General features: G+C 41.5%; 10 protein-coding genes and 1 pseudogene across 15 annotated transcripts; 3 read left to right on the top strand and 8 right to left on the bottom strand.

The window, feature by feature from the left end:
- Window positions 1–22,926: 22,926 nt before the first annotated feature.
- On the top strand, window positions 22,927–43,105 carry LOC146696494 (disintegrin and metalloproteinase domain-containing protein 28-like). 2 transcript variants are annotated; one of them, XM_085474611.1, is made up of 19 exons: window positions 22,927–23,442; window positions 23,573–23,649; window positions 23,906–23,984; window positions 24,171–24,247; window positions 27,040–27,223; window positions 27,437–27,499; window positions 27,617–27,688; window positions 27,818–27,987; window positions 28,426–28,507; window positions 29,096–29,229; window positions 29,615–29,792; window positions 34,261–34,350; window positions 39,924–40,119; window positions 40,205–40,310; window positions 40,429–40,585; window positions 40,678–40,758; window positions 41,933–42,020; window positions 42,120–42,225; window positions 42,477–43,105. In XM_085474611.1, the coding sequence occupies exons 2-18, from the start codon at window positions 23,603–23,605 to the stop codon at window positions 42,194–42,196; spliced, it is 1,881 nt and encodes a 626-aa protein (XP_085330737.1). In that variant the 5' UTR covers window positions 22,927–23,442; window positions 23,573–23,602; the 3' UTR covers window positions 42,197–42,225; window positions 42,477–43,105. The 2 variants fall into 2 exon arrangements, with proteins under 2 accessions (XP_085330737.1, XP_085330736.1); XM_085474610.1 differs by having other exon boundaries at window positions 42,120–43,105.
- A 36,101-nt stretch (window positions 43,106–79,206) lies between these two features.
- LOC146696493 (zinc metalloproteinase-disintegrin-like jararhagin) lies at window positions 79,207–96,663 on the top strand. Its single transcript, XM_085474609.1, has 22 exons — window positions 79,207–79,298; window positions 84,794–84,882; window positions 85,013–85,089; window positions 85,274–85,352; window positions 85,539–85,615; window positions 86,143–86,326; window positions 86,477–86,539; window positions 86,657–86,728; window positions 86,858–87,027; window positions 87,447–87,528; window positions 88,117–88,250; window positions 88,636–88,813; window positions 91,774–91,863; window positions 92,154–92,349; window positions 92,435–92,540; window positions 92,659–92,815; window positions 92,908–92,988; window positions 94,544–94,631; window positions 94,732–94,837; window positions 94,938–95,028; window positions 95,105–95,254; window positions 95,604–96,663. Exons 1-22 carry the CDS (start codon window positions 79,241–79,243, stop codon window positions 95,634–95,636), a joined length of 2,361 nt encoding a protein of 786 aa, XP_085330735.1. The 5' UTR covers window positions 79,207–79,240; the 3' UTR covers window positions 95,637–96,663.
- Window positions 96,664–104,649: 7,986 nt separating this feature from the next.
- On the bottom strand, window positions 104,650–107,586 carry LOC146696492 (uncharacterized). Its single transcript, XM_085474068.1, has 4 exons — window positions 107,490–107,586; window positions 106,857–107,431; window positions 104,912–106,747; window positions 104,650–104,826 (listed from the first exon to the last, which is right to left on the bottom strand). The coding sequence occupies exons 1-3, from the start codon at window positions 107,584–107,586 to the stop codon at window positions 105,416–105,418; spliced, it is 2,004 nt and encodes a 667-aa protein (XP_085330194.1). The 3' UTR covers window positions 104,650–104,826; window positions 104,912–105,415.
- A 7,063-nt stretch (window positions 107,587–114,649) lies between these two features.
- ppp3cca (protein phosphatase 3, catalytic subunit, gamma isozyme, a) lies at window positions 114,650–150,771 on the bottom strand. 2 transcript variants are annotated; one of them, XM_085474607.1, is made up of 14 exons: window positions 149,802–150,771; window positions 144,186–144,383; window positions 141,844–141,968; window positions 133,864–133,975; window positions 131,665–131,810; window positions 130,225–130,364; window positions 125,862–125,939; window positions 125,683–125,777; window positions 125,444–125,569; window positions 125,283–125,360; window positions 123,356–123,440; window positions 122,393–122,490; window positions 119,638–119,664; window positions 114,650–117,194 (listed from the first exon to the last, which is right to left on the bottom strand). In XM_085474607.1, exons 1-14 carry the CDS (start codon window positions 149,860–149,862, stop codon window positions 117,043–117,045), a joined length of 1,521 nt encoding a protein of 506 aa, XP_085330733.1. In that variant the 5' UTR covers window positions 149,863–150,771; the 3' UTR covers window positions 114,650–117,042. The 2 variants fall into 2 exon arrangements, with proteins under 2 accessions (XP_085330733.1, XP_085330734.1); XM_085474608.1 differs by lacking the exon at window positions 119,638–119,664 and having other exon boundaries at window positions 114,650–117,203; window positions 149,802–150,769.
- A 1,977-nt stretch (window positions 150,772–152,748) lies between these two features.
- On the bottom strand, window positions 152,749–170,959 carry vps37ba (VPS37B subunit of ESCRT-I a). Its single transcript, XM_085474606.1, has 4 exons — window positions 170,722–170,959; window positions 162,214–162,385; window positions 157,369–157,451; window positions 152,749–155,241 (listed from the first exon to the last, which is right to left on the bottom strand). The coding sequence occupies exons 1-4, from the start codon at window positions 170,824–170,826 to the stop codon at window positions 154,753–154,755; spliced, it is 849 nt and encodes a 282-aa protein (XP_085330732.1). The 5' UTR covers window positions 170,827–170,959; the 3' UTR covers window positions 152,749–154,752.
- Window positions 170,960–173,119: 2,160 nt separating this feature from the next.
- abcb9 (ATP-binding cassette, sub-family B (MDR/TAP), member 9) lies at window positions 173,120–192,500 on the bottom strand. The gene is made up of 11 exons (XM_085474604.1): window positions 191,233–192,500; window positions 189,412–189,526; window positions 189,082–189,212; window positions 188,789–188,994; window positions 176,859–177,056; window positions 176,633–176,761; window positions 176,360–176,548; window positions 176,005–176,178; window positions 175,388–175,547; window positions 174,775–174,911; window positions 173,120–174,653 (listed from the first exon to the last, which is right to left on the bottom strand). Exons 1-11 carry the CDS (start codon window positions 191,870–191,872, stop codon window positions 174,333–174,335), a joined length of 2,400 nt encoding a protein of 799 aa, XP_085330730.1. The 5' UTR covers window positions 191,873–192,500; the 3' UTR covers window positions 173,120–174,332.
- A 1,430-nt stretch (window positions 192,501–193,930) lies between these two features.
- LOC146696488 (gypsy retrotransposon integrase-like protein 1) lies at window positions 193,931–199,023 on the bottom strand. Its single transcript, XM_085474603.1, has 9 exons — window positions 198,665–199,023; window positions 198,366–198,589; window positions 197,710–197,903; window positions 197,502–197,613; window positions 197,255–197,393; window positions 197,089–197,143; window positions 196,733–196,990; window positions 196,538–196,654; window positions 193,931–194,457 (listed from the first exon to the last, which is right to left on the bottom strand). Exons 2-9 carry the CDS (start codon window positions 198,532–198,534, stop codon window positions 194,200–194,202), a joined length of 1,302 nt encoding a protein of 433 aa, XP_085330729.1. The 5' UTR covers window positions 198,535–198,589; window positions 198,665–199,023; the 3' UTR covers window positions 193,931–194,199.
- A 1,513-nt stretch (window positions 199,024–200,536) lies between these two features.
- Window positions 200,537–210,008, top strand: ogfod2 (2-oxoglutarate and iron-dependent oxygenase domain containing 2). Its single transcript, XM_085474602.1, has 7 exons — window positions 200,537–200,770; window positions 200,888–200,944; window positions 206,371–206,481; window positions 206,570–206,669; window positions 207,380–207,504; window positions 208,236–208,493; window positions 208,637–210,008. The coding sequence occupies exons 1-7, from the start codon at window positions 200,636–200,638 to the stop codon at window positions 208,901–208,903; spliced, it is 1,053 nt and encodes a 350-aa protein (XP_085330728.1). The 5' UTR covers window positions 200,537–200,635; the 3' UTR covers window positions 208,904–210,008.
- A 588-nt stretch (window positions 210,009–210,596) lies between these two features.
- On the bottom strand, window positions 210,597–246,601 carry slc4a5a (solute carrier family 4 member 5a). Of its 3 annotated transcripts, none has more exons than XM_085474599.1 (25): window positions 246,544–246,601; window positions 245,487–245,699; window positions 243,353–243,482; window positions 240,645–240,805; window positions 236,658–236,810; window positions 235,342–235,455; window positions 232,940–232,995; window positions 231,232–231,389; window positions 231,051–231,138; window positions 228,987–229,141; window positions 228,557–228,685; window positions 227,780–227,954; window positions 222,934–223,067; window positions 221,117–221,388; window positions 218,837–218,898; window positions 218,337–218,528; window positions 217,462–217,575; window positions 216,961–217,122; window positions 216,636–216,814; window positions 216,382–216,454; window positions 215,971–216,039; window positions 215,438–215,611; window positions 213,239–213,424; window positions 213,077–213,135; window positions 210,597–210,803 (listed from the first exon to the last, which is right to left on the bottom strand). In XM_085474599.1, exons 1-25 carry the CDS (start codon window positions 246,599–246,601, stop codon window positions 210,638–210,640), a joined length of 3,432 nt encoding a protein of 1,143 aa, XP_085330725.1. In that variant the 3' UTR covers window positions 210,597–210,637. The 3 variants fall into 3 exon arrangements, with proteins under 3 accessions (XP_085330725.1, XP_085330726.1, XP_085330727.1); XM_085474600.1 differs by having other exon boundaries at window positions 213,230–213,424; window positions 218,837–218,871; XM_085474601.1 differs by having other exon boundaries at window positions 218,837–218,871.
- A 17,086-nt stretch (window positions 246,602–263,687) lies between these two features.
- LOC146696485 (uncharacterized) lies at window positions 263,688–264,338 on the bottom strand (annotated as a pseudogene).
- A 754-nt stretch (window positions 264,339–265,092) lies between these two features.
- LOC146696484 (tetraspanin-15) lies at window positions 265,093–287,047 on the bottom strand. Of its 2 annotated transcripts, XR_014923253.1 has the most exons (9): window positions 286,728–287,047; window positions 281,625–281,810; window positions 278,542–278,616; window positions 275,785–275,880; window positions 274,397–274,513; window positions 272,297–272,347; window positions 270,953–271,069; window positions 265,412–266,633; window positions 265,093–265,255 (listed from the first exon to the last, which is right to left on the bottom strand). XR_014923253.1 is itself a non-coding variant. In XM_085474598.1 (8 exons), exons 1-8 carry the CDS (start codon window positions 286,812–286,814, stop codon window positions 266,304–266,306), a joined length of 1,059 nt encoding a protein of 352 aa, XP_085330724.1. In that variant the 5' UTR covers window positions 286,815–287,047; the 3' UTR covers window positions 265,093–266,303. The 2 variants fall into 2 exon arrangements, 1 of the variants encoding a protein (XP_085330724.1); XM_085474598.1 differs by having other exon boundaries at window positions 265,093–266,633.
- Window positions 287,048–288,358: the final 1,311 nt, after the last annotated feature.

Raw genomic sequence — 288,358 nt, 5'->3', positions numbered from 1 at the left:
GTAAGCTTCCTGGGTTTATGACCCTTTGGTCAGCAGGAGGTCTCACACACACATTCTCACACACACACACACACACACACACACACACACACACACACACACACACACACACACACACACACACACACACACACACACACTCAGTGTATACATTTACATACAGTGCCTTGTCTTTGTAACCAAAGGGGGGTTGCAAGGGGAGGTGCTTTGTAAACTATTGTTTGAAGTTTGTCAATAAAAAGGCAGCGAGAGGAGGCCACCATTTGGGGTTCTTTGTCGTGCTGGACACAGACGAGGCCTCCCTTGTGCAAGTAATGGATCGATCGACTGTCTTGTTTTCTTCATGATGAATAAGTCTCTAGAATTAGCGGGGTTTGTGGAAACACAGACCCAACATTCCCAAACACAGTAAAAAAAATATGAACAGAATTTGCAGAAAATCTGCAAATGAAAATACAATAATGCATGCAATAGGTGCTTTATCTACAGGTATACTATTTAAAGAATTAAAAATGGAAAAACAGAGAAAGCTCAGCCATGATAATTACAGCTTAGATCCTAATGTTTTTTTGACTTCCTTCTATGATTCTGGATTTAAAGGACCTGTGCAAGTCTTTACTGTGTCTTTATTGTGTCTTTATTCTGCAACCCTCCTGTTTCTGGACAGCTAACAAGAGATGCCTAAACAACAACATAAACGTTACAAGCTAACATTGTGGACTCTTGCGTCCTAAAACTTTTAAACTACCTTCCCTCTGATCAGCACTTTGATTACATTCTTACTTCACATGAAAGTTTGTTTGCCTAGTGCGAGTCTGTCCACTTTAGATCCACTTCAATAACTAGTTTCAGTAACAGCATAGCAGCAAAAAGGAGCTAATGGGAGTGCTTACTGATGGAAAAATACAGATGTCTTCAACAATTCACCTCAGTATCACTATCATTTATCTGTCATTCCTGTCATTATTCAGAAATGAGCTTCGTTGACTTGTTGACAAAGTAAGGGATAATGAGCACTGACCATGGTCCACTTGATCCAGTGATTTCAGACACAGTCCAGCAACTGGGGCATGTTAACCATCTTGACACAAAATACTGATAAGCATTATAAGCAACTTTTGTAGGTCTTCATATCCTGTCCAATGTAATTTGAGGAGTTGCTGATAACATAATGATATGTGATGTCAGGTTAGCATGGCATGTCAATTACCATCCATCTTCAGCCCTCACTTGCCAATTTTTTTCAACATAATGAGCAAGATGCTTATCATGAATGTATCTGACTTCCTCTCAGAGAGCGTGTAAACTTGTTTGTTTACTTATAGTTGTCTCATCTACATAATTTTTAATAGGTTCACAGTTACCTGAATGCGTGGAATCTATGGACAATCTATGGATGCATGTTTGGTAGCATTAGTTGATAGCTTAGCAAGCATACTCAAAAAAGAAAAGTGATGGTGACGATGTAGCGCTAAGCTCAAGACTTCAGGGTCATCCATAAACCTGTAAATGATGTCATAATAATTCCATTCATTAGTCAGGTCATTCACCCTTGGTTTGGCTCAGGAGTCTCTGCTGTGTGTTTCAGGGAAAGTGCATCTTCAGTTATTGTTGTTGTGAGTGCCAAAATTGCTTTGAGGAATTAGAAAATATCTATAAAAAGCTGCAGATCTGAAAGGGAAAAGAACACTGAAAAGAATAGGGGGTAATTCCAAAGATAGGACTTCCTGCTGAGAACAAAAAGACTAATGGAGTGCTTGTTTACATTTTAAACATGATTCTTTTATCTTCCATCTCCTTTGTTCTTTTTTGTCAGGTTGATGTCAGTTTGCACTTCATGTCTCGCTTATAACCTGCTACTTATTTTCATTCTTTTCATTTTTCTGTCTTCTAAACAAGAACTTGCAATAGTGTTTACTGAAATGATAGACATTGTTTCCCCCATTTTTCTGCATGGTACGTTTAATCTAAGATAAACTAATCTGACATATACAAAGCAGCTGGCTGTTTACCACATGACAGATTAGAATTCTTCGAGTAAATAAATGTATTTTCCTGAAGGAAGCGTATTTTGCTTAAATACCTTATTGTTTTTCCCTTCTTCATTTATATAAAGTGAGCGCAGATTATATAGATATTAGCATCACAACGTGCTGAGAACAATGATGATTTCATCAACATCATGTGTAATTCTTAAAAAAAATCCATGATTAGGAAATCGTTGAACAGTGATGCTTGTTGAAACAGTAGGTGACGTAAGAAGCCGAGATGTCAACATGTGTACACACTAAATCCTGGATAAGTCAAAGATACTAAATGATCCCAGGTTACGGGGCATTTGCTTTTCTCTAATATGGGCATGCAGTGTTTTGTAAATGCATCAATTCTTGTTTGGTGTTCTTGCTGCGTAATCCGGCCTAAATGTACCAAATATGTCAGACGATTTGAACCTTAGACATGTAAAGTATACGGCTACAGTTTCATCAGAAGACTGCCCAGAGTGTTTGACCCTTAATTTCACAATCGACCAAATGTATTTAGAAAAAACTAACATGTGAATTCTACTGATCTGCTAAAAATAAACCCATCTGTTCATAGCAATGAAAACAAGCAAGCAGGTTTTAGAAGTCAGTGCTGGTAAATGAGTCAAGCCATCTTAGTGTATATAGCTCAATAACAAGCGCTGGTAATAATGACGAATAATGAATCCCCAAGCTCCAGCTTTGTGGTTACAATAGGAGAACACAGGCCTGTGTTTATAACTGACTGTAGGACCTTACTGGAATCTGGCAGCAAACACCCAGCCTGTCTGTTTGGCAAGCAGCTGCTTATGTAAGATGTGACAGGAAGGGAAGGACATTGGGGGGTAGAGTGGGAGTCTCTGGGGGACTAGTGTGTATGTGTGTGTGTGTGTGCATGTGTGTGTGTGTGTGTGTGTGTGTGTGTGTGTGCACACTAAGGGAACTGTAAACATATCCCCCTTAAGTGCGCTTTCAAAGGCAGCTTGTGAAAGATCTAGATGAGTGGTGCAGAGGCATGAAGCCAGCACACATTATTCAGACGTAACTGGCACCTTAGTTGTCATGATGGTAACACTTAAACAGTGATATTATAAGAGAATTTGCCGCAGTTGCAAGTGCCGTATGCAAGCAGGGGGTCCTGCTGAGGATTTAAAAAACAAGCTAATTCTGGTAATTGTTTAGCCAAAAATAAAAACACTCAAAGTGCTCAGTAACGTCCAGGAGAGTGTCTCAATTATAAAACAGATATAGTGACTCAACCACCTTCCTCTGGTTTTATGTCATGTTCATTTAAAACATACAAAACGCATCACATGAACACCATCTTCACCAAATGTTCAGAACGAAGTCTTCACAGGTCGTTCTGCCAGCTTTTCTTTTAATCATCACCTTTTGTTTCACAGCTTGCTGGGCACTGGAGCCACAGGCGGTAACAGTAGATGCGGATTAGATGACTGAGCATTGAGGCCACATGGACACCTAGGCAATGTAAGGCACCGTTACACCGAGCCAGTTCAATGCGGCTGCAGCTCGGTTCAGGGCTGGTTGCACCACAGGGGCCCGAGACAAAAACTCCTCTTCGTCTATCCACATGATGCTCCCCCAGTCAGCAGCATGAACTGAGCCTGCAATTCCAAGCATCACTGGATAAGGTGGATGGTACTGAGGTCACTCGTCCATAAGCTGGTTGGTTTTCTAATGTCATTAGTCCACACATTAGTGCCTATAATATATATAATAATATATTATATATATAATATGTGTATAATATATATATAAGTCAAACTCAGCTCTTACACTTGCACTTAGGATATTGGAAAGTTTTAGTGCAACCATTATTTTGCTTTTGTTAATGTTATGTATCATAAGGCTGCAGACCTCTCAAGCTCTTATAGCATAAAACGTAATCGCTTAGAGGATCATTTGACCTACATCATCATACATCATCTAGTGGACCAAACACTATTGTATCAGAATATGTACGTTTTTACTACCTCCCAGCCCAACACTGGAAGTACAAATTCTAATTTGCAATCTCTTTTCTTTGTGTTGAATCCAAAAATCCTTTGCCCAGGCTTTAAGGTGTTTATGGCCAAGTATTCCTGTTGTCCTAGTTTTGTGAAAATTTAAGTGCAGCTTCTTTTTTTTTATAATTCTATCCATACATACAAAACAAACGATAACAGTATAGCTCAATGAATAAAGGAATGAGGACAGACTAATCTGAGCACAGTTCAAAGCTCAAGAGTCAGTACAAAGAGAAAAACAGCCATAAAACACATGCCATGCATACGCTGTTTCAGTTTCTGTTTATCATGAGCAGACGCTGCAAAACAGGGCAGTATGGTCACGCACCCTTTACTCCTGAGTGAGGATGCACTGCTGCAGACAGCTTTGCAGGGGCTAACATGGCTCACTGTCTCCATGGCGAAGCCTTAACGACAATAAGAGTCAGCGAGTGGAGGTGGAGAGACAGGGAGGAAACCGAGAGGGTTTGACTGGGTTTCCATAACACTGCACCAGTAAACACGGGGTGACTCAGTTAGATGAATTATAATGTCCTGTTGCATTGGAGGCCGTCTGCTTCTTAATTAAGAAGTGATCAATAAACCATCCCACAATACAGTTCCCGCTTTACGCCTCAATGTTTAGAATAAATTTTTTTTTTAAAAACGGACTCACAAAAAGGAGACGGCCAGCTCTTTGTTTATAATGATGCTGTTGTTAGTCAGAGGATGTAGATTGATATATTCCACCTCCTGCATAATCTGGCCTAAATGTGCCAAATATCTCAGACGATTTGAACATTAAACACGTAAAGTAAACGGGGACAGTTTGAGCTTCTTTGTTTTTTGTCCTGTTTGCCATTCCTTCAGATAATATGTTCTCTGTAAGCTCTTCAATCGCTTCCTCCCAATGTTTGCCAAGTGCTCATTTTACACATCATTTGATTATCAGGATTCTTTTTTCTAATATGGTAGGGCCTTTTCCTCACCTTAAAGTGCCTTGAGATGACTGTTGCTGTAAAGTGGTGCTATAAATCTAAAAATGAATTGAGATAATATGTTGTTGCATAACTTCGCCAACACTCCAAAACCTGCTTGTTGCATAAACCTGGAAACTCAATAAAGATCCATAACAAGCTGAAGGAGCCTGGGTGCGTTGCATCCTCCGCTGAGTCAGCTGGTAAAGGTTGCAGTGTATGTGGGTGTTTATCTCTGTGCTTTGCCTTGGATATTATTTCGACATGCAATCAGATATTGTAAATTAAATGATCAATATAAGTAATCATTTAATATCTCCTTGGAGTGAATCACACCCTATTCCACCTAGTTGTACAACAAACTGTACTTCAGTGTGTTGAGTCAAACACTAGGTGTTCCCCCAGTACAACCACAGCCTTGTGCCCTTGCCGTCTGCCTCTCCACCTCAGATGTGATAAAAGTGTGCTGACCCCATGGCGTGCACGACAAAGAAGTGTATGAGCTGATGTCGTTTGGTCCGGCACCAGGTAAAGGAAATGACTGGGATGTGTCGGCAGTAGGTCCATTGTTAGCATAGCAGGAAGGCAAGGTCATATCAGAGACACAAGAGGGTGGAGCACGCAAGTCAAGTCTGCACTGATGAACAAGTCAGCTATTGCAAGGTAATAAATCAAGAGGGGTCTGATTGCAGAACACTTTCAGTGGAGACTCCAATCATAGCCTGTAACAGTGAAGCCAGTGCGGAAGTTCCTTTTTACTGGCCAACTGAGGCCAATAGCTGCAGGAAGACGTCCTGGCCTATGGAAGTCTTAGAAAAATGACTGTTAAACTTTGGTGAGTTTGGTAATTAAATTCATGATGGGACTGTCTCCTTAGTCACTTATTTCAGGTCATACTGAATAGATCATTTAATGCAGTTTGTACATTTTGGTCAAAGTACTCATGCTCATTGGCCAACAACTTGTCAAACACAAGTTACTGATACATCCGCTCCACTTCCTGCCAGTGAACCTGTTGCCGCTGCTGGCTTATTTCTACAACACCAGGAAGCAAAAATGTTATGTCTACATTAATGTATTATAAACTATCTTGGTTTCTTCTGTTCTATTCATTTATTTGTTTATTGTAAAAGTAGGTCAAAGGTCAAAGAAGTTTCAAGTGACATCAGAGAAGTCGCACTTACAGCCCTGCACATCCCTTTTTTGTAAAGCAGACACATGGAAACCAGAAATGACTCTTTCATTTTTGAAAGCCAAAGAGTGGTGGTCAGACGCTTTCAATCACACAACTGGATCTCTGTTTAGACAGAAAGGAAAACGTCACTTATGGGAAATAATGCACCTCTATTTACAGTCACTGGACAATTATTAGACCACAGTAATGCCGACTGAGAGCTTCCACAGACTACTCCTGCCAGTTTCTGTCTGCAGAACAAATATAACAGCTTCAAGGTGTTGACAGTACTGTGCAAAAGTCTCGAGCCACCCATTGTTTCCTTATGATTTAATAGGAAAATGGTTAGTGCCTGGTGTGACTACTTTTATTCTTCAACACAACACAACTCTCTTCGGCAGCTTTCTTGTAATTTCTTAAAGTAGTCTTCAGAAATAGTTCTCCGGGCCTTTGAAGAACATTTACTTAATAGTTGAGCAATCTTTATGCCACTTTCTGCTTATTCACTCAGTAACACACACAATCATACAGCACTTTATCTATACTTAACCTCCATAGTTTGTCCAGGGACATGCAAATCAGAGGAGCTGTAGCGCGATCTACTGACCTGATAGTGACAGTTGACATACTTGCACTGTGTGTTTTTCTACCCAGATAGGCTTTTATTCTATTGCCAGCGTCTCTCATATTATGTTTTTCGTAGACTCAACTAAAGAAAAGAAAACAGAATAATTACAGTAGTTTTTTTCCCAACAGACCACTAGTAACAAAGTGCCTAAAGGTACAATTTAAAATTAGGTCAACTGAGTTATCTTTTATGTGTCAACACATCAGTAGTTTGTTCCTTGAGTAAGGTGTTTTCTTTATACTTGAGTGAATCGATCAGATAATGGTCAGGTACTGGTACTTGTCTGAAAATGAGTGCATATGCAGGTTTGAAAGTCCTCCAACAAACCTCCAAAAATGAGAAGAAACTCTGGCTGCTTGGAAGTGAAACAGAAAGAAATAACAAGTGGGTCAAGACTTATTAACAGTGCCGTATGTACAAGTGTTTAGTGTGAGCCTTTTCAATAAGTCTGTGAATTAAAAGAAAGAGGTAATGACCTAGACGCAATAAGAGGAAGGCTATCAGCCGAGCCTTGCAGCAATTCTATGAGCTCAGGGAGGTTTAAAAGTGCTTAGCATGATAGTTTGGATATGGAACTGAGAGCAAGTGTCTGCTTTAGGCTAGTTCAAAGCAGTATAGTAAGAAAACTCAGTCTTCTGGATGGCTTTGCGAGTATATATGCTATATAGCCAAGACAGATTGCAGAGAAAGCTGGCATAGGAGCAAATATCAGCTGGGAAAACAAGAAGCACATCTCCTTTAAGATGGGCTCTCTTGACCTCACGTGAAACGCATCATAATAGTACAACTCATCCACTTAACACACTGTATACTGCAATAGCTACACCCTTTTTGCACACGCTCTCCTCTTATTCAGCTATTCATCAATAAGTGCCTTATATGTGTATAAGTCATGTATATATTGTATATATTGTGTCTATTTCTTACTTAGTGTATTGTCTGTCTTTGTTACTGTTTATACTGAAGCACTGTAACCAAAATAATTTCCTCTAGGGATCAAAAAAGTATTTTGATTCTGATTCTGATAATATATGTGACAACGAGGACAAAAATCGTGAGGAAGTGAGAGATAAAGAGAAATGAGGTCAACAGTTACTCTCCACAGGGATCCACTCTTAATGCACACTGAAGTACTGACAAGCACTGAGTCATAAGTTTCAGAACGTAGCATTAAACTAAAAGGCTGCTGTTTCTAAGTCCTTGTTTATACTGCATGCTGGACAGCAGGGCAGGCATCATCATCCCCCCTGCTCCACTTTGGACCACGGCACGTGGCCCACACGAAAAACAAGCCATGTGTGGAGTCAGTGCAGCCTCTTCTTCAACCTGCCAGCGACGTGTTTCCAGCCAGGCTCCTGAGAAAAATCCAAATGAAAAATCACATGTACATGAAAAATTTATTATTCTACAGCTATTAAGGAATGAATGCAAAACGAGAAGGAGATGGCTCAAGGATATTACATAAACATACAGCCTTACAGACATTCCAGAGGTTAATCCTAAGGGGAGGATTGGTTAGATGGAATGTATGATTTGCAATCGGAGCATGAGAGAACAAAAACAAATAGGAAAGATGGAACAGTCAGCATGCAGTGTTTGTTCTGTTGTATAAATGATGCTCTTAAGAGAATTCCTGCCTAATATTCCGCATTCGATCACAACCGGAGAAGATTGTTGACTTGCAAAGTAGCTTCTTTCCACTTTCTGTGTTTATACCAGTAGCTCTTCCCGGCAGTTCAAACTGAATGTGGATAACCAGCAGTTTCTCAAAAAAATGTAATCAACTTAAGGAAATTCAGCACACCAATTAGGGGAAGTGATTTAGTAAATAAGATATAGACCTGTGGAAAATGTGTATCTGCATTTACACGTTTTAAATGGAATTTATACAAAGCTATGTTGTGGTCAGTATATAAAATATAATGCCTTCTAAGAGACACAAGATTTGACTCCAACCCAGGGTTTGAACTCCGGAGAAGCTTTCAATAAAAAATTGTCGATGGATTAGTAATTATATTCTGCTAATACAGTACAGTTAACACAATCTCCCTAGTTCTTAATAGTTTATGTATGCTTTGTTTCTTGCAAACATATTTACCATATCTTACAAGAGTAAGAGACAGTCCAGTTACATGCATGTTAGGTTAGCTTATGATTATAAACTGAACCTATTGGTACAGCTGTTAGCCTGAGTGCTTGTCTGCATGGTTGTGTGTTGGCCCTGTGATTGGCTGGAGACTTCTGGGTGTTTCACTCCATGACAGCTGATATAGGCTCCAGGTCCCCCCTTCAGCAATGAATTGGTTTAGAAAATATATGTAAGTATGGCAGACAGATGAATGGATGGAGTACCAGGAAAATGAAGATTTTTATTTATTCTTATGTATGCCACTCTTCAACTTCATTTTATTCATTTAGCACCAAATCACAACAATAGTCACCTCAAGGTGCTTTATATTGAAAAGACCCTACAGAGAAAACATTCAGAGGACCCCCTATGAGCAAGCACTTGGTAGCAGTGGCAAGTAAAACTCCCTTTTAACAGGAAGAAGCCTCCAGCAGAGCCATCGGCTGTGACTGGTTAGGGATGGATGGGAGGGAGACAGAGCAAATGGTATACTGTGGATAAGTGCCACATTGTTTCTTACATTGTGGGCCCCCTTTCCCCGTTTTTAAGACATGGTGTCTGCTCTATATACCACTCTAATCTCAAATGAAGACTATGAAGTTGCAAGACAGTCTCTGAAATGTTGCTTTTTTCAAAGTATCAGCAAAAAGAAGGCATCTGGATGGCTGAATGCTAACCACTGTCAAATCTCAAAATGGATGTGACCTTTTTCCACTCTCACTGATGTGTTATGGATCTTGGCTTGCGGGTAAATTGGAAAACTCCTGAGCCAGATTAATTTCAAGGTCAGACCAGTGGTGTGGAAGTGACTGTAATGTCCCTGGAGTCCAGTAGTAGCACAGTTGTTATGCTTTCTGTGTTTGCAGTCAATAAAGTTCAATTTTTCCGCACATAGGTCATGCAAGCCAGCTGTTGGATGTCCAACAGCAGAAGCACTGACCACTGAATGACACCAGTTGGTAGGCAGAACAGATAATATGTTCCAGTTAGGGGCATTAACACTGAAATTGTGAAGTGGCTGGTTTAGAGATCACATAAGCTGCCTGTAATCACACGCTGTTATAGTGTGATTTCTCCCATTTCAATATTTCAAACAATATTGCAATGCCCAGTTTCAAAATGATTGTTTAACATCACAGTAAAATGTCATGTTAATGATGATATGCTAGAGCCTCCTACAGGCAGTTCAGGTTTACTGCAGTTTCACTTCATAAACAGCTGATTGTTTAAAAAGCGAAGCTGCTGCTCTCTGCTGGTGATGCTGAATATTTCAACTTTCAGTTTGAGGAGGAGGGATGACACCAACCCTGAGTCTGTCAGGTCATCCGAGGTTACACATATTAGTCTGTATAAAACTGCTATCAAAATGTTGAATAAACCAAACAGTGATATGTTAACATCTATCTGCACTTTGCACCTATCCACACTTTTATTTTGGCTTCACTTTGACGTTTTGACATTTAGAATAGCAATTCTAGAATAGAATAGAATAGAATAGAATAGAATAGAATAATCATTTAATTGTCCCACAAGAAGAAACTTGGTTGTAACAGCAGCAGAAGAAAAGCAAATATACAAACAGATCAGGACAGAGAACAGAAACACACAATTTTTACAGAAAAAATATTTACATCAACTTTAAATTTTCAAATTTCTTTAATGGCTTTTGGTGCCCTGCCTCTTGCTCCATAACAAATGTAAATGTCTCCACGCTGCATCACTTGTTACTCTTTTTTTTTTACTCCACTAAAATATAAGGATGTTAATGGAACGGAGGGATACATCCTAAATTCACACAACAGAAGAAGAATCACTAGCAAACCAAAAACTGTAATATTTTTAAACATTATTTGTAAATCTTGAGCTTTTCCTATCCTGTATTTTTTTTTTTTTTTGAGCTTGCTTGTGAGTGCGAAAGCCAGGCTAAAGTCTAAAAATATTATTTTTTCTTCTTTTTTTTTTTGCTTTGTTTATGTATCATTTTTCTATCTTTATTTTCTATGACTTTCTAATCTGCCAAGCTGCCAAACCCTGCCCATTCTTTGAATTATTGTAGTTTACTGTTGCACAATTTTATTAAAATAAACAATGGTGCATTTGAGTCCACCTTTACTGTACAATCTTAAAATATACAGGTGTGAAACAGGAAAAGTGATACATCTCCTGCTGTCAGGCCTTCAGGTTCCATGTGGTGTCTTGTAGCCTGAAAAACAATTTTTTGCACTGGCACAAATAATTTGTGGGGCATCATTTTGTGCCACCTGGTTGTTCTTTCATTTTAGTTTCTGTTAAATTTTTACCCAAAAATGTTTGTAAAAAACCCCCACAAAAACACCAGAGGCTTTGGCTCCATTTTTTGGTATTTACTTAATTCATTTATATAACAACATTTGTGCATAAGTTTTTAAAATTTACAATTTGTATTAGCATTTAATGTTATGAAAATAATTCACTAAACATGTTTGTGGTTTTTACAGTAAAAGAAATTACTTTTTCCTACCAGGATTTTATGTTTTTGTTGTGATTTCAGATCAGTTGTGTTAATACAGCATGTCAATGAAAAAATAACTGTAAATTCAGACACGTGAGATTGTGCTGAAAGTTATGATACCAAACAAAGCCAGGCACAATATAAAGAAGTGGCCAGTTCTACCCTGAACCCCAGTAAATCATGAAAAATTAGGTTTAAATTTTTGGTGAAATATGTGTTCATGACATTGAGGATTTTTGGCATTTTGCATAAATTAAAGCATGCAACAATTTCATTTTTCATGTTTTGATATTTAGATTTTTGTGTGTTCAATTGTAAGTTATTTATTTTTTATCTTCTGTCCCTTTTGTAGTGAACACAGTGACTTGTTCATGACGATATTGTTTCTATTTTTCACTCTAACAGTGATCAGGTATGGATTATGACCGAGGGCTGAGTGATTTCACTCTATGGAATCTGTGGCGAGGTGACTCAGTGCTGTCATGAGATGAGGTGGAGGACGGCCAGGCATTTGAGCAGGAAAGTGACAGCTCAGAGGAGGAGATTGTGGTCAGCATTTACATAAACATTGCCTACGGGACCAGTGCCAGCATTTATGTGGCAGATACAAATATTTTATACAATTCCCACAGTCATATATAAATTTGTTCTTTGATGTGTCAATTGAGCACCGAATGGAAAGTCAGATTAGATTCATATGATCATAGGATCATACTTCCTGAAGTCTGGACACAGGTTGAAACTGTGAGGTTGTAAGTCCTGCTGTCCACTACAAATAACACTGAATAAAAGCTTTATTTAGCTCTTAGATACCTTGGCTCCCCAGAAAACTCGAACTGTTTCTTTCTCTCACTCTGCCCCATGGTACTTCAACTTAAAGCTACTGGGCGCCGCCTGGAACATCTCTTAAGGAAAACAGGACTTACTATTCAAAAGGACATGTATCTCAGTCATATACAACATTGAAAAGAAGCTATTCATCATGCTAAATCTGCCTGCTACACTTCTATTATTGAATCTGCTGAAGGAAACACTCGCACTTTGTTTTCTACATTACACAATACTGAAAAAAAACAGCTCAGACCCTTCCAATCTAAATAATCTCAGGCCAATTTCAAATCTGCCTTTCTTAGCCAAAATTCTGGAAAGATAGTGACTGCACAGGTTCATAGACATCTCACTGGAAATAACGTGTACGAACAGTTTCAGTCTGGCTTACGTTCATTTCATACTACAGAAAAAGCTCTAGTAAAAATCACTAACGATCTTCTGCTTGCAGCTCTGGACTCATCTCCATCCTCATTCTCCTTGACCTTACAGCAGCTTTTGACACCATCTCCCACCACATCCTTCTTCATAGATTAGCATTTATTGGCATAAATTGGCTTCCTCCCACCGTCCAAAGACATGCAGCTTGTGGGGATAGGTTAATTGGATAACCCAAATTGTCACTAGGTGTGAATGTGCAAATGAATGTGAGTGCGAATGGTTGTTTGTCCCTGTGTGTTAGCCTTGCGACAGACTGGCGACCTGTCCAGGGTGTACCCCGCCTCTCGCCCCATGACAGCTGGGATAGGCTCCAGCGCCCCCCGCGACCCTGAAAAGGATAAGCGGAAGTGAATGGATGGATGGATGGATGTGCTGGAATGTGCAGAAAATAGGTTTAAATGTTAAACTCATTTATTCAACTCAGAGAATGTTGCATATAATTAAATTTTTGCTTGATGCATAAAGTTAAAAGATTAAAACTAATAAAACAAGTTTAAAAAAGAGACTTTTCCATTTGATTACATTTTGTATGATGGATTGTGTAGAAAAAGTAGAATTGGGCTGAAAGATATATCGCTTTATCACCTGTTCAGGTTGTAAATCGTGTTTTTAAAAAGTAACTAAGTAACTAAGTAATTAATTACTTTTGAAAATAAGTAATCAGTAAAGTAACGGGATTACTTTTTGGGGAAGTAATCAGTAATTAGTTACTGATTACTTTTTTCAAGTAACTTGACCAACACTGCCCCTAGGTAATATTTTCAGAAAGCATAACATCCAGTTTCACTGGTACGCAGATGACACCCAGCTCTACCTGTCCTCCAAACCCACAGTTACTCTCCCACCCACATTCATTTCTGACTGTTCAAGTGAAATCAAGGTCTGGTTTATTCACAACTTTCTCAATCTTAATGGCAATAAAACAGAATTCATTTTAATAGGCACGAGATCAAAACTGACCCAACAGTCCCAACCTGAAATCTTTCATTATCCATTGGTAACTCTGTTGTCACAACCTTCCAATGTTTAAGAGTCTTGGTGTCATCCTCGATAGCACTTTTTCCTTCACAGCCCATATAAATAATATCACTCAGTCTTCCTATTTTCATCTCCGTAATATTAACCGCCTCGTCCTTCACTCACTCCAAACAGTACCACCACACTTGTCAATGCTCTTGTCACATTTCATTTAGATTGCTGTGATTCTCTTCTCTATGGTTTACCTCATAAATCCCTCCATAAATTGCAGTAAGTTCAAAATACAGCTGCTCGTATTATTTCCAGAACTACATCCACTGAATATATAAAACCTGTTCTTAAACAGCTCCATTGGCTTCCAGTTCACCTCCGTGTCAATTTCAAGATCCTGCTTCTTACTTTCAAAGCGCTTCATAACCTTGCTCCTCCATATTTATCTGCTCTCTTCCATACATACTCACCCCATCGTACACTTCGCTCTTCCTCAGCTTCCCTTCTGTCTGTTCCACCTGCTCGCCTGACTACCATGGGACTCAGAGCCTTTAGTTGTTCAGCCCCGAGACTTTGGAATGCACTTCCAACACAAACTCTCTCCCCACTTTTCAATCACACCTCAAATCCCATCTATGCAAAACTGCATACACCTGATTCTGTCTTAGTCCAGTTTTACGTTGCTCAGCTTTTGTACTGGCTTTTATACTTTCATGCTCTTTTTTTCCTCTTATGTCTAAATTTTTTTTGCCATGTTTTACTATATTGTATCATTGCTATTGTTCTTGTGCTATTGTAAGGAGACCTTAAGGGTCTTAAAGGTGCCTATAAATAAAATGCATTATTATTATTATTGTTACTACTATTATTATTATTATTATTGTTATTGTGGAAGGGGTAAAACTATTCGTGAAATGCTAGGAAATCCATGTTAGGACTCTCAAATTGAAGAAACAATTAGATTTCTAGCAACAGGGTCATAATGTTGTGTTACTTAACCTTGCTTATTACCATAAAATAGAAAGTCCACGATGTCCGCTTCACAGTACAGTAGGACTCATACACACTGTTCCAAAAAATAGTAATGTCAAATTATTTTACTGTGTATTTTACAGTTGTGTACTGTTTTTCTAGAATATCATTACATTTACATAAGTAGACTGTGATCTGACACGTCAAATGTAAAATAACATAACATCACTGTAAATGTAATAAAACACAATTTACTTGTTTTTTAAATATATTTTTTGTACATATGCATATTTAGATTTTGTAAAAATACATCCAGAAATGTATCATAATTTCACAAATATTTGTCTGTTATGTGAGAGAATGATCTGTTAAAGTCAAATGTAATACTATGGAAAAATATATAAAATGATCGACAATTAATGAGAATAATCAATAATTAAAGGAGTATTTGAATTATAATTTTGCTGAAAATTTCATGTCACCTAGGTCTGAATCAATAATTCAGAGGTAACAAGTGAAGATATAATTAATAGGAATAAAAACTAAAAAAAAAACCATATTGTGGTGTGTTGGGGGAACAGCTAGTTCTCGCCCATCATGCCTTGGGACATGTGCTGCTGCTTGGATGTTCTTGTTTTATTGTTTATGGTTACGTTACTTTTAACTGTTATCTTGAATGTTGTGTTTACGCCGTGGTGCAGAGTCATTGACAGTTGTTGTTTTGTAGAGAGAGTGCTGTACCATGAGTGACTTCTGTTGTGCTGTTGCTGAACATTGAGGCACATTGTAGCACCGGCAAGTGTTTTAATAAGGAGCTCCCCCTACCAGTTTGGGATTAAATAACAAGCTCAATCTCTCTCTGTGTTCTTCTTTATTAAGATTTCTCTGCATGCCACAATGTAAAACATTGCACGGCCACGCTGTGCTAATTATATATTTAGCAAAAGAAATGTCGAGGTAGGAATTGCAATTAATATAAATAACATGACGCTAAGCATCGGCCAATGAATGTGAACTAACAACAACAAGGTCGCTGGTATGGCTGCGACCGTAGGAAAAAACCCTAATATGAAGGTATTTTACTGTGCATTTTACAGTAATGTTCTGTTCTTCTAGAATATCATTAAAGTTACGTAAATAGACTTTGACTTCACATTTTGAATGTAAATTAACGTTAAATCACTGTAATGTAATTTTCATGATTATTAAATGTATCTGTCTGTACATATGCATATTTAGATTGTTAACAAAACTTGATGGTTGTATGTAAAAGCCTGTCACAGATACAAGACGGTTTGTGAAATTTCTTTGCTAAAGACATCCTCCCAGTTAATTTTAGAGTTAAAGCCTGAGACTTCTAAGTCAGTCTGCACTGTTAGAAAAAGCATCTTGAAAAAATGGTAATATTCCAGCAGCTGGGGCGCCAAAATACGACCGTATAATTACAGAAAATAATTCCCGCATAAAAATACGGTCATTTTCAGTAATGAAAATAGAGTTTGTTGCGCTAATTTTACATGGGATTCTGCCTTTTCCAAGTGCTTTTAGACATTAAATTAGGAACATTTTAGCGTGATAAAACAATGAAATTACCTATAAACAAGGTCACTGAATGTGGAAATATGAATCATAATACGTAAATGTACAGAAATATACAGTTAAATAATAATTGATTGCATGCCCTGGGACAGACTGACAGAGGTGAGGCTGCCATATCGCACCATCGGCCAACACCCACCAGTAGGCGGTAGGTGAAGAGTCTTGACCACGGACACAACGACGGAGAGTGCCCGAGCCGGGGCGCGAACCGGCAACCTACAAGGCGAACTGCCAACTCTTGAGCCACGAACGCCCTAACTAACAATGATAATAATACTTATGTGATGTAACACAAGCTTATAGGGCTCATGTTATATGCTTTTACATAGCATTACATTTGAATTCAACAGTTCAATCTTTCAAATAACGGACAGATATTTGTGAAATCATGATACATTTGTGAATGTATTTTAAGATAATGATCGCACTCCGAGGTCGGTATCAAGCATCAAACCTCGTATTCCTCCTATTCCGTTTTATTTATATAGGGTCACATCACAAAAACAGGCTGTGATTTTCATGTCATGAAGTATTTCATCATAACAAAATTAATCTCTGGCTTCATTTTAAAGATTTATTGTCTACCACTTACAACTGCTGCTTCTCACTTTTGGGTTAAGTCACCTCAGTCACTATGAGACAGTCATTCACTTTAGTGGTTTTAGTGTCAGTGAATGGAACTTTGTGAAATTAATGAGAGCCATAAAAATTAGAAAAACTTTTTTTGTTCCTAAGATGTGCATGGACACAAATCTAGCCAACCTATAGCTACTCCATACACAGACTCTCACCCGATTGGATTGTTACTGATTTAAAATTAGGTCTTTTTTTCTGACAGTTTTTGTTGATGTTCACTTAGCTGACCAATGCGGGCTATCGATGTTATCAATGCACTTCTAATTTTGCTCATTTTCTGTGTGAATTTGGTCTTACACTGAGTCATTAGAAGAAGAAAACTTGCTTTCAAAAAACATCAATCACTGTTAATTCCAAGTGTTCCAAAATAAGATTTGGGGAAACCTGCAGTCAGCTGAGACTGAAGAAGTCACTTGGATGAGTGACGAAACGTTTCTCCCACAAAACGCTACGTCCAGATGAACAGAATCAACTTTTGGAGATTTACTTTCCTGGATGATTGAGAATGCATCAAGACGAAATTCCAAGTGTTCAGTGGGTGAAGGACAGAGTTTGAGGAACTAGCGTCCAAACTGCTGCATAGAGCTTACAAGACACTTAATATCTATATTTGGAAAACATGGTGAAACGTTATGTTTCTACAGTGGCATGACAAATGTGACAACGGAAATGACTGCAAAGCTTAAACCACAGCACACAGTGAGTCATACTGCTTATTTATGGCTTTTAAGAAGAAGTATCTTAAGTGTCACTCAGTGAAAATGGGAGATTTACAACCTCATTCCATGTACATGTCTAAATAAGGCCTTATAAAGCCTATAGGCGTGGTCGACTAGTTAACCCTCTCAGGCTCAAATTAAACTTTTTGTTGCTAATGCACAACCAAGTCCTGCAGTGGTACTTCTGATTAAAAAAAAAACCTCATAAAATATCTATGTGGGGTAATCGGGTAGTTCGTTTTTTAACTGTTGCAAATCGGCAACGCCTGCCTCAAGAGGGTTAAAAAATTCTCATCACAATGCTCTGCTGCAGGCTGCGATGCACCTTCACGCGACCAATAGAAAGAAGATGTAATATGGTGTTATTTTTGTGCCTCTATTCGGAGCCTACGTAAATGGATGAACAGGATGGAGGTGGACCCCTGCCTGGTCGCTTGGATCTCCGACTACCTCACCGACAGACCACAGTACGTCAAGCTGAAGGACATCACGTCTGACACAGTGGTCAGCAGCACAGGAGCACCACAGGGAACTGTGCTGTCCCCTCTTCTCTTCACCCTGTACACCTCTGACTTCTGCTACAACTCTGAATTATGCCACATTCAGAAGTTTGCAGACGACACAGCCATCATGGGGTGTATCTGGGATGATCAGGAAGAGGAGTACAGAAGTCTGGTGAGGAACTTTGTCGCATGGAGTCACACAAACCACCTGCAACTCAACACCTCAAAGACTAAGGAACTGGTTGTGGACTTCGGGAGGTCTAGAGCAGGTCCACTGCCGGTTCAGATAGAGGGGGAGGAGGTGGAGGTGGTCAACAAGTACAAGTACCTCAGGCTGTGGGTGGACAATAAACTGGACTGGTCATGCAACACAGAGCACCTGTATAAAAAAGCACAAAGCCGACTGTACTTCCTCAGGAGGCTGAGGTCTTTTAACATCTGCAGGAAGCTCCTGAGGATGTTTTACCAGTCAGTGGTTGCTGGAGTACTTTTCTATGCTGTGGTGTGCTGGGGGAGCAGCACAGCAAAGAAGGACTCATCCAGGCTGGAGAAACTGATCAGGAGGGCTGGCTCTGTGGTCGGCATGAAGCTGGACACTCTGGTGACAGTGGCAGAGAAAAGGACATTAAAGAAACTGATGGACATTATGAACAATGCTGGGCATCCTCTGCACACAGCCATTAACAACCAGAAGAGTCTGTTCAGTGACAGGTTGCTTCTCCCAAAGACAAGAACTAACAGACTTAAAAACTCCTTTGTCCCACACGCCATCAGACTGTTTAACTCCTCTCTGGAGGGGAGAGGGAGGGGAAACAGGAGGACAAAGGAGGGGGGAACAACTAAGCTGTAGTGCCTCTTCACCTCACTGTGCAATACCTTTTGTGCAATACTTTTGTAAATAGTCAACAGTGCAATAGACCTCAATACTCGAAATGTGCAATTCATTCACTTGTATTTTTATTTTTTATTCCTATTTATTCTATTTATCCCCTTCGTATATTTTATTTATATTGTCTCTGTATTTATATATATGTGTGTGTGTGTGTGTGTGTGTGTGTGTGTGTGTGTATATATATATCTAATATTCTGTAACTCTGTAACTTCTGTCGGTGCTGTGCTTTTTTGGAAATCGAATTTCCCAGAGGAACCCACCCGAGGGATTAATAAAGTTCTATCTTATCTTATCTTATCTTATCTTATCTTATCTTATCTTATCTTATCTTATCTAAATAATTTTGCAAGGACAAATGTGGCATTTTGAGGGCAAAATTATTCTGAGCAAAGCAAAACTTAAAATTTATTGCATCATGCAGTATTTCAGTGTTTGCTATTATCCATATAGACACACAATAATAGCCCCTCTCGCTCAGTCGTTGCATTTATTCTTGCTCAGATCTCTGCTCTGTGTGCTGACATCTGCGGACCTGCTCTCAGTGTCTTACTCTCAAAATCTCTGCTCCCTGCATACTCAACTCTGTGCCACAAAACCAATCAATCACACACTTGGATGCAAAAATCCTGATTAGCTGTTTTACTCTTCAATCAGCTCGCTAGCTACTGCATTCCACAAACACTAGCCAAAATGTAGCTAAATCCAGTGGAGTGGTTTGGTTTAACTTTATCAGATCAACTATATTTTCAGTTAGAATGTTTAATTATTTTATTTCAAAATATATAATTTTTAAGACCATTGTTGGTGTAGTATAGTGCTGTCGCATTGTCGTGATTAAACTTCTGCTGCCTTCATCCTCAAAATTCTATTAAAGAGAGAAAAACTGAAGAGATTGTTGAACACTCAGCTGCCAGTCAGCTGCACTGCTAAATGTCTTGGTGTTTCAAGAAGGACGATCTACCTGAGGATGGAAGATTTTGACTTGTCTGTGACAAGAATATACAGTACAATGAATGACCAAAACCTGGACAATATCATATCATGTATCAAAAATCAAATGCCAAATGGCTATCAAATGGTTCAAGGACATTTGGTTTCTAATGATCTCCACGTTCAGTGGTGGAGAATGATGGCCTCCATGCACTGAGTTAATGCTGTCTCTCCCTGGTCCACATAGACACAAATCACAAGCTTATAAGGTACAATACTCAGTTATACAGCTCTAACACAAGTTCAGCAGAAAGATGTATGTTATACTTTAAAACTGCTTTAATCAACTTTGTATATCGATATTTATATTTTCCATCATAACGACTCTATCTAAACACATAATCTTCTTCAGAAGGTGTGCAAAACGCTGAGGAAAGGCAGCAGTGGGAAGTGTGTGTGTGCCAAACCCTGAACGTATGCCTTGTATTATTGGAACCATTGTTTGATTCTGTCATCTCTTCTTAAGATGCAGAGTAAATGAAAAATCCCTCCTTCTGGAAGAAGGCTGAAGAGGAAACATCTCTTCAGGACTGACTCTTTCCTAATCTGTTTCACAACAACGCGACAGCACTATACTACACCAACAATGGTCTTAAAAAATTGTGTATTGTAAAATAAAATAATTCAACAAACTAACTGAAATGGGTTTTAATTTAAACCAAACCACTCCACTGGGTTTAGCTACATTTTGGCCGGTGTTTGCGGAATGCAGTAGCTAGCGAGCTGATTACAGATCAAAACAGCCAATTAGAATTTTTGCATCCAAGTTTGTGATTGGTTGGTTTTGTGGCACATTTATAACGGTGTACGGAAAGAGTTGAGCATGCAGGGAGATTTTGAGACGGGATCTTCATGCTGAGAGGAGGTCCGCAGATGTCTCACAGAGCAGAGCTCTGAGCAAGAGCAAATGCCAACAACTGAGTGAGGGGGCTGTTATTACATGGATATGATATGGATATCTGTATGGATAATAGCAAACACTGAAATACATTTATTGCACGCAGCAATAATTTTTGTTCAAGTTAAGCTTGTCTTTGCTCAAAATAATGTTCCTCTCAAAATGCCACATTTGTACTTGCAAAAATTATTTACTTACTCTAGGTAGCAGGGATAGCTCAGTAGGTAGAGTGGTGGCCCCATGATCGGAAGGTCGGGGGTTCAACTCCACTGAACGGCTACCCTGAGGTACCCCTGAGCAAGGTACCGTCCCTACACACTGCTCCCCGGGCGCTGCATTGGTGGCTGCCCACTGCTTCACTGGGTGAATGGGTTAAATGCAGAGGAACTATTTCCCTATGGGGACTAACACACACACATACACATACAAAAAAAAGTATAGAGGTACAATAACGCCATACTACTGCTGCGCTAAATTCAACCACACGATGAAAGAAAACATCCTGTGCGGTCTACGTTCACATATAGGGACGTATATATTGGGGGGAGGGGGGAGTATAGTGCAAACGACACACTCTTCACGAATCGGGGAAGTCACAAAGCTTTCTTTTTTAGCAATGAGGGACACATGTTATTTAAACATTTGAACATTATACAACACAAACTTTCATAGAGGATCCGAAGTCTGAGAGATACATGTTTTGAAATGACAAGAAGCAGATGCATCAGCACACAGAGCGGCCGCCAAAAAAAAAAGCCTTTGCAAGCAGAGTGCAGCGACCAGCGCAACACAAATTTTTGGTCCTTCGTTTTAGCTTGCAGTGAGCGCAGCGCATGACACTCACTGTGTGCACTTGGACAATGACACGAAACCTCCTATTGTGGGTCCTCATCCTATATGCCTCCCCCAAGCTCTCGGGTAAGTCACTGGATACTTTTACCTCCACTCACACTCTGGGTACTAAAACCTAGTTTTGTCCTACCCTCTGTTCATTCAACCCTCTACAGGGGACAGGTTTCTTTTCCACAATTAGCCCTCTAAATCTCCTAGCCAAGCAGTTTATCAGTTCTGGTCTTTCATGTTCAGATGAGCTCGCCTCTCAGCCCATTGCATTTGTTTATTAGACATATGATTATAAGGGGAACATTAAAACACTATGTCTCACGCCTGTGGAACACATTTTCGATGCACACTCATTACGGCCAAATAATGCCTCAAAAGACAAACACAATTTAGCTAAAAACATCGAAAGATCCGTTTTTTCGGCCATCCAAAGGTTCCACAGTAGTGGACTCTCAGCAGCTGCAGTCTCCACTTGAAACCCCACAATCGCTGCAGCACATATCCAGCCAAATCGCTGAACATGCTCGTAGGCAAGAAGTGAAGCAGCTCACAGCGGTGAGAAGTGACCATCATTGGAGAGCAGACACAATCTGACCACTACTGGCACAATTTTGCACCTGATGTTTTCGTAAAGCTTTTATTTTGGTATTTCCGTTGAGCCGTACCATAAATTTGCATGTTAGCAAAATATTTAGTTTCCTGTAACATTTACATTTAACATTTAGATTTAAATATAATATTTCGATTTAACATTTAACATTTAGATTTAACATTTAAAATTGTGCTTTAAATATGAAAAATTACAAATATTTTACTAAATGTTGTAAAAACTGACTCGAAAAAACATGTTTTTGTAAAGTTTTGAGCTAAATCTTGCCGTTAATTGCAACATGTTTCACTTTACAAACGGCGCCCCATAGACCTCCACTCGAACTAACATCATGCATGCAGTGTGGATGCTGTCATTATGACACATAGCCACATTTTAAATTTGGCAGCCTAAATATGGACATTTCCAAAGTAATCTCAATATTCTGAATTTAATACTACATTTATTGTCTGTAATGTTATAATCCATATCACTCACTCACTGAGCCAAGTGGAGCAAGTAAAAGGAAAGCGTGGGGTGTGTTTGAAGCTCTGTCAAAGTGCTGTTTTAGGAAATAATCAATGCGATTGTTTAGTTGATCATTTATACACATAAAGTTATTCAAGCAATTTTTATTTACATCACAAATAAAAATGAGTGACACTGATTGTTATTGTTTTGAGCACTGCAAAATCTCACAGGGAGCAGGTCAACAAAGTCATTTTGTTTTTTTCTCAAACTTGAGAATGTAACTTTAATTAAATGTTTAAAGTCACGATGATCACATGTTTGAAGCCTAAATGACATTTGGAATGGAATATCAAATTATGTAGTCAGCTTTGGTTTTTTGTTGTTGTTTTATTGGTTTGGTTAAAAATAAATAGATACATAAAACTTTAAAGCAGGATGTAATCAGACGAGATTAGGTAGCACAAATATTGAAAGCAATGAGTTAAGCATTCGACTAATTACAAAATAGACCCTGTTGACACTAGCATCAAAAATAAATATCCTTTTTCTAATCACACATATGTGATTCACTTCCACAGGAAGCCATGGTCCTGAATTTGAGGAGGGAAAGCACTATGAGGTGGTTCGACCGGTCAGACTTCACACAATCAGAAAAAGACACACAGAGGTTTCTTTTCTTTTCTATTTTAAATCCTGTGATGACAATCAAATCAGCTGCTGTTTTTCTCCTGATTATGTAAAATAAAAAAATAAAAATGAATGACTAGAAGCAAAATTTCCTGTTTTTTTGCCCACAGTACCACAGACCAGACACTCTTACGTATGCAATGACTGTGGGCGGACAAGACATAGAAATGCAACTTGAAAGAAATAAGTAAGTTTTTACTTCCCTAAACCTGTGTGTCTGTGCAGTGTGAGAAAATAAGTGGACAAATGGATATACAAGTAATGTAAAATATCCTGTTTCAAAATGCAAAAAAAAGCAACAATTAAAGAGACTAAAAAGTACTGAAAATGCCCCAATCAACAAATGAGTTTCTGTAAGAAAACACTGAATAAACTGGAATTTGACTCAGTCTTCACGTCAAATCATATGACATGTATGTTATTCTTTATCTTTCTGTATTCAGTGAATTACTTACCAAAGATTACACTGAGTCTTACTACCAAGAAGATGGGACTCGAGTCACCACAGTACCGAATGACATTGTAAGTGTTTGCGTTTGTAGACAAACTTACCTCAAACTTACAGCTGTAAAATTGCACATTTTACTAGATTTAAAACGCTTCAAAGGCTTTTAAGGCTGTTAGTGAACGCTGGAGACATAAGCAGATGAAAAGAAAGTTACATGTTGTCATTTAATAACACAGTCACCATTTTCATGTCCTTGCCAGGATCACTGCTTCTATCATGGGAGGATTGTGAACGACAGTGAGTCATCTGTTAGCATCAGTACCTGTGATGGACTCAGGTGAGCCACCGTCTTAATCTTTTCTTTATTTAAACTGTCATGACATCTTTCCAAAGCGATACCCACCCATGCTGTCTGTCATAATAATTCAAATAACCTCACAGTTTCATTCCTTTGTTGTATTAAGCCACAAAGACAAGTAACCAGTTTTTGTATTTGCATAACGCATTAAATTAATAATGTTAAACCTTCATATGAGATGAATAGATTTCAGGCCAGAAACAAGTTCTCCAAATACTCTCATTACTTTTTAGATGTAAACCTAAAGTTAACCTTATCTTAACCCTCAACCAAACCTCACCTCACAATGACCCGAACTTTAATTACACCTCACCAGCAAAACATTAAATTAACATAGAATAGAATAATCCTTTAATTGTTCCAAAATGGGAAATTTGGTTGTAACAGCAGCAGAATAAAAGCACATATACAAACAGAAAAAGACAATGAACAGAAAAACACACAATTTTTACAGAAAAAATATGTACATCATCGACAATAGTTACAAAAACAGAGTACTGTACAGTTATTAAGATTAAAGTATAGGGTTTTTTTTAATACGAATTGAAAAAAATAATGTGCATGTTATAACAGCAGTAGTTGTTTGGTTGATTGTTGGGAGCAGTTTCAATTGTACAGTCTGACAGGGAGGAAGGACCTGCAGAAACACTCCTTCGTGCATCTAGGATGCAGCAGTCTGTCACTGAACGAACCCTGCAGTTCAGCAACATTTACATGCATGGGGTGGAAAACTCTGTCCATCAGAGATGTTATTTTGTCCAGAGTCCTTCTGTCTCCCACCACCTGCACTGGGTCCAGGGTGCATCCTAGAACAGAGTTGGCCTTCCTGATGAGTTTTTCCAACCTGTTCCTCTCAGCTGCAGATAAACTGCTGGTCCAAAGTAGAACACTGTAAAATATGACAGGTGCCATCACAGAGTCATAGAAGGTCTTTAAAAGCGCTCCCTGGACTCCAAATGACCTGAGCCGCCTCAGCAGGTAGAGTCTGCTCTGACCCTTCCTGTAAAGAGCATCAGTGTTGTGGCTCCAGTCCAGTTTATTATTCAGGTGAACACCCAGGTACCTATACGAGTCCACTATCTCAATGTCCACTCCCTGGATGTTCACCGGTGTCAGTGTGGTGGGTCTGCGTCTCCTGAAGTCCACCACCAACTCCTTGGTTTTCCCGGCAGGTGGTTCTGCTGGCACCAGTCCACAAAGTCCAGAGTCCACTGTCTGTACTCTGAGCCGTCCTCACCTGTGATGAGGCCGACTATGGCAGAGTCATCAGAGAACTTCTGTAGGTGGCAGCGTGGGGAGTTGATGGAGAAGTCTGTAGTGTAGAGGGTGAAGAGGAACGGTGCCAGCACAGTTCCCTGTGGGGCCCCCGTACTGCAGACCAGCGTATCAGAGACACAACCCTGTCCTCATGTGGGCGTCCCGTGAGGTAGTCCAGTATCCACTGGGACATGTGGTGGTCCACTCCTTATAGCTCCAGCTTGTCCCTCAGAAGTCATGGCTGGATGTTGAAAGCACTGGAGAAATCAAAGAACACAATCCTCACAATGCTTCCAGGCGAGTCAGAGTTCTGTGCAGGAGGTAGATGATGGTGTCCTCCACCCCGATGCCAGACTGGTAAGCAAACTGCAGCGGATCCAATGAAGACCTCACCAGGGGGCACAGATGGTTTAGAACCAACGTCTCGAGGGTCTTCATCAGATGTGATGTCAGGGCTACCGGCCTGTAGCTGCTGAGGTCCTTGGGATGGGAGGTCTTTGGTACCGGTACCACACAGGAGGTCTTCCACAGCTGTGGTACTTTCCCCAGCGACAGGCTCAGGTTGAACAGATATCCTAGGATGCCACACAGTTCATCTGTGCTGCATCTCAGGAGCCTGGAGCTGATGCCATCTGGACCTGCAGCCTTCCGCACCTTAATCTTGCAAAGCTCGTTCCTCATTTGAAGTGCTGAGATAGAAAGAGTGGATTTTGGGGGAGGGGGGTGTATGTTGGAGTCCACAGCATACACCCTCCTGGCTGGGAGCTGAGAGGTGTGAAGTCCTGAGATGAAAGACAGGCAGTGCCTGAAGATGAGGGAGATAGCTTCAGGGGGGACGATGCTGGGAGGGGTGGGTGGTTGATCAAACCTATTAAAATATTTATTTATGTCATTCACCCACCCCAAGTCTCCTGCAGCCTGGGGGTTGGTTTTTGTCCTGAGATTGTCTCCAGGCTCTTCCAAACCCCTCTGATGTTGTCCTGTTGCAGCTGCTCTTCCATCTTTCTTCTGTAGTTTTTCTTCCCTTGCCTTATCTTCCATTTCTGCTTTTTCTGGACAGCTCTCAGCTCCTGTTTGTCTCCAGATCTAAAGACTCTCTTCTTCTCCTTGAGGAGAGTCTTAATTTCAGGATTCATCCATGGCTTGTTGTTACAAAAACACCGTACTTTTATGATGGGTACGGCGTTGTCCACACAGAAGTTTATGTAATCTGTAAAGCAGTCTGTGATGCTGTTGAGGTCACCCTCTAGGGGGCTGCAGAGGTTGTCCCACACAGTAGAATGGAAACAGTCACTCAGGACCTCTTCAGTCTCTGCCAACCATTTCCTTACTGTGCATTTCACAACTGGTTCTCTGTGTACTAGAGGTTTATACACAGGCTGGAGATTAAAACAACAGAAGAGAAGGTTTGGCCCAAATAAGTCTTTAGATGACAGTGGATAGGTTCCTGAGTTGAGTCAGCCTCAAAGCAACATCTGAAAAATGAATGAACTAACCAGCATGATTTGGTTTAGGGGTTACTTCAGAACATCTGCTCAAAGGTACCTGATTGAGCCACTATCCAGTGACGATGAGGGGGATCATGCAGTGATGACTTTTAATGAAAAGAACTTCACGCCTGCCGTGTGTGGGGTCACTAACACCAGCTGGAGTGACGACTATGAACCTCCAACAAGCAGCAGCCGCTCTAGATCAGGGGTAACACAATTAGTTTTATCCTCATCACCAGCTCAGAGTTCCTCCAAGTCATGACCTCTGAAACCTTTTAGGTCTTCAAACTATCTAAGTTTAATGTGACAAATACTAATACATCCGTCAGTCTACCAATATTATTCTTATAATAACAAAGTTTAAGTAAGTCTTCATTTGTGTTGTTCTGCTTGAGTTATCCATATTAACATTTTTCTTCAGGGTATTTCTATTGTACAGCAGCAGAAATACGTTGAGCTCGTCCTTGTTGCTGATAACCGTGCGGTAAAATTAATCTTCTTTTCTAACTTTTTAATTTTTTCCCCTTGGTTTGCAAAATTTGATTTTTATAAGATAAACTGGTGAGAAGCAGGATGAGAAATTTGTCTTGTGGTGTTTCAGTATGTGAAGATGAACAGGGATCAAAAGAAGATGAGACAGAGAATATTTGAGATTGTCAACTTTGTCAACATGGTGAGTCTGTTTTTTTGCTATTTCTATACAGATTCCATACCAATACAGACGCACTGTACTACATACTGTTCTGCAGTAGCTGCTAGCAGTTGGAGTATAATGTTACATCCCCAATGTTGTCTTCTTCAGGTCTACAAACCTCTGAGGACCTTTATTGCTCTGGTGGGGTTGGAGATATGGACGAATGGTGACCTGATCTCTGTGACCCCCCCAGCAGGAGCAAACCTGGATGCTTTCATGAAGTGGAGAAACTCTGAGCTGGTGATGAGGATAAAACATGACAATGCACATCTTATAAGGTATGGATAGATTCTATAAGTAGAATCAGTCAGACTCAAATCATGTGGAGCAAAATGTCTCCTACTTTCAACAGTAACCGAGCAGGAAAGAGAAAACTAATTTCAGAAATCTGAGTTGTGAGTATCCATATTTTTTTCTCCCAGGTTAAACCGGCCTGACACATCAGCTTAAGAGGTTTTAAGCTTCCACATAACGCTTGTGTAACTTGTGTTTTATACACAAGATACAACCACAAGCAGATCCATTATTGAATCTTAAATAAGAATGTGCTTGAATGTTCACACCTCAACATTCAGGAAAATTCACAGTAGCTAATCTAATCTAATCTAATCTAATCTAATCTAATCTAATCTAATCTAGTAGTAGCTAGATTAGTGAGTAGATGGATGATATGAATCCTGTATATGAATTTAAGACTTTCTGATCTTCTCTTTCAGTGGTATCGACTTTGAAGGACCAACTGTGGGTCTTGCTTTCATCGGGACTCTCTGTTCTGGTCACTCTGTCGGCGTAGTACAGGTGAGGTGTTCATGCTTCCCAGATGATGTATCTCACTGACTTCATAACTTCTGCCCTTGCTTCATGTTGTGGTAAATGTGAATTTTGGAAACATGTTCCTAAATCCATTTAGTTCAGTCATTCCTTTGCCCCTCAAAAATCAACTTAATTGTTCATCTGATACTTTGATTAATGACCAAATACCAGAGAAAATAAATGACAGTTCCATCAATTTATCACTAACATGTAGTGACCACTTCCTGCTAAAAGAGAAAAACTAAGTTAAATTATGATCTAGAACTAGACTCGGTCTACAAAGTCTTCTTTGCACATTTGAAATGCACACATCTCCATAAGTGCAACGTGGAAAACTCATTCTTTGACTAATCATGAATTTTTCACAAAATCCTTTAAAACATTTTCCTCCTTTTTGCACTGCACTTGTAGACCACTACACTAACTCTGTCAATAGATCCATGCAGTCTGAAAGTCCCGACTGAATAGACTGAGAAAATGTTAAAACTGAGACAAACATGTGACATTATTGTGTTGCTCTCTCTTGCTGTTAGTAAATTTTTGCTGCTTTCTTGTGCTTCATTTTTTTCTTAGGATCACAGTGATGCAGCCATAGCAGTGGGAGCAACACTGTCTCATGAGATGGGCCACAACCTGGGCATGGACCACGATGACTCCAGTGGTTGTTTATGTTCTGACGATAGCTGCATCATGGCAGCAGCCCTCAGGTAAGAAAAGCTGACTTGAGACATCCTTCAAGTTGAATGCAGATTCTTTCTGTTAGCAAATAAATTCAGGCTATAACAAGTGACCGTAAATAAACAATACGAGCCTTACAAACCTCACTAAATGTTTTGATCATCATAACATGTTTCATTTGGTACAACAACATAATAACTGTGTGTATTGGACCAAAAAGGAGGTCAGCTGGTGCAGCTCTTAATCTCACATGGCTATAAGACTGAAGAACGTGTGTGAGCATGTTTGGTGCGTACGTGCTGTATATGTACCACCATACCGCTTTTGTGCAGCCATGTCTTCCTAGTGTCAGACACTGATAAAGATAACACAAAAAAAGATAATAATACTAATAATGTGTTTGTTCCTCTTCAGCTGGAAAACTCCTCGAAGCTTCAGTAGCTGCAGCAGCAGCAAATATGAAAAGTACCTAACAAGCCGCAGCCCCAGCTGTCTGCTGGACAAACCAGCCTACAAGAGTGTCGTGGCTTCCGCGGTCTGTGGAAACGGCTTCAGAGAGGAAGGAGAGCAGTGCGACTGTGGTTCGGTGAAGGTAAATAAGCACATCAGCTGCTTAAACCTTTCATTTTGTAGCAAGTTGATCTGATCTGCAAGCTGTTGATGATTTGATCTGGTGAAGGAGAACTTTTCTTTTTCATTCAGTTCAGTTTTATTCATTTAACAGCAAATCACAACAACAACTGTCTGAAGGGACTATATTTTGTAAGATAGAGGTCTTATAACAACACAGCGAAAACCCCAACAATCAAATAACTGCCTATGAGCAAACATTTGGCAACAGTGGGAGCGAAAACCCCTTTTTAACAGGAAGAAAGCCCTCAGCAGCCTAGGCCTATTGTAGCTCCACAAACTTCTATTTCTTCTATGTTTTGCTGGCCTCTCACTTACAAAGACTAGTTTGATAAACAGTGTAGCAGTACAAATGTTTTTATTACTATTATGCTATGATTCTGATCTGTGTCTGTGCATGCTCAGGTCTGAAATGGCTTCTGAACTCAGAATGGAATTCAGCTCCATGTTTCCTTTGTCTGATCTTGAGTCTTTTAATGAAGTGCTTGCTCTGAGGCGATGTGAGAAAAACAACTTTCTGATACACACCTGCTGATAGCTAGCAGGTGTGTTCACTTACATCTTCAACGAGTCCCTGGCGAAGTCTGTGGTCCCCACATGCTTCAAAAGATCCACCATCATCCCTGTGCCCAAGAACAGCAAACCCTCATCCCTGAACGATTACCGGCCAGTTGCACTGACCTCGGTAGTAATGAAGGTGTTTGAGAGGCTGCTGAAGAACATCATCTCTTCCTCCATCCCAGACACCACAGATCCGCTGCAGTTCGCCTACAGATCCAACAGATCCACAGAGGATGCCATCGCCCACGTCCTACACACCACTCTCAGCCATGTGGACAAGAAACAGGGTAACTATGTGCGAATGCTGTTTGTTGATTACAGTTCAGCGTTTAACACAATAGTGCCCTGCAGACTGTTCACAAAGCTGAGGGATCTGGGACTTAACAGCCGTCTGTGTGCATGGGTGTTGGACTTCCTCACTGGCAGAACTCAGGTGGCGAGGGTGGGCAGGTGCTTCTCCAACAGCATCACCATCAACACAGGAGCACCTCAGGGATGTGTCCTCTCGCCACTGCTCTACTCCCTCTACACTTCAGACTGTGTGGCCACCCATGGCTCCAACACCATTGTGAAGTTTGCTGACGACACAGTGGTGTTGGGTGCCATCTCCAACAACGATGAGGCGGCCTACATGGATGAAGTGAAGAATCTGGCATCATGGTGCCAGGACAACCACCTCCAGCTGAACGTCAGCAAGACCAAGGAGCTGGTGGTGGACTTCAGAAGGAGTCAGCACAGAGACTACAAGCCCATTATCATCAGTGGAGCTCCAGTGGAGAGGGTGCAGTCCTTCAAGTATCTTGGTGTCCACATCTCCTCAGACCTGACATGGGCTGCCCACATTCAGGTCCAGACCAAAAAGGCTAGGCAGTGCCTGTACCACCTACGACAACTGAGGAAGTTCAGGGTCTCTCCAAAGATCCTCAGGATTTTCTATACAGGTGCTGTGGAGAGCATCCTCACACAGAACATGACATCGTGGTTTGGGAACAGCTGTGTGAAGGACCAAAAAGCTCTCCAGAGAGTGATCCGTACAGCAGAACGCTGCTGCAGGATTGCTCTCCCCCCGCTTCAGGACACCTACACCAGGAGATGCCGGACTAGAGCAGCGCAGATACTGAAGGACCCGTCCCATCCTGGCAACAAACTGTTCCAACTCCTGCAATCTGGTAGAAGGTTCCGCATGTTTATATTGTCTATCCTGCAAAATAGTCAGATATCTATTCATATTAATGTACAGAATTCACCTGCTTGCTGCTACTACTGCACATTCACCCAATGTATATACTATATATATGTATATACTATATATATATATATACACTGAACAAAAATATAAACGCAACACTTTTGTTTTTGCTCCCATTCCCCATGGGATGGACGTAGAGACCTAAAATTCATTCCAGATACACAATATAACCATCCCTCCCAAACAGTGGTCACAAATCAGTCCAAATGTGTGGTAGTGGGCACATCTGCTATATTGAAATAATCCATCCCACCTCACAGGTGTGCCACATCAGGATGCTGACCTGACATCATGAGTAGTGCACAGGTGTACCTCAGACTGCCCACAACAAAAGGCCACCCTGGAATGTGCAGTTTTGTCTCACAGCAAAATGCCACAGATGCCACAAGCAATGAGGGAGCGTGCAATTGGCATGCTGACAGCAGGAATGTCAACCAGATCTGTCGCCCGTGCATTGAATGTTCATTTCTCAACCATAAGCCGTCTCCACAGGCGTTTCAGAGAATATGGCAGCACATCCAACCGGCCTCACAACCGCAGACCTCGTGTAACCACACCAGCCCAGGACCTCCACATCCAGCAGGTTCACCTCCAAGATCGTCTGAGACCAGCCACCCAGACAGCTGCTGGAACAATTGGTTTGCACAACCAAACAATTTCTGCACAAACTGTCAGAAACCGTCTCAGGGATGCTCAACTGCATGCCCGTCGTCCTCATCGGGGTCTTGACCTGACTCCAGCTCGTCGCCGTAACAGACTTGTGTGGGCAAATGCTCACATTCGATGGCGTCTGGCACGTTGGAGAGGTGTGCGCTTCACGGATGAATCATGGTTCACATTGTTCAGGGCAGATGGCAGCTGAGAATGTCCCAGTTCTTGCATGGCCAGCATACTCACCGGACATGTCACCCATTGAGCATGTTCGGGATGTGCTTGACCGGCGTATACGACAGCGTGTACCAGTTCCCACGAATATCCAACAACCTCGCACAGCCATTGAAGTGGAGTGGACCAACATTCCACAGGCCACAATTGACAATCTGATAGACTCCATGCGACGATGTGTTGCACTGCATGAGGCAAATGGTGGTCACACCAGATACTGACCGGTTCTGGGTCCCCAGACCCCCAATAGCGCAAGAAACTGCACATTCCAGGGTGGCCTTTTGTTGTGGGCAGTCTGAGGTACACCTGTGCACTACTCATGATGTCAGATCAGCATCCTGATGTGGCACACCTGTGAGGTGGGATGGATTATTTCAATATAGCAGATGTGCCCACTACCACACATTTGGACTGATTTGTGACCACTGTTTGGGAGGGATGGTTATATTGTGTATCTGGAATGAATTTTAGGTCTCTACGTCCATCCCATGGGGAATGGGAGCAGTAACAAAGGTGTTGCGTTTATATTTTTGTTCAGTGTATATATATATATATATATAATGTTCTTCCTCTACACCCCCCCCCCCCCCCCCCCCAATTTTTTTGCACATGTGGAGGAGCGTGTCAGGCTACATTTCACTGTGTGTTATACTTGTATAACTATACATGTGACAAATAAAGAACCTTGAACCTTGAACACCCGATATGTACTGGTGGCTGTAGCTCAGGTGGCAGAGCAGGTCAGCCACTAATCAGAAGGTCGGTGGTTCGATCCCAGGCTGCCTCCTGGCTGCATGCCAAATATCCTTGGGCAAGATACTAACCCCATGTTTGCCTACTGGTGGTGGTCAGAGGGCCCGGTGGCGCCAGTGTCCGACAGCCTCGCCTCTGTCAGTGCGCCCCAGGGCAGCTGTGGCTACAATGTAGCTTGCCATCGCCAGTGTGTGAATGTGTGAATGACTGAATGTAGTGTGAAGCGCTTTGGGGTCCTTAGGGACTAGAAAAGCGCTATACAAATGCAGGCCATTTACCAGTTACCATTTATGAAATAATGAATGGGCCTGAGCCACACACATTTTTTTTTCAAGTCCCACTATTCAACTGACTTCTTCCAGAAGCTGAAGAACTGCTGATTTATTTATTTTTTATTTTGCAGTATTACTTGGAATATGTACTTAACACTTTTATGTACCTATATAGAAATATAGTGAAAGTATAGCTGTGTGTAACAGATGAACAGTTTGTAGTTTTCGGTGAAAAGAAAATTACAGTCAGAGTGATGTTTAGACCTGTTTTCACCTCTGCTGGAATTCAACAAGGAGAGATCATTAGAAGGAACTGAACTAGTGCTGTCAAAATTAACGCATTAATGCAAATTAATCCGCCATCAAGGTCAACACGATTAAAATTTTTAACGCAATTAAAGCATCTGGAGTGCAGAATGTGTCAAAATCCCCGAAATGCTTCTGTCAACACATTTCAGGCAGTTTGTCCAAGTAGTTACCTTCGCACATGTGCAAATGGGCAGTTGATCTGGTAGTGACGGGCAGCTGAACCAATCAACTCAATATGGAAGATGATAAACGCACATTGGCCCTCTCAATGGGAAATTTGAGTATTAAACCTAGCGATAAAGATTCCTCACGGGAACAGAGCAAACAGATGTTTAATAATGCATCCCAGCAGTAAGACCTAACACCAGCCTGATGAGTTCTAATATATGTCGTCCCTGTAGGAGTGCACCAATCCCTGCTGCAACGCCATCACCTGCACCCTGAAAGAGGGTTCACAATGTGCTGAAGGCGAATGCTGTGAGAACTGTAAGGTGAGTCAGTAAGAAGACCGATCAGTGTAACTGGTGTCACTAAGGCTACGTTCACACTGCAGGGGAAAGCAATTTTTTTGACCCTATGCGACCCATATCCGATCATGGTATGACAGTGTGAACGGCACAAATCCGATATTTTCAAATCCGATCTGGGTCACTTTTGTATGTGGTACTGAATCCGATACATATCCGATGTTTTAGAAAGCGACTGCTGTTTGAACAGTCAGGTCACATTAAATCCGTCTTTTACGTCACTGACACAAGACAGACGCTAATTATCAGCGCCGGAGAAGCTCTGGGTCTAAACAGAGCGTGTTGTGTGTGACATCTTCTTTTGCACATGCGAGCCGCTTTGAGGGTTCACACTAGAGCGCGTTTGCTGTCACATTTTATTTGTAGTGTGAACAAGCAGACAAAAAAAAAAAAATAGGATTTGATCAAAAAATCGGAATTGAGCACTTAGACCCCCGGAGAGCAGTCATTTTGGTTTTCTACCTTAGACCCCCGCGGAGTCATCATTTTGCGTTTCTACCTTTAAAAGCCGGAGAGCAGTCAGTCAAATGCTGGAGTCATTCATATGTATATTAGGTTGTTACCTAGGAATTCTGGAGGGAGGGGAGTGGGGGTGAGTGATTGAGGGGGTGGGGGAGTGGAGTGTTTCAGTTTGCCATCTTAGGGAGAAATCAACACATGTCCTTTGTATGTCCTTTGTTGCTGACATTTATTGATGAAAACAGTACAAAAAACCAAGCATTTGTACACATATTTACAAATAATGATAAAAAGTGAGTGAGTACATTTCAACATTTTCAGCAATCACTCACAATCCTGGCACTGCCACGGTATCTGTCGTCTGCATTTACCACATGTGTACCTGTAGCAGTGAACACATCGCACAGTGGCCTGATTTTTTTTGCATCTGTGTTTGACCTGACACGTGGCCCTTTTTCCAGGGCTCGGTGTGTTCTTTTCTTGCCTTCTTCGCAGCTACATGAGAGCGAGCCAATTCTGTTGCAAGCGCCACCAGGAAGTCCACCTGTCTTTCCTTCGTCCCGGTGCATGCTTGATACAGCACATGTGCATTCAGTGCTGCCATGTCAATCATGTTATAAAACACGGCGACTGGCCAGCGCCGTGTTCCTTTGCGGACAGCGTACTCCCGAACCATCTGGTCCATCACATCCACGCCACACTTTGTTTTGTTGTAAAGGGAGACAGTGTTTGGCTTCCTTTTGGTAGTGTTATCAGTCTGAACCACGCTGTGCATGCTGCTAAGAATATAGACTGTCTTCTTCCGTTTGGCCGCATACGCCGTCAGCGTGGCAGCAGAGGTTGAAAACACCTAAGAAATAAGATAAATTGTTATTTCCATAGCCCTTTTACACACAATGAAACACATAAACATAGAACCACAAAAGACCTGCAACATACCTGAGTGGTGAATTCATTGCGATCTGTCTGTCTAGTGGATTGAGGAATTTCCCTGCGAATCTTGTTGACTGTGCCGAGGATGGTGGTTTTCCGTCCAAGAAGTTTTTGCGCAAGTGAAAGCGATGTGAAGAAATTGTCCGTGTTAACATTTCTGCCCTTGTCTAGGAATGGTTCCATCAGCCTCATTACTACATTCTCAGAAAGTCTCTCCCCAGTGGGACGATTGGGGTCCTTGCCAAGATATGGGAAGACATTGCAAATGTACTTGGATTTTAGGTCGCAGGCCACCCAAAACTTGATCCCAAACTTGTCCGGTTTACTTGCAATATACTGCAGGAAACAGCACCGAGTCTTTGATGGGAAAAGCTGTTCATCAACGGTGATATGTAGACCAGGGTTGTAGCACGTGATGCAGTTGGTGACAAATGATCCCCACACACTGGAAATTGCAGCGAACTTATCAGTCTTTGCTCGATCACTGCGGGTGGACTTGTCATCAAAGCGTAGGTGTTGCATGATGTCTTGGAAGCGGTTTCGTGCCATAGTTCCAATTATCTGTGGGTTTCCCAGGTTTGCTGACCAGCAGTCATTTACCGATGGAACCCTGTAAACCCCCCGCAAGATGACAATTGCAATAAATGCCATTAGTTCAGGGAGGTCCATGAACCAATGAACATGCTCCGCTCTGGATGTGATGGACCAGATGGTTCGGGAGTACACTGTCCGCAAAGGAACACGGCGCTGGCCAGTCGCCGTGTTTTATAACATGATTGACATGGCAGCACTGAATGCACATGTGCTGTATCAAGCATGCACCGGGACGAAGGAAAGACGGGTGGACTTCCTGGTGGCGCTTGCAACAGAATTGGCTCGCTCTCATGTAGCTGCGAAGAAGGCAAGAAAAGAACAGTTGCTTCGGACACAACCCTCCACACTGAGCCCTGGAAAAAGGGCCACGTGTCAGGTCAAACACAGATGCAAAAAAAATCAGGCCACTGTGCGATGTGTTCACTGCTACAGGTACACATGTGGTAAATGCAGACGACAGATACCGTGGCAGTGCCAGGATTGTGAGTGATTGCTGAAAATGTTGAAATGTACTCACTCACTTTTTATCATTATTTGTAAATATGTGTACAAATGCTTGGTTTTTTGTACTGTTTTCATCAATAAATGTCAGCAACAAAGGACATACAAAGGACATGTGTTGATTTCTCCCTAAGATGGCAAACTGAAACACTCCACTCCCCCACCCCCTCAATCACTCACCCCCACTCCCCTCCCTCCAGAATTCCTAGGTAACAACCTAATATACATATGAATGACTAGCCAATTTAGCTTCCACTTCCAGCACTTCCAGCATTTGACTGCTCTCCGGCTTTTAAAAGGTAGAACGGTAGAAGCCTGGCAATCCCAGTGTTAACCCTGCAGTGTGAACGTAGTCTTATTTTCTCTTCCGGCGCCGCTCCAGGCAGCCAGTATCAGCAGCTTCGACCTGACAGAGTCCTTTTTTCTCTTTGTTGTTATTGTCTTTCTTGTTCTTGTTTTTATATTGTGGAGTGTACTACTCCACAATGGAGCTCAGAAATTTATGGACAATTGTGTTTTTTATCACATTTTTTACGGTATCTGTGTCCAGAGAGCGTGTACTGGCCAGGAGTTACACACCTCCACACAAAAGTCACTGATGCCAGAGTGGGTTTAGACTTCGCTTTATATGGCAGGTGTGAAAATGTGATAACAAAATACAGTGTATATGAGTGACAAACTAAAATAATTACTTGACGAGCTGCGTAACCATGTGCTAATGCTAACAGCAAATAACCGCCATAAATTAGCCTGCGTAATACAGCATGTAAGTAACTGCTATTAATTAACATAAAGTGCCAAACAATAACGCATACTCACAGGGAATGCCTTTTTATTAATAGAACACATGTTAGTCAGTCGATTGTCAATTGTCTGAGTCTTTCTGACTCTTCTCCTGTCCACGCACGGACCATGCCTTTCTTTTAAAGGGCCAGCACACTAACCAAACAAAAACAAAACATGTACAAAATTGACAATAGTCAGAACAGAGCGCGTGTAGGTCCGACCTCCCATTGTTTACAGCAGGGATCAGCTGTTAGCCCTCAGGGGCTCCGCTGTTCTGCCTACTGCCAAGCGAGCCAACAGAGAGCAGATGCAACAGGACAACATCAGAGGGGTTTGGAAGAGCCTGGAGACAATCTCAGGACAAAAACCAACCCCCAGGCTGCAGGAGACTTTGGGTGGGTGAATGACATAAATAAATATTTTAATAGGTTTGATCAACCACCCACCCCGCCCAGCATCGTCCCCCCTGAAGCTATCTCCCTCATCTTCAGGCACTGCCTGTCTTTCATCTCAGGACTTCACACCTCTCAGCTCCCAGCCAGGAGGGTGTATGCTGTGGACTCCAACATACACCCCCCTCCCCCAAAATCCACTCTTTCTATCTCAGCACTTCAAATGAGGAACGAGCTTTGCAAGATTAAGGTGCGGAAGGCTGCAGGTCCAGATGGCATCAGCTCCAGGCTCCTGAGATGCAGCACAGATGAACTGTGTGGCATCCTAGGATATCTGTTCAACCTGAGCCTGTCGCTGGGGAAAGTACCACAGCTGTGGAAGACCTCCTGTGTGGTACCGGTACCAAAGACCTCCCATCCCAAGGACCTCAGCAGCTACAGGCCGGTAGCCCTGACATCACATCTGATGAGCACCCTCGAGACATTGGTTCTAAACCATCTGTGCCCCCTGGTGAGGTCTTCATTGGATCTGCTGCAGTTTGCTTACCAGTCTGGCATCGGGGTGGAGGACGCCATCATCTACCTCCTGCACAGAACTCTGACTCGCCTGGAAGCATTGTGAGGATCATGTTCTTTGATTTCTCCAGTGCTTTCAACATCCAGCCATGACTTCTGAGGGACAAGCTGGAGCTATAAGGAGTGGACCACCACATGTCCCAGTGGATACTGGACTACCTCACGGGACGCCCACAGTATATGAGGACAGGGTTGTGTCTCTGATACGCTGGTCTGCAGTACGGGGGCCCCACAGGGAACTGTGCTGGCACCGTTCCTCTTCACCCTCTACACTACAGACTTCTCCATCAACTCCCCACGCTGCCACCTACAGAAGTTCTCTGACGACTCTGCCATAGTCGGCCTCATCACAGGTGAGGACGGCTCAGAGTACAGACAGTGGACTCTGGACTTTGTGGACTGGTGTCTGCAGAACCACCTGCCGGGAAAACCAAGGAGTTGATGGTGGACTTCAGAAGACGCAGTCCGACCACACTGACTAACCCTAACTAAAACAAAAATGCAAAACAAAAGACCTACCTAGCTACTCGACAAAAGGTCAGTGAAAACATACAAAAGTGACATCAACCGAATAACCTAGTGTGTAACAGTTTAAAACTGCAGCCAGTGTATAGGGTACCCCAGCTTACCTGTCCAGCCTCCCACCACACACAATACAAAGAAGCCTTCACGCAAATGTTTGTCATAAAGCAGAAGCCAGCAGCCACTAGCTGGCCAGGGAGATGCTCATTTGTAGTCGTCCTCGGAGAGTGATTGGCCAACTGTGCCCAGACCAGCCAATAGACACATGCAAATCAACTTTGAATTGGCCAATAGGTCGAGGCTTGACACCTGAAAGATAAAAAGAACACAAAAGAAAAGCCACATCTCTTGGCACGTAACAGTACAGTACTACCCTTAATGTAAATATGTAAAAAAAATCGTGTATGTTTCTGTTCTGTGTCCTGTTCACTGTTTGTTTGTACATGTGTTTTTCTTGTTGCTGTTACAATCAAATTTCCCCTTGTGGGACAATTAAAGGATTATTCTTTTCTTTTCTTTATTTATTTTCATCCCTGGAAGTCTCTCCTCTGGCTGTAGTGATCCAGTTGTTTGCTCAGCTACAGTCCTCAAGTAATTAGAGGATATTGCAAATGTTTGAACCAACACCACAGTATTGCATTTTGATATTTTGTTTACAGAGCTCACACACTCAGGGTGTTTCACATAGCGCTAGAAAATTTAAACTATATATAACACTTTAAGAAAAACAATGTTTCAGATAACTTACACGTTGATGGTATATGCTCGGCACAGATCTTGCCTACCTCCAGACAGTGCCGCGCAAAGCAGGATGACTGTGATTTGGCAGAGTACTGTGATGGGAAGAGCACGACCTGTCCGGAGGATGTGTTTGCTGTGAATGGGCTCCCATGTGATGGAGGCCAAGGGTACTGCTACAACGGTCAGTGTCCACAGAGACCTAAGCAGTGTGTCAAGATGTATGGATCAGGTGAGTATCCTGTCAATACGCATATGGATGTATGTGAAAGTCATATGGAGAGTTAGGTTTTTATGCAATCTCCTGCTGCTATCAGGAGCTAAGGAGGCCAAACAAGGATGCTATAACTACAACACCAGAGGAGTCTACTATGGCTTCTGCAAACGCCCCTCAAATAATCAGTTCATCCCCTGTCAGCAAGAGTGAGTCCCAGTAGAACGTACAGGGCAACAGTTGCTCTGCAGCCGACCCTTATTTTGATTCTTCGTTCTTCATATCAACCAAACATGATCAGAAACAAACACTGTCTTTCTTTTGCAGAGATGTTCTTTGTGGAAAGCTCTTCTGTGAAGGCGGTAATGACAACCCAAACTATGGCCGGATGGTCGCCATCGGCACATGCAAGGCAGCATTCTTCTCAGACACCACCGGTGACGAAGGCCAGGTGGAAACGGGGACTAAATGTGGAGATGGAAAGGTAGCAGGCTTCCTGAATCCACTTTTTGCTTACTGCATCTACAGTGTAGAACAAAATAAAGTTAAATATATGTCTGACTTGTCTTTTCCAAGGTGTGCAGCCAGAATCAGTGTGTGGATCTGCAGACGGCATACAGAAACACCAACTGTTCAGCAAAATGCCCAGGCCATGCTGTGAGTACAACACCAAAAACTGATCCACTGAGGTGGAACTGATTTATAACAGTTTTGTGCTGGACTGTATATTCTGGTATTTTCATTATTAGTTCATCTGTTTTCAAAAGGTTATCAAGAGGAGAAGCTGCGTACCCTCATAGTTGTGAACAGGGTTCTAAAGCTTTTAAAGACTTTAATGCCACTAAGAGTGAAATTTAAGATCAACTTTACAAAATCAAAGGGTTAAAAGTAGTTTTTGTGTGATTTCTCGCTGCAAAGTTTAACTAAATCCTTTGTTAGCCGGGGGCAGCTAATCTACCATATCCATGTTTAAAATGTAGCTTATGTGTAAAAGGTGGATGGAGTCACTGTCATAGCCTGCATTGACTTTTGGACTTAATGTTTTATAACTTCAATCTTAATGGGGTCATATTGGTCATATTTAGCCCTATAAAGACAAAGACACCCTTTTAAGGCATCCCTGAAATGCTAATGTGAGATATACAACCATGCCCAAACTTACTCATGTAGACTTTTGTAGAACCATATGCAAACATTTGCAACTGCAGTGTCATTGCAAATATGCACTGAATGAAGTGTGTGATTTGTAAGTTATTTTAAAAAAATGGATATAACAAATTGCTTTTGAAAAGTGACTGTTCTGAGAAAAACAATTCATAAACGTCCAATATCCAAAGCAGTTTGGGAAGTTTTCTTAATATTAAGGTCTTGTATTACTTTTTACTTGGTGCCTTTTAATTGGCTCTGCAAAAACTCTGTTAAACTTTGAGCCCCAAAAAATCTTTAGTTTAGCTATATTTTATAAGAATAACTGATGCAAGGAAAAACTCTTAGCTGATCATAATAACATAATTTAGCCTAGCATCTTATACATATTTTACCTATAGTCTATCCAAAACTAAATAAAACTAGAGTCAGTTGGTCAGAAGCTAAAGTGATGTAGGGATAATATGTTACTATGAACAGAATATGCAAGAAAAGTCCAAGTAATTCAAATTTGGCTAAATCTAGTTAATTACATGCCACCAGTTATACTGGGCATGCAGTGTTTTATATTACTTAAATTCAAAAGGTAGGTCAGTGTTTTTGTTGTTGTTTTTTAAATAAAGCATATTCACTGAAGTGTATTTTTTAAGACTAATAATGGCAACATGTTCTTTGTGCTTTCCAGGTGTGCAACCACAAAAGTGAGTGCCAGTGCGAGCCTGGGTGGACGCTTCCTAACTGTGACTCAGTGGACACAGCTTTTAGTGGTACTGGTAAGAGTCATCTACTTCAGTCTACAGATTAAGTTCAATTTACTGTGTCATGTTGCACAACTACAACCCAAGGAAACCGATTTTTTTCTGTCTCTGTAGGAAAAACTATTGTCACTGCAGTCAAGTTTACACTAGTGGTCCTAGGCATCATTGCTGCCATCGCAGGAATCATCTGAAAAAAGCGGCAAAGTCCCATCCTGCCAACGTGAGTAATCATGACCGCAATCATGACCCCTCTCATGGAGAGTGCCATGCTCTGTTGCACTCTACAGTGAATGCACTCAGAGATCTTAAAGACTGCACTTTCCCCACCAGCTGAACATTATGAAGCACCCTAAGTGTTTGATTTTTTTAATATTTTAAACCATGCTTTCTCTTATGACACTGTAAAAGTTTGAGTTGTATTTATATTTTTATCTAAATGTACATATTTATCTACTTTGTTTACAAAATCAGACTTCTGCATGAGTAGAGAAAGAACAGAAGCATGATGCCAAATGAGCTTCTTATTGGTGCCTTTTTAGAAGCTGGACCACTAAACGTGTATACAAGATTAGGTCTCACATGCAAGTGGTAAGACACATATCATTTGCCACACCATTAAAATGAGCGACTGTGATGTTTTTTAATGTTGATGTTGTATAATTCTTCTTAATTCTTATATTGAAACATTTTGTTTTACATTTATTTGCATTATGGTTGTTTCCCAATATATTTAACTATATTATTGTCCTGCTGTATACTTTGTCCTATTACTTTGTAAAGTGGGGCCAAACTGTACAAAGATGAAATAAAATTGTTTAAGTGACTAACAGATAAGGAATCTTACCCTGTAACACAGTGGCACATAATAAGGGGTGAAATAAATCAGACAGCAAGTGAATGGACAGTTCTTAAAGCTGATGTGTTGGAAGCAGAAAAAAATGAGCTGACTGCAGAACATGGGAACAGGTTGTATGATGCTCCCAGAATCTGGGAGCATGATTTGATATATTATATATCAATCACCCTATTGCCCAGTGAGTTGTTTCAGTAACGGTTTTCAGTTGTGTTAATAAACCTTATATTTTTCTTTTTATCTAACCCTCCTGTCTCTGGGCTCATTTATGTTACATCCCCTGTCGCCTAGCAGAGCCGGGTCATAACACCAGAATGCAGAGGTAAAGCCTGCTCTATGCATTACAATCTCTACAAAGTAATACAAACTACTAAAACAATGAATTGGAGCCAATTCGAGCTGTCAAAGAGTACGAGGTGCAGTGCATAGGTCACCAGCGTAGGGTTAACACATAGAGAGAACCATTCACACTTAGAGCCAATTTATCAGGATATTTGCAAATTACATGTCTCACTCCCAGCGAGTCAGATTTTGATCCAACATGCAATACTATGTGGAAACCATCTGATTGGCAACAGTTTCAATTTTCAGCATTACAATGACCCCAAACACATTACCAATGCAGGAAATTCATACATGGATTGAATAACATACAGTGAAACACTAACCATGGATCTGCCTCTCCGGAGCTGAACTTCAACATTTTTTGTAAGCTTAGTTGGATCATCTTGACAGAGAACAGATAAAAAGCAGCCAAAACCTAAAAGAGAGCTCTAAATGACCTTCAAGAAGCCTGGAAAACTATTCCTGTGTCACGACACTGGGTCTGTGAGCCAGTGTTTTGTGTTTAATTTATATTTCTTCTTTATTGTTATTCATGGTTTTAGTTCTCTTGATGTTATATTTGTTGTTCTATCTTCTAGTGTTCCATGTTTCATATCCAATCAGTCTTGTCTCAGTGTCAAGTCCATGTCTCTGTGCTTACATCATGTTTTACTTTGACAGTCTTGCGTCCTATGTTGATGTGTTCAGTTTTGCTTCCCCTTTGTCCTGTTGTGTCTGATTAGTCCCAGCTGTGTTTCATTCTGTTTCTCATTATCCTGCTGGTGTTTGAGTCCTCAGTATTCCCCTGTTTGTTGTCGCATCCTCCCACTCTACGTATTCCTCACTCGTCATGTTGTCATGTTAGGTTATGTCATGTACTCCCAGTTTAGGTCATTCTTCCTAGCTTGAGTTTTTGTTGTATTTCTAGTGCTCATGTATTGTGTTTCTCAGTTTGCTTTTGCCAGCGAATAAAAGCTGCCACCTTTAAGTTAAATACTCTGTCTCAGAGTCCTGCGTTCGGGTCCAACCACTGCCTGCCACACAGCAAACCTTGACATCCTGAAGACCACTTAAAGAAATTAAAAGAAAGTTTACCTAAGAGAGATAAGACTGCATTCATGTTTTTTGCCTTGTTTAATGTATTTCCTTTTTTACAGCCATTTTGACAAGAAATTTTATTTGAATAAGTGTTTGCTTAATGATGGCTCTGTACCGGAATAAAACTAGATTTCCTCATAAGGTTAATAAGACGCCTACCAACTATTTGATGTCCAAATAACTGCTGAGAGATACTCCAAAAAAAAAAAAAAAATTAGTGGCCCCTCATCAAAATGTAGTTTTTTTATGTCATGGTCTCAGTGTCTCCTTGGCTGACTCAGCATTCAGGCTACATGTTTTGTTATTCTCTCTCTCTCTCTCTCTGCCTGGGCGGAGCTCATCATAGGCTCATGCCCTTGGCCCACACACCTGGTTTGATTACCCACCTGTCACTGAGCTGCCTGATTACCTGGGTCACTAAGGTGGTGGCTCAGTAACCTTTGAGTAACCTTTCTCTGTCTCGGTGCAAATCTCTAGCTTGTTCTATTCAGTTTAATTCAATTTTATTTATATAGCGCCAAATCACAACAACAGTCACCTCAAGGCGCTTTATATTATACAATAGATCCTACAATAATAGATACAGAGAAAACCCCAAAAATCATATGACCCCCTATGAACAAGCACTTTGGTGACAGTGGGAAGGAAAAACTCTCTTTTAACAGGAAGAAACCTCTGGCAGAACCAGGCTCAGGGAGGGGCTGCGACCGGTTGGGGTGAGAGAAGGAAGACAAGATGAAAGACATGCTGTGGAAGAGAGACAGAGATTAATAACAAGTATGATTCAATGCGGAGAGGTCTATTAACACATAGTGATTGAGAAAGGTGACTGAAGAAGAAATACTCAATGCATCATTGGAATCCCCCAGCAGCGTATGCCTACTGCAGCATAACTAAGGGAGGATTCAGGGTCACCTGGTCCAGCCCTAACTATATGCTTTAGCAAAAAGGAAAGTTTGAAGCCTAATCTTGAAAGTAGTGTTAAGATTCAATATTGAGGAAGGGTACAAGAGGTGATCGAAGAATAACCACACTGGTCCGGCCGGGTGAAGTCAAACGAAGATTTTAATGAATACACGCGTGGGAAGACACTCTGTACGCAGACAGCCAGTAGTCCTCACTTAATCAAAGCATGAACAGATATTTTATAGCATCAGGGTTTATTTACTGACGCCCCTTCATACGTCACAGATACATTTTATACATAGATCAGATCAACATCATCATTGACTTTTCACCTAGAAAATCATCTTCTATTTTCATGGCTAGCCCTTCCTGTCTACCTTTCAGTTCTTGTCTTGTTCCTCTTTCTTGCCGAGACACCAAGAAACGGTTCCTCTTTTACCAAGACAATTTTGCAGTTACAGCCAAACATAACTAACCTCTCCTCTAAATAAATCTAATTTAAAGTGTGTGTGTGTGTGTGTGTGTTGACCTCACATGCTCTTTCTCAATTCACCTGTTGCACTTCTGACCTTTTACCAGACCAGAAGCTCACTGAGACTATGTGTATGTCTTCTACTAAATAAATGTTTTAATCAAGAACCTCTCTTAAGGCCTTCTTAAAGCTATCTGTTATATTGTTAAAGCCTCGTCTTAGCCTGCGGCTCAAAATAACTTCCTGCTTCTTTCTGCATACAACTTCCTGTCAGCCTGCAACTCAGTCTTTCTGAAAGAGACACTGTTTAAACCTTGGAATGCAACATCCATGCTGCAGATTATATTATTAATGCAATGACAATTATTTAACAATAGCAGTAAAATAATTTCCCTCCTCGACACTCCCCCTTTTGACCTCTGGAACACCAGAGGTCACAATACATTGTGTCCTCACGCAGACCCTTCTCTGGTGGTCTCGAACCTCGAGATCTCCAGGATCCTCGCCCCTCCTGTGGTCGCCGAGATCAGTCTTCTGCAAAGGAAACAAAACACCTTTTCTTGCATCTCCCTAACTTATCCTATCTGGGACTCTTTAATTAAGAGCCTGATCCTAATTATCTTCTTAACTTATTGACTTGTATTTATGTATACTCTTCAACGTTACTCATCACTTTAAAATTCTTTTAAGCGCTGGTTTCACGTCCAGTTGCTCGCTCTACTTTCCCTTATCTGGTCATCAACATCCTATGCACAAGTTGTCGCTGCTGCAAGTTAATCTACTCCAAAAGAAAACAACCACTTCAATCAATTAAGTTTAAGCATATAAGCAATTACTCCTGTATACATTTCATCATAGCTAAATGCTGCCTTGAAACAACTCCTATGTGTTAACACTAACTTCATTTTAAAACCTCACATTTCCTATGTTATCACCTGTTTTGGTATAACCTTTTTATTTCATTTTGCTCCCTTAATGTAACAATACCTCCTAATTCTAGTTTATCAGACTTAACCAAAATATATGCTTTCCTTCCTCTTTGGTCCTTCTTTAAGTTCAGTTAAAAGCTAAATGAATTTAGGGCCTTTTGCCTGGAATCAATACTGTCATGTGTGTTTCTTAACTCTGTGTCTGTAAGCGTGTGCAATCCTTCATGAACTCATATTATCCTCACAGTAGATTGGCTAATCATAGCGCTAGCCAAAGGCTCATGACCCTCCAGAGACAAATTTGAGCCACAACTCCTTTAAAAGCACAAAATGCAATATGTATAAAATAGTTATAACTGCACCTGAAATACAAAGTTAACATCATCATAAACATCTTATGGTCATCAAAGCAATGGGCAGGGCTGCGACCCAATTTAGCCCTGTCTGCGCACAAATTTTAGCCAACTTGTTTTCCAAATTTAGGTTCATCCTCTCTACCTCTTGCAAATCTTTATTCTTGAAGTGAGTACCATTGTCTGATCTAATTCTCTTGGGAAACCCATGCCTTGGAATGTAATGATTAAGCACTTAATCACGCTTTTCGCGTCTTCACATTCGGTCGCCCATGCTTCGGGCCATCCAGTCAAAACATCCACACACACCAACAAATACCTCACCCCACCTGGGCCTGTATCAATCATGTCGGTATAATCAATCACGACCTCTTCTCCTGGCCTTTCTGGCATGAGAAACTTACCAGCTTCAGGTTTTACTGCTGGCTTTGGGTTGTGTGCCCCACAAATTAGGCACGTTCTGGCCTTTTCCAGTATCATCCTCCTCAAATCAGGATGCCACCATCGGCACAAATTTCTCTCCATCTGTTCCACTCCCACGTGACCAAGCCCGTGAGCCTCATTCACCTTTTGTTCCGCCATTTTGGCCGTTAAAGCGGGACGCCCATCTGGCCCCCTCCACAAACCGCCATCTTGCCAGGCTCCTTTGTTTTCCCACACCCCCTTTTCCTCTGGGGATGTCTCCTCCTGAGCCTGTCTAACTTCTTCCATGCTGTTAGTGCTAACCTCCTCTTCTGGGGTTACCTGCACCAGTTGTCTCTGTCCTTTGTAGCCCGCTGCTTCCTTTGCGGCTTCGTCAGCTTTCTGATTTCCTCTTGCCACCATACTGTCTGCTTGTGAGTGGCCTTTGCATTTTATAATACTTACCTCGTCTGGGTCCTCCAGGGCCTTTTTGTGACAGATGGGTGCATTAGTGGCCGTTCTGAACCCGGCTCTCTTCCACTGAGCCAGTTCCACATGAGCTGCTCCAAACGCATATGCTGAGTCAGTGTAGATGTTCACTCTCATGTTTTTAGCCAACCTCAGGGCTCGAGTTAGGGCTATCACTTCAGCTCTCTGGGCCGACTGTTGTCCCTCGATTTTTCCTTCAACCTGGGCTTTCTTAATACAGTCATGTGGTTCTCCTGACCCCATTAGGTCTGCCATATTTATTCCTTCATGTGTGAATATCAGATTTGGCGCCTCTAAAATTTTGCTGAACCTTTGTTGCGTCAGTGGAGTCATTGTGAATGCCTGTGAGTTCACATAGGCCACTACACTGTGTGTAGTAAGCACTTTCAGTGGGTGTTCCCTCACTATATGTGCTGTTTTCTGAATTATCTTTGCTACTCCTGCTGCGTGTTGTGTGCATGTGGGATGCCTTGCTTCTGTTGAATTTAATCTTATGCTAACATACATAAGTACATCCCTACCTCCCCCTTTTTTCCGAAACAACACACCATTCACAACTCCCTTTGTTTCTGAAACATCAAGATAAAATGCCTCATCATAGTTAGGTGTGGCCAGATCTGTGGCTCTTAACAAATCCTATTTTAGTGAAATGAACGCTGTCTCTGTGTCCGGCGTCCAAGGCAATTCAGCCTTCAGATTTCGAACACCAACTTTCTTGATCAAGTCCCTTAAAGGGGCCGTTTTACCCGCATAGTTCGGAATGAACTGCCTGCTGTAACCTGTCAAGCCAAGAAAGGAAAGCAACTCCTTCACAGTTCTTGGTTTTGGATGTGTCAGAATTTGGTCTCTGTGTGTGTTCATTAACCCCACTGATCTGTGTGCGATCACCCGGCCCAGGAATGTTACCTCTGGCCGGACCAACTGCAGTTTTTCTTTGCTCACTTTGAAGCCACACTCCGCCAATCTGTTCAACACCACGAGCGATGCTGCCGTACAGGCCGCTGCTGACGGGGCTGCAATAAGAAGATCATCAACATACTCTATTAATGTACAGCCCCCTGGCAGTTGACATGGGGACAATGTCTCCTTCAACACCTGATTAAAAATTCCTGGTGAGAGTGCAAAGCCTTGTGGTAGGCGTGGGTACCTAAATTTGCGGCCTCTGTATGTGAATGAGAAAATGTCTCTGAGTGACTCGTGCAGTGGGAGACAAAAGAATGCATCCGCTAGGTCAATACATGTGAACCACTTTTGGTCTTCAGTTTTGTGCTTCTATTATGGTCTGTTAAATGGTATGTCAGACTTCAGCTGGAACAGGACAGGCGAACAGTTAGCTAGACCTACATCTGTGGGCCCTGCGGACCACAAAGTACCAGGCAATTTCGAGAGCTCAGCTACTGCATCAGGATGATCCATTCTTTCCCTGCCATATATTCTGGAGATTTCTTTATGTTCTAAGATCACTGCATCGTTGGACAAACAAGTTATGCGATATATTTTACATTTTGGTGCATACCAGACATTTGGAATTTGGGTGCTTTGCCAGCATGCGTTGTCCAGCGCCCGCTTGACCATTGGTCCCAGATCTCTTGGCCCATGACCCTCGTGGACCGCCAATGTAATGTGAGGGGCTGAATCCTCTCCCACATTGTACCAAGGCAGTTGTTCATCAGTAAATTTCACAGCCGCGGCCACACCTTCTGGTCCAACATAAATGTTATGTGTTTGCACATTCCACGTCTGTCCCTCAAGATCAGACTGGAACTGTTCCCGATAGATATCGTTATCTTCCCTATCATAAAAGAGTGTAACGTGGAAAGGATCTCGCGGGGGAATAGACGGCCAGGCTCATTACCCAGGGTTTCCACAGCTGATAATGTCTCAAAATGCCTTCTTCCACTAGCCTCCCCCAGTAGATTTTGGCAGTGGGTTGTTCAGAATTCTGGACTAGATATTGAGTCTTTGAAGGTGATCCCAGTTTCACAAGCAGGTCCCTGCCCATGAGATTTTCCAGGAACCTGTCAGGACACCACATATTGGTGCTTCAAAGTCTGTTTTCCCAGCTGTGTCAATGCTGGATCATCATCATTGACAGCATAGGTTCTGCCGTCCCCACGCTGTTCAGTTTCTCCGGGCTCCATCAGTATTGCTCCCCCTCCCAGCCCCAGTCGGCTACTGGGTACTGGGGGGCTGGTGCTGCATTCGGGTTTGGAGCCTGATGTGCTCCCCTGTAAGCAACTCTTTGTCTTGGGCCTCCTCGTGCCTGGGGTTGATAGCCTCGCCTCTGATAATTTCGCTGCGATTCAGGGCATTCTCGGGACCAGTGTCCTTCTGCTCCACAGCTGTAACAGCCAGTCCAAGACACACTGCCAGGATTCCCCGGATTCCGAGCCCTTTGTCCTCCCCTCACGGATCCACCACGCCCTCTCTGCGGTCCACCGGTCCCCCAATTCCCTACGGGTTGACGCTGCCTTGGTGCATTGGCGGGCCAACGGTCATCAGGGTAGAGACCCGGATCCTGATCTGGCCAGTCAGGCACAGGATCGGGCTGAGACCTTGCCACCATTATTTTCCTTGCGCTCTCTTTATCCTCTTTCTTTCTGTCTCCTGCTTTGTTTTTTGCTTCTACCAGCTGCAACTTGACCAGCCACGCCTGGGCTTCCTCCAACTCTTTCTTTTGTTTGTTTGCCAAATCCTGTTCCTGCTGAAGTCTGTGGGTCACATGTCTGTCCCACTGCACCGAGTCTGCAACGGCAAAATCTGGGTTCTTTTCCAAGTCAACTGCAACCTGGTTGGGCAGCCCTGCCAGCACTGCCGAACGAAACCACGCTCTACTTTCACCCTCCTTCCCCGGATGTATTCCTGTTCCTAACAACCATTGTTCCTTTGCTTTAGCTAAACACTCTCTGGGTGTGTTTTTAGGATCCCAAATAATTTTTGGAATGGCTCCAAAGTTAGGAGTTGGGTCCTTCTCCCGAACTGCATCTGCTAAGTCACTCTGCACCTCATGATATTTCAGGTCATTTGCATATCTAGTTGTTTGAGCTATCTGCTCTACATCTGCTAACCCACCACCCAGCATACAACGTCCGGCCAAAGTGCGAAAGTCGCCCAGCGCTAATTCTTCTCCTTCCCAATGTTCTCCCTTGGTTATTGGTGGAAGTTGTTTAACCAATGCTTCCAAATCTCTCACCTTATAGGCGCGATAAACTGGTTCGTTGTTTGGACCTGCTATTAGAGGCAGACTTAAACCAGGGTCAGGAGCTCCTTGTTCAAAACTCACTTTTCTACTCTTTGAGCTCTTAAATATGGGCCGTCTCTGTGCTTGGTCTCTCTTCACACTCCTTTTCCTCAAAATTAGGCTTGTACTTGGTTGGGGTTCAGGTCCTCCATCTTCGTCCTCCTCATCGTCTTCTTCTTCTGATGACGTCGCACGGTCTTCATTCTCCTCTTCTGGCCCTCCCTGCATTACTCTCTGCTTTATAACCTCCAATGCCGTTAATGCCTCTATGGACGCACGTAGGGCCTCATGCATTTGTCCATACACTTCTCCTTCAGTTTTTAACACCAAGCTCAGAGGTATTTTATCACCCAGCCCTTTCTGTTGGGATATAATAAGTTTGCTTACCTCAACCTCCATCGCTTGGCACTCTTTCTCTGCTGATTTTAGTGCTCCAGGTGAAGCCAAACGAATAGCTTTCTTAAGCTGTTCAAGCTGATCCTTCAGAGGTTTGCATCCCCTTTTCCCACTAGGTGTTGCACCCGAGCTGTCAGCCATTCTCTGAAACACAGACTTACCTCTTCCAATGGCGTTGGTCGACTCCACCTTCTTGGTCTAGGTCACCCAGACACGCTTAACTTTCGGTTTCAGTCTTCGTCTCGCTGTTCTCGCAACCACTGGCTCCTCTTCCCCTGCTCGGTGATACACAAAGTTTAACCCAGCACTTTAGACGCTGTCCTCGCGTTCTCAAGCGTTGACACTCAATCAAAATTATTCGCCCTCAAAGTGTTAATATATGACACCAGCAACCCTTGTGCGCAACGCGCTCACCTCCGTATACTTACCTCTCCAATAGTTCCTCGGATTAGTGTTTTTTCATTTATTTTAAACCCATTAACGGCGCTGCGCGTCCCTTATATACTTTACAGCAACACACCCTCAAGCATCCCATACTAATAAATCTAAAACCAAGAAATCACCTTTATGACATTATGTCAAAGCTTTCTCCATGTTGCACAGCCTGCCACAGGTTTAACAAAAAATCGCTGCCCGAGAAGGCTCCCACATATCAAACGCACACGCACACATACAATTTCAACCACGCACTCTCAAGCACATTTGTCTCCTTTAAATCTACTAATCGCTTGGAGACATCTCCACAGATAATTACATTATTTCCCAAGCAAGCATATCAGAATCAAAACCGTCTAGTACCGACTCTACCATAACCTGAGCAAAGTGGGCGGCCTCTGTGGGCTCCCAATTTGGATCATTTTCATGCTCAGTCATCTCCTTTAAGCCTTGAAATAGAAATAGACAACGTTGTATATAGGCATTTAGCTCATGCAGCTCAATCTCGGACCACACTGTCATCTCATAAGGTGAACCACCTTCCTCAGTCACTATGTGACATTCACAGGTCACCTCTAGTCGACCCTCTTCCTCTGCAATTTGTATGTTACAGGTTGCAAAATAAATCACAGGCATATTTGCTTATTCTATTTAAACAACGATTTTACAGTATTAAATGGGACTGTTTAGTGCATGGGACACAACACAATCATTTACTGTTAAAGCGACAAATGTCAAACAGGTTCTAACAGGTCCACTTTATTGCGTGCTCATTGAGTTACTCCTATCAAAGCTATTTAACAAGTTCAATTTACACATACTCATTAATCTGTCACGCTTATTAGTGGCTCATGGTGGCTTAAAGCCTATGTCTGACTTGACCACAGAGTTAGAGCATCATTCAATCCTCTCAGGATGACCACTCCACTTACTCTGCATCCAGTCAGCTCATGAATTAACAACCCTTGCAGACTGTAACCCTTTTATTTTTTGTTTATGCCTTCAAATCCACCTTAAATCTTCTTTACCTAACCGTTGGTTTTAAACACAAACAATTCTTATATTCTATTTTGAAACGCTGTCACCATTCATATATTTACAATGTTATTATTTAATAAGCCAGCATTTTAATCACAGACATTTATCCACATTTACAAACAATAGTTATAGAGCTCAATGACACACAAAACCGAAAGCATAATCCTCTCATGCGCTCTGCATCAGCTGCCTCATTTGCATGCACACACACTCTTCATCTAAGAATAGCAGCAGGCAGTCAGTGCATTGCTGACTCGACCCACAGAGATCTTTTTAATACAGAGACGTCTTATATTTACAACTGCACAGATTTTAAACCTTTTAACACCTATCAAATTTCGACAAATTTAACATAACCGTTTTTTGCGATCAATTAACCAGTATCAAGACTTTAACTGTTTCTGGCCTCATTTCTAAAATCCCTAACTCAATTTAAAAGCGTCAACCAACCCAAACTTTTTGAAGTTTTAGGTTAAAGTTACACGCCCGAAATCCACTTCTGCTGGCCAAAAAAGCGCAGATACCGTTGCAAACGGTAAGGAGACTCTAGCTCCTAGCTATTTTGGAGGTTCCCAAGTTCTCCCCGGTTGCCAACCGTACTAACCCTATTCGCCGATAGGTCAGGGCCAAGCGTCCTTGGCCGGGAGGGAGCATTACCTCCGAGAACTGCGCTTCCTAGCAGACTCTAACTGCCGTTCTAGAATAATTTATAATACTTTGAAACAACAATCAACACCCGAAACAAGTGTATAACTGAGGCAGGTGCAACCTAGTGGTCAAATGGAGACTCCAACTCACAAAATGACCGCTCAGGTCCACTCTTATGACCAAATTTGGACTCTAACCAACACAATAACCAATTCCCTACCAAACTACTTGAGACTCTAACTCAATTTCTTTGGGACTTCAACCCAGTATTTAAACCTTTCTTATCAGACTCTTAACTACTTTCATTTCCTCTTAGCAGAACTCTAACTGCTTCAACTCATGAGATTTTCATCAAAATCAAAACAGACATCCACCAGTAACTTCAGTGAGTAGACTTAAATTTTATCATATCCAATTTGGCACACTTTGGAAATAATTCAACAGGTAGTGCCTTACCTTTTGGATAAGCCGGCTTATGCCCACTCACTTAGACCACTGGAATTCACGTCTGCCCGTCAGACCACCCAAGACCCCGGATTTCTCCGTCCAAACCTCCAACTCTCCCTCCTCAATAACCGGACGAAGCCCCCAAATGTTAAGATTCAATATTGAGGAAGGGTACAAGAGGTGATCGAAGAATAACCACACTGGTCCGGCCGGGTGAAGTCAAACGAAGATTTTAATGAATACACGCGTGGGAAGACACTCTGTACGCAGACAGCCAGTAGTCCTCACTTAATCAAAGCATGAACAGATATTTTATAGCATCAGGGTTTATTTACTGACGCCCCTTCATACGTCACAGATACATTTTATACATAGATCAGATCAACATCATCATTGACTTTTCACCTAGAAAATCATCTTCTATTTTCATGGCTAGCCCTTCCTGTCTACCTTTCAGTTCTTGTCTTGTTCCTCTTTCTTGCCGAGACACCAAGAAACGGTTCCTCTTTTACCAAGACAATTTTGCAGTTACAGCCAAACATAACTAACCTCTCCTCTAAATAAATCTAATTTAAAGTGTGTGTGTGTGTGTGTGTGTTGACCTCACATGCTCTTTCTCAATTCACCTGTTGCACTTCTGACCTTTTACCAGACCAGAAGCTCACTGAGACTATGTGTATGTCTTCTACTAAATAAATGTTTTAATCAAGAACCTCTCTTAAGGCCTTCTTAAAGCTATCTGTTATATTGTTAAAGCCTCGTCTTAGCCTGCGGCTCAAAATAACTTCCTGCTTCTTTCTGCATACAACTTCCTGTCAGCCTGCAACTCAGTCTTTCTGAAAGAGACACTGTTTAAACCTTGGAATGCAACATCCATGCTGCAGATTATATTATTAATGCAATGACAATTATTTAACAATAGCAGTAAAATAATTTCCCTCCTCGACAGTAGAGATAGTGTCTGTCTCCCGAATCCAAACTGGAAGCTGGTTCCACAGAAGAGGGGCCTGAAAACTGCAGGCTCTCCTTCCCATTCTACTTTTAATTCTAGGATCGTGTTTGCTTTGTATATAGGTTCCCTGGACCTGTCCCTGTTTCTGGTAGTGTGGTGTGGTGCGGACCTAGTGAAAGCGTGAGTGACTGAACAGGAGCGTGGAATATTCATGAGAGCAGTGTGGATTGAATTGTGTGCAGGGACCTGTTCCTCTCCTTCTCCGGAAACCCCGACATTTTGGTGTTTTTTGTAAATAACCTGACTTTTATTCTAAAGAGCTGGTCTGTGCTTGAGTCAGTTTGGTCCCTTGACATTTTATTTGTTTACATGAAAATCAGTCACTTTTTTTAACACAACAAAAATTCAATGTAATCCCGTTATGCTACCCAACAACATAAAAGGATCCAACAATGTTAAGTATGGAACATCATATGGAAAATCATATATTGAACTCTAAACACAGTAGATGTGAAATGGCAGAAAAGATAAGTGCTCTGTTGACATACACAGAGTACAGGCGTAACTCTGCCTTTGCAGACTGATCAAATATAGAGATAGAGATGAATGGAAAATTACAAATACCTAAATGTTGCTGTCTTATAGACATTCAGTGCCACCTAAATGCAGTAACTGATAAATAAGACAGCACAGCAGTTACATCATTAGATCTTGCTACAAGAGGTCAGTACAGAAAGACTGAAACTGAACTTTTAAATCATGAATACATTAAAGTAGTAGACACATATCACGCAGGTTAAGGCACATAAAGGAAAGTGAGGTAGTGAGGCTGAAAAATTATATTTTCTTTTTCTTCACACAGTCCAGACGGACTGTAGGCTTCTTGTCTGCTAATGGTGGGTGTTTTTCAGGCTTGCTACCTCTTCTTTTCTCCTTCACTTCCAGAGATGGTTGTGTGGGAAAATCCCAGATCAGCATTTTCTGAATTACTCCAATCAGCCCATTTTGCACCCACAGCGATGCCTTGCTCAAAGTAACTTAAATCACTTCCTACTATTCTGATGCTCAGTTTGAATTTCATTGGGTCATCTTGACCATGTCTACATGCCTAAATTCACTGATTTCCAGCCATGTGACTGGCTGATTATTTCTGCTAATGAGAAGTTGAGCAAGTGTACCTAACACAGTGTCCAGTGAGTGTATTTTAGTCATTAGGCCCTTTAAAATGTATTACTGCAATTTCTGTCTCAATATATGTGCACATAAAAACATCCCTACAGATGTCTTACTGCAGTCTTCACACAATAAACCACATAAACCAAGTTACAGTAGGTAGTTCTGCAAACTCTCGTAATTCTGATTGTTGTGAAATATATCTCTTTATTTGTTTTTTGGACTAAATATTATTTCAACACTGAGAAGACAAATCATTATCATCATCTAGCACAACTTCAAAATGCTGAATCAATTCCCCTGACCAGCTCTTTCCTGACATTCAAACCAGGAACAACATACCTATAAAAGCTGAAGTATGATCCTTCCACCCACCAGGGAACCACTCCCAGCTGTGGGTTCACCGAACCTTGCTGAACTCATAGCAGCAGCAAACAACCAGTCCAGAGACAGACTCAAAAGTGTGGCCTCTTTAAAAATCAGGAACTAAGACAACATGTCAGTAGATATCCTAGTAATTAATGACTTAATTATTTGGGGTATTATTGTTATTATTATTATTATTATTATTATTATTATTATTATTATTATTATTATTATTGTGCTACTTGAATTTCTAACATCGCCATTCAAGCCAATTTGTAAGAAAAAAAGTGACAGAAATAAATTAATTATTACTATGCATATTTAGCCAGCTTGTTTATGTGTTTATGCTTATGCATTTCTATTATGTGTCCCGCTTGTCTTTGGCATAAGTAGGGAAATGAAAATAGGAAATACCCCCGAAGTGGCACTTCTCGTTATACCACCTCAACATTTGTTCTTCGTAAATTAACCAAATTGTCCCTCCACCTCAGATTTCAAATTGAAAGACTCTGTTGTTTGCAGTTTCAAACACCATCAGCAGAGAGCAGCATATTCACTTCATAAACACTCAGCTGCTGTAAACACATGAAATGAGCTGAAAGTGTCTTTTCCACCTGTCTGCACTTGCACTTTTTAATTTGACATTTTTACATTTAGGGTAGAAATTTAACTTTATATTTTCCTATTTTTTCATTGCTTTTATTTAATCTGGCTTCTTGCCCCATATCAGCTGTAATAGTCTCCACCTCACATTCAACTCCAGTTGGATAAGAGATTACAATGAATTGGTTTGTCTTCCTATTTCAGCTTTACTCCATTAACATATGACATGTGTTAGGAAAACTTAGACCTTTTGCATGCAAAAAATGATTTAATTTTTCTATCTCTGTTTATGTTGTATGAATTTTTAATCTCAAGATGCCAAACTGTGTCCATTCTTTGAATTATGATAGATTAGCAATGATGCAAATAGATAAATAGCCAGTTGTAACACATTTGTTACATAACACAATTGTAAATGATTAAACTTCTGATTAAAAACTCCACCAGTTTCACAGGAAACCGCAGATCATTGTTATTGCCACAAGGACTCCAGCCAGGGCTTTCCCCTCGTAGCCGAGATTTGCTTGACAAAGAACAATTTTATTTGCATTTAACGCATCAGAAGTTAATGATAAACTACATTTTCAGACTCAGTTTCAAGAGGGATTTGCACAGTGAAGATCACAAACTCTGAAATACTGGAAAGTCCAGATCTTCTTGATTATGTCATTGCTTGGTTGTTTTTGTATGTAGCTGGGATTTGTGTGTGAAACTCAAATAAGTACACGTGTGAATATTAGAGGCCTTTGAGTATTGTTGAATTTTAAGGAATTTGGTAAGAGGTCACTGCTGAGGTCAATTTTTTGACTTTTAGGTTCTTCACTAATCAAAATTCCTGGAGAACAAAAGATGACTTCAGAGAACAATCTGTTTCTGAATGCTCAGATACGCTGAAAAACTGTTTTTTATTGTATTTCTTAATCTCAGCCTACACCAACCACATACTTCATTCATTCAAACTGGAAAAAAAACCAACTAAAATCAACAAATAGTGAAGAAGCAGGAAATAGAGAATGTGTGATGCATTATATGGATAAAAGCCCCACGCTGCCAACCCATCACAGCTGGGGAGGAGCTGCTCAGCGATGAAGGTGGTGTTTACACGGCTGAGCAGCTCCTCCCCAGCTGTGATGGGTAGGCAGCGTGGGGCAGTTCCTGTGCCTAATACCACACACAGAATAACCTCGTGAGACTCGGAAGAAAAAATGTTTTGATATTTAGATTTTTCTGTGTTCAATTGTAAGTTATTTATTTTTTATCTTCTGCCCCTTTTGTAGTGAACACTGTGGCTGTGGCTTGTTGAATGATGAGATATGATATTGTTTCTATTTCACTCTAACAGTGATCATGTATGGATTATGACCGAGGGCTGATTGATTTCACTCTATGGAATCAGTGGCGAGATGACTCAGTGCTGTCATGAGATGAGGTGGAGGAGGGTCAGGCATTCGAGCAGGAAAGTGACAGCTCAGAGGAGGAGATTGTGGTCAGCATTTACATAAACATTGCCTACAGGACCATTGCCTGCATTTATGTGGGCAGATACAAATATTTTATACAATTCCCAAAGTCATATACAAATTTGTTCTTTGGCTTGTTAATGGAAAGTCAGATTAGAATCATATGATCATAGGATCATACTTCCTGAAGTCTGGACACAGGTTGAAACTGGGAGGTTGTAAGTCCTGCAAAGAACATTGAATAAAAGCTTTATTTTGGAAGGTATAAAACTATTCGTGAAATACTAGAAAATCCATGTTAGTACGCTCACATTGAAGAAACAAATAGATTTATAGCAACAGGGTCATAGTATTGTATCACTTAACCTCTGTTATGACCAGTGTTGGTCAAGTTACTTGAAAAAAGTAATCAGTAACTAATTACTGATTACTTCCCCCCAAAAGTAATCCCATTACTTTACTGATTACTTATTTTCAAAAGTAATTAATTACTTAGTTACTTAGTTACTTTTTAAAAACACGATTTACAACCTGAAGAGGTGATAAAGTGATAGATCTTTCAGCCCAATTCTACTTTTTCTACATAATCCATCATACAAAATGTAATCAAATGGAAAAGTCTCTTTTTAAAACTTGTTTTCTTAGTTTTAATCTTTTAACTTTATGCATCAAGCAAAAATTTAATTATATGCAACATTCTCTGACTGGAAGAAATTTGTTTAATATTTAAACCTATTTTCTGCACATTCCAGCACATAAAATATATATTTTTTTGTGTTTACACTCACTCTTTCAAATAGATGCAAGTAAAACACAGCAGAAAATAAATAAAATCAAAGACTAGCGGTCCTTTTGCTCTATTTTCACCTGTAAAGCAGGAGTGGGTTAGGCGGAGGTTTACCCTGGTGCAGGTGTGCCGCAGCGCTCAGTGGAAGAATCCACGAGTTTCTCTGTGAGTATCCCATTACGTCGTAGCGCACTCGGTGCTTGCTTGGAAGTTTTGGGGGGGGGGGTGTGTTTCGCTGTAAAAAGAAGTTGTCTTCCCACGCACACCGGACACTAATGTTTTTGTCACTTTTTATGGAATCAAACTTAAAGTAAGGTCAGTACTTCCACGCTTTAAACGCTGCACGCTCATACTCTCTCCTGCACTCGATTTATGATCCATTGTTGATCTGCACACAGCTGTTGTCATGAACGTTGCACTCGCTTACGTCACTGTCATGAGACATTCTCGCAAAAAAATCACGGTTTTAGTAACGCAGTAACGCAGCGTTCCTATGGGAAAGTAACGGTAATCTAATTACCGTTTTTGCAATAGTAATCCCTTACTTTACTCGTTACTTGAATAAAGTAATCGGATTACAGTAACTTGTTACAAGTAACGCGTTACTGCCCATCTCTGGTTATGACCATAAAATGTAAGAGCAAGAAAGTCCCTGTGCTCTGTTAGCCAAACCCCCAGAAGTGTGGCATGAATAGAAACTCCAGGATGTCCACTTCATAGTACAGTAGGACTCATATAGACTGACTTAGAGGTCTCAGACTCATGTCCCGAAAAGAGGACAAAAATTAACTGGGAGGACGTTTTTAGCAAAGAAAATTTCATAAATCGTCTCTTTGCAACTATGACAGGCTTTTACATGCCACCACCAACTAGTTTTTTTAGATAATGATCGCACTCTGAGGTTGGTCTCAAGCATCAAACCTCGAGACCACGTCTACGCCCGTCACTACTTTGTAAGCAAGTTGACATTATTTTCTTCCCTGCACACGTTCCTGCCAAAATATTTTTGGCTTAACCTCTAGAATAGCGTCATGTTGTTCATCTTTACATATCATCATAGAACAGTGACGATGACAGGAGATTAATTTAGCATGGGCGTGTGAGAAAGCCAACCAGACAAGGGCTTTCTGTGTCCTGCCTGCCATTTATGGACTTACTTTGCTGTTCATTTTAAGAAATAACAGTATCATCAAGTTTACCTGAAGCATGGAGACTAGTTTAATAGAGAAATATGTGGTTATGGTAAGAAATGACTAACAAGCTGTTATGTTGAGTTAAGATTTAAATGCCATCGTTTTTTAACACACAAAAAAGACTCTATTCCAAGAAATGCAAATTCTTCTCTGAAAAACAGACCATGGCGTTTTTTTCCTCCCCCATCTTTCTCAAAGTACACCATAAAACCAGAGCATTTGCATATCCTGCAGGCTGCCTAACAGCACAGACCAGAACTTTTAGTTCCATTTCCTTTTTCCTTGAGTTTTTCGGGTAGTTTCTGCCTAGCTGATTCATGCCATGTATGCCATCTGAAAGTCTTGTTTTTTGTTTTTTTTGGCAGTTGTACAACCAGGTCTGTGACACATTGTAAGACCAGGTTGCAAAACTTGCAGCACAACAGGCTGAGCATGTAAAGATTCCAAAACCCTACAGGCTTTGGCTCTTCTTGGTGCTAAAGTAGAAGTGGGGCTGCACTGTCAGAAGTGTGATCCCTTTGCCGATTCTGGAGTTTAAACAGTGGTGCAAGGTAACCTTTCAAGCCAGATTATCTCCTCTTGTAGGAACAATGATGAGAGATGAGGTGACAGTTTTTTTGTTTTGTGTTTTTAAAAAAAGAGGGATTTCATGTTTGTGTGGTCAGCAAGGGGAGGGTTGGTGCGGTCGGTTCAGCTGGTGTCCATCATTCTAATCATGCATCCCCTTTTACAGTAGTTGGAGGAGGAGAGGAGTTGACGTAGAGACATTAGAAAGTGGAGTCAGCGTCTAACAGCAACAACAGACATGTGTTTGAAATCACAAAATAAGACATTAACAGTGACATACACCTTGGTTGTCTTGGGTCCGTGCTATAGTGTGGAAAAATGACGCTAATCCAGAGACAGAAGACAGCTGGAGAAAAGAAGGATGAAACAAATCTTCCCAGAGAAAGTGTCCTTTGTATCCTTCCTTATGGCAGTGTGTCAGAGTGGATCATGACCTCGACTGTGACCCCTCACTGGCTACACCTGCTCAACATCCACCTCCACTGCCACCATACAAAAGAGATGAACACCATGTGGCAGAGACAGATTTTTCTAGTGACTTGATATCCAGTGTACTGACCACAGCACATTCATCATCAGAGCTTTCACATCAATTCAATTCAATTTATTTATATAGCGCCAAATCACAAAAAAAGTCACCTCAAGGTGCTTTATTTTGTACATTAGATACAGAGAAAAACCCAACAATCATATGACCCCCTATGAGCAAGCACTTTGGCGACAGTGGGAAGGAAAAACTCCCTTTTAACAGGAAGAAACCTCCGGCAGAACCAGGCTCAGGGAGGGGCGGGGCCATCTGCTGTGACCGGTTGGGGTGAGAGAAGGAAAACAGGATAAAGACATGCTGTGGAAGAAAGACAGAGATTAATAACAGATATGATTCAATGCAGAGAGGTCTATTAACACATAGTGAGTGAGAAAGGTGACTGGAAAGGAAAAACTCAATGCATCATTGGAATCCCCGGCAGCCTACGTCTATTGCAGCATAGCTAAAGGAGGATTCAGGGTCACCTGGTCCAGCCCTAACTATATGCTTTAACAAAAAGGAAAGTTTTAAGCCTAGTCTTGAAGGTAGAGATAGTGTCTGTCTCCCAAATCCAAACTGGAAGCTGGTTCCACAGAAGAGGGGCCTGAAAACTGCAGGCTCTCCCTCCCATTCTACTTTTAAATACTCTAGGAACAACAAGTAGGCCTGCAGAGCGAGAGCGAATCAGAAAGATGAGACATCAGAAAACAGCCACCTCCACTTTTTCTCCCGTAGCCCACCATACCTAGCAGGAACATGCAGACCCTCCAGACACTGGGCAAAATTCCTAGCAACTATCCTACACCTACAGGAGAATCTGCAGACAACATTGTGATGCCAGTCAGGCATATAGTAAAGACGTAAGATGTAATTAGTTGGAGACTTTTCCTCCATGTGCGGATACTGAAACGGATACAATGAATACTGTATGGATACAAAAATCTCTGCATGCAAACAAAAGGATGATGAGACTATCCAGGAATTTTATGTTTGCCTGACTGATGTTTTCACTGTACACAATAGCACTGACCACCCTGCAGACCTGGGCAATGAGATAACAGCCTGGGAAGCTGATCTGAAAAATGGCTTTATCAAAGGTCTCTGGGAGGAGATGGCAGCAAAGGTTGAGAGAAATTTTATTTCCTGGAAAAACTACAGACTAGGAAAGGTCAGGCATCACGTTCATGTTGATAATGACCTTAAAGCCCAGCAAATCAAGAAAAATGAGAAATAGAAAAAAGGCAAGCCTAACCATGTATCAAAACTCCTGGTGGAGGAAGAGGCCGTCCAAGCACTAGAGGATGAAGTCGCAGGGGCAGAGATACTGGCATTAGCTAAAAATTGCCCTAATGAGGACAATGCTGCTGGTGATAGCTATGGAAAGACAGAATGAGGCTGGGAAGGGGTTTAGGAGAAACTCAGCTCATGTTGATGGTACCACACATTCAGGATACACACAATAACATGCAACCAATCCACACAGACATGACACAAGCCATTTTTTGAACTTGAAGATAAATGATCATAGATAGAGTATCATGAAAGTATCATGCAGCTTTGGTATGAATTGATATTAGGTGGCAAGAAAATTCTTTTCTTGTTGAGAAGTAAATTAATACACACTCTGCAGCTCCTCAAGGTGTGTGGCAACTATGGTGTGTGTATATTTGTGTGTGTGTGTGTGTGTGTGTGTGTGTGTGTGTGTGTGTGTGTGTGTGTGTGTGTGCCACTACAGAAATCCCCACATATGTGCCTGGCACACGGTATTTCTTTGTTCGGTGTCTTTTTACTCACACATTCGTCACTGCACTCGTGGTTCAGAGATGCAATATGCACACCCCACCACAATGATGCTGTTCATTTGGTAATACTCCACAATAGCACCTGCTAGCTATTCCAACCCTACAGGAAGTCTCTAAGACTCACTGGACTCACTGGCCTCACCGACAACAATACCCATGTGGGGTGGCTGTAGCTCAGGAGGAAGCGCAGGTCACCTACTGATTGGAAGGTTGGTGGTTCGATCCCTGTCTCCAGTCTACATGTCAAGTATCCTTGGGCAAGATACTAACCCTCTCTGATGCATCCATCGAGGTGTGAATGTAGTTAGAAAGCATTAAGTATAGAGAAAGTGATTGTGGCATGTTGGCACGCTTTGAGTACTCCGGGAGAGTAGAAAACTGCTATATAAGAATCAGTCCATTTACTCCTAACATTTTTGAGATCTTAGCTCTTTATACAGTAAAGTTACAGTAGGATACAAATAATATCAGGCTGATCCTGCCACAATTTGTTCCCTCTGTTCAAATCACGGACAAACAGTATCCCACAGTTGTTTATGTTTTTGAACCCATTTTGCACAGAGAGGCATTTTTTGAAAAATGTACACAGCAAAATCTCCAGTGTTAAATTAACACTAGAGAGTGTCTATATGGGTCCACACCTCTGAGTGTTAAATACAACACTGTTGAGTGTTAAATTAACACTTTTGACAGTGTTATATGTTTAAAAGTAACCTAGTCAGTTTTGAAGATGAACAATGGCTAACACTGAGCAGTGCTGATTTTCTAACACTGGAATATTTCTAACATTTTGAGTTATTTTCCAGTGTTAGAAAATCAGCACTGCTGTATGGAGCTGCATTGCGGTATGCAGCTCCATACAGCAATGTTACGACTTAGATTACATCTTATAACTCATAACTCTTATGTTAGCTCCCTTCAGTAGCATACTGTCCGAAATATTCGACGGCTGCAATAATTCTTTAAGTGTTATTTTTTCCTTGGTATTCTAATTTCACCAAAGTTTACTAAACTCAACAAACTTAATATTACTTACCGGGACATTTATTCTGTCCTCATTTTCTTTCACTGAAAAATTGTTTCCTGCGGTGCCGTCTTTCGTGCTCCTACCTTTGCTAACGTGATGCACATGGCGCAGAAGCCGATGCTGCATTCACTTTGTAATGGGCTAAGTTTCCATTCAGCTTAAACACTCCCAAGAAAATCTCCAGGACTCAGATGATTGGATTCCAGAAGTTTTTACTGGGCACTGTTTTGTGAAACTGTAAACACAATACAATGAAATATACTGTAAACACAATACAATGAAATATATGAAATGTATTATAGATGCAATAAGCTCAAAGCATCTGGCTAATTATCACAGCTTGACAGCCTAGCCGCATAGCTTATATGAGACACAATAAAGCTAACCGAATAACAGACAACGGTTCAAAACGCTTCACTGCTTAATTGTACAAAATGAATTATACTCACAGACTATGCCTTAGCGAAGAGAAAAGGATTAATCCTGTAACGGCGGAGCTGGCGGTTGAATGAGCCCACACGCTAATATCCCGAGTCACACAGTAGATTCACTTCCTGACCTCAGCGTAAACTGCTCTTGCGTTGTCATGGTTACGAAAATACACACACCGCTCTAAGCTACGATAGCGAGATAAAGAGAACACAAAGAACACATTTCTGGGGGCATAACACTCCCCGCTTGGGGTCTTTAAGAGCCCACATCAATTGGCAGAGTCAGACTTTGGAGAAAGAAGCAGAACTACTTCTGTAATGGGACGAGAGAATCCTCTTCTATTTCCATCTTTAACGACCTCCACTTCGACTCTCCGGACCAGACCGTCCTTCCCTGGAAAGGCTTTCGTGATGATGCCCATGGGCCACTCATTTCTCTCTGCCCGATCATCCTTTAAGAGAACTACGTCCCCTTCTTGAAGATTCGGCTGTTTCCCTTGCCACTTGTGTCGAAGTTGCAGTGTTTTGAGGCATTCACGCCTCCATCTGTTCCAAAACATGTCTGCCAGGCCCTGAACTTGTTTCCACTCCTCCCTGAAGAGATCTGCTTCCTCGAACTTGCCTGACGGCAAAGGAGGCGCGGAGCCTGTTTTGAGAGTCAGGAGCATGGCTGGTGTGAGGATGCAGGGCGACTCGGGGTCGGATGACACTGGAATGATCGGCCTTGCATTCATAATTGCTGCTACCTCGGCCATAAGCGTGGTCAGAACCTCGTGCGTCAGGCGAGACTTTCTCTGTTCAAGCAGCATGCAGTCCAAGATACGGCGGGCAATGCCGATCATCCTCTCCCATGCGCCACCCATATGGGATGCATGGGGTAGGTTAAACACCCAGGTGCAGCTCTGTTTACTGAGGTACTTCTCCACCCTGTCGAACCCTGAGTTTTCCTTGTCCATCCCCAGCTCACGGGAAGTGCCGACGAAGTTAGTTCCGCAGTCCGAGCGTATCTGCTTCGCGGGGCCCCTGACCGCAAAGAATCTCCTCAAGGCGTTGATAAAGCTGCTGGCACTCATGGCTTCGATCACCTCAATGTGCACTGCCCTGGAACACATACACGAGAACATCACCGCCCATCGCTTGGAGTTCGAAACTCCTCCTCTTGTGCGGCGTGAAACGATGCCCCACGGTCCAAAGACATCGACACCTATGTAGGTGAGGGGAGGTGCTACTTGTAACCGTTCTGCCGGCAGGGCTGCCATCCGTTGATGTTCGGCCTTCCCTCGCAGCTTCTTACAAGTGATGCATCCGTAGAGCAGACTGCTGATACAGCGTTTGGCTCCCACGAGCCAAAAACCTGCGGCCCGAACGGCACCCTCGGTAAGATGTCTCCCCTGGTGTTTTACTGCTTCGTGATAGTGGGACACAAGCAGAGTAGCGAGGTGATGCCGGCCAGGAATGATGATGGGATGAGTCTCGTTCATGCCTAAGCCTGACTGCTCGATCCGACCTCCTACCCTGAGTAGTCGATCCTGGTCCATAATGGGATGCAATCTCCACAAGCTGCTGGAAGATGGTATGTCGACTCCAGAGCCGATACACTTGAGCTCTTCCGCGTAGCACTCAACCTGGACACTCTTTACGATGCACACTTTGGCTTTCAGCAGCTCCTCTTCTGTAGGACGACAGATGTGCCAGCCTCGACATTCGCCCTGCGTCGAGCGAGCGAAGGAGCTAGCTACGTGGATCAAATCTGCAATGGCTGCATGGAGTGTGCTGAACTTGGAGAAGCGTTCAAAGCGTTGAGGGCGTACCACGCCTTTAGCGACATGGGTGAGTTTCGTCGTCACCTGTGGACGCACTTCGGCGTCGATGTCGGGGTCGACAAGATTGTACGTCTCTTGAAGCTCGGATGGATGCCCTGATGCGTCGCAAAGAAAGGCTGGTCCTTTGAGCCATGGTGTACTGCTGAGCAGGGCTGATGCTACAGCTCTTGACCCAACGTCAGCTGGGTTAAGATGCATTGGAACGTACTTCCACTGGCCGGGACAGGGTGACTGAAGGATACGTTGGACCCTATTGTGTACGTAGACATAAAATCTCCTTGACTGGTTATGGATGTATCCCAGTACGACCTTACTGTCTGTGTAGTAGGTGATGTTGTCGTACGTTGTGTCCATCTCTGCGACTATCATCTCGGCGATCTCGACGGCGAGCACAGCAGCACAAAGTTCAAGTCTAGGGACAGTTAGGCTAGGTTGGGGAGCCAACTTCGATTTCCCAAAGACAAACCCAATCTCAGTTTGTCCCTGCTTGCCAGTTACCCTGATGTAGGCTACGGCCGCTATTGCTCTGACCGATGCGTCGGCGAAGACGCAGAGTTCTCTCCTTAGGGCGCCTGTGGTGGAGAGGGACGTATAAGGGCGTGGTATTTGGAGCCCCTCCAGGTCTTGAAGAGACTGTTTCCATCTAGTCCACTCGGTCTCCATGTCTTTGGGAAGGGGTGCGTCCCAGTCTTCCGCTTGCAAGGTGAGTTCTCTTAGGATCCGTCTTCCATCAACTGTGATGGGTGCTAGAAACCCTAGGGGGTCGTATAGACTGTTCACGGTCGAGAGTACCCCTCTGCGGGTGAACGGCTTCTGATCGATCTCGATCTTGAACGTGAAAGTGTCCGTGCGCATATTCCAGAACAGTCCCAGGCTACGCTGGATAGGCAGATCATCGATGGAGAGATCCAGGCCATTGAAATCCTGAGAGCGATCCTGGGAGGGGAATGCTCTGATGACCGCGGAACGATTTGATGCAACCTTGTGCAGCCTGAGGTTGGAAGCCGCGAGCATCTTCTGCGCTCGCTGGAGAACTGCGATGCCTTCTTCCTCTGTACTGAAAGACTTTAAGGCATCGTCGACGTAGAAATCGCGGTCGACGAATCTCCTAGCATCGCTGCCGTAGTCGGCCTCTGCTGCCTTAGCCGCCCGCCGCAGGCAATACACTGCGACGGCAGGCGAGGGGCTGTTACTAAAGAGATGCACCCGCATCCTGTAATCCACGACGTCAGAGGTAGGGTCATTGTCTCTATACCACAGGAAGCGGAGAAAATCCCGGTGGTCTTCTTTCACGATGAAGCAGTGGAAAATGTGCTCGATGTCGGCGGTGATCGCAACCTGTTCCTTCCTAAACCTCATAAGAACACCTAGTAGGCTGTTATTAAGATCGGGACCACTGAGTAAGACATCGTTGAGCGATACTCCCTCATAGGATGCACTGCTGTCGAAGACCACGCGGATCTTGTCCGGCTTCCGGGGGTGGTACACGCCGAACAGGGGCAAGTACCAACGCTCCTGACCGGGTTGCAAGGGAGGGGCAGCTTCTGCGTGCGCCTTCTTGAGTGTCTTCTCCATAAACTCTAGGAAGTCGGCTTTCATCCGTGGTCGTTTTTCCAGTGAGCGCCGAAGTGAGACGAGGCGTTCGAGAGCCTGTTTCCTGTTGTTAGGGAGTCGCTGCCTCGGTGACCTAAACGGCAAAGGTGCGACCCAACTGTTGGAGCTGTCTTGGCAACACTCAGCTTCCATTATTCTTAGAAACTCCAAATCTTCCCTGGATGGAGCAAGTTTGTGGTCGTTGGGAGTGCGAGCGAAGACGGTTTGCCCCAAATTGTCTCCGATTAGCGTCGTCGGGGTTCGCGCTGGATGTTGTTGATAGTCACGTGCTTGTTCAAACACCTCTGTCACTTTGATCTGGTTGTTACATGGCTGGAGATGGCTTGTACGACCGTTCCCTAGAACGGCCGTTTTGTAGCTTCTCACCTCCGGTGGTCTGTGAGCACCTCCGAGGCACACGTCTCCGACGATGACCCATCCCAGCTCAAGCCTTTGGGCGAAGGGAGCATCTCCTGGGCCGCTTATTTGCTCTCGGACCTTGTGGACCCGTAAGATATCTCTGCCCAGTAAGAGAAGAATGCTGGCGTCTGGGTCCGGAGGTGGTATCTTGTCAGCGATGCGTTTTAGGTGGGTATGATGATAGGCCGCACCGGGGGGTGGGAATCTCCGTGCGGACGTTGGGAATTTGGTTACACTCGAGGAGTGTAGGCAGAGAGATACTCAGTTTCTCGTCCAATGGCTCTACGGTGTAGCCGCTGGCTCTCCTTCCTTATGTCTCCGTACGTCCCACGCAGGTCTTTAGTGTGTATGAGTACGAGCGCCCGGAGATCTTGAAGGCTTCGAAGAACTCTGACCGCGCGAGGGAGCGATTACTCTGCTCATCCAATATAGCGTACATTCTCTTGGCTTCCTCTCTTCGTCCGTTTGGGAACACCCTGACGAGACAGATCTTAGCACACGCTCTAGCACTCAGACCTACCCCACATACCTGTGTGCACGTTGCGTTGACCTCCTGGTTATCAGCTTTGTCCTCCTCCCCGCTATCCTCTGAGATGGAGGGGAACGATTTAGATTTCCAGGTAGGTGGGTGAGGGTGGAGGGCTGTCACGTGGGCAGCGCTACCACACTCGGTGCATGTTATCTTGGCTGTGCAGTTCTTTGCAAAGTGTTCTGTTGACGAGCAACAGCGAAAGCAGACATAGTGTTCTTTCAGAAGCTGTTTGCGACCGTCTAAGCTCTTCTCGCGGAAACCTCTGCATTTCCTCAGAGGATGGGGTTTTTTGTGCAGGGGGCAATGTTTATTCGGGTCAATACGTTCCCTGCTTTCCTTAGACTCGAACTTGGCAGTGCCTGAGACTTGTGTTTTGTGGGTGTGAACGGACGTCTTCGTGGGCCTCTCCCATTTATTCATTCTCTCGGTTGGGGGGCTTGGCGTGAAGAGGTTGAAACTTGGGTCCGTACGTGCTTTCGCCTCGGTGCGGATGAAGTTCACCAACACGGAGAAAGGTGGGAAGCTGACGAAATGTTCTTGTTTGTATCTCGTCCCGTGGTATAGCCACTTTTCTTGTATGCTGTATGGAAGTTTCTCGATGATGGGCTTAATTCCTCTGGAGGTATCCAAGTACGACATGCCCGCGAGGTAGCCATCTTCTTTAGCGGCTTGTAGCTCTGACAACAGGTCGGCTAGATCCCGGAGTCTCCGTGGATCTTTTGTCGTGAGCTTTGGGAAGCTTTCTAGTTTGCTGAACAGAGCTTGTTCGACGGCTTCTGGGGAGCCATATAGTTCGTCGAGGCGCCCCCATGCTGAGCACAGTCCAATAGTTGGATTCCTGATGTTGACCGTTTTTATTCTTCTTACCTGCTCTGTTGACTCCTTTCCCAGGTGTCTGGTTAGGAGGTCGAGTTCTTCTGCAGCAGACAGGTCTAGATTGGCAATGGCGTTCTGGAATGATGTTTTCCAGGCCCAATAGTTTATTGGCTGGTCGTCATATGCGGTGAGACCTGAAGTCACCAAGTGGTTACGAGCGAGATATTTGATGAGGTCAGTGGTTGTAGAATGGTCGTAATCACCTCCGTAGAGTGTCCCGTGGACGGGCTGATGCGTGGGAAACGTAGAATCTCGTGTAGAATCTCGTTTGGGGTTCTGCTGTAGGAGTGGAGTTGGAGGGGGGTAGAAGGGTGACTTGGAGCTCTGTCGTGTTGGTGCGTCGCTTCTCCAAGGGCCCTGAAGAGCTTGGTGTGGCGTAATAGCAGCAGGAGCGGCAGCTTGGGTCTGAGCCGCGTTATGCGGGTGAGTGACTGGCTGAGAAGGGGGAAGGTTATTTTCTGTAGCCGATAGACCCTTGGCGCTCAGGCTGGCCTGTTCGGAGACAAAGGCGGCTACGCGCTGATCTTTGACAGACTGGCGGACCAGGCTGTTAACTTCGCTGCATACTTCGAGACCCATATCCTGCAGACCAGCTACTAGGGAGTTCGCCTCAGCAACGGCGGCATCCCTTTCTTTTTCATCGATTAGTGCGTCGAGGCTGGCTTGAATACGTGCTTGCTCCACTTTAAGCTCGATTTCTCTTTTTGAATGTGCCGCTCTAGCTTGCGCGGCTTCAGCCTTTGCTTTTGCCATGGCAATGGCTATGCTGATTTTTGAGCCAGACGATGTACCAGATGAGCGACTGCTCCTTGAGCGCACACACTCTGACTGGTTGTCTCCATTTCCTTTGTCAGCATTGCTACGTTGTGACATTGCGTGTCGTTGGGTCTCCAGTATCGGGAGATGTGGGCTGCGGCGAAGTTTTCCGAGGCTATATTGGAGGCTGCTTATCTCTCGATAATGAGTAGCTCCGTACAGTGGCGATCCTCGTATCCCTATTAGCTGCGTTGCAGTCTTTTCACTGTTATGGGCTAAGTTTCCATTCAGCTTAAACACTCCCAAGAAAATCTCCAGGACTCAGATGATTGGATTCCAGAAGTTTTTACTGGGCACTTTTTTGTGAAACTGTAAACACAATACAATGAAATATACTGTAAACACAATACAATGAAATATATGAAATGTATTATAGATGCAATAAGCTCAAAGCATCTGGATAATTATCACAGCTTGACAGCCTAGCCGCATAGCTTATATGAGACACAATAAAGCTAACCGAATAACAGACAACGGTTCAAAACGCTTCACCGCTTAATTGTACAAAATGAATTATACTCACAGACTATGCCTTAGCGAAGAGAAAAGGATTAATCCTGTAACGGCGGAGCTGGCGGTTGAATGAGCCCACACGCTAATATCCCGAGTCACACAGTAGATTCACTTCCTGACTCTCAGCGTAAACTGCTCTTGCGTTGTCATGGTTACGAAAATACACACACCGCTCTAAGCTACGATAGCGAGATAAAGAGAACACAAAGAACACATTTCTGGGGGCATAACACACTTACACTCGGATATCTGAGCTTCACCGTGAACACATAATCGTACATTTGATATTTGATTGAATTTTATTGTTTCAAAGGGGCGATCGTGGCTCAAGAGTTGGGAGTTCGCCTTGTAATCGGAAGGTTGCCGGTTCGAGCCCCGGCTTGGACAGTCTCGGTCGTTGTGTCCTTGGGCAAGACACTTCACCCGTTGCCTACTGGTGGTGGTCAGAGGGCCCGGTGGCGCCAGTGTCCGGCAGCCTCGCCTCTGTCAGTGCGCCCCAGGGTGGCTGTGGCTACAATGTAGCTTGCCATCACCAGTGTGTGAATGTGTGTGTGAATGGGTGGATGACTGGATATGTAAAGCGCTTTGGGGTCCTTAGGGACTAGTAAAGCGCTATATAAATACAGGCCATTTACCATTTACCATTTTGCCTTTGGGGTGGCACCTGGGGTGGCCAGTCTGGTTGGGGGGGGGTGGCCCCACAGGCCACCCCGCTGGACACGCCACTGCCCTCAACCCGCTGCCCCAGCATGCAACAGCATAGAGCAGTGCTTCCCAAACTTTTTCCAGCCACGTACCCCTTGAGACATGTCACCCTCAGCCGCATACCCCCTACTACGAACGACTCTTAATTAGTGTCTATAAATACATTGCAATATCGCATGCATAAAGATAAATACTGCACAGTCGATTATTTCTCACCACCAAATGAATTTATCAATATTTTTTAGTAATGACAGAGTTTTAATAACAAACTTTACTACTTAATACTAGCAGTGTATCAAAGGATTTATTAGAATTCACTTTTTTGTCGAGAGCATAAAGGCCATGAACTTTCATTAAACAGAACTTTATTTAATGTGATGGATGTGCTTGAGCAGAGGCACACAGCTCTTCAATGTTTGGCTCAATTTGGGAAAGGCTGAGTCTTAAATCGTTTTCCACACAAAGTCTTGCTCTGTATTTTGTTTTCATGTTTGTTAAAGCAGAAAATCCCTTTTCGCATAAGTATGTGGTGGCGAAAGGCATCAGAGTCTTGACAGCGCGCTTAGCCAGCGCGGGCTGTTCAGTGCGCAGCCCTATCCAGAAATCCGCCAGGTTCTTTTGAGCGTGTTCAACTTTTAGAGATCCATCTGTGGCGATTTCAATTAGGCTCTCCTGGTCAGACGGTGATAACGAAGTAGGCACGGCGGTGAACGGGTGACGTATCCAATCATTTGAGCCGTCCGTCTCTGGGAAGTATCGGCGTAACTGCACCGCCAGCTCCTCAAGGTGCACGTTACATTCGCGCTTTACACTTTTAGATAGTGTGAGATCATTAGAGCACAGAAAATCATGCAGCACAGGAAAGACTTCAGTGTTGTTTGTATCCAAGCAGTTCTTCCAAAGGTTTAACTTCTTTATCATGGCCTCAACTTTATCTTGAACATTGAATATAGTTGCAGAAACGCCTTGTAATCCGAGATTGAGCTCGTTCAGACGAGAAAATATATCACACAGATAAGCCAGGCAGGTAAGGTACTCTTCATCATGCAAATGTTCAGACAGCTCAAAGGGATGGTTACTGAAGAAAACTTTAAGTTCATCCCTCACCTCAAAGAAACGGGTCAGCACTTTCCCTCTAGATAGCCAGCGAACCTCTGTGTGGAGTAATAATGTCTCATGCTCGCTGCCCATCTCATTGCACAACGCAGCAAATAAGCGGGAGTTCAGCGGCCTGGCTTTCACAAAATTAACCATTTTTACACTCGTGTCCAAAACATGTTTCAAACGGACACGTATTCCCTTTGCAGCAAGAGCCTCTCGGTGGATGCTGCAGTGTACCCAGGAGGCATCTGGCGCGACTGCTTGCACACGCGAAACCACACCTCCGTGTCTCCCAGTCATGGCCCGTGCGCCATCAGTACAGATGCCAACACATCTGTCCCACACGAGTCCATGTGTGTTCATGAATGTGTCCAGCTTTTGAAAAATATCTGCGGCAGTTGTCCTTTGTTCCAGCAGTTTACAGAACAGCATGTCCTCCTTGATGGTTCCTTCATGAATGTAGCGCACATATACGAGAAGATGCGCCAGGCCAGCCACATCCGTGGACTCATCTAGCTGTATTGCATAACATTCACTGTGGCGTATGCGCAGAAGTAGCTGCTGTAAAACATTTTCTGACATTGCATTGATGCGCCGTAAGACAGTATTGTTTGATGATGGAATGGACTGTATCGTCTTTTTTGCCTTTTCCCCCAACATTGTCCCTACCATATCTAAAGCAGCAGGGAGAATGAGGTCCTCCACAATGGTGTGGGGTTTGTTGTTTTTAGCCACTCTGTAACTGACCATGTAAGATGCTTGTAGTCTGTTTTTATTCATAAGATCTGGCACCTGAATGCAGGTTTTACTTGTTGAAAGTGATTTTAGCTGTCGCTCAAAATATTCCCTTGGTTTATTTTTCAAATGGGGATGATTTGTCTCTAAATGTCTGCGCAAAAGTGAAGGTTTCATTGAGTTCTGAGACAATACTTTTGCACAAATAACACACTGTGGCCGGGGAAATCCACCAATATTTATACACGTAAACCCCAGCGAAATATAATTGTCATCATATTTGCGCTTCTTTGATGAGGTTGTGTTACAGTCCGTGCTGTCATGCTTTCTCCCACTTTGACGCTCCGCATCAGACACTTCATCACTTTCCACATGGCTGGCTCCAGCTATGCTAGCCACTTGGCTAGTAACCACAGATACATCCCTGCTAGCACTGCTAGCATCCAAATCTGACGAACACATTGTTGTTGAACAATCACCTGTGCGGTCACTGGAAAATGCATCTTCAGATATGAGCTTATTGGTTGTTGTGGCCGGTGTCTCTGTGGTAGGGCCTTTTTTTCTTGTTAACCACTTGTCCATTTTCGCGCTGCACTGAATGCTTGGAGGCAACTTCAACTGTTAGGTGTCAGTCATTTGGGCAAATCACGCCCATGTATTTTGTCAGAGCTATTTTTTTGCTGAACACCAGAGGGTGGTATATAGTCATGTATTTGACAGGCAAAAAAAACTGCATTAGCGCAAATTTCGGCTTTTAAAACTTTTGATCCCCACTCCAACCCCAACCCACGCGTACCCCCTACAGCCACTTGCGTACCCCCGAGGGTACGCGTACGGTAGTTTGGGAACTACTGGCATAGAGGATAGCACTGACCACACCAGAGATAGAACAACATAACATTAATTAGTCCGGATAGTGAAAACTTCTGTTTACGTTTGTTAGACACTTGGCTATGATATTAAACAGTAGACACTGATGTAGCTATCACGAATTGTGATGGCAGGTTGTTAGCCGTTTGCACACTATGCATACTCTCTTCATATGTGTGTGTGTGTGTGTGTGTGTGTGTGTGTGTGTGTGTGTGTGTGTGTTTCTCTGCTTAAATTCAGTATTGTTCTGACAACAGTTTTTACAATAAAATATGTTAATGTACAATCCTTAATATGTTTTATGTGTGGGTGGGGGGGCACCAGAGGGGGTGTTCGCCCAGGGCGCTAAACAGGCTAGGACCACCACTGTCGGCATCATAGCCTTGAAAATGTATGCCATGCCTTCTAATGCTATTACCTAAGGGGAGCATATACGATATGATAATCAGAACTGGTCCTACATGTATATTCCTGATAAATTGATGTACACCCATATTCAATGAAGGGTGACAGGAAGTCGTCAGCGTATTCCAGTGGTTACTGGATGAGAGGCACTTCAACATAAGGTTATCCAAATCACATAATTCTTAAATTCTGGTTTTATGGATTTCATTTGTATGCCTCCTCTTGTCCTTGATCTGTTTTTCTTTACCCTCCAAATTTTAGGGAACTGGAGAGTCCCATACTGTAATGACTCTCTATAGCTAGTCTTCAGCAAATGTAATTCTGCAGATTAAGGAAGATATGTAGTATCTGAGAAATGTGGTTTGACAGACTGCTTCCTCTACTTAAAACTTTGCATCACAAGAGCAAAGTTCCACTTGCACTCCTATTTCTTGTTTTTATGCAGTGCCTCTTAGCTGATGTTTGGGTGAACATTTTGTTTTAATGATTATTTATTTTCAAGTCTGCTTTAAGTCATCAAATGATAAGTAAGGAAAGAGCCATTGATTCCTTACTTCTCATTGTGTCTCTCTGCTTCTCTTTCACCTCACTCCCAACTACTGGTGGCATATGGTTGCTCCTCCCTGAGCCTGGTTCCTGGTTCTCACTATTGCCAAGTGCTTGTTCATAGGAAGGATGTTGTGACCTTGATGATCACTTTGGTACCCCTGATATGGAAATGTCAAAGCCTTTTTATTGGGGTTTTCATGACCAGTTTACTCAACAGCAGGTTGAGTCATTACTTCTGGGTGATGGAGTCACAGCTGTTAGGTCAGCGTATTGTATCCTTAGTGGATCACAGAATGACACAATCACTGGTCTGATTGACAGTGATTGATTCTGTGATCAGTGTATTTCATGCCACACAGTTGTCCTTTTAATCTATCAGTTAAAGATGTATATGTGTTCCACTGGCAGCTCTGTAAACTGTGTGTTCAAATCGAGAAAAAGTACTGCCATAAGTAGTTTTTTTCCTACAGGAAGAGGAAGGATGTTTGATTACTTAACTGATGCTGTCAGTGATATGAACATGTTGTGAATCAGCACAATTTGTTCTTGGCCCTGACACAATTCTGGCAAAACCTATTTGAAATATTGGTGATGCATCAAAAAAATTTCCGTTGTTCAAAAAGTTACTCACTGCACTGGTTAGCTTGATAAGAGGCTAATATGTGCTACTCTTGGTTTAGTAAGCATACGATGATTCTAGTGGTCAAGACATTCAGACTGAATCTAGTATTGGCTGCAGCTGCTGTTCAGGGTCGTCTCCTCTTACAGAAATATGCCACCAAAGTCCATCCTTGTGAACTTTATCAAAACTGAGATTCTGTGACTTGAAATTGTTTTAAGAAAGAGGACAGCCATATCTAATAAACTGGGAAAGGGGTGAGTGTAGATTTTGTTCATGTTGCCAAAAACGTGTTCTTTCATGTTAGTACTGTAGAAAAACTCCATGGGGAGCAAATTCTGATGATCATGCTGCATCAGCTGGGGGCTTAAACGTTACAGGATCTTCCACTTAAGACTGTTTGGTGTCTACTCTGACCAGTGTAAGTGCTTTACAGTAAAAGTCACATTTGCTCTTTTGGCATTTACTTATACGGTACACGCACATATAGCCAATTTAGAATAATCAGTTAACCGAACATGAACATATCTTTGTATTGTGGAGTGCCAATTGGAAACGCAAGCAAGCACAGGGACACCATGCAAATTCCACCCAGAAGTGTTCCTTCTCACACTGTACCTTCTCACCTTGTAGCAAGAGTATTAACTGATGCATAACTGTGCCAACACCAAACAATGACTCAGTTTGATATTGATGTTGAAGAAATTACATGAACAATTTCATGTTGTCTGAATAATACTTCCAGACAGCGATCTTTGAGAGTGATGTATTAGACGACAACCTTGAAGTGGTTAGCATCAAGTATTGAATCTTAATAAAGCTGTGACTTTCATGTAATGAAGCATTTTATCATTACAAAATTAATCTCTGGCTTCATTTTAAAGATTTATTGTCTACCACTTACAGCTGCTGCTTCTCACTTTTGGGTTAAGTCACCTCAGTCACTGTGAGACAGTCATTCACTTTAGTGGTTTTAGTGTCAGTGAATGGAACTTCATAAATTAATGAGAGTCGTAAAAATTACAAAAAGACTTTTTGTTCCTAAGATTTGCATGGGCACAAATCTAGCCAACCCATAGCTACTCCATACACAGACTGTCAACCGATTGGATTATTACTGATTTAAAATTAGGTCTTTTTTTCTGACAGTTTTTGTTGATGTTCACTTAGCTCAGACCTTCCCAAAGTGTGGGGCCCGCCCCCTAGGGGGGGGCGCAGAGCCATTGCAGGGGGCGCGGTATGAAAGGGAGGGTGGGGGGGGATAAAACGCTTGGACACTGCTAGCACTGGGCAGCCACAGAAATGCAAAGCAGGAGATGAAGCATCGCTGAATATGTTTCCAAACCAACTTCATTCTAAGCCAAAGACTAGAAAATATGGTGAAGCATATCTTCCCTTCACCTGCACAAGTAGGTCTCCCCTGCAGAATTGGTTTTCCCTGTGTCGGGAGCAGCACTGGGCTCTTCAAATCACGGACAAACAGTATCCCACATTCTTGATTTTTAGTTCACAAACACTTGTTGTAATGACTAACTACTCCTGACATTTTGGAGATGTTAGCTCTTTATACAGTAAAGTTACAGTGGGATACAAATAACATCAGGCTGATCCTGCCACGATTTGTTCCCTCGGTTCAAATCACGGACAAACAGTATCCCACAGTTGTTTATGTTTTTAAACCCATTTTGCACAGAGAGGCATTTTTTAAAAAATGTATTGATAGCAATGTTGAATATTATTACACAGGGGGGGAAAAAACAACTACACATAAAATAATCACACAGTGATGCCTCTGCCTATCTAAATGGAGGGACAGTAACTGCATGTGTAAGCCTGTAAAACCTGAAGATAGAGACAAAATACTTTTAATCTGACTATCTGCCATTTTGCAATTCCTCTCATGTAAACAATAACGTGGCGTACAGCATGACGTGAAAAAAGGCACATACCTTTCACGTTGGGTCCTGAGGAACTCTGTATTCCTTGTCCACAGGTAAACGCAAAAAAGGAGTTTTAAAAAATCTCAGTTTTCGGTGATTCGAAATGCCGTTTACATGTGGACGAAACAGCTGGGTTTTCAAAAATACCCACGTAGGTGTGGACGTAGCGTAAAAGAGTTAGTAGTTTATTTTCTTATTACCTGTAATTTATTGCAGATTACTTGTATTTGCTTAATTGTTTACTAAATGTTCGAGGTGTGAAATAAACAGCAATGGAGCAAAATATGGGTGTGTGTGGTTGGAGGATGTGTTTGTGCGTGTGCGTGCGTGTGCGCGCGCGCGGGAGGGGGGCGCGAACATTTTTCTTGTAGAGCTTACAAGACAATATCTATATTTGGAAAAAACTGTGAAACTTTATGATGTTTCTACATGTGTGTGACAAGTGCGACAACGGAAACAGCAAAGCTTAAACCACAACACACAGTGAGTCATACTGCTTATTTATGGCTTTTAAGGTGAGGTATTTTAAGTATCATTCATAAAAAAGGTGGGAGGTTTACAACCTCATTCCATGTACATGTCTAAATGAGAACTGATAAAGCTTAAGGTTTATAGGACGTGAAAATTTGCCACTTAATAATTAAGTAAGAGCATGGAGCATGTTCTACATGTCACAACACAAGCAGTGGCGTGTTTGAGCCAGTTTGTAGAAGTGAATGTTTGTAAGAGGTAGGCGTGGTTAACAGAACAGGAACTCCTAGTTTATAAATTGTCATTACAATGCTAGTCTGCTCTGTCACACTCAGTTTGCACTTGGACAATGACACGAAACCTCCTATTGTGGGTCCTCATCCTATATGCCTCTCTCGAGCTCTCCGGTAAGTCACTGGATACTTTTACATCCACCAGCACACTGGCTACTTAATAACTAAAACCTAGTTTTGTCCTACCTTCTGTTTATTCAAACCTCTACCGGTGGCAGGTTTCTTTTCCTCAAGTAGTCCTCTAAATCTCCTAGCCAAGGACGATGTATTTTGTCCGGAATTAAAGACACTATGCTTTAACTCTGGTCTGTTTCATGTTTCGTGCTCAGATGAATTTGCCTCTCAGCCTTTTGCATTTGTTTACTAGACATGTGATTATAAAGGGAACATTAAAACACAGTGGCTGTGTCTCACGCCTGTTGAAAACACGTTTTGTGCACACTCATTACAGTCAAATAACAGAAAGAGGAAGAATTACTGTAAACACACTGCTAGTGTTGTGACGCTCCCTCAGAGTTAAGTTATGGAAAACAACAAAGCCAACACCCCCTCAGGTGCTACTATGTACCAGGTTATCAGGTAACCGTGACTCAGAGTCACTTAATCATTTATTCCAGGCAGGTTTTGCAGACTGGGAAATACAATCTTGAGTCACAAATGTTCTTGGTGAAGCAAAGGACTTTAATTTTGTAAATGTTTCTCCACAAAGTGAGAAGAGAATTAAGCAAAAGAAAAAAAGATGAAAATAATGGTTAATTATTTAATTAAATATACTGCATCTGGTTCCTGGAGCAAGTTATGGTACAGAATGGTCAGAAATTTACAGAACTGGCTACTGGGTGGGAGTCTTAGTCAAGAAAAATGCTACACTGAGAATGATGATTTTATGAGAAAATCTGGAATGCAGAAATAATTCCCATAAAAAGGAACTAATAATATTTTCTAGCTTAAGTTGAAATCAACTTAATAACTAAAACCTAGTTTTGTCCTACCTTCTGTTTATTCAAACCTCTACCGGTGGCAGGTAGAGGTTTTTTTTACAAATGTGATTATAATTTGAGAAGTTGCCCTTTTATTTAATCACGCTACTTCTGCAGGCTCTGTAAATCACACCTGATTTTCACTTTGTTTTACGTCAATACCAGTAATAATTGAGTAAAAATCCCCGCCTTGTGAATGTGATGTGGAACATTCTAAATACTGCATGGATTTGTGAGTTAGGGCAAAAAAAAAAATCAGCTGATGTCAATTCTTTTTTGTGTCAGGATAACGCAAAGATGGTAGTAAAACCCTAAAACGACCTCTTGGTAGCCTGGGGGGGAATCAAAGAGCAACCTCTGCACCACCCATTAATGCAGGTTAGGTAGTATGTCAATATTTCTATGTGGACAATAAGAAACTATACCCGTGAGCTTAAAAAAATATGAATTCTGCCAACATTAGTCTCCTGCTAAAACCAGGCAAAGACCCTTTATTTCCCTCAAGCTATCGTCCAATATCCCTTATAAATGTAGACATAAAAATAATCTGCAAAGCCCTCTCAAAAAGATTAGAGAAAATAACCCCCCTCTTAATTCATCCTGACCAAACTGGTTTCATAAAAGGTAGGCACTCATCAACAAACACTCGTAGATTACTTAATTTAATAGACTACTCATACAGTAAAAACACTGAAACTGTCATGGTCCTGGGCCGTGTTGGCCCAGTATTCTTAGTTCTCTTGTATTTTTGTATTCAGTTCCCTGTTTAGGTTCTGTTTCCTGAGTTGCCCTGTTATGTGGTTCCCTGTGTGCTTTCCCTTTGTGACTCTCACCCCCTGTGTGCCCCTCTATGTATTCATGAGCCCTTGTCCCCTTTCGTGTTTTATTCCATGTTTTCCCCAGCCTGTTATGTCTGTGTTCTCCCCGTGCTCTCTCCTCCTGTCTGAACCTCTGTACTTCCTGTTTTACTTTGACAGTCTCTCGTCAGTATGCGTCATGTTGTGTTCACTCCTGCCCTGTCTCGTTATGATTATCTGTGTCAGCTGTGTTCCCCGTGTGCTCCCACTTCCCTCGTTAACCCTCTGTGTATTTATGTCTGCGTCTCCCTCAGTTCTGTGTCGTAGTCTCCCTCATGCTGCGTGGATTTCCCTGTGTCTCTCTCCAAGTATTAGTTTATTGTGCCCAGTTTAAGTTTTGTATTTTCCTGTCATCTTGTCAGCAATAAAGCTGCCTTTTGAGTTCATCCCTTGAGTCCGTGAGTTTTGCGATTGGGTCCTCATCCTGCCTGCCACACAGCCGACCATGACAGAAACCACAATATTATCTCTAGATGCAGAAAAAGCGTTTGACAGAGCTAACTGGAAATTTTTATTTGCAAATTTACACAAATTTGGTTTTGGAAACTCTTTCATAAACTGGCTAAGATTGTTATATAATTCCCCAACAGCTTGTGTCAGAACAAATGACCAGACATCCTCCAGCTTCTCTCTCCTGAGGGGCACCAGACAGGGATGCCCACTCTCCCCTTCACTGTTTGCTCTTTTTATCTAACCATTAGCAGCAGCAATTAGGCTACAACAATTAAGGGCATAAAATGTAAGAAAGTAGAACATAAAAGCAGTCTCTATGCGGATAATGTGTTACTTTTTCTCCAAAACTCACAAACCAACCTTTCTGAGGTAATTACTCTAATAAACTGGTTTTCAAGAGTTTCAGATTATTCAATTAACTGGTCAAAATCTACAGTTCTCCCCATTAACTGCTCCTTCCATAATTCTTCTCCTGCCCCACTACAATCTGGAAATATTAAATATTTAGGTATTAAATTCAGAAATTTCAGACCTACCATTTATCAGCTCAAACATCAAAAGACATGAATGCTTTAAAAGTATTAACATCAGCTCTTCTCTGACAGCATGGTGGGAGTTTCTAAAAATAACAGAGTCTTCATTAATCCCATGCAGACGTACACCTATCTGGAACAACCCTGACATATTACAAAACAATAATATGATTAATCTTACAACACAAAACACTACATAGAGTGCACTATACAGGTCATCGGATGTTCTAGATGGGGTTTACATCTTCCAACAACTGCTCACACTGTCAAGGCAATGCACCAGACAATTACATCCACGCTCTTTGGTTCTGTCCACCAGTGCAGAAGTTTTGGCGCAGGATATGTGAAGACTTATCAAAGTGTCTGAAATGAAAAATTCCAACCTCCCCTTTAGTGTGCTTGTTGGGCAAATTGGATGATGTCACTACAGAAACTAATACAGTCCACATGGTTTTTACTGCCCTATGCATCGACAAGAAAACGGTCCTCATGAACTGGAAAAATAAAAATAATCTTAATTCAAGCCAATATAGAAACCATCTAATAGATCACATTAGTCTCGAGACAGCCTCTGCCACCACATTAGATCAATCCCTCTGGGCTACTTTGATCGGCTTCATCACCTAGCGGGGATGGGGGGTCGTGGTTTGGTCCCGCCTTCGCCATTGTGGTTGATGTGGAGGTGGGACGGGCTTAGGGCGTCTGGAGAATCCCTAGGGACGTTATCCCTGGAGGGCTTAACCCAGGGGTTGTGGTCATAACCTGGTTAGTGGCTCTGGTCGCTCTTAGAGGTTGTTCTCCTTGTGGCCGCGTATAGTAGGGCTGGAGGAGGGTCTGTGCTGGCGGACGTAGGTTACTGGCCTGGTAGCCTGGCTGCCCCTAAGTGGATCCGGGGCAGGCGTGGGGGCTTGGGGTTCTGGGGTGCTTCGCCTCTGTGCTAGGGCTCTGGCTGGGCCTTGGGGGCTTCGGTCCTCCTTGGTGTGTTGCCGAGGTTGTGGGCGGATGGGTGCACGGGGGCTCAGCCCTGGCGCAGGGGGCCTCTGGTGCATCGGCCTAACTAGGGGGCTCTTCAACTGACAGGAAGTTTGTTCCATCCTTGTAGGAGTCCACTCTGTAGGTGGGGGAGAGTCACAGGAGAGGTGGAGAATAAACTTAACCTGGGTGTCTACTGTCTTGTACAGTCTGGGAGATGATTGAATGTTAGGGTGGGTACAGTTTCCTCTGCGGTGGGGTCGGGTGGGCTGCCCCGGGTCCTGTGGGGCTGGGCGGTCCTGCTGCCGTAGGCCCCGGTCTGGATGGGCCTGGAATCCCAGGCCCTCCAAAGGCCTATCTCCCCTCACCACACTCCCTGCCGGTAACTGATGCCCTCAGGGGTCGGTGCGTTGGTGGTTCTTGGTGTCCGGGGCTGGGCGCTCAGGTATGTACCAGCTCACTCCCGGTGCCTACTTGGCAGGGCCTGGTGCCTGTTGCTCGGTCAGGCCTCTTCCGGGGCAAAGGGGGCCCTCGGGCCTCCAGCCTCTGGGCCTGCGGCTCTGGCACAGCTGGCTGCCGGCAGAGCCGGCGGACACACCACTGCAGCCCCTCTGGCTTCTGCTCCGTGGCTACTGGGTGACCCCTCACCTGGGGCTCTCCTCAGCTCTTCCCAGGAAGGTGGCACGGATGCCCCTCTGGTGGTCCTCCTTGGGCTCTCGCACTCTGGGGCCTCTGGATGTCTGGAGCCTGGATCTCCTCCATGCCTGCTTCATGCCCTGGGGGACGGGGCTATGGCTCTCTACATCCTCTAGCAGACCATTACATGGGGAAACCTTTTGAATACAAGCGCGCTGATCCACACAGGTGTGCACACGGGTGTTCACTGTTCATAGACATAAACTACACCTTTATTGGCTGTTATTTCCAAGCACATTGTGCGCTGTCGGTTCTGTTTGCTACACAACAACATTCAATATTTAGTATTTACTGCTGTTTACACTTAGCTAGATTAACGCGATGGTGTTGTGTTTAGTATGTTGCCCTTTTTTTTTTCTTGTTTTCTCTTCTTTTTCTCTCAACAGGTGATCCAGGACATTTTTTTTCTCTTCTTTCTCTTTTTAAGTGCCCTTTCTCACTGTCCCTCTCCCCTTCTGTTTTTCTTTTCCTTCATCTTTCTTTCTCCCTTTCCTATCCCTCAGTCATGTCTGTCCCGTCTGTAACAACTGAAAATAAAATAAATAATAACAACAAAGGTTGATCAAATGGACCAATACGGCAAGGCCGTGATGATCCATTTGGCAAAGTAAATCCATTGGGTATCCTTGTTGGTCTTCAGACAACAATTCTGACGGCTAAAGAACCAAATGGGACAGGCAATAAAAGTGGTTCACCTCTTTCTCCAGGGGACATGATTGCGAAAGCATTCATGTGACTAACTTGATATAAGGCTATAAACTTTCTGTTTACAAAAGGCTTTGTTACCAGGAATGCACTTAAAAACTTGAGAATGTAACTTTAATCAAATGTTTAAAGTCACGATGATCACATGTTTGCAACATAAATGACATTTGGAATGGGATATCAAATTATGTAGTCAGGTTAGTTTTTTTGTTGTTGTTTTATTGGTTTGGTTCAAAATAAATAGATACATAAAACTTATAGAAAAGCAGGATGTAAACAGACGAGATTAGGTAGCTCAAATATTGAAAGCAATGAGTTAAGCATTCGACTAATTACAAAATAGACCCTGTTGACACTAGCATCCAAAATTAATATCCTTTTTCTAATCACACATATGTGATTCACTTCCACAGGAAGCCATGGTCCTGAATTTGAGGAGGGAAAGCACTATGAGGTGGTTCGACCGGTCAGACTTCACACAATCAGAAAAAGACACACAGAGGTTTCTTTTCTTTTCTATTTTAAATCCTGTGATGACAATCAAATCAGCTGCTGTTTTTCTCCTGATTATGGAAAATGAAAAAATAAAATTGAATGACTCAAAGCAAAATTTCCTGTTTTTTTGCCCACAGTACCACAGACCAGACACTCTTACGTATGCAATGACTGTGGGCGGACAAGACATAGAAATGCAACTTGAAAGAAATAAGTAAGTTTTTACTTCCCTAAACCTGTGTGTCTGTGCAGTGTGAGAAAATAAGTGGACAAATGGATATACAAGTAATGTAAAATATCCTGTTTCAAAATAAGCAAATTTTTTTTGAATAAACTGGAATTAGACTCACTCTTCACATCAAATAATGTTATGTTATTCTTTATCTTCCTGTATTTAGTGAATTATTTACCAAAGATTACACTGAGTCTTACTACCAAGAAGATGGGACTCGAGTCACCACAGTACCGAATGACATTGTAAGTGTTTGCGTTTGTAGACAAACTTACCTCAAACTTACAGCTGTAAAATTGCACATTTTACTAGATTTAAAACGCTTCAAAGGCTTTTAAGGCTGTTAGTGAACGCTGGAGACATAAGCAGATGAAAAGAAAGTTACATGTTGTCATTTAATAACACAGTCACCATTTTCATGTCCTTGCCAGGATCACTGCTTCTATCATGGGAGGATTGTGAACGACAGTGAGTCATCTGTTAGCATCAGTACCTGTGATGGACTCAGGTGAGCCACCGTCTTCTATCTTTTCTTTATTTAAACTGTCATGACATCTTTCCAAAGCGATACCCACCCATGCTGTCTGTCATAATAATTCAAATAACCTCACAGTTTCATTCCTTTGTTGTATTAAGCCTTCATATGAGATGAATAGATTTCAGGCCACCTTGGTTCACCAGAAACAAGTTGTGAAAATACTCTCATTACTATTTAGATGTTAACCTTATCCTAACCCTCAACCAAACCTCACCTCACAGTGACTCTAACTTTAATTAAACCAAAACATTACATTAACATTAACATGTATAATGATTAACATGATGTCAGCATGTTAAAGTTCAGGAAAACAAAAACAAAAGTGCTAAAAGCCACTAAAATCACACTGCAATAATAACAATCTTGAAGTGAAAACAACACAAGAGGAAGTTTGGCCCAATTAAGTCTTTAGATGACAGTGGATAGGTTCCTGAGTTGAGTCAGCCTCAAAGCAACATCTGAAAAATGAATGAACTAACCAGCATGATTTGGTTTAGGGGTTACTTCAGAACATCTGCTCAAAGGTACCTGATTGAGCCACTATCCAGTAACGATGAGGGGGATCATGCAGTGACAACTTTTAATGAAAAGAACTTCACGCCTGCCGTGTGTGGGGTCACTAACACCAGCTGGAGTGACGACTATGAACCTCCAACAAGCCGCAGCCGCTCTAGATCAGGGGTAACACAATTAGTTTTGTCCTCTTCACCAGAGTTCCTCCAAGTCATGACCTCTGAAACCTTTTAGGTCTTCAAACTATCTAAGTTAAATGTGACAGAGTTTAAGTAGACATGCCCAAAAGTCTTCATTTGTGTTGTTCTTTTTCTTCAGGGTATTTCTATTGTACAGCAGCAGAAATACGTTGAGCTCGTCCTTGTTGCTGATAACCGCGCGGTAAAATTAATCTTCTTTTCTAACTTTTTAATTTTTTCCCCTTGGTTTGCAAAATTTGATTTTTATAAGATAAACTGGTGAGAAGCAGGATGAGAAATTTGTCTTGTGGTGTTTCAGTATGTGAAGATGAACAGGGATCAAAAGAAGATGAGACAGAGAATATTTGAGATTGTCAACTTTGTCAACATGGTGAGTCTGTTTTTTTGCTATTTCTATACAGATTCCATACCAATACAGACGCACTGTACTACATACTGTTCTGCAGTAGCTGCTAGCAGTTGGAGTATAATGTTGCATCCCCAATGTTGTCTTCTTCAGGTCTACAAACCTCTGAGGACCTTTATTGCTCTGGTGGGGTTGGAGATATGGACGAATGGTGACCTGATCTCTGTGACCCCCCCAGCAGGAGCAAACCTGGATGCTTTCATGAAGTGGAGAAACTCTGAGCTGGTGACGAGGATAAAACATGACAATGCACATCTTATAAGGTATGGATAAATTGTATAAGTAGAATCAGTCAGACTCAAATCACGTGGAGCAAAATGTCTCCTACTTTCAACAGTAACCGAGCAGGAAAGAGAAAACTAATTTCAGAAATCTGAGTTGTGAGTATCCATATTTTTTTTCTCCCAGGTTAAACCGGCCTGACACATCAGCTTAAGAGGTTTTAAGCTTCCACATAACGCTTGTGTAACTTGTGTTTTATACACAAGATACAACCACAAGCAGATCCATTATTGAATCTTAAATAAGAATGTGCTTGAATGTTCACACCTCAACATTCAGGAAAATTCACAGTAGCTAATCTAATCTAATCTAATCTAATCTAGTAGTAGCTAGATTAGTGAGTAGATGGATGATATGAATCCTGTATATGAATTTAAGACTTTCTGATCTTCTCTTTCAGTGGTATCGACTTTGAAGGACCAACTGTGGGTCTTGCTTTCATCGGGACTCTCTGTTCTGGTCACTCTGTCGGCGTAGTACAGGTGAGGTGTTCATGCTTCCCAGATGATGTATCTCACTGACTTCATAACTTCTGCCCTTGCTTCATGCTGTGGTAAATGTGAATTTTGGAAACATGTTCCTAAATCCATTTAGTTCAGTCATTCCTTTGCCCCTCAAAAATCAACTTAATTGTTTATCTGATACTTTGATTAATGACCAAATACCAGAGAAAATAAATGACAGTTCCATCAATTTATCACTAACATGTAGTGACCACTTCCTGCTAAAAGAGAAAAACTAAGTTAAATTATGATCTAGAACTAGACTCGGTCTACAAAGTCTTCTTTGCACATTTGAGATGCACACATCTCCATAAGTGCAACGTGGAAAACTCATTCTTTGACTAATCATGAATTTTTCACAAAATCCTTTAAAACATTTTCCTCCTTTTTGCACTGCACTTGTAGACCACTACACTAACTCTGTCAATAGATCCATGCAGTCTGAAAGTCCCGACTGAATAGACTGAGAAAATGTTAAAACTGAGACAAACATGTGACATTATTGTGTTGCTCTCTCTTGCTGTTAGTAAATTTTTGCTGCTTTCTTGTGCTTCATTTTTTTCTTAGGATCACAGTGATGCAGCCATAGCAGTGGGAGCAACACTGTCTCATGAGATGGGCCACAACCTGGGCATGGACCACGATGACTCCAGTGGTTGTTTATGTTCTGACGATAGCTGCATCATGGCAGCAGCCCTCAGGTAAGAAAAGCTGACTTGAGACATCCTTCAAGTTGAATGCAGATTCTTTCTGTTAGCAAATAAATTCAGGCTATAACAAGTGACCGTAAATTAACAATACGAGCCTTACAAACCTCACTAAATGTTTTGATCATCATAACATGTTTCATTTGGTACAACAACATAATAACTGTGTGTATTGGACCAAAAAGGAGGTCAGCTGGTGCAGCTCTTAATCTCACATGGCTATAAGACTGAAGAACGTGTGTGAGCATGTTTGGTGCGTACGTGCTGTATATGTACCACCATACCGCTTTTGTGCAGCCATGTCTTCCTAGTGTCAGACACTGATCAAGATAACACAAAAAAAGATAATAATACTAATAATGTATTTGTTCCTCTTCAGCTGGAAAACTCCTCGAAGCTTCAGTAGCTGCAGCAGCAGCAAATATGAAAAGTACCTAACAAGCCGCAGCCCCAGCTGTCTGCTGGACAAACCAGACTACAAGAGTGTCGTGGCTCCCGCGGTCTGTGGAAACGGCTTCAAAGAGGAAGGAGAGCAGTGCGACTGTGGTTCGGTGCAGGTAAGTAATCACATCAGCTGCTTAAAAGTTTTATTGTGTAGCAAGTTGATGATCGCATCTGGTGAATCTGGTGAGTTTTATTCATTTAAAAGCAAATCACAACAACAACTGTCTGAAGGGATTTTGTAAGATAGAGGTCTTATAACAACACAGCGAAAACCCCAACAATCAAATAACTGCCTATGAGCAAACATTTGGCAACAGTGGGAGCGAAAACCCCTTTTTAACAGGAGGAAAGCCCTCAGCAGCCTAGGCCTATTGTAGCTTTACAAACTTCTATTTCTTTATGTCTTGCTGGCCTCTCACTTACAGAGACTAGTTGATAAACAGTGTAGCAGTACAAATGTATTTATTACTATTATGCCATAATTCTGATCTGTGTCTGTGCATGCTCAGGTCTGAAATGGCTTCTGCCTTACAGCTATTGATTTCTCAGAATGGAATTCAGCTCCATGTTTCCTTTGTCTGATCTTGACTCTTTAATGAGGTGCTTGCTCTGAGACAAAAAAAACTTTCAGATGCACACCAGATATGTACCTTCTTCGAATGGGCCTGAGCCTGTGCATTCAGACAGATATTTATTTTTTCAAGGCCCAGTATTCAACTGACTTCTACCAGAAGCTGAAGAACTGCTGATTTTTTTCTTTTTTGCAGTATTACTTGGAGTATGTGCTTATGTGTTGTCTTAACACTTTTATGTAGTGTTAAGACTATATCTATAGAATGACAGTGATAGTGTAGCTGAACAGAAATGATTGTTTTAAGTGAACTTCCGTGTTATGCAAACACTTTTTCCAGTGTGTCTGAGAACAGTTTTTTGTTTGCTTGCGATGTGTAACAGCTGAACAGCTTGTGGTTTTCAGTGAGACAAACATTCCAGTCAGAGTGATGTTTAGACCTGTTTTCACCTCTGCTGGAATTCAACAAGGAAAGATCATTAGAAGGAACTGAACGTGATTTATTGATGTACAAAACAGTATTCAGTGGTGTTTATAGATTCGACTCTGATGGCCCATCACAGCAGAACGGAATCCAAGCTATGATGCTAATTAGTGCAACAGCACAAACTACCATCATCAAAGCAGCATGGTGAGTGAGAAAATTGTAAGATGGTTCCAGATAGTGAAGAGAAAGTGCGAAGCAGACTAAACACTGAAACTGTGATAAGGCTCAAGGGAGATAAGGCATGAGTGTGGACTGGGGTAAAGAGAGAGAAGCAGAGCCTGTAGGCTCAAGGCTGCTGTAGGCCAGAAGACCAAGCATAGATCCTGCGACAAAGCTGAGAGCTGTCAAAGGACAGAAGAGAGCGAAAACAGGCAATGGTACATTAATGCATTGAGATCACTTTAATTATTTGTAGAGCTCAGTACTTCCACAGTACTTGAGCATCTTGGTAACCAACATGACTGGGGGAGGGGCAGATTCTGGCCTAAGCAGGTCAGACTCTGGGAAGTATGCCTCATGTCTCTGAAACTAAAAACAGGTTATTCGTCAGGTCGCAGCTTTCACCCAGTTTTACGCATGACCCTGCTGAAAACTGCAAAACCAACAAAAATGTGTTGATGATTGTATGAGTGTGATGAGTTTACTGATCCACTTCTGCACTTAGAGAAAATGTCTCTCCTGTTTGTTTCCTATTTTGCTTCTGGAATCTAAGATATGTTTTTCTTTTTATCCTCAAATCTCATCCTGGGAACGGCAGCAAGAAGCAAATTAAATTGGACTTTACCTTTCAGTATTCCTGAATTCTTGTGCATAGAAGAAACACTGGAAGCTGGGAAATTAAAGATGGCCCAGGGAAGAAACAATGTTGCAGAGGCCAGTGATAACAGAAACCAACATGTGGAGACTCAAGCAGCACTCCCAGGGTGGAATGTTGGCTGATTAAGACATCTGTATGCTGTTTATGCTTCCCATACAGACGATGGTGATGCCTGATATGGAAAGGATTGTAAAAGCAGTTTGTTGGGGAGAGTGACAGAGTATGCATTTTAACATCCCCATAGACTACCAATGCAACGGAGATTAACTCACGTGGGGACCATAGACAGTATGAATGGTAAACATAGTTTTAGGTGTTGTGTGGAGTCAAAGCCGCATTCTTTTACTGGCCCTGTTGAGTCCATAGGAGAACAGCCCTGACTTCTTTGAACACTTCTTGATGAGTTTACGGACTCAGTCACTCATTCCACGTCATACTGAACAAAACATGGTATCCTTTTTGCAAACTTTGTTTCTTTTATGGAGCGCAACCCCAGATGTGCTCACTGGATATTAACTGATTGAAAAGCCCAAACGGGCACGTGACTTCACAAGCACATCGAGTCCTCACTCGCCCCAGCTGGTTTCAAAACACCAGGATGTGCAAATGCGGATGATGTTGGCTCTTTCAACCACAGGGGTGCTGCAATAAGCAAAAACAGCTCGTTGTGTCTTACATTTTTTTTTGATTACCAAAGTCTTTCTTTTGTTAGGTGGTACTTTGAGATGAAATCCATTAAATATGGCAGCTGTGTCGCACAGAAGTTTGGGTTTTTGTTTTCCAAAACTGTGGTTATATTGAAAAAACAGATTTTAAATTATAAGTTTGTGGTATTTTGTTTACAACACTTTCTTACATGTTTGTACTTCAGACTCAATAATGGTCTTATACCACAAAAGTTCCTGAAAATCAAGAAATAAGGAAGTAGAAAGTAGAAACTGAGAACAGTGATTATACACTATATTGGTGACACTCGACATTGCTCTTAGTAGTTTGAACATCGTGATTTGTGATCATGAGGCCAGCAGACACCCACAGTGGAAATCATTCATCAGGTTCTTTTCTATGTGTCAATAAACCATCAAACCTAGTGATAAAGATTCCTCACGGGAGCAGAGCAAACAGATGTTTAATAATGCATCCCAGCAGTAAGACCCAACAGCAGCCTGATGAGTTCTAATATATCTTGTCCCCGTAGGAGTGCACCAATCCCTGCTGCAACGCCACCACCTGCACCCTGAAAGAGGGTTCACAGTGTGCTGAAGGCGAGTGCTGTGAGAACTGTAAGGTGAGTCAGTAAGAAGACAGATCAGTGTAACTGGTGTCACTTATTTTCATCCCTGGAAGTCTCTCCTCTGGCTGTAGTGATCCAGTTGTTTGCTCAGCTACAGTCCTCAAGTAATTAGAGAATCTTGCAAATGCTTGAACCAACACCACAGTATTGCATTTTGAAATTTTGTTTACAGTGCTCACGCAGTCAGAGTGTTTGAAATAGCGCTGGAATTTTTAATCATATAACACTTTAAGAAAAACAATGTTTCAGATAACTTACACGTTGATGGTATATGCTCGGCACAGATCTTGCCTACCTCCAGACAGTGCCGTTCAAAGCAGGATGACTGTGATCTGGCAGAGTACTGTGATGGGAAGAGCACGACCTGTCCGGAGGATGTGTTTGCTGTGAATGGGCTCCCATGTGATGGAGGCCAAGGGTACTGCTACAACGGTCAGTGTCCACAGAGACCTAAGCAGTGTGTCAAGATGTATGGATCAGGTGAGTATCCTGTCAATACGCATATGGATGTATGTGAAAGTCATATGGAGAGTTAGGTTTTTATGCAATCTTCTGCTGCTATCAGGAGCTAAGGAGGCCAAACAAGGATGCTATAACTACAACACCAGAGGAGTCTACTATGGCTTCTGCAAACGCCCCTCAAATAATCAGTTCATCCCCTGTCAGCAAGAGTGAGTCCCAGTAGAACGTACAGGGCAACAGTTGCTCTGCAGCCGACCCTTATTTTGATTCTTCGTTCTTCATATTAACCAAACATGATCAGAAACAAACACTGTCTTTCTTTTGCAGAGATGTTCTTTGTGGAAAGCTCTTCTGTGAAGGCGGTAATGTCAACCCAAACTATGGCCGGATGGTCGCCATCGGCACATGCAAGGCAGCGTTCTTCTCAGACAACACCGGTGACCAAGGCCTGGTGGAAACGGGGACTAAATGTGGAGATGGAAAGGTAGCAGGCTTCCTGAATCCACTTTTTGCTTACTGCATCTACAGTGTAGAACAAAATAAAGTTAAATATATGTCTGACTTGTCTTTTCCAAGGTGTGCAGCCAGAATCAGTGTGTGGATCTGCAGACGGCATACAGAAACACCAACTGTTCAGCAAAATGCCCAGGCCATGCTGTGAGTATATGATGACACCAAAAACTGATCCATTGAGGTGGAACTGATTTATAACAGTTTTGTGCTGGACTGTACATTCTGGTATTTTCATTATTAGTTCATCTGTTTTCAAAAGGTTATCAAGAGGAGAAGCTGCGTACCCTCATAGTTGTGAACAGGGTTCTAAAGCTTTTAAAGACTTTAATGCCACTGAGAGTGAAATTTAAGATCAACTTTACAAAATCAAAGGGTTAAAAGTAGTTTTTGTGTGATTTCTCGCTGCAAAGTTTAACTAAATCCTTTGTTAGCCGGGGGCAGCTAATCTACCATATCCATGTTTAAAATGTAGCTTAGGTGTGAAAGGTGGATGGAGTCACTGTCATAGCCTGCATTGACTTTTGGACTTAACATTTTATAACTTCAATCTTAATGGGGTCATATTGGTCATGGCATGTTTGCATTTTGGAGCCAAAAGTAAAGTTGTAAGCTAATACTAGCATTTTGGTAAATGACCTGGATCCATGAGAGGTCTCACTCACTGACTCAAACTAATGGAAGTTTGGCCTAGCAGACAGATTCTGAGGTTAACTTTGTTTTCAAGGCTATATGCACACATTTTAATACTGTTAAATTGGTCAGTTTAGCACTGTGGTCTACTCACATTTGATAGCCAGCTTCAATCAGCCATTCAGCTGCAGCTTTTGGGATTTATCACTGCTGACTTTATTGTTCAGTCCCAGAGGTAACGACTTCGTAGAAATAAGGGGAAAAAATGCATCATTTTGGAATTTTGTTAATATTCTGTGTATTTTGCAAATTTTAAACCCAGGATTTTACAGGATTTCCCCCCTCTGCCAAAAAATCAGTTTCATCTGTAGCAAACTACAATACAATAACACCATAAAATAATGATAAAATAAATAAAAAATTGTGAAACATAACCTAAATATTTGAAGTGGATGTGATAACCACACCAATGGTGGCCATGCAGCTCCAGTTGTTTTAAAAGGTTTAGGCCCTGTAAAGACAAAGACACCCTTCTAAGGCATCCCTGAAATGCTGATGTGAGATATACAAGACATGCCCAAACTTACTCGTGTAGGCTTTTTTAGAACCACGTGTAAACATTTACAACTGCAGTGTGATTGCAAATATGCACTAAATAAGTGTCCAATTTAAAAAGAAAAAAATATTTAAAAAAAAACCATATAACAAATTCTTTTTTCACTTTTTGAAATGTGAATGAAATGAGAAAAACTTGAAAACCTCTAAATATTTTTAATTTAACTTTATTTTATAAAATGGCTCAAGCAAGCAACAACTCTTAGTTAATCATAATAATATAATTTAGCCTAGCATCTTATTCATATTTTACTTATAGTCTATGCAAAATGAAATAAAACTAACTAGAGTCAATTTGTCAGAAGCTAAAGCGATAATATAATATACACTATAACTATATACTGGGTAAATCTAGTTAACTACATGGCACCAGTTATACTGGGGCTGAGTGTTTTATATTACTTAAATTCTACTTAAAGTCTAATAATGGCAACATCTTCTTTGTGCTTTCCAGGTGTGCAACCACAAAAGTGAGTGCCAGTGCGAGCCTGGGTGGACGCTTCCTAACTGTGACTCAGTGGACACAGCTTTTAGTGGTACTGGTAAGAGTCATCTACTTCAGTCTACAGATTAAGTTCAATTTACTGTGTCATGTTGCACAACTACAACCCAAGCAAACCGGTTTTTCTTCTGTCTCTGTAGGAAAAACTATTGTCATTGCAGTCACGGTTACACTACTAGTCCTAGGCATCATTGCTGCCATCGCAGGAATCATCTGGAAAAAGCAACAAAGTCCCATCCTGCCAACGTGAGTAATCATGACACTACTGGAGGCCATTGTATGCCTCTGTTTCTGCAAACTCGCCTCCATGAGGGTCATCACCTGTTGATTCAATCTGTGTTTGCAGTGCAACAAATCAGAGGAAGCAGATAGCCGTGCAGAACCCGGCTTACCACAGCAAACAGCCTCCACCCAGTTACCCTGCATCAGGCCAACAGGTGATGTTCTGAATGGAGCTGGAATTTGATCTAAAAACTGTTCCGACACGTTTCTAATGATACCTGAAATTTGTAGGCTGGCAGACCAAAGCGTGAAGGACCTCCACCTCCACCACCTGCAGCTGGGACCAAACCCAAACCAGTCATTCAGATCCACAGAACTGCACCAGCTCCACCAGGGAACAAACCCACACCACCCATTTCAAACTACACAGCTGCACGGCAGGTACCAGAGCTCACCAGCCTTTAACCCGTTTTCTTTACTATTTCAGCTGGAAAAAAAACCTTCCCCATAGATTAACCAGCAACTCTTTAATTTGATTGGATAACAAAAAAAGCACATATAATTGGTTGGTTGTCTCCTTTGTTGGCTAGCTTTCCCAAAAAAAAAAGTGAGTTAAAAGATGCTAAACCATTTCATAAAGTTAATGACCATTTTACTAATTCTGTTCTCAGTGCTGTAAGTGATTCATTTTATATTACACACAGTCATCTGAAGATAAAAATAAACATAAAAATTAGCACAGTGTCACTTTAACATTTTTGGACATATCCATCTCTCTTTTGTCCTCCAGGCTCTGAGGCCAGTTCCTCCACCAAAGGTCTGATGTCTGCGTGGTGCCATCTCTTGGCAGCTCTTATTGCTCTCAGTAGGAGGCTGCCGTCACCGCTTTCTCAGTGCTGAAGCAACATTTCTACAATGACTCACAGATTGCACAAGGAGCAGGCCAGACTCTGATTGTTACTAGCATGCCATCCGCTGATGTCGTCATCGCTTTATATTTTCTAAGGCACTTTTTCATACTGCAGGGTTAGAGATACAGACAAGTATCTCTACTAGTGTTCGTATCTCTAACAAGGCAAGTGCAAGTACAGGCATCCCTGACTCTGAATGTGACTTATAACTCTTTTTATCACAGTAATGGCACAGAATATGAGTGTGTGTGCATGACCTAATGAAAATGTTATAACAGTTTTCAGAATTTGTTACAGTTTCATATTTCATTTGTGTTTTTAAAATCCTTATAAATTTCGCTGACTTTGATGTGACAGTCAAAAATCGGAGTGCGATGCTCTGTTGCACCCTACAGTGCTCTGCTTTAAAGTGAATGCACTCAGAGAACTCAAAGCCACCAGCTGAACATTATGAAGCACCTTAAGAGTCTGTTTTTTTTAAATATTTTAAACCATGCTTTCTCTTATGACACTGTAAAAATTTGAGTTGTATTTATATTTTTATCTAAATGTACATATTTATCTACTTTGTTTACAAAATCAGACTTCTGCATGAGTAGAGAAAGAACAGAAGCAATGAGCTTCTTATTGGTGCCTTTTTTGAAGCTGGACCACTAAACGTGTATACAAGATTAGGTCTCACATGCAAGTGGTAAGACACATATCATTTGCCACACCATTAAAATGAGCGACTGTGATGTTTTTTAATGTTGATGTTGTATAATTCTTCTTAATTCTTATATTGAAACATTTTGTTTTACATTTATTTGCATTATGGTTGTTTCCCAATATTTTTTTTACTATAATATTGTCCTGCTGTATACTTTGTCCTATGCACTTACTTTGTAAAGCGGGATCATGCTGTACAATGATTAAATAAAAGTGATTAAGTGACTAACAGATGAAGAACCTTATCCTGTTACACGGTGGCACATAATAAGGGCTGAGATCAATTAAATAGCAAGTGAATGGACAGTTCTTAAAGCTGATGTGTTGGAAGCAGAACAATGGAACAACAATGGAATGGAGCCTATCCCAGCTGTCAAAGGGTGTTAGGTGGGATACACCCAGTGTAGGGTTTACACATTAAGAGAGAACTATTCACACTTCGAGCCAATTTAGAATCACCAGTGAACCTACAGGTGCTGTCTTTACACTCTTGTAGGGTCCAAGTTGGCCATAAAGCGAGCAGGTTTCATCCGGCCATAAAAATACTTCAGTCAGATTCTGAAAATGTGGGAAAGTGAATTAAAAGAGCTTTAATTCTTAAACAGTTTAGTGCAAAGCTTTTTTAAACCCCTTGAATTCAAACTGGAGCTTTATATAAGTCAGAAGAAGTCTGTTTGGAGCAAAGATGCAGCCCAGATATGTTTTATTAGGATGTTTGCAAACTACGTTTTCTTCCCTTTACTCCCAATGCATCACAGCAGTTGGCTGTCCCTCCCTGAGCCTGGTTCTGCTGGAGGCTTCTTCCTGTTAAAAGGGAGTTTTTCCTTCCCTCTTAGGTGGTCGTCTGACTGTTGGGGTTTTTTCTGTTACATTATAAAGCACCTTGAGGAAACTGCTGATGTCATTATATAAATAAAATTTAACTGAATATGGTAAATGGCCTGTATTTGTATAGCGCTTTACTAGTCCCTAAGGACCCCAAAGCGCTTTACATGTCCAGTCATCCACCCATTCACACACACATTCACACACTGGTGATGGCAAGCTATATTGTAGCCACAGCCACCCTGAGACGCACTGACAGAGGTGAGGCTGCCGGACACTGGCGCCACCAGGCCCTCTGACCACCACCAGTAGGCAACGGGTGAATACATCAGAAGCACCAAAACATCACCTGTTGCCCACATAGAATAAGTCCTCAGATGATAGCTGATGGTTTGTGAGACTGATTCAGCCTCAAAGCAGCAAAAGTAGCATCTGAAAAATTACATTTAATCTTTAACCAGTCTGGTTAAAAAAATATAAGAAGTAATAATATACAGGTTTTGAAAAAGCTGCGATAAAACTGATGTGTTTTTAAGGGAGAACTTCAAATAACTTTAATATTTAGTTTGTATTTAAGTCAGCCTTTTAAATCAATTACATATTTATAAGAACTCTTTAACATTTGTATAATTTTAAATTTCTCCAATTTAATAGAAACTTGAAGAGTTATTAGCTTTTCCTGTTTCGAGGTTGAGTTTTGTTTACATTTGTGTATAAATACATATAAGGTGCCTTTGGGTGCCTTGAAAAGCGCTATATAAATCCAATCCATTATTATTATTATTATTATTACTACAGTGTTTGACTTCAGATGTTTGCTATGCTTTGCTAGTCATGGGAGGAACAGTCATCGCAGTATGCAGGCTGACTTCAGGTGAATACGCATATTTTGACCCTCACCCACGTAAGTCAACAGAAATGCCATTGTCGCTATGTGTAATGGTGGAACTGCAGTTATGTTGAAATTCACACGTCTTAACAACATGATTGACAGGCTCAAATGCTTATACCAAATTTTTAGCATTGCGCCAGCCTGCACTTATGAGCTACAGTCTATTGAGTTTCACAGTGAAAACGCTGCTGACCAAAGAGATGCTAATCAAACCTCCGAATACAGGAAATCCGCTACAAATGTTCTAGCACCAGCTTTAAATGAACCTGTTCATGAATTAAACTCCCAGACATCCACTGAGCAGACATGGAAAACTGTGACAGAAACTTTAACCACTGAAGTCACGTCATTCAGCACGGATTTAAATGAGACAGCTGCTGCATCTCTGCTCCATCAAACCTCTGCATCTTCTGTGAGTGAAACTCAGGTAACATCAAATTCTGTTCCTCAGAAGGATTCAAACACTGCCTCCTGTTCAACCAAGACAACAGAGGAACTCTTACATAAACTTCTAAAATGTAATAAACAGGAAAGGAGAAAAATGAGGAGAAGATTATTGGCCGAACAGAAACTACCACAAAGAAAGGAAAATCAGAAAAAGAAAGAAAGGCAGATGTACACTTTTGATGAAAGCTTCCAAAAAAAATCCCATTGGAAAGTCTAATGATCCCGATCACAGAAGAAAAGAGTGTACAAAAAAATCTATATGAACTAAATGCTACATATAGAGAGAAACAGAGAGAACATTTGAGAAAGATCTATAGAGAAAGCAATGATTTTAAGGAAAAACAGAAGGAGCAAATGAGAAGGTCCTATAGAGATGGATTCAAGGAAAAACAGAAGGAATGAATGAGAATAATTTATAGAGAAAGTGCTAAAATTAGAGAGAGAAAAAAAGAGCGTGCCATAAAGACGTATAAAAAAATCCTATGTTCAGAGAAAAGCACAAAGAGCGTATAAGAAGAATATACAGAACATGTGCTGAATTCAGAGATAAACATAAAGCTTACATGAGGTCAAACCAGGGGCGGAGCGTGGGGGTGGCTTACTGGGCTTAAGCCCGGGTTGTTTTGTCAGAAGCCCGGGGTCTTTTGGAGTGTAATTTTTTCATAGTTAGATGTCTGGCTGACAACTGTATAAAACAAAAAGTACACACAATATTCGAAGCACATAGTGCACACTGTGGGAATTTACGACTGTGCGTGAATCCCCCCTGATATTGGTATGATCCGAGCTCAGGCACTAAGCGACTGAGCGAGAGGGCGGGACAGCTGCTGCCTGTGAGTGCGCTGTTGGAGAAACGGAGCCAGCCATACTAAGGAGAGCTTAAGTTTGACCAGGTACCAAAGCAAATCATTCGTACCGTACAAATAATGTAAATATGACGGTGCATCACGAAATCAAACTGATCACTTGACCAATATTACGTTACTTGCTCTTCAAGTGAATCAACAAATGGCGAAATGAAAAGCTGAACAACAACAAAGCTGTTTCTTTAGAGAGTCTTAGCTTACACGTGTGTTTATTTCATATTTTCAGTTGTTACCCTCCACGGCTAAATAAATCAGTTTCAGTAATGCACTGATACACAAGAATGGAGATAAGGGGCTTCTTTCAAAGAAAAAACTCTGGTAGTATTTTATATATTATGCTTTGTATGTTGTTCAGTATATTTCTATGCAAAACAAGAGGACCTTCAATACACAGCAGTATATCCACAGTTCAAACCAGATATTTACATACACTTTATGGAAAACACAGGAACATTTTTTTACTGTACAACATCAATTTAGAATAAACTTGTTTTGTTTTTGGATAAATAAATATTGAAATATCTTTTGAATTATTTAAATGTCAGAATAAAGAGAGACAGAGCTGTCTATTTTTTATCACTTTCATCAAATTTAGGAGCACATATACACTAAGTTTATTGTTAATTAATAAGAAACTCCAGACGATTCCATTCTGAGCTGAAGAAGCTTCTGATAGGTTAGTAGAGTCCATGTGAGTAAATTGGTGGCACAGCTGTGGATGCATATAAGGCAAAACACAGAGCCTGTTTCTTTGAAATGGGAAAATTAAGAGATGTCAACCAAAACACCAGAAAAAGAACTGTGGAGCTCCATAAGTGTGGCTCAAGTTTGAATACAATTTGGTACCATTTGCAATTAAGAAATACAGATAGTTTCTCTCTTTACTCTTAAAGTTAACAAATATGTTTTTTATATTCATCAATCTAAAAAAATAAACATTTAGTCTGATTTGATGTTACAATTAAAAAAGTGTTTCTGTTTTGATCTGAAGAGTTTGTAAATATCTGGTTTCAACTGTATATTTGATGATTGTCAGCACAAAGAGGGAGAGAGAGGAGAATGAGGACAGAACAGAGAGGGAACAAGAGCAGGTGAGACACACATGTTAGTCAAATGGTTGTTTACCAAAAGTATCACCGTATCATAGGTACTCATGTATCTCGTACCTAGTGTTTCTTTTTAGGTTTGCTATTTTTCAAATTCTATATTTATTAAGTTATGCAGGCTTGTTTGTACAACAAGGCTAAATAATTATATAAACCCTTCTCAATCTAAATAGTGGACTTTGGTAGAATTAAAAAAATAAGTGTAGTGCAGGTATATGATGATTTTTAGTGCTACTTTCATCTAGTTCTGATTGTGGTTCTGTCTTGGTTAAATCCCAAGTAGTCCTGATTTTGAACTGGTGTAGTCCTGTTTTAATTCTGGATCAGTTCTGGGTCTGGTTGAAAAAGCCTACAGTTTTCTCTTGGGAAGCATTTGTTTCAGAGCTTAATTCCTGTTTGCCTTTCTCTGTATCCCTGGTGGCAAGGAACCTGGACAAAATTGTTCAAAATTAGTATTATGTGTACTGCAGTTACAAAATACATTATTCAAACTCCAAAATACTTTTGTGATGTCGGATTTAAATTACAAAACATAAATCTTACATAAAACATTTTGTAATTATAAGGATAATTACATAATATATATTAGATATAATATAAAACAGTCAGTTGTGTTTTTTTTTTAACTTTACCATATCATAATTTGATTGGTAGCAACTTTTACCACTACAGTGAGCCAATCACTCCTAATTCCTAAACATGTCAATCAGGTAGTATTGAAGTAAGACATTAACAGAAATAAAGAGTTGTATGTAGCCCTTTCTTTGCATAAATCATTGTTAATATTTTTGAAAAATTAACCTGTGATAAGACAGCATATCAAGATAGAATATGCTGGATAGAACCATATAACTAAAGATGAACCAAACTGTTCACAATTTTATCTAACTCTCAGTTTTAAGAAAGGCTGGTGACCCCTGTTATACAGGGAGTGCAGAATTATTAGGCAAATGAGTATTTTGTCCACTTCATCCTCTTCATGCATGTTGTCTTACTCCAAGCTGTATAGGCTCGAAAGCCTACTATCAATTAAGCATATTAGGTGATGTGCATCTCTGTGATGAGAAGGGGTGTGGTCTAATGACATCAACACCCTATATCAGGTGTGCATAATTATTAGGCAACTTCCTTTCCTTTGGCAAAATGGGTCAAAAGAAGGACTTGACAGGCTCAGAAAAGTCGAAAATAGTGAGATATCTTGCAGAGGGATGCAGCAGTCTCAAAATTGCAAAGCTTCTGAAGCGTGATCATCGAACAATCAAGCGTTTCATTCAAAATAGTCAACAGGGTCGCAAGAAGCGTGTGGAAAAACCAAGGCGCCAAATAACTGCCCATGAACTGAGAAAAGTCAAGCGTGCAGCTGCCAAGATGCCACTTGCCACCAGTTTGGCCATATTTCAGAGCTGCAACATCACTGGAGTGCCCAAAAGCACAAGGTGTGCAATACTCAGAGACATGGCCAAGGTAAGAAAGGCTGAAAGACGACCACCACTGAACAAGACACACAAGCTGAAACGTCAAGACTGGGCCAAGAAATATCTCAAGACTGATTTTTCTAAGGTTTTATGGACTGATGAAATGAGAGTGAGTCTTGATGGGCCAGATGGATGGGCCCGTGGCTGGATTGGTAAAGGGCAGAGAGCTCCAGTCCGACTCAGATGCCAGCAAGGTGGAGGTGGAGTACTGGTTTGGGCTGGTATCATCAAAGATGAGCTTGTAGGGCCTTTTCGGGTTGAGGATGGAGTCAAGCTCAACTCCCAGTCCTACTGCCAGTTTCTGGAAGACACCTTCTTCAAGCAGTGGTACAGGAAGAAGTCTGCATCCTTCAAGAAAAACATGATTTCCATGCAGGACAATGCTCCATCACACGCGTCCAAGTACTCCACAGCGTGGCTGGCAAGAAAGGGTATAAAAGAAGAAAAACTAATGACATGGCCACCTTGTTCACCTGATCTGAACCCCATTGAGAACCTGTGGTCCATCATCAAATGTGAGATTTACAAGGAGGGAAAACAGTACACCTCTCTGAACAGTGTCTGGGAGGCTGTGGTTGCTGCTGCACGCAATGTTGATGGTGAACAGATCAATACACTGACAGAATCCATGGATGGCAGGCTTTTGAGTGTCCTTGTCACGGTCTGGCTGGCAGACCGTGGGGATGTGGGGAAAGGAGGACCCAAAACGCAGACTCTGCGATGCAAACAGTGCTCTTTATTCACAGTGGAAAACTGTAAACACAATAACTCCCCGTTGCTCCCTTGAACCCCGTGTGCGTGCTTCCCTCCGACGTCTGTGCTCGTGCTCGTGCTCCCCGCTGTTGTGTTTCCGCACACCCCGTGCGTGCTGCCTTTCTGGACCACTCTTCCTCCTGCAGGGAAACCATAGAGGCAGCCGTCAACACTAACCCTCGGCGGGCATATACGAACAACACAGACATATGCTGACACACTAACTTGGTACGATAACTCAATGATCCCGCGCCGGTGGGAGCTCCAACACTCTCCTAAGTAGCTCCCCCGACGAGCCCTGATCACCAACAGGTGTGGCAGGAACTTCAGGTGTGGCCAGTCCTTCGCAGGGCCACACCCATCAGGCCTGCAGGTGGCTGTGCTCCATCCTCCAGCCACACCCGCAGACATACACACGTATACACCCACACCCTGCCTATACATACGAGTGGGACACAGACTAACACAGCATTGTGGAGAAAACACACATCACCAAATAATAATAATACTAACAACAATAACAACAGTCAAAACTGGTCACGGACCCCCGAGTCCTCCAGAGCCGGGTCCGTGACAGTACCCCCCCTCTAAGGGTCGGCTCCCGACGACCCTAAAACAAAAAGGCAAAAAACAGGAAAACCAACCCAGGGCGGGCGGCGGGGGTACCAGGACGGAGGGCCCCAAAACCTCTCCGCCAACACCACTAAACAACAAAGAAAAGCGAAGAGGCCTCTGGGGAAGCCCTGGGGAGAACCTCTGTCTCCATAAGGCCAGACTGAGCCAAAAAGTCATCTGGGTCTGTATGCTCTGAACACCCTAGCTCCCAGCCTACAGTCTCAGAGTGAACATCTTCTGAGCCTTTGGAGGTAAAGCAAACAGTTTCTGACCCCACCGACTCTGAGCTAACTACCTCGGGGCTGTCTATGCAAAATTCTGCCCCAGCATTAGCACTCAAGCCACATTCGTCCGTCGGTGGTCCAAAATACCCCACTGGGAGTTCAGTTACACCCCTAACAGTTTCTCCATTGTTAATCGCCGTAGTGGCTATAGTCTCTATGTCCATGTTCACAGGAAGGGAATTTACGACACCGGCAGAGTCCATTTTACTCACTGTGGCGTCCAGAGCCGCTGGTCCTGAGTCTTCGACCAGCACAGGAGTGAGTGTAGAGGTGGCTGAACGCTGCTTGCGAGGACGCCTTCTCCTCCGTGAAGGCGGGGCCAGGTGTAAGGAAACAGTCCTCTGCTGTTCATCTGTGTTTTGATTTTCAATGACAAGATTAATAGAAACAAATGAGTCTGGTTTACTCACTGCGGTAATGAGTGCTGTCGGTCCGTCGCCAGTTGACCGGACTGAAACCGCAGGAGTGGGTTAAGGTGTAATGGGGTGATGATGGCGAGTGCGACATCCCTTCTGTAATGGAGGATCAAACAATTGTGCCGCAAGCATCGACGGGAAAGTCCTCCGCCGATGCGCGAAAAACCAAGCGGCTAGAGCTTCTAGGTGAGCAGCCGAACCTTCCTTGCTCGGACTGCCCAAGCCGAATAATTCAAAACTAGAGCTCTCTCGTAAAATAGTGACCAATAGCTTAAGGTTGTTAATGTCCAAAAAGTTCATGGTGAAGGTAGTGGATGAGAGATAATTGTCAAAGAACACTACCTGTATATGTCTCTTGTGTGGGTCTACAGCCTGGATTACGCTCCGGCAGTAATCCCATAGCTGCGCGAGCGATCTCTCCTCCGTGGCAACTCCTGAGTTTGCTGGGTCCATGGTGTTTGGGGGCGGGATCATTCTGTCACGGTCTGGCTGGCAGACCGTGGGGATGTGGGGAAAGGAGGACCCAAAATGCAGACTCTGCGATGCAAACAGTGCTCTTTATTCACAGTGAAAAACTGTAAACACAATAACTCCCCGTTGCTCCCTTGAACCCCGTGTGCGTGCTTCCCTCCGACGTCTGTGCTCGTGCTCGTGCTCCCCGCTGTTGTGTTTCCGCACACCCCGTGCGTGCTGCCTTTCTGGACCACTCTTCCTCCTGCAGGGAAACCATAGAGGCAGCCGTCAACACTAACCCTCGGTGGGCATATACGAACAACACAGACATATGCTGACACACTAACTTGGTACGATAACTCAATGATCCCGCGCCGGTGGGAGCTCCAACACTCTCCTAAGTAGCTCCCCCGACGAGCCCTGATCACCAACAGGTGTGGCAGGAACTTCAGGTGTGGCCAGTCCTTCGCAGGGCCACACCCATCAGGCCTGCAGGTGGCTGTGCTCCATCCTCCAGCCACACCCGCAGACATACACACGTATACACCCACACCCTGCCTATACATACGAGTGGGACACAGACTAACACAGCATTGTGGAGAAAACACACATCACCAAATAATAATAATACTAACAACAATAACAACAGTCAAAACTGGTCACGGACCCCCGAGTCCTCCAGAGCCGGGTCCGTGACAGTACCCCCCCTCTAAGGGTCGGCTCCCGACGACCCTAAAACAAAAAGGCAAAAAACAGGAAAACCAACCCAGGGCGGGCGGCGGGGGTACCAGGACGGAGGGCCCCAAAACCTCTCCGCCAACACCACTAAACAACAAAGAAAAGCGAAGAACTCAGTTCAGTAGTCCAACCCCAGCCCTAATGGCAGCAAATATAGTTCTGGGTGCCGACCCGGTGGGCGGCAAAATGGGCGAGACCTGCTGTGGGTAGGCAGAGGCTGAAAACAGTTCAGGTGGCCTACCTCTAGTCCATTGGCGGAAGCTCAGGATCTCGCGGCCACGGGTCCAGCAGCAGCAACGAAACAGTTCTGGGGGCCTGCCACTGATCCAGTGGTGGCGGTGCTGCATCTCTGGTGGCCTGCCAAGCGTCCAGGGGTTACGGCGCTGCAACTCCGGCGGGCGGCCACGGGTCCGGCGGCGCTGCTGCTCCGGCGGGCGGCCACGGGTCCGGTGGCGGCGGCGTAGCTCCGACGAGCAACCACGAGGTGTGGCACCTGATCTACGATGTGCGGGTCGCGGTCGTGCTGACCCCTCCGGCTCTCCAAGGTCTTGCGTGGGCAGCACGGGCTCCTCCTGCCCGCTGAGCTCCTCCGGTGGCAGCGCGGGCTCGACAGGCTCGCCGAGCTCCAGCTCGGGCATGCTGAGCTCGTCCGGTTCGCTGAGCTCCACAGCTGGCAACGCGGGCTCCTCCGGCTCGCTGAGCTCCTCCGGCTCGCTGAGCTCCTCCCGCCCGCTGAGCTCCGGCTCGGGCAGAGCGAGCTCCTCCCGCTCGCTGAGCTCCGGCTCCCGCTCGCTGAGCTCCGGCTCGGGCAGAGCGAGCTCCTCCCGCTCGCTGGGCTCCGGCTCCGGCTCGCAGGGCTCCACAGCTGGCGGTGCGGGCTCCTCCGGCTGCGGCGCGGGCTCCCCCCGCTCGCCGAGCTGCTCCTCCCGCTCCCCGGGCTCCTGCTCCGCCTCGCTGAGCCGCTCCTCCGGCTCGCCGGGCTCCTGCTCCGGCTCGCAGGGCTCCACAGCTGGCGGTGCGGACACCTCCCGCTCTCTGAGCTCCTGCTCCGCCCCGCTGAGCTGCTCCTCCCGCCCTCCGGGCTCCTGCTCCGGCTCGCAGGGCTCCACAGCAGGCGGTGCGGGCTCCTCCTGCTCTCCGAGCACCCTGAGCACCTCCGGCTGCGCTACAGCTACTGATGGTCGATCTGGAGGTGAAGATGGTGATGCGGTGTCTGCAGGTGGGGAAGGTGAAGGTAGAGTAGGTGATGCAGATGGCGAAGCCAAGAGTGCTGCTGTCGCTGCAGTCTGATGGGACTCTGGTGGAGAAGTAGCTGCAGAGGGCGGAGGTGATGATGGTGCGGCAGCTACTCCCGGTAGACTGGACAGCGATGCAGGGACAGACGGGTGAAATGATGGCAGGCATATCGACCTCCAACTGAGGATGAAGGTGAGAGGCTGACCGGACTGAAGACTCAGTCACCAGCTGGGCAGCAGACTCCGTTACTAGCTGGGCAGCGGACTGAGTTGAGGGTGATATGGCTATTATGAAGGGTGGAGAGGACGAGAATGCTACAGCTGGCTCAACAAATTCCAGGGGTCCAGAGGCAACTGAGGCCTCCAGTTCGGCCTCTGGGGAAGCCCTGGGGAGAACCTCTGTCTCCATAAGGCCAGACTGAGCCAAAAAGTCATCTGGGTCTGTATGCTCTGAACACCCTAGCTCCCAGCCTACAGTCTCAGAGTGAACATCTTCTGAGCCTTTGGAGGTAAAGCAAACAGTTTCTGACCCCACCGACTCTGAGCTAACTACCTCGGGGCTGTCTATGCAAAATTCTGCCCCAGCATTAGCACTCAAGCCACATTCGTCCGTCGGTGGTCCAAAATACCCCACTGGGAGTTCAGTTACACCCCTAACAGTTTCTCCATTGTTAATCGCCGTAGTGGCTATAGTCTCTATGTCCATGTTCACAGGAAGGGAATTTACGACACCGGCAGAGTCCATTTTACTCACTGTGGCGTCCAGAGCCGCTGGTCCTGAGTCTTCGACCAGCACAGGAGTGAGTGTAGAGGTGGCTGAACGCTGCTTGCGAGGACGCCTTCTCCTCCGTGAAGGCGGGGCCAGGTGTAAGGAAACAGTCCTCTGCTGTTCATCTGTGTTTTGATTTTCAATGACAAGATTAATAGAAACAAATGAGTCTGGTTTACTCACTGCGGTAATGAGTGCTGTCGGTCCGTCGCCAGTTGACCGGACTGAAACCGCAGGAGTGGGTTAAGGTGTAATGGGGTGATGATGGCGAGTGCGACATCCCTTCTGTAATGGAGGATCAAACAATTGTGCCGCAAGCATCGACGGGAAAGTCCTCCGCCGATGCGCGAAAAACCAAGCGGCTAGAGCTTCTAGGTGAGCAGCCGAACCTTCCTTGCTCGGACTGCCCAAGCCGAATAATTCAAAACTAGAGCTCTCTCGTAAAATAGTGACCAATAGCTTAAGGTTGTTAATGTCCAAAAAGTTCATGGTGAAGGTAGTGGATGAGAGATAATTGTCAAAGAACACTACCTGTATATGTCTCTTGTGTGGGTCTACAGCCTGGATTACGCTCCGGCAGTAATCCCATAGCTGCGCGAGCGATCTCTCCTCCGTGGCAACTCCTGAGTTTGCTGGGTCCATGGTGTTTGGGGGCGGGATCATTCTGTCACGGTCTGGCTGGCAGACCGTGGGGATGTGGGGAAAGGAGGACCCAAAATGCAGACTCTGCGATGCAAACAGTGCTCTTTATTCACAGTGAAAAACTGTAAACACAATAACTCCCCGTTGCTCCCTTGAACCCCGTGTGCGTGCTTCCCTCCGACGTCTGTGCTCGTGCTCGTGCTCGTGCTCCCCGCTGTTGTGTTTCCGCACACCCCGTGCGTGCTGCCTTTCTGGACCACTCTTCCTCCTGCAGGGAAACCATAGAGGCAGCCGTCAACACTAACCCTCGGTGGGCATATACGAACAACACAGACATATGCTGACACACTAACTTGGTACGATAACTCAATGATCCCGCGCCGGTGGGAGCTCCAACACTCTCCTAAGTAGCTCCCCCGACGAGCCCTGATCACCAACAGGTGTGGCAGGAACTTCAGGTGTGGCCAGTCCTTCGCAGGGCCACACCCATCAGGCCTGCAGGTGGCTGTGCTCCATCCTCCAGCCACACCCGCAGACATACACACGTATACACCCACACCCTGCCTATACATACGAGTGGGACACAGACTAACACAGCATTGTGGAGAAAACACACATCACCAAATAATAATAATACTAACAACAATAACAACAGTCAAAACTGGTCACGGACCCCCGAGTCCTCCAGAGCCGGGTCCGTGACAGTCCTTGCAAAGAAAGGTGGCTATATTGGTCGCTGATTGGTTTTTGTTTTGTTTTTGAATGTCAGAAATGTATATTTGTGAATGTGGAGATGTTATATTGGTTTCACTGGTAAAAATAAATAATTGAAATGGGTATATATTTGTTTTTTGTTAAGTTGCCTAATAATTATGCACAGTAATAGTCACCTGCACACACAGATATCCCCCTAAAATAGCTAAAACTAAAAACAAACTAAAAACTACTTCCAAAAACATTCAGCCTTTATATTAATGAGTTTTTTGGGTTCATTGAGAACATGGTTGTTGTTCAATAATGAAATTATTCCTCAAAAATACAACTTGCCTAATAATTCTGCACTCCCTGTAGAGTCTGACAGCTGCGGGGATTATATACAAATATTCAACTATACCAGAATTAAACCAGGTCTAAATAAAAAAAAAGGAGTGAGTATCACTACAAAGATTAACCCACAGTGGTCCTCATACCACAGTTTGATATCAGCAAACACCGACAGCATACACTGATATGACACCACAGCCATGCTATCATTGCAAACACTGATAACAGCATAAGTCGAATTAAATCGGGACTTGATGAGACTTTTTGAGTATCACTAGAAAAATTATAAACAGTCGTCTCCATACCACAGTTTGCTATTAGCAAACACCGACAGCATTCACTGTTAGCATACCACATCCATGTTAGCAGTGTATAAACAATAGTTTAGCATACATTAGCACAGGCATCAATAAAGGACTACCGTATTAAGGCCTAAACTATGAAGTAATTTTTTCCACCCAGTCTACGTCCATTCTTGTCCACAGTCTTGTTACCTCCCGTATTGACTACTGCAATTCTCTTCTCATGGTCTCCCCCAAAAATCCCTCCATAAGCTTCAACTGGTGCAAAACTCTGCTGCTCGCACTATCACCAGAACCCCCTCCTACCAGCACATCACCCCTGTTCTGCAGGAACTTCACTGGCTCCCTGTGAAATTCCAGATAATATTCAAACTTCTTCTGCTCACCTTCAAGGCCATTCATAACCTCGCTCCTCCTTACCTTTCTGACCTGTTAACCACTACCAGTTCTGCCCGTTCACTTCGATCTTCTTCTTCTATCCAGCTTACTGTACCTTCCTTCCGCCTCACCACCATGGGAAGCAGAGCTTTCAGCTGCTCTGCTCCCAGGCTGTGGAACTCTCTGCCTCCAGAAATAAGAAATATTGGTTCTCTCCCCCAGTTTAAATCCCAACTCAAAACTCATCTGTTCAAATCTGCATATTCACTGTGAATCCACTGTTTGTTAATTTTATCTTGTGCTTTTGTTTTATTGTTCTTATTCTGCCATTATTTTACTATGTGTTTTATCCTATTGTAAAGTGTCCTTGGGTGACTTGAAAGGCGCTCATAAATAAAATTTATTATTATTATTATTATTGTTATTATTATTATAATTGTCAGAATATTTCATTTCCTTTGTGTGTATATTAAACCATTTAAAAAAACTTTGCATTAATTCATTTTTAATTTGCCTATATGAGTTAATTTGTATCACATTTGCTACATTCAGCTTTTTTGTTTTGTTTGTTTCTTAAAAATGTGTTGTGCAATTTTTTTTCTGTTTTTTCGGGGTGTGGGAGGATCAATCAAACTTGGTACTAACATGATGGCGTAACAGGGTAACTGGTCTAACCTGGTTAACTGCTCTAATATCTGCACAGAGGCCTGAACGTCTGAGCCACTGTGCTGTATATGTATTATTTCTATTGCTCAGCAACAGAAATAACATGCGTTGTTTCTTGTTTCTGATAAGTAGGTAAAATTCATTTTTTTTTCTATAGTCTATTCGTTTCAACTTCATTTTAACTTTGTCAGCACAGTGTTTTTGCTATTTGTGGGTAAATCCCATGCCAGCTGTAGCAGCTAGAGGGCAGAAGGGCAGTGTCATCTAAGCTGATGCTTACAATGCTCTGAGGACCTTTACTGAGGTACTAATACTTTTGTGTTTCTCAACTGCGTATTCAGGTGACTTTGACTTTTGAAGAGCACCTTGTCTACCAATCAGAAGGCTGGTGGAATGATCCCTGAGCCCTTTAGTCTGCATGAAGTGATCCTGGGAAACATGGAAGCCTTCATTTTCTAACATCCACGTCTTTTATCCTGTGCAAGACGCACATGCAACATTACAGTCAAATTTATTAAATGTGTGCACTGGGCTATTATGTATACCATCAGTATACTGCCTTTCCCCATATCTGTGTACAAGGATATATACTGACCTCCAGCTGAACTAGAGAAACTAGGGAAAAAACACATTTGGACATGAAAATTGTTATGAAAAAATACCAACAGCCTGCAAGAGACAGAAGAAAGCGAGTGGAGGACAAGGAGCACGGTCCTCCACTCGCTTGCTGGGTATGAGAAACTCACTGCAATGAGAAAAAAAAAGAACAAAATGCAAATACTCCATCATCCATGGGACAGTGCCAAGAAACTGGACTGTAAGTGGTGACACCCAGCAGTGATAGAAGTCACGGTTAATGAAAGATACAGTGACATAACGAATATTGGAATATGTTTAAATTAACAAGCTATGACCTACATTTTCCCATTTTAATGTTTTCTTGAAATTTAATTTATTTATCTGTTTATTTCATTTTTTAAATTGTGATTATGAGCATTTTGCAGCCTATGGTAGTTTGGAAAACTGTAAATAATGACCTTCGGTTTAAAGATTTGTGCTTGCTCAACTACAGCCATCTAGTGGCTACTTGAGATAGTGTAAATATTTGAACCCAGACTGCCATATTTCATTTTGAAAGCCCTCATCCTTTTAAAACTGTGCTTTCATTTAGACTCTTGAGATTCACTGTGCACAGTGATCACCACAGTCAGTCTACAGACTTTGTGAAATGGCTTTAAAGTGAAGCATAACACATTTTCTGTCCAGTTTTTAGTCTATATTTTTTAATGAGTGGAACAACCTTAAATAAGATTAGACAAGATATATCTTATTTAAGATATTATCTAAGATTGTATATTTTACAGTTCTTTACAAAGAATAAATATTTAACAACTGTTAAAAGGAAGGTGGTTGTAGTGAATTGGGGTTTGCAGAAGCTCTTTTCACCATTACAAAACAATGCAATACAACTGTGAGGCAACAGTTGTTGTGAACCGTCATCATATAAACTGAACTGAACTGCTGCCCATCGTCTTCAACGCAACAGTAGTTTTTATCACCACTTAGCTACCTTTCAGCCCAGCAAGCTTTAAACACAACACTGCTGTTGATTCTGTTCTTCTGGACGTAGCGTTTTCAGAGGGAGAAACGTTTCATCACTCATCTAAGGGGCTTCTTCAGTCTCAGCTGACTGCAGGCTTCCCCAACCTTACAAGCAGTACATTTGCACAATGACTGAAACCAGCCCACTGAAGGAACAATGGGCTGTGAGGTCAGTTTTATAATCATTAATATGCAAATTCTCATGACCACTGATCAACAGCCACTGATCAAAGCTAATTGATTACTGACATGCAATGAGCAATGTCAGTATTTATAATCTCTTCTTTGCTTGTTAGCTTGCTTTTAACTTCGCTAAACAGCTACCCGATGATTCAAAAGAGTTTTTAAAAATCAAAACTGAGTTATTAAGTGTATGGTCATTCTGTGCTCTTTCTTCTGTCTGTACCTCCACCAGGGGTCTAATACCTGACACAGAGCCCAATCCTAACAGCTCTTATAGTTGTCAGTATGAGGCTGTTGTCACCAGTTTCCTCTGTGGTTTGTTTTTATGCAGTGTTGAAGCATCTAACTGGTTGCAGGAGGGACAAAATGGGCTCTGATTGTTACTGACCTGCCGTCCACTGAGGGCTTCATCACAGCGACTCTGTTTTTGCATTCTAAGGCACTGTTTGGTCTGCTTTGTTAGAAATAAGCACAACCATTTCCGCCCTTGAATGTGACTCATGATTTTTATTTTGTCCAGGTAAAGGCAGAGAGTATGACTGTGCATGACCAAATGAAGTCTGTTTTCACAATCTGGAGGCAGTTCTTTCTCAGAATCATATAAACATTTCAAACTGTTTTTATTGATGTGACTGTCTGAGTTTGATGCTGTGTGGTGCATTCGAGTGCAGTGTTAACAGAATATATATTTATATATTAAGATATGTGTATCATGGTAATAAACATTTACACAATTGACATTTTTATCTATGTTATTTACAAAATCAGACTGAGTAAAGAATGGCCAGCAGCACAATTCTGTACTTTTCTTTTTTGCCAAGTGAGCGTCTTATTGATGCTTTATTAGGAGCAGGACCACCAGGTTTGTACACAATGTTAAACAGGTATCACAAGCAAGTTTTCAGTTGTTAAGGGGTGAGATATACACATCAGACAGCAAATGAATGGTCAGTTCTTAAAGGTGATGTGTTAAAAACAGAAACAATGAGCCGATCTGTGAGGGGTGAGGGCTACATGAGCGATTCAGAGCACAGCAGCAGGTTATACAGAATGCTCGCAGAATACAGAGGCGATGAGCTGCAAACCGCTAAAACAAATTGTGGTGATCCCATCTGCCCAACCATCTTCTTATTTGTAATTTCTTTAAGTAGTCTTCAGGAATAGTTCCCCTGGAGAACTTAAAGATCGTCTTTGGATGGTGGCTGACTTTTATTCTACTCTCTGTCAAGATGATCCCACACTGCCTCAGTAAGGTTGAGGCTCCAGGGAAGGCCAATCCATGACTGATGATGACCTTAAGAATGTCTTCTGGAAAGCCAAACTTTCACTGAGACCATTTCTGATGAGGCTTCCCTGAACAGTAGGTGGTTCAACCGAAGGGCCAGATACATGTTTTGGGTCTTTGCTGGATTTTTTCCACAGCTTTTGCTGTTCCAAAAACATCTTGCTTTTAAAGATCAGCTCTATAAATTCTCTCTGTTCTTGTTTTGTTTATGTATAAACAAATATTTGTTTATTCTAGTCATGCTATTTAAAGCTTTTACATTACATGTGGTGTGTGTGTGTGTGTGTGTGTGTGTGGGGGGGGGGGTATAATTAAAGGACAGAGTACAAATAAAAATTTGTAATGTATGGATGTATACAACACCTAGAACACACAAATTCAAAAATACACAGATACAAAAATCATATCTTATTGTGGTGTGTATGTGTGTGAGAGAGAAACAGAAAGAGTGTGAGTGTGTGTCTTTGTAATGAAATTCACTTAAAAATGTCAGGAGACAGACACTAAGATTAGGCTTAAAACTTTCCTTTTTGCTAAAGCACAGTTAGGGCTGGATCAGGTGACCCTGAATCCTCCCTTAGTTTTGCTGCAATAGCTGTAGACTGCTGGGAATTCCCATGATGCATTGAGTATTTGTTCTTCAGTTACCTTTCTCACTCACTATGTGTTAATAGACCTCTGCACTGAATCATATTTGTTATTAATCTCTGTCTCTCTTCCACAGCATGTGTTTATCCTGTCTTCCTTCTCTTCCCCGCCCCTCCCTGAGCCTGGTTCTGCTGGAGGTTTTCTTCCTGTTAAAAGGGAGTTTTTCCTTCCCACTGTCACCAAAGTGCTTGCTCATAGAGGGTCATATGATTATTGGGTTTTTCCTCTGTATGTGTTATTGTAGGGTCTACCTTACAATATAAAGCGACTTGAGGTGACTATTGTTGTGTTTGGCGCTGTATAAATAAAACTGAAGTGAATCGAACCTGCAGAGGTATAAAAGGACCCCAGTAGATTCAGACCACCAACCTTATAGCTGTAATGTGACAGTGCTAACCGGTGCTGTTCACCTCATCTGTGGAAATGCTCTAGACAACAGTTACTTTCATTCAACACAATATCAGGCCCGAGCAGTATTTCTTGTTGCTGATCAGTATGTGCTTTGGGAGTGAGAACATGTTGGTGATTCAGAATGAATGTTTGAGCTTTTTTAAAAAAATTGGTTTTTCAATACAACAGAGAAGTCACATAAATCACTGTATTTGATTTTCATTTTATTTTTTTTCCAAGTGATACATCTACATAAAAGACTTCATGGCCTCGCATGACAAATACGGTACAGCTTTTTTAATCCCCCCCCCTTTTTTTTTTTTTTTACAGCTATTATAAGATCTGATATGATGAACAACATTTTTTTTAACATTCTGCAAGATATGTATAGGACCTAACAGGAGGTCAGTATACTGTATGCCTCACCCAATAAAGCCTTACCTTTAAAATAAATGTCAACATCACAGTTCTGAATGTAAACCAATAAAACAAAACAAAAAACAAACACTTTCGGAAGCCTTCCCAGAAACTACAGAACATAATGGCAAACAACAATATTTTGGAAAATTTAAGGATATAAAGAAACGTCATCTTTAATCACGTGAGACTCAAAAGCCTCCTGGCTGGACTCTGTTCACCATCCACACAAGCACACTCACACAGATCAGAGTTTGACATGTGTGGCCAAGGTGGCATGGCACATGAACGCAAATGGCTCGTGCTTTTTTTTTCTTTCCAAAAAATAAAAGCAAAAAGCGGTGTGTGGGGGGGTTAAACTCGCAACAGAATAGCAAATCTTAAAGCTTATGTCTCCGTTCCATGAGTGACAGAAAGACAACTGAATTACAGTCAGGTGTGTCGAAGCACCAGTAGAGTCAGATCAGTGTGTCCTAGAGAAAGCAGGTCTTAAAGGGTTGGGAGTGCCGGCAAGAAGTGGAGATGTTCAGACCAGAGCGGAGCTGGATTGCTGAACACTTCAGAGAGGGAGGGGGAGAGAGAGAGAGAGAGAGAGAGAGAGAGAGAGAGAAAGCAACAGCAGCAATCTCAGCAGGTGTTAATGGTTCACCACCTTTGTGTGACCATAGGTTGTAAAAATAAGATACTGGGTATGTGAGTCAGCCAAGCTTGAGATGATTACAGTACTGTTAGGCCTTGACAGACAGCTGTCCCTGCCGGGGGGAATGACTCAGTCCATCGTATTTAAGTACGGCAACGTTGTTGCTGTTGCTTCACTGCAAGTCAAATGTTTCCCTTATTCGATATGCACGGTTATCACAATTTAAAAGAATACTGCCTAATCAACAGTAGATGGAGACACTAATACAGACTGAGAAACAAAGGTAAACCCCCAAAAGCATGCCCCCCCCCCCCCCCTTTTTTTTTAGTGTTTTACAATAAAAGATCACATCAAACTGCCATATTTCAGTTAAATACACTGAAGTTTCCTATGCAATAATGAACATCAGTCTGCTTTGAGGAGAGTACGACATGCAGGTCCTCTTCTGGCCAATAACCGGAGAGAAATCTGGTCCTTTTAGTGTAATCTTGATGTGCGGAGCTCAAACCCAGAGAGGAGTAATAATGGGTCTGGTTGCTGTGTAGAATAAGACATGCTTTGTACTTTTCTTTTTTTGAGGGGGGTCGGGGGTTAAGGGCAGCAAGAACTTCCTAGCTGCCATCAAGTGAACACGTCGTAACCAGCACAAGACAGCCAGAAATACAAACTATCATTGCACATAAAGAGTTAATCCTTCACTTTAACCGTGTCATTTACAAACCATAATACAGGAAAACGTTTCCTCTGGAAGTGAACAAAATACTTTACAAAAAACAACCACCTTTAGGGCTTCAAATTGTATAAATAAGACAAAGTCTTAAAGACATAAGTCTTCACATAGAAATTTTTACTTTTTTAAAAAATTGTTATTAGATAAGATAGAATTTAATATTTTTTCCCATCATATTTTTTTAAATACATATGCAATTTATCTTTTGACTGATGTACATATAGGCATACTGTATGTAGAACCTCAAGTGTCCAAAATGTCTCGGGAAGAATCTCGCAAGACCCAGACGAGGCTACAGTATTTGTACTTTCCCTTATCAAACACATGAAGAACAACAGTTCAAAAAACAAACTTAACATGACTAAAAACTCATCTTCATCTACTGGTACCAACTTCAATTTATAAAATCCTGTTTTTTGTTTTGTTTTGGTTTTTTTAATCGTTTCGACATGTATAGCCTCAGTGGACAGAATACATTTCGACTGTAAAATGTCTTCATTCAGTAATTTCTTGCTATAACACAATATATCTAATAGGTTTTATCTTTAATAAATAAAAGAGTCAAATGTTTGTCTTTTCTTGAGCAGCTGGGTAGTGCTTTCCCAGCACTGCGGCTCCTTTTGTTTTTATCCACTGATGTGTCTGCTTCCATTCACTGCCCGGCTGTGGGCGAGCAGATGATGGACATGCAGCTTCAGCAGAGGAGACAGATGAAGACAGCGAGAGAGAGACAGCGAGAGAGAGCAGTTGGGGGCTATGACTCAGGTGGTGTGGGTTGTGTAAAGATGGCAGGGTAGTGTTTCAGTTGCCTATCCATCAGTGCCGTTCTTGTTGGGGGTGTTGGTGTTGATTGTGGTTCCATCTGGCTGCTGGCCATCTTTGCGCGGAGGCATCCTCTCGTTTATCCTGTCTAGGCCACGCGCCTCCTCAAAGTTGCGAATTTTCCTCGAGGGAGAGAAGCCTTGAATTGCTAAAAATCAGAAAAGAGACCAAAGAGAAAATTAAAAGAAGGTAGAAACAGCTTAGTAATAGCAGTGCGTCACAGCAAGTATTCACTGTAAACCGCCATTTTTAGCTTTCTCTTTTTTTATTTTCTTTGCCACCCTCAATCAAAATGCATTCCTTGTGGGATTTCATTTGGTGAGCAATAAACACAGTATTTGCTAATCACAGAACGGATGATCTGTAAATACAACACATGCACAACTAAATAATGACTCCTAACGTTCAAGCACCAGTGGGACAAACTACACCAATTAAACACCTCACACGTTATAGACTTACGTTAATGTCCCGAAACGGCCAAGGAAACCAGAAAGAAAACAAGTGCAAATAGAAAAGCAAACTTGTAAGAGACAGTTCATATATTTCACTCATTTTATCAAAGTAAACAGACAGTGAAAACTCAGTGGTTAACACTTTATATGGGAATTATATATTAAAAAAACAAACCAAACAAAAAACACCCTCAAGGCCACTCTTGCACAACCAGATGTCTGTGATTTAAAAAAAAAAAAAAAAGTTCCTTGAATATAATAATTGAATTTATCAACTTTGAGTTTTGCGATTTCCAACCAGCGGTACTTGGACCTGCATCGGTCACACGGTTGTATAAAAAGATTCCAATTTGAAAACATTTTTGATTTGATATAATGAATATGGTACAAAGACATATTAGTCCTTGTGACAATGTCCAAAATAATCTTATCCCAGTGATAAAAGTTAACACTCAACATGATGTGATAAAATACATTTGTGCACCGATGTAGTTAGCTAACTGTTGATAAAACAGCTCAGAAGAACATACATCACCTAATTAGCTAAAAGTAATTGATGCATAATTTAAAAAATTAGCAAAAAATACAGGTTACATAGGGCGATAATTATCTGAAATGAATGGTTATGTGTTAGTAAAGTTGGTAATAGTTACATAAGTGAAATGATTAGGCGAACGCAAACACCATGTAGTTAAATTAATTGTCTAAAATTAAAACAGTCAATATGTAAAATATTTAACATATTAATTAATTAAATATAGATTAATTTATATTTTAATTTAGTCAAAAAGCAGCTTAAAATACAGGAAATGTGGTTGAAATTAATAGATAAGTAATCTTAGACTGATAAAAATTGTAAAATTATATTGTTTCTATTATGGCTGTGAATAAATATCAAATAATAAGCTAAAAGCAAAGGACAAGTAGCTGACATATTTACAGAAGTAAATAACAGTTACACAAAATAATTAATTATAATATTTCCCTAAAAGTACAGGATGCATTCCTGAAATATTTATCTAAAAGGTGTGAATGAACAGATACTAAAATTTGTAGACTGATGGTAAATGTAACTCTGAGTGGTAACAGTCTAACGTACGCTTTCATGGCCTAAAAGGTTTACTTAAAAAAAAATCAATTGAAATGAATACATTTGAAACATAACTGAGCTATCTGAGCTCATCTGTTTGATAAACAAGACATAAAAGGTTGATGACTATTTGTAAGTAACGCTCCTGCTTTACCTCATCTACAAAGTTAACTGTTAATGTCTTCTGCAATAGAATATTTTATGGATTTGATGAGATAACTGAGACCTGTTGATCCGCCAACCATCACTGTCGACCAGAAGAGACGAGCGGTGTAGCAACAGCCAAACGGAGCAACAGGATTAGATTCTGAAAATATCCCAGACAGGGATGTCCCCGGTCTTATCTTAACCAGGTCTTAGCAGGCTTTTCTCTGTGTGGGGAGCCACACTTGGCAAGAAAAGCTTATGTGACCACAGCCAGGGACTTCTTATCAACAAAGGACAAATCATGTCCTAAACCTGATCGACAAAACAAAATACATAACCTCTTTATAACAGTCTTTATTTTTCAGACATACAGAGACGAGCCTGATTTAGCTAATGCTGACCTGAATCCTCCAAAGCTTTAAACTATACAGTGGTAGTTGACACTTTTTGAATCTCATTTTAGCAACATAGTCTAAGTCTTAATTAGTGCCGGTGCAAATTTGCTTTTTGCCTGTATTAAAATGTTTTAGAAAAAAGATTTCTGTATTTACAAAGAGAACACAGCAATTACAAAAAGGCGATTACTTATGTTCACTTCTTTCTCATTCAAGCATTTTGTTTCAATTCATGTTCTGTTGCTGTTTCCACCTCATTCTGTCTGTCAAAGAAAACACTAGTGCTGATTTTCACAATGACAGAACCAGTGTTATCAACAGATTCTGATGATGCAAGAGCAACCAGCAATAACGGGATTCACTATAACAGAATAATCAATAGAAATAAACAGAAAGGGGGAAAAATACATATTTGAGGAGTGGGTCTGTGTTAAAGGGTGAACAACACACACAAAACACAGACAGGGGGATTTGAGCCAAACAGCCAATGCATACCTTTTGCTTTAGCTGCCTCAACGGTAGCTATGTTAATGGGAGTTGAGGAAGGAGGGGGGAAAAGGAAGTCATCAAAGTAGCCAGAGACAGCAAATACAACAGTGTTTAAAAAAATAAACTAAAAAATAAATCTGAACACTCCTGTGGGATAATCTGAAGAAACAGATGGCAGAATATAGGCCAACACCCACGGCTCATTCAAAGGGAGGCAAAAATTCATAGCAACTGTGAAGCGTCACCAAAACACTTAGGCGATTGGGTGGAAAGGTTAGAGTGAAGAAGTCTGCTGGAGTTTTAAGCCAGTGTTGGTGTTAAAGGGTCACGAGGACTTAGGTGTGGAGAGCCAGGGGGGATTTGGTTAAACACTAAGAGTCTAAGATGGGGGCGAGATGCACAACCATGACCAGGCAGTCCAGCTCAACACACATGCAGTCAGATGTTCCCTTTAGAAACACACTCATTTACACATGTACAATCAGCTTCATGCCAAAGTGAACTAAAATAATTTTTACAGCTTTTGGAAACAGACGAATATTTCTCCTTTAAATTTGATGCAAACTGGATTTAATTAGTGCAGCAATGATGTTATGTGTTCATAAAATGCACAGGTATATTATCATCAAGATTGAAACAAACAAGAATCGGAGAATCAAGGAGGACTGGATAAAAATACACACAGACCCCTGCTCCCCTTGTTTGAACTAGCCTAGCTGATCTGAAAGCTGTGATTGGGGGAACAGACATGGACAATGACATTCTCAGAAAGGTCACAACATGTGGTTTTCCCTTTTGATTGCTCTGCAACTTCTGTGAGCCTCCAGCATGGCAGAGCATGGCTCCCAGCACGTCCTGTGGCAGGTGAGGCCTGGTGCTGACCTTTAGATCAAAGGGTCAGCAGCCACTTCCAGGTGACAGGCTGACCTCCTCGACCAGCCGGCCCACGGCTCAGCCCCAAAGCTTTCTGCCGCATGGAGGCAGGGGGCAGTCAAAGTCCTGACACTGCTTCCTGTGGCGGGAATACCACCATTGATCTCGAACCCTTCAAAGAGACTATAACCGAATGGTGAAGCTGCTGTATCAGATATTCACAGACAAAGCTGAAAACAATCCTCGGATGCTTCTTTTTAACATACTGAAGTTGTTCTAGAAAAAGTCTCCCACATGGCAGCAGGTTCATCCCATCTCAAATCATCGTTGGCCGATTAAATTTTACTGAATTATAAAACACATCCAGGACAGAAGGTCTCAAAAATCAAAAATCTGTAATTTAACAAATTTATTTTCTCAGTTATAATTAGAAGACCATCTAGAAGCTATCTACTGATATTTGTAATGATACAACTTGTCGTACTTGCTCACTCCTGCATGAAAGTTTCTGTGACTGAAAACTTCACATTAAACATTATTGTACATTAAACATGGTCATTTTTGCATTATTGTGAAATACAATTCTATGGTATTCAGAAATTGTCAAACATTTTCATTTGCAATGTGTAAGTTTTTGGGGGGTTAGTGTCTGCTCAAATATGGGACTTTCAAAGACTTCAATTTTCTTTTAAGTCCTATTTTAACTCAGACATGTTGTGATTTATCGTCCCTAAATTAAAGACTCTCACTCATTTTTATGGCAGGGAAAGCTCAGAAAACTGTTCGCACTTTTATCTTTAATAGTTTTTGAAATATTAATGTTCAAAAATGGCCTCAGATTTTAAAGTGTTAAAAAAAACGCGAGTGACAGGTCGATGGACCATTTTCAAAATATATCCAAATATATCCAAACGTTGGAGTGTGACATTTTTATGGATATTGGAGAAAATGTTCTTAAAATTTTTTGATTTGAGATGGAATGGCCTGGCAGTTTTAAAATGTCACTGGGTACTTCTTTGGGTATTTATATTAGGACATGTTGTGACATATGTTTGCATGTATAGGGCTGTATCATAATGTATCTGAACACTTGTCTCTTCAGCGTCACTGAGATGCACAGATATGTCCGTATTTTCCACACTCTTTTGCAACCCAAACAGAAGGAAATTACCAGGTTTATTCTTCAGTAACAGGAAACCCCGAACACAGAAGCTGTGGCTTCTTTAGTTTAGTTGCAACAAAACCAAAGGAATTTATTTTTTGTGAATGTTAACTCTACAGCTAAGCCCATTAGAGATGACTCAATTTAAAAAAAAAAACAATAATTAGAGCAAACATATTGAAATATGTCAGTTTTTATGACTTCACACTCAAAATGTTGCATCAGAGTTTGAAGCCAATATAACAGAGGAGCAAAGACCTGAAAGTCATCCAACTAATCAGGTGAAATGAAAGCAACATTGCTACAGAATAAACATAATCAACTGCAGGGGAAAAAATGGCAATAAATTAATTTAGTTGCAAAAATTATTACACATACCCACAGACATCAGGGTATCAGAGGGCGGAGTCAGGAGTCCTGACAGTAATACTTCAACCACCATTCTTCTGACTTGCTTCACATGTCAGCAAGTGTATAATGTATATATTAGCATGGATAAGCAGGCTAGGATAACTGGATAACTGCCACAAGAAAATAAGGGCAATCTTTAAACTTAAATCTTAGCAAGAAAAGCTAAGTGTGTAATAAAAGCAAAAACAGGGGGAAAAACAGGTGTGCTTAAATAAACAGACTCTGTGACACAGAGTGAAGAAATGAGCCTGTCTAATTAGAGCTAAGTGGTAAATGGACACAGTGGAAAGGTTACACAGTATAAGAAACACTTACCGCTCTGTAAGGTCTGCTTTCCCCCAGACAACACTCCCACTGGAAGAGTTCCAGTTGGGGTCAGGCCTTTGAGTGTTAACACACTCTCACTTTCCTCCCTAGTCCAAAAACAACACACAGGAGCATGAAGAGCACACACAGTTTAGGTCTCAACAAGCGCAGCGACCCACACCTTGTGGTTTAGAGGCGGTTTTCAAACCACGAGGTCATGAGGTCACTGGATGTTTCACCTGCTCCGTCTCATCCAGTCTTTGTTTGGTTCGATGGACTATCTGCACTAATTGTCTCCAGCCAACCTGCTAGCATGTGCCCTGCTTCTGTAATTGGGTCACTGACAACTTGTGTCAATTTTAGCAGCTGAACCAATATTTTTAAGACTCGGTTCTTAGTGTACAGATTTGTGTTAGCACACTTTTATGTTAACATGTTGCCTTTAATGGGTCCTCTGCTTTTTATTCTATAGAAACTTTGAGACACTTCAAAGGCAAACTTCACCTTTTCTTATCCTACAGAGACATCTGTGCCTTTAAAAAGTGTCATTAGCCTTCTTTTACCCCCCCCCCTCTCCCTTTCAGTATTCGACATACGGAGGCGTTTGACAAATAGGCTGCTTGTCCACTTGCAGCAGTGTGACGAGCTAGCAGCAGCGCCATTAATCTGGAATAATGTGTAATGTCATTACAGAGTCTAGGTGCATCGTGACTCATCTTGTGCCCGCTCATTAATCCCAGCAGGCCAACGCTGTGTTTTCAAACTCAGCTTCACCAATCCTGCTGCATACTGGCCCTGTGGTGCCCTGCAAATTATTTCTGGTATTGTGATGACCCAGTGCACTGAGCTCATTGAAATCCCTTTAGCATATATACATGAACACAAGCATTTCCAACTGGGATTATATTTAAAAAAAAAAAAAAAAATAGAAGAAGAAGGGAAAAAAAAGAGAATGTCAAAGTCAAGGCAGACCTGAGAACTGCGAAGACTCGGGCCATTTTTCCCACAGCACGAATCTTGTTCCGAATAACCTCCTTGCGCATCGCTGAGGTGCCGCCTGGAGACAGTGCGTAGTATGAGTTAAGACAAAGCACACCGCACTTTCCATCCCGAGGGAGTGATATTCTTCGCCCTCTTTGGTCACGCGTTCGTTTCAGAGCAGAGTGCGTGTACTTCAGGGACCAGAACTCCCTATTCAGCATCAGCCATGTGTGACAGAGGCTGAATTATGATTAAGCGCTACACATAAATCACCTCCCAGCATTCCATGTCAGTTAAGTGAGTGCCGGGACTCATTATCACTTCATCCAATTTAAAAGCCAAATTAAAATATTCATTCACTGAAGAAGCAGAAATGAATCTGTATAAAGTCTACAACCTAAGCACATGTGCACAGGTGAGCAGGCCACCTATATTTATGGATTTTTAGACAAAAAACACGCCTTAAACTAGGTTTAGCTTTGATACATGTTATAAATGTGTTAACCTTCTCAGGTCTGACTCACCATAGATAATAATCCTAACTATGCCCTTACCCCATTATTTGTGAAAAATAATTTTTGATGTGTGTCAGTGAGAAAGATTATTTCCTTTGTTTCCTGATTGCCACAATTCTAGAGAACAATGTACTAAAAACAGAGTCTACAATGTGACTAGTAGCTCATCCAGCTCACGATCCATCACAATTCACAGGTTACTGTAATGTGTGAAGAACAGAAAGAAAGTGAGAAGTTGTCTTGTCATTGTTTGGATGTATTTGTCCAAACTAAGAAAAATTCAAACCCACTGAGTAGTTTGTGTCCAGGACACATTATCCTGGTTCATCACCAAGTAAAAGTGTTTGATTCTAGGAGCACTATGAGTATGTGGTCACCGGTAAATATGAGGACAATCCCAAAAGTAAGGTCTCCTATTGTTTTAGAAATACAAACAACCGTTTATTTTTTCACAATATTTACATCACGGGTGACGTGTGGACATGCAGTGTTGTGGCGAATGCTTACGTCTTTCCTCAGCATTCCTCTTCTCTGGTTCTGAAATGGCCTTCTGAGTTTTTCCTGTGATTCACAGTACCTGTCAGCATTTACTGTGGTCCCAACAGGCAGAAAGTCAACCAATAATACCCCCTTTTGGTCCCAAAACACAGTTGCGCATTGTGCATAAGCATTCTCCACGATACCGTGCATCCACACGTCACCGTCAAACTATCGCTCTCCTGCCAAACTTTGGTTGGAACTTCATCCCTCACCCGCCCTACAGTCTGGGCTACGCACCCAGTGACTACCACCTGCTCCCAAAGTTGAACGAACATTTGTCCTGAAGACGAATCTGTGGCGGTGGTGAGCAGGTATGACATGGGCATTGTAAAACTGCCACAGCATCTACAAAAATGCATCGACCAAAATGGCGATTATGTAGAAAAATAAGTCTTCAAGCTTTAAAATGATGTAAATATTATGGAAAATTAACTGTTGTTTGTATTTCTAAAACAATAGCAGACCTGACCTTTGGGATTGCCCTCGTATAAAAAAGTCTGAAAAGACATCACATCGGCTTGTCGTAGCTTTGATCGTATTACTGACTGGTGACCAGGAGGTATCGTGTTAGGAAGAGAGGTGGACTGCCAAAGATTACTAAATAAACAGTTTGCCTGCATGACAATGCTTTCATTTCAGCTTCTTCTCAATTTAGTGAGATTACCACTGTGGAAAAACACACTGGCAGTTCTCACTAATAACCTTCCCCAACTTAGTGGGTTTTTTTCTTGTTTTATTTTTGTACTGGTCCCAGTCCATTGGTTATATTTATGAGTAAAGTATTCATCAGAAACATTTCGAGATGAACGTTTTCGAGTGGATGCTTCTTCAGTAATAATAGACATGCATTTTTTTTTACCTACCTTCATAAAGGTCGTCTCCCTCTGACATGAGCTCATCGTCGGAGCAAATGTTGAGTACATTCACCAGCATCTCCGTCACTGTAAATGAATCATAGAAAGCTCAATACAAGAATCGTTGTCGGCCTCCAATCCACTTTTTCCAAACTCGGCACCAGACGTACCCTTCTCTCCAACAAAAGGCAGAGACCACGTAAAGACATCCATAAAGTTGGGCAACCAGTAAGGGTGCGGGGAGCAGTTGAACTGTCGGATGTTCATCACGTTGTTCTCGTATTTTAATACAGCAGCTAGGATAGAAAGAGAGGAGGAGATGGGAGGCGACATTGAAGGACTGACGACAGGTAAATGCAAGAAAAATACAATAATGAGAGAGGTATGAGAAAAAAGAAAAGACAGAGACCTTTGTTGTTGTAGACATCTAGGTAATTTGGAGCTGAAAAGATTGTGATTAATGAAGGGAAACCTGTGGTCTGGCTTTTTCTGTACATCCGATACCTATGCAGCCGCAAAGAAGAGTGACCCATTAAACATGTTCCATATCATCAAATGCTGGAAATGTGTTTTCAAAATACCACTTACCCTGCATCCTGTGCTTCATGGGCTCTTATTACCGACAGCAAGTTATTATTTACCAAAAAGTCACAGACTGCTGAGTAACTGCAAAGAGAGAAAGAGACAGAGAAGGCGGACCAGTTAAAACCACTAACAGAGGGGTCAAAGCGTAGTTCAAATTTAAACCATTAGACGGAGCAGCGTGAGGCCTCTTAAGATCAGTTACTAATTGACTGTTGGCCTGAGGAGATGCCTTCACGTTTATTTTCAGCATGTTGTGCCCTCTGGCCTCTTGAGCTCAGAGTTTAAAGATGCACAGTATCCAGCGGTTGCTCTGGTGTATTTATGGGATTCAGCAGCACTGGCTGGCCTCTCCAAAAAGTTTAGACCAAGCAGAGGCTAGATGAGGACAGCTACTTTATTTTAGAGTACAACTAATCCATTAGCTCTGGAAATTATTGGGAATAAACAAAGCAACATCAAACCAGCCCCAATGGTTTCTGATATTGGCAATATGAACAGACTTTAGACACGCAGACTTTAATGTTTTGACCAGTATTAATATTCGACTAAGGCAAAATCATAGTCACAATTATTTGTTCCATTTACTCAGCAACTCCAGAACCACCAAAGGAGGGGATGTTGGAGGAACACTAGTGAGTGCTGCTAAAAGAAGACCAGGTGAGAGATCCTCAGTGATGCAGAGATAAATGAGAGCATGCTGCAAGCAGCTGTTAAATAATCATTCAGCAGGTTCATCAAAGGAAACCTTGTTTTACTTTCAAGTTCTTTTGATGGAAATCTTGATGACTAAAACCTCTCCTTCCACGGTCTTGGCTCTAGCTCAACTCATCAGTAAGTAAATCTGGGCTCTAAGGGACTTGCAACACAAGACAAAACAGAGTGTTTTATCACTATTACTTTGGTTTAACACTTGATAAACTGGTCAGTTCTTAGACTATTTCATCTAAACTAGGGATCAGCTAAACAAAATCACTTCACCTTAAGATATGCATGAAAGGAGGAAATGTCTATAGCACTGCCAATCAAAAGTTATCAACTCAAGGACTACACACTTTCACAAAACCTCCAGCAAATCACGTCTATATTCAGTATAAATGTGTTCTTATTTCCCGAAACTTTATCAAGGTATCTATGTTTTATTTATTTTCTTGCACAGCTCTGCATTTCAGAGTTAGCAGCAATCCCAAAGTTTGTGCTAACAATCTTTTAGCCAATCAGTTAAGATATTTAGTTTTTATTTTTGTGAAATACAAACATAAAAAAAAAAATCTAATTAGTGGTTTAGACAGCATTTTAACAAAAATGTAAAATTATGCTAGCACCTGTTATACTTTTACAATAATTGAGATGCTGCTTTATCAATCTAATGTTAGCTTTATGAGGCATCAGTCACACGGGCCTACAGGCCGCAACACACTGGCAACTTTGAGAAACCAAAACAAAGGTGAAATTGTCTGCAAACAGAATGCTGCTGCACCAAAAACATCATTGTGATTGCTTTGGTTGCTAGCAGATCTCTGCAGTCACCTGTAGTTTGCATTGCAAACCAGAGTAACAACCTTTAGTCTGAAGGTGAACATTCCTCATTTCTGGTTTGCCTCACACTTTTCATGTTTCACTACTGCTTAGTGAGCAGTGTGTAAGTGTTTGCAGACAAGTTGGCGCCTTCCATGCAAACGTTTGGCAAACACAGCAACCTGTTGACAACCAAAGCAGTCGGAAGGAGGGTTTTCCATACAGCTGGTCGTGACCAAAGTGGTTGCCAGATGGTCGCTGACTGGTCTCTAGTTCTTTGTGACTGAGGCCTTAGTTAGCTCAGATTTACACTGACTGCATCACAAGCAGGCATCACTGCTCTTTGCCTGTGTGTCATCACCTTGTTTATACAAACAGACAGCAGTATACACTAGAGATGGCACGATACCACTTTTTTATGTCCGATACCGATATCATAAATTTGGATATCTGCCGATACCGATATGAATCCGATATAGTGTTTTTTAATCAACAAAACTGTTTTTTAAATATCTTGCTGCATTTTGTATAAGTTCATACTCAAGTTTAAAACAACAACTACACTAAAGCTATTCTGTTATACCTGTATGCAAAAAAAAATATTTCATAGTTCAGCAATACTGATCAATCTAATAAACTTAAACCTACACCATCCTCCCTATTCTGGTATTTTAAAGAGTACTTAGCGTAAATATTAAGCAACCTAACTAATAGGGTTCCAACTCCCAGCAACAACAAAAATAAAAAAATAAAAAAATAGGGAACCACCCCTCACGCTCCACCTCATGATGCTTAATCGACGTAATCAACCTTAATTTGATGCAGTGTGGAAAAAAATGCACAGAAATAAATTATTTTTCAAGAAATATTAAATAGATTCAACATCTTTCTTCAACAAAATTGCAGAATTCACAGATGGTACCTTCCCAAAGGAAAAAGTACTATAGCTTACTAGGGTATGTTAGACTTAATAGTTACTATATACAGTAATTGACTTCTATTCATTTTACATCAAATTAAAACTTTGGGTGTCAGATAATTATTTATTAAAAGCTAGACATTTTAAATGAGAATAAGAAAGAAAAGTATGTCTTTGTGCCCCCTTTTCCCTGTTAATGCCCTATCGGCACCCCTGGCTAAACATTGCTAGATCCGCCCCTGCACAGTTACCAGCGTCAGCTACGTAGAAAAAGATCCTCGAGTAGAAAGTAATATTAAATAAATTCTAACAACAGCTGATCAAGCTTAAACGTGCTGCTGTTGTTCAGCCGCTGGTTTCCTCTTTCTGGTGCAAAGTGGGCCAAAAACAAACAAGAGACATGGACTCACGACAGAAAAGCCGATCAGCTGATCATTAAGCAGTTTCATGATTGAAGTAGCAGCAAGTAGAGGCAGTCGCTCCATATATCGCTTGTTAAGCTTAACGCAGGAATGCTTTACAAACATTCAGAGATGGACTTACACACTTGCTTTACTTCTCTCGGGGATAACTTTGTTGGAGATGAAATGCCGGGTTGCTAGCGAAGCTCCACATGCTATCCAGACCACCGACAGGTCCCGCATGCCACAGCCACTCTATCACGTGATGCATACTGCTTCGACGTGCTAACGTTCTGAGGTGAGTTACGGCGTGTTGCAAGTTTTGTGAGGTGCTTTCGTGATATTTAATGGATCGGATTACATTTTTTATTTTTCTCCGATATCCGATCCAGTAATTTAGGTCAGTATCGGACCCGATACCGATACGTAATATCGGATCGGTCCATCTCTAGTATACACCAGTGGAAAAAAGCAATCCTTTCAATGTTGTTGGAGTAGAAGGTCATCATACTGTTCCCTGGATTTATCAAACAAGGCAGGTTGACAGTCGGCATAACAACTACAGTGTTTTACATTTAGGTTAGGTGTAGAGTCGCTGACATCGCTGAATGCAGGTCGTCTATTGTATTTGGCTAACTTTTGTGTCAGTCTCAAAGACTGTTGAAAACTGACCACATTCTAAACAGGAAGAAACCTTTATTTAGACATTCTGACATTGTGAGTTATGCATATGTAATGTGTGAAACACTGCAAACCGCTGTGACAAAAGTCTTTCCCAAATATGAGCTAAATAGTTTCTTAAAAGTACTTACTTTGTCACGTGGAGACCACAAAATGAAAGCTATGATAAGTCCATCCAAAGTGGCTGACCAACTCCCCTAAGCTGCCATCTCTTGGTAAGGTCTGGTGCAATCTCTTAATTCACTGATGCATTTACCTTCACTTAATACAGACTTACTGAGGAAGCTGGTTACATCTCAAGTTGCACACAGCTGATGTAACTAGCTCCAAGCTAACTGATTTAGCTTATCTCAGCCTAACATTTTCTGTCATAAAGGACTGTGATAGGCATTGTTCAATTTTTCCTCTCTAATCTTATTACACGTAATCACCTGGCTGTTGTTTCCTATTCTGAATAAGCATTTTGTATCTTTAAACCCACAGAATTCTAAACAAGCCATTTAAATGTGTAAATCTCTAACATGTTTGTCTGCTCTTGACCATTGCTGGACCCATTTCCACAGAATATTGTGAAGGAGCTCTTTGAATCTGTTGACCTATTTTGTAGAGGCACACTGAATGTGTTGACCCATTTTGAACATGCTGTTTTTATCTGCTAACCTGTTTTGAGAAGGCCATTTTTGAAAGTGCCTCAATAAGCTGATTGACCTATAAAACAATGAATCCACAACCTGTGACCTGCGCGATGCAGCTCGTTTTCAATTCGATTCCTCATTATTATTATTAAAGTGCTCTACAAGGGCAGTGCTTGTGCAGAGCGTAACAGTGACGCTAAAAGCGGCAGTTTTACCTGAAAAAGTAAGAGCAGCCTCTGACGGAGTTGTGGTTGAAGTGTTCTGATGTTTTTTCACTGCCGTAGTCCTCACCAGGGTCTGCCCAAATCAGGTCGCACATTGGCCCGAATGCTGGAGGCTCTTTAAATCTGTCTAACTGCAGAGCACAAAATACAAACATGCTTAGCAGAGGAACTGTTTGGTTGTGACAAAGTGGCTAAAGCCACAAAGTCAAGGAAATGGACTCTCTCACATGAAAGCACTCCATTCAACTGCCTCGATGGAAATGACATGGAAGGAACTGAAAAAATGCATTTTTAACCGAACTCGCTTTGTTACACTAGTTCTGTCCCTGCTGACAGAACTAGTGTAACAAGCTGAGAAGCTTGTGAAAGGCTACAACCCTGTTAAACAATAAAAACCGATAAACAATTTCTGGCCTTTTTATTTTGACTAAAGCCCCAAGACCAAGACAGCAATATGCCAACACATCTCCTAATACTTTTTTCTATCAGACACACAAAACAGAAAACACGTCTCTAACATTTGCGATATGGTGTTATTTATTTACGTTGGACTTCGTTCTGTTCACCTGGTTGTGTTTGTGGCACTCCAAAAATGTATGTTGCCAACAGGGAAGTTGCAGGGTGCCCTCTGCCAGACAAACTATGTAACGTCAACACTCAAAACACGACTGAAGAGTGTTTATCCAGAGTCCAAAAGTATTTGCCCAACGAGTATTTATAGCTTTTAACTGTCCATCTCTAACAGACTGTAAATAAGAGATCAACGTAGCTCCAAAGCTAAAAAGTGAAGCCAGTTTAAGCCTGCCTTCGTTCTATCCATCCATCCATCCATCCATCCATCCATTCGCTTCCGCTTATCCTTTTCATGGTCGCAGGGGGCGCTGGAGCCTATCCCAGCTGTCATAGGGCGAGAGGCGGGGTACATCCTGGACAGGTCGCCAGTCTGTCGCAGGGCCAACACACAGGGACAGACAACCATTCTGACCCCCGGCCTGATGGTGGAATTGAACTCAGGACCTTCTTGCTGTGCGCAACAGTGCTAACCACCGTGCCACCTGCCTTCGTTCTAAATATAGTAAACTAAGTTGATGACTTAATTTAGATGTTACTGTGTTTTCATGTCACCCTCTGGTGCTGTTAAATGTGCACTTTATTGTAAAACTTTTGTTTTCAATAACAGCCATATTGGTTGTCCTGCCTCAGTTTGACCAGGGCATCCATGGCACAGACAGGAAATGCCCATTCTGGATTTCAACCTGCCAACAGTGGAACAGGCTGTACATCAAAGCTAGAATCACGTGTAATGAGGCATGACGGAGTGAATGATCTGCGATTAGAGCTGACACTTTAACACATATTCTTGGAACATATAAGAGATTAACTTGAAAGGCAGATCTTGATAATGTCACAAGCCAGCGGTCGATCACTTACTTTTCTTATGTCATCTAGGCAGTTGATTTCTGGTGAGAGTCCGCCATGTACACACAGGAACTGCTGGTTGAGTAGGGCAGCGAGGGGCAGGCAGTCAAAGGCCTCCATACAGGCGTCATACACCCGTTCAGAGTATTTAATTTTACCTGCAGTAAAAATAAAGATTGGGATTCAGTCTGAGGTCATAATTACTGCCAAAGATGGCAAAAAGTCTGTTGAACTGGCTCACTACAGCAAAGGTTTGGTAGATGTGTTATGAGCGGCTAGCAGAGCTGCCCTGCCAACTGTGCCAGTGGTGATTGTTTCCAGACAGCTTCTACAGCGCCACTTGCAGAAGAATGAAAGGGTCAGATTAGGTCAGGAGGAAGTCCATGCCTTATAGAGGAGAAGCAGCCAGGACAGTACAATGTGAGTGCCAGTTTGAAGACAGTGCTACTTTAAGGTCATAAAGGGGAGTGTGGAGCTTTGAGCTTGGAAATTAAAGTTCTTTACTCTGTGAAAATGTTTTAGTAAATGAACATCTTTAATGCTTAGTTGGAATAACACTGAAACACTACTCATGGGATGAGAAACAGGAAAATGCTATTTCTGCAGTTAGCTAAAGTAAAGAGTTAATGCCGTCTTATGAATCTAGGTTAACTCTGGACTCCGCACACTAACCCATGTCTTCCCAGAAACGACGTCATGGGGCTGTAGACCATAACAGATAAGATGAGTGTGCTTGGTGATAATAAACTATGCTAAAACTGTTTATTGATGAGAACAAAGATAATGTATTCATTAAATAAAACAGGTCGTCATTGTATCGCGCTTGCTCATGAGGCTATGAGCTGCATTATATCTACCGCACAACAAAGTTGCCGTCAAATCCATTGTAGCAAGCCGCTGTTTCTGCCGCTTGTGCAAGTCTCTATGTCTGTTACTTGTCTTATTGTGTAAAAGATTACACAGAGGGAGGTTTCGACCCCTTTTTTGTGAGTGCTGATGTGGAGGTATAGTGGCGACGCCTATCATTCATGAGAATAGCTGTGGGATGTGGAGGAATTGCAGGAATAGATGCAAGGATAACAACATGGTCAACAGAGCCTTAATGCAGTAGCCAATATTCTGCCCACGTCATAACTCCGAGTTGTACACTGTGAGGATCAATCATAAAATAAGTTGTAAAATAATCCCCACTCTTGACTGTTTAATCTGAAAAAACAAAACGTTCTAATATCATTAATGCTCCACTTAAAACAATAAGGCAACATGGGTTAAAACATCGTGTGAGGCCACACTGACTTGGATTGCCACATTTTACTACTTCTACAAACCTTTCCTGTGTGTACTACAAGACAAGGCTACGAGAGAAGTGTGATTGCAGCTGCAATCAATTACTACAACAATCCCTAATCTCTCTGATTAAATTTGTTAGTGTTGAACTGATTATCGATCAACAAGCTTTTCCGATCAATAAGCTTGCCCCAACCGAACAGGTGGCAAACTGTGTGTGTGTGTGTTTGTGTGTACAGATGAGGTGGCATGTGGGTGGGTGTGAGCAGGGATGTAGTGAGTGAAATCTATTTGCAACTGGCAAGACATTCTTTGCCGACTGCTTTCTGAGTTTGCATGCTAATACCTCCACACTTGCTCTGCACACACACACATGCAGCTGTCACTGACTGAAATCAAAGTGTGAGTGTAACTGTCTAAATAGCATCAACAGCATGCCTCGCTGCTCTCCATGCTTCAGCAGTTTGCTGTCGGCAAGACAAACGGGACAAAGGCTTCATCTCCTCGCTGGAGATTCGCAGATGAACTGTTGCATGTTGTGACGGGACTTCCCAATTCAACGTGTTTGTGACAAATGTGTCCTACTTACGGGGCGCTAGTCATTTTACTAAAGGGGAATAGAGAAAACACTCCACTTCTCTGGCATGAAGTCTGACTTAACATAGCTATGTTTCCCAGCACTGTGTTTTCAATTCCTTATTTGTGTCTGCGGTACTTGAAAGTGAAAAGAACTATCAATGGGACTAAGGAAATACCTGCGACAGCAATCCTGCACTCACACTATTAGCACCAGACTGCACCATTATATCTGGGCTATGTGTGAAATCTGAGAGCTGACTGATACAGGTCAATTTAAAGTGGTACAGAGAGCATATGAGCCCCCTGGGCTGGTCTTCATACGGCTGAGAAAAGCAGCACACTTACATTCCTGTTTGAAGGTGAAATACTCGGTGAGGTGCCGGCACTCGTGGTTCCCACGCAGCAGGAAGAGTGTGGTGGGGTGGTTGATCTTGAGAGACCAGAGGTAGAGAACGCACTGAGAGGAGAGACGGCAAGAGAGAAATGTGAGAAAGGTCAGAGACGTGTGCTCATAATTCTATTCAAACATATTCAGTGTTCTCCACACACAGGCTTCCCTCACCACTGTCATCAAGAGCTGTTCGAGGGGGAACTGTTGAGCTGCTCTTTCAAAGGTTTTAAGGTATGGACCTTACTATGTAAAGTCCCAGGAACTGATTTTTGGTTTAATTTCACACTATATAAAAAGCAAAAACAATATTTATGTTAATTAAATGTGTTATCTCTCTACATATGAACTAGATTTAATCATCTCTTGAATATGTTGACATTTTTACAACAAGCGTATTAGCATCCCAGATGACCCTCTCAAAGGCAGCAAAAGGCCCCGCTTTCCAACACAATTCACATTGTGTGAGTATTGAAACATTGTTACTATTGTAAAACAGTGTTCCAAAATGTTGCTACTATTAACATTTTCATATTTTAGAGCCACCGGAGATACAAAGGAGACATTACCGGTACTTATTGCACACAGACTTTATTTTGGCTGGCCACCCGGCCTTAATCAATTATCCAGTTCAGGATCATGGGAAGGGAGTATCCCAGGTGACATAAGGTGAGAGGCGGGGTGCATCCTGGAAAGATCTATCATAGTATTAACACTAAGTAATAGACAACCATTCAGACTCACAGTTACACCTATGACTAATTTAGAATTACCAATTAACCTGACCTGTGTGCCTTTGCACGGTGGGAGGAAACCAGAGTACCCAGAGGGAATTCACACAGCCAAAGGGAGAACATGCATACAAGCCCCAACTAGCCAATGGACTCATGTCCCATGGAAGGACTTCAACGCCACTGCCTTGGACTGCAGCTCGCAATGGTACTCCTTCTGCTCTGGAGATCTGCTGCAAGATGCAGGCTGACTCTAAGCAGAAACAGCGGGTAGCTGAAGAGAGCTGGTTCATGTCTTAAGCCAACCTCACTTACAGATTGGTTACAGAACAGAACAAGGACTACTTTGCCAGCTGCAGTCCAAGACGATGGAAGGCCTCCAGGTGGACTCAGGGTGAGAGATGCCCTTATTATGTTCTTGCAGCAAGATACATCATATTTTTAGTTCCCTTAGAATGTGTGCATCTCCTTTAATGATAGACAACCCGTATACCCCTCCATACTGAACAATAATGTTTAGTGAAGCATACTCATATTAGAAACGCTAGAAACAGCAAATGTTGGAATAATTACTCAGGCAATTATCTATCACTCCATCCATCCCTGCTCTTAAAATGAATGTGCACTCTCAACCTTTGACCACTTTTGATCACAAGGTAGTTGCACAGGCCGCATGGTGGGAGACAACCTGTCTGCAAACAATCACAGACTAACTACAAACACTCTCAGACAGATTGGTGAAGGTTTCCAAATAACTGCTGCTTAATTTATAAACACAATGTGTCTCACTGCAACGCAAGGCTCAAACAGACTGGTTGCCATCTGGTTATATTCCTATATAAAAGTAAGGTATGAGTGCTTATGTCATTTTGCAGTTAAATTCCTGTCCTGTAGAAACTGCTACAACTGCTATTTGCTTTCTGCCACATGAAGCTCCAAACACACATTAACCATCATACGCCAAACAACAGTTTGTTTTTCCCTTTGCTAACCAAATATTAGAAGCAGTGGGATGGGTTTCGTGTGACTACATTACTGGTTCTAATTTTAAAAGAACAGAACAGCATTTACAATCCAAATCCAAACATGCTTTCTCTTCAGTTCATGCACTGTTCAATAGCTGCTGCTTGACACTCTCAACATGCTTTTTTAACATGTGCAAACCATGGCCCGCTATCGATGCAACGAGATGCCAAGGTAACCAGAGCCTGCAGGTGTGTGTTCACGCAATGTCGAAATAAGGTGGTGGTGGTGGTGGGTGCACCCATCTCATCTTATACACATTGATCACTGAGAGGAATATCAGACTGTGAAGTGCAGGTAAATGTGTTGAGGGGGCTGTCGGTGTGACTTGCTCTCTCTTATGTGCGGAGGCGTAGGAAAGGACATGGCTCTGAGTGGCTTGAAGCTGACATGGGTTTTAATGAGAGCTCTCTGCACTCTTTCAGCCAGCTACTCACGAGCGGGGAAAAGAAGACAAAGAAAGGGGCATGGAGCTTTGTGTGGCAGACATGAACACTGGCTACCTTCACCTCATCTCCCACAAACACACACACACACACTCTCTTCAGCCTGTGCATGGTTTATGTAGGGGTGGAGCTGGGGCTTGGACGGTTTGTCCAAAGAAACACTTGCTTGGATCCAAGAGAATTCACTAAGTGAATAAAGAAATACACAGAATAAAACAGGTTGTGCACACACAATGAATTTAGACTTTGGCAAATTGCTGGCCTGCAGTGGTAACGCACTGCTTCAAGAGGCTGCGGTGACTCTTTATGTTACCTAGGTAACCACATCCTGATATCCATTTTCCTATATCTGCCTTATGCATTACTGAAGTGGCCTAAAAAAACACTAGCCCTGCTAGTGAGATCAAATGGCTGCAAATCTATAGGTTTTACACTTCAGTGCCGTTTCATGGTGACTTTAGGCTGCTTCCTCTCATGTGTAGAAACAATGACACATTTCAGAGATCTTAATCACTATTTTAACAAATCAATAGCTGCCAATTAATGATTATTTTATATTTGTAATAATCTACCTCAATCAAAAGTCTTTAAGAGAAAAAAAACCAGACCATCTAATCTCAAATTTTTGAGAAAAATCATCAGAATTTAGAAGGTGAAATTGGAAGTTCTTTTTTTTTTTTAATTCACTTAAATTATTAATTTATTAAAAAAGAAAAAAAACTGTTTTACCTTAGAATGACTGACTGATCCACTGTTTTAGCTCTAGACGAATTAAGAAAAATGCAATTACGAAGTTGCTCAACTCAATTTTTTCTAACAAAAGGGACAACTTCTGGGATTAAAAAAAAATGAACCCATCAACTAACAGAAACTGCAATTTCTCTACTGACCCTTTGAGGCTGTCTGTAAAAATCAAGTGAATTTTCATAGACTTAATATACATAAACAGACAATTTAAAAGCATATTTTCAGTCTTGTATATAAGAAAAATGGTTTTGGCAACTGTCTTATTTGGACCATATGGATCAGAGTCCAAACTGGTGAGTTCACAGCAACTGTGTCCATCTTTTATCTTTGAATTCAACTCGATGCAAAGCTTCTACTACTAGCTTTGTATGATTCCCAGTCTAAAATAACGCTTGTTTATCTCATCCTTGGTGAAGCCCCCTAGTTATTCCGCTGTCCCTCTTCTTCTAACTTTAACCCAGCTTTCTTTTGATTGGCTGTCACTTATAAACAGAAAGCTTGAACAGCAGATGGGTGGTGCTTCTGAGTTGTGTGCCTGGGATGACCATAATAGTGATAGTGTCCCTCATGGACATAGAGCCAAGATTACAAACACTGCCTGAAACTGAGCATTCAGAGCAGTCTGAAGCCTGAGTTTTCAGCTCACACAGATTACTTGTACATACACTGACTACATTTAATCTTTTGCTCATGTGCTCATGAGCATCATCATCGAAACAGTATATAAAAATACAGCAAACAATAACAAAAACCAAATTGTGCTATTCCTGTATGTGTGCTCCAAAGCTAATCCAGTGTCTGGTACTGTTAAAAAACTATCCTGGCAGCTTATTGGATTGGTTTCCCCTCAGCAGCATTTTTAATTATATCCTAATAATTGCCTGGCTGCATATTATGTGTGTATCCCATTACTTTTAATTAGTTGCTGCATGTTAGTTGTGGACTACTTTGTGACCCCAGCCAGCCACAGTAGGTTGTGGAGTTTTAGAACCACAAGAAGCATACCCAAACAAATCAAGCTGATTCTTAAGAGATGCCACTGTTTCTAGAAAAATGTGGTGAAAAAATATAAGCGTCTTTAGTAAAAACAAATCTATCTTCATCATCAAGAGCCTTTCATTCCCTTTGCTACTTCTCTGCCCTTTTTTCATCTGTGACATTTCACCCACCTCAGGCAATAACCCAGGGCCATCAAAAGACCCCAGAGGAGGCTCAAAATGTTAGCATACGTCCTAGTTGACTCTTACATAGCTTTCATTTTCTGCTTTTTCTCCACAAATATTCAAAATACTTGAAGACATGAATCAGGACTGCACACGCCCTTTAGGAAAAACAAAAAACCCCACTCATATCCATCATGTATCTACTATCAAAAGGTGCAGCGATGTCTGAAAGGCTCCCTTCAAGCACTTATGGACCAGCTTTGGGCCCCAAACAGTCACTATTTCTAGGCTCTTTTCTGTTATATAACATAACTTTTACAATTACTATGTTCTTAAGTTGTCAAATATACAAGACGCCGGGAAGAAGGAGGAAACTTAGACTCCAAAAGCCGGTCCTAGCAGGTCTGGGGCTAAGGATAGAAGTCGTCAACAACTGAAATGTCAAAATGTTATTTATATTTAAAACATCAATACTTTAGATGCTCTACGAGGACTCGTGCTCCACAGGGTGCTTAATTCAGACCAAGAAAAGTACTTACAGGAACAATCTGAAATGTGTGCTACAAGGAACCCACTGTTAATACACTAACTCATACTGAGTCTGAGTAAGTAACAGTGAAGCTTGAAATTCACACTACTCCCACAAGGTATCCATATTTTATTTATTTGGGGGTTTTTTGGGTTTTTTTTACAAATCTGGCTCTCAAGGCTATTTCACTGCCATCTGGCATAATTTCTCCCTAGTTTTTGTTACCAGCATGAGTGCTGACATACAATATTGTGCAAAAGTCTTGAGTCACCCCTCGTTTCTTAATAATGTGCTAGGAAAATGGCAAACAGCAATACAATTCACAGAAATATGTGCGAACATACATGGAAATAAAGCATATAAGACAAATGGAATATGTACAAAAAGGACATTCAAAGCTCTTCTTTGGACGCTGTCTGCCTTTTGTTTTGTTTTCTGTCAAATTTTCACGCTGTTTTAATAATGTCAAGGTCTGGGGAGGCCAATCCATGACTGACAGTGTGTTTTATGCTTTTACAGCAAGGACAGTGCTGTAAAAGGATCACTGGGATCACTGACATGCTCAAACAAAGAAGCCGTTTCCGTCAATTCTGACAAGATTAATTCAGTTCTTGTGGCATACCTCAGCCTTTTCTCCACATTTTCCTTAAGAATTTCTTCCTCACATACATTCTTCCACTGAGACCATTTCTAATGAGGCTTCAGTAAACAGTAGATGGACCAACTGAAGGGCCACATGCATCTCTCAGATCAGCTGTTCATCTGCTATAGATAGTTTTAGGTCTGCCCCTTCTTATTTCATTCTCCATGTTAGGGCAGGGCAATATGGCCAAAAATATTTATCAAAATATATATTAAAAAATTTACGATAACGATATAACTGACGATAATTGATAATTGATGTGAGACAAAATACTTTAAAACTCCGCAACTTTATTAGTGCAAAAAAACCCATCAATGTATTTTCACTTAAACAAGCAGCTGTTTTTTTATGGTTCGAGGTCAGTAAGCACAACCAGAATTCATACATAAGGCGCACCGGATTATAAGGGGCACTGTCAATTTTTCAGAAAATAAAAGGATTTTAAGAGCGACTTATTTTCCGAAAAACACTGTAATAACAACGGCCCGCTTGCATGCTCTACCAAAAGTTGTGCCAAACCAGTTCCACACCACTGACGTTGCACCATTTTTACAAACCAATTCTGATTAATCAGTTTCATTCAACGATCCGCCTTCACCCTTCTCATTCTCCGTCGCCCCCATGCTTTTTCTGCCATGTGCGTATGAAAACAAAGGCACTGCGCATGCACGTTTTACCCATATTCTATTGCGATATTTTATTTTCTTATAGTTGCCTAACATTATACCGGTATTACCGTGAACAGTATGATATGGCCCAGCCCTACTCCATGTGTCTAGTTCCCTCAAATGCACACCACGATGACACCTGCCAGGTTTCAGGCTCTTTTGGAACCACCTTCAGTGATAAATTGTCTCTTATGTGTAGACATAACACTGAGTCATCCCCTCAGTTAGATGCTTTTCTTATGCTTGATTCATATGCCACTGTTTAGTGGCTTCAAAACAAAACAAAAAAAAACCCTCACACATTCCCCTGAAAATGGTCAGATTCAACAACTGGACTGAAAATAAGCGAAAAAGCAGCCAATGTCTTAAAAAAAACAAAAACAAACACTTTTAAAGACCTTCAGAGAGCCTGGAGAATGATTGCTCATGACAAATTTAAAGGCTACAAGAAAGTCTGGCTCCTTGGGACCAACACATAAATAAATGCTTGTTTTTTTGTAATGTACACAAACCATTCCAAATGTGTGATTTATGTTTTACTTTAAATGGTAAATGGTAAATGGCCTGTATTTATATAGCGCTTTACTAGTCCCTAAGGACCCCAAAGCGCTTTACATATCCAGTCATCCACCCATTCACACACACATTCACACACTGGTGATGGCAAGCTACATTGTAGCCACAGCCACCCTGGGGCGCACTGACAGAGGCGAGGCTGCCGGACACTGGCGCCACCGGGCCCTCTGACCACCACCAGTAGGCAACGGGTGAAGTGTCTTGCCCAAGGACACAACGACCGAGACTGTCCAAGCCGGGGCTCGAACCGGCAACCTTCCGATTACAAGGCGAACTCCTAACTCTTGAGCCACGATCGCCTTTAAACCAGCTCACCATTATAACTGCAATAAATTCAAACGCACTACAGGCACAGCCCTCCAGCCAGAGATCTTGAGAGTCGCACTGCAGCTTTCTGCTCCACTCCTCTGTCTTATTTTTAACTGTTCTAATCAGCATGTAGAAAAGTGTGCCCTTTGGAGGTGTCACTGAAATAAAAGTTAGGGCACAAAAACCCATTTGGTCAAGGAGCACTGCAGTAGTACTCACATTTTAGCAGCCTTTCTCACCATGAGCAACCATCTGAATCAAAGTGGCACTGAAACACGCTCAAGTCCAAATGCTTTTCATTACATCAGCTCTAGCCCTTTCAATGTGACTTGCAGCCAGTGGTCTTACTACAACATCATATACACTTAGAATACAAGCAGCAGTATAAGAAGCCACCAAAACATAACTAAACTAGATTTGACTTTCTGACAGTAACACTTGTATCCAAATTGGATATAAAGACAGCTTTTTTTCTTAAACATACAAGACATACAGTTAGAATACATCAAAACATATCACACTGTTAGATAAACAATAGTAACTGATTACATTAGCATTTTTTCCCAATCCATTTATTTCCCACAAAAGAATGAGCCTGCCTAGCATTTATTAACAGCCCAGCTTAAATATCTGAAACGCTTTACTCAAAGTCGCCAGATCTGAAATCAGTCAGAAAAATGAGGAATAACCCTTCTAAAAAAAAAAAAAAAAAAACTACAAAGAAAAACCAAAACATTGTTATAAGTCTGATTATTTCTTTAAATTCATAAATTAAATCTCACTACTTAAGCTAAATGCTTTCAAATTGCTATTTTTTTGTTATTGTAAAGGACTTCTTAATCCTTAAAATTGAAACATTTAAATGCAAAAAAACATGAAAATATAAAAATTTGGAAGATAAAGAAATAACCTTTTAACACTGACACATGCCAAGATAACTGCAGATAATTTTCAAGCGTTATCTGTGAACCAAACCTATACAGCATGTTCATACAGTGTTTACTGATACCAGAGTGAAAAATATTCAAAAGAGGAAATAAATGTTTCATTATTATTAAAGTAAAAATAAAAATGACTCAAATATACTAACACAACTACTCACCTCAATACTGAAGTACCCTCGATCTACGTAGTCACCAAGGAAAAGATAGCGCGTGTTACTCGGTGAACCTCCGACTTCAAACAACTTCATAAGGTCAAAGAACTGTCCGTGTACATCTCCACATACTGCCAAAGACAGACAAACACGTTGCTCTTAATTTCTCAGTTACATATTATAGCCATATTACTTATTCTGGATATAGATGCTGCTCTTATGAAAGTAATGGCCATAAATGCAAATAGTTCAAATAGTTCTCCTAAAAGATTTTATCCTACTTGTTGTTTTGATGATGATGGTGGACAGAAAAGTCAAAAATGACCTTTACGTGTTTGGGACCAGACGATGTGGCCCACATCTACTTTAAACCATTTACTGACTCCTTGTGGCTTTTCACCAGTATACTTCTGGCAGGCTGCCACTGCTGCACCCACCAGGCTTAACAACTCTTCTGATGAAAACTCTGCTATGATCAGTGATAGTATATCTGTGACCTGTAATCCTGGAAAACATGGATTCCATAGAAATAGAATCACAGGGAGAAGGCGATCACTCAGATAAAGTAGGTATTGCTTCACTCTGAAGCTGAGAAGGGTCACTGCACTCTCCTTTTATGACACCAGCCAATGGGTTTTCTTGTTATTCCTTATCTAGTGTGACTATAGGATGCATGCTTGGTAGTCTGTGTGGTCACAGGTGTGAAAGCATGTAGATATCCACCTGGAACCAGGTCAACTTAGGTCAATAGCGGACGGTGAAACTAAGGTTACCAGTGGGCTCAAACCATGCTAATGTGACATCACGACTTCTGACGTGTAGGATGGTTTAATGTTGTTTCAGATATGCATGCCCGCAAGCAGGTCGGTCTTTCCATCTATTTCATATTATTGTAGGACTATAAATAATCCAGACGGCACAGGGGCGAGAAGCTGGAAAAATAAAAACCTACGTTCGCTTCATTTCCAGTTACTAAAGCTGTGCTTTTCCCTGAGTACAGACACGCACCTTTTAGATGAGGTGAGTGCATACTTAAGCATACAGATAGATGGTTACTCAGCTGTGCTGCTCTCACAGTTTCAGAGCAGTGACCAGTGCGTAAGCTATACTGTGACTTGACAAAGCCGTAGAATCCCCTCAATGAATGGAAATATATACATAGAAGGGTTATAGACACTGCAACAGATTATTAAAGATTGAGTATACTGCACGCTAAATTTTAAGCTAAGTTGTAAATGCTGATGTTTGCTTGGCACGCAAAAGGTCGCTGGTTCAACTCCAGCTGGACACACAAGGCCCTTTGGGGTTGCGTCAGAAAAGGCATCTGAGGTAAAACTCAAAACAAGCATGTGGAGCTACCTGCTGTAGTGACCACTTGTGACAAGGGAGCAGATAAAAGTCACTTCCTTTATCATAACAATACAGACTGTGGCGGTACCTTTCTAACCTTTTCAACCATTGTAGAGGTGGAGGGGGGAATTCTTTTTAAGTTGAAATTTTTTTTATTATTCACTGTCACTGAAGTCACTACTTCTGAATTATGCAGTAAATGAAAGCCACTTATCTGTGGGTTCAATGAGAACGAAACAGTAGCACAGCCAGGACTTTGTACAAATACTTCCTGCGTATTTAAAGAACAACTGACCAAGCAATACTTCTCATATCTCTTTACCTAGGACTACTCAGCTATACAAACTATATGAGCTGAATGAGCTATTCTAATCAATCACATAAACGTGCAAAGCCATATTTATCATGCTTGTCATCCCCTCCCCCAGAGTTTAGCTTTAGTAGTTTTAACAGGGTTTTGCTTCCTGAGGTTGAAAAACAAAACAGAGTATGATAGGGTCAGCTAAGGAGCTGACACTTGTCAAAGCCTGACTGACAGCCTGCGAGGCCCTCTGATCTGGTGAAAGAGTGAGGCGTCAGCCATAGAACATAAACAAGCCTGCAGTGGAATAATGCTGAAGCATCACCGAAGCAGACTTTAAACATCTGCTCAGATGTCTTCAAATAGCTTGTTTATTCTACATCCACCTGCTTTACACTACTTGACAGTGATAGTCTGTTGAACTGTGCTCTTTACTGTATGTCAAAGTTCAAAGTCAGTTACAGAGGAGCAGCACAATTTCTTAAATGGATCTAGTGTAGGGTACAGCACATGTGGGTGGGCAATATTATCGAGAGTCCGAACAGTAGACCTCCAGCTCAAGGGTAATCTGCATTTTTGTTAGATTATCCTGGAAACAGATCTGAAAAAATATGCAAGTAATACTTAAATAATGATTTCCAAATTCACTAAACACATGACACAGTCCTCCTTAAGCTCCTAATATCGAGCATCTCACCTGTAATAGGTGCCTCCACCTCCAGCATGCACTTCTCTTGACGGAGGATGTTGGCGCCGTCATTGATGATCTTGAGAGCCACGTCCTCTTCCACGCGGCCCTCCTTGACGAGGTGGTTGCGTAGCAGCTCAGCATTGGGCTTGCCATCTTCATACAGCTCTTTTATAGTCAGCTTATGTTGTGGAGGGTATGGCACAGCTGTTGATTAACAAAAACAAAAAAATCATTATGATAGTCATATTTGAGCTTAGGTTGGCAGCTGCATGACAACTGAAGGGGAGCAATGCCGTCACAGGGGAGTGAGACAATCTGTGCCAAAATTCAAACTTCTGCCTGGATTCATGACTCAGACAATTTAGAAAAATTCAAGCATGATGATGCTCATTATTTATCAATTATTATATTTGCTTGTTCTTAGCCATCCAAGATGACATCATTATGGTTCACCAATAAACATCAACAAATCCTCGATCATTCGAGAAAAACCTTCCATGGTAGGGGTGGGACCAAATCTCGATATTGTCACGGGATGTGGGGTTTCCTCCTGAATTATGATAAAAAGCTAAAAATCTGTCAAAGTCAAGCTTATAAGGGCATCGACAGTAACTAAGTTGCTGGCAACATATTCATTCGTGTTTATATAACGAATGCTGCCAAAATTGCTGCATTAAGATTATTGGCCCAGTTCATCTGAAAATCTGAAAATGTGTTCGTCTAAACATCAAAAAAAAAAAATCACTGCATCCTTAAGATGAAGTGCATTTGTGGAATTTTTACACTGATAGTGCGCATTAATTAGCATTAAGGGCGTAACCAGTGTGAAGCAAAGCAATCTGTAATGGTGTAATCTGGTTCCACTACAGCACCAGCACAGAGCTGCTAATGTCCACTTCAGACATACTAGTCTGGTAGTAATGTTGCAATATTCAAAGATTGTCCAGAAAATCAAGTGAAGTGGAAATAGATCATGATAAGAAGTTTGTTTGGATTTCTTGGTAATGATCAAGATTCCAGTCAAAAATCATTTTTCCCTTTTTTGGTTTTTAATCTCTAAGTTTTTCTTTTCCAAAGAAAAACTCCAGCATGATGCAAAGTCTGAAGGCCTGATTCTCCAGAAGAAACCACCATCACCAATTAAGGATAAACTGATTTTCACCATTTGTGAGCAGCCGCAGATTATGATTCAATCTTATTTTTATATGGAGAGAAAAAAAGGAGACGGCTTGGAGAAAAAAGAAATCATAGGACTTATTTACTATATTTGCAAAACACCAAAAATACTCTCAATGTTCATTATTGCATTCAATTAATTATTAATTACAATAGAATAGAATAGCCCTTTATTGTAATTGTACATGTACAACAAAATTGCGGGTGCACCAAACTAACTATGCCAGAATAGAATATAACTATGACTAAGTATGACTAAATAACAAACAGGAAAATATGGATAAACAAGAGCAATATATACAAAAACAATAGAAAGGCACACATTAGAGAACAAGTTGCAAAGTGAAAAGAGCAGACTTGATCTCAATAGAGTCCGTGTGTGAGTGACCTGAGTGATGAGAGTTACTGGTGAGTGGGCAGGGTGGGGTGGGGTGTGGGGGGCAGTGTTTTTTAACAGTCCGAATGGCCCAGGGGAAGAAGCTGTTTGTGAGTCTGGAGGCGTGGGACTGATCAGATGGGCAGCGTATCAAACAGCTGGTGTGCGTTAGTTCTGTTGATGTAGTTTCATAGCAGTTTTATTAGAGTTTTCACCATTTCAATAATATAGAAACAAATACAATAACGCTACCCTGATTAGTACTTGGTGACAGCGGGGAGGAAAACCTCCCTTTGAAAAGGAAGAATGCATCAGAAGAATAAGACTGTGTGGTCCCAGCAGTCCACCCTTGGATCAAAATGTTAATTTAGAAGTATTGATACATAAGGACAGATTACCCCAGAAGTAACACAAAAGAAAAAAGCAGTAAAGAAAAAAAAAAACCAAAAACATTATGGATCTCAGCCTGCATTCACTTCAGCTGAAGTCATGAGGTGTGACATTTTCCTTGACTGAGCCAAGACGAAGTTACTTGCACAGAAGCAGCGACGCATACACCTACATGATGACTCCATGTAAGAGACAAACAACAAGAAGCCCTGCACCTCACTTAACCCCCCCAGCCGCACCCTCCCTCCCCCCATAAGCTGCTCCACACCACCTACACAATCCTTTTACCATCATCACTAAAGGTCAGTGCTTTTGAGGCTGAGACCTGAAAGCATCACGATCAAAACACAATTAAGTGAGTAACAAGTAAACCTGGAAAATGTATCACAGAGGCAGTGTGACAGCAATGCAGTTGGGGCATTAGCTTATCGTGTATGGAAAACAACACGTTTTAGTAATCACGGAAGCAATATTTAATCTAGCTCTCTGACAAGAGACTATAATGCAGGGAATTATATCAAAATTGCATAACTGTTTTAAAACAGTGTCCACGGTGTAGATTAGTGCTCCAACACTGGCATCATGGGTTCATAAAGCTGCAGGAGCAGATAGCTGCCGACTAATCTGCGCTAGCTCAAAACAATAGTAGAGGGAGATCCAAGCTCTCACTGCCTGGGTCTGAGAGGTAAAACGGATTATGCCTGGTACGCCCAACAACAGACCAAGCGAACACAAATGCATTATGCCACCAATTAATTATGGTGTAAAGCCACCGTCTGTATGGCATGCAAAAAGAGGTGAGCCGATCTGGGATCGTGCTGATGATAGGACCCTTCTTTTAAACCCATCCCTCACAGGAATCGTGGAAGGAGACAAACACCGGTATCAGCTAAGTGGTGCAGGCGGCAATGATCACAGAAAGGAGAGAGAGAGGAATTCTGAGAATACTGTCACACCTACACACAGTAAATCAAACTGCAAGCTGAAGAGAGAAAAAAAAAAGGGATTCAGACTTAAGTGTGAGTGTTTTTACTAATCAGTGATGTGGTGCCTGGGGTTGCCAAATGTATTTGTCACTCAGGCTCATGCCATGAGTCTAGACTAAGAGTTTAGAGGCAGATCTGCAGATTGTTTTTTTTTTCCCCCACAAGGAAATAAGTGCCGTGTTTTTATTGCTGGTGCAATAAAGCAAGGGAATAAGTCACAAGATGTTATTTGGGCGACAAACTACTGCCTGGCCTGTAGTGGAAAAGCTCCGACTTGACTAGCCTGTGTTGAGGACAAGCTGTCATGCACTGGCTAGTGTGGTATAAATAAACAGTAAGTGCTCCCAAGCATACAAGGCACGGCCGCAAAGAGAGCTGTAAGCTGAGGTACGAGCCTTAAGAACAGATTAGGTAAAGCCTCTATTAGCAAGGGCTTCGAGATTCAGGGGCTGTTTACTTAAAAGCTTTGTCACACTGGAAGAAGGTTCCTGTACGGACAAAGCCGGCCCTGTTTAAGAAAAAAAAAAAAAATCATAAAGATACAGAATGGGCATGACATAACCTGACTGTTAAACATTTCAGGCAATAGCAGCGCTGACCACATTTACAAGCAATTGCCTGGAGGCTAGCTGGTAATCCCCCCCATTCCCCTCACATGCTGGACAATAACTTTTCTCAGTGCCAGTGGAGTGAACAAGCCATGCAGCTCAACAGGAAAGAGCCTGCTGTCCTCCAGTAATGATAATAATAGCAGTAATAATAAATTCTGGGGTTGATTTGCCTGCACGATCAAGACTGGAGCTGTCTGTTCAAACACAGATACAAATGAACCTCTGGCTGCCAGTAAACACACACACGCTAACACACACACTTACACTCTCCACTTCGTGGTGAGGGGGGGGGGGGGGGGGGGGGGGGGGGAAGCGAAGCAGCCCGCTCATTTACCCAGTGAAGAAAAATGTTTTGTTAAAAATAATAAGCTAATAATATAACATTAAGCTGCCACCGCCCTGAGAGTGGCTTCTTATTAGAGGCTGCCTGGCCTAATTAGCATTAATGTTTGATGAACTCTTCAAAACTACACACACACACAGACGCAGGGCCGCTACTGCACCGCATCAACACCCACAGCCTGGCAGGACAACAAACGACTCAAGAAACAAAGACGCGACTATCTGCCATCCTGCCCACTGAGGATAATGTTTTGGACAGTGATATGAGCCGGCGTCTCGAATATGTTCGCTATTGTTTCAAAATCCACACAATGGGAGAGGATTGAATTACAAAGATGCGGCTGGGCAGAGATGAATGGAGTGCACTGTGGCTGCATGAATTGTCAAGTCCACTTCAGATTGCTCTAATTATCAGTGAATGCATTACCCTTCACGAGCTAAACAGGCACAGCCTGGGTTTTTAATTTCCCGTCTCAGTCACTCGATCAAGTGGGGTGGTAGTTGCATCCGCTGCCCCTGTGGCCTGTCTGATTTTATTTTAGGTGCAGGGTCAGATTTATCACGGAGCAATAATCGAGTTCGATACGCATCAAAAGTGACACGAATCTTTACGAAGGGCCAAATCTCAACTTCACTGAGGGTCTTGCGGCATCGCTCAGCTGTCAGACCCGACTCTGAGGGACGAAATACCAGGTCAAAGGAAGTTAATTGAGCTTAACTGCTGACTTACACAACCAGAGGAGCATTAGTCTCAACAGGTCTATCAGTTAAGCCCTCTTACAGTCACAGGTTAGACGGTAGACTCAAACCCATTGTTTTTGTTACTTAAAATCTGCACTAATAAGAAACCGAGCCTCACTTCAATCTACAGTCCTTCTCTCCTCCCTGTCACTGTGATGCTCTCTCTCTCTCCACCATGTGGCTGGCCATGTTGGGAACATCACTGGGGAGATTCTTTCCACAATTAACTCACTCTCTCCCTTCTGGCTCACACTTCAGCATTCCAGTCCCCTGGCAGGACACTCTACTAGTGCCCTTGCAGACAGCGATGGAGGCTGCTTTGGCATTAAGAAGCAAGCGGTGGTGGTTACAGGGGTGGGGTTAGACTCTCTTTCTTTGGGGGGCTACCTCAGACTTTGCTATGCCTCAGCCATCATACAGGAGACACAACAGATGTTCGCCCAGTCTGTCCAATGAGCCTGGACGATGTAAGCGTGAAGGAATCCGTCTTGTTGTCGAGCTCCACTGGTAACCTGAGCAGACCTCGGGTATTCCCAAGAGAAGGCCTCATGATTTTAGAGTTCATTCATTTGAAATATCAAGGTGACCGGAGAGGACGGCTTCTCGGCTTTGATTTGTGCCAAGCTGCGATCACTGGCATAGGTACCAGTGGCCAAGTGTGAAAATAATACTTTTATGAAATCATGATCTTGACCTGATTCAGGTTCATCCACAGATATCTGAGCATCCCCCTGATAAAACTGAAAGGCTTATGAGACTGCAATAGTACACATTAGTATTCACACACGTACTGATGATAAGGTGAGACTTTAAGTGTATATGTCGCTTTATAAAGCGTGACTTGTGTGACCAGGTATAACCATTAAGTGCAACTCTGTCATGCAACAGCCCGAGTGTGTTTAAACAAAGTTTCTTCAAACGCTACAGGTGGTTTTCTGTACCAAACGTTAGCTTCCAGTCAAATCATGCATGATGCGCTGGTACTGTGAGAGACTCTCACCTTTTACGAGCCGTTCCGTTGTGGACTGTTTCTCCGGCTTGTCTTTATCCTTTCCTGACATGTTTCCACTGAACGCTAATGTGTCGGGGCTTAAATCTCGAACACTTCTCAGCCCGCTAGTCTCAGGACCAGCTAGCACCCAAGTCTGGCCGTCACCTCCGTCTTGACTTTCGGCTGGGGGGGTGGGGGTTCAGAGGCACTACTACTTTTATGTTCGCCCTCCCTAACGAACTGTGCAGACTAGAGAACGACAGAGGTCCAGCTTTTGTTGTGGTTTGACTAGCTAATAACGTAGCTAGCTCGCAGAAACATTAACACTAGCGAATAACTATAGCACAAAGTAGGAATTTTGACACTGTCGTAGAAATACAATTAACGCAAACACTGACAAGCGCTTGATGGTCTATATTTGTCAAGTGCAGCAAATAATACCCGGTTGTTACCCAGAGGGAGGCTGCCGTTAGCAGCTAATCCGATTTAGTTACTCTTTTTCAGCTAGTTAGCCAGCTAACATCTTAACGTATTGGCAAGTCGGCGGACAGGCAAAGACAGCAGCGGAAGATTGGCGTTTCATCTTCAGTGTGCGGGGCGCTCGTTGAAGGAAACAGTGACAGCAGCACGCGAATCGCGATTATTCTGAATGCATAAAGAGCGCAAGTCCTCCCGAGATGCAGACAGCGTCTTGACAGAGTATCCTCCTCCACCTCCTCCTCCTCCTCGGATTAAACTCTAATCTGACAGTGAATGAGGAGCAGCGGCGGGTTTCCTACAACATGGTGGAGCCCATATGACGTGACTATGGAAACGCAACACGTGATTTAAGGGTGCGTTCAAAACGACAAACCCACTTCTTCGTATTGTTCTGTTTTTTTAAAGTAACCCGCAGTTTGCTTGGTTGCTACATATAAGCGAATGGAGAGACTGCCACCAAATACCACGCCAGCTAATAACGAGTTACTATGTCAACCGTGACAATGTCTCCCTCTGGCGTTCTCCTTTGGATTGTCATTTTACTAACTGTCAATGAACGCTTCCTGTTTTATTGATTTCCAAGTTAACTAATGCAAAGTTCGATCGTATAACTGGGAAACTGGTCTTAGCTGATACTTTAGAATGTGTGATCTTATATAGAAAATTTATATATAAGAAAGGGTTTAGAATCTATAGGAAGACTTAAACATGTGAATGGTTGTTATTAAAATTTCCGATTACGAGGTAAAAGTAATCCTGTGAGCCAACTGCTCAGGCTTTAGACTGCTTTAATTGCTCAGCTCATACATTTTTTTTAAAAACCTGAATCCAAATTATGTCAAATTGAGGGGATATGCTTATTACGGTCATTTCAGAATCCCAGCTCTTGCTGTTCAGTACAGCAACTCTGCTCTACTATCCTGCTGTTTAGACCTTCTGTTTGTTAGAAGCAGCCAATTAGAAGAAAGCTGGCTTAAGAGAGGGTGGCTTAAAAATGCTTGTTTTTGTCAATGAATAAAGAGCCTCACCCATTTAAGATAGATAAGGATTATTTTATGAATCATGTAAAGCTAGCTAAGTAGATCCACTTTAGAGATTAATAATAATGTATACTTTATTGATCCTCATGGGGAAATTCCTCTCTGCATTTAACCCATTCACTAAGTGAAGCAAGGGGAGCAGTGTGTAGGGACGGTACCTTGCTCAGGGGTACCTCAGGGTAGCCGTTCAGTGGATTCGAAACCCCCGACCTTCCGATCATGGGGCCACCACTCTACCTACTGAGCTATCCCTTCCCTTTATTTATTTAGTACCCACAGAAGTGTAACTAAAGGGTCTCATGTTTTTTTTTTCTCAAGGAATAGCTTTGAATTCAGTAAAGGTGCACACTGTTGTGTTTCAGTGCACTTGCAGGTCCAACAAGAGACAAAGTAGGTTTTTCCATTGCATGGATTCAAAAACACCTCTTATTAATACACAACATTTATGATGTAGTAGCCTATTTAACCTAATCATATTGTAGTGGACAACCACTCTGCATGGACATATGTTTATATCAAATAAATGTAGAGTTGAATTTTAAAGACTGACAAAGCCTGGAGGCTTATTGCTCAAGAGCACTTTAAAGGAGTTAGACTTCTTTGTAATTCTTTTAAGGAAGGCATAAAGAAATGAGGGGTGGCTGAACAGTTATACTCTACAAATACATGAGCTGGGGGAAAAACAACTAAACTCTGGATTTCTGTATCTTAATCTAATTCACACTGCCATACAAAACAAAACAGAATTATATTCAGAACTGCTTTTCCCAGCCTGCACTGTGAGTAATTTACTCACTGTACTAAAAATAAATACAGCAGATTGTATAGAAATCTATCACAATTTCAAAGTTTTTCTTTGGACACTAGCCGCTTTTCAGTTGAGTCTTTGTATCTGACTAATTTTACAGGAATGTTTTTTTTGTTTTGTTTTGTTTGCTAAGCTACTTAACATTGACCCATGAATTCCAGCATAAAAAGGCACCAACCAAGGGATAGATCAAAGCTGTTTCTATGCACAATAGACAACAGACATAAAATAGCATTTTTGCTGCAACAAGGTGATTCCCAAAGAGCTATTAGCCTAAAACTAGAGGCATGGAGGACAAAAGAAGAAAGGGCAGGTTCAACAATCACGTACATCTGTTCAAAGAAGATTTGTACAAACTGTTTGTGCCATTTATGTTTGCACCTTTCGATAAATTGCTGCACCTACTTTGCAATTTCCTGGAAAAAAATATATAAGAAACGAGGGGTGGTTCGAGACTTTTGCACATTACTGTGCGAACTGTGGCACTGTTGCCCACATTAGAGGACGTTTTCATTGCATAACAACTATGGAACACTAGATGGCAGTCTTATTTCATTGTCAAAAAGTAACAGGTCTGTGAAACTCTGAGGAAGCTGTGGATTACAAAGAAAGCCCTGCAAAAAACGGATACAAAAAGAACAGATTTATTGAACTTGAAAATAGCATTAAATTCCACTTAAACATTCATTATAAGTAAATACCTACAACATTACACTGAAATTATCACCAATCACATATAAAACCATGGATGCAGAGGATCAGTTCGAACACAAAAAGCAGCTCAAGAGCTAAAAAAAAAAAAAAAAGAAAAAAAAAGAAAAAGGAAAAAAAAAAAAAGGTAGTATTAAATAGGAATCCTCAAAATGAACACAGAACAAAGGCCATGCATGAAAGAATTATCAGTTGTTAGTCGTTAGAAATGCTGGTTCATCGAGACGTTGATGCTTTAGCTTCTGCTTTTTCCTGCTGACATTTGCTTACATGTGAAGTTCAACCACATGAGACATGACACAAGTGATTGACGAGCCCTGTTATTTTACCAATTAAAGAGAAAAGGAAACACTAAATACAAAAACCAGTAAGATCCCTCCAGGCGTTGGAAGCAGAAATAAAAGCACCACTTGGCACAGAGCCTGGGGGAGTGTCCCGTCTCTCTGGCACATAAGTATGGGCTTTCTGCTACCGGTGAGAAAGCAAAAACAGTCAGGCTTTTTTTTTTTTTTTTCTTTCTAAACTGTCTCGTGGAACAGAGAGTCAGCGGGAGAGGGAGGAGATAATGCTCAACCTGTTTTGTTTTCATTTTTCATGTTAATCTGAGGCTGGGGCGTAAGGTGGGGATTCTCTATGTGAACATAAAGAAACTTGGAGTAGTCAGCAAGACGTCATCAACGTCACTTCAAGTGTAGGCACTCGTGGCTCTTCAACAGTGCACAGCGACCGCAGTCAGGAGGAGAGGGGGAAAAAAAATTGATTTTTTTTTCCAAAACAATTGCACCAGAATGTTTCTCCCAAACCAGGTTAACCTCTGCCTCCCATCAGCACACCTGGCTTGCATGTACATAAGAAGAGTGTTTCAGCTCAATATCACAAACAGATACGTTAGGAACGATGGTACATAACCCTACTGTTTACATAAAAAATAAAAATAAAATAAAAAACTAACACAGAATGATGTGGGAAGTCTTTGGTGCTCAGTGTGACAGAAAACTGATGAGATCCAAAGAACTGTTGGCATCACTTCCAACCCCAACTGAGGGTGTTAACGACATAAAAGAGGAGTGTAGCACAGGAACCCACAAACAAACAAACAAAACAAACAACAACACACATCTTGAGTGTACTGTATGGCTATACACGAATCCTTCATTATGCGAGGCCACGCCGGCCTACTCGCTCTCTATTTCTTACAAGCTCAGCCTCCCATCGCCTTCCTCAACAACCCCTTTAAAAACTTGTGCCCTGAGATGGACCAGTCAGCCATTCTTTTACACGTGTCAATCAGTCTATCCTGGCTATTATTAACATAACTCAGTACGCTATCATAAGAAGATGCTGAAATTCAAAGATTTCTATGTACCTTATGAATGTTTCCTATTTAGAAAAGAAAAAAAAGTCACAGCATAGATGCAGTTTTTGCCTGAATATTCTGGGAACTATTTTCATCTACACTGCACAGTAATTAGGGTCTCTCCTTGCTTGCATTGAAGGTATCAGTAAATTAGTGCTCTGCAGATGGAAATGACTAATTGAACCCTTTTTTTTTTTTGAAAAATCATAAAAAGTTGAGGAACATGTTTGAGGAAAGGTGAGAAGATGGCTGGGAGACAGAAAGTGCTGATAAATGAGGAGTCCCAGCTCAGCAGCCTGCAGACTCACGCTGTCACCACAGCCTGCTGCGCTTCCCCTAAAGGTGCTCAGGCTGGACAAGAGTCGAAGACGAACTCGTCGTTTTGTTGTTGGAGGATTGTTGGTGAGAATGAGATGTGAGCGGGAATCCATAGAGGTTTATTGGAGATCTGCTTCGGCCGACCAGACCAGCCGGTGCAGGTCTGCTTTCTTGTGTTGTGTTTGGTCGTAATCCAAGAAGGCAGACAACACAGTTCCAGTTCCAGTAGTGACAACTTTTTTAAATTTACTGCATGATGAATCCAGGCTGTGGGGCCATCCGGGGTGGGGCCCTCTGAGGCAAAGCAGGGGGGTACTGAGAGAGGTAGCTGTTGGGGTAGCCAGAGGGGATGTTGGGGAAGGGTTGCCCTGTTCGGGGAGGAATGGGTGGGTATTGAGATGCTGGGTACGAGAAGGGAGGCTGTGGCTCAGCGGTTGGAGGTGGACTTAGAATTGGTGCTGGCTGGGATGGAGGTGGCGGTGGCTTCCTTCTGGGCTGAGCGAGGGGGGAAGAGGAGCTGCTGCCAGCCTCGCTGAGGAGAGAAGCAGCTCCGGAGATTTCCTGAGAGCGGGAGGGAGGGACTGACAGCTGGGGCAGCCGCTGGCCCTTCATCACCATCTCCTGCAGCTTCTCGATTTTAACCCGTCTCAGGTGGGCCAGCTTCCTCTTGTTCTGGTAGGCATCGATAAACAAATCCAGAGTCATCTCCCCATCCAGTAAAGAATCAGCCATGTTCTGTGGACAGAAGGGATTTGGAGCAGAGTTAGAGAGAGAATAAACAAGGTTAATCCAAAAATAAATAAATAAAAATGCTGAAAAAGTTTCCACTGAAATTACGCTGTCAGTGTGAATGGCTGCAATAAGAAAAGGGGTCTGAAAATTTATTTATTTATTTTTTTAAAAAACGCACAAAATATTTGCACAAATTTTAGGGCTCTGGTGGGTCGAAGTTTCTAAAAGCAGAACGGGACTTCCTTCTTCCCGACTGTCACAAAGTGCATGCTGATAAGGGATCCTCTATTCCTGATACTGTGGGGTCTCTACCTGGCTAAAAAAAAAGTGTCTTGAGATAATGGCGTTTTGTGAACTGCTGCTACATGACTAAAGCTGAATTGATAAGACAGAGAGAGTGTCGACATGAGTCACACTGATAGGAATAGCAACGCGGGAGAATCACTCACTGTTGACGAATGTAACATTTAAAATGATTCATCTAATGGTGGGTTCTCTGCTCACTCACTTCCATTTGGTAAAATGTCACAAAAAGTGACAATTTTCCCACATAAACTGAGCGAACTAATTCAAATATCACTTCAACACTACACTACTAAACTATATTAACACTACTCATCAATGGCAGCTGCCTGCTCTCTATGTAGGTGAGGGACTGCATGCTTATATAAGAAGTCTGATATTTATCAGACACGTACAGAAGCACGAGTCTCATCTTTTCCACATCTACCACATTTACAGTATATATTTTATACTGACAACAGTCAGCGTACAGTTATTGACTGAAGAATCGAAGATGGAGCTAAATCATCGATCAGTGGGTTTGATATAATGTAGCTCTGTGTTTGATGCTAGAAGACGCAAACCTTTTAGAAACACCAAGTAAAACAACGTCTGCTACACTTAGAGTACTGAGTATAAACACTGGCAACCATACCAGTTTACGAGTAGTTTGTATTCTAATGTTTTTATCATACCAGGAAAAACAGCCGACGCACATCCTTGTTTCCAAATAAACTGGGACACTTTAAAAATGCTGTCAGGACCTGACGCCATACAGTGATATACTTTACTCTATCAACATTTGTGAAATGTGATGCTGCCATCCAAGTATCATTATTTTTAACAATACTTGCAACCAAAGAACTTCAGGTGCGTGCTCTTGGGAGCATAAAGGGTAAAAGACTTGCACAGCAGCTGATTTTAAGCAGCCAGTCAGTGCAGAGACTAGCAGAAGAAATGTCACATTCAAATATGATCTGTGATCACACGCTCTTAAAAAGAAGTTCAGCTGCACAAATCTGAGATTTAACTCCTGCGTAATTAGGCCATGACTGTTCATACCAAAAATCACTATCACGACCATGATTACCACAAATGTTTTTGTAGAGGAAGTTGTAGAGGAAGTTTTGTTTTGTTTTAGGCTGCCCAGATTTACAGTTATTCAAGCTGTGAAACCGATTGCATGTCCCTGACAAATTTATACTTAAGCAATTTGATTGATTTGGAGAATATGGCAAATAAATCCAGTGTGGGAAGTGCCTGGAATGTAGGAGGAAGTTTGTACTGACAAAGAATAGCTCAGAGTAGCTCATTAGAAACAAGCTCATGTTTGGGAACTTCACCACTGTTATTAAAATGTCAACTGAGAACAACTCGTAGCGAGCTACTGCAGAATGCGATTTACACCACACTGTATTGTTCAGTCTATATTTTACTGTTCCTTTGTGAGTTTAGATTTCTTATTAGCTGTAGCACTCCTGTTTTGTTTTGTATTTTTGTGACATGTTAAGGCCTATTTAGGGTTGTGTGGTACTGGTTCATGTTAGGAGTTTCTGTAAAGTTCAAAAATAAATGAGAAAACCACATGTTGGAATATTTTTAATGATAAGCACAGTTCTTACATGACTGTGTATAATCTGATGAAGAACACCTTAAAACACTGACGGGACAGGTAGCAGTCACCTCTATGTCAGCTATTCTGCTGCCCACATACTCTCCAACAGGGATCTTAGATATGAACAATGAAGCCTCTGTAGGAGAACACACCATCAACTAGAGCAGCAGGTATAAGAATTACTGACCGAGGATACATGAAGTCATCCGTGGTGACAGCTGAAGAATGCTTACCTCTGTTTCCTCCTCTATTTTGGCTCCTTCTGCCTGAAGCAGGGCCAGCAGAATATCCAGAGAGGTGTTTCCTGACTTGTGGTCTGTTGAAGAGGAAGACAGAGGAACGACAAAGATTACTGTGCTGGGCCTGAACTGGGAGGAGGCGTGGTCGCTGTTGGCAGCAGTCAGTCAGAGTTAACCGTGCTTGTTGTATAACCGGAATTGTTTTCCACAATGTAAGAAAGCAAATACAGGTAGCAAGTCAAACCCATAATTCTCTCATCTCTTGTGAGCTCTCTGATGTAAGTGAAGTAGTAGAGCTGTTCACAATCCTTCAGGCATTTGAGTCACGGGATGATTACGTAGTGTTTACACACTGCTCAAAGGAACACAAATGTATTCTCAAACCAAGGAGCTCATAAAAAGACATCGCTTTAAACATGAATGTTCTGGCATTAAAAGGTTTCAATGAGCCTGTTACACAAAGCTGAGGCGGGACGTGTGAATGCTGCCAGTCAGTGTCCGGAGACTGCCACTTCCAAACCGTCAGAGCACGTCTGTTTGCGGTGAACTTGCAAAGCTCAACTGAGTCAACTGAAACTGCCCTGGTGTCTCCAAGGAGGAGCACAGTTTTGTTTGTGTTTCTATGCAGGGATGAAAGTCTACACCAGCTGGAGCTGGGACTGCATCCTGACGGTGAGACCAAGAACACCAAACTACTCTCCATCTACACACAGTCCAGTCTAACCTGATGAGCTCTTCTGGACAAATAAATCAAGATTTCGAGCTGATATAGAGCAACACTGGTAAACATCCATGCTAGAAAGCTACCTGTAGCTCAAAAGTGCAAACATTAACATGCTGCCCCTTGACAGCTGGAACAGACTCCTTCTACTGGTCTAAGGAAGCTTGATTTCAAGAGAAAAATCCAGTACAGGTTGGCTCATTGGTGGTACTGAACAGCAGGCGTTCTTTGTTCTGATTGGTTACATTCTGACTGTATCTAAGGCAGAGACAGACTAGCTGTAGAGCTTCAAAAACGCTGCCATCGCTTGAAAAGTCCAAGACATTTTAAAGACAATCCGAGTGTCCCTTCATTAATATATTACATTACATATATTATTACATATATTATCATTATTATAACAACAAGCTTGGGTTCCCCAAAAGGAATTGCTAAAGCACCTAATCCTACCCCCTCATCTCAGTCTGGTCCCACTTTCCCTGGCAGCACCACTCTAAGATTTCCCAGCTGTCTGAGCGTGTGCTTCCTCCCACATGAGACTAAGCACGCCAAGTTGTGTTCCAAGGCCACAGTCAAAGTCTCATGCAGCTTTTCTGGTGTATTAGTTCCGAATGTTGGGTCTTTTATTAAGGGAAACGGAAAACGAAGGAAGTTAGTGGTAACCTTTTTAATCAGTATGGGCGAACGCTGGGATAAAGAAGCTTCATTAAACGAATCCAAAGGTTGTGTGGAAAACATGACAGATAGTGAAGGCTTTTTCAGACACACCTTGTTAATAGTCTTGATAATTACACAGTGGGTGATTGTAGTTACCTGAACTACTGTCTAACCCTTTTAAACACTAACGCCGAAATGTACCAACACATGTTGTCCTTGTTGTGATCAGATCACATTTAACACACTAGCTGAGGACTTGAATACTAGCACAATGAGATTTAGCTTGACAGAGTACACAAGAGCACACACACACACACACACACACACACACACACACACACGACGGTTTTAGTTAATGATCAACTTTAGATAAAAGCTGCAGCCTGGCTGCTTGTCATCTCATCAAGAAATAACACAATCTGTGAACAACTTTAACCCTTTGAGTACAAAAACCTTAAATAATGGACAGTATTTGATGCTCGTCTTTACCACACGTGATGCTAAAGTGTGACAAGGTCATAAAACAGCCTTCTACGCTGAGTTTAAGTTTATTCTGTTAAGACTAAGACAAAAACATTCTTAGTGTATGTATCTTGTTTCAGATATTTCTTTCCACCCATGTTCAACAATTACTATAAGTTAAATCACTTGTCGCTAAACAGGTCAAGGTTAACCACTATAGCCTATATTGCTTTCTCTTTATGCGGGATGTGAGAAAGAAACTGAGCGCTCACTTTCTTTGCACTTTTTTATGATCATCATCTGCATCATATGTGCCAAATGCTGGAGACTTTTGATCCCACCATTAAGTTGCTGATAGAAGATCCCTTCTTATTCTTTTAGGCCACTACAATGATAATGGACAATCATGGAAACAGACTTACAAAATTCATCATTTCCACTGACTTTGTGAAGAACAGACCATCTCTACCTTTATTACCTACGGCAAACTTTCAGGAAATATAAGACAACGTAAAACTTTATTTTTCTTGAATTTAATTTCAGCCTATGGAAGCCCCGTGTTTAGAGGTCAGATTTTCCTGGAAATCCAAAATGCTGCCCTTAGATTCCAAAAAACAAAAAACTCCCTGGCCGGGGCTTCATGCTTGACACAAAGCCTTTTTCCGGGGTGAACTCCCATCTCTTATTGTTTCCACCTCGCTCCCATAACAAGGCAGATTCTCAGGCAGATCAGCGCACAAAGCTCCAATTCTCTGACTCAGTGGAGAATTGGGTGAACACAACACCAGTCTGGGCCTAGAGATCATGGGACGGCCATTTAGTAAATGAATCCACATCAACTTCTGCTGTGAATATGTGAAAAGGGGGAGTTGTTGGCCTGCCTGCCTGCCTCTCTCTCTCTCTCTCTCTCATCCTTCCAACTTCCACACTCCCTCCCACCCACTGTGGCTGTTTTATAGCAGCTTGCCTGGCAGCACAATGCTCCACTGAGGGCTGGCGTCCTCAAAGGCAGTGGATAGTGGTGATAGAAAAGAGGGGGAGTGCCTACTGGACAGTAAAGGGTAAAGCAGAGGCCATATAATTTCTGGAGAAAAAGAGAGGAAATGAGGGAGAGCTGGTGTTTGACAATATGCAAACGAGCGCACAACAAGCTACTGTACGTCTAATCTCCCATCTGGGTCAAATGACTGTTTCTCTCAGCTCTGAGCATCGCTGTCCCTCCCCAGCTACTCTCCAGTAAATCCACATCTAGGACAACTACTACATGGCAGGTGGGGGTGGGGGACACTGGGTAACCTACATCTGACAAAAGCCACTTCATGCTGGCAAACAAAATCACAAGGTCACAAAAACACACTGGATTGGTATAATATCAGTCCAAGCACCAAGAAGAGAGCTTAAAATATTTGACGCCGATAACACGGTAACAAGGAAAAAGATTCTTGAGAACTAAAATTTATTTAACGGAACTTCATTTTCACAACACAGAAATCTCCCGTTGACTGTGACAACCTTTGAAAGCTGTGAGAGCCTGTCTTTCCAGCAGAGACAGAGCCAAAGTCAAACTTTTATCAGAGCACAAGAGGAATAAATGACTTGCATTCTATTCTGAGTGAGCTGCTTAGCAACCGTTGCGTCACCAAGGTCACAAACATCGTCACGCCGTCTTCTTCACATGCTGAAGTGCTGTGAAGGTATGCCGGTGAGGGACGCTACAAGCCTGTAACACTTTCATGAGTTTCTCAACCTGAGCTGCAGTTACATGTTGAACAGCACTTCTGGGAACAAGGCTGCTGAGGCCTTCTACAGTAAATGTGACAACTGGTCAAACAGGTCTCTTGAGTGTGTGTTCATGTACACAAACAGAAGAAACAATGAGGAACAAAGGCTATGTACCACATCACCTTCCTAGCAACAGGAAACTGCTATCACCTTTAGTTTCTTAGGGTTTCCTCACCAATTATGACCATACTGTGTGTTCTGCAGCACACCCATAATGATATGTTGATTACATCAAACAGGTAGTGTAAAAACTATAACAGAAGCTGTTTTTGACTGGATCACAGATAGAATCACGTCAGGACACTGAAATAATAATAAACCCTAAAACAATCCTAAACAGGTCTTAAAAATACCCCAGACATTTTCATAATCAACAGTGACTATGAAATGACAGTTGTGTTGTGACTGGTTACTTAAGTCTCACGTAAATAGGAAGACTGATTTAAAAAACAAACAAAAAAAACAAACACACAACAAAACAAAGCAGAAACTTAGAGAGAACTTTGGCACTTACACGGGTAAAAACAAAGTAAGATTAACTAAGCATTTCCACCACTAGATCAGTAAGTAACCAAAACCATCTCCTCATTCGCCAATTAGGGTTTTAAAAAAAGAAAAGTGATCCATTCCTCACCTCCGTCATCAAAGCTTAGAGAAGGGTGATGGGGACGTTGACCACTGGCACTATGACCACTTCAATTTTTTTTTTAACTCAAATGTTAAAAAATGTGAAGGAAATAAAAATAACTGATTTCACTACTAATCATGAATAGAACAAAATATATTAAAAAGATTAAATAAGGTCCCATGTTTATCATTTGCAGTCTGAGAGAGTAGCTCAGGCATGACTTGCTTCCGTTTCTAAATGCAAACAGAAATGTTCACTCTGTTCAGAAATGATGTGAAGGCCTTGTGCACAGATATTTAAATGTACTTACTGTTAGGATGTTAATATGTGAGAGTAAACTTGTTTTCCCCACAGTGTACTACAATAATGCAACAAGGAGTTTAAAAAGCACAGCTGCGATTAGCAACACACCCTGTGTGTGTGTGCCTTTTCCGTTTCAGGCTATTCCCTTGAGCATTTCTGCAAGTATCACTTCTCAGTGACTTCACGGATAACAGTGTTCAAATTTCCTTTGGACGTTAAAAATTCAAGACAAACCGTTCAATAAAAAATGCCTCTAAACTCTCTCTCCACACTGCTGCTGCCGTACCTAAGGTGGACTTGCGGAGTTGATAGGATTCAAAGCCCTCCTGCAGACTGCTGTAGCGCTTGATGAGCTGCTCTTTCTTGTGCTCCAGTCTGGGCTGCAGGGCAAGGTTTTGCTCTGCCAGGGTTCGGTTGTTGCCCAGTGTCCTCTCCTTGTTCTGCTGGACTTCTTGGATCTACAAAACAAGAAATAAGTGTTATTAATATCAGTCTTGAGAAAATGTCCTTTTTCAACACTGATCACTGATATAATCATCAATAATTAAAATGTTTGGTTAGAGGAATCTCCTACAAACATCTGCACATGTTTAGAAAGACAAATTCTGGCCATGAAAACCCAACCTTCATCTGCCTTGATCCACACCAAATATTCAGTATTTTTAAACGTCTTTAACCAAGCAGCAAGATACATGAAAAACAATCTATATAAACAAAAAAGAAAGTCCTGAAAGGCCTTGCTCAAAGCTATCGTTTGTCATTTTGGATATTTTCCATCTAAAAAGAAAAATATCATAATTGGTCAAATTTATTATTATCTCTTTTATTGGGACAGCTGTTGAACATAACAGTAGTTTGCCTTTTTACATTTTCTTTGCTGTCACATTTTAACTTATAATTGAAAAATAAAGAAGACAGAAAAAGGAGAAAAGAAAAGAAGAAAAAAAAAACAAAAACAAAAACACCCCCCCCCCCCCCCCAAAAAAAACAACAACAACAAACAAACAAACAAAAATTAGAGACCAATACTGGCAAATATCTTTACAGTCCCAAAAGATGTGGAAATGGTTAGCTCCATCTCCCCCACATCTCCAACATTTATCACCAATTCCTCGATATCTTTGTTGAGCAGGGGTAATGAAAAATCTCATAATGCTTTTCCAGCAAAATTCACGCCAAACATTAGACCCAGTGGTAGCCCACTGTATCTTGCATGCGTGAGCCCAACACTTCTCAGTAATTGTCAAATTACCCTCCTTTTCACACTTCACTTTAATATACAGAGCGCTGTCGTTTTTACACCGCCGGATGCTGTTATATAATTTAGAAATAATTTTACTTTGCACTTCAGAATTGGTCAAATTTAAACTCTTTAAAGTTTCGAGTAGAGCAGCAGACAACAAAAACAATATAAAGAGAGGAAGCACGGACCTTCCTAACTGGTACACTTTATTAGCAAACAATGAGCCTGACGTGAGGACACGACTGATTTGTCATGGCAGGAAACCTGCAGGTCAAATCATGTTCTGGGCTCCATTCCATTCAGGTGTGTAAACACCTGTTTCCTGATGACTCACTTGCATTACATTAAGCACTGACTACGGAACTGTGCAAAAGTCTTGAGGCAGCCTCATTTCTTTATATTTTGCTTGGAAAATGGGGAACGGGTGCAGCGATTTATTGATACGTGCCAGCTTGCATGGATATACAGTATGTAAGACAGAAACAGAGTTTGTACAATTCCAATATAATAGAAATTCTCCTCATTTCTATTCTTCAGAAATAATTCCCTGGGCTCCTTGGTGGATATTCCAAAGGCATTCGTTGAACGTTGGCTGGCTGTTTTTCCATTTGGGGCTTTTTTCGATTCACGTATGTTTTTACTGCAGTAGAAAAAGGAGAAACCAGAGCAGCAATTTATTGCTGAAGACTGGTAGTGTTCTATTGTGTGGTCTTCTATCCAGGTATGCGTTTATTGCATTGTTGTGTTTGTACATGTTCCCAGACACTTTTCAGATTCTTTTACACAGTGACTCGAATTCTTAGATTTTTCTGTGCTCGAAATTCTATTAGTTTTGAGACGATCCCAACACCACTGGCTGAATTGCAGCCCAAACAAAGACAGAGCATGACAGTTAGCTGTAGACATTGACTGTTATATCTAAAAAAAAATAATAATAATTTATTTGGATTTACAATTAAGAGTAGTTTCTTGAGAGCTACCCTTCCACTGAGACCATTTCTAATGAGACTTCAGGGCAGAGTAGATGGATCAGTTGAAGGGCCAGATGCATCTCTCAGGGCTTACCTCCCCATTTCTGGCAATACTGTTCACCTGATTTTTTTTCTTCTTTTAATTAATAGCTATTTAGGAATTAAATTCAATTTTATTTATAAAGTGCCAAATCACAACAACAGTCGCCTCAAGGCACTTTATGTTGTAAGACATGCATACAGAGAAAAATCCAACATATATCATATGACGCCCTATGAGCAAGCACTTTGGTGACAGTGGGAAAGAAGAATTCCCTTTTAACAGGAAGAAACCTCCAGCAGAACCAGGCACAGAATCACCTTGCTGGGAAATAATTACTATTTTATGCCTGTTAAACTGTGTTATATTTAGCATTTTTCAAAGATTAAGCTAAAGAAATGGGAATAAATTATACCATATTTTTCAGACTATAAGGTGCACTTAAAATCCTTAAATCTTCTCAAAAATTGACAGTGCGCTCATAATCCACCTTATGGTCTGAAAAATACAGTTGTGTTTTTGTGGGAGGCTGCTTGTAATGAAGTGCATGAAGATTAAATTTAAAATGTGTTCTTTGCCAAGTTATCCGTTGTGTGCAGACGAGTTAAAATGTTTTGGTGTGTGATAAGTAGCTCAACAAAATGTTTTTTTGAAAATGCTCAAGGACTGGACTGAAAATGAGTGCAAAAGCAGTCCAAAGAAAAATACCCTGCAAGAAAAACATAAAGAAACAAGAGGTGGCTCAGACCTTTGCACAGTCCTGTGTACACCTACAATCAAACCAGTTGTTTTTTAATAATAGTGCAAAATTTTACAAAATGACAAGAAGATAATTTAGATAGGAAAGAAACGATTCCATTTGTAATTCTAAATCCAAGATATGAAGGATTTCCTTTTTTTCCACATTAATGTTAGTGCACACACTTGACAATTTTATCAGAATATACTGTCATATCAATGCTAATACAATTAATAATACAACTAACAACAGTTTTGTTTTCAAATATCATGCCAAAAATGTTTCAGTCTTTAAATTTTCAGTCTATGAAATAAAATAAAAAAAGTGCAGAAAAAAAAAATACCTGTAACAATTCTGAAGAATCTTAAGTGACATCTTCAAATATGTTTGGCTGCAAGACCAAAGGCTTTCTCTTCTGTACAAATGTAACAAAGAACAGCTAGGACTTTTATATGAGTGGCAATTTGCAAAGGTTTTGTTTTATTAGTATCTTACATAAATGTTCCCACACATAGGTGCACATTTTGTTTTTTTACATTGTTGCTCAACAGATCGTCGTAATTCTGAAAACACTTGATACAAGAAATCTTAAAGAAATTATTAACTCATGAACTGTTACAAACAGTCGACAAAAGAGACAAAAATCAGGCTTTTAAATGACTGAAAGTGTAACAGTGTTGCCAACGACCCTAGAATAAAACACAAGCAAGTCAAAATGCTTTTTGCTCGCTATTCTGCTCAGTGTGGGAAAGTAGAACAGAATAATTGAAAATTAGACTGCAGAATATATTTATTACCGTACCCACTTTTAACCACAACATGCACAGTGGGCAGGAAGCAATGACTATATAAGCTTCTCTACCTGGAAAAATCCGTGAATGAGCTCATATGACTGTTGGTAATACTCCAAAAAAAACAAAAAAAAAAACATCTACTACTTGTGCAGTCTTAGCTAGAGGACCAAAACAAAGACGTGAGACAAAAATGCTGGCGGAACAGAAGCAATTTGTACCGTGCTGATGTTTGGAGTGATGTGTATTATTACAGAGTGACTTGACTCACAATGCAGCAACTTATGATTCAATGTTAATATCATATGCATACATGCATATATGAGAGAGAGAGATGATGATACAATGTCATCTTTTTTTTCACTGTGGAAAACTCCATCCACGACTGTTTTTAAATGACGAGTTGTTGAATAATTGGTGGAGTATTACATCAACACAAATATGAACTGAAACAATGGAGACAAATGGGATAAACAACATGTTACAGTTGGAACAGCGGGGGATTAAAGAAGAAAAAAAAAATCTCTTGTGCCTTCTCTGATGACTCATTTCACACATCCAACATGTTCTATGTACAAACTCAAATAGGACTGGGCGAGAACACAGGAAAACTCTAAAAATACTCCACAGCGCAGGCCAGGCTTATGGAATAGTTTCTAAAAGTAGTCAGTGGTTGGACTGAATGAGGGGAGGCAACATTTTATGCAGTAAAAGCAGCTAAACAAGTCTACTATAACTACAATTTGCACCGTCACATCTCCAGGTGACTGGTCTTACTACTGGAAGATCTGATTTGCTCATTCATTACGGCCCCACTAGTGATGCAGAGCTTTAAAATAGCATTTATAACTGCAGGCTTGTTCTGTCAGAGCAAAACCATATTATTGTTTACTTGCGGAAATGCTCTACATCGCAGCCCACCCTCCTGAAATAATGACAACGAATGTAGGTCAAGCGCTTGCCTGGATGGACCACAGACCTGAACTTTGGAGAGATGCTGAAATAACCACAACTGAATTCAGGTCACTGTAACGCAGCACTCACAAAAACATGAAAAAAAAAACAAAACAAACTAGAATCACATCTTGCATCGGTTATGGAAGTGAGAAATAAAATTATGAAGTCTGAAACTGCAGACTGGCTGCAGAGTTCTCAAGTGGAAAGGTGAAGAGTTCAGGCTCTTTCGAACCATGGGTCAGAAGGATTCCACTTAGAGAAGAGGAACAATTGTGTACAACGTAGAAATGACACTGTAGTGCAAATGCAGTCCAGTACAGTTCTGCATGGACTCTTGAAACAACATCACACTGTCTGAACGTTTAGACACAGCAAAACTGATTTGGTATAAAAGTCTAAAGACTCAACTGTTCAGTTATTTCTAGTAATCAGGATTCTTAGGTTGCTGGCACAAAAAGGGGAATTATATGGTCGATAACAAGTACTGTAGATCCAAACACTAGTGTGGAAGATGCATCCTGCATTTAAGATGCTATTCCTTTCTTGTTGTTTTGAGATAAAGTGAAAGGTTTTACTGAAGGAGATTCTCATCAAAGATATGTAGCAAACTAGCAAATCTAGTGTTGGGACACTAGATTTGTCCCAACACTAGATTTGCAATGTCAGGTGCATGATATTGACCATGCACCTGACATTGCATGGTCAATATCAGATGCTACAAGTCAAAGTAGTAGTACCAAAGTCTTAATTCTCTCGTTACTGTTACTGAGCTAGCTAACCTAGCACTGTTTTCCTTGCTCTTCAACAACACGATCAAAAGGATGCGCCCCGGCTTTCCTTTGTCATCATTACAAAAAAAAAAAATAAGAATGATTATGTACACTCCCCAACTAAACAAACCTTGAGCAAGACACTTTCCTGTTTACTGAAGGTCTCAAAATAATAAAAAAAAAAAAACATCTTTATCTTAGCTGGCTTCAAAATGGACAGTAAAATAAGCATTTAAAAAGCCCATCAGGAAATGTTTTATAGAAGTGCTTAATTCTTAACCCTTAGATACAGTTTGGGTTAAATTTGACTACATATGGTGCTCAACAGGAGAAGTAGAGGTCAGACAGAGGGTCGGGGGGGGGGGGGACCTTGACACATAGGCACAGTCCACCTGCAATGTAACCAAATAATCTCAAAATAAACAAACTAGAATCCTTTTACTGTGAACTAACAGAGTAAAGGTGAGGTTGGGAGGAACATAAGGTTATACAACCACCTGAGCTGCCATTTTAGTGAGCCTGGGAAAACTGCACGTCCCACACACGCGAGGTTTCCTGCCACTGCTTTGGAATGCAAAGACTAGTTTATAATAAGCTGTGTTCTAATTGTTGAATAATATTTGTAAATACAGATGGCATGGATTTTTCATGTTTTAGGTAAAACAACACATGATGTAGTGTGAGATGTTTTTCTCCAAAATGAACATAGAAAAACCTTAAGAAAATATTCTCTGTCTGCACACTGAAAACAATAATTAAGGAGTAATTGTCCATTTATTATTGTCAGATGGGCTTTTTATACATTCTTAAGATAGCTTTGGCTCTTTGGTCAGCATTTCTTTTAAACGTGCTTATAAATAAAATGCCTTGACTTGTAATGGAGAGAATACCTTACATTGTATGGTTAATTACTTTAGAATAGCCTTGTATCCCACCAATTTCTGATATTCCAGGTTTGATGGATGCTCGTGCTACATAAGTTAGCTGCTAGGTCTTCACTGACACCATGACATGTTACTGGCATCAAAACTTGAAAATGTTTGATTACACCTCCAAATAACAGACTACAACCTTCACCAGCACAATTCCTGGATTAGTGAAGGTCTTAAAAGATAAGCCACATTAATCTTAATTCAAAACAGACAGCATAATGGAAAGCTGGCTCTTCGCCAACACCATCAACAGGATTGGTATTGGTATAATTTGTGTCATTAAGAAAGCAAGTCAATGTCTGATTACACCCACAACCACACAGACCTTGAAGTGATACTTCCTGGTTTACACAATGGACAGCATAATAGAAAGTCTAAATATGCTGAAACATCAGTGAGAATTATCAAAAAAACAACAACTGGGTAATCAACATCCTAGCAGCCTAGTGAAGCGTATCTGCAATTCTTAGTCGTTCAAAAACAGGACGCACTGAAACTAAACAAATTCACAAAAGGGCTATTTGCATTATTCAAATGCCAACACAGCCAGTGTGTTTTTTACAGAACAAGAAGATTGTTGCTTACAGAAAAGCGTACAGTGCCTCTCAGCACTCTCATGTTTCATTCAGTGCCTTATGACACTTACTGCCTTTGTTCTTATCCACTGTACTGTGAGCAAAAAACTTCCCAGACAGTTTCAAGTGTGGTTCAGGCATGTTTTTAAGTGTCCCATTCTCTTAAATATCTCTTGCAATCTTATGACTAACACAAGTCAACAGCTGCAGTGTCATTCCTGTTCCTCCCTCTCTGTAACCTATGGGACTTGGGAAAACGAAACCATAGAGACAATCAGACAGGGTGTGGATGAAAAACAGGAGCGACAACACAAAAGACCAACTCACAGCTCAGCATTCATCCAAATGCCAAAGGCCTGTAGTCTTGCGTCTTGTAGTCGAGCTGAAACTGTCATTATGTTGATATACAGAAGCTTGTGCTCGAGTTTCTCAGCTCTGTGAATAGAGGCTTTTCATCACCTCTCAGGCAGCGAGTCATTATTGCGCAAAAAAAAACTAAGCTAAAATTAGACAACACCTCAGCGTCATGACAACAGACAAGAAATTCCCAAGTCCTGACAATATGCATTTAATGTTTGTGATAAACAGTCAGGTCCAAGCTGTTGGGTGAAAAGCAGAGGTGTGAAGTGTTTCCTCTGGATTTAGCACTTGGTAGGGAAACGTTCCAGCAGCTGTGGTGGGCAGGGGTACAGTTAATCTACTTATATAATACACTGTATTGGCTACTCAGGAGTACAATTGAGTACAATTAAAATTATATTCAGTGCCAAAATTAAACTCATATTCACAATAATTAATAAATAATTATGATCTTGTAATAAAATGTATATGAATAAGAAGGGTGACCAATTTGACTTTAACTATTTTAAGTATATTTAATGCCAATTTTGTTTGCATTACTTAAGTAGGATTGTGGCTTTTACATAAGAAACCATAAATAATGTTACCTAGACTTGCTTTCTACGCTTTTTAAAATTTTAATCTGATTATCCATCCTTCCTGGAGAGGGAGTGGTGGTGGGGGAGTCTTGTTTTGGGGTCATTTTTTCCCCAATGCTCCCCTATTGAAATATCCTGGAAACGCCCCTGGTGGCGGGGCTGATTCAGCAGGAGAACATAAGGGAAGATTAAAACCCTCAGTGGAAGAGACGGTTTTAGAAAGAGAAGCAGCAGCCGCAAGGGAAATAATCAAAAGGGCAAATCCTGTATAAAATGCTAATCTTTTAGCCTTTCGTCTTAATATGCCAAATATCTGTCTGCGCTTTAACCATTCTGGGCAGCATGGCTGTAATCGTTGTGCGTATGGGGGGGAGAAGTGGGGCTTATCAGAAAGACAGACTTATGACACCGTGAAAAGAAACTGCTGAGTCCTTGTGCTGCTGGAGCAGAGCCAGGCAGTCAATATATGAGCCAAAATGTAACGATTAAGTCGTACTCTTGCATGTGATTACTACAAAAGATTGACAGGCTTTGTTATCTGGGAAACGAAAGGTTTGTGGAGAAGCTATGTCGAAACCTTGGAACTCCGTAGCGTTAAAACTTAAGACAATGCTCCGGCCCGTTGTTAACCCTGTTTTGGGCTACGAGACGTGTAAGTTCGCTTGACAACACACGTTTAACATTAAATCCTCACCGCGACCAGAAACAGCCATTTCCAGTAACTGAACCCAGCGAGTGTTGGGAAAGCACAACAAAGGCTTGAGGGAAAAAAACACAGACACAGTGGCCGAGAAAGGGGAGTCAGTAGCTAACACTGGACTACAAAAGATTTACATACCTCGTCCATCTCCTGTACCATTTTTGTGAGCTTCTCGTCGTCCTCAAGAATTTCGTTGAGCTGAACCAACGTGTACCCGCTCAACTTGTTGAAAAAACTAGACATTTTAGCTGCTGTTGTGTGTTTCTCCTCCGCTGTGGTCCCTCTCTTCTCGCCTCAAATTGTGACAGCTGACTGAGCTTCCCTTACAGGAAGTAGAGAGAATACAGGCCTAGTGCCGCCTTCAGGTGCTGTCAGAAATATTGCTTTCGATGGGAAAATGAACCAATAGTGTACGATCCAACGAGGCAGGAGTGTCAAACTCATTCCGAGTTCATAGGCCACAAACCAAAATTACATTTCTTTATGATTTTAGCAACATACAGAGGTTATAGACTGCACGTAAAAGATGGGTACGTAATAGTTTAGATTTGATTTGTGTAGCCTGAATTGACGGAATTAAATGTAAGGTAGTAAGCTAGCAATCTTCCTTATTAAAATGTACCCGAAAACTGCATGGTGCAATGCAGACAGACATCTATCAGTTAAAGCTAAGACTGATAAAATACTAGAGTTTCATTGACTTTTAGAGAAAACCCTCATATGGTCATTACAGGAACTGCACTTGTTGGTAAATCCACCAATATCATTGTCACTATCACCACCTTCACCTTCATTACTATATTAATAAAATCAGTATTATTGTTAATACTATTATTTCGAAATACTGTATGTAATTAGTGTAAAAGTAATTCACGCTGTCTCAACATGTTCACTCTCTTTAACCAAGGCCTTTAAACACAGCTACATGTGAACTATTATGCTTGAGAATAGATTTATAAGTCAAAGTCACTTCACAAACAGCAGGTGGGCAGGACTTATAAGCTCACAACCAGAGCTGTATGCCTGTGATGACCATATTGGGGATATCCATTCTCAGTGACAACGTACAGTGCTAGAGCAAAGAATCTGTCTGAAGTATCAGAAGCCATTTTTGACCCACAGGGATTACTTATATATACAGTGACTTCATTATTTGAAACTTTGTTCATGTTCAATAAGAACATCAACTATTAAACATAAATATTTATTTGTAATGTGTTTATTTGTAATGTTTTATTTTTGAAGTACAAAAATAACATGAAATGTTGAAACTGTCAAAAAAACCAACGTAAAAGACCATTAAAAACCATTTTAAAAATACGCATTTAGATTACAATATATATAGTGTAATCAAAAATGGTATAGGAGATGGACGAGGTATGTAAATCTTTACCCCTATATATTGTATTTTTTTTTTAATGTGAGAACAGGAGCATGCTTCCCATATGTTGCATCATGGTTTTCTTTTAACAGCACTCTACAAGCTTTTGGGAACTGAGAAGACCAATGCTGTAGTTTGATAACTTGATTTTAGATTTCAGCTGCTCTGCAGCTCATGAATGCTTTGTCAGCTAACAGTAGGCCAAATATTTCCAGTGGGTGACAGTTCTGGACTGCAGGCAGGCCAGAGTAGAACCTGCGCCCATTTGTTTAAAAGCCATGTTGCTGTAATACATAAGGAATGTGTTTTGGCAGTATCTTAATGAAATAAAAAAATTTCATAAATAAAACAAAAAATAAAAAACCTATTTAGAATTATATGATTCCTCTTCTTTTTAGTACTGAGGATGCAATCTCTACCATTTACACATACACACACACACACACACACAAAATGTTGGTAGCCTACTGAAATCCTCAAACTCTTTTAACTTTGCGTTGAGCAACAGTATTCTTAAATAGCAAACTATCTGCCCACAGTTCTTTTTTACTAAGCAGGGAGGAAGATTTGAAATGCTCCGTTTATATCAGACCAAGCTACTGAACCTTTGTAAGTTAATCTATTTAGTTTAATGTACATTGGCCATTTTAAGCTTTACACATACTTGTAGAAATTTTTTTTGTACAATTTTAAATGAAAGGCTTTGATGATTTGCAAATCATTCATCTTTAAAAAAGAAAAAAGAAATTAGGTTTTAATCAGGAAATATGCGTTTAACACAGTTTTTATAGAGAGTTTTATTGCTAATGACTAAAAGATGCTCAAGTAGTCTTTATTTGAAATGCTAACCGTGACAACAACACTAGATGGCGCTAGTGTAAAAGCAAAGAGGTGGCCTGAGCCCAGTGGATGACGGTTTGTGGCCAGGGCTAAATGACAATTGTTTTCATATTCGTAGTATAGTGTAAAATATCCACCATAGATTCCTGAAGCCTTCTTATTTTGATGGAACAACGTAGAAGAAACAGCAAATTGGCAAATGTATAGACTTTATGGTGAATAGTCAATTTTTGCTATAACATTTGCATATTGGTTAGTTACTAAAGTTTCAGTCATTTTCAGTCTATAAATAAATGTTATTTCAGTTGTAGTCGCTGTCACTGAAGCAACATAAATATAATTCAGAATTTTATTTGGGATGTTTTACCAGTATTACACAGACACAGCGTAGATCAGACTGTAAGATTCATATTTCATGATCCATTATTGCCATTTAAAAAGGGGATTTTACCATCATATACAGAATATATTCACTTGCCATATATACATACATATATAACATGTCTGCAAAAATAAAGGAATATTTTATTTAGCTACATTTACTTTTCATTGTCAGTGTTAAATACAATTGCAGTATGTTTCTGTAGTGCTATTCATTTTCAATCATATAATATTCTTATTGCACACTATTCCACAGACAAAGGCACCTGTCTTTTCCTTTTACTAATAATACCACCTACTCCACGCAGTAAAAACAAGCCAGCATCTCCATGCCTGCTACAGCGTAAACAATACAACAGCAGAACTAAATCCTGAGGAAGTTTCAACAAAATAATAATTATTGCTGGAGTGCAATACAGAGGTAAACAAAAACACAAAATACAGCCACGCCTCTCTTGTAGCACATCAACAGAAACACATTTTCCTTAAAGCTAATATAATATCCAAACAGGATATTCAAGTTTTATTTGTCCCCACCCTGTTTTATATGTTTGGAAACACATAGGTCAATAGTTTGTTGGAGACATACAATTTGTCATTTTTTTGTCCCTGTGGCTGTACAAGCACTTTCATGGCCAGCTGAGGCCCGTTCCCTTGCTATTTCATTACCAATGACACCAACATAATATCTGAAATTGATTTAAAGTGTTGAATGTGTATTTTATAGCTTTTCACTCTAATTTTAAATATGAACCCAAAGAGAGGTCAGTGCAAGTGAGGGAGGCCATCATTAGGCTGCAAAACCTGAACTAACCTATCAGAGAGACAGCAAAACAATGTAAAGTGCAGGATGACAGAATTCTTTCTTTCTTTTAAAAACATTTAAAACATTTGCATTAAAACAATGCCCATAATGCAACCGTTAATCTGTTAATGGCAAAGTTTTGCCAATGAAACCCCCTGAATTAAAGCTAAAAGTCTGCACATCAGTCTCATATTGATGAATTTAAAATCCACTGTGGTAGTGTGCAGGTGAAACGCTACAAAACTTGTGTCTTTGTCCAACAGATTACAAACCCAAATGCAGATTTAAGTATTTTTAACTTAATTACAGTCCAGTGCCACATCTACACACTGCAGGTCGTTCTCAGTAACGCACACTACACTCAGACTCGCTCAGGCTGCCGCTGCTGCTTCGTCCTCTCCACTGCTGTCCTCCACCTGACTTGCAGCTGGCGTTTTGTGGCGAGTGTAGGTCCTCCTCTCCGGTCTCGATGCCCAGGACCTGCCGCTGAACCAGCTTAGAGTAGAGTCCGCCGCTGGCCATCAGCTCACTGTGAGATCCCTGTTCTGCCACGTGGCCCCTGTCAATTACAATAATGTTGTCTGCCTTCTCCACTGTGCTGAGCCGATGGGCGATCACCAACACGGTGTGGTCCCGCAGGACATTGTTCAGAGCCTGTTGAACCTGTAGTGAATTCAGCAAATACATCAACACCTCTATATTATTCCATAATGCAAATATGCTGCATGTCTGCTTGGTAACAGCTGCTGTACTGAAGCTCTCCTCTGGCTTTGATAACACTTACAATGTGTTCACTTTCTGCATCCAGAGCGCTAGTGGCTTCATCCAGGACTAGAACACGAGGGTTGCGGATGAGAGCTCTTGCAATGGCAACCCTTTGTTTCTGTCCCCCTGACAACTGTGTGCCCTTCTCGCCAACACCTCAAGAAAACAGTAAGGTAAAAGTCAGTCAAATACATCATTTCATCTTATGAAACACATCTCCATTTCTTTATTAAAGAACATAGCTCTATTTTTTGTATGGCTGTGATATTTGTGCATTTAAATCTGAGCACTGTGTTAGTTTTAAGCAGACCCTAGAGTCAGGCTCAGCTGGCAAATCAGCTGATCTCAGTGTCAGCCATACTATCTCATGGTCACTTCTTACTTTTCCACACATCCTATTGGCAGATCTCAAATGGTGCATGCTACTTAAGCTGTATCAGCCAACCTATAGTTTCTGATGCCTCTGCAAGCAGCTTTGCAATGTACAGTAAAGCTCTGTATAGTAAAACAAATCTGCCAGGGACCGATGTTAAATGTGACTTTTCCTCTTGAGGTCCCAGCTTAACAAGCATGTCCATTACACATAGAGCACATAAAAAGCTGATTTACAAATGAACAGATTTAATGATTACTTGTTTCATAGCCTTTAGGAAGAGTGGTAATAAAATCATGAGCATTAGCCTTGGTGGCAGCCTGCAGCACTGCCTCCCTGGGGACATCAGTCAGGCCATAGGTAATGTTCTCCTCAACTGTGCGGGCAAACAGCACAGGCTCTTGACCTACAAGAGCCACCTGCAGACACACAATAAAGAATAGAAATTACTGTATGCTGAAGACTAACAAGCCAAGGGGTGTATTTGTATACAAAGTATGGTAGTTTTTTTTTTTTGTTTAACCTTTTTTAATTTGTTTCTTTTTTAGACTAGTTTTTATCATTGCCAGCAGAAACTGACACAGGGCAGGAAAAATCAGAAAACAGTGATGGACAAACACATTGGCAGTTTTGCTCTTTTCGGGAGATTTTCAGACAACTACTCAACAACAGTTCTTGTGATGTTGGATTGTGCCAATGTGCACAATAGTGCATTTACTGTTAGCATGTTTATAGCCTCCTGAACACTGTATCAGAGCCAGGCCTCCTGCTTAGTCTAGTTCCTGCTGTGTTCTACATGTGAAAAAGTAAAACTGACCCAAGTCCCCAGATATTATACAAAGATTACACATGAAAATGTCTTTTACACTGACTAACCTTGGAGTGGAGGTAGTCATGCTGAAAGCTTTGAACAGGCTTTCCATCCAGCAGCACCTGGCCTTGCTGAGGAAGGTAGAAATTTTCCACAAGACTCACACAGGAGCTCTTCCCACTGCCTGAAGGTCCCACAAGGGCAGTCACTTCTCCGGGACGCAGGAGGAATGACACCCCCTGCAAAAAGACCCATTTCAAACTAAGCAGACATAATGTCAACCGTATCCTAACTTCACCCTCATTTAGTTGGTTATATTGTTGCAATCTTCTAGTAAACTGCCCTCATCTCTACCACCATGAGTCAAACAGACCACTTGTGAATAATTTCTTCAGGTGTTCAGGATCCCTGAGGACAAACCTTGAGAATATCAGTTTCAGGGCGTGTCGGGTAGGCAAACGTGACGTCTTTAAATTCAACCAGACCGGCGCATGTCTCCGGAGCCTCTGTGCCATCAGAGGGGTGTTCGGGTTTCCTATCCAGATACTCAAAAACCTTCTCAGCAGCTCCAACTCCTTGCATGAGGCCCGTGTACACTGATGCAATGCTCTGCAAAGTGAAGACAACATGGATTCATTGCCATGTCTTCAGAACAGAAAACAAACGACCTGTGGAGAATGATAGGTGAAATACCTCAAGACATTCGCCAAGCTCTAGCATGTATATGAAAAAAGATATCAAGGCACCGCTACTCATCTGATTAGTAATCACAAGGTGGCCTCCATAGTAGAGGATAGCCAGCTCGAGAGCAAGCTCTGAGATCTGGAAAACACACAAAAAATCCCTTGCTGTAAGGTAAAAACAGAGACCACTAAATAAACCATGCAGAATTATGTAAAGGGTAACTGCAGATACCTACACAACTGGACCACATGTAGCAAGCGTAGGCCAGGGCTTGTTTTTTGTTGAGCTGGAACATGACTAAGAGTTTGGCGTAATAGGAATCGGCCTCTCCATTCTCGTTGGCAAAGCTCCGCACCGTCCTCATGGCTGAGATGGTTTCTTCTGCAACTTTATTGGCCTCTGCGAGGGTTGTTTGCACCTTTTTGGTCAGATTCTGGAAAGAACAGAAGAAAATATAAAAGTTATCTAATCGTAAATAGTAGAGAGCCTGATTGGGAATAGTGTCAGGGATTCTTCTGTAGCAGGGGTGTGGTCTCTAGCCCGCCTGACCAGGAGGAGTCGAACATTAACTCAGCTCTTCCAGGGCACCCTGCAGACTCGGCTGCTGGCAACAGCAAGGGAGTGGGGCCGCCGCTGGGATGACGTGAACGCCAAACAGGAGTCCATCACAGGTCGACTGCAGGTATGCGAGTAAGACCTTCTGAGGAGGGTTTCACTTTTCTCTCTTCTTTATAATTGACCCTTGTTTTCTCTCTCTCAGCTCCTTGTCCCAGAGTGGGAGGGATTTGAAGCACAAAGGGAGGTTTGACCAGCTGACAGGAAACACCAGTGAAAAACTGAAACAACTGCAGGTGTGGGGTTGTTTTGATATGACACATACGTCAGAGACATTATCCTAAACTGGACTAACAAAGGACCATTAGTCCAACATGAAACTTATCTTACATAAGGTAAGGCTGAAGTTCATTGATAATTTTAATCAAAAACTTGTTGAAATATTTTTACTGAACATGCAAACATCTGCTGATGAAAATGTGTTGATCTATCGGTCTGTTATGAAGCAATTGCTATTTCTAATGTGTCTTTATCACTTTCTGATGGTTTATTAATTAAACAATACATGTATTAATTGTTGTATTATCTGTAGATATAGTATTTATATATATTTATTTATAGTATAGTGAAAATGTTTAATTATTACTGTTTAAATGACTAATATGTGACATGTATTAGTAGTGATGTGGTGCTGAGGGTTAAAATGCCTTTTTGTCTTTTGGTATACTACGAAATGGCAATAAACCATTAATATATGTCTATGCTGTGCTCGTATTTATTTTACCCTACTCAAATTCAATTTATGATACATTTTATTTTGAAAGATTTAAAATGGTTCTTTAAAGAACCTTTTTAAAAAATGGTTCTTTGAAAAACCATTAAAGGTGGACCCTGGGTCAGACAGACAGATGACAGTCTCAGGTGTATACACTGATACAAAACAGCACAAGAGAAGGAGGATTTAGTGTTTGTGTTATTACGAGTGCTAAACAAGAAGAGTTCCCAGATGTTACAGTGGACACATGTGTGACTCCTGTGATTAAAGCATCTTTCTTTCAGCTTAACGAGTGAACCGTCAGCTTGTTCAAACACACGTTAAAGTCCGTTTGGCTCGACACCACCGAACAGAGGCAGCAATATAACATAGCTAACATTAACAGTGCAGTGAATCCTGCTTGTGCCGTGATTCAGGACTGCAAACTGAGCAGCATCACTGACTTTCAGCTTGTTGTGTTTGTGGATATATGACTGACTTTAATTATCCATAAAATCATCAGATTCTCTGTAAGATTAAGGTCGACTATTGAACAGCGTATATTTTAAAGTAAAGGCTTTAAAACCAAATTACCAAATGAACCAAATGAATATTATGTCACCCCTGATGATCCACCAGGACAAACTCAGCAGTGTGTGAGGAAGAAGAGGAGGAAGAGCCAGCAGCAGCTGACAGATGGAGAGAGACAGACTGCTCCCTGTTTGTGAAGGACTGCTAGAAAAGTTTAAAATAACTAATTGTCTGTCCTGAATCAGTCTTATTAAGTAATGTTCAAATAATTTTATGATTCCAGTGTTTTCAGTGTGGGAGAAAGTACTCAGGGCCTTCAAGTTAAACACTATGAAAGGCAGCAACAAGTTTAATGTTCAGAAACCTAAAGTATGTATCAGCAGCAGAATGGAGCTAAAAATAAATGTTTGTTTCAGTTCTATGAAGCTTTGAGTATTTTGGATTAGTAGCACTGCTGTGTTTGTTGCATCATATTGCTGTAACTGTTTATATGCTTTATATATTCTGAGGTAAGTTGATCTATAGTGTTACATTATATTCTATAAGGATGTTATGTGTTTGTATACTTTCTGCCCAGTTAGACCCATTTAGCAAAGTCAGCCTGTTTAAGGCTCTGATATCTATTCTGTATGACTTAAAGCAGTTATGACATGGTCTGATTTTCTCACCCAATAAAGGAATATTTCATATATCAGTCTACTCTTCATTTTATCAGAAACAGTTATCACAGCTCGTAAATTTTCTTTTTACACATATATGTAAGCATTGAGCCAAATTTAGCAATGCCAACATATTAAACGAACAATATTTGTCTCTTATGTATAATACATCTGTATATACACTGTGAAAGGTACTTGTCTTTGAGTGAAGATTTAAGGTGATAGGAAATATAAATAACTGCAACTTGAATCTTTGACCCAGAGTTCAAGCTCACTGCTGTAATATATCCTGTAATATATATATATATCATAATAATCTGACAATAATTTACATTACCACAGTCAGATGATTTTAGTCTCATGAACAACATAAGCTAATTGTTATTTACTAGCTAATCTTAAAATGACTGTTCATTACAGGAATGAAGCCCAACTATCATGTTTTACAGTCCTGTGGTCTCAGCTTCAGATACTCAACTAATCAAAGTGATGTCATGACAAAAATGAATGACCAACAAAACATTTTTTCTCCTTCATTTACAGTGGGGCAAAAAAGTATTTAGTCAGCCACCGATTGTGCAAGTTCCCCCACTTAAAATGATGACAGAGGTCAGTAATTTGCACCAGAGGTACACTTCAACTGTGAGAGACAGAATGTGAAAAAAAAAATCCATGAATCCACATGGTAGGATTTGTAAAGAATTTATTCGTAAATCAGGGTGGAAAATAAGTATTTGGTCACCTCAAACAAGGAAAATCTCTGGCTCTCACAGACCTGTAACGTCTTCTGTAAGAAGCTTTTCTGTCCCCCACTCGTTACCTGTATGAATGGAACCTGTTTGAACTCATCATCTGTATATAAGACACCTGTCCACAGCCGCAAACAGTCAGACTCCAAACTCCGCCATGGCCAAGACCAAAGAGCTTTCGAAGGACACCAGGAAAAGTATTGTAGACCTGCACCAGACTGGGAAGAGTGAATCTACAATAGGCAAGCAGCTTGGTGTGAAAAAATCAACTGTGGGAGCAATCATCAGAAAATGGAAGACATACAAGACCACTGATAATCTCCCTCGATCTGGGGCTCCACGCAACATCTCATCCCGTGGGGTCAAAATGATCATGAGAACGGTGAGCAAAGATCCCAGAACCACACGGGGGGACCTGGTGAATGACCTGCAGAGAGCTGGGACCAAAGTAACAAAGGTCACCATCAGTAACACACTACAACGGCAGGGAATCAAATCCCGCAGTGCCAGACGTGTTCCGCTGCTGAAGCCAGTGCATGTCCAGGCCCGTCTGAAGTTTGCCAGAGAGCACATGGATGATACAGCAGAGGATTGGGAGAATGTCATGTGGTCAGATGAAACCAAAGTAGAACTTTTTGGTATAAACTCAACTCGTCGTGTTTGGAGGAAGAAGAATACTGAGTTGCATCCCAAGAACACCATACCTACTGTGAAGCATGGGAGTGGAAACATCATGCTATGGGGCTGTTTTTCTGCCAAGGGGACAGGACGACTGATCCGTGTTAAGGACAGAATGAATGGGGCCATGTATCGTGAGATGTTGAGCCAAAACCTCCTTCCATCAGTGAGAACTTTGAAGATGAAACGAGGCTGGGTCTTCCAACATGACAATGATCCAAAACACACCGCCCGGGCAACAAAGGAGTGGCTCCGTAAGAAGCATTTGAAAGTCCTGGAGTGGCCTAGCCAGTCTCCAGACCTCAACCCCAATAACAAAAATACAACTCAATACTTTGTAACATAACCTTTGTTGGCAATAACAGAGGTCAAACGTTTACTATAGGTCTTTACCAGGTTTGCACACACAGTAGCTGGTATTTTGGCCCATTCCTCCATGCAGATCTTCTCGAGAGCAGTGATGTTTTGGGGCTGTCGCTGAGCAACACGGACTTTCAACTCCCGCCACAGATTTTCTATGGGGTTGAGGTCTGGAGACTGGCTAGGCCACTCCAGGACTTTCAAATGCTTCTTACGGAGCCACTCCTTTGTTGCCCGGGCGGTGTGTTTTGGATCATTGTCATGTTGGAAGACCCAGCCTCGTTTCATCTTCAAAGTTCTCACTGATGGAGGGAGGTTTTGGCTCAACATCTCACGATACATGGCCCCATTCATTCTGTCCTTAACACGGATCAGTCGTCCTGTCCCCTTGGCAGAAAAACAGCCCCTTAGCATGAGGTTTCCACTCCCATGCTTCACAGTAGGTATGGTGTTCTTGGGATGCAACTCAGTATTCTTCTTCCTCCAAACACGACGAGTTGAGTTTATACCAAAAGGTTCTACTTTGGTTTCATCTGACCACATGACATTCTCCCAATCCTCTGCTGTATCATCCATGTGCTCTCTGGCAAACTTCAGACGGGCCTGGACATGCACTGGCTTCAGCAGTGGAACACGTCTGGCACTGCGGGATTTGATTCCCTGCCGTTGTAGTGTGTTACTGATGGTGACCTTTGTTACTTTGGTCCCAGCTCTCTGCAGGTCATTCACCAGGTCCCCCCGTGTGGTTCTGGGATCTTTGCTCACCGTTCTCATGATCATTTTGACCCCACGGGATGAGATGTTGCGTGGAGCCCCAGATCGAGGGAGATTATCAGTGGTCTTGTATGTCTTCCATTTTCTGATGATTGCTCCCACAGTTGATTTTTTCACACCAAGCTGCTTGCCTATTGTAGATTCACTCTTCCCAGTCTGGTGCAGGTCTACAATACTTTTCCTGGTGTCCTTCGAAAGCTCTTTGGTCTTGGCCATGGCGGAGTTTTGAGTCTGACTGTTTGCGGCTGTGGACAGGTGTCTTTTATACAGATGATGAGTTCAAACAGGTTCCATTCATACAGGTAACGAGTGGGGGACAGAAAAGCTTCTTACAGAAGATGTTACAGGTCTGTGAGAGCCAGAGATTTTCCTTGTTTGAGGTGACCAAATACTTATTTTCCACCCTAATTTACGAATAAATTCTTTACAAATCCTACCATGTGAATTCATGGATTTTTTTTTCACATTCTGTCTCTCACAGTTGAAGTGTACCTCTGGTGCAAATTACTGACCTCTGTCATCATTTTAGGTGGGGGAACTTGCACAATCGGTGGCTGACTAAATACTTTTTTGCCCCACTGTATGTCACACAATGCTGTTTAAAACGTTTCTCACGGTTAGTATCATGGTTGCTAGGCAGCGCGAGGAAGGCTAGACCGTCCCATTTCACAAGCCTCTCACTACTTATATGTAGTATGCGTAGTGCGCGTACTTCAAGCGTGTGGTCTCTTAATTGGGACACAGCCAGTGACGGCGGTGCTGGTGACAGAGGAGGAAGTAAATGGAATCGCAAGGGAGTAGGGCTGTTCGATATAACGATATATATCGGATGACGATATGAAAACGTCAATCGTTTCATATTACGCTATCGTTTGTGTCGTGTTGTGGCAAAATAAACTTTTTACGGCATTTTTTTAAATCGTTTTGATGGTCACTGTAGAATTTCTTAAAGTTCTCTCTTTCTCTTATATATTTAACATAACCACACTACAGACGGACAAGCGACTGTTTTTATCCATTGACGTTTGCAACAACGACGGTAAAACCATCGCGTGGCTCCGTCGTCCGCTTCTTTATTTTCCACATAAACCTTTCACAATAACGCTGAAGATACTGTTGAGATTTTTCAAAATAAACTGAATCACGTGAAAGAGTACACAGAGTGTACGGATGAGAAGCAAGAAATAGCCATCAGGTGCTAAAAAATAAACCTTAGAATCAAACATTAGAACCGGCTTTTCCCCGCAGCACGCCATGTAATAAATACTCACAAAGAAAATGTCTAAAAATGTAAGGTTTCATGCATTGGTCAAAACACCTGACTCCAGGTACACGACCAGCTAAAAAAAAAAAAAAAATACTCATGCAAATCGAGTTGCCCGACATTCATGGAATTTACAGAAAATGTAAAATTTTTGTGATATATACCGTTGTCAGGACGATAAATATCTTATATCGGGATATGAAATTTTGGTCATATTGCACAGCCCTACAGTCACTCCCTACAAGGGAGTGACTGTTTCCCGGTACCCTGGTGCAGAAGCAACGGAATCAGCTGCTGAAACACAAATATACACTTGCATGAGCACGGAAATCCAATGTGTGTCAGGTCCTTTATCACACTTTTACAATCTACACATGTCCCCCAGATGTGTCACAAGTAGACAATCACAAAGTTACTGTCTTGACAAGAAGACAGTTACACTATACTCTCACTAAATGCACAAAAGGCTAATTGTAGCTTTCTTCTTAAAAACGAATCCCCACACTGAGAAAAGAGAACTACTTTTAGCCGAAAATAACAGAGCATCTCATCCAAACAACATTATACCTGACATTACATTTATTGTTGTTAAGATATACATCGTGTGTACTAGGGTGACCATATTTTGATTTCCAAAAAAGAGGACACTTAGCACATTCATGAAGAATTTTAATAATACTGTTTGCTTAAAGAAAATTTTAACACATTTAAATAATGCATTCTCTGTGCGGTAAATGAATGGTGAAATAAAAAATGTCTTGTAGGCTTTTACAAGTGAATCGCTACCTTATCGTGGTGGAGGGGTTTGTGTGTCCCAGGGATCCCAGGGGCTATGTTGTCTGGGGCTTTTGCCCCCTGGTAGGGTCTCTCATGGCAAATTGGTCCTGGGTGAGGGACCAGACAAAGAGCGATTCAGAAGACCCTAATGAAAAGAATATCGAGGGAACAGTTTACCCTGCCCGGGATAGGGTTACCGGGGCCCCGCCCTGGAGCCAGGCCCAGGGAGGGTGCCCGAGGGCAAGCGTCTGGTGGCCGGGCCTTAGTCCATGGGGCCCGGCCGGACACAGCCCAAAGAGGAGACATGGGCCCATCCTCCCGCAGGCCCACCACCCGCAGGAGGCACCATAGGGGTCGGGTGCATTGTGTGCCGGGTGGCGGCCAGGAGCGGAGGCCCTGGCGGACTGACCCCCGGCTGCCAAGACTGGCAATAGGGACATGGAATGTCTCTGGTGGGGAAGGAGCCTGAGTTAGTGCGTGAGGTTGAGAGGTACCGGCTAGATATAGTCGGGCTCACCTCTACGCATGGCTTGGGCTCTTGAACCAGTCTCCTGGAGAGGGGCTGGACTCTGTCTCAGTCTGGAGTTGCCCCTGGTGAGAGGCGGCGGGCTGGGGTGGGTATTCTAATATCCCCTCGGCTTGCTGCCGGTACGTTGGGGTTTTCCCCGGTGGATGAGAGGGTTTGTTCCCTGCGCCTTAGGGTCGGGGAACGGGTCCTGACTGTCATCTGTGCTTATGCGCCGAGTAGCAGTTCGGAGTACCCAGCCTTCTTAGAGTCCCTGGGGGTGGGGTACTGGAAGGTGCTCCACCTGGAGACTCTGTTGTCCTGCTAGGAGACTTCAATGCTCACGTGGGTAACGACAGCGAGACCTGGAGGGGCGTGATTGAGAGGAACGGCCTCCCTGATCTGAACCCGAGCGGTGCTTTGTTATTAGACTTCTGTGCTAATCACAGTTTGGCCATAACGAACACCCTGTTCAAACATAAGAGTGTCCATAAGTGCACGTGGCACCAGGACGCTCTAGGCCGTAGGTCGATGATCGATTTTGTAATCGTATCACCAGACCTGCGACCATATGTTCTGGACACTCGGGTAAAGAGAGGGGCTGAGCTGTCAACTGATCACCACCTGGTGGTGAGTTGGATCAGGTGGCGGGGGAGGACGCTGGACAGACCTGGTGCACCTAAACGCGTAGTGAGGGTGTGCTGGGAACATCTAGCAGAGGCCCCAGTCCGCGAGATCTTCAACGCACACCTCCGGCAGAGCTTCAACAGCATTCCGAGGGAGACTGGGGACATTGAGTCCGAATGGACCATGTTCAGCGTCTCCATTGCCGAAGCTGCTGCATTGAGCTGCGGCCGCAAGGTGGTTGGTGCCTGCCGTGGTGGTAATCCCCAAACCAAATGGTGGACACCAGAGGTGAAGGGAGAAACCAGGCTGAAGAAGGAGTCCTATCGGGCTTGGTTAGCCTGTGGGACTCCGGAGGCAACCGACAGGTATCGACAGGCCAAGCGGAATGCGGCTCGGGCAGTGGCTGAAGCAAAAACTCGGGTGTGGGAGGAGTTCGGAGAGGCCATGGAAAAATACTTTCGGACTGCCTCGAAGAGATTCTGGCAAACCGTCAGGCGTCTCAGGAAGGGAAAGCGGTGCTCTACCTGCACTATGTATAGTGCTGGCGGAGCGCTGCTGACGTCGACTGAGAAAATTGTCAGGCGGTGGAAGGAATACTTCGAGGACCTCCTTAATCTAACTGACACGTCTTCCGAGGAGGAAGCAGAGTCTGGGGATGAGGGGAATGACCCGCCAATTTCCGGGGGCGAGGTCACTGAGGCAGTTAAACAACTCCTTGGTGGCAGAGCCCCTGGTGTTGATGAGGTCTTCCCCAAGTTCCTGAAGGCTCTGGATGTTGTAGGGCTGTCCTGGTTGACACACCTCTGCAATGTTGCGTGGAGATCAGGGGCAGTACCTGTGGACTGGCAGACCGGGGTGGTGGTCCCCATCTTTAAGAAGGGGGACCGGAGGGTGTGTTCCAACTACAGGGGGATCACACTCCTCAGCCTCCCTGGGAAAGTCTATGCCAGGGTGCTGGAAAGGAGAGTTCGTCCGCTAGTCGAACCTCGGATACAGGAGGAACAATGCGGTTTTCGTCCTGGTCGCGGAACACTGGACCAGCTCTTTATCCTCTCCAGGATACTTGAGGGTGCATGGGAGTTTGCCCAACCAGTCTACATGTGTTTTGTGGACTTGGAGAAGGCATTCGACCGTGTCCCTCGGGGTGTCCTGTGGGAGGTGTTGCGGGAGTATGGGGTGTCTGGCCCATTGCTACGGGCCATTCGATCCCTATACAACCATTGTAAGAGCTTGGTTCGCATTGCCGGCAATAAGTCAGACTCGTTCCCGGTGGGTGATGGGCTCCGCCAGGGCTGCCCTTTGTCTCCGGTTCTGTTCATAATTTTTATGGACAGGATTTCTAGGCGCAGCCAAGTGGCGGAGGGCTTTCGCTTTGGTGGCCTCAGAATCTCATCTCTGATTTTTGCGGATGATGTGGTTCTGTTGGCTTCATCGGGTGAGGGCCTCCAGCTCGCACTGGAACGGTTCGCAGCAGAGTGTGAAGCAGCGGGAATGAGGATCAGCACCTCCAAATCTGAGGCCATGGTTCTCAGCCGGAAAAGGGTGGAGTGCCCACTCCGGGTCGGGGATGAGTTCTTGCCCCAAGTGGAGGAGTTCAAGTATCTCGGGGTCTTGTTCGCGAGTGATGGGAGAAGGGAGCCGGAGATCGACAGACGGATTCGGGCTGCAGCTGCAGTAATGCAGACGCTGCACCAGTCCGTCGTGGTGAAGAGGAGCTGAGTGTAAAAGCGAAGCTCTCAATTTACCGGTCGATCTACGTCCCTACCCTCACCTATGGCCACGAGCTGTGGGTAGTGACCGAAAGAACGAGATCGCGGATACAAGCGGCAGAAATGAGCTTCCTCCGAAGAGTGGCTGGCCTCTCCCTTAGAGATAGGGTGAGAAGTTCGGCCATCCGGGAGGGGCTCAGAGTAGAGCTGCTGCTGCTCCACATCGAAAGGAGCCAGCTGAGGTGGTTCGGGCATCTGACAAGGATGCCCCCTGGGCGCCTCCTGGGTGAGGTGTTCCAGGCATGTCCCACCGGGGAGGAGGCCCCGGGGCAGACCCAGGACACGCTGGAGAGATTATATCTCTCGGCTGGCCTGGGAACGCCTTGGTGTTCCCCCGGATAAGCTGGAGGAGGTGGCTGGGAAGAGGGAGGTCTGGGTCTCTTTGCTTAGGCTGCTGCCCCCGCGACCCGGCCTCGGATAAAGCGGATGAAGATGGATGGATGGATGGATGGATGGATGGATGGATGGACAAGTGCAAAAGACTAATTTAAAAACCTCTAGAATTAAGTAACGTTACAGAAATAATGTCTCATTTGTATAAGAAAAATGACCAGTGAGGTATGGTTTCTGCTGTCTCATTTCGCGTTTCTAACCTCAATTAATTTTTTTTGCATGCCACCATTCTTCCAGTCAAAGTATGATTGGGAATATATTCTCTGGTAAGTCTGAGAAATGCCACAGTATTGGATTTTATTAAGATCTCAAAGAGTGACTTCAACTGAATGTAGCACTATGACACCATTGACAATAGCTTCAGTCTTGGTGCAGGCACTTTTTGGCTTTGTTAAAGTCTGGAAATGCTTCTCTTCTTTTAGCAACACACAAGTGCAATCCATGGATCTGTAGCTATTGTGACGCTTCATAGTATGAAATGCCAGTGCACCTTCTGCTGCAGATACAACAACATCCTCGTTTTTCCCAGGTGTAACAAAGAACTCAGTCAACTTACTAGATGAATTTTCGCCTCGCACAGCCTTTATATACAGGTGCATATAAGTGGTCCGCAGGTGCGCAATCGCTGTCAAAATAAAAGGCGCGCACCAGATAAGAAGTTGCAACGCACGTTTGCGTACATAAGATTTTCTGGAGGAAGACAGATATTTGTTTAGAACTCTTAAAGATGTCGAAGAAGCAAGCTCCTTTAAGCAATTACTTTGGTGTTCCTCCACCTCCAAAGAAATGTCAGAAGGAGTGCGAACCGCAAAAAGAAGCGCGTATTCTCGGAAAAGTGGTTGCAGGAGGTGAGCTGGCTTCAAACAAATGATGAACGCACAAAGATTTGGTGCAGAATATGCAGTGAAAATCCCACCCTAGCGAACAAAAACAGTGCCTTTTATATGTACGCGAACGCGCGTTGCAACTTCTTATCTGGTGCGCGTCTTTTATTTTGACAGCGAATGCGCACCTGCGGACCACTTATGTGCACCCCTGTTTATACGTTTTTAAACCTTTGTTAGACACACAAACATATTTGCCAGCTCTGCACACAGTGGACTCCACCTCCCATTTATTCTGAGGGATGGTACAAGGGAAATTTGTTTTGCAGTTTGTCTGAAAAGATGCACTTGCGCTTTGGCATCTTGTGGCATCTTTTCAGCGCGCCGCTGCGCACTCTGTCCCGTCTGTGAGCGCGGAACAACCACTTACTTCGGGACGAAGTCGCACATATGGGTCCCTCTGTATGTCTATAGGAAAACCCGGACATTTTCATCCATCTCGAAAATCCCCCCGGACAGAACGTGAAAAGTGGACATGTCCGAGGAAAAGAGGACGGTTGGTCACCCTATGTGTACTCATGTTGTACAATGTGTTGAACTGTATTATGGTTATTGTTGTTTAACAGAGAGACAGTATTTTATTTGTCACCACAAGGAAGCACGTATGCTGCGTCATCAGCCCCTGAGAGAGAAAGTGTACCCCAACAAAAATGGCACCCATGAGGAAAGGTTTTGCCGCGTTCCCTAATGTGGAACAAAGTTCCCAAAATGTTAAGGACATTTTTGCCTCCGTCGTCATTTCCCTTTGACTTGATCACTGTTGATGCTGCAATACTCAACAACAGTAATAACTATTTCTCAAGACCACTTTAAAAAAATTACAATAATATCTGACTTCTTGGAAGCAAACTATAAAGAAATGAACATTCAGACAAAACTACTTTACCTTGTAGTATTCACCATAAAGTTTTGAGACTAGACCGATGAAAGGGAATCCCATGATGGTCACCAGTGTGAGCTTCCAGGACATGCCAAACATGAAGATGAAGAAGCCAACGCCCTTAATGACACTCCGCAGGAAGATGTTGACATTCTGGGAGATGAGGTCGCTCACCTGGGTGGTGTCAGCAGACAGACGTGAAAGGATGTCACCTGCAGGGTTACAAGGGCGTGGAATAACATTAGAACGGATCAATGGAAGGGAAAGATGTGTGCACAGGAACTCGCGTTCAACATCACCTGTGTGATTGTCATCAAAAAAGGCAATTTCTTGCCTCATCAAGGTTCGGAAAAGATGGTTCCTGAGACGAAGGTTTAATCTCGCAAACGTCAGGGTGAAGACACCTCCTCGTACTCCGATTGCAAGTGAACTGAGGAGAGAGAAAAGACTGCCATGAAGCAGTTCTGTGGTTTGGCATTTAACACACGTCATCATCTAAACAAAGCAAGCAGCTTTGCCAAGGATCATCTCAGTATATAAGCTGAATGCATTCCTCTGTGTAATTTACAACAAAATGTAAACAAAACATTAAAAAACAAAAATTAAAACCTACAACTGCGGATGCTCACCTGGCTAAGGCCAGTGCTGCAAGTATGATCACAGGTTTGGCAAAGTACTCCATGCTTTGGTGAACCACAATACTGTCTATGGCTTTCCCATAGTAGTACGGTATGAAAGCCTCACCTGAAAGCAAAGAGTCATCATTACTTAATGTTTTTTAAAGTCTAAGTTGAACTGATGATCCATACATAAAGGCTTTGTGACAACTTGAGCATTCAATTTTATTTAATTAGTTTTTTATCCATCCATCCATTCGCTTACGCTTATCCCTTTCAAGGTGGCGGGGTGTGCTGGAGCCTATCCCAGCTGTCATAGGGCGAGAGGCGGGGTACATCCTGGACAGGTCGCCAGTCTGTCGCAGGGCCAACACACAGAGACAGACAACCATTCATGCTCACATTAACACTTATAGGCAATTTAGATTGATCAGTTAACCTATCCCCACAAGCTGCATGTGTTTGGACTGTGGGAGGAAGCCGGAGTACCCAGGGAGAACATGCAAACTCCACACTGAAAGACCACAGCCTGATGGAGAATTGAACTCAGGACATTCTTGCTGTGCGGCAACAGTGGTAACCTCCATGCTCGATGCTTTTTTTTATTCAATTCTAAATCAGAGTGAAAAATAAGGTCACTGTACATTCATAGTGAGAGCGTTTTTTTGTTTTTTGGGACATTTGGGACTCCCCTTGTCCCAAATGTTTTTCTAACATTTAGGAACAGAACCTCGAGGTGTTTGGGCTCACCCTTAGAGCTCAGATGCTCAGTTCCTGGGGAGCAGTTCAGGCAAGGGAAGATTAGTTAAGATGCCTCCTGAACACCTCCAATATGAAGTTTTTCTTGTATACCCAACAAGAAAGAGACACCTGGGCCCACCAAGGACATGCTGGACAAATTATGTCTCTTGGCTGGTTTGGGATATCCTTGTGAAAGAGCTGGAGGCTGAGGTGGAGGAAAGTGAGTTCTAGGCGTCTCTGCTCAGACTGTTGCCCCTGTAATCGCTTTTTAAGCAGCACAAAACCAATGGATGGATGGACAAATGCATAGTTTAGATGTACGAGTACATAAAATACCTCAAATTTTTATATTGTACTTCAAAGAAAATGAGCAAACTTCCAAAATGATTTGAATGAAATGTGTGTATTTAATGATATTCCATAAATTAAAGAATTGATGAAACTGATAAAACCGTGAGTGCTGTTGGAGGCTCTGGCATTCAGCCCACTGTTACAAACAATAATGAGCCTTAGAGTTACTTAGTATGACTTTGACCTATTAATGTAGGTATAGACGTTTATTGGCATTCACCAAATATACCATTTCCAGCTCTTTTATTTTTATTCTTGGACTCTAATAGAGACGCTTTGTATGCTTCACAGTTGAAATGAAACCTAGCGTTTAATATACAGGGCCTTGGCACAGGCACCGTTTAAGTCAACTTTCTTCTGATTGGCTAGTCCTTTGAAACAGAAGGTTTGAACAGCAGGTGGCTGAGGCTTCTGGTTAGTAATGTAGATGAATATACTGATCAATATCTTTGGGCTTTATGACAAAAAACATTTGTCTTTTAGCAACTGGGACCCATATGAGCGAGTTAGGGGTCCTTTTAATAATTCCATGACAGAAAGCATCAACAGTTGGAACATATTGAAAAGAACACACTTGTTTTTCTACCATAGCACTTATCTGTAATTAAAAAGTGTTGTGTAGTGTGGCATGAGTAGCGTAATCAGAACCTGCAGACTCAGTTTTGTCAGTTGCATTGGGGCAGTGTGTCTAAATCCTTTATAACAGACAGCAATAAATAATGTGACATTAAGGACACTCACACACAGCAGAGATGATGAGGAAGAGGACAGCAACAGAGAGCAGCTCAGCATCCTTTTTGCAGTAGCTCAGCAGGCGTCCCAGTGTGGCCCCTGAGCTGCTGTCCTTCTCCTTCTTTCTCTCAGAGCCCAACTCCTGCTCCTCCTCGCCAACTGTCTCCACCAGCTTTTCAGTGTCCTCACGGCCCCTTGCTCCTCTACCACTACTGCTGCTCTCAGACTCCGGCTCCTTCCCCAGCCACCTCCAGAGCAGCATTACTCCCAGAGAAGAGGCACAAGTCCAACATATCAGGCTCAAGAGCCAGGGCTGGTGACTGATGCTCACCTCAGTCAGCATCAGCAGCTTGGCCAGTGTATAGGTGATGACGATCAGACAGATGAGGAGAATAAGGCTGGTGGATTTAGCAACCCTCTGCGGGCCGTCCACCTTGTTCCATGTCACCCCTAAAGAGGCTCCCAGCAGGAGGGAGGCTCGGAGCAGCACTGTCCCCCAGATGTCCAGTGCAGACTGAAGGATATTAAAGTTGAGGGCATCCTCTGTGAAGGTGCTCAGCTGTGATCCATGTGCGTACAGGACAGTGGTGGTGACAACATCCAGGAGGACGTATGACACGATGCAGCCCACAGCCACGTTGATTCCCATGCTGATTATCAGAACAGAGAGCAGCACCAGCACAAAGCAGCAAACAGCGGCTTGAGAAATGATCGGTTACAGTGCAGCAGCGGTTTGAATAAAATGTGAGAAAAGTTTCTCAAAACATACACCAGACAAGAACACAAACACTCAGCAAAACCGGATTATTTTAGTTATTCTTTCCGGTCTTTTTCCGTTTTATGCAGCTGCACAGAAAATATCAAGTAGTCTTATTACAACTACCAGCATTTAGGACGTCACTACATTGTTAATGATTGTCCAGCCATGCCGCAACATTACTGTAACACATATCCTGCTACATTGTTGGCTAGCTTTGTGAATTAGCTTCTTGAGGGCGGTCAGCTGCGTTGCGTTACACTTCCGTGTTAAATCTTGTCACTGTCCAGCCCCGACAGCATTCAGTAACTCACTGAAACCCCTCTCCTTATTCAATGTTGTCCTCAAACACATGCATTACAACCCAAACTGACTCAAGTTCGTGTAACGAATACATGAACTTCGATACCGGCGTTCAAGAAGACGCCGGCATCGAAGCTCGTCTAGATTACAGAAGATTAAGAGCAGGCAGTGATTCTCTGCGGCACACTAGTGAGCGTTTCTACCACCAGTTCATCTTTTTTGCTATCTTGTGTTTTTCTACTCAAGAGGTTCACATGTCCCTAACCCGAATACGAAGCCAATAACGTCTGATGGTTAAAGAATGCCCACTCGTGTTCTGCAGACTACAGAAACCCGCTTTTAAATGGCTAAAGTTACAGGAAAGAAGACAGAGTGACACATCTTTCCTTTTAGCTTTACGGATGTTTCCATAGAATCTCGCTGAAAATGACCAGTTTGGCTCCTCCCAGTTTTCCATTAAAGTGGACATGTATCACTCTGTTTGTGAAGCTAGATTTAAAACAATCAGTCTTTTAACCTTCTGTTTTTACAGCATGTGCAGTGCCATCTGACACCAATATGACATCACTGGGTTGGCGGGTCAGAAGTATGAAGTTACTATCAGTTAATTACTATCAGTAAGTTAATGACTTACTAACAGGTTGTTGTTGCATTGGGTTTTAGGTCATCTCATCTATCATGCGAGTCACCACAGAGCTTCTTAAGGTAAACTCAAGCCAACTGAAGCCTAGCAAACCCTCCCAGCTGTGGTCATATCAGACTGAAAGATGGCATCAGAGTTTTAAAGAATCTTGGTGTTTGTGTTACTTTGTCCACTGACTTTTGAGGTTGTGAAAGTCAACTTTACAGTCACTGTGATCTTTTTGTTATTTAGTGAATTAAACAGAAATTCTCGAAATTATTGTGACTTTCATACATATCTGTGATTTATTGGAAGAGATCAAAACTAAGACAACAAGGTGGCGGGGTGATTAGCACTGCTCCCTCACAGCAAGGTCTTCAGTTCGAATCAACCACGTGGCCTTTCTGTGTGGAGTTTGCGTGGGTTCTCTGTGGGTACTCCGGTTCCTCCCACAGTCCACAGACATGCAGTTAGTGGGGTTAGGTTAACTGGTAATAGGTGTGAATGTGAGTGTCTGTGTGTTAGCCTTGTGATAGACTGGTACCTTGTGGTAGCTGGGATGGGCTCCAGCCACCCCGCGACCCTGACAAGGATAAGTGGAAGAGAATGGATGGATTAAAACTAAAGTGAAATAACTACTATTTGAGCTCACGTTTAGAAACCAAAATTCTATTATTACTTATGACTAATTCAACAAATTTGAATATTTATAAACTTATTAGCTCAGTGAGACATTTGTTTTTGTAGTTTGTGTGATGTGCAGTAGAGCCAGCATATTTTTCAAAGATGATATACATTTTAAATCACCAGGAACTCTTGCAACAAGGTGTAGAGTGCCCTCTGGTGGACAAACAATGCAATATCGACACTCGTAACACGGTGAAAGGGTGTTTCTCTCTTCTCTTTTTTTACTTCTTAAATTTTCATTTATCTGTTGTTGTAAATGCCGATATCAATGAGTGATGATCGGATAACAATTTTCCACTGACAAATTGGTCAGGCTTTAATAATAACTACACATCTAGTATACATAAATGAAACAACACCTTTATTTGTAAAGTATTTTAGCAAATAAAAGGTACAAATACCTTTATAGTACTGCAAAATGAAAATAAGTTAAGATGATTTTCAGGAGAAACAACAGTTCATTGGGGAAAAGAGTGTGGGCGTAAAAGAAGATGTGGGCCGCTGGTTGGATTCTGGATGAAATTCCAGATAATTCAGGTACCTTTGGTGCCTTGCACTGACCAGAGTATCACCAACATCCGGAACATCTTCTGCACCTACACCCTTCTCAGTTTACATCGGACTCAGCCAAGTGATACACTAACTCAGTCTTTACATCCTCTGAGCTGCTCTGCTCGGTGGCCAGCACCGTCTCAACGGGAAAAGTCAAATACAAACGCTCCTCTTTCACTTTTTTCAGTGAAGGTGCTTCTCTTGGAGAAAACATGGGGTCTGCCGCTTTAAAGGTCACTGGGGACATGTTGTGTGACTTACGCTTGGCATTCTTCTTCTCTTGTTTGTAGGCTGCATTCATATTGGCTAACACCTGAACATGGAACCAAAGGATAAAAGAGACAAAAACCAAATGAGCTTCCATGCACGTTTGCTGTCACTTAATTTAAGGCTAATAACAGAGATTATGGAGGATGTTATAATGTGATTCTCTAATAGATCAGTTTAATTTGCTAAATCGACTTAATCAACTTTAATTTAACGCACGTGTAAAAAAAAAAAAAAGCACTGAAATCAATTATTTTTCCACAATTATTAAATAGATTCAACATCTTTCTACAACAGAAGTGCAGACTGCACAGATGGTACCTTCCGAAAGGAAAAAGTACTATAGCTTACTAGGGTATATTAGACTTAATAGTTACTATATACAGTAATGGACTTCTATACATTTTACATCAGATTAAAACTTTGGTTGTAAGATTCAGATAATTATTTATTAAAAGCTAGACATTTTAAATGAGAATAAGAAAGAAAAGTATTTCTTTGTGCCCCCTTATCTCTGTTAACGCCCTACCTGCCCCCTAGCAAAACTTTGCTAGATCCGCCCCTGCACAGTTACAGCCGTCAGCTACGTAGAAAAAGATCCTCGAGTAGAAAGTAATAATAAATAAATTCTAACAACAGCTTATCAAGCTTAAACGTGCTGATGTTGTTCAGCTGCTGGTTTCCTCTTTCTGGTGCGAAGTGGGCCAAAAACAAACAAGAGAGACAGAGTCGTGACAGAAAATCCGATCAGCTGATCATTGATCAGTTTCATGATTGAAGTAGCAGCAGGAGAGGGAGGGGGAGAGAAGAGGCAGTCGCTCCACATATCGGTTGTTAAGTTTAACGCGGGAATGCTTTACAAATATTCAAAGATGAACTTACACACTTCCTTTACTTCTCTCTGGGATCACTTCCTCGGAGATGAAATGCCGGTTTGGTAGCGAGGCTACAAATGCTCAACCAGACCTCCGACAGGTCTCGCACAGCCGCTCTATCACGTGAGCACACTGCTCCGACGTGCTGAGGTTATGAGCTGAGTTACGCCATGTCGCAAGTTTTGTGAGGTGCTTTCGTGGTTTTTAATGGATCGGATTACATTTTTTATTTCTCTCCGATATCCAATCCAGTAATTTAGGTCAGTATCGGACCGATACCGATACGTAATATTGGATCGGTCCATCTCTACTAATTACGATTTTAAATTTGGATCTATCACTCCAAAAGACTTGCTGCCACTTATCTGCAGTCCAGTTCTTGTGGAATTTGGCATTCCTCAGCCTTTTCTCCCCATTTCCCCTCCTTAACAATAGCTTCCTGTCAGTCATCGTTCCACTGAGATAATTTCTGAACAGGTTTCAGTGATCGTTAGATGGGTCAGACACACGTCTTAGATTTTCTGTCAGAACTTTGCAGGATATTTTTCTAATTCTTACAGACATGACTTTTCTCATACGGTTCATCTATTGTAGATTGTTGTTTTCATTCCTGCCACATCGTTTGTCGTCCACTTGTCCCGTTTCCTTAGGACACACTGCACAACATGTCCACATATGCCAAGTTTTTGTCAGTCATCTTAGTGGTGCAAAAATACTATTTCACATCTGTCAAAGGCGTTATCTTTGGCAACTAAAGAAGAGTGCACAAATTGTGTGTTTTTGCAACAGACAGCTAGTAACAAAGTACCTATAGGTACAATTTAAAGTTGATTCTTTGCCAAGTTGTCTGTTATGTGCGGACACAACAATGACTCATCCCTTGAGTTAGCTGCATTTTGTTTATGCTTGAGTGATTCACAGATCAGTGCTAAGTGGCTTAACATAACAGAAACCAATCCCCTGCAAATATTCAGGTACAAGGGCTGAACTGACAATGAGTGAAGAATGATCAGAGCCTGGGGAACTGCTGTTCAAGACCACGTTAGGAAAATGACAAGACTATCTGGCTCCTTGTTGGCAAAATATAAGGAAATGTTTAGTGGCTCAAGACTTTTGCACACAACTTCATTAGGATGCAACTATTGTTTTATAACAGACTTCCTGACCTCTGCCTGGATTCGTGCGATCGCACACTCGATCACCAGCATCCATTTTCACTTAAGGAAGACAGAAGAAAATGATGAGAATTACCAGCTGCTTAACAGAGTTCTGCTGCTCCTGAATGACACTCATGTACGCAGAGGCCTTCTCCTTCGTAGAGTACACATCCTGCTCCGGCTCGTCACGATTCAGCCGACTTGCTGCGTTCTACATGAAAGGAAATTATGTTTGAGGAATGGCAAACCAATCAGGTGTTTAGAGCTCACTTATCTCCTGCAGTCTCACCTCATTTGGTAAACTGGCTGTCCTGTTAAACATGAGAGAGTAAGGAGTGAACTTTGTTGTGGGGTTGGTGGATGTCCTGAACAGAAACAGCACAGGGTCGAGAAAATCATCCCATTCTGCCTGCTTCTCCGACACCATCTGCAGTATGGCTTCTTTCAACAGAGGGCTTGTGCAGTCGTGGAGTGGGTTGAGCTGAGGCTGGTCCACAGGAGAGACCTTCTGTGTGATGCTCCACCTTTCAAACAGCACCTTTGTCACCTAGAAAATTAAAAATCAAGATCAAAACATGCCTCCGTAGTGTTGACCTACTGTTCTCAATCTTATTATTTTATACGATTCTGCTGCTGTAGTCTCACCTTATCACAGAAGTCAGCATTCTGTGTACAAACTATCATTTTAGGAGCACCGAACCTGATTAAAAACAGAGCAAAGATCAGCATCAGGCTGAAAAGCACCACTGTAGGTATTTAATTCTTGGTAATTTTGCTCATGTGCATGGTCTGCAAATAAGTTGTTTTCAACCTGTATATGCATTTAGAGATGCATCTTGCAACCGAGGCAACATCTGTCTTTTGCACTGGGAAAGCCTCTGGCCATTTAGTGAAGTAATCAATCACCACCGTGACATTCTTGTTGCCTCTCTGGGTCTCTGGCAATGCCCCTGACAAAGAGGAGAGACAAACCACACAGTCAGCCTAACATCTGTGGAAAGAAATGATCTTGCAGACATAATCAAAGAGAATATTTTAAAATGAACTGAGGCAAAAACCTATCGTGTCAATCCCGACAATTTCCCAAGGTGCATCCACTTTTATTGGCCGAATAGTTCTCGACTGGTTCTTATTTCTCTCTGTGTGCTGACACGTTTCACAGACTTTTATCTGAAACAGTGGTAACAAAAGTTAGACACTGTTGTCAGTATTCCTAACAGATTTGAAAAAAACAAACAAACACCATACACAGAGGAATGTGTGTACCCAGTCCACGACGTCCTTGATGATTCCCAGCCAGTAGTACTTGCTCTGGATCCTGTGGACGGTCTTCTTCTGGCCCAGGTGATGGCCAATATCGCTGAAGTGGCAGTCAAGAAAAATCTGCCTCTTCCTCTCAGACTCAATCACCACCTCCCTCTTCTCTTCTTTCTTGGGCCCCACATAGTAGAGCTTGCCCTCTTGAACACAGATATAAATCAGGGAATCATGTAGTGAGAAACTTAATCCCGGGTCATACCATACCGCATTATAAATGTAGGCATTTAATGTCGTCTTGATCTCTAGCAAAAGTAGACATTTACATGATCAAAACTGCGAACTGCCTGAAAACAGCTGTGGTCTATCTTTAATTCGGCAAATAAACAGGTTATCTAAAAATGAATATTATTCCTGTAATCGTTTTCATCTAAAGTGCCCAAGAGCTCATTTTTGCAAGCACCGAGGATCAGTTTTAGAATTGTGAGTAGCCGCATTTTCTGCAGATCCCTACTGATCCACCTAGTCATGCCCTAAACGTTATACCAGCCTAGCAAGGAAATTTTAAATCAGGGGAGGGAGAAGCCAGGAGTTAAACTGACTGCTGGAGATGAACAAAAGCAACACACACCGCTGCTGAACCGAGTGACTGAATGAAGCCCTACCATCGATGATGAATTTCTGAGCGTATCTCTTGAGGTTCTTCTTTCGTATCGGATTCATCGTCTGAGGAAAACTGCCTTTAGCCACAAACGTGTAAATGTCTCCGAGTTTGTTGGAGCTGGATTCAACCACCTCCTCCTCAGCCACTGGCAGTGACTCCACGCTCAGCATTTCACAGGATGAAAGTGAGCACAGCCAGTGTGCTCCTTATTAAACATAGAAATACCTTTTGCCCAACGGCATCATTAGCATCTAAACTACAGAAACACAAGAGTTACAGGTCAGAATGAAAATACTGTACCTGTCTTCTTCTACTTTGTCCTTTAGGTGGTTGCTATCAATTATTGTTTCTTTAGCACCCCCTTCTGGAAGTATAGCCGTAGGTACTCAGAGACGTCTCTTAAAAAAGAAAAACAAAACAATCGTAGCTAAAAGTTAGCCGGAAGTAGCAGTTTGCTAAGTTTTGCTAAGTTTTTTTTTTGTATTTTTTTGTTTGTTGGTTGGTTTTTGTTTATTTGTATCAGTTTTTCTCGAATGACTTAACTTCTGACCTTAGCTCTAAAAAGTATAAATCTATCGTAAAGCTTGACTTAAAGCTTGATTTAGACCGGTTATGTAGTAACCGGAAGCATCTTTTATCCCTACACTACAATTTTCCACGCCATTCAAGTGGTCGTGGTATTTTGTTTGGTCACTTCAGGTTACGTAAAATGTTGCTGGGTAGGGTAAAATGGGAATCCGGTTATGGCATAAGTTATGACGTAGATCTAACGCAGAAGTAGGGAGAGGCCAGCCACCCTTCATGCAATGGGCGATCTAATTCTTTCAGTCATTAGATAGAACTTGTGAACATATGTGAGTGTGGGTGTGGATGCAAGATGAAAGATACTTAAATTCCTCCACTTGGTTAAAAACTCGTGTCTGGCCCAGAGTGGGCAATCCCCCCTTTTCCAGCTGAGAATAAATGCCCTTAGGCTTGAGGATGCTAATTCTCATTCCCGCCACTTCAGAGTCGGCTGTGAACCACTCCACTGTAAGCTGGAGGCCACGACTTCAAAAAAGCAACACAACCACATCATCGACAAAAAGCAGAGATGAGATCATGAGGCCACCAAAATGGAAGCCTTTCACCACTTGGCTGCACCAAAAAATTCTGTCCATAAAAATTATGAAGAGTATCATAACAAAGGACAGCCCTGGCGAAGTCCAACACCCACCATGAAATAGTTTGACTTACTGCTGGCTCTTACTGCAGTTGCACATGCACCAAATGGCTCACAGTAAGTGGGCAGAAACCCCATATTCATAAAGCATCTCCCACAGAAGGTGGACCCAAGTCCACAAAACAGACTTGTTGTGCACTCTGGTGCACACTTAAATATCCTTGAGAGGATAAAGAGGTGGTCAAGCATTCAATACAGGACAAAAACCAAACTGATGTATAACTTCCGATGGAGGCTGAGTAGTAAGAGCCCTCTGTGACTGGCGCCCCCACTCCTTCAGTTGAAGTCAGCAGCATCCCACCGTTGTCCACCATCTGGTTCAGGGAACATGTGGAACATGATCCATTCGAACTCAGTGTCAACCACAAGTTTCACTAAGCAATGATCCAGACACAAGTGCATCCAATGTTCCTCCAGGAACCTTCAAAATCATACTAAAAAGTGTAGTTTTATACTGAAACCACTTTAGTTCTGTTAAAACTCATGATTACAGTCTAACCACAGGCGTCATAACTTCAACTAGTGCGAACTGACACATTACTGCACATACAGTGGAAAACAGACAAAATCAATAAGTCCCTTTTTTTGATACATCTCGAGTCCATGACTGTCTCCATCTGACTCCCAGGTGCATGTTTTTTTTGTTTTTTTAATACTTATATTTTTCTACAGATTATAACATCACCCACCCACCCAACACACAAACACATAGACATACTGTGTATACACACACACACACACACACACACACACACACACACACACACACACACGAAAATAAAAATTAAAACATGGACTTAGGCTCAGTGTATATAAGGGCTGTTCATATTTGATATAACTGTCTCATGTTTTTGACGCCTTTTGGACGGAGGGGCTATTGACGGATGGAATGGGATGTATGTATGTATGGTGCTTTTAATTTGGAGGACGTCGAACCGGAGGTGACATATTTGTCACTGAGCGCAACGTCACAGGGCGTGCGTTTGACAGTAGTGTCCGTGGTAATGTTTTTCCCTGTGTCTTAAGCAGTTATCTTTGAACAGGCAGCAATGACGAACGAAGGCAAAGAAAAGCCTCGGTTTTATACCTGTGACTGTTTCACGACTGATAACATTTTCCTGGAGGAATACAAGCTCCATGTTCGTTTTGTGTCCGAGCAGCAGTTCAGGCTGGACTACCATGCAGTGAGTGGATACCAGTTTGCTACATTTTGATATGAAATACAAATATGATGAGAAATGGTGACATGGCAACTTTGTGAGCTGACAGGTGTGTATTGTTTGCTAATTGTTACCGCGCAGCTGCTGAAGAAGTTGGGCTGCGTCACGGATGAACAGTTTGAGGGAGTGCTCAACAAGGTAAGAAGTATACTGTATTTTACAAGTGCTGTTAAACAGGCCAAGGGATTTTTGACACAGCTGTTTCAAGCATCCCAGTTGTATTTGAAACCCTTACATTATTGTGCTTTGTACACAGAAACAAAATGATTTCACAAAAAACTTTCAAGTTCAAAATAATTAGCGTGCCGGGGATGCTAACAGTCAGTTGTTTGTCTTTTTTTGCTGGATAAGAGGGTGCAGCTCTTTGTAGTAGTTTGCAACAAGTCTCACACAGTGAGCAATCCCTCCTACTTTGGAGGATCTCTCAAGCTCCTCTGGTTTTGATGGTCTTCTGTGATGGACCTTGGTCTTTAATTCACCCCACAGATTTCCAATGGGATTCGGACTACAGACCAGTCAGTAATGCTGACTGGACTGTAATGTGTTTTTGGTCGTTGTCTTGGAAGACAAAGTGATGACCCAAACCCAGTTTTGCTGCAGACCGCTTATTTATTTACATTAAAGCTGGCAAAACCAAACCCAACAATAAAACAACATAAAAATATCAAATGAAAAATAACCGCACTGGACCACTAATAATAAAACATTTAAGGCAGCAGTTATAAATTAAGAACCAAAAAGCATTATGGCATCAAGAGTAGTAGATTCTGAATGACTTGTAAAAGATGCCTGTGTTTAGTAGGGATGGGTATAGTTTAGGTTTTATCCGATACCGGTGCCAAATCTGTACTTTTGAAACGGTGCTCGAACCAGTGCTTAAAGAATGGAGAACACAAGCTTTGTCCAAAAACCTCTTATGTTTTTATTTTTAGCAGTCTCTTTTTTTTCTGCAAAATGATAAGAACCGTCCAGCTCCACGCACGGCGCAATCCGTGCTAACTCACTAATGGAGGTCTTGCAGCAAGCTATCAAATACGGTGCATTTCTCGGCTTTTTTAAAAAAAAAAAAAAACACTATGCGTCGCCAGGTGTTTCATCAGATTTGAGGTGTTACCTCCTTAAGTATCACCATAACTTCTTAAGTCCCAAAGGGGTTTCTGAGCTTCCTGCTCAAAAATGCAATACCCAAATGTAATTGATTATTTCTCTGCAATTACAAACTCTGTGCTTACAATCTTGGTATCAAAATAAAGCTAACACTTGTGAAATTTCATCCGAGGTGTAAATATTGAAGCAGATATTACTGTGTCAAAGTTACTGAGACTGGAACACAGAAAAAGTAAGTAGATTTTATCCTCGCCCCCCTTTTTTTTTTTTTTTTTTTTTAAGCATATAACCCTTTTAAAATATGCCTCAGTTTCATTACAGAAATTCAGTAACCAACATTTAAACATCATCTGTGCAAAGATTTATGTTTTTAAAGTGAAACAGTGAAAAATTACAGCGCTGTCAATACATGAATATCCAGACGTTGTACAAAAAACCATGCCAGTTGAACTTTTTAGGTATTTAAGAGCATAAATTGATTAATTTTATTAACATGCCTAAAAATGCTTTTTTTTTTAAATACATTTTTGAAGAATTAACCACACATTTACATGGTAATGGGTCAGGCAGGGCGATATGGCCAAAAATATTTATCACGATATATATTTGAAAATTTGCGATAACGATATAACTGACGATATAATTTTTGCGAGACAAAATACAACTCCACAACTTTACTAGCGCAAAAAACCCCCCATCCATTTATTTTCACTTAAACAAGCAGCTGTTTTTTTTATGTGCATTAAAGCTATATACAAATTTAACAGTGCAAATGCAAATTCCTTGCTGAAAGTTTAACCAAAAGGCATTTCCAGTAGAAATGGGCTGACATATCCTGAGCATAACCATGTATAATATCCACTGAAGGTAAAAAGAGGTGCTTTGCAACATTAAACTGCAGTGTGCCAAATAAAAAAATCAAATATGTATTTTTCAGACCATAAGGTGCATGGGATTAAAAGGCACATTAAGCGAAACAAAGCAGTCAGATGAATCAAACTTTATTCAACTCATTCTTCTTGCTTCCTCCACTTCTGTACCATTGATTCATTAATGTTGTAAATGGTAAATGGCCATTTGAATAGCGCTTTTCTAGTCCTAAGGACCCCCAAAGCACTTTACACAACCAGTCATCCACCCATTCACACAGTGGTGATGGCAAGCTACATTGCAGCCACAGCCACCCTGGGGCGCACTGACAGAGGCGAGGCTGCCGGACACTGGCACCACCGGGCCCTCTGACCACCACCAGTAGGCAACGGGGTGAAGTGCCCAAGGACACAACAACTGAGACTGTCCAAGCTGGGGCTTGAACCGGCAACCTTCCGATTACAAGGCGAACTCCCAACTCTTGAGCCACTATCGCCCTGTATTCTATCACAGCTGCTCTATTCCCATGTTGTTGCAGTATATTAATGACTAACCTTCTATTGTGGATGGATTATTTCAGTTGTTCTCCTGACTGAAGTTTGGTCTGTTTACAGCATCCTGCCATGCGATTGCATTTATCTCTAACCATCAGGAACCTTCATGTTAACTTTTATCGAGTGGAAAAGTGTTAGCGTTCATCCTCCAGCTTCACTGTTTATGTTATTCTAACATAGCTGTGTTGCTAGTGATCCCGTAGCGCAGTGGTCCCCAACCCCCGGGCCTCGGACCGGTACCGGGCCGCGAGAGTTGAGACTCGGGTGTGAAATGCATGTTTTTCAGGGTTTTTATTGGTTTTCAGTGTTATTTTGTAATCGTTTTTTTTCCCGTTAACTCTGTTTTCCTGGGTATTTTCACGTGTGTTATGAATAAATCTTCTTTTTTTCGGTACCGGTACTAGTTTTATTTTGCTGTATTTATCCGCGACACCTTAAAGGCCGGTCCGTGAAAATATTGTCGGGCATAAACCGGTCCGTGGCGCAAAAAAGGTTGGGGACTGCTGCCGTAGCACATCATTATATACCAGCTAACCCAACTTCAGTAACCTTATAAACATCACTGCTGTTTAGTTTCCTGTCTTCATTTATGTTGGAAGTGATAGCAGAGCTGTACGTTTGAATTTTTTCAGAAATCTCTCAGTCAGAACATGCTATATCGTGCTTGGGTAACTAGCGAAACTAGCGGGCTAACTTCCTGCTAACTCCGTTAAATTTAATAAATTCTGTTTTCATGGATGCCTGGATGTTAAACTTCATAGTTAGACCTGGTAAAGCAGCAATGCTGATCGTTTTATTAAAGATGAAAGAATTTAGACAGTTTTTAACTCTCAGTGATGCTGCAGTGTTCGTTTGACTTTGGGACCTGAATCGGACGGAGTTTAGGACCCAGATTACTCCCAGATTTAGAGCACCTTAGTCCAACAAATACGGTAATAACGGTCGTGTCCAAATTCATGGGCTGCATCCTCCTGAGGACCCGGCCTTCGTGGTCTATGTGGGCCGGGTCCTCAGAAGGTCGGGTAGGCTGGAAGTAAACGGCTGTGGAATTGGACGGTCTAGCCTTCTGATCAGTGTCACCACTGTCTCGGTGGAGTGTAATAAACTCGGCCATCTTCTCTGTGCCATCTAAAATATAACAGGACACTGGCGTAAATTCTCGACCATCTCACACTTCTGTTTAATCAGTTTTCTGTTTGACGTTTAGTCAGCTGTATGAAAATCAAGGAGGAACCCACGTGGGGGATTAATAAAGTTTTATTTGATCTAATCTAATCTAATAACTTTAATCTCAGCCAAACCAATTTACTCGTGAACAAATAAAACACTGAAAAAAGCCAAACAATAACATTTTTAGGTTGTCTGAGTGACTTATATATTACGTTTAACCTGAGTAGCGAAAGTCTGCGGTGATCTGAAAATGATGTGCCGGGAGTTGGGCCATTCTCGGCGGCTTCAGTGACCCTCGAGCTCCCGGCTAGCTATCGAGCTGGTGGGTAGCAGACGTCTCCGAAAACGTTGAAGCACTTTTGCAAATATGCGATATCTTGATAAACCGAGCAGATATTTGATGTTTACACAGCTACTTTCTCCCCTGAAAATATATTAAAAGTTTATTTTGTGACCCAGAAAGATTAGTATGAGTAATTTTAAAACTTAGTAGCGGCCGCCATTGTTGGAAACTGGAGTTTGAATTCTGGGATATGGTAGGCCACGAAGGACACACCCGACCCATCCTTCAAATTCGGGGAAAAGGAGGACGCATTTGTCGGCTGCATTCAGAGGAGTCTACGAATTTGGACAGCCTTCGGCGCGTCGCTGTGACGTAATCGGTCTCAGGAGGATGCAGACCATGAATTTGGACACAACCAATGACGGCATGCACAAAAAATGTGCTTTGTTGTGTATCTGACGGACAAACACCAAACCAAACGCATCACTGAAGTTGCACCATTTTTACAAACCAATTCTGGTTCAGCCGTTTCACTCAACAATCCGATTTGCCCCTTCTCATTCTCTGTTGCTGCTGTGCTTTTTCGGCTGTGTGCGTATGAAAACAAAGGCACTGCGCATGCGCATTTTACCCATATTCTATCGCGATATTTCATTTTCCTATCGTTGCCTAACATTGTACCAGTACTACCGTGAACAGTATAATTTGGCCCAGCCCTAGTAATGGTCCTTTTCTGCCGTGCGCATGGAGTGTTTAATTGGTCTCTGGCCCTTTAAACTCTGAGAGGCTGTAACTTTGGTTTCTTTTGGTCAATTTGCACGATCGACACCTCTTTTTAATTGTTTGAGCCAATAGAATCACAGTAACGATGCCACGTTCACGTTACTTCAATCAATCAGACGTTCCAAGGCCAAAACCCACGTGGGCCCAAATTTACTGCATGTGATGTCTGTCCAGTCACGTGTCTATAGGTGGGTCTAAAATGGAGGTCTTTGACGGAAAATGGCTCTGATGCGGCTAGGTAGGCGTGGTAACTGCTGATAATCACCTGGCTACCAGCTACCGGTGAAAATAACAGAGGAAATCTGGATTTAATTTATACCTTTTTTTGCTATTTTGCTGGGGCACACTGTACATACTGGTATTTGTGTTCAGATATATTAAAAAAAAAAACACTGAAAACTAAGCTGCTGCTGCTGAAATCATGGCAGTTCTGGATGTGAGCGATTAGCCAGCTTAACATTTAAACTCTGCTGCCTCTGATGTCTGTAGTACAGATGTTTTTCAGCTCTTTGAGAACAGCTGATGCTCCACTAGTGGCATCTATGTGCACTTCAATTTGCTGGCCCTGGATCAGCTTAAAAGAGAAAGGAGAATCTCTTTTTAGGATGGTATCAATATCATTGGGATTCATAAGTGACCTGTTAATGCCATGAAGCATTCAAGCCTAACTCATTAGGAAGGTATAACAAACAGAGAATAACTAGAGAATTAATATTTTATGAAAAGAAGCTGAGGTAACAAATGAGAAATCTTTGCATTACTAATAAACTGAAAGTGTCCGCCCTGTTTATGTTTAGATTTCCCAGGAAGTGGACAGACGAAAGCATCTAGGTGTGACATCTGCTCAAAGAGCTGCTGCTATCAAAGATATTTACCGGCCTCTGCATCCTCATGTCTACCATCTCCAGGTAGTCACTGCATTAACCATCATCAGCATTGTGAATAATGAAACATTAACACCTTGATAAAACACATTTGCACTTCACTTCCCTTCAGGAGTCTTACCTTACTTCAGAGTTCAAACAGATTGTTGAGTACTGTCAAAGCGACAGTGCCACCGAAGAAGGCCTCTTAGGCTTGTTGGAGGAACAAGTGGGTAAGCTGGGAAGTTCTTTTTAACTCCTCAGAGACAGAGATTCAAATGTGAAGTTGTTACATTTCCCTAAAAAGTCCAGGTGATGTGGGAGACTAACAAAAAATGTCTGAATTGAGAAAAGGGAGACATGGAGGCGAAATTGTTAAATTAAGGCTTTTATTAATATTGTTATTACAAATCCAATTAGAGAGATGGGGAAGTTGTTGTCACCTTTGAAAGAAAGGAGAAAATGGTAAGACCCAGGACTTGGTCACCAGATAGTAAGTTTAAAAAAAGGCTTTAACACCAGAAAGTAACACAGAGCCACAGCAAACACACCTCACAACCTGCAAGCCAAAATAAAAGGCTCTCTGGCATCAGAGTTCTCCTTTCTTTGGACTTATCTGGTTTAATTGCTGAGTAGATTCAGTTGTACCAAAAAAGGCAGCACCTAAGGCGGAAGAGATGGCAGGACACACTCATACTGGGTCAAAGTCACAGCAGGCCCTGCTAGGGCCATAACAGACGTGATGGCTCAGTTTGAATGCTAAGCAATGATGTCTATTAATAGAACTACTGATTTATAACAAGTGGCGGAGAAGAAAGGGCTAGAATCACAGTGCCCGAAGTTTTACCACAGCTCAAGACAATCAAGACATTTTATTGTCGTTAACTCCACAGCTTTATGCCACACAGAGCATCTTTAACTCATTCTCTCCTCTCTGTTGCAGCTCCAAGAGTGTATCGCTTTCCTTTATTTGACAAGAGCTTCTGTGAGGATCTTATGGAGGAGTTAAAGCACTTTGAGCAGTCTGCAGCCCCTAAAGGAAGACCCAACACAATGAACCAGTATGGGGTAATAAATTAAAGCCTTCTGAAACCACTGAAAACACTCTATACCATCTCCTTAACTGTGCAGTTGTGGCCAGATGTTTACATCTTTAATGACTCTAAAAACAAGATTTGGGGCCACAAGCTTGAATTATTATAGATTTTGTCTAATTTCACTGATGTCCAAGTGATCCATGCCAAATGTACCTTCATACCATCACTGATGCTGGCTTTTGGATTATGTGGTGATAAGCTGTTTGCTGTTTCTCCTTTTTAGCTTGGAGGATTCAGCATCCAAGATTTCCCACAATGCTGTCTCAGTCTCAAGTTGCGCTTTATTTTTTTCTTTGTAGATAGATTTTATATGGGGATTTAACCCATACAGTGGGAAGGAAAAACTCCCTGTTAACCATAAGAAACGACCCAGGCTCAAGGAGGAGGAGCCTTCTGCTGCAAACGAGTGGGGTTGATGGGAGGTTGGGGCTGTATGTTTAACTACTTGCCCAACCAAAAAAATAAATGCAATTATTTATTTTCTAATACTTCACCAAATTAGCTAAAAAAAATCACAGGAATTTCTTTTTGTAAGCATTACTTGGATATGCTGCCTTTTGTAGGTATAACAATTTAAATGGACTGTTTAAATGATTTGGAAATTCCTGTATTTGTGCTTTTATTAACATTTCAGAGAGTGTCTCTACCTTTGTAGAAATAAAGCTGTATAAGTTGTCTTGTTGCTCTTCCTTGTATCTTCAGATTCTCCTTAATGAGCTGGGCTTTGACGAGCACTTCATCACACCTCTCCGTGAACAGTACTTGCTGCCACTCACCTCCCTGCTTTATCCAGACTGTGGGGGGTGCTGTCTGGATAGTCACAAGGCCTTTGTGGTCAAATATGACATGAATGAAGATCTGGACTTGAGCTACCACTATGACAATGCAGAAGTCACCCTGAATGTTTCACTGGGCAAGGAGTTCACTGAGGGCAACCTTTATTTTGGTGATATGAGACAGGTGATGCCCTGCTATGATTTATGATGTTGTTTATGATATATGTTTTTCGTTTTTGTTGTGTACAACTAAAACATATAGATACAAAATAATTAAAAAGTTATTTGATACAAAAGTATAATTAATAGTTTTTGCCTTCTCTGTAGGTTCCTGTAAGTGAGACGGAGTGCTCAGAGGTTGAACACAGGGTGACTGAGGGCCTCCTCCATCGGGGTCAACATATGCATGGTGCTTTACCCATCTCTTCTGGTCAGCGCTGGAACCTCATCATCTGGATGAGAGCCTCACAGGAACGAAATAAACAGTGCCCCATGTGCAACAGGACACCCACATTGGTGGAAGCGGAGGGCTTTGCTGATGGCTTCACAAAACACTCTGATCCACCACAGAACATCTCATGCGCGCTGACGTGATGCATCCAGTTCCTTTTGACTAAAGACTGCACGGGCTGATTATAGGAAGACGTTAAAGTGAACGAATTCTTATGAAGTAATATGACTCATTTGAAATTAGGATGATTATTTTATGAATATTAGTAATAGTCAATTCAGATTTATTTATATACAGCCAAATCACAAATATAGTTGCCTCAAGGTGCTTCGTATAATAGAGAAAAGCCAAACAATCAGATGACCCCCTTCCCTGTGAATAACCCAATTGCGACAGTTGGGAGGAAAAACTCAGTTTGAACAGGAAGGAGGATTCTTGGGGAGGAGCAGCCATCTGCTGTGAATAGTAATAATATTAATATTTGGCTCAGACATTTAGTGTAGTGTCCCGTTTTATAATATTTTCTTGAGATAATATTGCCACTCAGTGTTTTGGGTGAAGATTTCCAGTCGTCATAGGATATTGCATTTTCAGAATCACCAATCAGATCTGACAAAACTGTTTAAAACTTTTGAATTTCTCCTAAAATAAGGCTTTAAAATTCTCTCTTTGCCCTGGAAGTTTTTCTTCTACAAACTTTTTTGTTGTTGCACAATTGTCGTTTGGATTTCAGTCGTCAGTAGGCGTCCTTTTATTCAACAAAGTCAGAATTTGTAGGGGGTCATCTACCATATATTAGATCGATGCATTTCTAAGGAGATGTCATCTCGGTTGTGGGCAAAAGACCTGCAACTGACAAATAAAGGCTATCTCTCTTGTTTATAAATGTATGTATCTGCAGGCTGCAGAAGTCCACATTGCTAAAATGAGGTTTAATGTTTAGCAAAATGTGCCTCATTGGTCTTGGATCAGAAAGAATGAAGGCACTGTTGGAATAATCAACATTTGCTAAGCCACAGATTTGGCTGCGATACATCCCTGCTGTATATCTCTGAGGAAAAAACACACAGTTTGAAATAATAGAAGTTTAATTACACAAATTCTGTTAGTTCATTAATATTCTTTGTGTGTAAATGTCTTTGCTATGTAGTTGAAGTAATTAATTTCTCACACAGAATTTTTTTAAGAACACTAATATGAACCTGCTCGCTACATCTTACAAAATAAATGGATTCTTTTCAACAAACATCACAACATCGTGGCCTTTTGGTTGTTTCTTTTTACTCCTGCTTGTGCTATTATAGTGTTGAACTGGGGGGGAAATTGGGAGGTGGGGAGGGTCAGGTTCACTTGCATATTCAAACACACCAAAACACAAGTGCAACAAAGGCATGGCTCTGGTTGCTAAGGTATTGCTTATTTTCATGTATCTTGCATTGAAATCCAATTCTGTACATGCAGGCTTATGAGAGCATAGTACATTAAGTTTGGGCCTTGTATAGTGTGGATTTAGTGTAATTACAATGATAGTACAATATAGCTATAATAAGATACAATTTCACAAAAAACACTATACAGATAAATATTTCTGCTTGTTACAGTCCTTTACATTATACACATACACAAGTATATAGTTTTCAATGTACCATTCAGAGCAATGTATGCCAAATGGACCTGTTTAAAATAATATTTAAAAAAAAAAATCTTATCCAAGTGCAGTCTTAAGTGCAGTTATTGCATCAGTCCCATCTCACTGGGTTCAGCTGTCAGGTGTCTGTGCCATCCTGTGCTGTCTGCGGGTCAGCACTGGCTGCTTTCAGTAGTCTGCCCACACTTTGTTTTATGTTCTTCAGTCAATGAGATATCGTGTCTCAGCTTTATAATGTGGTCTCACTGCTCATGTCACGGGGCCGGTGGTGGTCGATGTCTGAATCGTAATCTGACTCCATCTCGATCTTGACCTGGGGCACCGGGCACGGCATTCCTTGGCCCATGGTCACGGAAGGAGACGACGGACAGGAGATCTTCAAATGGAGGGTGATGCTGAGAAGGGCAAGGTCCAGTTACCATACACACCCATAGCCAAAGACACAGTGGTTCTACAAGGAGGGGAGGGGAATGCGGCGGAGCTTGGCTGTGAGACACGATGATAATAATAATAATAATAATGGATTGGATTTATATAACGCTTTTCAAGGCACCCAAAGCGCTTGGGTGCCTTGATGACTACAGCAGTTTGGGTTAGCGCTTAGCTAACGAGTGAAATCAGTCCCAAAATATTGGCTGTTGCTCCCACAGGGAGTCAGCAGACTAGCTGATGGTTCCCACACTGTAAATGACATAGACTGTACCTACATTATGGTCTGAAAAGTAAAGTGCACTAAACTCGTATTCCTTCTAATGGCCAGCAGGGGGAGCCCTGGTTTCTAAATCGAGTCTAGTTGAATAGACATCTATCGGAAATGGATGGTGAATATGCTCATCTGGCTTTCATAAGAGGACTTCATTAACCACTGGGTGATGCTGTAGTAGCCATACCCATCTTTTATATGCAGCCTGTGGTTTAAATTAAACGTGAGCAAACATAGCTTGAATTTACTGAGTACATTGGAATAACATAATAATAAAACATCCTACTTTTTTAAATGTTAATTTGCAATGATAAATTTGTTTTGACTCTGATATCAAGTGTTTTTGAGTTTTTGATTGTGCACTATTATGCCTGCCTGCCTTTTGCATTATGTCAGCACATGTTGTAAAGACTTGTATAAAAACTCATACAATAGCTTCAAAGGTCCGGCGATCAGTGCATTTTGTGTTTGTATAAATCCTTCAATAAAATAACGTCACAGAGAATTTATGTACTTCCACAGATGGCTGCATGTAAACAAAAAAAGTTCACAGTGTCAATTCCAAACCATGCCTCTAATAAAGCAATGCAGACATGATGGGAACATTTGAATCAGCCACAAAGGGCAAACAGCCCAAAGTTACAGTATTTATGGTTAAATAATGTAAATGGCACTTTCAGTGCAAAATGTATGCAATGAAACTGCTGTGAGGGACGGAGGCAGGTTGGAGAGCTGGGGTCTGACTACATATCACATGCAGGTGTGACTGATGTACTAAAGAGATTCAGCACATGGAAGAAAAAGAAACAACCAAATGATGTATGCTGCACATGGAGGATTATACAGTTGTGTATACAGAGGCCTAAAATATATCCTCTCTATGTGCTAGATACACACAGGACTAAAAAGACCACACAATAACTTCTTCATCTAGTTTGACTGCTCGCACACTATGTTAAACTACACAACGAACACTGAAGCCTTTGAGATACATAGCAAAACTATGCTGCTTTAAGGTGAGCAGTGAAGAGTAACAACATGCTGAGTTGTGTGCAGAGGGCAGCTCAGACACAGGCTGTCAGATATTTAAAACATTACACTGTTCAGCACAACAACCATCTGCATTGCCTTAAAGTGCATGGAGAGGAGACCGAACTCAAACATGACACATGACAACCATGGGACTGCACATGTGTATGTTTACAAAACATACAGAGGAAAATACAGAAGTAATGAATTGAATTTCTTGTTAAAATACAGGCCATTTAAAGGGTGTGCAATAAGTCAGTATATCAATATAAAAAGGCTATGTGATCAATTTTCATGCGACCGAGTCTATCCAAGTATTTGCCAGTTTCATGTTTAGTTTGATGAGCCATTCAGTTAAAATTTCTTATTTTGTCTATGTTCCAGTTCACCCAAACTGCACAAACATGCAATTCCCTCTAGTGGTAATGAGCTATACAGAAATCAGTGTAACTAATACATTTTTTTGCAGGTACATTCCACCCAAGAAATATTCTCTGCAAAAAAGAGGGGGGTGAGATTAATATAGCTTTAAATCAAAGGAGCTTACCAACTGGTAAAGTTGGAGCTACTTTTAATTATTTTTGAACAACTGCATATCTTAATTTATAGTAACACATCAAAGGTTATTTGTCAGCTATATTAATATCTTCAAAATTGTTCTTATATGCAGGATTTAAACAGTGTGTGAACTTATGCTGCATTTTCCTAGTTTGGACTATTTTATGTCTTATGCTGCATCACTGACCGAGTATCACTGATCCTTATGTATATTTTGTGAACTGACCCTTTAACTGTGCACTTTGACATATATATATCTGTGCGTGTTAAAGAGCCCTGCGTGTGGCTGCAGCCTGGCAGTATGCTCCCCACTGAGTCTGTGTGACATCAGGATAGACGAGGTCTTTGTAGGGGATGTGCAGTTTGAGAACACAGTACCTTCGATCCAAGTCTGACTCAGAGCTGGGTGAGTGGTTCGCGTAGCCGTGATACTTGTCCTGCAAGCAAAGACATACACACACAGTACAGACGGTGCGCTTCACACACTTATGTCATGGTTTGTCAGTCCTGTAGGGGGCAGAAAAAGCTTGAGTTTCTCACCTCCTCCTCATTGTCATCAGGTTTGGGCTTCTTCTTCTCTTTCTCCTTCTCTTTCCCCTTCCCCTTCTTCTTGTCATCATCCTTCTTCTTCTTCTCTTTTTCAGGCAGGAGGTCATCCAGCCACGCCAAGTCGTGCTGGGAGAAGACCATGTCCAGCATCTTTCTGACCACCATCAGACCCAGGATCTGGTGTTTGACACAGAGACAGACCAACACAGAGATCTTGTTTCAGCTCCTGGTAACATTCATCTCATATATGAGTTATGCTGTGAATATGATTTTCTGGATGCCATGTATAGGTGATGTTAATGGGAATCACTGGTTGACACAGTAAAATCAGAGCAGTATTTACATACTTTAAAAACACCATTAAAACTATCGCTTTTACATATTCTGCACATTTACAGCTTCTATATGTGGAAAAGATTCATGTACAGGGTGGGCCATTTATTTGGATACACCGTAATAAAATGGGAATGGTTGGTGATATTAAAGTCCTGTTTGTGGCACATTAGTATATGTGAGGGGGCAAACTCCTCAAGATGGCTGGTGACCATGGTGGCCATTTAGAAGTCGGCCATCTTGGATACAACTTTTGTTTTTTTCAATAGGAAGAAGGCCATGTGACACATCAAACTTATTGGTAATGTCACAAGAAAAACAATGGTGTTCTTGGTTTCAATGTAACTTTATTCTTTCATGAGTTATTTACAAGTTTCTCTTTGTTCACAGCCATTGACATGTCGAAGAGGTTAACACGTGAAATTGTGTTGATATCTGGTGAACGCCGTAACCGGGTCATTGCAGCAGATTTCAATGCAAGACACCCTACGAGACCACCCATCTCCCATGCTACAGTTAGCAAACTGCTTGCTAAGTTTCATGAAACTGGTTCAGTGTTGGATTAGCCAAAATGTGGACGTAAGAAAACTGTCACTAATGAAGAAACATCAGTGGCTGTCCTAGCTTCATTCAGCAAGAGCCCACAGCGTAGCAAGAGCCCACAGCATAGCACTCGCCGCATGTCACTGGAGAGTTGCATTAGTCGAACATCCCTTTGGCAGATATTAGCTACTCACAAACTCCAGCTACTGCAGCATCTCAACGAGGATGACCCAGATCGGCGCACAGAATTTGCAGAATGGGCAAAACAAAAATCGGAACAGGACCCTCAGTTCACGCAGAAGAATTTGTTCAGTGATGAGGCAAATATTTATGTGAATGAAGTTAACAAACAAAACCACCGCTATTGGTCTGACACCAACCCACATTGGATGGATCCCTCCAAGACTGTTGGAACAACAAAAGTGATGGTTTGGTATGGTATATGGGGTACAACGATAGTGGGTCCATTCTTCATCAATGGAAACCTCAAGGCCACTGGGTGTTTGAAATTGCTACATGATGATGTGTTTCTCTCTTTATGCACTGAAGCTGGCACGTTCCCTGAGTTTTTCCAGCAAGATGGTGCACCACCACATTATGGATGCCAGGCCCGAGCATTCCTAGATGAACAGTTTCCTGGAAAGTGGATTGGTCGTCGTGGGCCAGTTGAATGGCCCCCAAGGTCTCCCGATCTGACCCCATTAGACTTTTATCTTTGGGGTCATCTGAAGGCAATTGTCTATGGTGTGAAGATCTGAGATGTGCAGCACCTGAAACTACGGATACTGGATGCCTGTGCTGGCATTTCTCCTGCGGTGTTGCTGTCAGTGTGTGAAGAGTGGGAGAAGAGGGTTGCATTGACAATCCAACACAATGGGCAGCACATTGAACACATTTTACAAGTGGTCAGAAACTTGTAAATAACTCATGAAAGAATCAAGTTACGTTGAAACCAAGAACACCATTGTTTTTCTTGTGACATTACCAATAAGTTTGATGTGTCACATGACCCTCTTCCTATTGAAAAAACAAAAGTTGTATCCAAGATGGCCGACTTCTAAATGGCCACCATGGTCACCAGCCATCTTGAGGAGTTTGCCCCCTCACATATACTAATGTGCCACAAACAGGACTTTAATATCACCAACCATTCCCATGTTATTACGGTGTATCCAAATAAATGGCCCACCCTGTAGTTTTAGCATCAGCATCTGTGTTTCTTCCATTTCAAAACACTTGTCTCTCAGCTCCATCCATCTCACAACACAGGATCTATAATTTGTGGTGCAAAAGGGAGTATTTCATCACACTTACCATAACGGGAAATATGATTGCCAAGAAGGTGGACTTGAGGACCCAGAGCACAGCCAGACATGTAATCTGGATCAGAGTGAACAGGTGTATCCTTCTGAGAGGAACATGACGCAGGTAGGTGAAGTCAGGTTGGTGCTTGGAAGGCATCATGTACAACTTTATCCTGTCCCAGAACTGTGGAAGGCAATGACAACAAGAGGGTTGAGGGGCAGGAATTTATGTTAAATACAAATAAACTTACAACGATCATGAGTGCTTAAATTATTTAGAGCAGACTTGTGCAGTTTATTTATTGTTGTTTCACACATTGTGTCGAATTGAAAACCTTTTTCTTTTCTTTTCGATTTTTTTTATCTTTGCGGTCTATATGGACATAATGGTATCAGCATACCTGTTGGTTGTTATTGTTACATTTTTTGCTTAAAAGCTTTAAATAAGCCACTTCACATCTGCTGTCTGTAACTCAATAAGTAAGCTGCCCAGCCACAAATTACTCAAATCATAAATAACACCAGCTGGCATACGCATGGTACCTGGATTCCACTGAGAGATGCTACACCCATGTAAAGGAAGACACCGTACAGCACAGGCATGGGGATGAACTGCAAGTGAAGGTACATGTTGGCCATAATTAAGAGAGTTCACAGCATCACAATGAGAGTGAAATTCTGACTCTTAGCAAAAATGAGTGTAGATGTGTAGAGTTTGTAGACACAGCTCTAACCAAGCTAATAACCACCCAAACAGGGCAACTGAAAAACTAATATGGAGGCTTCAAAATGTGGGTACCTGAAATTTGTTTAACATAATTTATTGATTCATTGTAGTGAGCATCTTGAGTTTTGCAGATAATAAAAACAAATCTTGAGGAAACAGCAAAGAAAAAAAGCCTCATATAACAATTACAAAAACAAAAATAAAAAAATCCATTATGCACCTCATACCTTAAGTACAGGAGCAAGGAAGATGGAGACTCCAGTGAGAACGAACACCAGTATGCCTGTCACTCTTTGTTCTCTGTATGTTTGACATTGACGGGACACAAGAGAGCGTCAAGTCAGTTTCACAATGCACTCATCTACGTCAGCTACAAAGGATTTAGGACAGTGGTTCTGTAGCTCTGTGATGTCGGTAGTGGCGGCCTATTTGACAAACTGCACTTTCCTTTTTATTTCTGAGCTCTTTGTTTTTACGCTACCTGACCCCGAGGAACTGCGGCTGCTCTCCTGGAGCACTCGATTCACTCTCCATCTTCAGAGAGTCGATGTGAGCAATAGAGATGACGGTGGCAGCCACGTACCAGGGCAGACCCAAGAAGGAGCATGTGGCCATCAGGACTCCAACCCAGAACAGATCCAAGTGATAGCCACAGCCTTTCTGCAGGGCAAACAAAGATCATTTCTATTAAAAGCAACCTCATAAGGGGCAGGCTGTGAGTCGATAGGCTTCTGTCTGAATTTATAGCGCTGTTTTGTGACTGTTACTTTGGCTTTTGATGTTGATTTGACTGGTTGCACACCTACCTTAAGTTTGTTCTCCTTGCGGTTAACAATGACAGCGCTGATCTGCTGATCCATGAAGATGAGGATGGTGACAAGCAGGGCGGGCACAAAGCTGGCCAGATACACCCACCATGGATTCTTCCCAAAAGGCATCACAAGCCAGCCACGACCCGGTCGAGTTGGCTGTTAAATGAAAGGCAGCTTTATTTTTATTAAAAGCGAGGATTCAGTTCCACAAGATCATTATTGGAACATAATTTTAAGCCAGTGTGATGAAGTTCTTTTGTTGTGGAGAGTTAATGCAATCTGTAGAAAGTGAAAGTGCATCCCTGCAACGCTAACAGATATAACGGCAGCATGGATCGTCTTCTCTAACTCTTAGCACGTTTGTTATCCAAAATGTTCATGTTTCCATTCAAAATTCCCTACCAGTCCCCAATACAGCAACATGTCATAGAGCTGCTCATTTTGGAAATTGTTTTTTACTTGTTTTCTTCTATATATAAACAGTTTGGAAATTACCTTAAATTCTGTTGGGACAATAAGCTTGGGAGTTTTGAGTCCCATTAACATGTCCAGCCCAACAAAGGTCATGATGGACATGAAGATAGAGAAGTCACTGATGAGTTTCCTCAGCTGGTGCCAAACACAGAAAAAGAGAACAGTCTGTATTACAAAGATAAACATTTGCAGAACTTAAAGATGAGATGCTTCCGAGGTCTAATAGGCAGGAAGCTGCTTATAAATACTGAAAAGAAAAAGTAGCCTGCCAAGTTTCACTTTAGTCAAATGTAATCCTGGTGTCTGAAAAAGGAATATAGCAAAATAAGAAGAATTACTTCTTTGTCTGGTTGGCTCTCCACTTCCTGCTAGAAGAGTTGCTGTGCAGGTAAAAAGGAAGAACAATGATCTAATAGCTAGGTTTTCTGCCCAAAAACATCTAACACTTTCAAAAACCTGGCAGCCATTTTTTTGTTTATACTATCTTCTTCTTCTTCTTTCAGCCACAGCAGATCATCTGCCTCCATCTCACCATAGTGTTCTCTTCTGTCACACCAATCCGCTTCCTGTCCTCCTTCACTACATCCATGAATCTTCTCTGGGATCTTCCTCTTTTCCTCCAGCCTGGTAGCTCCATATCAAATATCCTTTGTTCAAAATATCCACTATCACTCTGCTGCACATGCCCAAACCATCTCAGGCTTGCTTCTCTGACTTTTTTCAAACCGCTAAACCTGAGCTGTCCCTCTGATATGCTCATATTTAATCCTGTCCATACCTGATCCCAGGTATTTAAATACATCTAACTTCACTACCTCTACTTGCAGCTTCACTGTTTACATACATGTATTCAGTCTAGTTTCTTCTTACCTCCACCTGACAGATAGTTTACCCACCTTGGTTGGGAAGTAGCGGCTGAACTTGAACTTCTTGAGGGAGACGGTCATGGAGTAGGTGCCAAAGAAGAGGATGAAGGACATGAGGGCCAGATCGGGGACGTACTTGCAGGACTTTCCCACCAGAGAGCCTCCATACTTCACACACTCCTTCTTGCTCAGCTGGCTCCAGTCCAGAGCTGTCACATTCAACTGGGATGGTGTTGGCAGCAGTAAGAGAGGATGAAGAAGAGCGTAGTGTTTCGACAAAGACACGTAGAGAGCGAAAAATTGTCGGCGCAGATGTAAAGTTAGTAATAGTGAAAGGTCAGTGGGGTTGATGGAGAGACGCAGACACAGAGGAGGGAAAGCGACTTCTTTTTAGAGACAGAGCTGACACCTGGGTTAGCTGTAAACAAAGCATGTCTGCAGCTGCAATGTCGCCAACTCTGTGGACATTTATCTTGAAATATAGCAACAAAAAGTAGAAAATTAAACATTTAATGAAAGCAAGCACTCACCCCAGAGACACTAGAGCTGTTATCTGGCATTGGAGCTAAACCATTGAAGATCATTGCAGCCACTGTTCACGGATTGGGGAGAGAGAGAGTAGGGAGGAGGCAGGTAATGAGTCGGATAGCGTAGATGGGGTGATGAAGAAAACAAAAGGGGAGGAAAGAAGAAACGCAAAATATAATGAGAATCCAGCAGCTGGACAGAGAGCACTCCGAGTCTCATGCAGACAGACAAAGGGGTACTCACTTGCAAGAGACGGCAGCCAAATTGTTTGTGCATGGCAAAAGCAAAAAAGGATAACAATCAGTTACAGAAATCAATGTCTGCAGAAATGACTGCAAATCACCTGCACTTGAAAAAAGGTGGGTAGATTACCATCATCAAACCCCCCAACCCAAGAAGAATAAAGCTGTTGTTCAGCACTGCAGACCAAGGTTACTATAATTAACTAAAACAAAACAAACAAAAAAAGAAAACTAAACTAAATCACTTTTTAAAAAAATCAAAACTCTCTGAAGCGATTTTGTGAACTTCAAAAAATGAAGTAAAATAAAATAAAAATCTAGAGGAAATATACTTCGTTTTAGTGGTATATTTGAGGCTCTGTATATCTACAGGACTGCGAGTCAACCGCTTTTAACCCTCTCAAGGCAGGCGTTGCCGATTTGCAACAGTTAAAAACTAACAACCTGATTACTCAGAAGTACCACTGCAGGACTTGGTTGTGCATTAGCAACAAAAAGTTTAATTTGAGCCTGAGAGGGTTAAAAAGTTGCTTGTATTTTCTTGCAATACCTGTACTGATTTTCCTAAATCATGCCTCTTACATCGGGGGGGCTCCAGATTTGTTTTGTAGGCGTGGCCATATGGGGGGCACCAAACATATTGGGGTGGCACACCGAAAACAGAACTTTCCATTTTCATTATGCTGCTGTCAAATGTAGGTTACTTGAAAAAGATGGCAAAAACAGAAAAAAAGAATGATATGCCTAGTTAATTTCCTGCTATTATAGCTGATATCACTGAAAATAGGTACATATAAAAAACAATTAAGATTTTGAAATGCATAAAAATCTGCTTTAATTGACTGATTGATGAAACTTATTCAATAAAGACAGATAAGTGTTGGATCAGGTAAGAGTGTGAACTGTTGCCTGTCTCTGTGTTGGCATTGAGATGCACCAGTGATCTGTCCATGGATTGGCACCAGCTTTTCTGCAAACTTATTACATTATTACCAACATAGGACCGCCACCACCCCAACCCCTTCCCGGTGGCGCCCCTGTCTGCCTCCCCCAGACAGTAATACTAATTATAAAGACTAAAACGGAAACTAAAACTTTGCATTTTCAAACAATAACAATACTGCTGAAATGACTACACTAAATCGCAACCAAAAGGTGAAAATGAAATAAAAATAAATAGTAATTAGAAAATACAAAACTATTATAACTCTACTCCAGATATCATCACAAGTATGGTTATAAAGAAATGATGACAAAGACATCCACAGACCTATTATAGTGTAGTTATTTGTCAGTCCTCTCTGTGTGATGTTAATAGTTGTAATAAGTTGCCTCCAACATATGCTTGATATGCCTGTACAGCTATAGATGGTCAAAAACAGCTAAAACAGTATAATTTAATCTTCGGTGTGCTAAATAATGTGGACTGGTAGCAGCTTAAAATAGGCATCTGCTAGGAGACACATTAATGATGTATGCCATTAAAGTGAACGCTCTGTCAGTGAGCAAACACTGCAAAGGAAACCAGTGGACAAAAAAAAAAGATCTAACATTTCTTTGTAGCAGGCAAACGTTTCATTATTACCTGATCGACTAAAAACTGATGCGCATTATTACCTCGACAGCCATTCATTTGAAATCTTTTTTCTGATATACGTGAGAAATTAGTTTTAATATTTTAACTGTGAAATAAGTACCAAAGCTGAGATAAATAAAATTCACAATAACACTGAGTGATAATTTCTTTTCTTGTCAACAATCAACAGATCTTGTTAATAAATCCTGCTTCATGACCCTATCATGAGCCCTATGCATAATTAAAGTTATTTAGTTTGCTGTACTGCATTTATTCACATATTGTCATAAGTAATAATTAAACCAATGAAGTCAAGACATTAAAGCTGACGGCATTCTCAAAAAAAGCTGTTGATAAAGTGAACACACACATGCGTTTGCTTCTGTAATGTGCCTGTCATGTCAGTCCAATGAGACTAATAATCCCCCTTTTCTCTCTATCCCTGAGTCAAGGGGTGAACTCACTCGGGTCTGGGGCCAGGCACTCGCACTTGTAGGTGGTGACATAGTCGGGCTTAAAGTCTGTGTTGATGGGATAATATTTGAAGGCGCCCACCATCTTCTTGATGGCATCAGAGATGAAGATGAAGGATATAAGGCTGGAGAAGCCCTCCTCAGTAAAACGCGTCATGTATTTGATGATGTAACTGGCATCTGTAGCTACGAGGATGAAACACTGTAGGCACGAGTGCATGCCGATCCACAGACGCAGCTCCATGTAATCTATGCTGTTGCTCCTGTGGAAGCGACAGGTCAGAAAAACAGGTGGGAGCAATGATGAATTTAGGCACAGAACACAAAGATGTCCAGTTTTGTGCAAACAGTACATTATCTGTGAATATAGAGCAGCTTGATGGGGAAAAACAACCGTGCTTGGAGTGTTTACAGACAAATATCAAGGCTTGAGTCATCAAACACATGATATGTGCGAGCAAAATCACCAACTAAACAAGAAGGACTCGGTTTGGACTTCTTATCCTTCCTTCTTTATATCATCATCTTATCAGTCACATGCACAAAATAGATCTATTATCATGCATATATACTTTGCATGCATATAATTATAATTCTTTCCACAATTAAATCTACACAAGTTTAAAAAAGTTTTAATTAATGTTTTTTTTTATTTATTACATTCAAACTGGTTATAATTCTGTATATTTAAACTGTTGATTGTTTTTCCAAGTTTATTCAGTTTTTACACAGTTAAATGTGATAAAGTTAGATAAGCATTCATGTGGAAGCCCACTAATGTTATTTAATCTTTGAGAAGGACCACTGTGTCACTGCATCACGCCAGCCCTAATGGCCATCAACAAGCTGATATTCTGACCCATGAGCGTTTATCAACGATTACTACATTATTACATGCATCATCTGCACGAAGGCATCGGATCACACTCATTGTCAATCTTTATCTCACCTTTAAATACAGGTGACTGCATTTTTCACATCTGTCATGCTGTCTTGTTAACAAACCCTCTACATACAAACTAACATACTGAAATCTCAAAGCTGTCTCTGGAACGCTGGCTCTGTATAGGACCACATTTTGCAGAATCCTCAGAAAAATACAACACCAGCTAAAGCGCTGGTATTTTTGGGCGCATCAGTATGTATCAGGCTGGGATGTCATCTACTTGACCTAGTTTGTTTCATGCAAACAAATATTTCGTATAAACAAATATACCTCTTGGAATTTTTCACAGTGACAATAAAGAAAGTTTGATTTTTGGTTAACATTTTGTTTTTGTTCACACTTAAAAATAGTTCACTGTTTCAGTACAAACACTATGTAGCAGGCTGTGTTTACATTTATACTCTGTGGTATCAGGGCTGTCAATATAAATTGAGGTAAGTACAAGTGATTGCAAAGTGGATTTGAGGGTTGGTATTTAATGGTAGCTGAACTCATTACTTCAGCAGAACTGCAGTCAGAGCAAAGATCAGAATGGCAAAAGCGCTTCTCTGGCTGTTTTCTGGTTAAAGTAACCAGCAAATTAGAATCAAGGCATTAATCCTTTTTTTCTTCATCTTCTTCTTTCTGCAGCATTTCAGAAATTTGGATTTGCATTCAGCCTGAAGTAAATAAAGCCATACATATGCTCCCACATACTGCACATAGCATTTCAACTGAAACTCTTCAACCTAAAATGATTTTAATGCAAACCGTAAACATAATAATGTGGTGAGATGAGATGTTTACTCCTGACATTACTGAGGTCTCTTCAGAACATGAACCTTCCCAGTATATAAATCTACTATGCTCTAAAGCAGCTCACTTGCTGAACTCAAACAGCAGCTTTTCAAAGATGAGGATGGGTCCAGTGGAACTGAGGATGATGAGGGGCTGACCACCAAAGAAACAGAAGACAGAACCAGCCAGGGCTGTACCCAGGAAACTCTCCATCACACCCTGTTGGCAAAGAGAGAGAGAGACAGAGAGAAAGAGAGGTAATAGGGTTGAAATAAGTGCTGCTGTGGAATGAGATTCCCACACCAATTTGTGAAATTAACAGGTGACTAAAAATCGCAAAGTGTTCTGTTGCTGATTAAGACAGCAATTCAAGACGAGAAGGAGAGCAGAGTAACAAAAAAACAAAGACTTCTTTGTGTGTTGGTGGGAGAAAGGTGATAGCAACTGCTGTGTTTGAGAGCATTAGACATAATGCAAAAGGCTTCACAGGGAAGCAATATAGGCAAGTCAAAGCACTAATCTGGAGTTATTTCTGCCTGGACCTGTGTTTTTGTCAATGACAGTTTGTTTTTGTGTGGTGCAAAGATATTGATGCTTAACAAGAAAAAAGAGAACAGCTCACAATGAACTAGAACATGTCAGAAAAATCAACACATGGATGGTCAAAGGAGCTTGCAAAGTAAAGCGTCTGGACTTCTTTAAGTTGCTTGAAGACGTTTCACCTCTCATCCGTTCTAACTTAGAACTGAAGAAGCTTCTCGGATGAGAGGTGAAACGTCTTCAAGCAACTTAAAGAAGTCCAGACGCTTTACTTTGCAAGCTCCTTTGACTACGATGACCTGGATGACTGAGAACCTTCACAGACAACACATGGATGGCAGCTGGACCAGATGGCATCCCAGCACAAGCTCTCTTATATATATATATATATATATATACGTTCGATACAGTGCTTTCGGTTCGGTACACATATGTATCGAACAATACAAAATGTTTAATTTATTTTATCAACTTTTCTTCTGACGATGCTGTCTGTGTTGAGCGCTCAGTGGATCTGCGTTCGACTACTCCGCCTAGGCTGCATTGTCGAGCGCAGATCCACTGAGCGCTAGAAATTATTTTGTTGTTTCTGCAACATTAAATTTAAAAACAGTACTTTTTTTTTTTTTGCAAATCTCTTTTTATTAGCATTTTTTCCTTTTTAACAAACAGAAAGTACTTAAAGGACATTGTAGAGTAATCATAAAAAGTAAAAACAAAACAAAACAAGACAAAAAAATAAATAAATAAATAATAATAATTATAAAGACAAAAGGAGACAGTGGAGGAGTTACAGTGAGTAGGAGATTAGTTCAGTCACAGAAACCCCATTTCAAGTTAGAATTTAATTATAAAATAGAATAGAATTTAAGATTCCTATGTGAAACCAAAACCTTCATATTGAAAATTTGTAGAGATTAGGATGTTTGTCCACATAAAGGACAGTAATATCGGTTTCCGCCACTGAACCCCTCATACAAATTATATACAGGTCTAAAGATAAAGCACGCATATAATAAAAGGGTTACATCCATAAAAATCCAAAGAGGAATACTTGTCATTGTTGTTATACTTTCCAGATCAGAGCCAATTAAAAACTGTACTTTTTAGTTAAAATATATTAATAATAATTTTAATACATTTCAAGAATTTAAAGTAAAATTTGTTCACTTTGTCATTGAACACTCTGGAGTTCCATAGTTTATTGAGTCAGTCTTGAGTGCAATATAATTTTGGTGTATAGATATTTATAAACAATAACGAATCTTGAATATTCTGACCTCATTGCAGTGGACTCTATTTACAAAGCCAAATACTCCAGTGAGGAGAGGTTCACATTAATGAAATAACAGAATCACTGTATTATGACTGTGCAGCAAAATGTAACTGATGATGGTGTTTTGTAGTTTCTCTCACATAACACCATGACGCACTGAAGTAGATTATCTAATTATAGACAAACTAAATTAAACAGAGGAAAACTGTGTCACTGACATGACAAACTAGCTGCGTAGAGCTTAAGACTTAATATGTATCTTACCTAACTTCATAAACATGACACGCAAATTATGCTCGAACTTCCTGAACAGACACCCATTGATTTTAATCTACTGCTGCTACTTGCCTGTGTTTACATGTGTTGCCTGTGCTTGCTGCTCCGCTTCAATGGCCAGTGGATGCATCGACAGTAGACTCATCTATGAGACACTCATCTTGAAATACATACGAATTGTTCTGTAACTCTAATTTTCCTCTCTATTGAAACACTACTCAATTATCACTAAAGGTCACCAGTTAACATTCCAGGTAACCTGGAAATCTGTCCTCCGCACATTGGCCTAACTACTGATTAGGGGAATAGCAGGGATCATTCTTCTTTCTGCTATTTTTTGGTGCTTGAACTACTGATGTGATTAGCTGACATTAAGATCTGATAGTTTAACCTGGAATGTCTTCAGGAACGGTTCTCCAGGTTTGTTCAAGGACACTGCAAGCTCTTCTTTGGATATTGTTCCTTTTGTTCAATTTTCTCTTAAAATGATCCCACACTGCCTTAACAATGTTCCAGTAAGGCCAATCCATGGCTGACATTATTCCATTGTGCACTTCTAAGTATGCTTGGACAGGCGGTGTTTGGGATCACTATCATGGTGAAGATGGTGAATCAAAATCAGACGGCATTTGTCTGCATTCATATTTTCATCAACACCACTGGCTGAAATATAGCTCCAAACCATGACAGAGCCTCCACTGTGTTTTACAGATGGCTGGATATTAAAAGGAGAATGATTTGAATTTGGATTTATAATGACATAAGATGCGTTGCCACTGAATTTCCAGTTCTCGTGTAATTCTGTATACCTTCCTGTTTTCAATGGCTTCTTAAAGCCACCTTTCTACTGAGACCATTTCTAATGAGGCTTCAGTGAACAACAGTTGCATCAACTGAAGGGCCACATGTGTCAGGTTTTTGCTGTTCCACTGTACTGTACATTCCTGCAAGATTGAAGATACATAATTACAGTTAAGTTGTTTTTTTTACACTCTTATAACTCTGCATTACATCAGATATTGTGGATTTTTTTTAACAATAATAAAAAAAATCTGAAGGCTGAGCCATCTTGACAGATCAGAACAATAACGGTGGATCTACAGTAATATTAAATAATTCATGGCCAATGCTGTCAAACAGCAGTGCTGACAGCATCACTCTCTTTCATAGCATAACATAAAACATACATTGCAGAATTTTCCACCAGGTTCTGTGACCACCAGAAGGCCAAAGTGCAGCTGTTTCCTCATTCACAGGGAGCCAGAACAAAAACACAGAAAATCATTCATCTGCGTCTTGTTGTGCCGACATGACAAGTGACATCACAGCCAGTGTTTCTGTTTATCTGGTCTCACTGTGCTCTTCTAAAGGCGTTCTGTTTTCTGTGTTTTAACTAATGTGACTGTGTTATTGTTGAAAACTTAATGTTAGTAAATATGTCTTGTTGCCAGCCATCAAAATGTTAAAATTATTTTTTAAAGACTTTTTACAACCAGGTTCATCAAAATCATGGACAATTAAAGCAATCAAAGCAAGGTGCAGTCTCCAGGCCCACACAGACGTCACTTACCTTAAGTCTCCCTGCAAGATCAACTTTTCTCCAGTCGCAACAAGAATTTTGAAAACATAAAAACATATGATAACCTCTTATTCCTATAGGGTATCATTAATGCCATCACTATAAATTAAAAAGGATGTTTCTCCTCATATATAAAGAGCATTTCTATATTCAAACGACAAGAGACGAGAAACAGAAAAAAAAATGTTTGTCAGAAGCTTTCTACCGGTCAGATAGCAGCTCCACCATTTTTACGATTTTTTAACAATGTAATGTTTACTTACTGTGGAATTGTACTCAGTTGGAGTTCAGTCCCTGTCTAGACTTAAAGGCTCTCTGCCTTCCTTGTTAAGGAACTTTATTAAGGGGTTTAAAGTGACGTTAGCGAAGTACATCAAAAATAATCTGATTATCTGCAATGAAATTACAGGAAATCTCTAAACGTCTGCTTTGAGGAAAAAACATCATGATGACAAATAAATGAAATGTCTTCTCAAAAACAAAAATCACAATTCAGTTCCCCTAAATAACACCAGTTAATGTTATTGCATTTACTCTGTTGAACACAGGCAACAATATACAGAACTTTTTGTATATAGTTAGTAAAAAGATTAAGAGATTCAAGATCAAACTCATAGAAAGAAGGACTGAGAGAAAAAGGCAGAACAGCATGAACTACACAGGCACAGCAACATGCTAATAGCAGAGAGATGTCAAATATGACATGTGTATGTTTCTGATATTTTGATTCAAACTTAACAAAGCTATGGGCTGGCTTGGAGGATGACTTGTTTTAATGAACAAGTTAATGAGGTTGAAACTCCCATCAGGCTTTGATACTTCAGGAAAAGGATTAAGACCCCGACGATTTCAGAAATGGCACCTACTGGATTTAATTGGCCCCTTTTATGTCAAAAACTGTGAGCTTGTGATTTTGCCCCATCTGTTTGGGCTTGTTTAGGATCTATAATAAATTACAAAAATAAAGATTTATTGTTCAAATCACTGATTAAGTCTAATGCTATTTTCATCCCATAGCAGTCCACAGACAGAAGGGAAATAACAAACAAGAGACGGCTACAAGCCACAAACAGCTGTTTCCCTGGTGATTTTGAGCAATTGTCACAAATGCTGTGATTTAAATAAACGATGCTTTGTTTTCGATGCTTACTATCAATCTGGGTAGCTCGAATTTTCTTTCCAGCAAGGTAGTAGCTGCAATGCACTTCAAACAGTGCTTTCTCCAAATGTACAAATCGTTATTACGGCACTCGGCATCACCTGGTAATTGTCAGTGGCGTCCCCAAGGAGCCCACCAAAGGTGATGGCATTGGTGATGCAGCCTAAGTAGATGAAAAGCACAGCGGAGATGGACTGAATGTGGAACCCTTCGTAGAAATCACTAGGGAACCATGGCAATTTCCTCTTTATGTCCAAGTACAAACCCCCACAGAACCTGTTGCACAACAACAACCGACACAGTTGGTTAGGATGCTTCACACACTCCGCCTCTCAGCATGTCACAGTATTTTCTCTGAAGCAAGAAAGCAGAGACTATATCCATGAATCACTTACACAGTGATTTGACATCTATACTTGTAGGCAGGAGAGGTCACTGCTTTCGCTTTTAAGTCTATTTTCTCCAAGTTTAAAAAGTCACTTTGACTTTGACAAAGTGTAAGCACTACTTACCACTGAAACCTACTCTCTATCTATCATTGGCAAATTGGATTTGGATAAAGCCATATTTATCCTTTTATAGAACATTTTCTACTCTGAAACAAAACAAGACAAGGAATGTTCCATTTTCTTTGTTTCTTTCTTTTTGCAGGCACAGCTGAAACTGGCAATCCAATACTGTCCATTTTACATTAGTTTAACTTTTGTACCTACAGCCACGCTACTTATAAGGAAGTATCGGCATTTTTTTAGGACAGGTGTGCTTAAATAACTTGCCCATTCTGCCAAATTTTGATAAGGCCATATTCAAATTCCCAGAGTCTGCTTGTGTTTAGTCTAAACCTCTCAGCAGTTTGCCACGCGGCCCGGGCTGCCTACCGTCCAGTGAATGCCAGCTCCTCTCCAAGCTCATGCTGAACTGGCATCTCCTCGTCTTCTGCCAGGCCTCCACCTCCGCCAGCTGTGCCGTTCATCTGTCCCAGCTCATTTAGCGAAAAGACTGACTTCCTGCAAAGGACACGTACATGCCACACATGTGAGCAAATATGAGATTTAAACTTTTTTCACATATATTTATTCACTCGAATGGTCTGTCTATAAGCTGTTTCAACCTTGCAAACTGGTACTTGCTGACTGAAAGGCACAATTTCACCCTTTCTTTCAGAGAACATTTTAATTTTCTGTAACTCGATATTTCGACCTAAAGGATTTTAGTATAGTTTGCAATTGCTCTTGGCACATCGCTCATTGTTCAACTACAGCTTTTTGACCTTTATATGTATTACTCAGGCGGTTAGACATCCCCAACCTTTTGTCAGCCGAGGGAACCTTCTTAGGCGGCTCAATGCGGATTTTGGGATCCCATTCCCCAGGTGGAAGCACAATCACTTCGTCCAGAAACTCATCTATTCCTGCAATAAGATCTTCCCGATCTCTTGCCTTGTAGGCTACGTCACTGAAGAGCTGGGAGGGAGGAAGACAGAGAAATAAAAGAAAAGGTTTTACGCTTTCTCTTGGTAATAGTAATAAGTATGTACTGCCCTAATAAGCTGTGTTTGCCTGTCACCTTTGATGGAGACATATTGAACATTGGTTGTTAAGGCTATATTGACATCTGTCCTCAGCTGGATTCAATTCAAGAATAACTGCCAGTCAGCCACTAATCATGCCCATAGAGATTAGTGTGCACAAGCATTATGTGTTTCTAAATAAGGCTGTATCAACAACAGGGGGAAAAAAATCAAGCAGTGGTTCTAATTGGCAGTGAAAATGTTCTAATGGGCACTGGCCCCATTCAGAAATCTTTTACAAATAGTAGATGTGGTACTTTATTGATTTTCTCCATCTAACTACACTTCAAATAACTTGGTTTTGATCTGTAGAACAGTCATTAGATGCGTCAGAGCCCTTTTTCGCGGTGCTGCCATGTTTTTTGGTTGAGTTAAATCAAGCTAATGACTGCACAGGCTATTTTCTACATAGGACAGATGCTTTACAGTTAGTTGTTGGCACATACAGTAGTAAAACAACTTCAAGCAAAAGGACATTTTGCCATTAAGAAGATTACGAAAAATTAGCAATACAGTTTGACTGTAATGCTAATGTTATAGAGTCAATGAATGTGTGTATAACCAGCACTATTGACTCTGTGTAAGAGAACGCTAACATAAGCACAATGACTACATTAACATGCTTAAATCTAGCCGGTGCAGTGGTGTAAATGCTCACCGTCTTAGTTAAACATGCTAATGTTTAGCACCAATCAGAGGTTAATGCTAATGCTAGTTATTATTATTGAGTAAATTCAGTTCTTTACAGCAAATAATAATTATCAACTGCACAAACTGTTCTACTGAAAGGACAGAACATGGTCAAAGTCATCAAAGTTAAGCCTAATAACTGAACATGAGAGCCTGTAGGAGAGAAGCACGGCACTCAAAGAATCCTCAGTAGAAATCTGTTAATATGAGCCAATCATGCTATTGCAATGACGCATACATAGAGTTTCATGACAGCTGCAGCTGTGTGGTGGCAGAGCTGTGTACCCATAGGTGTGAATGTCCAATATCTTGACTGGTACTGTTAAGACATGTATTACTTAACAAATTAAGTTATAAAAATAATTGATGAAACAATTAGTTTAATAAAAAGTTTTTTTTTTTTTTTTTTTTACTAAAGTAGGAATTTGAATGTTTTTACTTAATGGAATATTGTCTGTATTACGGGAAGAGACTGACAGCTGCTGACCTAATCTTGGTTTTTGAACAGGTTTAAATAAAGCGTTACACATAAACATGTTCTGCTCTTAAATTTGACCAGCACTGCCTTGTCAGTGTGGCACTAGAGGAGAGATTGAACTCCTATTGAGATGCCACATAATAATTGTCAATATTCAATAATAGGTCAGCTTCATATTACCAGCCACAAACCTATAATCATGTTTTAATTGTGGATGGAAAATGTGCTTCTTTTGCACTCGGACTCTTTTAAAATAACAGCCTGTCACTTCCTTACTGTTTGTATCTGCTATTAAAATGACACACAGTAACTTAGTGACACAACACAGAATAACAGCTCAAACTGTTTTCAGGGAAGAGAATACTGCTGCCATTAGAAAACAATTAACGACTCATTATCCAAATAGAAACCCCACTTATAGCTGATGCTTAACAATCAACATCACTTCCAGACGTACTCCAAACATAATGCTGGACATGCCAGTGAACGCTGAACATGTCCTTTAAAGGAACTGTGAAGAATCTTTATATTTATCTTTGCTCAGGTTTCCTGAGAAATGTCAGCGTCAGATTGTCAAGTCTAATGAAGAACGCATGCTATGGAAGGATTTTAACACACAGTGACAGGCACTTACATCATCCACCATTAGAGTTGCTATTGCTCTGCCGATCTCATTAAAGGACTTGGCCTTTCCTTGGGGCCCCAGCAGAATAAACAGAAATCTGTAGAGTGAGGAAACAAATGTGAGGTATGTTCTGGGACTGCAGATGTTTGTTGTTGGTTGGCGGGCAATGACATATTGTAGGGATTTTTACCTGGTGGGAACAGGGACCTCTGTTAGACCTCCTAGAGTTGTAGCTTGGGCCAGGCGAACAAACGCCACAAAAGGTTTGTTGAGGAAGTCTACCTCGCCCACTAAGACATTGGAAGCCTCCGCGTCTCTGGGGATCTTCTTCATGAATTTATTTTTCAACTACAGAAAAAAGGGAGAACGCAGTCCAGCATTATCGTGTCGGCATGGTAGAATATGTGTAATTCCTACATGTTATAGACTTTGCTCTGAGGTATTCATATTTCATTTTACATGTTTAATTGTTTTGTTTTTGCATCTTGTGGCAATCTTCAATTTCCTATACGTATTACTGTCGCGCTCTCATAGTTTAAACTGAACATACAGAAAATAAACTTCTTACAAAATCATTTATGTAACTTTAAAAAATGTATTAGTCTTCTATTCTCTCATGTATGACACCAAATTGAAAATAATATAATAATACTGAACCAGCTGTTTAAGTTTATCTTATAAAGTCATTTTTCAGTTAGGAGGATGTTAAGACAAAGACTGCTGTAACTGAGACGTGTGCTTTTATTGTGACGGTGTTGGTAGGTGTAGTGATTGGATCTACCTACAGGGATCATTAAAGTTTCATTCTGTCATTACAGTCTCTCAAAACCCGGCAGATTAGCCCAGGAGGACGTTTTTTAAATGCAATCCTGTGTAGTTAAGTGGGCATAAAATCCTTAAAGAAATGCACACAAACAATCAGAGAGGGAAAACAATTGCCTGTGACCCGAAATGGTGAACCAGTCTGACCTGTTTGATTACATCTAAAGGTGTGGCAGGAAATTGGACTGATGCACAATAACACAGAGTAGTGGAGAGCCTTTTCAACAACACATAACCCGAATCTGTGGCTCCACGTGAGAGCAAAGCACGTGGACTGATGGACCGACAGTGAAATCCATCTTTTTCTCAGTGCCAGCTCAATATCGACACAGAAAATGTGGCACACACAAGCGCAAATACACACTGTAACAAAATGAACAATCGCTTGTCCGTTGTCACATGCGACCAATGTAGACCTCAAAATAGAATTTGAACAGCTAGCCAAACGATAAGTAGAGCCCTCGGAACCGGACAACCAGTGCTGGCCCCCCTGCCGACTGTCACAGACAAATTTTGTGGCCCACATAGCACCCTTTAAATTCTCATTCATTTCTTTTTTTTTTTTTTACACGATCCCTCCCAGTGAATGACACATAATCTGACTTGTCAGTTACAAAGCCCTGTAGCCTAATTGAAGCGACATCAGCACGCCTTTGCAGCGGCACTGGCATGCGTCACCAGGTTTAACTCCCATTACTGCATCAGCTTCACTAATGAGTGAATTATGTGTTTGCACACTCTCTCTGTCACTTGATGTCACCTCAGCGAGCAGGTGCAATGAAAAATTGATGAGCGATGAAGAAACAGCAATTCAATACAATGAAATGCCTTACTGGTAGGCAATCTGTCCAATCATGAAAGGCAACAGAGTGGAAATAAATGTATCCTCCAGAGATTCCCTCAGTGCAGGCAGATAGACATTTGCCAGTAGAAAAGACAGGAACATGAATTTGGTCATTGTCAGGATCAAACCAAAGCCACACAACTATAAAACACACTTTTAAAAAGCCTTACGCATGTGAAGGCTGTATCCCTGACATACTGAATGTAATGAGCTGGTTTCAGTAATAACTCACCTGGTCTGTGCTTGGAGTGTCCGCAATATCATTCATACTCCTGCTCTGGGCGTGACCTGCGAGGTTGGGACAGTTATACAGTTATTACTCTTTATATCCACCTACTTGGAATCATTTCAGGCCTGAAATTGATAACTGGCACATAAATTCTATGAGATAAAGCTATTGGGTAAATCTTCACAGTCTAATGCACTACAGATGCCATAAAGTCTTATTTTATGATGTTCATGCATTTTGGAAGTAAGGACAGAAAGTATGTTTTTAGTTTTGTCACAGTTAGTGGTGAGGTTGTAAAGGCTGTAGTATATTGTATATAGTATAGAGCAGGGGTGGCCAGCTCTAGGCCTCGAGAGACGGTGTCCTGCAGGTTTTAGATAACACCCTGGGTCAACACACCTGAATCAAATAATTAGTTCATTACCAGGCCTCTGGAGAACTTCAAAAAATGTTGAGGAGATAATGTAGCCATTTAAATCAGCTGTGATGGATCAAGGACACATCTAAAACCTGCAGGACACCGGCTCTCGAGTCCTGGAGTTGGCCACCTCTGGTATAGAGTGTATTGCAAAGTTGTAGATCATTGTAATGTATTTGGAGATCATCATTTTAAATCAGGAAACAGTTTGTCTTTTGTATTTTTTGTTCTTTTGGTGCTACTTTTCCCATTTCCTTCACTTTCAGTTTAACCACACTGGGTGTAACTTGTAGGATGATGTAAGTCTTGGAAATCAATCTTTAAAAAATCAAAAGTATTTTATGATATATATATCTATATATAGATATAGATATATATATATATGTATATATATAGATATATATATATATATATAGATATATATATATCTATATATAGATATATATATATATATCTATATATATAGATATATATATATATATATATATATCTATATATATATATATATATATATATATATATATATATATATATATATATATATATATATGCTGAATACTTCAGCAGCCATAATTCTTGTCATTAGAGGTGGGAATCCAGGGGCTCAATACTATTACGATATACATTCACTACACTGAAGGATAATTATCTATGGTGCACTATGTGATATCCATGTAACTGAAAAAGTAAAAATACCTCTAAAAATCCAAAAAGCTGTCATTTATTGACAGTACTTTTGTGTCAGCATGTGTGTGCATTTTACTGATCAATGAAATAATGCGTCATTTCAGTTCATTGCTTTCTGACCTGCTTTCCCCTCCTGTCCACCATTTTCCCCATCATCTCAGTTTCATCTACACTATATTGTCAATCTCATTCTCTTATGAAGGCCACCATATGATGTCATTGTCACGGCGGGGTGCGCCGATAAGTTTAGTTTACAGGACCCAGAAGCAGACACTGAAAGACACTGAAAGACGCTGAAATGAAAACTAAGAAAACTGTGAACACTCAGAAACTAAAGAACTAAGAAACTCAGTGAAAATACTATGACAAAACTATGAACACTGAGTAAACTATGACAAAACACTATGGGGATGCAAACAGACAACCTGACAACGAAACATAGAAAACAGAGGACTTAAATACACACATGAGGTGATCAGGGGAAGTCGAGACACATGAGGAAACAGCTGACAAGGATGAACATAACCATGCACAGGAAATGTAAACTCAAACACAATGACATGAAAACTGGACTTTCAAAATAAACAGGAGAACATGATGAGGCAGACCAAACAACATTGACACATGAGACATGAAACACAAAGGGCAGGTGGGACCAAAACCCAGGGAAAGGGGAAATGAGGGGATCCAATAACAGCACTAAGGCTGAACCACTTAGGGGTTTTTTGGGAGCTAGATGAGCTAAACCCAAACGATAAATGGCAAAACATGAAGCCTCAAGTTCTAACTAATAATACAAAACAAGAACTTAACATTTCCCCATAAATAAACAATATATCATGAACTCAAAATGCTGGGTCACAGACCCAGCCCATGACAGTCATGAAGTAGTCACTCTTAATGTCTATTTTTTCCCGTCCTTATTTATGCTCAAGAATCACTAAAGAGCAAATTTTCCATGTGTTAGAATGAAAATCCAGAATTAGGAGAGATGGCTTTGACAAATCAGTATCCTCTGAGTACATAAATGTGCTCAGAGGATACTGATTGGTCTGTAAATATGAGCTAACAATCTGAGCTTGGTGTCCTGAATTTATTTATTCAGTCTTCACATATGCAGAAATGTTAAACAGCAATCTACAAGTGAAACTATAATGTGTTATTTGGAGATTGTAGGATGATACAATTATGGTTATATAGGCTTTGACTCTTCACAGTGCTCTTAAAACAAGGAAAAATATAATGACTTTTATTTTGAAAAAACATCAACCGGCTTCACAAGCCAAAACCTGACACTCACGCAGGCGGCCATAGTTGGCTGCTGGCTGCTGCTTTATTCGGAGGTCCTCTGTGGACCTGTTGAAGTTGGCCATTTGCCCCGGACCTGTTCCACCTCGGGGTCCAACATTCCGATCTGCCATGGGAAGGGAAGCAGGAAGAGAAACACAACAGAATCAGTGATTGGAGGTGATGCTTTATGATTTCTTGAACACCATGTGTCCTGTCTTGATGATATGTGAAAATGCTACAGTGGTAATTAACTCATCAAACATTAATACGTCCCCTGTGGAGGATATGAGCCTTGTTGACTCAAGAGTGTTCATTCATTCAGTGAGTGAGTTAAATATATGCATAATTCATTTCTCAGTAGCATCAAAATTACATGTCAGCCCAGAATGAAGCCAAGCCTCCTGACCCAGTATGAACCTTCCAGATCCCTCAGGTCATCTGGATCCGGTCTTTTATCAGTTCCCAGAGTCAGAACCAGACACGGAGAAGCTGCATTCAGCTTTTATGCTCCTTATATCTGGAACAAACTCCCAGAAAGCCTCAGATCAGCTGAAACACTCAGTTCATTTAAATCTAGGTTGAAGACTCACCTGTTCTCAGCTGCATTTGAATAAAGCACCAAATCCACACTTTTAAGCTTAAATTTCAAAACTAACATTTTAACTACTGATTTTATCTACTGTTCTGATTTTACCTGTTTTGATTTTATATAGTTTTGTTTGTTTGTTTGTTAATTAGTTAGTTAGTTAGTTTGCTTGTTTTAATCAATTTTAAATCATGCTTTTTATTTGTTTTTGTTTCTAATGTCTCTGTAAAGCACTTTGAATCACATTGTTGTTGAATTGTGCTATACAAATAAACTTGCCTTGCCTTGCCCTTGCCAACGACAAAGAAAAAGAATTGCTATAATTAGGGATTCACAGTGTTGTTTCATGTGATGGCATTTCATAATGCTAGCTCTCCAACAATGTGTTTAATATTATCAGTCAGGGGAAACTCAAGCTGATGTAATACTTTGGCAGGTCAACTACCTGTTATCCTGTAGACTAGGAATGAGCAATCAATTTTCCCAATGAGCCACAATTATGGCCAAATTATAACATCTACTCTTACTAGTAGTCGTTTATAATGAGATAAAATTAACACTGAGCAGAAATGAGTTCAGCTTACTGCTGCGCCTCTCCCCAACAGTCTCGGTTCATCATGTGGTCCCTTGAGAAAGTTAATCACCCACCCCTGCTATACTTAGAATATTGGTCTCTCATGGATTATTCACACAGAGCTACACAGGGCAGGTCAATCTGTGTCACAAGTTGGGTCACTCACTGGTAGAAGAGCTGGACTTGCCAATGTCAGCTAAGGAACGGTGGATCGGTTTCTTGGTCTGGTGTCGATGCTTCCTCAGCAGGACAAAACTGATCTTTTCTCTGAGATCATGAGATATCATGCCTTCCTCTATCTGTCTCTCAATGATGTCATCTAGAAAAGAGACACAAAATTTCACATCTTAAGAGTTCCTAACTGGAAGTTAGAGTTGAAAAAGAGTTTCATAACACTGACTGTAGTCTGCTATCGTGTAATATAATGAATGCTTTGCATATACTGATGATAAGTATAAATTTCTGTGTAAATTATACGTCTATGGTTCTGTTATGCTGTCTACATCCACATCTAAAATGGTCTAACTTGTTATTTGAAATGGCAACTTGTTGTTCAGTGTAAAAAAATGACGCAGTCTCATTTGCCCCTGAGACTGGCTCATGCCACTTAGGAACAACGGGTTGTGCTTGTGCCTATCAAAGTGGTATGACTGTACACTATTATCATTTGCATGTTCTCTTAGGAGTCTGACCAGTGGCCACCAAACAACTATTAGTTGTTTGGTAACATTTTAAGCATGATTGCCAGCAGAAATGTACTCTTATTACCATATGGCCATGTTTTAAATCTATCATTTGAGCTTTATAAACAGTAAGGAAATGTTTAATTGTCAATAAAAAAGCTATTTATAGTTACACAAAAAGCTTACTATAATGTGACTCCTTATGGTGGGCTTCTACATGGTAGTCATGCACGCACAAGTGAATTTTGCGAATGAGTGACCAAAAGAAATTGGCTCTTAATTAACAAGACGTCAGCTTCTGTGCCACCCAAATTAAACCAATGGTCTCAGCCTGATCAACCCTATAAAAATTGTCTGACTCTGCAGTTGCATAAAAGTTCAATTAAATGAACAGCAGGATGCTTTTTATCATAGTGAGAGAAAGGCTGACAGCTATTGTGCATGAACAAGGAGATCAAATTAATTAAAGATTATATTCATACAAAGCAGAAGACAAGAACGAATTAGTCAAAATCATTCACCGTTTGCTCATTTAAAAAATCACAGTGTGCTAAAAAGCACACAAACCTGCTGCATTTGAGCTCTAGACAGAAAACCCAGATATATTAATAGCACCTTGGAAGGAAGTGAAGTAATCATTTCAGAACAAGATCAAATCACATTTGAAGAGGACAGGACAGCACAATGGACCAGCGCCACTGTGATTCAGGGTCAAGTGTGCTACTGCCTTCACCACCACTGACAAGACATTTTTATCTATCTGTGTGGGTAATTTAAGGTTATGTCTTGGGGAATACAGAGATAAAATATTGTGAAATGACACAAGGACAGCTTAAAATGAATTTGTATGAGACGCAAAATAAAAAGTGGTGTCATGTGAATTTGTTGTCTTCTGTTGGTCCAGATCACACAAATTGATACAAGAAGAAAGATTTTGGCCAGTAATGTGTTTAAAATTTCAGAAACACACCAACTCTTTAACACAGAAAATGGTAAAGAAAAAATATTCAGGAAACTACGATTTCTATGCTGTACTGTGCAATAATCTTGAGTGGGCACTTCTTTACATTTTGCTTCAGAGAAGCCAGACTGTTTTACTTGGTTACTTCCTCCTTTAATTTTAAAATTGTCTTGGGCAATAGTTCTCTGTTTTTTCCCTTCAACCATTGTCTGCTTTTTCACTCATTTTCAGCCCAGTCTATGTATCTGACCATTTTAACAAGAATGTTTTTTTTCTTAGCTAAGTCATCTAACACTTAATTTTGAATTCAGGCATAAAAAAGACTTCACTAATAGTTAGGTAACAGACCTAACTCAAGGGATGAATCTATGTTTGTTACTAGCAGCCTGTCACTATTTGTTTGTTCCCATTTCTTTGGTTGAATTTATGAAAAATTCCAAAGCTAAAACAGTTTGACAGGCATAAAATCCAATTTTTGCAAACACAAGGTGAATCCCAAAGAGCTATTAGCTGAAAACATTGTATATATAATAAATATTTGATATTTATTAGCTTTATTACAGTATTTATTCATTTATAGATTATTCTTCTATAAATATATAAAATAAGAAGTTACAGGCCAAAACAACTATCTACAACAGAGCTGAACAGTATCTAAAGTCATGTCCTGAACAAATTGCAATAAATCCAACAAAGACCTGACACAGGAGACACTCAGCTGATAGATCTGCAATTCACTGAAGCTTTATCAGAAATGGTCTCAGTGGAAGGGAGATTGACAAGAAGCCATTTTTAACAAATAGAAACAGGGAATAAAGGCTGAGGTATGTCAAGTTACATAAGAAAAATGCAATTTAAAAACATATTAAACATTCATTATTGTGAAGCATTAACATTGTGGAGGGTCTGTCAGCAAAACTGATGGAATTACAATTAATCAGATTATGATCCACTATGCTATGCTACCTAGAAAGGATGTGATTAGCAGCTGCTTCATTTTCCAGCATGACAATGATCCCCAACACACTGCCAATGCAGTAAAGGCATACTTGAACACAAAAAGACACAACAGAACTTCCTCAGAGTCCTCAACATTACTGAAGCAGTGTGGAATCATCATGACATGTAATGAAACAAAATGCAGCCAACATCCAAAGAGCTTTGGAGTCTACTTCACGAAGCCTGGAGAACTATTCCCGGAGAATACTTAGAGAAAAGAAAGCTTATCTAAATTCAGGCTATGTAGAAGGATAAAGGTACATCTATACTATACAAAATCGTTAAAAATATCAATAACCATCTACAACAAACTACTACTGAGAAAAATGTGACCTGGTTTTGAATATCGGAGCACCACTTTTAAAACAATCTTATCAATCACTTGACCAGCGAGTGGAAAATTAAGGAAATATAAAAAGATCTGATATGTGCTAGAAAATGTTCCTGCAGTTTATTAAGCATTGATTTTTACTGAGAACTGGCAAACAATACATTTACTCATTGATTTTTTTCTTGTCTTTAACTGTATTTTTTTTATACTTTATTGACTCCATACTAATGCATTTGTAGCTATACTTTGAGCTTTTGGATATGCAAAAGGGAAAGATGAAAAAGGTCATGATGCAGGGTTATTCATAAAGCAAGGGAAAATGATAAAGCAATTTACAGCTGTAGGTAATGTTACTGTGGCACTAGTTTGTGCTAAAATAATAGTTAAAGGAAGTTATCGGGTGTCAGTATCAACACCAATCTGTTAGTGACTAAGATGGTCATAAGAAGGCTTTCGCCAACCGGTCAGGAAATACACATTTAATGACTGGTGGTTGCCAGGAGATCACTGACCCGTGTCTGGACCTGTGCGTTTGGGGATTAAGCAATTGATCTTACAGGAACTGGCATCAACCTTTACCAACCACATGCCAACTAGTCATGTAATAAATATTTTTTTCTTCCTAACCAGTGGTTGCCAGATGGTTGCAGACCAGTCTCTAGTCTCTAACTCACTTGCCATCACATACATGTGAGTAGTTGTGTGACTGCAAAACCTCAATAAAGAGGGTGTCTATAGAGGGTTAACTAATATATATTTTACAAAAATGTCATAGCAGAGAAAGCCAGGTATAGGTGTTAAAATGAATCACCAATCAGTTTGTTTAGCAAAAGCAACTCAAACAATGTTTCATTTTATAAAGTACAGCTGTTTCATAACTTACTAAAATTACATACTGATATTTTGATATACTTCTATTATTCACGTATTATTAATGTATTTGTTGTTTTATTACTTATGTGGAAATGGAGTATAATATATTTAGCTAACATGATTGTTAGCTTAATTATGTTAGCTAAATGGTTACAAATATAAAATATGTTGCAAAACCCCCCCAAAACATAAAAAATACCAAATAGCTAAAGAGCTGCTAGGCTTGCAGCGCACTTATTGAAAACAGTGAATTCTGACTGCTTATTCACACATAAAGACGTGCAGTTATAAATGTGAATATCTCACCAACTATTTGAGGCAGCGAGTAGCCGTCCAAATCCAGCAGCACTGTTCCTGTCTGGAGACATGTCCTGAGCTCAAAAAGACTGTGCAGGGACAGTGTGGACACATGGGGTTTACTCCACCTTTCCCCTCCCTCCTCTACCTTTTCCTCGAACTTCACCCACCTAAAGGCAGCAAGAACATGCAGAGAGACAGAATAGGTGAGAATACAATTTACCTAAAATTTCATGTCTGGGGTGCTGATTAATGGTTAATGCAGAGACTAGTGTTCAAATCCTACTTGAGGCCAATTACTACATGACATTACTCTGGTTTTTCCCCAGCGTTCCTGTCTTCTCTCCACCATCAAATAACAACAAAAGGCTAAAAAAGCCCAAAACAATTATTAAAAAGAAAGAAAGAAAGAAAGAAAGAAAGAAAGAAAGAAAGAAAGAAAAAAGAAAGAAAACTCAACAGGGCCACTGCTTAGTATATGTCATTGGTTTTTGCAAGTTATTTTCATTTAGCAGGAGTCTCTCGGAGCAGTACTAACTACTTAAGTAATAATCAGTACTGAGCAACATCACTATCCTAGATCCAAGCCTCTATTTGCTTAACGCTGTTATTAGTGCTATAAATTTATAGAACACCATTAGTCTGATTTTTTAGCAGCTCACACCGTACACTTCATTACAAGGGCTCATGGTGTCCTTGATAACAATATTTTACTGCCTTAATTAGCATAATCATTTCTGATGAGTTACCGTATTTAAGATATGTCGCTCTGATTAGCATACTCTTTTCAGATATGCTGACCTAATATTGAAATGCTTTTTAACATTTAATAGGTAGAGCAGTAGTACTACCAATTACAGATACCAGTTTCTTTTTGGTGACTCTATAATGTAATTTTGAGAAGTTGAAATTCTAATTGAATGTGATTCTAAGCAGAATGCAAATACAGCAAGATGACTTCTGTGAATATTCTAATTAGTACATAAAATTCCCATTCCTTATTGTTAGCAATACTTCTTCCCTGTCCAGATTAGTTCTTTCTGTATCTTGCCCCACATGAGACCTAAAAGCAGCTTCAATCATCATAGATCAGCGGTCCCCAACCCCCGGGCCACGGACCGGTACCTGTTCGTGAGTCGTTTGGTACCGGGCTGCGAGACTTGAGACTCGGGTGTGAAATTTATGGTTTTCAGGGTTTTTATCGGTTTTTAGCGTTATTTTGTTATCGTTTTTTTCATTAACTCGGTTTTCCTGGGTCTTTTCACGTGTGTTATGAATAAATCTTCTTTTTTCGGTCCCGGTACTCGTTTTATTTTGTTGTATTTATCCGCAACACATTAAAGGCCGGTCCGTGAAAATATTGTCGGGCACAAACTTGTCTGTGGCGCAAAAAGGTTGGGGACCGCTGTCATAGATGATCTGAGAAGCATGTAAAGGTGTGTTTGGGCTGAGATTTAACAAGGACTCTAAAAAATGATCTTTTATTTGTTTGTGATTGTGAGTCGATGCACAGCAGACTACTGGTTAAACAGGAGACACAAACAGGTTACTGGCTGCTGGTTTCCTCCCAGATATGCCTGAATGAATTTAAAAACCATATGTCAATCATGATCATGTTATAGCTTCATTCTGGGACATATGAAATACAAAAATTAAGGCTGTTTTGTAAATCTTGATCATATTAAGTTTTTTAAAAAAAGGATAAATACTTAGGGTATGCTCATTGGTTTCACCACTAGAATCTCCTTGTCACAAAGTTCTTCTAAAACCAAAATCTTGAGGCGTCAAAATAGGACATCACATATCAACAGTTGATGTCACCGTAGCTAAATCCATGTTTCACACAGTGTTCCAGACTAACACGACTGCATTTTTGCTATTTGTAGCCACTGAACTGGAGAATCTCTTCTTTGACATTTATTCACTACAGCACATTTAAATTTGGTCTGTGACATTTGTGCAAGATTTGCAATGCAAAGATATTAAGATTTTGACTTTTGTGTTGAACACTGCTGCCATAATATTGGAGTAACATAAAAAATAAGTTGTTATAACATAAACGTTCCCATATATTCATTGCAACCATATATGATTGATAAGTCACGACCTAATCAAGCATATATGGAAACTACATGCTTCCAGTCCATGAAATTTCCATAGTGTGCTCTAACCATGATACACAGACTCATGCACTAGATGTTCTCTAACAACAGATAGTGGACAATGGAAGTGATATATAACTCCTTTGTCTAATGCAAACCTGCAGTAAAAACTCCTAAGAGCCTGGTCTTGCATAAAGGTGCACAGGCCCAATCATGCTTTACTTTACTGATGATTTACCTGACACCTTAGCAAGCACAATTTAGAAAGCACAATATGCAATTTAAACCACCTCCATGAACAAGAACGGCAATTTTATGCGAACCCAGAGAGCTGTGTTCAAGAAGGTAAATTCAATCATGATTTCAACATATTTTCTTTTCCAGTTTTCTAATTTTGAAATGTTGTTCCTCTGAAATTCCATCCCAACAAAATTCTAGTGCTGAATACACTTTAAACAAGCTATAAACCATGCAGCTGGAAAATTGTCCTTCATTTTATGTCGCAGTCGCTTTTTTTTTTTTTTTTTACAAGAAGACATTCTAAACCAGCCAACCAGGAAAAGCACACAATTTGTTTTATATTTTCCCTCTGTTGTCTGTTTGAGTGTCATCCACCTGGCAGACTCCTTCCACTCTAGCTCGTCTCCTTCTCTCTGTAGAGTGTCCATCTCAGTGAAGAGCGTTGGTGTCGGCATGTCATCGTCTTCATTTAGGATGTAACGTAGCCGCTCTGCCGCTGGAGACACTTGATGGAAGGAAAGGATGTTTTCGACATTATTAGAATTTGTATTTGCTTTAAAATACCCGAGGATCTTGCAAAAAATTCACCTAAAACATGCGACCGTTGTTTTACAGATTTTTTTTTTTTGTACCTTTGTTTTGTCTTCATTAAATCTGCTACACAAAGCGAGTTTGTGTGGCTGATTTCTTTACAGCAAAATGACCATCCATAAAAACATGGCATCATTTACAAAAGTAGAACCCTCCATTTAGACTTGCTTTTGTAATCACTTGTTTTACAGTCAAGTTACTGGTTTCAGCTAATACTTAATTACAATCTTTTCCATATTGTCAGTTTCTCTTCCACTGCAGCTACAATAGTGCATTTCCTTAGTAGTTGAATCAAACACTGAAATTGACATTTCAATCTGTAAAGTGCAACCAAAGTTTTCACTTTAAATATTTTAATTGTCACCATATTTTGAGCATAATCATTCTGTTATTTTCATCTGCTGTCCCAGCAGTAATGACTGTCATACTGAAGCCTGGATCACTCAGTGCTGCCTGATTACAGTTAGTCATTCACAACTCTACTGTGCTTCCAATCCATTGTATCATTGTATCTGCAGGGAGATTGAGCAGGACTCTGTGTTCATGCGTGGGGTTTTGGGGTAATGAGTTGCCAGCTGTGAATAGGGCTGCAAACCTATAGACTGTAATTAAAATCAACAAGCTTTGTCTTTTAAACTACCATTGATCAATATTATTGAAGTTTCTATTGATAACTACTACATTTGACTTAAATATCTTTCGGCATTCTACCCTCCAACATTTGCTGTTTGATGTAGAGTACGACTTCCTTAATTCTAAGTAATGGATTACTATTTTCTCTCATTGTTTTGTTGTACGTCTTTGTCCATGTTCTTGTCCTCCAGCTGACCACCATGTACAGAGGTGGCACGTGGATTCCAAAAGGTTGTGTTGATGTAAGCATACAATCAAGGCAAAGTAAACACCTCTGCTGCCTTTCCACTGATGGCACCATACTGATTTAAGAGAGTGGGCAACTTTCCTGGAAAAAGTTTTGAAAGCCACAACAGCAGTGTTCTGCCAAACTACTTATTACTCAAACCTGAAACAGAAGGTAGCCACTCTCAGGCTGTGTCTCGGACTCCTGCTGTTCTTTGTTAAAAATGCTGGGAGGAAGCAATATGAAAGGCTATTTTTAAATGTTCAAATAAAAGACACCAATGTGCAGAAAATGAGTTATATATATGAGACGTAACTAAAGCAATTTCTGAAAGAGCACATGAAATTGTTTCACATGAAAGGCTCAGAGAGAGCTGGAGGAGCAGACTGTTATTTCAGCAACAAGGAGCACTCTGGCTTTTCAGGAGTGCTTCTCCTATTAAGCTGGGTCAACTTAAAAGATTAAAAAACAATAAAAACAAAAGGGAAAAAAGGATTGCAACCTGACGACATACAATTGCAAACTGATAGCAGACTGACTCCATGTTATTGTTACATTGTTATAGCCTTCTTGAGACCTGAGGTCACTTTGTAAGTGGCAGCTGATTGTGAATGGTCACAGACCTGGCCTCAGCTTTGAAGCAGTCATTAAAAAAATGAATAGTTCATTGCACATGTTTGCAATGAACGACAATCGGTAATCACTATTTCCCTAGTGGGACTGTAGCATAAGGAAACCTCCAATAAACTTCATGTTTCATGTTAAAAATGTGTTTCTTCAGTGCAAAGGTGACATCAAAGTATGTCACAATGACAACAACAGTCTTGTTTCCCATGATTTAATAAAGCTGTCTCACAAAGGGTGAAAAATGTCGTTTTCATTGATTGGTTAGAGCTGCCTAGAATCATTAAACATCTGACATGAAATTAGTAGACTCCAGCCCTCAACAGAAGAGTTCAGGCTCTTTCTCTTTCAGTGTGACAAAAGCACCTTTCCAGACTGGTGTTTGACAGACAAGACATGTCACAAGTCATGTCATGTCTCTCACCGCTGACTTACTTGTACGGTTGATGTCTTGGAGACTTTGCTCTGCTGAATCCATGAGTCCCTCCTCCATATCTATCTCTGTGTACCGATCATGCTCCTGGTGTCTGTGGTGGCTGTAATGTCTGTCTCTATCCATATCACTACCCTCTTGACTAGAACGCCTTCGCCTGCGTTTACGTCGATATCTTCGAGCTACTGGCACACCAATGTAGATGGACTGATGATCTGTGGACAAATATATACAGTTCTTGGTCATAGATTGGAGAGTTCCAGATATACAGAAGGTGGCAATAATTTTTAAGAACAGGTGTCATTTAGAACAGATTTCTGTAACACAGGCGGTTGCAGTGAATGCTAAATGAACAGCTCTGAATTGGTTGACTGACAGCCAGCAACACTGGCAGATTACCTAATGAGATTTTTCATTAATCCCTCATACTCAGGAGTGTTTTAATGAATGTTAAACTACTATAACGAACAGAATAAATTATGTTTCGCAGCTCTTGTGTGGTTATTAACAACTGCAGCATGTTGCGATTTGTCACTGTTGACACAGAAATAAAGAAAATTAGGCCTATTGACAGTCACAGTCTCGTAGCTTGGCTTGCACAACCTCCATTTTGCAGCAAAATCCTGGATGATGTGAGTTTGATCATCTGCTGGCAATTTGAATAGTGCTGTAAAACTAATTGCACTAACTGCACACACAACTCCAGATGGAATTACTAAACTACAGGGAGACACAAGCCAATATTTGATGTTTGGATAAAGAACCTGCCGAGCTGCTGCTTAGTGTAAAGCTACACAAACATGCATACAACAACTCCCCAAAGACCCCCCAAAATACACACACACACACACTGCTCATTTGCAGCACATTAACAACAGTCACCCACACAGGCTCTCAGAAAAAATTAAAAAGAAATTGAAAATTAGAAGTTAGTGTGATCTGTCATGGTAACATAAAAATCTAAAATGGGTAGAATGGCTTTCCCATTTTTATAAGCTCATGGGGCCAGTGTGTGATAGATCCAATACATGGATAGCACACAGGTACACACACACTCACCCTCCTCATCCTCGTAGCGAAGGTGAGAGACTCCCATCCCTCGGTCTCCATGCTCCATCCTGCTAAAGAGGAAGAGAGAGTGACAAGACACTCTAGGCAGACTGTGTGTGTTTGCTGTGTAATGCACAGTGTAAAAGTGCGCACATATTTATCTCTCGGGTTCCCTTTTTTAATCGAAACCTAAGATGGCACTGTCCCCTCTGTACATATGTGCACGTGTGTATGTTGGCTGTTGCTCCATATCTGAGAACGAAGCCTGCGGCAGCAGCCGAAGCCGCTCCTGTTCACTGACCTGCTTATTGAGTCACTGTGCGGATCAATGGCAAAATAATTAAAGGGTGGCCAAGTCGATAGAATAGAGCATAATTAAAATAAATGAGAGGGTAACACACGTGGCATTGGATGCCACCAGCTGAGCTTAAAGGCAGCTTGTTCCTGTTGGTGGGTGTTGAGGGTGGGCTTTCCTTTATACATTGATGGTATTATTTAAAGTACTCCAGTTGCAGGCTGTGAATGAAACTCAGTAATTACAGAATAATTACAGTTTTCAGCTTCACGGTCAACATTTGTTTGAGGAAACCAATCGGAGATCTCTGTCCAGAAGAGCGCAGTCCTAGGAACAGCTAAGATACTGCGCAGGACCCTCAAGCTCCCAGGCCTCTGGTAGAGGACCCGAGCTTGAAGGATTGACCGCCCACAGGGGCGAGTAGGGAATTTTTATAGTTACAATGTAACAATGTAACTTAATATGAACTTAATATGAAGGCATTGCCCCATTCTTCAGTTTCCTTAAGCTCAATGGAGCAAAGGCTCTTTCAGCATCAACAGATACGTTTGCTGGGTTAATAATATGTTAATATTTTTTTACAGCTGAAAAGAAAACTATTATTAAATAGTATTACTGGTTAAATGTAAAAAATAAAGTAAAATCTACTATCCTCGGAACCTAAACATTAGAGCTGATGCTGTATTAAGACAGCCATAATTACAATTTAAAGTTGAAATAATCAGAAATTTCTAAAGAGAGGGTTGGACGAAGGGAGTTGTGGAAATAAATATATATTTCTATCCCCCCCCATCAAAGCCCCAATCACCAGATGAGAATGGGCATGTGCTTCTTCATCACTAAAACTAAGCTGTTGATGATGTTCGGTTTCCCTCAGTATTCAAAGCCCAGAGGTCTATACCCTCTGCTTAACTCATTATCCAGTGAAGGAATATTATTGATTATTTGTCCAGTGATGGCACAACTATCTTGCTTATTCAAGGTTTAATAGGAAACATACTTATGTATATATTATTCTAGTCATAATAGAGAGTAAAATTAAATAATCTTTCTTGACTGCTTACTGAAAAGGTACTCAGAGCACACATGTATCTACCGGGACTTTGTCCATGACTTAAACCAGACTTCTTGTCCTCAAAAGACAAATACAAATACCTGAAATTAGATTTACATAAATTTAGATTCCTGTTTTACTGTTTTTTTTACCAAAATGTAAGACCGTTAATTGGCAGCAAATGAATAACAAAAAAGGCAAACAAACCAAAAACATCAACGATGAACGTAATCATGCATTTTTTAGTGTTTGTCACAGACGTTTCTGTTTTACACACATCTGATTTCTACAGCAATATTTCTTTGAATGGGAATTTGCAGATAATGCCTCATTTCACATAGAACTCTTGAAATACAATCCGCCCTGAGGGATGAGTGGTGTAAAGTGGCTGGTGGAGGGTGGGGTTTAGCCAGGCAGAGCCCGCTTGAGTTGCTGCTGTGAATGTTTATAGCGCTGGCTTCCTGCCTCTGTAATTAGCGCTGTCACATCAGTGTCCTTCACACCCAGTGGGCAGATGGAGCGAGAGCTGCAGGCGCAACACTCGCTCCCCCCCACCAGCTGATCGATAGGCTCTCCCTGCTTCCAAACACCCCATGTCACTTGATAGAGACATGAAACATACTCGTACATAAGCGTGCACATGGGACAGAGTGCTCTGCCAAGTCTCTGTAGGCCAAATTTGGATTTGGTTCAATAAGCGTTGATCTTTTGATTGCGGTGGAATAATGTATCTGGTCCAGTGAACTTAATCTGGAGGAAATTGAGGAAACTGGAAAAATAATTTTGAAAGTGACAGTTTTTCACTTCAGTGACAAGTGTTTAATTACTTTTAATGAGGAAAAAGGTAGTATGATTTCACTGACATAACTGCAGTCTCTAATTTGTTACACATCAGTACATTCACAAGCAAAAGATAAACATTAAGAAACAGGCACATACAGTACACACCAGTCACTCACACATTGAATTCTTGCTTTGCTCATTAACATTGTAAGTATGATTTCTAATATCGGGGAGTGTGTGTTAAATTTGTGCCTATAGATCAATTGAGACGGGATCCGAGTACTTTGGATAAGTGGGGCTCATTAGTGCCTCAGCAAGCTTAAAGAATGATTCCACATGTCATTAGCTTGTTTTTCAAAGACTGTTTATGAAACTTTATTTCCCTTTAGAACAGACCAGTGTCTTGTGGGAATAAAGCAAAAATGTTTTAAGAGCCACTGATCACACACTACTCGTGTGACTTCCTTAGACATGATCAAAACTGTCACACAGAGCTGAAGATGACAGAATTCTAGTTTCAGATACCACAGTTCTCCAAACTCCCCGCATTACTGACACTGCTGGTTTAATTTACATATGTTAGGCCTGGAGCCAAGGATGGGAAAAACAGAGACTAAATGTCATCTGTGACTCAATAGGCTGAGAAAATGACACAGTACTGCTCAGGCAACAAGATAAATCAATGGTGGGTAAAGAGAAAAGAAAAACAACAACAACAAGAATAGTAAGAAAAGTAAGTAATATAGTAAGAAAAAACATACTAAAGCCTACCTGGGTTAGTTGTCAGCTGGAGTAAGCAAAAGAAGAAAAGAGTTTGGCTGCTTGTGGGGAAGCATCAATGAAAACATGCTAGTGGAGCTCCAACAAACTATTAAATGGTACAAAGTCGGCAAAGAGGAAAGCTCCTTTGTATTTGTCTCTGTTTGTCTCTCCAACTGGCTCTCGCTCTATCTCTCTCTCTCTCGTGACTGGGTCAATAATGGGCAATGAGGACTGAGCAGAGAGCTTCAGGCAGGAAGCCGTTTCAGAATATGGTTAACACCAGCCACTGGTAGAGAATCTCTATACTGTGCCAATAGGTCAATATGTATAGGACTGTGGAAAAGCAATAAAGAATAGCAAGCTATCACAGCAGTGACCTTATGTGAGCCTCGAAGGGAATTTATTACAGCTTTGAAGTGACTGTTGGTGCGAGTTTTGACCAGAATACTGTCAGTATACACATGTACCTGTTTAAGAGTTTATTATTTGTGATTAAATTCAAAAACATATTCATTCACTATAAAGTGGAATATTTTGAGCCTTTTTGGGTTTTAGTTTTGACGGTAACGGTATCTCAAAATACTGGGATATATATTTTGATCTCAGTAAATTACCATTCAGCCAATATAAATACAGCATATCTCTGTTTGTGTTAGCAGCCACAAAAATGGGGAAGACCGCTGACCTTACAGCTGTCATCGACACCCTCCACAAGGAGGGTAAGCCACAGAAGGTCATTACTGGAAAGGCTGGCTGTTTCCAGAGTGCTGTATTGAACCATTATAATGGAAAGTTGACTGCAGGGAAAAAGTGTGGCAGGAAAAAGTGAACAAGCAGTGGGGATGACCACAGATCTGTGAATACGCTCATGAAAAGTTGGTGCAATGAGTGGAAAAAGCTTTACAAGGAGGCTGGTGTCAGATGTTACAATAAGACATACAGCTGTGACATTTCTAATATCAAGCTGCTCCTGAACCAGGGACAACATCACAAGCATCTTACTCGAGCTAAGGAGAAATTTGCTTTTCATTTTTCCAGGTCTGGGGGAAGAGTGGAGCGGTTTGAAGTCACTGTTGAAGTTCCTTTGGTGTGTGATGACTGGGGCTGCCATGTTATCTGTGGGTGTTGGTCTGTTGTGCATGATCAGGTCCGTAGTCAATACATCATCTACGACGAGATTTTAAACACTTAAAAACAAAACCACTCATCTGTTGATGAGCTTTATAGAGATTTTAACTAAAAAAAAACAAAAAAAACAATCAAACTATAAAAAACCCAAAATATCAAAACAATCTAAAATTACATTGAAATTACATACTAATTGTCCTTTACAGACTTATTCCTGAAAGCCCTTTGTTGGTGTTTTTTCTATGTTTTAAATGTATTTCTTTTGCAGACCACCTCTGAGCTTTATTAGAATTTACTTAATTACTCCACACAAGCGTGCCCCACTGGTCACTCTAGACATATGATCTGGTATATACAGTACTTTGATCAGAGGGTGGCACTAGTGGGATAGGGCGACCGTGGCTGAGTCAAGACAATATTCTGCAGCAGGTCCCTCCGCTCCTGCTGCTGCACCCACAGGTATGTAATTGTAGCAACAGATGTACAGCAAGCACTGATAACTTTTTACTCGGTTGGATTCCCTTGTGATTACCTTTACTAAATATCTACAACCAATCTGTTTATATCCTGTTTTTTTCAATGTTGAAAATGAAAATCTAGCAGCAGCCTTCTCTTTTCTTTGTGTTTTGTGCTGTTTTACAGCCCCACAGAGTTGGACAACTCTGAGGCAGACGAGGGACGGGTCCCAGGACGGTCCATCGGCGGTGGAGCTGGCCATCCTGGAGTCGCTGAAGAGGCCACGCCAGTCTCCAATGGAGCATTTCCTCCTCAGCCTTGTTCCTGCTCTGGAGAGCATGCCGCCTCAGACGAGAGTATTAGTGAAATTTCAAATTTATAAATTCATTTTTGAAAACAGCGCAGCTGTGTTAAATTTGGAAACATTGGACCCTAGCAATCAGTAGTTTTCTGATGAGGCAGCAGGCTCTCAAGGGCAGAAACAATGTTCTTATTTTTCTCCTCCTTCTCCCTGAGGCTCTTCCACTTTAAGCTGGGTCCTTTATATTCCTGTCTCTCTGTAAATAGTTATATTTTATATATTTATGTTTAATGTTTTTCCGTTTGAGAATTTTATTAATATTATTTCAAATAAATATTTGTAATAACTAATATCTCAGTTCTACTACACAGCAAATATTGGCACACAACTTGACACATGCAGAATTAATTTCATATTATACTAATGAAAAAATATACTACTATATAGAAACATAGTGAAGACCAATTATTTAAGAGAATAAAGAGAGGTTAGTTTATTTTGGAGTAGAGCTCCATTTATTAAGAAAATTATTAAGAAAATTTTAAAAAGGCAGGTTTGCGGGTGGCTCAGAGCCGTTGTGGGGAAGTCACTGGGCCTTCAAACAGGCTATTCTTTTGGCTGCCAAGACGCTGCTCCCTCCGCAGAGAAGTGGGCCATCTCCCTTTGGAGGAGGGTATGTGAGGGTAGGGTTGTAGATCGACCAGTAAATTGAGAGCTTTGCTTTTACACTTAGCTCTCTTTTCACCACGACAGACTGGTATGTACCCTTTATACCCTTCTCCCATTACTCGTGAACAAGACACCAAGATACTTGAACTCCTCCACTTAGAGCAGAAACTTGTCCCTGACCCGGAGTGGGCACGCCGTCCTTTTATGGCTGAGGACCATGTCCTCAGATTTGGAGATTCTGATTCTGATTCCCACTACTTCACACTCGGCTGTGAACTGTTCCAGTGCGAGCTGGAGGCCATCACCACATCATCTGTGAAAAGCAGAGATGAGATTCTGAGACCACCCACGTGAAAGCCTTTCGCCACTTAGGTACGCCTAGAAATTCTGTCCATAAAAATTACAAACAGAATCAGTGGCAAAGGGCAGGCGGAGCCCATTACCCACAGGGAATGAGTCCGACTTATTGCCGGCTATGCGGACCAAGCTTTTGCAATGGTTGTATAAGGATTGAATGGCCTGCAGCAATGGGCCAGACACCCCCATACGGCCGAAGCAACTCCCACAGAACACTCAGAAAGACACGGTCAAATGCCTTCTCCAGGTCAACAATAACACATGTAGTTGGGCAAACTCCCATGCATCCTCAAGTATCCTCGAAAGGGTAAAGAGCTGGTCCAGTGTTCTACGACCAGGAACACTTGTTTCTCCTGTATCTGAGGTTCGACAAATGAATGGACTGTCCTTTCCAACACCCTGGAATAGATTTTCACAGGGAGGCTGAGGAGTTGGAACATACCCTCCGGTCCTCCTTCTTCAAGATGAAAATGTCATCCGGGGGAGAAATGGCTTTTTCTGGACTTTGTATGTGTTGTTTTGCATGTGTTGCTGTGCATTGTGTTTTCATACTTCTTGAGTGTTTTTATCCTTGCAGTGATTGCATGTTTTTTAGTGTGTATATTTGAGAGACTCTGTCCACTTCTGATTGCTAAATTGAAATACTGGAGAGGTCAAGTGTGCAGGCTGGACATTCTGGGAGAGTGGAGCTCAACTGGTGGATGCGGGCAGGTTTTTGGAAGGCCCGGCGAGCTGGGCTGAGAGAGAAACAAGCGGAACCAGAGGATATTCTGCCAGCGGCTAGACCTGAGGGGAGGGAAACGCACAATTGGGTGACAAGCAGAGAGGTGACGGCCGGACGCCTGCTTCGGGAGACAAGATGCCTGACACACACTTGAGCAGCGGGTGTAACTCGGAGCGCTGCGCCTGCGGGGTTAGTCTTGCTCAGTTAATGATTAAAAGGCACTCTGGGTAATTAAAGTAGAGTGACTGCCGCTTTCCTCCTGTCCCTCCGTGGCTGCTGGAGAGAAGTGGTGGAGACAGGGCGTTTGGAGGACGGCGCCGCCTTCACATCTTTAATGGATAATTTATGGGACTTTTAGTGTTTTAGTGAATTACAATGAAAATTCTATATATAGAATGTACGTGAATTTCATATTTCTACTGCCTTGGCTCCTCTATGGCTTTTCCTGTTTAGAAGGGTTTCCCTTCTTTGCATAGATACCGGTTGCTTATAGAAACCACCCCCTGCCAATCCAGAAGTACCGCCCTTGATCTCCACGTAACATTGTACAGGTGTGTCAACCAATACAGCCCTACAACAATTCTGCGCTCTAAAATTGACTGCATTATTTTGTATTCTCCAGCAGGAGAAACTGTACTGATTGGGGGTGACGTTGACGATTTTCCGAAGACGTGCATGAATGACTCTTTCAAATATTTTCATCGTGTGACATAGTAGGCGGATAGGACAATAAGATGGCGCTTGTCTGGGCAAAATATGTATATATATATATATATATATACACACACATATATATATATATATATATGTGTGTGTGTGTGTGTATGTATATATAAAACACCCAGCACGCCCCTGCGGGCGGTTTATCCTTCAAGCTCGGGTCCTCTACCAGAGGCCTGGGAGCTTGAGGGTCCTGCGCAGTATCTTAGCTGTTCCCAGGACTGCGCTCTTCTGGACAGAGATCTCCGATGTTATTCCCGGGATCTGCTGGAGCCACTCGCCTAGCTTGGGAGTCACCGCACCTAGTGCTCCGATTACCACGGGGACCACCGTTACCTTCACCCTCCACATCCTCTCGAGCTCTTCTCTGAGCCCTTGGTATTTCTCCAGCTTCTCGTGTTCCTTCTTCCTGATATTGCTGTCATTCGGAACCGCTACATCGATCACTACGGCCGTCTTCTTCTGTTTGTCTACCACCACTATGTCCGGTTGGTTAGCCACCACCATTTTGTCCGTCTGTATCTGGAAGTCCCACAGGATCTTAGCTCGGTCATTCTCCACCACCCTTGGGGGCATCTCCCATTTTGACCTCGGGACTTCTAGGTTATACTCGGCACAGATGTTCCTGTACACTATGCCGGCCACTTGGTTATGGCGTTCCATGTATGCCTTGCCTGCTAGCATCTTGCACCCTGCTGTTATGTGCTGGATTGTCTCTGGGGCATCTTTACACAGCCTGCACCTGGGGTCTTGCCTGGTGTGATAGACCCCAGCCTCTATGGATCTTGTACTCAGAGCTTGTTCTTGTGCTGCCATGATTAGTGCCTCTGTGCTGTCTTTCAGTCCAGCTTTGTCCAGCCACTGGTAGGATTTCTGGATATCAGCCACCTCCTCTGTCTGCCGGTGGTACATACCGTGCAGGGGCCTGTCCTTCCATGATGGTTCCTCGTCTCCCTCCTCTTTCTTGGGTTTCTGCTGCCTGAGGTATTCACTGAGCACTCGGTCAGTTGGGGCCATCTTCCCAATGTATTCTTGGATGTTCCTTGTCTCATCCTGGACTGTGGTGCTGACACTCACCAGTCCCCGGCCCCCTTCCTTCCGCTTAGCGTACAGCCTCAGGGTGCTGGACTTGGGGTGAAACCCTCCATGCATGGTCAGGAGCTTTCTTGTCTTTATGTCAGTGGCTTCTATCTCCTCCTTTGGCCAGCCTATTACCCCAGCAGGGTACCTGATCACGGGCAGGGCGTATGTGTTGATGGCCCGGATCTTGTTCTTACCATTCAGCTGACTCCTCAGGACTTGCCTGACCCTCTGCAGGTACTTGGTGGTTGCAGCCTTTCTAGCGGCCTCTTCATGGTTCCCATTTGCCTGCGGGATCCCCAGGTACTTGTAACTGTCCTCTATGTCTGCAATGTTGCCTTCTGGTAGTTCAATCCCCTCAGTTCTGACTACCTTCCCTCTCTTTGTTACCATCCGACTACACTTCTCCAGTCCGAACGACATTCCAATGTCATTGCTGTATAGCCTGGTAGTGTGGATCAGTGAATCGATGTCTCGTTCACTCTTGGCATACAGCTTGATGTCATCCATGTACAGGAGGTGGCTGACAACTGCTCCGTTCCGTAGTCGGTATCCGTAGCCAGTCTTGTTAATGATCTCACTGAGGGGGTTCAGTATATATATATATATATATATATATATATATATATATATATATATATATATATATATATATATAGATGATGTTAATGCAGCACTACGGACAATACCTACAACCACGATTACCGACACTAACAAGCTGATCTACAATACGGCAGCAGTGATCAGTGAGATGCTTGGCTACAAGTTGAACAGACACAAGGGGCAGTACCCTCCATGGAGAAGGAGGCTAGAGGGCAAGGTCTAAGTAGCACGGAGGGAGGTTAGCCAACTAACGGAGTTGCAGAAAGGTGCGACAAAGAAGGTGCATAAGAAATACAGCAAGCTGTCCATACCTGAGGCCTTGGAAACTGCCAAGCAAAGACTCACAGCCTTGGCCAGCCGCTTGAGGAGGTACACCAGAGAGATAGAAGGCAGGAGAATAAACCAGCTGTTCTCCACAGAACCAGCAAAGGTGTACTCTCAGTGGCAAGGGAACAATAATAATAAGAGAACAGCACCACCAAGGCTGGAGACGGAGCAATACTGGAAGAGCATATGGGAGAAGGACGCAACCCATAATGGCAATGCACAGTGGCTAGTGGATCTGAGGGCAGACCATAGCGACCTCCCTGAACAGGGTCCAGTAACCATCACAGTGGCAGATATCCAAGAAAGGGTCTCCAGTATGAAGAGTTGGACAGCACCAGGGCCCGACATGGTTCACACCTACTGGCTAAAGAAGCTGACTGCACTCCACAAGCGTCTGGCAGCACAAATGAACCAGCTGCTAGTTAACGAGAGCCACCCGGAATGGCTAACCGAAGGTCGGACGGTCCTGATCCCCAAGGACCCCAAGAAGGGACCGGTCCCCTCCAACTACCGACCAATAACCTGCCTCAGTACTACATGGAAGCTCCTGTCAGGCATCATATCGGCTAGGATGAACAGGCACATGGGTCAATACATGAGCGTGACACAGAAAGGAATTGGCAAGAATACCAGAGGCGCAAAACACCAGCTACTGGTAGACAGAACAGTCAGCCGAGACTGCAAGACCAGATTGACCAACCTGTGCACTGCCTGGATTGATTACAAGAAGGTCTATGACTCAATGCCCCACAGCTGGATACTGGAATGCTTAGAATTGTACAAGATCAATGGGACCCTAAGAGCCTTCATCAGGAACTCAATGGGGATGTGGCGTACAACACTAGAGGCCAACTCCAAGCCCATAGCACAAGTCATCATCAAGTGCGGGATCTACCAAGGAGATGCTCTGTCCCCACTGCTGTTCTGCATAGGCCTGAACCCCCTCAGTGAGATCATTAACAAGACTGGCTACGGATACCGACTACGGAACGGAGCAGTTGTCAGCCACCTCCTGTACATGGATGACATCAAGCTGTATGCCAAGAGTGAACGAGACATCGATTCACTGATCCACACTACCAGGCTATACAGCAATGACATTGGAATGTCGTTCGGACTGGAGAAGTGTAGTCGGATGGTAACAAAGAGAGGGAAGGTAGTCAGAACTGAGGGGATTGAACTACCAGAAGGCAACATTGCAGACATAGAGGACAGTTACAAGTACCTGGGGATCCCGCAGGCGAATGGGAACCATGAAGAGGCCGCTAGAAAAGCTGCAACCACCAAGTACCTGCAGAGGGTCAGGCAAGTCCTGAGGAGTCAGCTGAATGGTAAGAACAAGATCCGGGCCATCAACACGTACGCCCTGCCCGTGATCAGGTACCCTGCTGGGGTAATAGGCTGGCCAAAGGAGGAGATAGAAGCCACTGACATAAAGACAAGAAAGCTCCTTACCATGCATGGAGGGTTTCACCCCAAGTCCAGCACTAGGGATGGGTATTGATAAGATTTTCACGATTCCGATTCCATTTTCGATTCTGTTTAACGATTCGATTCTTTATCGATTCTCTTATCGATTCTCTTTAAAAAAAGGAGAACACTAAGGTCGATTAGCTTAGAACTTTGTTTTATATCTTCTCTTTGAACAAGATAGAAATTTAGGAGTAACATGGCCTTACAAACCCAACAGTGAGATCTTAAGAGATCCACAGCCTACGGCTCTTCAATGGGGTGTCACAGGGTCCCCAGGAAAAAAAATTGTAAATGTAAAATAATAAAATAAATATTCTTCTGTAGCAATAACAAAGTATAACATAAATCATTCTGTAGCAATTACACAAGAATATCCAGTAATGTCCCTGCCTACAATTAAACACATTCACTCAAAATCAGGGGCATCTTCTGTGGCAAATGGGTGCAAGCCTTTTACCACAAACTTAGTCACTGCTCGGTGACATTCGTCTATCCTGGCCTCAAAGGAGACGCTAACGGTAGACTGCAGCGAGAGCTGCCAGCATCTGAGCCAGCCAGACTCTGTCTCTCTCATCATGATCACCTAAATGCACAGTAATAGCAGGTTTTGTAATAAGGCAGATCGCGCTAACATAATATGCACTGTTAGTTGATTATTTACCTGCCGCATTAACGGGAGAGGACGTGCAAACGTTACCGCTGCTGCTGGGTTGAGATTCACGAGTCCGGAGCGGAATTAAAAACACGAAATTCATTTAAGGTCATCGCGTGTTTTGTGAGCAAATGCTTTTGCATATTCGTAGTGTTTCCTCCCTTAAATTAAATATCTACTTTGCAAGTATTGCAAGTTGCCCTATTGTCATCCGTTCTCGTAAAGTATAACCAAACTTTTGAGCGTTTGAGCCGCTTACGCGCCGTGTTTCCTGCCAGGTAAATGACGCTCCGCAACGTGATGACGTCATTCGGGGCGACTGGAATCGATAAGGGAATCGTTTGCAAAAATGGCAAACAATTCCAAGGAATTGAAACAGTGGGAACCGGTTCTCAACAAGAACCGGTTTTCGATACTCATCCCTATCCAGCACCCTGAGGCTGTACGCTAAGCGGAAGGAAGGGGGCCGGGGACTGGTGAGTGTCAGCACCACAGTCCAGGATGAGACAACGAACATCCAAGAATACATTGGGAAGATGGCCCCAACTGACCGAGTGCTCAGTGAATACCTCAAGCAGCAGAAACCCAAGAAAGAGGAGGGAGACGAGGAACCATCGTGGAAGGACAGGCCCCTGCACGGTATGTACCACCGGCAGATAGAGGAGGTGGCTGATATCCAGAAATCCTACCAGTGGCTGGACAAAGCTGGACTGAAAGACAGCACAGAGGCACTAATCATGGCAGCACAAGAACAAGCTCTGAGTACAAGATCCATAGAGGCTGGGGTCTATCACACCAGGCAAGACCCCAGGTGCAGGCTGTGTAAAGATGCCCCAGAGACAATCCAGCACATAACAGCAGGGTGCAAGATGCTAGCAGGCAAGGCATACATGGAACGCCATAACCAAGTGGCCGGCATAGTGTACAGGAACATCTGTGCCGAGTATAACCTGGAAGTCCCGAGGTCAAAATGGGAGATGCCCCCAAGGGTGGTGGAGAATGACCGAGCTAAGATCCTGTGGGACTTCCAGATACAGACGGACAAAATGGTGGTGGCTAACCAACCGGACATAGTGGTGGTAGACAAACAGAAGAAGACGGCCGTAGTGATCGATGTAGCAGTTCCGAATGACAGCAATATAAGGAAGAAGGAACACGAGAAGCTGGAGAAATACCAAGGGCTCAGAGAAGAGCTCGAGAGGATGTGGAGGGTGAAGGTAACGGTGGTCCCCGTGGTAATCGGAGCACTAGGTGCGGTGACTCCCAAGCTAGGCAAGTGGCTCCAGCAGATCCCGGGAATAACATCGGAGATCTCTGTCCAGAAGAGCGCAGTCCTGGGAACAGCTAAGATACTGCGCAGGACCCTCAAGCTCCCAGGCCTCTGGTAGAGGACCCGAGCTTGAAGGATAAACCGCCCGCAGGGGCGTGCTGGGTGTTTTATATATATATATATATATATATATATATATATATATATATATATATATATATATATATTAGGGGTGCAACGATATTCGTATCGATATTGAACCGTTCGATACAGTGCTTTCGGTTCGGTACGCATATGTATCGAACAATACAACATTTGTAATTTATTTTATCAACTTTCCTTCTGACGATGCTGTCTGTGTTGAGCGCTCAGTGAATCTGCGTTCGACTACTCCGCCTAGGCTGCACTGTCGAGCGCAGGTCCACTGAGTGCTCCACACAGACAGCATAGTCAGAAGGAAGAGCGCAGGGCACCTCCCGCACCCTCATTCAGATCTGGCGTTTGGAATTATTTTGGTTTTCATGTGACGTATGACCCTGAAGGTAAGCGAGTCATGGACTAAAGTAAAACAGTATGTTGGATGTGCCACGCAATGCTCAATTACATGGGTGGGAACTAGTGTGTTAGCGCAGTTAGCTCGTTAACGTGTTAGCCGTCTAGCCCCATGCACGGGGCGATCGGCGGTAGCTCGTTAACGGAGATTTGCCGTGTTGTGGTGTTAAGGTCATTTCAACGAGATTAACCTGAAAGCACTAGTGGGAACACAACGAATATGACTGCACATTTACGCCGACATCATCCTAGTGCAAAGACAAAAACAACAAGCATGCTACTAACTTTAGCCGAGTCATTTAGACAGCTGTTAGCACATGATTCTCCTTATGCTGCTGAGAATATAGCCCAGAAGAAGCGGATAGTATAGCTTTTACTTTGGAAAGAGACATTTCTCTGTAATAAACTCTCTTTTCCAAAGATGAGTGATTCCTCAATCAGATACAGGGCTTGCAATATCGCTAGCCTGACATCCTGGGGCTAGCGATTTTTTCAGTCGGGCTACCCTGCCCGTCGGGCTATTGTAGGAAGGAAAAATATATGTCAATGCTTTTGCATTCTTTCAGAAATGTAGCTGGGTAATTATGTCATTGGCATCGGTGAGCCACTGTCAATATGTGACATATTGAAATCGCGTTTGAATTTGCGCTTGTTTTTTTGCTTTCACTTTGCAATCGTGCGAACTGTGTATAGAGAGCGACAGCACTGATCTGTGAGTGATGATAATTTGTGCACCAATTCCTCTGACATCGTCTTATTAATCGTTAGCTTACTATGCAAACATGACAAGTGAAATCTCCCGCAGCAAGCTTAAACATGTGAGAGGTTGATCGCGCAGAGAATCGCTGAGCTTATGTGAGTCCGTGTGTAAAAGCATTTCAGTTCTGCTGAGCCAAACAAGACAGGTCAGGGTGAAGAAGTGACAGCCAAAGAAAAGCTTACCACAAAACGGAGAAGTTATGACAAATCAGACTATAAGGCAAAAAGAAAGTGCAGCTTTATGGTTTCATGGACAAAATAATTTCTGTGGCTGCAATATGATGAGCTAAATAACCAGGGCTGCACATAAGTGGTCCGCAGGTGCGCATTCGCTGTCAAAATAAAAAACACGCACAAGGGTTAGGGTTAAATTTAAAAACTGTACTTTTGAGTTAAAATATATATTTATAATTTTAATAAATGACAAATTAAAAATGCATGAACATTTTTTTTGTATCGAAAAAATATCGAACCGTGACACCAAAGTATCGAACCGAACCGAACCGTGAATTTTGTGTATCGTTGCACCCCTAATATATATATATATATATATATATATATATATATATATATATATATATATATATATATATATATATGTATATGGGGCGTGGCCAGGATTTTTGGTCGAGGCGCCATATTAGCAGGCCAAACAAATGCATGCTGTGTGGTCGGCTGGAATGTTAGATTGGACTACCGGCAAGGCAATAGGCTTGAAAATGGGCTCTCTTTTCATTGTTTCCTCACCTGGAAGCATCATGAGGGAGCTTATGTGTTGGATGTTACCAAAAGAAGGCGTTTAGCCTGGATAGGAGCTGTTAGACGTGCTTATATCCAGTTCTATATATTCAGGTAAGTTCTATATAAGTTCATATTACTCTTTATAACCGGTTTAATTTTATTTTCAATGCACTCTGGGGTCATAGCAAATTAGAACAACCATTGTAACGAGGGATTTTGCAGAACTACCTTCTATTTATAGAGTTGCTAATTGCTTGGCATTATTGCAGGCAAACCAGCCTATGAAATGGATGAAACACATTGTGACTGGGTTCCAACGCTACACATGGGGCACTCTGAAATCCCTGCTTCAAACCACATGCTACATACCATCATGCCAATCCGATTACTTCTTCCATGTGAGGGTGAAGAGGTGACCCTTCTGGATAAGATGGTGAAGGTTTGCTGCATGATGGTGAACATGTGCCCCCAGTGTGGTAACAAAATGGGGAACAAGTAAAGCGCACTTACAAACTTTACAGATACACTCTATATAAAAAATCAGCCTCTTTGTGTTGCTGAGGCAGTTAGGAGTGAGAGACACGCTGATGAAACATTATTTGAAGGCTTTAATTGTTTTAAGGCTTTTAATAAGTTCAACCTAACACTGGTCTTTTGAATTTGCATTGATTTCTGTAATGTTGGATCCGTTAAGCATAGACAGGACACGGACGTAATGACAGCACTACTTTATTTTTGAATGTGATTACACTGTGGTTTCTGTTTTACAGGGACACAGACACTCCCGTTCTGCCGTCATGTCCGCTCTCCCCCCCTCCGACTGTCACTGTAAACATATAAAGAGACATAATCACACTCACATCCCAGCACACCTGTTCACCCCGCCCCTGCGCCACCCCAGGAGCTCACTGCGTCACACCTCCTCTGCAGCCGGCCAGAGACCACACCCACGCCACAATTTCATATTCTAGTTTATAGTTTATGATGCCTCAAGTCTGTTTTCTGTGACATGACTGAAGACACGCACGCGCGCGCACACACACACACACACACACACACACACACACACACACACCATCATATAGATGAGAAATTTTTGAATGGGGATTTTTTGTTTTTTGTTAAAGAGACATGAAAGACCTCAACTTATATTTAAAAAAACCAAGAATTTATCTTGCTGGAGAGCACATAGTACACACGACAGATTACACATCCAAGATTTAATCATCATGTCACACCTGTGGGAGTTACCTGGAAGAAATGCAAAGACTGACTTAACATTAGAGGAAGGCATGTTGTCCAACATCGGTCTAAGGTGTGAGTGAACCAGTTTTTTTGGTTGTCACTATGCAGTTTAATAATTCTTACACAAACTAATAAGAACATCTGATAAAAATATGATACTGTAAATAATCCTTAGTTTTTAATTTTTGTTATAGGAGGGAACATTTGAGGTATTTTAGCATCAGACACTTAGTGTTCTGTTTTCTGATGAAGTTTTTCTGCATTCATTTGTGCAGATGATGTCTTTTATTTAACGAAAACACAAATCAGGAACCAGCTCACAACCTTAAACATGATTATTGTGGTAGCAATTGGGTGTGATCCAGTGATGGATTTATGATAGGGAACAATGAGGAATGGCAGCGATTTGAATGAAAAGACCTCAGGAGACAAAACTGTTTTACTGGCAAAATATCAAAAGTAAAACCAGTAATTTTGCTGATATTCTTTATCTGTGCAATATGGATTAACGTTACTGCTGAAGATGTGAGGACATCTGATCTCTGAAAAAACAACTGTTAATGAAGCTGGAAAAACAAACCCACATCTTTAAAAAAGAATATTAATATATATCTTAATAACAAAAACAATCACAGCTGAAGTAAAAGGCTTCAGCCTACTAATATTTGTTCATAAAATAGATGCAGGACAGGCTGGAGAGATTATATCTCTCGGCTGGCCTGGGAACGCCTTAGTGTTCATATTCATATTAATATTCTTATTCTTCTATGACAAAAAAAAAAAATACCGTGTTCATTTAAGTAACTAAACAAAGCAGTAAGAGATCTTTTTCAAAAATTCTTTTCTTTATTTTTTATTTGTAATTTTTGTAGTGCTCCCTACTATGTGAACCTCTCACCTGAAGTTTTATGTTTATTGGTTTAAGCCAATTAAATTCTAAACTATCAACCCCAACAATCAAATGATCCCCTTTAATAGCAAGCACTGGGCAACTGTGGAAAGGAAAACTCCCTTTTAACAGGAAGAAACATTTGACAGAACCAGGCTAAGAAAGGGGCAGCCATCTGTCATGACTGGTTGGGGGGTGAGAGGCAAAAGGAAAGAAAAATGAGAGCACACATTAGCTATATGTTGCTCACATTGCCTAAAATGAACAACATATGGTTTTTTTGGACTGTGAAAGAAATGCCTCAAGTCAGTTTTCAGTGAGTTGACTGAAGACTTTTCTGGATGGCCGAGCGGATGCTTGTCAGAAACAGTTCATTTCCTTTCTTGGTGAAATGAACTCCGTCGGGTAAAAAAATTGAGTTGTTGAAAAACCTGATGCGAGGATGCTCAATAATCACTCCATCAAAGCGGTCGACAGCCTTTCTAATGCTGGCATTCACAATCTTCCTGTCCTTATTGATTTTGCCTGGATTTCCATAACTCCACACTTGACGCTCGTTGATGGATGAATATGCAAGTGTCATTGAGGAAAACTCTGTGTACAGTTGCAGCAATTCCTTCTCAATGACAGAAGAAAGTTTATAAGCAGAAAAGAGTCCCAAATCATTGCCCCCAGCATGGATTACCAGTATGTCAGGTGGACTCTGTGTGGATAGGTCCTCATAAAAATGAGGAAGGACTCCCCACCAGCGCATTCCTCCTTTGCCAAACCACTGGACTTTGGCATTAAGTCCAAAATTTTCTCCAAAAGTCTCTTTTTCTTCACCCTCGTCTCATCTGATGTAGCTGGACCCAATGATCCACACTTTTGTTTCTCTCTGGTCTTCTGGCCTCTTGTTGTCTTTCAGTGCATTTTCAGAGGTTTTGGAATCGGGGTCGGGGGGGGGGGGGGGGCGGCAAGCCATCCAGGTCCTGAAGGCTAGGGAAGATGAAGCCACTGTCAAAGTGTCTGGCTCCAAAAGTAAGTCAGTCGATGATGTGGTGACCCCTGTCAAATAACTACACTGAACCGGACTTCTTGACTTTTTTTGGCGAGTCAGTGCATTTGAATGAACCACGGATGATAAATATTATGACCTCCTGTGAGGTGCAGCATGTTTAAAAAAACTCTGCTCCAACTTTGGTGCACAAAACTCTAGCATGTTATATGTCTATTAGTTAGGATACTTTATGGATACAGGTTGGCCTCCATTGGACTCCAAAGTTCTAATATGGCAGCCAAAAAGCCAGTTTTGGAGTTCAGACACCTTTAAAATACATCCTGCCCCAACAGGATCTTTGAGCTTAGGTCGATATACCTACATGCAGAGTGGTTTTTTCCCTCTGAGGTCTAATATAAGCTTGGCACTGTCCATTCAGTACCAAAACTAGAGAACAATTTTCAAGTCAAGCATTTGATATTCTGATAGCACAGAGTTAGAGTTTAGGGCTAGGATACTTTTTAAAGAAGACGCCACACATAGAAATCCAAGCACTTACTCGGATTTCTGGCAAGTCATTTATTGTTGCTTTACCCCCTCAATTTTCTGGAAAAAGTTTCAGCAATGTTTTGAGAGAAATGCTGCTGTTGTCAAATAATTCCCTTTGGAGGTCATAAGAGCATTTTATTCTTTATTCTGTTCATATGCAAACAGCCCTGAGAAAAAAAGAATTAAAAAGATCAGTACATAAATTCAGCTTTATTGAAATGAACAGTAGTTTTGATACAAGCAGGAGCTGAGGGAAAGCTCAAAACAGTGCACTGCACAGATACAAAAACTGCCACTGTCAGAGTTGTTGGCCCACTGGATTAGTAGTCTGGATAATCCCTTTAAAGTTGTTCCTTTAAAAGATGGGAGGAATAAAAAGATTAGTTGAAAAACATGGAGTAGATGGACCCCCCTCCCCCTCCCACTGAGAGCCAAAAGCTTGATTAAGAATTCTGCAGGAAACTAAAGTCTTAACTTGTGTAGTAAACGGAAACTCCCTTTATACCTACACTGAAAACTTCCACGCCATTCAAGTCGTTGCGGCATGCGTCGACCTGACGTGTAGTTAGACTTCTCACGAGGTTCCCGTTGGGTTACGTAGAAAGTTACAGCGCATGGTTAAAATGGGATTCTGGTTATTGCACAAGTTATGACGTAGTTGGGATGTAGAAGTATAATTCACGTGTAACACAAACTGAGTTTTTTTGTTGTCTCCCGCGACCCCGCTTTAAACTTACTTTATATACAGTACAAAACATGCATTCCATGTTATTCCACAACTATCAGTCTTACAATGTACACCGACTTCACAAAATTAAATAGAAATCATAATAAAAATCAAATAATACACAAACTCTATACATCCGTCACAGACGCTACACGCAAGACATACTTGGCTACTCCTATTTCTCCAACACTTTTAAAACAAACAAACAAAACCAAAAACAAACATTTTTTCAAGGTTTTATAATTTATACACCACACTGTGCTCTGACTACTGGGCTATTTTCAAAATAGCCTGAGGTAAGCTTTAGCACATGAAGACATCCTGTAGTTCATTTTCAAAGGCTATACAAATTAAATTAAATATGATTTAGTGCCACAAATCATTGAAGATCAACAGACACAAACAAAAGAAATGTAAAAAAGGTTCCTGTTGCATGTTGTTCTCTCACATGTTGTTGTAAACAAATTCACCCACAAAGTGTCAAAGTACATTTAGTCACTTTAACTGACCAAATTTCGTTTGATCAAGTTACAGAAAGTTTCAGTTATCAAGTAGTGCAACACAATTCCAACAAACAAAATTACTCTACAGTGACAGAAAAAAAGGCAAAAAAACCTCCCAAAAGGCATGACAGGTCAAAATAATAATGATAATTAAAAAATAAAAAAGACCATTCAGTGTTCCCTTTTATGCTTGCGGCCAACGTCTACTTCATCCAGGCCAGTGGCAGATCTGGACTGCTGCAGTTTTTGGAGCTGAGAGTGTGTACGAAGCGGCTGCTTCTTGAGCTTCTCCAGGTGAATATCAATGGGGTCACGTTCAGGCTCTACGACTGGGACGGGCAGGTAGCCACCGTCCCTGGGCAGGCACATGCACCATCCGGCACCAGCCAGGTCCAACTCGCTGTAATTAAACTTCTTCAGTTTGAAGTCCACCATGTCAGCTGACTCGCTCATCTCCACCAGAAGGTTCCAGAAGATGCAGCTCAGGACGATACCCAGCAGCTGCAGGAAGATGATCAAGACACAGTCATCTTGTCAGTACTCATCTGAGTTGCTAATCATGAAAAATTTATCAAATATTTGTTATGATAATTTTTTCAAGGGGGATCTAGTGTTTTCCCTCGTTTTCCAGAGGACAACCTGAGGGCCTAAAATAAGATCAAGATTATTTTGCACTGTGAATCATCCAAAGCTACTCTAGTGGAGTCCAAGATAAAAAACAACCCCCCCCCCCCCCCCCCCCCCCACCCACAACAACAACAAAAACCCCAAACTGATGTATCATCAAAAATCGATTTTCTGTGTGCAATGCATTTATCAACAAGGCTGATCAATCATGCAAAAAGCATTTGAGAACTACTAACAACTCCCATGTGCTTCTTACGCGCAGGTATCTTAAATCATGCCAAGCTAAGGTTCGATATATTGAGGATTCATGCTTCTCTGCCCAACGACTCTAATTTGCTGCATAGACCCCGACTTCAACTAAAACAAAAAACGTGTTTTGAAGACAAGTCGTTCTGTCTCACCCCATCTCATCCTCCACAATAAGCAAGATGTTAAGGCAATACTCTGCTCTAAGCATCTTTTTCATCTTTGTCATTTATTTGGCACCAAGTCAACAAACAGTGCTGTCGAATAGTATTTGCCCCTTTCCCGATTTCTTAATTTTGTCCAAAAGTCAGTTTTTAAATTACAATTTAATTTATTGAGGGTAAAACACACTTTCCAACTCTACCTGGCATAAAAGTAACACAGCATTTGATAAAAAGATAAAAAGAACATCACACTAACATTCAAACAATCATAAATTCTGGTCTCAACCAGAAAATCCTGAAAGTTCATACTCTGAAGCTCAAGGACACTCATGTTATGCAGCAGGACACTGATCCAAAATACCAACAAGTCCACCTTTGGATGTTTCACTTCCCTAATCAAAGTCCAGACTTCAATGAGAATGAGATGCTTTGGCATGACCTTAAGCAGGCTCTTCATGCTGAAAAAACCTACAATGCAGCTGAATTTTTTTTTAAAGTACAAAGACAAGTGGGGCAGAATTTCTCCTCAGTGATGTGAAATATCTGATAGCAGTTATTGGTGCTAACGGGGGCACAACCATTTATTAGGTTTAAGGTCACTTTTTTTCACACAGGGTGTGACAAATATGCAAAAAGAAAAACCTCTAAAAAAATCAGGAATGGGACCTATACTTTTTCCACAGTACTCTATTATTGAAACAGATTTTCAGTTTAGGTTTGAGGTTGGATTCAGTAAGGAAGTTCAACCATCCATTCTCTTCTGCTTTTCCTTATCAGGGTCACAGGGGGGGTGGAGCCTATCACAGCTGTCATAGGGCAGCACGGTGGTTAGCACTGTTGCTAATGTCCGACTCCACCATCAGGCCAGGGCCTTTCTGTGTGGAGTTTGCATGTTCTCTCTCCGTCTACCTGCCACAGTCCAAAGACATGCGGCTATTGGGGCTGGGTATGGAAGTTAGAAGAAGAAAATGCAACTCATCCATGCAAGTTCTTTGCTGTCACTTATTTTACCTTTTCTTTAAGAAGCTGGTGGACAGACTTGTACTATAGCGCTTTTCTATTCAGTAAAAAGCACTGAGCACATTCACCCACACTCTCCCTCGCTCTCTCTCTCTCTCACACACACAGTGCTTTTTCCTACATATTTAAATGCTCAGTAATCATTTGAAACAGATTATTTCAGTTGCCTAAGGGCAGGTGACATGCTGACTGGAGGAGGTGGATCAAAACAGCCATCTTCCAATTAGTGGATTAGTGGACATAGTTTCGTTCTATACACTACACAATGCCAGTGTTGGTATGTGAACTAGTCAGGGTTTTTGCTGATGGCAGTAAAGCAGCAGCAATAATGCAGAAGATTTGTTCTGCACGTTGGTGCCAGAGCTGCTCTTTCATGTGCTGAACTCACAACAGTGGACTCTGTTAATGCGAGCTGCCGGCACAGTTTGGCAGAGAAACACTCACAGTGGTAACAGAAAAATTCCATTCATAATTTCCTTTTGGAGCTTCGGCCACTACTCTGCTGTGAAGAGAGCCATGTGAATGCCGGCCCTGCAATACAATAGCAGGGCAGCAGTAGAGCGCCCTCTAAAATGGATATGTTGGAATGCATTGTATTATAAAAATTATATCCAGCTGTAACAGGATAGAAGTAGCTAATCTTTCCTAAAAATCAAGTCAGATCAGAGATAAATTTAGAATTCAGAATGAAAATCAACAAACAAAACTGGGTGCTTGCTAGATTCCCAACACTTGATCAGCTTCAGCTGCTTCCAAACAGAGAAAGTCCTCCCAGAAGGCCACCTGGCATCGCACATGCAGATTAACCATTAGAGGTTGCAGGAGACCACAAATTAAATAAATGATTCATTAGTATCAGTTTATGCAGAGTTGAATGAAACATCACTTTGAACCCACACAACAAATGAATAAATCAGGCATCAACATATAGTTAGTGTTGCTTGATGTAATGTATGAATGTGTAGGAGAATGTTCATTATAGCACCAGTGTGGGGAAGTCACCTGTGATCTTAAACCTGTGCAATTAATTTGAAAATGTGTATTTTATCCAAAAATGACAACGTTCTATTAAATAAAAATAACGACATCAGAGTGCACTGCAGTTTCAAGGAGACAGACATACAATTATCCACATTTGGCAAAAGGAGACTACTTTGTGAGGGGACACACGGAGGGTTCACCGCAAGATGCAAAAAAGCAAGAAACAGCGAAGCCAGGTTACAATTTGCAAAAAGAAATCGGAAAAGCCAGAGCAATACTGCAGCAGGATTCTTTGGACCAGGGACACTAAGATTAAGCAGTGACACAATGACACACAAAAAATGCCATAGTTTATGATCAGAACCGTGCAGCATAATTATGTCAACTTGTTCAATTATATTTTGGAAGCTGAAAGCAGGGGACTGTGTAGAAAAGCAGCATCTCTATGGTTATTGTCACGGTTTGGTGAAGACCCTCAAATAAAAGCTGAAAGTCTGCGCTGTGTAAGCAAAAGGCCAAGCTATAAAACAAGTGGTCCAGAAATATTGTATTGTGACACAATGTATGATGAGTATTTTACTTTTGTCACAACAAAGAGAAGATATAAATGTGGTAACATAGCTAACAACCACCACTGCAGTGGACACATTTTATTACAATAGAGACTATGAAAACAAAAACAACAACATCCACACTCACTAAATATCCGTACGTTAATCTGTTTCCTCTAAATATTCATTTTTTCCCCAGTCATCAGTGGGAGCGGCGTCATGAGGTCTCCACAGAAGACACAGCATTAAACTCTGCTGTTAAGAATTTCCTAATATAACCTTATAATGAATCCAAAGAACTACAAATTAAAAATAGCCTGATGTACGCTCTGTGATTAACGATTTAAAACAAGAAATAAATATCCATCCATTCGCTTCCGCTTATCCTTTTCAGGGTCGCGGGGGGCGCTGGAGCCTATCCCAGCTGTCATAGGGCGAAAGGCGGGGTACACCCTGGACAGGTCGCCAGTCTGTCGCAGGGCTAACACATAGGGACAGACAACCATTCACACTCACATTCACTCGCACATTCACACCTAGTGACAATTTAGATTAATCAATTAACCTATCCCCACAAGCTGCATGTCTTTGGACGGTGGGAGGAGCCGGAGTACCCGGAGAGAACCCACGCAACACGGGGAGAACATGCAAACTCCACACAGAAAGACCCCGGCCTGATGGTGGAATTGAACTCAGGACCTTCTTGCTGTGCGGCAACAGTGCTAACCACCGTGCCACCGTGCTGAAATAAATATGCATTAAAAAAAAACTACACTAATGTTTCTGTACAGAAAGTCTCAGTGTGCTGTCACATGTACACAGACTCTTATGTACAACTTCTAGAGTTACTTTCTGTTTCCATGATGCACAATATTCCTCTGTAGAGGTTGTATGAAATCTAAATTCATCCACAGGACAGTTTGTGTCCTGCCGTCTGTCCATAACCTCATATTTATTAAACATTATTAATCAGTGAGACTGTCACAATTGTGCCTACTGAAGGAAGCAGGTGAAGGTTAACTTAGGCTTTACTGAAAAAACAAATCCTATTTTTTTTTCTGGCAGGAGAAAAGGTACTCTTTCCCAGTCAGGAAAATTTAAAAGCAAATGTACCTAACCGTCAGAGTAAGTGATGGCTTACAGTTTTGATAACAGGATTCCGCGGAAGAAGTGCAAATAGTTTAAAAAAGAGTCGCGTTTCAGTGAGTCGGTGCCTCGAGTTTTTAATTACCTGTGGCAGCCCAATGGCACAGCAGAGTCCAACGGTTTTTCCAATGTTGTCACTCATCCAGAGGTTGACTGCGTGGATGCAGCCTCGCACATGGATCAGCTCATGCAGGGTTTCACGCTGATACACAGACCAGACGAAGACAACAACAAGACAGTTTCATTTTCAAAGTCAAACTGAGCTGCCGCTAAAAATAAACAGAAGTAGAGAATTTCGACAAAGTACAAAACTGTAACACTAATTAGCCGCAACATTAAAACCACAGACAGGTTAAGAGTTTAACATTGATCTCTTTACAATGCAGTGACCAGCTGGGGTCACTTGTGTGAATGTATGTTTTACATGAACACCAACAAAAACACTGGTACAAGCCAAACACACTCCATACAAACGGTGCTCCCTGATAGCAGTGGCTTGTGGAAGGAAGAGTTCAAGGAACCCAATAGAGAGTTCAAGGCATTGACCCGACCAATAGAAATCATCAGATCCTGATCTAGTCAAGCCTCCGTGGAATGTGCTGGAACAAGCCTGATGCCCCACCCTAAAACCCACAAGAATTCTGTTGCCATTGCTCCAGTGCCAAACACAACAGACAGTCAGAGGATCATTGGCAGAGGTGTTGCCCATGCAACATCATGCAGGTGGTTTTAATGCTGTGGCTGACTGGTGTGAGGTAGAAGTCACTTTCTGCAGTCACAATTAAAAAGTAGATATTATAAAAGTAGATATAAAGTAATACAAATGAAAAGTCAACTGAATACAAGATGGTTGACAGCCATTAAAATAAATGCATTCTTACAGTATTAGCATTTCCACAATACTACATCATACTAATGTCAGGTAAAGAAAAAAAAGGGGGTTACTCAAGTAATATATGAGGAACACATTAAAGTTGAATTCCTCACGTATCTTTCAGTGTGTGTGTGTGTGTGTGTGTGTGTGTGTTCAGACAGATTTGTTTGTATGTAGATCTCCACATTAAAGGAAAGACAGATTTGGACAGCGGTGTTGAGAGGAGATCAAATTACATTTAGTCACCTACAGAAGTCAAACATTGACAGGATTGGACAGAGTAAGGCTGTCAAAAAAAGCAGCTGCAGGACTGCAAGATTCACTGTAGATGTCATATTACTTGACAGAAGATCAAGATGTCGGTATTACGAAACAGCGTTTGAACAGAAAAACAACAACATCTACTTCAATATACGTTTGTGCATCAGAAGGTGAGGCTTGCCCTCAGTTACATGGTGGTTGTGTTGACCCGTATATATGAGATCTCCAAAAATGTTGATGTTATGATCCACAGATAGAAAAACCATGTGATAAAAGTTATTATGTTGTTCCTACCTGTTTATCCAGAGTCTGGTAACCACACAGGGTGTTGATGACGTCTTCCGTCTGTGCAAAGAGCAAAGATGTCTAGAGTCAGAAACAAGATTTAAGCTGAGCCACGGTGACCAGAGACACCACCATGTAGACTGAAGCTCCTCACAGGGGGGTTGCTCCTGTCCCCTGCCAACTAGAGCGTAAACTCAGGCCTTGGCAAAAAGGCTGCAGCCATGACAGATAGGAACTGATAATGGCACAAACATAGCCAACGTTCAGCCTTCATAAGCAACTCTTCTATCTCTGCTCTGTATGTGTGTGTGTGTGTGTGTGTGTGTGTGTGTGTGTGTGTGTGTGTGTGAAGAGAGAGAGAGAGCTGGATAACTGTCATTAATTTCTTCAGCACACTCCGCTGCTTCCAGAGACGCTATCAGTGCTTTGAGCACAAGAGCAAGAATGATACTCGGCATATGGGAGATGGAAGGTGGCCGCAAGTGACCAACATTTCCCTTAGAGAAAGAAATCATCCAAAGGCTCATACCTTTGATTCACACCCTATTTCCTGTTAGCTGGATGATGTTTTTCTCTCACAAAATCAATTACGAATGGGTTGTGGAGATAAAATCCCCCCTTCTTTCTTTGATAAAGCACAGGCCATCGCTACCCTGATGAGAATTTGTGGACATGTATGAGCAGGACAGAGATAATCAGACAGAGCAGCAGGTCAAGGTAATATCACTGATGACATCACTCTTTCCTGGCCACAAGATATCAGTATTTGCCAATTAGAGGGCTGAAGTGGCTCTAAAATGTGTTCCCACCATAGACAGAATGTCTGCGAGGCTGGTTTAACCTCCTAGGACCTGGCGTCCACATATGTGGACATCACATTTTGGGTTATTTAGACAAAATACTCAATTTAACTCTACAAGGGCCTGATATCCACTTACGAGAACATTATACTGCTACTGTTCTATCGAAATTTTAAACGAACATCGTCATATGTGGCTCTCATTTTTCTTAGAAACAAAAATTAGGTAAAAAAAAAAAATCTGGTAATTCTTTGTTTTTACATTCATCGGGTCCCAATCAGCCCAAATATCAAAGAGAAATTAAAAATGCATGCCGTGGAAGAGTTCGGGTCTTAGGAGGTTAAAGAGCCATTTGAGGCCTTTGAAATAACCAAACATACACAAACTTTGTGTTGTTCATATGCCCATATAGCCATACATCTGTCTGAAAAACAAGTAGTTCAAACCTAAGTTTCTGCTTTAGCTGCAAGCTAAGCTCTCTAACTTCCGGAGGACTTCAAATGCCTGTAGCTGCAAGCAAAGGAGTAAGCAGCAAATCACTTTTCACTGACGGTGAGTTAGCATCAAAAGTCATAGCCTCACACATACAATTATCTGGTAAGCATGGGAACATAAATGTACAGCATTAAAGCATTAAACTATTTCCATATCTCCAGTAAAGAGGGCAGATGTTCAATCAAACGCCGATTATTCTAACTTGGTTAGTCTCAGTGTAAAGAAAGAGTCATCTGATCATGATCCATAATTAACATCAACAGCAGCTGAAGTAAACATTTAGATATTTAAGTACAAATTTTCCTGCGTCTTCTTTCCTCTTTTATGGTGTCTGGTAACTGTAAACTCACTAACAGCAGAGGAAAACTAATAACATATGTCTGCTAATGTAATCCCGATGTCCCCGGTTATATTTTTATATTTTATAAAATATAAAAAAACACTGCCCACTACAGTGTTAAGCTATAAATTAGACTCTTTGATTAAAAAAAAAGAAGAAGCTTAAAGACATTTCTAAATTTGACTCCCTTACATGGGCTCATGTTGAGCTAATGGTTCAGATGTTCAAATGATTGAGTTTTCTGTGAGCTGATTTATCTTACCTGCTCTTCTTCCTTTTTAAAAAAAATTGTTTTGTTTGACCAGCATTGAAACTGAAAGGTAACAACGGATTTTGCTCTCAATTATCAGAATTACAATGGACTGGACTCTAGGTGTAAATAAATCCCTAACCAGCACCAGAAACATCATGGTTTTAATAACAGCTTCCATACCATGTTTGTATCGTCGGTGTATGTGTGTTGTTTGAACTCACCTTGTGGCGAATACAACATGTGTATGGAACCCCACATGCTAGTGGACCAGTACCATTGCAGAAATGGTACTGGTTGACTTTCCAGTCTTTATACTCATCTCCTCCACAACATGAAAACTGGGAAATAAATGAGGGTAAAGGAAAAAGGCTGTTAGGAGCCAAGCATGAAGCAATAGCAAAACAAAAGAGTGCCTAATTCAAAGCGGTGCCTGTATATCCACCTCCTACAGAAATGTCACTGTGGCAATGCAGTAGAAATGAAGTGGTCATGTAAAGACAGGAGAGTTTCTGGCAATCAGTTAAAGGCTATCATTTTAAAGCACTTCAAGGAGAAAATTCTCCCCTTGACAAAGGACATCTCCATCTCTGCAATCACCTGGGCACAGCTGCATGCTGTTACACAAGACAGCACACAGATAAGACAGGAGGACAGGCAAGCAGGAGCAGGATTTACTGTGCTTTCCACTGATGAAAAAGTCCCTCGATAGAAAGCCTTTGAAAACGCTGTGATAGTTAAGAGGCAACATATCATTCCTGAGTAGACACTGAAAGCTTAAATGTCCTTTTCAGCCGATCTTTAAAGTTCAATAAATAAATATCCTGTATCTGAAGAGTGTTAGGTCAGCAGAGCTGACAATAGGTGCAATCTAAGTGCAGTACCTATAAAAAGCAAACAACTGAACTCGTTTAAATTTGGCTGTCATTCCCTATGAAGCAGTCACGCTGTGCAGCAGTACACAGGCCACACCACACAGATTCCTAATTCTGCACAGTTATTGTCTGTGTTTGGTTCCTGCCCACAGCCGTACCATACTACATTTGTATGCAGCAGAAACAGTCTCCTAACGTTTTGATCACATCTTGTACTAATATCAGAGCTCACTCCCTGGATATCCCACTTGCACTTGGGAGCACTCAATCTCACTCTATGTGTCAAATTAAGGACTTTCTTTTTCAGAAAGTAGAATGTGGTGAGCAGGACGGGTGGTACATCTCAGCCCTGCTGAAAAAGAATAGTTCATAACCCCTAAAACCTCTAAAAATTCCTGTGAGTGTGAACTACTTCATGTACAAACTGTGTTTGAGCATGCACTTCTGAAGGGTGAACTAGCACGAGACCGTCTCCTATTAAGGTGGAGCTTAATATACTATAATAATGAGACAATTACTCTGGTTATCCACTGGCAGATCACTGAGTGAGACTTTAGACACAGTCTGCAAACACACTCAAGCACATGAAATACTTAAAAAGTTGTCTAGATAACCTCTAGATGGTATAGCCCACATCCTATTATTCCATTGGCTCATCAGTCAGCTACGGCACCTGTATAGAAAAGTATTTCACAAAAAGACGCACTGTCTGTCAACATTTTCTAATGCATCACTACCTTTTGCTGCACGTAGTCCAAGATGTTTTTGAAGTCGAGATCGTCGTAGTAGTGTTTAATTCCTTCTCGTATAGTGCTCTGAAACAAGGCAGACGTCTAGATGACACAGAGGGAGAAACGCAGAGGAGAAGGGGTCATGGTTATAAATAATGGCAATCATAAAGTACACCGAAGAAATAATGGGCTGACCAGAGCTGATTATAGTTCTGACTGGGAGTAATGTTCAGTACACTCAGAAGGTTTTCTGATCCTTCAAAGTTTTCTATATTTTGTTATATTTTAGGCTCATTTTAAAATGGATTCAGTTCATTTTCACACTTGTTCTTCTTCAGAAAAACAGGCTTTACTTACTAAGTACTAAGTGAAGAGTCTGAATACTTATAAAAAATTAAAAGCACCATATGAAAGCACCTGCAGCTGCATGATATCTACAGGTCTTTTGGGGATTGATTGTATCAGCTGACACACCTGTATTTTACCTGTCCTCCTCCTTCTTCTTTTTTAAAAAAAAAAAATATATTTTTGGCCTTTTTCAGCTTAATTTGATAGACACAGTGAAGAGAGGACAGGAAAGCAGGAGCAGAGAGAGCTCTAACCCGGGCCAGCCGCTATCAGCTGTATGGCATGTGGTTGCCCGCTCCAGGCACTGAACTAAACCCGCGCCCTCAGGCATCTTTCTTCTTAAAGGTCGTCTTGTTGGCAGAATTGTTCACACTTACCCAGCTTGGTAGGGGAGTGTCAGTGTACAGTAATTTTCAGGCTTGTCCAGTGATATTCTACTAGGTTCATATCAGGACTGTGCTACTCGAGAGCATTAAACCAGCGGTCCCCAACCTTTTTGGTGCCACGGACCGGTTTATGCCCGACATTATTTTCACGGACCGGCCTTTAAGGTGTCGCGGATAAATACAACAAAATAAAACTAGTACCGGTACCAAAAAAAGAAGATTTATTCATAACACACGTGAAAAGACCCAGGAAAACAGAGTTAACGATAAAAACGATAACAAAATAACGCTGAAAACCGATAAAAACCCTGAAAACCATACATTTCACACCTGAGCCTCAACTCTCAGGTACCAAACGACTCACGGACCGGTACCGGTCCGAGGCCCGGGGGTTGGGGACCGCTGCATTAAACCATTGTTAACATGGAGACCGTTTCCCCTCAGAAGAACAAGAACACTGGAAAACACTTTCCTTTAGGATTGCACCATCTCGGCAGGGCTAGCATAGTATAGAGTGATCGAAAGGTCGGGGGGTTTGAATCCACTGAATGGCTACCCTGAGTACTGTTAAAGACTAGTAGTTAAACATATGCCATTTTATGACCAGTAGTCAATGTAGTAAATTAGCTTAACAGCTGTAGGCCATATATTATCCTTTAGTTCTAATGGTGTGCTATGTATGTAGTTTAGTCTCTATTATACTCTTGAATAAAAGAAACAATCATTTGTAGTTCATTAGACAAAGTGTGCATTACTCTGTATCCTTGATCGGCTGTGAATGTCTGACACTGTTTTCTTGAGATGTTTTATTGCTGAATCATGTGAAGAAGGCTGTAAGAGGGAGACTAGGTGTCTGGGCAGAAGAGATAAAACCACATTCTTCACCCCCCTTCCAATTTCACACAGAAAGACAGGGAGGCAAGGTCAGGAGCCAGGCTCGCGAAGAATTAGAAAAACATGTGAAGATGCAGCTTTTATGACAAAGAGGGGGGCTGTGACTAGCTATAAAAGTCTGTGAAAGTTGCCACCATTTTGAGACATGCTGTCGAACCTCTGCAGGCATCTCTCCCGTCCGGACGTTGTAATGCTCTGACTGTTGAATTGTATGGAAATAAATGATTGTTGATTGAGCATTTATACACCGAGTATTGTCCTTCCTTCAGCCCAAAGATTCAAAGAATTGGGAGAATTCAACAGTACTCCTGAGCAAGGTACCATCCTCACATACTGCTCCCCGGGCGCTGGACTGGTGGCTGGTGGCTGCCCACTGCTTCACTGAGTGAATGGGTTAAATGCAGAGGAGTAATTTCCTATGGGGATTGTTAAATATCAACAAAATCCCAACAGGATTAACAAAGTATATATTATTTATTTAATTAAATTTTATTATTATCTCTTCCTGCATTCATCTTTTACTTTATTCTGACAATTTTGAACCTGTTGCAGAAGAATATGGCCAGAGCATGATGCTGCCACCGCCATGTAGTGCCTGTGGTTCCAGGCACTATGAACCGAAACACTTCAAATCACTGTATTTTACAACTTGCAATGGCCCAGAAACCTTCATGCATCCTTTCCCAGATCTGTGGATTGTAGGAGATTCATCAACTAGGTCAACAGACAGTTCTCTCAACTTCGTAATTTGGTTTTCCATCTGAAATTCCATCAACTGTCTGACCATCTGTAGGCAGGAGTGTGCTTCTAATCACGTCCAGTGAATTCAATTAGGCATTTTGCTTTGAGCTTTAGCATCTTAAGGACCTTTACCAGAAGCAGGATGCAGTATAGCATGCACAACCATGAGTATCATAAAAAAGGGCCTGAATACAAATATAAATGAGGTAATTCCAGCCTTCCATTTCTAAGAAATAAGCAATTCCAAACTCTCCATTTTGGCTCATCAGTTTTGAGTTTTGTATTCAGACTGATGAGGAAACAAAATATTGAAGGGACTGAAAACCATGCAAAAAACACTGCACCGTGGACTGAGTAGACTGCAATAGATGCACAGAGGACATGAGATGTTTACCTTTTTTTCAAAGATCAGAGCTGTGGCGAGAGCAATTGCCTGGAGAAGCAGCAAGACACAGAGAACACAAAGGAACTGTGGAAGAAGAAGAAAAAAAGAGTTACACAGCATAAAAGTATATAATGGGTAATGGTGTGCTGACAAACTAAGAAAACAAACTAGATCTATTATTTTTTAAAACCAAGAATAAATTTAATTCTGTAATCGAGCAAAATGTGCTCAGTTCAGTTGCTCAACACAAAGATGCACAGCATAATGGACCCGTTTCAGATTTCAGGCTAAAAACCCACCAACACTGAACAGCCAAGACCTGCTGTCATACAGAAACTGAAGTATAAGTATATACACCCCCGGCTTTTCCGTGGCATGCTTCCAGAACTGTCTCGTCACAAACAGGGCCAGCTAACTCATTTTACTTCTTTAACTTGATGATTGACAAAAATGAACTGGGCTGTTGAGTTGTTTTTGCATTATCTGAAAGCTGTGATAAACACTTGTTCAAAGATCATTTATAAGTGAGGAATGGCCTCTCTGTAATTCTGTTGTAAATTATTAATAGATTGTAAGAGTTCAGACTTTCAGTTTATTAGGTCACTGACATTATTACTATTAAGCTTAATGATATTGTTGATTTGAACCCGGTCCTCCAGTATTTAAAGTATTTTTGGTTATTTATTTGAACAATACACAAATCTGCAGATGTTCTGCTACTATACAATTTGGCTTAAGCATGTACTGATTGGCTCAAATGTAAGCTTTAGATTAGTGTCTGTTTTAACAGAAAACACTTAAGAACAGGCACACTGCTTTAGTAAAACTGTCATTAAATCTTCAATTAATTCTTCAGTTTTTTGGAAACAGAGTTAAACAAAAAACAAAAGAACTTGGTAAAATTGGGTTGCTATAAAGAGAAGCAAATACCAGTTGAGGGGAACATAATTTATATTTCCCCATTAACTTCATGTCTTTCACGATATAAAATTAGTTCTTTTCATCACAGTATAAACAGAGGCATTACATTTTTTTTATTGCCAACTTTTAATCCCCCTTTTAATTTAAGTTATTTAGCTATAGCTAATTAGATTGTTACACAGCAAACACAAAAAACATTTCCCTGCTCCCTTTGAGTTTTTTTCTTCCTACTACTGTCAAACCACGAGCTGTGCTGAATTTAAGGAGTAAAGAGTGATCAGTGGTTTAAATGGCTGTGAACTCATTTTTATGAGGTTTGATGAATGTGGCAATTTGTGCATGAATATATCCAGAAACATGTTTAAATAAATGTTTTACTTTGCATTACCCGTTTCATTCTGAAACCAAATGTCAAGTAGGGCTGCTCGATTATAGCAAAAATGATAATCACGATTATTTTCACTGAAATTGAGATCTCGATTATTTGACGATATTTATTTAACAATAACAATGTGTTGAATGATGACTTTAAAGATTGTCAAAAAATAATATAAAACAGTGCAAATACTGATAACAGTGCAAATGTTTACAATATAAAAATCAATGAAAAATGTAAACTTCTATGTTTAGTGAACTTTGCAGTGTTGCTCTGTGGTGCAGCTACATTGTAGCAAAGTTTACACACTGTGTCCACTTGATCCACGTCTGACTGAACCCATAATGTTTCCACACCACTGAAGTTTTTTTTTAACCTCTTTTCAACCAACAGCAGTCACTCTCCTCTCCAAATAACTTCTGCTTAGCTTTCCGAGCTTCCCTCGGGTCCTCTTAATCAGCGGTCCCCAACCCCCGGGCCTCGGACCGGTCCCGGTCCATGAGTCGTTTGGTACCGGGCCGCGAGCGTTGAGGCTCAGGTGTGAAATGTCTGGTTTTCAGGGTTTTTAATCGGTTTTCAGTGTTATTTTGTTATCGCTTTTATCGTTTACTCGGTTTTCCTGGGTCTTTTCATGTGTGTTATGAATAAATCTTTTTTTCGGTACCGGTACTAGTTTTATTTTGTTGTATTTATCCGCGACACCTTAAGGCCGGTCCGTGAAAATGTTGTCGGGCATAAACCGGTCCGTGGTGCAAAAAAAGGTTGGAGACCGCTGCTCTTAATTGTTGTGACACGTGTTCGAAATGCAGAGAGGTGCGCTCGATTTGCCACACGGAGCAGCGCGAGAGTAAAGCACGAGGGAGGGGCTAATAATCGGCTCAGTCATTTTTAATGATCGTTGAAAGCCCAGATCGTAATCGTGATTAAAATTCGATTAATTGAGCAGCCCTAATGTCAAGTTTACAAAATTATCAACACAAACATAAACATGAATACATTATTCTGTATCAAAAAGAATAGCATCAACACAGATATGGTAAATATAAAATACAGTCATGGTCAGATGTTTGTATACACTCATCACGGTCATGATCGTCTGAATTTTTAATGAATTCTTTGAACTGTTCTTTTTCCAGGGTGGAATGATTGTACAGCATACATTTTTTCTGGCTTTGAAAAACAAGAAGTGTGTGCACACATTTGAATTTGTTTTTGATTTCCACTCAAGGCTCAAATATATACACGCTCACTAATATTTTTAGTGAAATGTCCATTAGCAAGTTGCACCTTGACCAGATGCTTTTACATCAACAAGCTTCTGGCATAATTCTGACTGGATATTTGACCATTCTTCTTGGTAGAATTCATTCAAACTGGCTGGTTTCCTGATAAGGAGCTGGCTTAGTCCACAAACTGTCGATATGGTTTGTCATTTCTCAAAAAGAACAGTTAAAAAAATAATAATTAAAAACCATAAATTACCATGACATTCATGCCCATGATGAGTGCATATAAACTTCTGACAACAACTGTTTATCATTACAATTAACCTCATCCATTCATGCTTCTTCTTATTTTCTGTCATATACAGGATGGTAGGCGCTCATATTAAACACCTCCAAATCTGAGAATGAATGGATGCAGAGCACCAAGGCCCAGTATAAGATAAACCAGGATTATTTTGAACTGGGAGCCCGCAAAGTGAAACTTTATTAGATTCCAGGAAATATGAAGCAAGAAAATGAGCAGTACCTGCAAGACACATCCCCCACCTGTCCGCCTCCATCTCCCTTACCATGTGTAGCAGGGTCTTATTGTCCCGGAGGGATCCAACCATGCCCACCACTGACACAGTGAACATGACCAAGCCCAGCAGGATGAGCACCACGGCAGGAGCCAGGAAAAGACCCTCCAGGGTTCGATTCTTCTGCCTTTCCACTTCAGCATACACTCCCACGCACAGTACACAAAGACCCATCAGCTGGACAGACAGAGAAACAGAATCGGAGGGAGGTCATGCGATGAATACGTCAGAAAATCTTACATCTTACATCAAAAAACTTTATATTTACCTGTATATTTACTGTGATACTGCTTGGTGAGTAGTACAGACTGACAACTTTAAAGGACTTAAAAGTCTAAATTTCCTGCTTCAACACTTGCTTTAATATTTTTCAGAATTAAGATGCCCTTTTAGTCAAAACTGTCTAAGAAGAAATGCCAAAGCCAATAGACAAGGCTGAGCTACTAAATGGAAACTAAAAGCAGTTTGTTGAAAATGAAAAGGAACAAACAAAAACTTGATATGAATTTGACTGGTATGCTTCTCTTATGTGGGTAAAAAAGCTTTAGCATGCAAACAATTTACCCTGCCTGCTTAAAGGCTGACTCAGACATTTAATTGAGAGGTGATACAAATCCCTCTTTAAAAAAGTATCTTTAATAGTTCAGCAAAGGTCACTTCCACATAATTTCTACTGTCACAGTTTACTTGAGGCCAGACTAACAAATTATTGTTAGGTGAATGTGTTACTTCTCAGCCAGGATGAGGCTCCAGACCACTCAAAATTCATATATCTGTCCATCCAACTTAGGTCATAGTGGGGGCTCGAGCCTGTCACAGCTGTCATTGGGCGAGCAGCCGCCAGACCACGACAGTGTTAACACAGAGGACACACAATCGTACACTATCAGCCCACGCCTCCTTCTGTGGGAGGAAGCTGGAGAGAACCCATACAGGCACAGAGAGAACATGCAACATGCAAGGCCACAGCCAGCCAACTACTGCACCACTATGTCAACTGCAATATACCCACTCACTGACGTTACACAGAAAATGAAAGAAAGTGAAGTCACAATTGGCAATTTATAAGCCCAAACCATTTTACACTTAAAAGGAGGAAGCAGCGCAATAGCTCAAATTTTAAGTTGCGATCGGAAGCGAGAGGTTTCAGGCTTCACACAGCTGAGCACCGTGCATGTACAAGATTGCACTGGTCTTTAATGAGTTTAATCAAGATCACACAAAGAAACTTTGAGTTATGAGTAATGACCTGCTGAACCTCAATCTATGCTAGGTTTCTTGCCAGTCTTTATCACTTAGAGCAAAGTTGTATCACTCAGTCGGACAATGCTGTATACCTAATATGGTGCTGACGCAGTCAAAATCAAAGAAGTGACTGCAATACATACATAATTAATGTTAATTAATTATTTAATTACATGATTAATGTTATGTGTCTGGTGTTTAAGAGGCGGATGTCCACAATAAGGACAATGCTGGACAATACTTCCCACCCACTCCATGACGTGCTGGCTGGTCACTGGAGCACATTCAGTGAGAGACTGAGATGCACCACTGAACTACACAGGAAATCATTCCTGCCTGTGGCTCCCTGCACAACTCCTCCATCTAATGCACAGTACACAGTGCAACAGTTAAACCCTTCTGAACATGCTCTACAGTAAAATAACAAAGTTTTACAGGTAGAGTAAAATGTCAGTCTGTATATTTCACCTCTGCAATATTATGGATATTTGTAATTGAGCTTTTTGAAAATATTAGAGCTATTTCTTATATTTTGTAAACTTTGTAATATATTATATTATTTAATTTAGTTCAGTTTGTTACTGTTATTGTCTTGGAGCAACTGTAACCAAACAATTTCCTTAGGGATTAATAAAGTATTCTAATTCTAATTAAAACCAAGAAAGAGTGCAAGAGAAAGTTTTGGGTTTTTTTGTCAAGCATGTTGAATAAAACTTCTGGGTGAAATTTTAAGGTAATTTAAAATGTCCTTTGCATTACTTTTGATTGTTGAATTTTTAGGCCTCAATTACAGCACCGTGTGCCTATTTAGGCTCGCTTTTCATCAATTCATCCATCCATTCTCTTCTGCTTATCCTTAACAGGGGGCTGGAGCCTATCTCAGCTATCATAGGGTGAAAAGCTTCATAGATCTTGCTATTCTGTCACAGGACAAACACAGAAAGACAGAGAACCGTTCACATTTAAGCGGGATTTACAGTCCCGCAAATGTGTCCGTCTGCATACGGACAAAGAGGGGGGGACGCATGGGGAGATCCGAGATGTGCTCCTGTGCAGTCCTCCAAGATCCTGAGTGTGGGTTGCTGAAGTAGATGACGTAATTGATTGCTAAATGTTGAGTGGCTGACAAGTGGGCCGAAACAGAGAAGGTAGCTATAGCGGGGTTCACTGGGAAAAGTTGACCTGGTCGACGATCTTACTGTGAGGTAACAGTTCTAACCCACCGTGCCATCGTGTTTCATTTCTTCTATACCATCCCAGCTCACAGCAAATACTAACAAATACCAGCCCTTCAGACTTCGAACCCTAATTAAAAGCAGAGATTAGCCAGTGTATTTTAAGTTTGGATAAACAACACCACCAATCCTACAGGGACAGCAAAAACACTGGAGCATCTTTTAGCCTGCGTTCAGTTTGTTTTGTCCCTCTGTGCAATCAAATCAAATCAAATGAGAGCAGAATTACATTGTTGCTGCAGTAACACAAAGCTGGAAATGCTCCCTTCAGACATTTTCAATCTGCATTACGCAATATCAGTGATGATGGCCTCATTTTACTGCTTAAATTCTCTTGTATGGTTGATTTAGGAATCGTTCCTAAGAGATATGACCTTTATAGATAAAATCTAAAGTAAATAATCTCCCAAGTTTATTAAATGTACAGATTCAGAAGCTTTGGTTTCTTGTAAACAAACCCCTAAATGGGCTGGAGCTGCCCTCGTTGCTCACATAATGTTGGATAAAAGCAAGAAAATGTGAAAGGATTGTAAGGGGCACAGAAAAAGGGGCAAAAATGTATGCTGGTGAAACATAATGATCATCATTACATAATAACAAACAACCCCAGGTCCATAGTCACACCCTTGCTTTACACTTTGGTGTCCAGACAGTTTCATTAGTTACTTGTTACTTTCTGCTGACATATGAGAAAAATAGAGGGTTGCTTAACTAATGGAAGTGGTAGAAAAAGGGAAGGACCAACCCGTAGTTGCTTCCCTGTTATTGATTTTCATTTGGAAACAGAGGCAATCTGCTTTAAGAGTAGGGTCCATCTAATTCAGCTCCAATTACAATTCACAACCATCTATAAAGCACTGGCAGATCCTGTACATCTGGCTTATTTCCAATATCAGTGCTAACCTTTCTCACAGAAGTAAAGAAGATAAGAGAGTTAACACAAATGGGTCACAAACCCCCAAAACCACATTGGGTTGTGAGGGGGCCAAAAACAGTGACACATTCACACAATTCTGTGCGTGTTTGACTGTAATAATTAATAATTAAGCATTAAGAGAGAGACATAGGTGAAGGCTGACTAGATGAACGTCAGTTTGCAGTGCTAATGGAAACAAGTTAAGCTTATAGCTTATATATAGCTGGCTGTGGTGCAAACTGAACATTACTCTAACATTCGTTCTGGAATTCAAAATGATATTGAGGAGGGGTTATGGATGCCGGGAGGCAGGGGAAAAAAAACACATGCTAAGAATGACTCATCTTTACTTCTTAATGCCCTTGCAAGACATTCATGGACTCTTCCAGCATTTTAAGTGGTTGCCAGATCCTTAATTATCACCAGCCACTTTATGAAGGAATAACACGAGAAAATTCAAGCAGATTGTTCATTAAGCTGCCAAAATTCCTGCAGGGATAGAGAACTTCTGCAGCTAAAACTAAAGTTAAATGGTTAAGTGCAACTTACTAAAACAGAGCTGGACATGCAATAATGAAATGTCAGATTTTGATGTCACCTTTGCATAAGTGTGACCATCCTAATGAAACTTTATGTCAGTGTTTACATTGATAAAATTTAAATTAGTCAATTTATCTACTGGGCTAGTTAGGAGTCAAAGAAATCTGTTTCTGTTTGCTCACCTTCCTTCACCTTAAAGTAATAAACTGAATAATCTGTGTGTAATAATGTTATTATGTACATTAAACTATTTGTACAACCGCGATGATTAAATAAAGATAATCGAATGAACATGAATAAAACACAATTTCTGGATTTAACCTGCATTACAAAAATGATACGATGTATTATTAGGAATTATAATAAGTAAAAGAATTAGCATCTATCAGCGGCGCCGGATTTTCTGTCGGCGTATTATTTACTCACGTCATCGTACCTTTAACTGGATCCAACGCCCTGCACCACGATGCTGTTTGTTAGTCCGAGCCCCCGGTGTATTGTTTTAATGCCAAATTGAGGAATGAATGTCTTATTTAAAAGGCAGGTGTGATAACAGGTTATGCTTTGGGACGATACATGGGGCCTTATGGGAAAATGTCTTTCCGCAGACGTAACCAGCTAGCTAGTATCCAGACAATTCCAAACCGAAAGCCATTGGAAAAACACACCCAATTTAATTCTACATTTCCCAACACAAAGTAGTGATTAGAAACTCTTAAATTCCTAATAATTATAATATTTTAGTAAATGTGGAAAGTGTGCTATCGAACTCAATACGGTTTCTTTCAGTTTGATCACACACATATATCCAATCTGAAGCTGTGCCCCATATGTAGGTGGAATTTAGCTAGTGTACAAGGAAAATCAGTGATTTCCATTCAAATTACAGTTCAAAGACCATTTATCTTTGTTCAGTGATATATGCCGAATTCCATAGTAGATTGTGTATTTTTGCAATATGGCTTAAGTTATATGCTACAAAATACACATGACCCTACAGCAGGTGGTATATATTGAAACACCAGTGTTTTCAATGATCTTTGGAATGATGTCTTGGCGATGATACTGGATGCTTAGGGTCTTGAGTTAGCAGACACTGTTGCAGCGCAAATGAACTTACTACCAAGGCTGACATTAATTTTTGGACCAGAAACTTACCGAGAAGAGCATTGAGTAGATATTTAAGGTAAATTTGATGAAGTAGTAGAAGTAGTTGGTTTTCCTTAGTTCATTGTAGGAAGGCATGGTTGCTTGCGATAATAAAGCTAGCTTAAAAAAAAGCTAACTAGCTATCTCTCGTTTAGTTCGAGCGATATAAAAAAAATAATGAAAAATAAAATATTCTTGAAGAAATACAAAACAAAAACTTTTAGGAGACCTAGTTGTGTTTTAATAACGTAGCACCTCTCATTTCTCATATATTATTGTGGCTCACCACCGAAACAAAACCACTTCCGTGCGGCCGGCCAGTCCACGCTTTGTTTTGACTACATTCTTAAAGGGGCAGTGCACACAACCTCATTTACTTCAACTCAGCAGCCAGCTACTGTACACCTGTAACAGCATTTGTTGCTTAGTTCAAGTTTTTGCACTTATTTATAGATATGTATTTTTGTAGCGTTTATGGGAAAAACATAGCAATGCAAAGCAAGACAGTCTGTATTTTAATTTAAAGGTGCTCATGGCTCCCTGAGGTAGCATAATGCCCTCAAAATGCTGACAAAAGTCTGTCTTTGAAAGAGTAGGATTCTAAAAAATAAGAATAAAATAAAATAACCACCCTCAAAAAACAACTAAATAAATAAATGCGTGAAAAATGTTTGTAAATGAATTGGTTTTGGATTAAAAAATTAATAAATAAAATTAGAATATAGGCAGTAGGGACTGTTACAAGCAGTGCGCAATCAATGTGCAGTTTATTAGTTACACCATTTCAGCTGGCAGTTAACACAAATATCTAATCAGCCAGTCATGTGGCAGCAACTCAGGACATTTAGACATGTAGTCATAGTCATGACGACTTGTTGAAGTTGTGGAATGCAGATAAAAGGTGGTTTATGGGCCTTTTTGCTGCTAATAATGTCCATTGAGTGGACTTTTAACATCCAAAGAGGGTGGCAAATGGGTTGATATGAGTATTTCAGAGACTTGATCTGCTGGGATTTTCCCACACAACCATCTCTGGGGTTTACAGTGAACGGTTAAAAAAGCCAAAGTATTCAACCCGTTCTCACTCCCAAAGCGTAACATAGATGCGCAGCAGTTTTAAGGGCAAAAATGCCTTGTTGATTTCAGAGGTCAGAGAAGAATGGGAAGACTGTTTCAAGCTGATAGAACCACTTATTATTTGATCCAAATTTGTTGTTGCTCTATAAGAGCATCTCTGACAGCACGTCAAACTTTGAAGCAGGTGGGTCTCAGCCGCAGAAGACCACACTGGCTAAACTCCTTTCAGCTAAAAACAGGAAACTCAGGCTACAGTTCTCACCAGAACTGGAAATAGAACATTGGAAAAAAAATTCCTCATCTGCTAAGTCTCATTTTCTGGTGTAACATTTGGATGGTAGAGTCAGAAATTGGTAAATTGGGGTAAACAACATGAGAGCTGCTTCTAATGATGGTGGTACAGTGATGTGAGGTATTTTTCTTGTCACACTCAGGGCCTCTTAGTACTAAAAGAGCATTATTTAAACACCAAAGCCTGTCTGAGGGGCATGAAGACCATCACTGGATTCAGGCCAACCAACAGCAGGGGAGCTGAGGGAGGTGAGAATAGAGCCGACGAGTTG

Source organism: Copadichromis virginalis, linkage group LG12 (genome assembly GCF_057382275.1).
Source record: "Copadichromis virginalis isolate Kocher_CV1m ecotype Utaka linkage group LG12, C_Virginalis_male_GT1.1, whole genome shotgun sequence".
Taxonomy (NCBI): domain Eukaryota; kingdom Metazoa; phylum Chordata; class Actinopteri; order Cichliformes; family Cichlidae; genus Copadichromis; species Copadichromis virginalis.
This window is presented reverse-complemented; position numbering and strand designations above follow the sequence as displayed.

Excerpts from the sequence above, each read along its gene's own strand:
- LOC146696494 (XM_085474611.1), top strand. The coding sequence starts at position 23,603 with ATGACTGTGGGCGGACAAGACATAGAAATGCAACTTGAAAGAAATAA. Across the intron at positions 23,650-23,905 it reads ATGCAACTTGAAAGAAATAA|TGAATTACTTACCAAAGATT; the intron begins GTAAGTTTTTAC and ends TTCTGTATTCAG. Across the intron at positions 23,985-24,170 it reads CCACAGTACCGAATGACATT|GATCACTGCTTCTATCATGG; the intron begins GTAAGTGTTTGC and ends TGTCCTTGCCAG.
- LOC146696493 (XM_085474609.1), top strand. The coding sequence starts at position 79,241 with ATGACACGAAACCTCCTATTGTGGGTCCTCATCCTATATGCCTCTCTC. Across the intron at positions 85,090-85,273 it reads ATGCAACTTGAAAGAAATAA|TGAATTATTTACCAAAGATT; the intron begins GTAAGTTTTTAC and ends TCCTGTATTTAG. Across the intron at positions 88,814-91,773 it reads GCGACTGTGGTTCGGTGCAG|GAGTGCACCAATCCCTGCTG; the intron begins GTAAGTAATCAC and ends TTGTCCCCGTAG.
- LOC146696492 (XM_085474068.1), bottom strand. The coding sequence starts at position 107,586 with ATGTCGCACTCGCCATCATCACCCCATTACACCTTAACCCACTCCTGC. Across the intron at positions 107,432-107,489 it reads CGACAGCACTCATTACCGCA|ATGAACAGCAGAGGACTGTT; the intron begins GTGAGTAAACCA and ends ATCAAAACACAG. Across the intron at positions 106,748-106,856 it reads TGGAATTTGTTGAGCCAGCT|TCCGGTCAGCCTCTCACCTT; the intron begins GTAGCATTCTCG and ends CTGAGTCTTCAG.
- ppp3cca (XM_085474607.1), bottom strand. The coding sequence starts at position 149,862 with ATGTCAGGAAAGGATAAAGACAAGCCGGAGAAACAGTCCACAACGGAA. Across the intron at positions 125,778-125,861 it reads CATGAAGCACAGGATGCAGG|GTATCGGATGTACAGAAAAA; the intron begins GTAAGTGGTATT and ends GCGGCTGCATAG. Across the intron at positions 122,491-123,355 it reads CGAGTCTTCGCAGTTCTCAG|GGAGGAAAGTGAGAGTGTGT; the intron begins GTCTGCCTTGAC and ends TTTTTGGACTAG.
- vps37ba (XM_085474606.1), bottom strand. The coding sequence starts at position 170,826 with ATGTCTAGTTTTTTCAACAAGTTGAGCGGGTACACGTTGGTTCAGCTC. Across the intron at positions 157,452-162,213 it reads ACTCCGCAAGTCCACCTTAG|ACCACAAGTCAGGAAACACC; the intron begins GTACGGCAGCAG and ends CCTCTTCAACAG. Across the intron at positions 155,242-157,368 it reads AAATAGAGGAGGAAACAGAG|AACATGGCTGATTCTTTACT; the intron begins GTAAGCATTCTT and ends TTCTGTCCACAG.
- abcb9 (XM_085474604.1), bottom strand. The coding sequence starts at position 191,872 with ATGGGAATCAACGTGGCTGTGGGCTGCATCGTGTCATACGTCCTCCTG. Across the intron at positions 176,549-176,632 it reads AGCTTGGCGAATGTCTTGAG|AGCATTGCATCAGTGTACAC; the intron begins GTATTTCACCTA and ends TTCACTTTGCAG. Across the intron at positions 174,654-174,774 it reads ATGCAGAAAGTGAACACATT|GTTCAACAGGCTCTGAACAA; the intron begins GTAAGTGTTATC and ends AATTCACTACAG.
- LOC146696488 (XM_085474603.1), bottom strand. The coding sequence starts at position 198,534 with ATGCTGAGCGTGGAGTCACTGCCAGTGGCTGAGGAGGAGGTGGTTGAA. Across the intron at positions 197,904-198,365 it reads TCAGAAATTCATCATCGATG|AGGGCAAGCTCTACTATGTG; the intron begins GTAGGGCTTCAT and ends TCTGTGTTCAAG. Across the intron at positions 194,458-196,537 it reads AGAACTCTGTTAAGCAGCTG|GTGTTAGCCAATATGAATGC; the intron begins GTAATTCTCATC and ends TTCCATGTTCAG.
- ogfod2 (XM_085474602.1), top strand. The coding sequence starts at position 200,636 with ATGACGAACGAAGGCAAAGAAAAGCCTCGGTTTTATACCTGTGACTGT. Across the intron at positions 200,771-200,887 it reads TCAGGCTGGACTACCATGCA|CTGCTGAAGAAGTTGGGCTG; the intron begins GTGAGTGGATAC and ends GTTACCGCGCAG. Across the intron at positions 207,505-208,235 it reads ACACAATGAACCAGTATGGG|ATTCTCCTTAATGAGCTGGG; the intron begins GTAATAAATTAA and ends TTGTATCTTCAG.
- slc4a5a (XM_085474599.1), bottom strand. The coding sequence starts at position 246,601 with ATGGAGCATGGAGACCGAGGGATGGGAGTCTCTCACCTTCGCTACGAG. Across the intron at positions 245,700-246,543 it reads TCGCTACGAGGATGAGGAGG|ATCATCAGTCCATCTACATT; the intron begins GTGAGTGTGTGT and ends ATTTGTCCACAG. Across the intron at positions 216,040-216,381 it reads TCCTTGCTCCTGTACTTAAG|TTCATCCCCATGCCTGTGCT; the intron begins GTATGAGGTGCA and ends CTTCACTTGCAG.
- LOC146696484 (XM_085474598.1), bottom strand. The coding sequence starts at position 286,814 with ATGCCTTCCTACAATGAACTAAGGAAAACCAACTACTTCTACTACTTC. Across the intron at positions 278,617-281,624 it reads ATAAGACCCTGCTACACATG|TTCCTTTGTGTTCTCTGTGT; the intron begins GTAAGGGAGATG and ends CTTCTTCCACAG. Across the intron at positions 271,070-272,296 it reads ACCAGACTCTGGATAAACAG|CGTGAAACCCTGCATGAGCT; the intron begins GTAGGAACAACA and ends TCTGTGTATCAG.